General features: G+C 46.4%; 4 protein-coding genes and 1 long non-coding RNA gene across 17 annotated transcripts; 3 read left to right on the top strand and 2 right to left on the bottom strand.

The window, feature by feature from the left end:
• Positions 1–58,559: 58,559 nt before the first annotated feature.
• On the bottom strand, positions 58,560–59,123 carry LOC310755992. Its single transcript, XR_014544614.1, has 2 exons — positions 59,018–59,123; positions 58,560–58,863 (listed from the first exon to the last, which is right to left on the bottom strand). It is a non-coding gene; the product is annotated as an uncharacterized lncRNA (long non-coding RNA).
• Positions 59,102–65,462, top strand: ATG101 (autophagy related 101). The gene is made up of 3 exons (XM_083599514.1): positions 59,102–59,260; positions 62,997–63,253; positions 64,222–65,462. The coding sequence occupies exons 2-3, from the start codon at positions 63,002–63,004 to the stop codon at positions 64,624–64,626; spliced, it is 657 nt and encodes a 218-aa protein (XP_083455640.1). The 5' UTR covers positions 59,102–59,260; positions 62,997–63,001; the 3' UTR covers positions 64,627–65,462.
• Positions 65,463–66,583: 1,121 nt separating this feature from the next.
• On the top strand, positions 66,584–73,425 carry ATP5F1B (ATP synthase F1 subunit beta). Its single transcript, XM_083599291.1, has 10 exons — positions 66,584–66,866; positions 68,405–68,587; positions 69,227–69,401; positions 70,122–70,243; positions 70,529–70,713; positions 71,093–71,251; positions 71,919–72,041; positions 72,358–72,570; positions 72,774–72,975; positions 73,190–73,425. The coding sequence occupies exons 1-10, from the start codon at positions 66,731–66,733 to the stop codon at positions 73,282–73,284; spliced, it is 1,593 nt and encodes a 530-aa protein (XP_083455417.1). The 5' UTR covers positions 66,584–66,730; the 3' UTR covers positions 73,285–73,425.
• Positions 73,426–99,896: 26,471 nt separating this feature from the next.
• BAZ2A (bromodomain adjacent to zinc finger domain 2A) lies at positions 99,897–166,233 on the top strand. Of its 10 annotated transcripts, none has more exons than XM_083599165.1 (30): positions 100,144–100,323; positions 129,860–129,997; positions 132,002–132,085; positions 132,722–133,264; positions 134,860–135,024; positions 137,479–137,700; positions 138,667–138,864; positions 138,968–139,028; positions 139,152–139,260; positions 140,781–140,882; positions 141,363–141,573; positions 143,036–143,097; positions 144,433–144,513; positions 144,605–144,838; positions 146,402–146,656; positions 148,020–148,234; positions 148,913–148,987; positions 149,379–149,541; positions 150,205–150,264; positions 150,456–150,600; positions 152,367–152,944; positions 153,766–153,994; positions 154,507–154,662; positions 154,758–154,921; positions 156,993–157,276; positions 158,166–158,298; positions 158,669–158,815; positions 159,136–159,374; positions 159,969–160,112; positions 162,036–166,233. In XM_083599165.1, the coding sequence occupies exons 4-30, from the start codon at positions 132,736–132,738 to the stop codon at positions 162,202–162,204; spliced, it is 5,130 nt and encodes a 1,709-aa protein (XP_083455291.1). In that variant the 5' UTR covers positions 100,144–100,323; positions 129,860–129,997; positions 132,002–132,085; positions 132,722–132,735; the 3' UTR covers positions 162,205–166,233. The 10 variants fall into 10 exon arrangements, with proteins under 10 accessions (XP_083455286.1, XP_083455289.1, XP_083455291.1 ...); XM_083599164.1 differs by lacking the exon at positions 100,144–100,323 and adding an exon at positions 122,428–122,647; XM_083599160.1 differs by lacking the exon at positions 132,002–132,085 and having other exon boundaries at positions 99,897–100,323.
• A 4,356-nt stretch (positions 166,234–170,589) lies between these two features.
• Positions 170,590–261,403, bottom strand: RBMS2 (RNA binding motif single stranded interacting protein 2). 4 transcript variants are annotated; one of them, XM_083599424.1, is made up of 16 exons: positions 261,242–261,403; positions 253,806–253,998; positions 251,032–251,138; positions 198,764–198,954; positions 192,650–192,708; positions 191,615–191,706; positions 190,278–190,435; positions 186,636–186,715; positions 185,766–185,875; positions 184,700–184,746; positions 184,412–184,505; positions 184,091–184,141; positions 182,804–182,914; positions 182,631–182,711; positions 177,565–177,651; positions 170,590–177,331 (listed from the first exon to the last, which is right to left on the bottom strand). In XM_083599424.1, exons 4-15 carry the CDS (start codon positions 198,928–198,930, stop codon positions 177,571–177,573), a joined length of 1,131 nt encoding a protein of 376 aa, XP_083455550.1. In that variant the 5' UTR covers positions 198,931–198,954; positions 251,032–251,138; positions 253,806–253,998; positions 261,242–261,403; the 3' UTR covers positions 170,590–177,331; positions 177,565–177,570. The 4 variants fall into 4 exon arrangements, with proteins under 4 accessions (XP_083455550.1, XP_083455549.1, XP_083455548.1 ...); XM_083599423.1 differs by lacking the exons at positions 253,806–253,998; positions 261,242–261,403 and having other exon boundaries at positions 250,829–251,120; XM_083599422.1 differs by lacking the exons at positions 251,032–251,138; positions 253,806–253,998; positions 261,242–261,403 and adding an exon at positions 199,502–199,763.
• Positions 261,404–262,286: the final 883 nt, after the last annotated feature.

The following is a 262,286-nucleotide window of genomic DNA, read 5'->3' as shown; positions in this document are numbered from 1 at the left end:
AACTAACGTAAAGGTAAAGGGACCCCTGACCATTAGGTCCAGTTGTGGCCGACTCTGGAGTTGCGGCACTCATATCGCTTTATTGGCCGAGGGAGCCGACATACAGCTTCCGGATCATGTGGCCAGCATGACTAAGCCGCATTTGGCGAACCAGAGCAGTGCACGGAAACGCCGTTTACTTTCCCGCTGGAGCAGTACCTATTTATCTACTTGCACTTTGACGGGCTTTCGAACTGCTAGGTTGGCAGGAGCTGGGACCGAGCAACGGGAGCTCACCCCGTCGCGGGGATTCGAACCGCCGACCTTCTGATCGGCAACTTCTAGGCTCCGTGGTTTAACCCACAGCGCCACCCGTGTCCCTTAATAACTACTTAACTTAGTTGGTCTCTAAGGTGCTACTGGAAGGAATTTTTTTATTTTGTTCCAGGTTTTCAGCGTTCGGGGGCTGAAATGTTCAAGTACCAAGGTGTTCAAGTTTCCACTGTATTATTTCTATTATTATTTGGCCATACAATCTCGACTGCAGGCTGTTTCTAAGGCAGAATGATTTCTGTGTAGGGATGCCATTGCATTCTCAGAGTAGTTCTGAGGAACCACCCTTCCAAGTGTCTCCTCCAAGCCTGCCCCTCCTATTTCACGGGTGGGGTTCAAGGCCTGGCACTGATGTGGCTTGCCCAGTGTTCCCTGCCAAGCCCCACTCGGCACCACCTGTGGTGCGGATTAAGAAGGGGCTATTTGGGTGGCAGAGATAAGCCTGGCATTTGTCAGCTCAGTGGGGGCTCCCCCACCCCAAGTCCCATCAGCCCGTTGATAGCAACAGATCATACACCGTAGGGTCCCCCTCCCTTTAGGCAAGGCCTGTGTTCCACCAACTGGAATGTTTAGCCTACAAGAGGCATCTAAACAGCTGTTCTGCATCACACCAATGGAGAACCCATGCCCAGGACCCAGACTGCAGAGAGGGATCTGGCTTCAGAAAGCATTAGCATAACACAGAGAATTTTTTTTATAATTAATATTTTAATGGAAAAAATAGTAATTATCAAGAAATAACATGATACAGAGAAAAAATATGGGAGGTGAACAAATATGTATATAAGGAAGAGAGAGAGAAACAATATGCAAAAATGCAATGTAATATACTCCCATAAATTCTTAAATACAGTGGTACCTCGGGTTACAGACGGTTCAGGTTACAGAAACCCAGAAATAGTACCTCGGGTTAAGAACTTTGCTTCAGGATGAGAACAGAAATCGTGGTGCGGCAGCAGCGGGAGGCCCCATTAGCTAAAGTGGTGCTTCAGGTTAAGAACAGTTTCAGGTTAAGAACGGACCACCAGAACGAATTAAGTTCTTAACCCGAGGTACCACTGTAAATTGATATAGTGTTTCCTAATGCGTACGTAGATGTTAATAGCCTACTAGATTCGGCACAAACTCATTCCAAACATTGTCATCTTTATCCAAACAAAGTCTACACCTGTAAGCACTCGGTTCATAAGTTGTCATATTGTCGGCCCATTGATTAAAGGGGATCATATATTTAATTCTTCCAGTTCATCAGTCTCTCTTGGCCACCATTATGGCACGTGGAATCAATTCTGGTTGCCCCATTGTTAATTTCCACACAATAGGTATATAGTTCAAAAGAATACACTCCTCTGAAAGATTTGACTTTTTCTGCAGTCATAGTTGCACAGCCCAGCACTATCTCCCAAAATTTGGTTAAGTGTAGAACACTGTACAAACATATGTTTCAGAGAGGCATTGTCTCTGCCACATCTCCAACACAGAGTTATCTTAGCTAGTCCTTTTTTATACAACCGTAAAGGAGCCCAATAGATTCCAAGTACAGTGGTACCTCGGTTTACGAACCTAATCCATTCCGAAAGTCCGTTCTTAAACTGAAACCATTCTTAAACCGAGGCACGCTTTCCCTAATGAGGCCACTGGTGCCCTTCCACCGTTCGGATTCCGTTCTTAGACCAAGGTAAAGTTCGCAAACTGGGACACTACTTCCGGTTTTGCGGAGTTCGTAAACCGAATAGTTCGCAAACAGGGCTGTTCGTAAACCGAGGTACCACTGTATCTAAGGTATTGACTGAATCTTAAATTAAGACTTATACAACAGAAAACAATATTAGCACAGCACAGAGCAGCAATAATCAGAACTTGCTGCTTCCTGCTACCCACGCCCATCTGGCAGCTTCAGATATTAAGGACAACTTAAGAACAAAAGCAGATGCTCAGAGAATCCTAGGATCTCTTTATATTTTTTAACGTGCCAGCTTATTTTTCTTATCAAATTTCCACCTGCCCAGAAATTGATGCAAGAAAGCGTTTTCGATTAACAGTCTGCTGCAGACGCAGGAGAGGAGAATGGCCTAAGTGGGGCAAGATCTAATTTGGTCCTCACAATGGCCTAATTGGGGCAAGATCTAGGAGGAGGTGCTTTGCTCAATAGGCCTGAGCCGTTTTGTTTCTTTGAATAAAGAGTTAACCTTACCTAACACCCTGTGAGTTACTGCTGACCTGTTCCAGCCACTTGCCCTCACAGGAAGATTTGAACTAGGCAAAAACTCTTGAGGAAAAAGTGGAGCAAGGCTTGAAGCATCCCATAGGTCTGCATTTGATCTGCATGCTGATATAAACAATTAAAAATCAGCATGTATACCTAGTTCAGTTTGACCATAAGGCAGAAATTCCTTTGCTTAAACAAGAAGGAAGGAAGGAAGGAAGGAAGGAAGGAAGGAAGGAAGGAAGGAAGGAAGGGTTGTTTTGACTTGTTTCAAAATTATTCTTTACAAAGTGTCAAAGGGATTGCATCAAATGATCCTGAAATCAGTGTGTTTTATGTCTTAGAATCATAGAATTGTAGAGTTGGAAGACCCCTGTGAATCATCTGGTCCAACCTCCTGCAGTGCAGCTGTCCCATACAGGGATTGAACCTGCAACCTTGAGGTCCAGTGCTGAGGGCCTTCCGGCAGTTTCCTCGCTGCGAGAAGCCATTATATGACAAGTCTGGGCCAGTCCTTTGTTACAAGCAAATTAACTTCAGTGAATTAACAGAAGCTACCACTACTATTCTCCGACTTCTCAAATTTATCTTCTTGTAAGGGCTTCCCAATATCTCCGTTGTTCCTCTCATGCCTCAACACCATCCTTTCATCTTGGCATGACGCAGTTATTGCTGCTGTTGTTGCCAGTTTATAATTCTTGGCCCATGCAGCTTTTTGAAATGGAGAACAGGTGAGAATGGTTTTAGCCAAACGCAGGTGGAAAGCTTGATAATATTTCGTTTCATTTACGAATCACTTCCCATGAAACATCCCAAAGCAATTAACAATAAAACATATATATAAACCATTTCAAATCCAATACAGATAGCGGGCATTTCTGGATGACCTGTTTGTTGAGTATCATTTGTTTGCAGGGAGACTAGACAATGTTGGCTGTTTAATGAGCATTTATTCTGATTCGCTTGTGGGAAGCTTAGGTGACATTGCATCAAAGAAAATATTATCTCACACTTTCCAGTGTGTTTGTTCATCTGTTTGTTTGTTTGTTTGCTTGGCTGGTTGTAAGTCACTTGAGCTTGCCTTGGGCAAGATAAGATGACTAACAAAATTATTATTATTATTATTATTATTATTATTATTAATAATAATAATAATAATTTATTTTTCCCATGCATTTTCCTTTTACTTTCCTTGCTGCAAAAAGTCCGATCTATTCAGAAAGTGGATTTGCTTTGCAAGATTCCCAAATCAGTTTATAATTGCACAACCTATATTTGCTGGTACAGTGGTACCTCGGGTTAAGAACTTAATTCATTCTGGAGGACTGTTCTTAACCTGAAACTGTTCTTAACCTGAGATACCACTTTAGCTAATGGGGCCTCCCGCTGGCACCGTGCCGCCACCACGCAATTTCTGTTCTCATCCTGAAGCAAAGTTCTTAACCTGAGGTACTATTTCTGGGTTAGTCTGTAACCCAAAGCGCCTGTAACCTGAAGTGTCTGTAACCCGAGGTACCACTGTACATGACTGAATCCCACCCAAAAAGAGTTTGGAAGTGTCCACAAACTGGAATAAAAATATCCACTTAAAAGATGTTGAAAAGGTAAGGTCTTCAACAGATGTCTTAAAACAGGCTTCCTCAACCTCGGCCCTCCAGATGTTTTGAGACTACAATTCCCACCATCCCTGACCACTGGTCCTGCTAGCTAAGGATCATGGGAGTTGTAGGCCAAAAACAACTGGAGGGCCAAGGCGCTAGAAATGGCAAGATGCCTCCTCCCACATTTCAGCTTTTTTAGCCAGTGAGTGACGTCAGAACTGAAATTGACACGTGTGTTGTTGGGACTCCAGGCCAGGAGTGGGGAGCCTCTAGCCCCCAGGAGATCCTTTCCCCCAAACCACGCCCACCTGCCCATCAGCTGATGTCACTGGGGCACATAGGCCTTTCTTGCACAGCCCCAGGGAAGGTGCAGGAGATGCTGCCCTAGCAATTTCCTCAGGGGTTGACGGTTTTGTCAGGAGCCAATGAGAACTGCTCTCTTTGACCTGAACACCCTCCTGCCTTGTACAGTGGTACCTCGGGTTACATATGCTTCAGGTTACATACACTTCAGGTTACAGACTCCGCTAACCCAGAAATAATACCTCAGGTTAAGAACTTTGCTTCAGGATGAGAACAGAAATTGGGCTCCGGCGGCGTGGTGGCAACAGGAGGCCCCATTAGCTAAAGTGGTGCTTCAGGTTAAGAACAGTTTCAGGTTAAGAAAGGACCTCCGGAACGAATTACTTAACCCGAGGTACCACTGTATCTTCTGAAAAGCAGCTGCAGTAGCTGTGGTCAGAAGGCAAAGGGACCCCCTTGGCAGAACGAGCCACACAACAGGGCTGCATTTTGAGGCCAGTGAAGTAATACACACTACCATCCAAAAAGGCTATTAAATTACATCCTTGCCCCTCTGCTCCTCCAATAGAACTGGTTCCCGATCAAGACTCTAAGCAAATAATTAGACCGCAGGGAGTTGTGCCAATGCAAGGAATCCCCTCTCAGATGCTAGAACCCCACCCGGACACTGTGGTTGGAAGGCATCTGGTTGACATGGTAACATTCCCTGCTCTTCTTAGAGGAGTCTCATGGGCATGTCTCAGGTAAGGTAAATGACAGGAGCAAGCAGCTGAGCTTGGATCTGAACAGGCAGCCGGGAGATTAGAGTTCTGCTCACCTCCTGACCCTCTTGCCCACAGTCCCTGGATTTTCTCTAATTTCAGGAACCAGTTTGTACCCATCCTCTTCAATCTCTCCCAGGTTGTGCTGCACTCTCAATATTGTTTGTGCAATTGGAAGGGGTTGGACTAGATGATTCTCGGGGTCCCTTCCGACTCCATGTGAAATATACTCGGAGTCCTATAGTGATTTTACGCTCTTTATTGCAGCTTGTAAAACAGTAATTGAATTGCCCGCCAAACCTCAGGCTTTTATACATTATTTACATAATGAGTCCCATCTGACTGGCTGATTCTGCTTCCCTCCTGGAGCCTGATTGGTCTTTTCCTGCAGGCCAATCAGTTGTTGCATTCTACGATCCTACCAGCCTAATAGGCTGATTAACTTCCTCCTGGAGCCTGATTGGTCTTCTCCTGCAAGCCAATCAGTTGTTGCATTCTAGGATCCTACTTGCCTATTGTTCTAGGATCCAAGCTTAGTACATAACACTATGATTCTATGAAAGTGGCTCGGTCACCCTAAGCACCGCACAACAAATTCACCTTTGACCTTTAAACCAACTTCTTGCCATTTATAAAGTGATGAGGTGAACAAATAGTGAGACAGAAGACAAGGAGACACCCTGCAAGCAAACTGGAATGGGTGCTTATTGTCATATAACCAACCCATAAGCAAATCAGAATGAATGCTCAACAAAGACTTTGGGTCTTTTCAGGCACATTGATTATGGAGCACTGCCCCTATTTGAAGGGAGATTTGATGACCATTGGGACGTGGGTGGCGCTGTGGGTTAAACCACAGAGCCTAGGGCTTGCCGATCAGAAGGTCGGCGGTTTGAATCCCCACGACGGGGTGAGCTCCCGTTGCTCGGTCCCTGCTCCTGCCACCTAGCAGTTCGAAAGCACGTCAAAGTGCAAGTAGATAAATAGGTACCGCTCCGGCGGGAAGGTAAACAGTGTTTCCGTGTGCTGCTCTGGTTCGTCAAAAGCGGCTTAGTCATGCTGGCCACATGACCCGGAAGCTGTACGCCGGCTCCCTTGGCCAATAAAGCGAGATGAGCGCCGCAACCCCAGAGTCAGCCACGACTGGACTTAACGGTCAGGGGTCCCTTTACCTTTTACCTTGATGACCATTGGCTATTTAATGAGCATTCATTCTGCTTTGTTTGAGGGGATGTCAGACGCTGCTGCATCAAAAGAAATGTGATCTCCCACTTCCCATCACTTTCCTTAGTGGGGGAAAAAAATCCCCAATGTTTTGCAATATTTTGTTGTGCAAGACCTCCTTATCAGCTAGAATTGCACACCCCGAGTTTGCCAGAATGTGATTATAACCCACCCGAAAACAGCGACAATCTGGAGGCTCCCTGGATATAATCCAAATGATGTATTAATCATGGTGTGAGCAAATAAGAATGAATGCTTGATAAACTGGTCATCTGGAGGTTGCCAACACACACACACTTTTCTCCAAATGGAAGGATCCTTGCTGAGGCATGAATAACATTTCAGCACAGAGTACATCCTTCAAGATGGACATGAAAGAGAGAAGCATCTCTTGCAGAGCTTGACCAGTTACCTAGCCGAATCTTTTGCCATGCATGCTCTTCCATGGGAATTGAGGCTCACAGAGAGCTGGGTGTGGGGAGTGGCTTTACGATGGGACAGTAGCTCAGTGCCAAGAGGTGGGTGGGATCACAGGACAGTGAGCCCATGTGGAAACTCTGATGCCCTTGAACAGTAAGTAATATCCCCCAGGCAGCAGCTGTAAGGCTCACCACCTGTTGTGCTGTTGATTTGTTCTCCCCAAAATAGGCCGGGAATCATGATCTCCCTGCTCTCCCCCACTGGCTGGAATAATTATCTACCTGGCACCAAATCAAAGGGTGCCCAGTGTCCCTGCCTGTAGTGGCACTCTCCTTTGGGTAAGGGTTTCATCAGGTCGCTGAAAGAATGGTGTTTAAATACAGAGAGGAAGCAAAGAGAGTCCCGTCTCCTCCTGAGGAATATGTGACTCACCAGCTATATCCTATGCAATCCACGAGGGAGAGATTGAATCAGCTATGGGAAAGGTTGCTTTGCACAGAGCACTGGGGGCTGGAAGAATAGCAATGTGAATATTTCGGTCCAGAAATCAGAGGGGCAGAACCTATAACCCCAATGGCGCAGCGTGCAGGCGGCCACAGGGCAGTTGCCCCGGGTGCCAAGTTGTTAAAGGACCCCTGACCATTAGGTTCAGTCGTGACCGACTCTGGGGTCGCGGCGCTCATCTCACTTTATTGGCCAAGGGAGCCGGTGTACAGCTTCCGGGTCATGTGGCCAGCATGACTAAGCCATTTCTGGTGAACCAGACCAGCGCACGGAAACACCGTTTACCTTCCCGCCGGAGCAGTACCTATTTATCTATTTGCACTTTGACCTGTTTTCGAACTGCTAGGTTGGCAGGAGCAGGGACCGAGCAACAGGAGCTCACCCCGTCGGGGCGCAAAATTTCAACACCCAGTGCTCTCTCAATATAACTGTGCGCTTCCATCGTTGGGCTCCATTGAAAACAGTTCCTCCATGCAAACCAGGAAGTGACCTCTCCAGACAACGAAATGACTCTTCTTTTCTTATCATTGTCGCTGTGATCTTCTGGGTGACGCGGACACTGTTAGGCAGTTAAATGCACATCTGAACTCTGTTCGTTTCCCTCCCTCCACGCAGCCCTGGCAACCCACGCTACGCCACTGCACCAAACTACAAATTGCAGAATCATAGAATCATAGAGTTGGAAGCGACCCCGAGGGTGATCTAGTCCAACCCTTGCAATGCAAGAATTTCAACTAAAGCATCTATGGCAACTGGCTTTAAAACCTCCAATGAAGAAATAACAGGTTTCCTTGCTGTGATAAAAATTCACTCCCTCACTGCGAGAAGCCAAGTTACAGGGAACCAGGCAGAGGGCCTTCTCAGTAGTGGCGCCCGCCCTGTGGAACACCCTCCCACCCGATGTCAAAGAGATAAATAACTACAGTGGTACCTCGGGTTACATACGCTTCAGGTTACATACGCTTCAGGTTACAGACTCCGCTAACCCAGAAATAGTGCTTCAGGTTAAGAACTTTGCTTCAGGATGAGAAGAGAAATTGTGCTCCGGTGGCGCGGCAGCAGCAGAAGGCCCCATTAGCTAAAGTGGTGCTTCAGGTTAAGAACACTTTCAGGTTAAGAACGGACCTCCGGAACGAATTAAGTACTTAACCCGAGGTACCACTGTATACGGAGAGAGGAAGACATCTGAAGGCAGCCCTGTATCCGGAAGTTTTTGTGTTTAATGTTCTATTATGTCTTTGTATATGCTGGAAGCCGCCCAGAGTGGCTGGGGCAACCCAATCAGATGGGCGCCCGCCCTGTGGAACACCCTCCCACCAGATGTCAAAGAGAACAACTACCAGACTTTTAGAAGACATCTGAAGGCAGCCCTGTTTAGGGAAGCTTTTAATGTTTGATGCATTACTGTATTTTAATATTTTGTTGAAGCCACCCAGAGTGGCTGGGGGAGCCCAGCCAGATGGGTGGGGTATAAATAAATTATTATTATTATTATTATTATTATTATTATTATTATTATTAAACCAATATAATTTTGTGTTGTAGATAAGAACATAAGAAGAACCTGCTGACATACCCTCCAACATTTCTCCAATGAAAATAGGATGCCCTATGGAAAAGTGGGACATTGTAGGTGGATTTCAACCCAGGTCTCTGAGCCACACTGGGCCAACAATTATAGCTATCGGTCTGAGCTGGGGAGGGCCCAACTCACGGCCATGTTCTTTCAATTCTGTTGGCACTGCCCTTGGAGAAAAACATGGGCCTCCAAATCTTTGAGGCTACTTTCAAATCCCAAGTTGCCCTTTAAAGTTATGATGAGCCAGGAGAACATGAAGTTCAATCCGTCACCCAAGAGCCAACACAAAACTTTCCTCCAAGGATCAATGCCAGGCGAGGCGGCAGCTCCTCTGGCCAGAGCCAGTTAATAAGCGGGCTGCCTATGCGAAACATCTCGGTTATCTTGAAAAGTGATGGGCCGGCGGTCGGATGTAGCCAATGAGACGAACCCGCAGCAAAACACCCTGCTGCAGTGATATACCTTAAGCTTCTCAGCGGGCCCCCTGCCTTGAAGCCATGGCATGGAACTACTTGTACAGTGTGGTGACCCGCTGGCATGATGCCCATGCTGAAAGAATTTGTGTGTGCCTGTCTCACACCTACACATAACCAGCACAGATATTATTCTTAGTAATACAGTGGTCACTGTGCCTCATTAGATCATCTGTTTAAAAAAAGCAAGAGTTTTTATATACCGTATTTTTCGGCCCATAGGGCGCACTGGCCCATACGACGCACCTAGTTTTTTGGTGGGGAAATAAAGAAAAAAAAATTATTTCCCCCCCCAGGCGCGGGGCTAGGGCGGGGGAAGCCCGAGCTTCCCCCGACCCCAGCCCCCAGAACAGGCAGCTCTCCACAAGCCGTGGGAGAGCTGCGCGAAGCCTGAAGCCTGGAGGGTGCTGAGCTCAGCGCACCCCCAGGCTTCGGGCTTCGCGCAGCTCTCCCACGGCTTGCAGAGAGCTGCCTGTTCTGGGGGCTGAGGTTCGGGGAAGCTCGGGCGCAGCTCTCCCATGGCTTGCGGATAGCTTCCTGAAGCCTGGAGAACGAGAGGGGTCGGTGCGCACCCACCCCTCTCGCTCTCCAGGCTTCAGCGAAAGCCTGCATTCGCCCCATAGGACGCACACACATTTCCCCTTCATTTTTGGAGGGGAAAAAGTGCGTCCTATAGGGCGAAAAATACGGTATTTATTAAACTTATTAGTTGTTTTCTTTCTTTTTTTTACAAAAGTAACTCAAGGAGACTCGGGTGACAGGCAGATGCTCAACAGATGTAGAACTGCCAATCATGGTGTCTCCATGATGAAACAATACGCCTTTGTGGAGTGCAGCTGGGGATACCCTACCCAAAAAGTAAAAATCCAGCGGCAATCTTTAATAGTAATACTAATGTTATTATTTGTACCCTGCCCATCTGCTTGGGTTGCCCCAGCCACTCTGGGAGGCTTGCAGCATATACAAAAACATAATAGAACATTAAACACAAGTCCGGTACAAGTGCGGAGAACCCATCATTCAGCATGCACGCATGGCCGCCATGGAATGTATAGGGGCAGCTCCCCCTCCTAGAAAATTTTGGGGGGCCCTGGCTCCCCTGGTTGTATGACAGCAGCACCAGAACAGCCCTAAAGGCCCTACTGTAAATCAAGGGGGGGGCGGTCAGAGGTGCCACATTGCCATGGTATATGGAACATGTTTCCTAGGATTTCAACCGCATCAAGAGCACGAGAAGCATTACGATGGAGGCAGATTAGGACCAGGAAAAGACAGGAGTGGCTGCGTCCCTCTGCTGGCAAGGAATCGAACCAGTTCCTTTCAGGACGTGTGTGTGTGTGTGTGTTCTGAGACGGGACCCTGAATAATATAGGGTGTTCAGCTTTGTGGGTGTGGAATGTTCCGTTCCATCTCAATTCACAGCGGGCGAGGCAGGAAGGGGACTTGGGGGGGGGGGACATTTTGCATGCTGGCCGGTCGTGGGTATCTGCTCCCTGCACAGTGGCAGCATTGAGGGCTCGGTGGAACAATGCGTGGGCGGGAAGGGCCATAAATTGAGATGCACGCACAGAGCTCATGCAGCCAGAAAGGCTGGGTCTACATGGGTAAGGCAAGTTCTTGCCAAAAACCAGACAGAATGGCATCTCTCCTCTGTTTTGACGGCAGACTTGGGAGGCAGAAAGCTGCTCCTGGCTCAGGGATGGGGGAGGAAATCGATTTTGTTCACCTTTGGATCAGAAAGTACCCTTTGACCCTTCGAAATTTGCACTGCGAATGTCGTTCTCCAATCAAAACAAGGCACTTAAAGGATGCATATCTGCAGAGACACATATATTTAGTGCAAATAACATCCAGAAATTCATTGTGTAGAGGGAAGCAGTTTCCAAAAATGTGTGCGTTAGTCGAAACCAAAAGTGTGTTTATTAGGAGACAATTTTGCACTAAGCTGCTGCTGAATTTTCATGAGGATTAAAAACCATATAGTGAGGAAATATGGACTGAATTTAAGATTGGGAAAATGAGAAACTGAGAGAACCAGCACTGGCAGAGCTGTCAATCCCTGGCCTGGTTACAGAGGGAAGCCCCTAGAAAGCAAAGTTCTGTGTCCTCTGCAAATGGTGAGGCTGTGTACACACCATATGTTTGAAGTACAGTGGTACCTCTGGTTACGTACTTAATTCGTTCCGGAGGTCCGTTCTTAACCTGAAACTGTTCCTAACCTGAAGCACCACTTTAGCTAATGGTGCATCCCATTGCTGCTGTGCTGCTGCCGCACGATTTCTCATCCTGAAGCAAAGTTCTTAACAGCTGTCCATGGAGGCACAGGTCAAATCTGTGTCCAGGGCAGCTGTTTACCAGCTCCATCTGGTACGTAGGCTGAGACCCTATCTGTCTGCGGACTGTCTCGCCAGAGTGGTGCATGCTCTGGTTATCTCCCGCTTGGACTACTGCAATGCACTCTACGTGGGGCTACCTTTGAAGGTGACTCGGAAACTACAACTAATCCAGAATGCGGCAGCTAGACTGGTGACTGGGGGCGGCCGCCGAGACCATATAACACCGGTCTTGAAAGACCTACATTGGCTCCCAGTACGTTTCCGAGCACAATTCAAAGTGTTGGTACTGACCTTTAAAGCCCTAAACAGCCTCGGTCCAGTATACCCGAAGGAGCGTCTCCACCCCCATCATTCTGCCCGGACACTGAGGTCCAGCGCCGAGGGCCTTCTGGCGGTTCCCTCATTGCGAGAAGCAAAGCTACAGGGAACCAGGCAGAGGGCCTTCTTGGTAGTGGCGCCCGCCCTGTGGAACGCCCTTCCAGCAAATGTCAAAGCGATAAACAACTACCAGACATTCAGAAGACATCTTAAGGCAGCCCTGTTCAGGGAAGTTTTTAACGTGTGATATTTTACTGTATTTTTGGTTTCTATGGAAGCCGCCCAGAGTGGCTGGGGAGGCCCAGCCAGATGGGCGGGGTATAAATAATAAATTATTATTATTATTATTATTATTATTATTATTATTAACCTGAAGCACTATTTCTGGGTTAGCGGAGTCTGTAACCTGAAGCGTATGTAACCCGAGGTACCACTGTACATTTAAAGCACATTCCCCACTCAAAAGAATCCGGGGAACTGTACAGTGGTACCTCAGGTTTAGTACTTAATTCGTTCTGGAGGTCCGTTCTTAACTTGAAACTGTTCTTAACCTGAAGCACCACTTTAGCTAATGGCGCCTCCTGCTGCTGCTGCGCCGCCGGAGCACGATTTCTGTTCTCATCCTGAAGCAAAGTTCTTAACCTGAAGCACTATTTCTGGGTTAGCGGAGTCTGTAACCTGAAGCGTACGTAACCCGAGGTACCACTGTAAGTCTTTTAAAGGTTCTAGGAACTGTAGCTCTGTATGGGGTAAACTGCAGTTCGCATGATTCTTTTTTGGGGGGTGGGATGTAACTTAAAAGTACTTTGAATGTATGGTGTGTGTGAAGCCTTGAGACATTGGTGGGGAGGACCACTCGGGACCAGTCCCCTTTGCTTCCACCCCAATACAGGGGTATTGACTGCATGCCGCTCCGTAGCCAAAGTATGAGGAATCCTGAGCCAAGCGGAACTGCTGCTGCATCTCATGACTTGGGCACAATGCTCCTGTTAAGTTAACACATCCCAAAATAGGATTTTCTCCCCCCCCCCAACCCACCCGCCTCTTTCTCTACTCTCACCAGCGCTGTGCTGCGGATTCAAATTCTATAGGCTTTTGGCAATCTTATTGTCTTCCTTCCAGTTAAAGCAGAGTGGGGAGTCCAGATTCTCGGAGAGGGCATGCCTGCATATTTCCGCGAATTTGAGGCCCTGGCAGTGAGATGGGCTGCCCCTCTCCCGACCGTGCGCCCTCTCCAAGCGGGGCGGGGGGGGGAGGAGAGATAATGAAAGATGAGCCTTGGTCGTGCCAAAACGCTTTTCCGTGAAGGGTGTGACCGGCAAAGACTGTACATACTGTACTTGGAGGAAACCTGATCTTAATGAGAACATCTGTGGCAGAATAAATCCCATTCCCACTCAGAGCATGCTCAGGCAACTGTTTCCCTTCCCTCCCCCTGACCCTCTGAGAGGGGGCTCCCCTCCAGCAGGAGGAGGTCAGGTTAGCTCCATGGCAGCTCCATTCACCCTCAGAATTTCAAAAAGGTAAAGGGACCCCTGACCATTAGGTCCAGTTGCGGATGATTCTGGGGTTGCGGCGCTCATCTCGCTTTATTGGCCGAGGGAGCCGGCGTACAGCTTCCGGGTCATGTGGCCAGCATGACTAAGCCGCTTCTGGTGAACCAGAGCAGTACACGGAAACGCCATTTACCTTCCCGCCGGAGCGGTATCTATTTATCTACTTGCACTTTGACGTGCTTTCGAACTGCTAGGTTGGCAGGAGCAGGGACCAAGCAACAGGAGCTCACCCCGTCGTGGGGATTCAAACCGCCGACCTTCTGATCGGCAAGTCCTAGGCTCTGTGGTTTAACCCACAGAGCCACCCGCGTCCCAGAATTTCATAGAATCATGGAAATGGAGAGTTGGAAGGGACCCCACCCCCCATGTTGACCAAACCCCTGCAATGCAGGAATCTCAACTAGACCATCTAACCTCCGCTGAAAAACCTCCATGGAAGGAGAGTCTACCACCTCTCATTGGAGTCTGTTCCACTGTTGAACAGCTCTTGCTGTCAGAAAGATCTTCCTGATGTTTAGGCGGAATCTCCTTTCTTGTAACTTGAAGCCATTGGTTTGGGTCCTTGTGTACGGGGAGGAGGAATTTGGATTTGATATCCCGCTTTATCACTACCCTAAGGAGTCTCAAAGCGGCTAACATTCTCCTTTCCTTTCCTCCCCCACAACAAACACTCTGCGAGGTGAGTGGGGCTGAGAGACTTCAGAGAAGTGTGACTGGCCCAAGGTCACCCAGCAGCTGCACGTGGAGGAGTGGAGAATCAAACCCAGTTCACCAGATTACGAATCTACCGCTCTTAACCACTACACCACAATGGCGCTCCAAAGCTTGTTCCACCCTCCAGCCTTTAAGATATTTGAAGATGTCTACCATATCTCCTCTCAGTCTCCTCTTTACCAGGCTAAACGTTCCCAATCCCTCAACCGTTCCTCATAAGGCCTGGTTTCAGAGAATTTACTCTAAAGCCGTGTTTCCCAAACTTGGGTCTCCAGCTCTTTACGGACTACAATTCCCATCATCCCTGACCACTGGTCTTGCTGGCTAGGGATGATGGGGTTGTAGTCCAAAAACAGAGACCCAAGTTTGGGAAACACTGCTCTAAAGCAGTATCATGATTTAGTGCCTTTTTTGCCTCTTGGGCAACTTCCAGTATTCTGGTCTGAAACTTAACCATACTCAACATTAACCATCATTTGTAGCTGGAGCTCTGGTTAAGATCCCAAATGCACACTGAAAATAATGGTTTAGTTTCCTGAGCTAAGCCTGTCCTGGAAGGGCATGTTAAGAGAGATATCAGCACCTCCTCCTTGACCCCCTTCATGCAGAGAAGTTAGAGAGGTGGGGAAACTTTGTTTGCTCAGTGTAGATTTGCTTGTTCATACAGATGTAATGGTTTGCAAACCAACCACAGCTCATGGTTTCACATCCTGGTTTTATGGTCAGGGTTTCCCAAACTTGGGTCTCCAGCTGCTTTTGGACTACAACTCCAATCATCTCTAGCTACCAGGAGCTGTAGTCAAAAAAACAACTGGAGACCCAAGTTTCTGAACCCCTGGTCTAAATCATGGTTTAGGTATTCAAAGTTCAATGGAGACTTAACCATGGTCGAGGAAAACAAATCATGGTTATGTATTACGTTCAGCATTATGTATTATGCTAAGTACTGTGTCTGCAAGACGCCAAAGTAAACCTATAGATGCCTGGAGCCAGATTCCTCGTCGTCAGGGGATGAGGATGAGGACCCTGAAGCAGAAGTGGAAGAACACATGCAGGATCAACCCCAGAAGAAGAAGAAGAAGAAGAAGAAGAAGAAGAAGAAGAAGAGGAAGAGGAGGAGGAGGAGGAGGAGGAGGAGGAGGAGGAGGAGGAGGAGGAGGAGGAGGAGTTTGGATTTTATATCCCACTTTATCACTACCCGAAGGAGTCTCAAAGCGGCTCACATTCTCCTTTCCCTTCCTCCCCCACAACAAACACTCTGTGAGGTGAGTGAGGCTGAGAGACTTCAGAGAAGTGTGACTAGCCCAATGTCACCCAGCAGCTGCATGTGGAGGAGCGGAGACACGAACCTGGTTCACCAGATTACGAGTCTACTGCTCTTAACCACCACACCACACTGGTGGAGCTTGTGATACAAGTGCCCCCTCTGGCCTGAGGATCCTGTGTTGCTATCCTCAGACTCCATCACAGAGGCTGAAACCAGAGTCTTCCCTGCTCTGCCAGAATAGAAGACTAATGGACTGGGCTAGGATGCAGGAACTGAAAAGTGATGTTCAGCAGAGAGTGAAGATGTACTTGCTTCTGCTCTATTAGGTCTGGTCTCAATGTGATGCTTGCTGAAGCAGTCTCAGAGTTCTGCTCTCCTATAGCACAGCCTGAGCCCTGTCTGGACCTGCACCAGACATCGCTTTGCCTGAGATCAGTACCTGCCCCAAAACAATAGCCTGGAAATGGACTGAATGACTTTAACATCAAAGTGTGTTACATGTAGCCCAACCACCGTAAGATTGGGTCATCAAGCCCAAACCTCTGGTGGTGGTGGCCTGTCCTCTATGGGTGATGGATCTTCTTGGGTTCCAATTGGTCCTTGTTTTCCCCCACTCTGAACAATAATGATTGTTCCGTCTCCTGCTGTGACACCATATCTTGCTGATAAGTTTTCTCTCACATCCATTCAGATTTGGGTGCCTCCTGTGGCATCCTCAGTCTCTGACTATTGCAACCACTAGGGTGATCCTTAATGAAGGATGCAGACAGGGCCCTTTTCTCTGTGCATCAGGTAATCTGGATCCCAACTTGATACAGTGGTACCTCGGTTTACTAACTTAATTCATTCCGGAAGTCCATTCTTAAACAAAATCCATTCTTAAACCGAGGAGCACTTTCCCTACTGAGGCCTCCCGCTGCCAGTGCCCTTCCACTGTTTGGCTTCTGTTTGTAGACCGAGGTAAAGTTCACAAACTGGAACACAGCTTCCGGTTTTGTGGAGTTCATAAACCGAATTGTTCATTAACAGGACTGTTCAACAACAACAACAACAACAACAATAATAATATATTATTTGTACCCCGCCCATCTGGCTGGGTTTCCCCAGCCACCCTGGGCGGCTTCCAACAAAGATTAAAAATACATCAAAACGTCACACATTAAAAACTTCCCTGAACAGGGCTGCCTTCAGATGTTTTCTAAATGTCAGGTAGTTGTTTATCTCTTTGACATCTGATGGGAGGGCATTCCACTGGGCGGGTGCCACTACCGAGAAGGCCCTCTGCCTGGTTCCCTGTAACTTGGCTTCTCGCAGCGAGGGAACCGCCAGAAGGCCCTCGGCACTGGACCTCAGCGTCCGGGCAGAATGATGAGGATGGAGACGCTCCTTCAGGTATACTGGGCTGCGGCCGTTTAGGGCTTTAGGAAAACCGAGGTACCACTGTATGCTTTCTCTTCCTCCTTACCCACTGCTGGGAAAGGGTCAGACCCCATCTCTTGGCCCACCCAGCGCTCCATTTCCTGAGCCCCTCTTATCCGTCTGTTGTTCTAGCTGCAGCTACGCTTGCCACCAGTCGACCCGGCTTCAGCCAGCTTTGTCGGTTCTAGTTCCATAATCTCTAGAGGAAATATTCCCTGCCACCAGCAGAAACTTGGCCGTTCTTTGTCTTCTGCCTTGCATGTGGTTCTTGAGAGTAAGGGTGGGGGCCCGGGGGGGGGCTGGCAATAGCTATGCTAACAAGAGGGGCATTGACATGGCCCGAGATAAACAGCTGGCTCCCCGCCCTCTCTGGAACAACGGCCTTTCTGTTCCGTATTGATCGCTAATTTCCAGAGCCGTACAATAGTAAAAGGGAATCTGACGTAAAGGCAGAGATGGAATCCCAGGCTGTTCTTTTTTTCCAGGCCTAGATGCCACACGTTTTTGGCCGTGTGGGTTTAGGAAATCCTTGGTCACTCTGAAGACAAGGGCCTCCTTGCAAGGGCGCTGTCAGAGTTCCCGGCGCATCAGTCTCCTTTTGTGCTTTTGCCTTGTTATACAATCCACCCCCGGCTGGCTGGGCCAGAACATGGGCCCCTTTGTTGGGTTGCAGTGTGCGTCTGTAAGCGCGTGCGTGCGCACTGCGGCGAAAAAGACTGTTAAGTAAGATTCCATGCCCTCCGCATCATATCTGTGCTCGGGAAAAATGCATGTGAAAATTCAAGGCGCAGGCTCCCCCACGACAAATGACCTAGCACAAAGCTCTGCCGTATCCCTATGTGAAATAACTTCAGCTCGACGTCCAACCCACCTTGTCCAAAAAGTATTCCTTAGCAACTTTTTGGTATCCTGAATGAAAGCACCATTATTAAATCAACAACAACAACAACACTACAGGTGATTCATACATCTAAAACAGGCAACTGCAAAATATAAAAGCAACATCCAAATGGAATTGTGTGCAGTTTTGTCATAGACTGCAAACAATGGAAACTAATCTACCAGACATCTTAAAGGTAAAGGTAAAGGGACCCCTGACCATTAGGTCCAGTCGTGACTGACTCTGAGGTTGCGGCGCTCATCTCGCTTTATTGGCCGAGGGAGCCGGCGTACAGCTTCCGGGTCATGTGGCCAGCATGACTAAGCCACTTCTGGCGAACCAGAGCAGCGCATGGAACTGCTGTTTACCTTCCCGCCGGAGTAGTACCTATTTATCTACTTGCACTTTGACGTGCTTTCGAACTGCTAGGTTGGCAGGAGCTGGGACTGAGCAACGGGAGCTCACCCCGTCGTGGGGATTCAAACCACCGACCTTCTGATTGGCAAGTCCTAGGCTCTGTGGTTTAACCCATTAAAAACAGTTAAAGGTCATATACAGACTCTGGCTATTGCAGAGAAAATTGCTCAAAAAGGGAAGGCCTGGAACATTTCTGTGTTGTTTGGTGTAATTTTCTTTCTTATGTGTCAAGTTCAGATATGCAAAACTCTCTTCCCATGCCAAATCGCAAAATTTGGCTCTCATGATGTGTTTTGCTGTTTTAATCTTCTTTGAAACAGATTATCTGCTCTGTATTATCTTGAATTTACAACTTTCGCACAGCTCCCACATTTTGCGATTGTGTTTGTACTTTTGACTCTACATTGTTGTTTAGCTGTTTAGTCGTGTTCGACTCTTCCTGACCCCCTGGACCAAAGCACGCCAGGCACTCCTGTCTTCCACTGCCTCCCGCAGTTTGGTCAGACTCATGCTGGTAGCTTCAAGGACACTGTCCAACCAACTCTACATTAGCAATAAAAAAAACCTTGCAAAAAAACACACACAAGAGCTTGAGAAGTCTTGCGGCTCCTTAAAGACTAACAGATTTATTGTGGCACCTGCTTTTGAGAGCTAGAGGGCACTCCATCAGCTACATTAAGTGTTTTGCTTATTTATATTTCATTTAACTTAAAAGATTCCAAAGAGCATCCTGGGAAGTTTACAACATTAACCTGGCTATTCTCAGCTGGCAGGCATATTGATATATAGGTAAAAGGTAAAGGGACCCCTGACCATTAGGTCCAGTTGTGACCGACTCTGGGGTTGCGGCGCTCATCTCACTTTACAGGCCAAGGGAGCCGGTGTACAGCTTCTGGGTCATGTCGCCAGCATGACTAAGCCGCTTCTGGCGAACCAGAGCAGCGCACGGAAATCCCGTTTACCTTCCCGCTGGAGCAGTACCTATTTATCTACTTGCACTTTGACGTGCTTTTGAACTGCTAGGTTGGCAGGAGCTGGGACTGAGCAACGGGAGCTCACCCCGTCACGGGGATTCGAACCGCCGACCTTCTGATCGGCAAGTCCTAGGCTCTGTGGTTTAACCCACAGTGCCACCCGCATCCTGATATATAGGTACATACACAGAAAGAAAATAGGGCAAAATGACCATGAAATGCAATGAAACATTGTCTGTGACAAATGCACAATTCATAATAAAGCAAGGGTGGAGAACCTGCTTCCTTCCTGGTGTTGTTGGACTACAACTCCCATCATCCCTGACCGTTGGTGATGCTGACTGGAGCTGATGGGAGTTGGAGTCCAACTATACTGGTGGGCCACTTTTGGATGGTGCAAGGCAAGTCTCTTTGAATTATTTCTTTCCTTTTTGCTACAACAGCCTAACAGTTATTCCTCTTTCCCTTTATTTAGGATCTTCTATTACGTTCTCCATTGCCAGTCATAAGCATTCTGCTTCTGGGCACATCATATTCACTCCGTGACATCTGCAGTCGATTATAAACTGGTCCCGGGTGCAAGCAATACAGCGCCTGCAAACCCCCCCATCAGCAAATCTGCCAGGTCAAGATGTTCCATGGAAAATCTCATTATATTTATAGAGTGGTGCGTGGCCTTCAAAATCCTTCCAGGATGGGTACGTGGGAGCCAGATGTTTGGAAAACAGGGGTACTTCGTGCAGATCCAGAAGATGAAGAAAAAGATCTCAGGAAGAAAGGAAGAAAACCTGCTGCCAGCAATCATCAAGATTGTGGGAATAGGAGATTACTTGCAAGCACAGCGCGGGGATAAAACACTCCAGTCCTGACAGTCTTGAACCATAAAAGTGACATGGATTCTTTGATGTCTTAAGACTCTGTCTTGACTATTAAGTTGCTTGCACTGGGTAGAAAAGCAGAAAGACAAGCTAGGAGAAAAAGCAGTCTCAACAGTATGTTGGGAAATTGTAATTTATATCATTATAAAGATCTTTTCCTCCATCATAACGTCATTCCTTATATAGATGTTGTCACAAAGACTGGTGGGGACATTTATCCTGTTTTAACAATACTTTCAAATTAGGGTTTCTTTTGTATCTGCAGAGGAGGGAACTTAACATCTTACCCAAGAGCTGAATTTGAAAAACTTGACTATCAACTCTGAGAGTATATCCATCATGTCTTATTAAATATTGACTGTAAAGGAACTAAATTTGATATTAAAAATGGGAGAAAGATCTGCGACATTAACTCTTCCAAGAATATGGTATCTTTTTTGGGGGGGAGCCTCTATTTTTCATTCATTTGAACATTAGTTTTTTTAAAAGCCCACTTTTAAAAAGCTTTAAAATGGCAATAAAATGGTATATTTTCACAGGGGAAATTGCAAAGATGTATAAAATAGATATGGGACACGAGTGGTGTTGTGGGTTAAACCACAGAGCCTAGGACTTGCTGATCGGAAGGTCGGTGGTTCGAATCCCCACGACGGGGTGAGCTCCCGTTGCTTGGTCCCTGCTCCTGCCAACCTAGCAATTCGAAAGCACGTCATAGTGCAAATAGATAAATAGGTACTGCTCCGGCGGGAAGGTAAACAGCATTTCCGTGCACTGCTCTGGTTTTGGTGTTCCATTGCGCCAGAAGCGGCTTAGTCATGCTGGCCACATGACCCAGAAGCTGTCTGCGGACAAACGCCGGCACCCTCGGCCTATAGAGTGAGATGGGCACCGCAACCCCAGAGTCATCTGCGACTAGACTAGGTAAAGGGTCAGGGGTCCCTTTACCTTTACAAAATAGATATGAGATGCTGTTAGTTTTGCTACAAAGGCAGGGCTGACTTTTGCATATGTGGTCACTCTGAAATAAAGCTTTTGTAAAATGAAAGCAGAGATCACATTAGATATATAAAATATTAAACTGCCACCAAATGCAGCAACACACTCTATTAGATAATAGGAGCCTCGTGCCCAGCACTGCTGTGGAATTCCATGAAACCAAAACAAAATCGGTAGTTTTGAAACGTTCAGTCTGCCATCTTGATTCAAAATAGCATCCAATTGTATCCAAACGTAGATGGAAGCCTGCTCCTTTATCTCAGAAACGGTTATGCAAAATTTGGTGACAAGGTATCCAAACACATTACAACAAACAACCTTGGAAAATGTATAGTAGATATTAAGTTTTCAGTTATAACGAGAAGTAACAAAAGACGCCTGCTTCTTGAGAGAAAAGCAATGACAAAGCTAGACAGCATCTTAAAAAGCAGAGACATCACCTTGCCAACAAAGGTCTGTATAGTTCAAGCTATGGTTTTCCCAGTAGTGATGTACGGAAGTGAGAGCTGGACCATAAAGAAGGCTGATCGCCAAAGAATTGATGCTTCTGAACTATGGTGCTGGAGGAGACTATTGAGAGTCCCATGGACTGCAAGAAGATCAAACCTCTCCATTCTGAAGGAAATCAGCCCTGAGTGCTCACTGGAAGGACAGATCCTGAAGCTGAGGCTCCAATACTTTGGCCACCTCATGAGAAGAGAAGACTCCCTGGAAAACACCCTGATGCAGGGAAAGATGGAGGGCACAAGGAGAAGGGGACGACAGAGGACCAGATGGTTGGACAGTGATCTCAAAGCTACGAACATGAGTTTGACCAAGCTGCGGGAGGCAGTGGAAGACAGGAGTGCCTGACGTGCTCTGGCCCATGGGGTCACAAAGAGTCGGACACGACTAAACGACTAAACAACAACAACAATGGGTGGAATTCAATGTAGCAACAAGGAGATTGTTCTATCAGGCAATGGAATGCTTGTCTGACCCCTTTCCCCCTCCTGTGCTGTGTTCAGGGGGTTCTTCTGACCATCAGAGTGGATGGGGGGGGCTTGGAGGGAACACAAGGGGCAAGAGGGAAACCCCAGTTGAATCTGTTTCCTTTCTTGCAAAACGTTATTCCCAAGAAACTGCCGGAATTGGCATTGAACCATTTGTGTCAGATGTGTTATGGTTTGGGTTTGCATTTTTTAAGCTGATACAAAAATTATATGTCCTATTTATTTACATTTTGTTGAAAGTATTAAAAAAAGGTAAAGGGACCCCTGACCATTAGGTCCAGTCGTGGCCAACTCTGGGGTTGTGGCGCTCATCTCACTTTATTGGCCGAGGGAGACGGCGTACAGCTTCCGGGTCATGTGGCCAGCATGACTAAGCCGCTTCTGGTGAACCAGAGCAGCGCACGGAAACGCCCTTTACCTTCCCGCTGGAGCGGTACCTATTTATCTACTTGCACTTTGACGTGCTTTCGAACTGCTAGGTGGGCAGGAGCTGGGACCGAGCAACGGGAGCTCACCCCGTCGCGGGGATTCGAACGCCGATCTTCTGATCGGCAAGTCCTAGGCTCTGTGGTTTAACCCACAGCGCCACCCGCATCCCACGCTGAAAGTATTACAGTGAGTTAAAGTAAAAAGGGGGGAGCAAAGGGGGGGAGATTACAAAAATAAAGCAGAAGAAAATATAATATAATATACCATACCGTATTTTTTGCTCTATAACACGCACCTGACCATAACACGCATGTAGTTTTTAGAGGAGGAAAACAAGAAAAAAATATTCTAAACAAAACAGTGGATGTATGATTTTTGTGGTTCATGCTGTGGCCACAGACATGTGATCTGACGGTGAGTTTGGGGTGACCCAGTGCAAAAATCCTGAGGATCCATGTGGGTCAGTGCTTTGTAACCACGTTTTAAGTGGGGAGGGAAGGGAAAGCATTCAAGGGACAAGGAGCACTCGTGGGGTATGTGGAGAAGGATGCTGCTAATAATGCAGGAGAGGGGTTTAAGGGGAGAAGGAACACGCGTGGGGAGTGTGGAGAAGGATGCTGCTAATAATGCAGGAGAGGGGTATAAGGGGAGAAGGCTCCTCTCCCGCTTTGCTCCTTTAAAACAAGCAGGCTCTGCTTCTCTCCCTCCTTCCCGGCTCGGCTCGCTGAAAAGCTTTGCTGCTATTTAGCGAGCTCAGTGGGGAGGAGAGAGGGACAGAGAGCATGGGGTTGTTTTAAAGCAGCCAACCAGTCAGGAGCCGCTTACACCCGCTTTGCTGTTTCAAAGCGAGCCACGGACTGCTCACGACTGCAGCAGATCCCCCCGCCATCCGTAGGCATTCGCTCAATAACATGCATAGACATTCCCCCTTACTTTCTAGGAGGAAAAAACTGCGTGTTATGGAGTGAAAATTACAGTATGTAAATGGATATTGTTTCCTTCAAAAATACATTGATTGATGCATCACTATGGTTTTGATAAATACTTTTCATTTGTCTATGCATAATCTTCGTCTAAAAGCGATCCACTCATGGGTTGCAAGAGATGACATGTTGTCGATCTATTGATCAAAGAAGACCATATTTTTATCCTTCCAACGTATCAGTATTAATCTTTTCGCCGACGCAAGGGCAAGGAGAATCCATTTACGCTGACAGATTCTCAAGCCCCATATATTAGGTATATAGTTTAAGATGACGTTGTCACCTGAAATTCTTAACTCTTTCCCCGCAAAGGTATGTTTCCTGAACATGCCCACAAGTTGAAGGCAGCAATGCTTCTGAACACCAGTTGTGTCAGGAATGAGCCAGCTCCAAGTGAAGGTTTGCAGCCAACTGCAGAAAGCAGCCAGGAACAGAGAGGCTTAGATGTTAGTCAGGCTGGGGAAAGCCAGCAGTTGCAGACTTAGGCTCTTCCTGAACTTGGCTGATAAGGCAGTAGCTGAAAGCAGGCTAGAACACAGCCAAAGCTCACAGAAAACACAAACAGGAGCCAACAGACTCGGCGAGAGTCTCTCAGCACACTGAAGATGTTGGACTTTTTGGAGCTAGCCGACCTGACTGGAAGAATCCGCGATCAGAATGAAGAGGAATACCAAGAAGATTGGAAGACATTTAAAGATTATTTAGCAAAATATTGTAATATTAGATAAGTAGAAGCTACTTGAAAGTATTAAATCGGTTTTGGATTAGAGTAAGATTAATTTGTAAAACATCATGGATTTAGATCTATGAAAAGATTGGAAGATAGTAATTGGAAGGAGTTAAATTTATTAGAAAGAGGATATTGGAAAACTGTTACAAGGGGATTCAATGAAATTCAGTTAGGGGGGATAACAACGACAACTAAATAGGACCTTAGAAGTAAATATGTGGTTATATGTTTGTCTGTATTTCTTTTTCTTTTTTTTAGTACTGTAGTGTCTTTTTCTTTGTGTGTTATATTTGTTATAAATTTGGAAAATCAATAAAAAAAATTGGAAAAAAAGAAAGAGTCTCTTAGCACAGGAAGAGGTTGGAGCTGTTGGATCCCGGCTTGGACGGAAGAAGGAAAGTCAGAAAGATCCCTCTATGCAGGGATTAACTGACTTTGGGGACATGGACTCGGGTCTGGAGGAGATTGGAGTTCTGGGGGCCTTTGGATTTGGAGGAATTTTGAAACCTGTCATGAAACATCTTATAGACCTCAGCTTCAACTATGGAAATTTGGCTGACGTGCCTGGAAGGAATAAAAGCATTGTTAGGTTGGAGTCTTCCCGAGATCTGCTCTTTGGCATTAAAGAATATGAAGAAGACCTGCAGAAGGGACCTGGAAAAGAGTTAAGAGCCTCGGACATAAGATCTCCAGGTTGATGGACTACATGGAATTGACGGAAAGGACTGGCAGAATCCGAAACCAGGGAGAGGAGATGGTGGAAGAAGATTAGAGAATTTAAAGTTTATATAGAGAAATACTGTAAAATTAATGAATGACAGAAAAATGGTGGAAAGAAATTTTATGGCCTTAGCAGAAATGTTATAAGGAGTTAAGCATATATAAGTATTTTAGTTTTAATGATAAAAAATATGTTAAGATATTTATAATATGACAGAAAATAGAGAAAGATGGAAAGGATTTGCTGAAACAATTAATAGAAGTGGAATACAAAAAGGGAGGTGAGAGGAAGTCGAGGAAACAAGGGAATGAAAGATAGAGTATGGAAAAGGTGTGATGTATGTTTTTAAATGGCTATTGTTTTGTTTTGTTTAGGGTTAAGGTGGGTTAGGGTTTTGTTTAGTTTAGTTTAATGTGCTTAGGTTGTGTTTTGTATTGTTTATATATTGTATTGTATTGTATTTTTTCTTTCTTTGTTTTTTCTCTTTTGTCTTTTCTCTTTTCCTTTTCCTTTTCTGTAATCTTTAAAAGTAATAAATATTATTTTTTAAAAAAAGAGGTTGGAGCTGATCCACCAAGTCCAAAGAGTTGGCGAATGGGAGGACTGCTAGATTGGAAGCAAAACAAGAGACGCCAGGGTCATAAGTTCAATATCTTCTGTCACCGCCAGAAGGAGTCTTCAGAAGGGTCATCTTGAGTAATGATGCCAGAGGCTATGTGAGAGCCTTCCAGAGCTATCAGTTTGTTTTTGCAATAAATCCTCCTTTTTAATTACCTACGCTTACTGTGTTATCAAGCTGGGAACCTGGACTCCTGACAAGTTGCTAGAAACCACAAGAGGGGAGAACGCTCTTGTGTTCAAATCCGGGCTTTTCACAGGCATCTGGTTGGTCAGTGTGAGAACAGGATGCTGGTGGTTTCTTCCAGTAGGTACTTAGTGATTCTCCACTGCTTCCTGCACCTTAGTCCCGTTCTGGAGGCTACCTCCCTTGGTTGGGTCTTCGCTCCATCACCAACAACTCTTGCTTAGTGTGCCTTAGTAGCAGTGTTCCAAAGGAAACAACAATTTAGAATATCGTATTTTTCGCTCTATTAAGACGCACCTAGTTTTTGGAGGAGGAAAACAAGAAAAAAAAAATATTTTGAATTGCAGAAGCTAGAACAGCAAAAGGGTTCTGGCTTCTGGGATAGCCTCTTGCTGTTCTGGCTTCTGGGATAGCCACACAAAGCCTCTTCTGGGCAGGCTAAGCCAATCCAATTAAGTTTATTATTAGATTTGTGAGGTCCATGCCTTTACACAAAATACCATAAAACATTATTAAAAGATGAACAATAAAATTATAAAAATAAGCTAAAATTCATGCCATGCTGTCCCAGCAAGGAAACTACCCAAAAAACCTCGCCATTCAGGAAAGAAGATACAGCAACAGGTTAGGAGAGCAATGGGAGGAACCTCACCATTTCCTCCAGAAACCATACCCTAGTTTTCATAGCCTTCACCACAAAGACCGCTACCACGTGAGAAATCCGTGGATCAGCGTCCACCAGCAAAAACTTTACTTGGTCCTCAGAGTTAGCTATTGATTTGGGAATAGTTTGTAACATCGCATCCCTGAAGGCCGAATAGATGGGACAATACAACATGTAATGTGTGAGATCCTCTTTGGTTCTCATATGACAAGGACATATACGCTGCTCTACTGGGATTTTTGCATATCTGCCTGACAAATAGGCCGTAGGAATGGTTTGAAAACGGGCCATGGTGAAAGCTCTCCGAAGGGTGGGATTGGTGATATTCGCCAAATAATTGGCGCAGGTTTTGACTGTTTTCAGTCGGGGAAACCAGTGGGAGGACCCTGGGTTCTGTATTTTTGTGATATCTAACAGAGCGTCTCTCTCCAGGATCCATTCCCGAACTTTGTCCGGGCTCCACAGTTTGAGAATATTAAACTCCGGTAGGGTGTATCTAACCAGGATCTCAGATAGGTTTTGACGCCAAGTGGTGTTCTTTTGAAGAGATACAAAGGCTTGCTTGGCCAATAAGGTGTTTGAAGTGTTTGCAAGGTTGATGTAAAATCGTAGGAATCTTAAGTGGGCCCTGGCAGACACAGAGGGTAATCCAACTTCCACCCTCAAGAAAGCTGCTGCTGTTCCTTGAGGAAGGCCTAGAATCCTCTTGAGGTAATAATTTTGCAAAATTTCAAGCCGTTCCAACAGCCTCTGGTTCCACCCCCAGAGTTCTATCCCATATAACATCTGGGGAATAGCTTTCCCAACAAAAGCTCTTAATGCCGGGATCACCAATTGTCCTCCCCGGGTATGGAAGAAAATAAGCAGGACACCAATTGTTCTTCGTGTTAGGATGGTTACAGCCTTAAAGTGGGCTAGCCAACTAGATGTAGCCTGAAATGTAACACCCAGATATTTAAAAGAGGGGCACTGTTCAATCACATGTTCGTCTAAAGACCATCTAAAGGTGTGGCGAGCTCTAGTAAACACCACAATTTTTGTTTTGTCATAGTTTATCTTTAGTGAGTTATGAGAGCAGTAGGCTGCGATCCCCTCCAGCATGCTGCGTAAGCCTCTTCAGGTGAGTGCCATTAAAGCCATGTCATCGGCGTATAGCAATATATTCAAACGTTTACCTTCAATGGCTGGAGCCGATGACTTGTACTTTGCCATGTACTGAACAATGTCGTTTATATAAAAGTTAAAAAGAAATGGGGCTAGCAGGCATGAAGGCTCCCCCTGCCCGGAAGAGGCTGTGCGCGGCTATCCCATAAGCCAGGACAACAAGCGGGATCGCTGCGCCCAAGAGCCGCGCTCCCTTTAAAGAGCGCACAGAGCGTGTGTGCGGCTCTTGGGGGCTTTTCCCCGAGGAAGAAGGGCAGCCCTTCTCCCTCCTTGGGGAAAAGCCCACAAGAGCCGCAAAGACGCTCCATGTGGCTCTTTAAAGGGAGCGCTGAGCAGAGCCTCCCACCTGCATTTGCTCCATAAGACGCACACACATTTCCCCTTACTTTTTAGGAGGGGAAAAGTGCGTCTTACAGAGTGAAAAATACGGTATCTGTCTAAATATTTATCTATCTATTGAGAGGGCATGGGGCTGCATGGCATAAAGACTCTCTGTAGAAGACACAGCTGAAGGTCCCCCGCACTCCTGAATGTGCCACAACACAACTGGCAGGCACATTTATGCACGTGAACTAGTGACAACATGTACCCAGTCATGGGGAATGCCAGCGAGCGAGGAAAAATCCTTTGAGCAAGGCAGTCCGAAAAGGCAGAAATACAGCAACTAGAGACATACCTCAAGGGACAAAGGCCAGGAAACAGGCACTGTTCCTGGTAAACAGAGACAGTTGGTACCTACGCAACCAGTCCACCTGAATGAAGCCGCGGCACATAAAGACCTCTTTCTGCAAGATGCTCTTTGAGGCAGGTGATTGGATCAACCTCGTTTGTATGATGTTGATCAAATCTCCTTGTAATCCCAGCCTTTTTGGCGATGGTCTAGAAGCAGCTGGGAGTAGCAGTTTTCACTAGGACAGCATGTGCAGGGAAAGGGCACGTCTTCCTCTTCTTACACTCTGGAGAAACAAGCCTCCGAGACTGTCTCTGCCCCTCCTACAGCTGCAGCTTATATTAATTTATAAGCAAGTCAAGGCTAAATTTATCGGCAGGAGTGATGATGACATTGATGAGTAACCTTGGAGAGGAGCCTCAGTTGGCTTCTTTGCTTCCAGGGTAGCTGCAACTGAAATTCACGCAGCCTCCTGGTTCTGACCTTAGCCTTTGACAGCAGATGGAGCGAGGACCAAAAACTGTATAATAATAATAATAATAATAATAATAATAATAATAATAATACTACTACAGTGGTACCTTGGGTTAAGTACTTGATTCGTTCTGGAGGTCTGTTCTTAACCTGAAACTGTTCTTAACCTGAAGCACCACTTTAGCTAATGGGGCCTCCTGCTGCCGCTGTGCTGCCGGAGCACGATTTCTGTTCTCATCCTGAAGCAAAGTTCTTAACCCAAGGTACTATTTCTGGGTTAGTGGAGTCTGTAACCTGAAGCATATGTACCCTGAAGCGTATGTAACCCGAGGTACCACTGTAATTTATTATTTATACCCCGCCCATCTGGCTGGGTTTCCCCAGCCACTCTGGGCAGCTTCCAACAAAGACCAAAAATACACTAAGATGCCACACATTAAAAACTTCCCTGAACAGGGCTGCCTTCAGATATCTTCTGAATGTCAGGTAGTTGTTTATCTCTTTGCCATCTGATGGGAGGGCATTCCACAGGGCGGGCGCCACTACCGAGAAGGCCCTCTGCCTGGTTCCCTGTAGCTTTGCTTCTTGCAATGAGGGAACCACCAGACAGCCCTCGGCGCTGGACCTCAGCATCCGGGCAGAATGATGGGGGTGGAGATGCTCCTTCAGGTATACTGGGCTTCCATATATGACTTTTGATGGACTAGATCTCACCCAGATGCAGAGGTTAACTCTGCAGAAACTGGCAAAAAGCTTAGAGACAGCAGATCCAGCTTCAATACCCAAACTAAGCAGGTTCTGACATGAGAATCCCCTGGATGCGAGACTATTAAGAAGCACGTTGTATGTATATTTTTCTGTCTTTTTTCTGGTTTCTCTAAATGGCAGAGAAACTAGTGTTATAAGAATTTAAGGTCTCAAATATATAAATTAAAAGTACAAAGCAAACACATACATAAATATATAAATCACATGTCTGAAACAGTACAGGAAGACAGTCCTGAAACCGTTTTGACTCTCCCAAACTGACCAAATGTTTCTCTGCAAGGAGGGAGGAAATGAAAAAACCTCCCCATTGTCTCTGTGCTCACAAATCCTGCCTTAAGGGCACATTTAAGATATGAGCAGGGTGAGCCTGTGACCTGGATTCAGGAATTAAGTAGTTATTTTAACAAAAGACTGGCCAAAACCCAGATAATGCAATCAGGTAACCTGGCAGACAGGAGATAAACAACACACTCAGGATTCTGTTTTAGACCGCCCCCCTGTGATGTATTTCTGCTGGAGACCACCTCTTTCTGTGATGTATTTATGATGTATTGGAGGGGGGTCCTGGGCTATACCCCTTCTGTGATGTATGTATGATGTTTCTGGGGGTGGTCTTGAGGGTGGGCAATTTCAAAAGTCTGTATAAGGGCTGGCACACCTTTGTTCTGGGTTCTCTCCTCCCTCCTGTGTGTGGTGAGTGAGGACCCTGTTGCAACAGTTTTAATAAAGATCAGGCTTACTAGCTGCTTTGCTTCTCAATATACTGTGGTTGGCCTCTGTTGTTTTCTCCTACCAATAGGGAACTCACTTAAGGACTCTATACAGCTTTTGGATACCCCATAAGAGAAAATAGGGCAGATATTGTTTACAACACTAGGAAGCTCATCTAGACTGTTGAAAAATCTTGGTTTGCAGATATTGTCATTTTGCAGTACTTCTGATGATGATGTCCTGAAAACAAGGTTAAAGAAGACGTAATGTGGAAGATCTATAACTACGATACTTTGTTTTCATTTCACTTCAGGGTAGCCATATGGGGCTGCTAATTTGGTCAGGGGCTGTGTTGCAATGTTGTTGTTTAGTCGTGTCCGACTCTTCGTGACCCCATGGACCAGAGCATGCCAGGCACTCCTGTCTTCCACTGCCTCCCGCACTTTGGTCAAACTCATGTTCGTAGCTTCGAGAACACTGTCCAACCACCTCGTCCTGTGTCGTCCCCTTCTCCTAGTGCCCTCAATCTTTCCCAATATCAGGGTCTTTTCCAGGGAGTCTTCTCTTCTCATGAGGTGGCCAAAGTATTGGAGCCTCAGCTTCAGGATCTGTCCTTCCAGTGACTACTCAGGGCTGAATTCCTTAAGAATGGAGTGTTGCAATAGGAAGAGTATTTCATGGTCTCCTCCTTTCCCCTTGTTCAATGTGAATCTCCAAATTCTCAAATCTACAATTACCCATTCAAGAGAGCAGAGGGCAGAACACACCCATTCTTTTTCCTTAGTGGACTGAACAGCAGCTGGGGAAGGGATGCAACTGAGATTGAATAAATGAGAAAGGAGGGAAATATTAAAATACTTCTTCCTCCCATACTACTACGCTAGTCAAACCCGCAAACTCACACACCTCGTTGGGAGTTTAAGGAAACACAACCGCAAGAGATTCTGATTCGTGGGTCTGTCGCAGTGGCGTAGCGTGGGTTGTCAGCACCCGGGGCAAGGCAAGTAATTTGCGCCCCCTAACCCGTGGATTTGCGCCCCCAACCCATGGATTTGCGCCCCCTAACCCATGGATTTGCCCTAACCCCAGATGTTGCGCCCGGTGCGGCCCGCCCCCCCTGCACCCCCCACGCTACGCCACTGGTCTGTCGTTCCACTTCTAGTTGAGCTCTTAGGTTATTGTGGAGGAAATCTCAGAAGGACGCTCTGTTATTCAAAACAGACTAAGAATATGGACGCAACTCAGCCTGTCAAGCAATTTCAAGGGATGCAGGCATCAGTGGGGGAGATTGAAAGCACATGCTTAACTATCACATTGAAAGGGATGGGATTTACTGGCACAAACCTGCTTAGTGAATAAGCTCCATTGAACTCAGAATGACTGAGTCCTCCATAAATATCCATAGGCTCGAGTTGCGTTAAGGGCTTAACTTTTGTGGTACCACAACAAAGAAGGGGAGGCTCAAAATGTCTGAGTTATTCACTTAGGGATGGACTTGTTTGAAATGGCTTAACACAGCCAAGCCCTCTACCCAGAGAACCCTGGGAACTGTAGTTCAGTGGATTGCCAAATTATCAAGAAAAGGGAGAGGAGGAACCTGGTCCCTCCTTTCTCATTTATGCTTGCCAGGAGGAACCTGAGGACAGAGGCTCTATGGTGGAAACTAACCCCCCTAGCAATCTTTCCGTGCTCACCAAAGGGTGACAAAAATGAGCCCAGCCCCTGCTCCTCCTCCTGCATAAATCACTCGCAGGAGTTTACTGCGGCAGTCACCGCTACTGCAGTACTCAAATGACCCGGGGACCTGTCTGACATCGCACCCAGGTTTAAAAATATGCCTTAATTGCAACAGCCCCAGACGCTTGGCTCAGTTGGGCCATATATCAGGGTTAGACATCTCCAAAGTCAGAGGTAACCTTGATTTCAGGATGGACACCCTTGCCGATGAGAGGCAAGAAGGATGGGGGTGGGTGGCTATTTCCTATGGCAGTCACCCAGTTGGGGACACCTTAGTCAATTCATTGTATGAGCTTTAGCTGATAAGAATCTATTGATTATAATTGCACAATATATGCATGTGGGCAAAAACCATAGTTCTGAAGCAAAACATAAGGTAAAGGTAAAGGGACCCCTGACCATTAGGTCCAGTCGTGGCCGACTCTGGGGTTGCGGCGCTCATCTCGCTTTATTGGCAGAGGGAGCTGGCGTCCAGCTTCCGGGTCATGTGGCCAGCATGACTAAGCCGCTTCTGGCGAACCAGAGCAGCACATGGAAACGCTGTTTACCTTCCCGCCGGAGCGGTACCTATTTATCTACTTGCACTTTGACGTGCTTTCGAACTGCTAGGTTGGCAGGAGCAGGGACCGAGCAACAGGAGCTCACCCCGTCGCGGGGATTCGAACCGCGACCTTCTGATCGGCAAGTCCTAGGCTCTGTGGTTTAACCCACAGCGCCACCCGCAAAACATACACATCCTTTTTTATTGGAGCATGCACGCATGTCATAGCAGGCATCGTTTTTAAAAGAGGCATTGCATCCTCTGAGAGAGGGGAGGTGCCTTTTTAAAGATGTCGCTGACAATTCTGTGTTTGTCTTAAGTGAAATACATTTTCAGAGGGGAATCTGCTGCCTAGTTAATTGGGAACGTATATTGGCGAGGAGGAAACCTGAGTTTGCTATTTGTCACAAGTGAAAAGCGCAACGCATATCTTTCTTAAGAAGAGCTGGACCGAGAAACATAAAGGAGAATATGTCTGCAGTACTGCGCTACATGTCTCACTTGTCATTCCCTCTGATAGAAAACTTGGGTGCTGAGTGCTGACAGCACTGGAGCCAAAATGGAGACACTGAGAACCAAGTAGTTTTCAGCATGTTCCAAGGTGCCCCTGGATTTGTAGAAGCATTAAAAAAAGGGGGGGAAGCCCAAGCCCAAAACAGCCCAATGCCGACTGAGCCATTGAATATTACCGTATTTTTTGCTCTATAAGACTCACTTTTTCCCTCCTAAAAAGTAAGGGGAAATGTGTGTGCGTCTTATGGAGCGAATGCAGGCTGCGCAGCTATCCCAGAAGCCAGAACAGCAAGAGGGATTGCTGCTTTCATTGCGCAGCGATCCCTCTTGCTGTTCTGGCTTCTGAGATTCAGAATATTTTTTTTCTTGTTTTCCTCCTCCAAAAACTAGGTGCGTCTTGTGGTCTGGTGCATCTTATAGAGTGAAAGATATGGTGACTGTCAGCTGAAAAGTAGAAATTGAAGGGGGTTGGAAATGGAGTATTTGAGAATAGGGCATGGCTGGCTGATGAGCACCCTGAGCATGGACATTCCATTGCAGAGGGATGTGGAACACACTTCAACATCGTCTTACTTGTCACACCCACTAGCTGTAAATGACGAACAGTCAGGTGATGACTTTCAATAGATATGGAACCAAAATAGGGTCGCTAAGAGGAACGTATCAACATGCTTGGGGAGTAGACTCAAGGTTATAAAAAAATTTAAAGTGAGTGGACCACCCCTCCAGAAACTGCCCAATGATGCCTGAGCATGTTAAGTTGCCATGGAATCTTAGAATTGGAAGAGATCTCAAGGTTCATCTAATCCACCCCCCGTAACGCAGGAATCACAGCTAAAGCATCCCAGACAAATGCCCACCCAACTTCTGTTTAAAAACCTCCAATGGAGGAAAGTCTGCCACCTTCTGACGTAGCCTCTTGCACTGCTGAACAGCTCTTACCATCAGAAAGTTCTTCCTAATGTTTAGGTAGAATCTCTTCTCTTGAAATTTTAAACTATTGGTTCAGGTCCTACCCTCTGGAGCAGCCGAAAACAAGCTTGCTCCATCTTCCATGTGGCAGCCCTTTAGATATTTGAAGATGGCTATCAAATTACCTTTCTGTCTTCTCCTCTTCAGGATAAATATACCTAATTCCCTCAACTGTTCCTCATAAGGCTCGGTTTCCAGACCTTTGAGCATTCAGGTCACCCACCTCTGCACATGTTCTAGCTCATCAATACCCTTTCTTAAACTGCGGTGCCCAGGACCAGGCACAGTACTCCAGCTGGAAGAATAGAGAAGAATACAGTGGTACCTCGGGTTACATACGCTTCAGGTTACAGACTCCGCTAACCCAGAAATAGTACCTCGGGTTAAGAACTTTGCTTCAGGATGAGAACAGAAATCGCGTGGCAGAAGTGGGAGGCCCCATTAGCTAAAGTGGTGCCTCAGGTTAAGAACAGTTTCAGGTTAAGAACGGACCTCCGGAACGAATTAAGTACGTAACCAGAGGTACCACTGTAGACGGAAGAACAGAGTGGTACTGCAGTTCTGTTAATGCTGCCTAGAATTGCATTAGCTTTTTTGCTGCTGCACCACACTGTTAAGCTTATACAGTGGTATCTCGGGTTACATACTGTCAGGGGCTCGGGAGCAGGAGCACAGGGGAGAGAGGAAATGGAGAGCGAGGGGGAGGAATCCGAGGGCAGCGTAGGGGAGTATGACAGTGACCCGAGAGATTCCATGAGCTTCTCCAGCGAATCAGAAGATTCCCAGAAGGGGGCGCCGATGGTCAGGGCAGGGGGGGTCCCAGGGGGGACGCACCAGAAACAAGGAGCCAGCGGGGAACCCCAAAGCAGCAGCGGGGGATCAGGACCAGTTTCCCCACCAGAGCGTAGTGGGGGGGAAGAGTCACATGTGTCAGGATCAGCGTCTCCTCCAGCGGGGAGAGAAGATGAGTCAGGGCTGACCACGCCTCCATCGGAGAGTGGGGGAATGAAGGGGAGGTCAGTTGCAGCTAGCCCCCCCCCCAAAGGGGGAAGCAGTGACAGCAGCAGTGAAACGGTCAGGAGGAAAGTTGCTGGCTGGGCGCGCGCGCCAAGTTCAAATGTACCGGCGCGGGGGACAGCAGGAGACCCGGATGGGGAACCAGCTCCTAAAGCCCGCCGGAGGGAGGGGGAAGGCTCAGGGGAATCAGCGTCAGAAGAGTCTAGAAAGGGCGAGACCCCGACGGGCAGGCGGACCCAGAGGAGGAAAGAGCAGAGGAAGAGGTGGAGCAAGGCTAGAGTCTTAAACTGGTGTATGGGGGGAGGAGATTCAGACGGAGCATCAGCGGTCTAATGCTTGAGACGTAGGGCTGTGCGCTGCGGCTCTGGAAGTGAAACTGAACTTCAATAAAGACTTTTATATTTAACAACGAAGCAGCGTTGGTCCTTTGTGAACTGGGACCTAGGGCAGCTCTGACACATACGCTTCAGGTTACATACGCTTCAGGTTACAGACTCTGCTAACCCAGAAATAGTGCTTCAGTTTAAGAACTTTGCTTCAGGATGAGAACAGAAATCATGCTCCAGTGGTGCAGTGGCAGCAGGAGGCCCCATTAGCTAAAGTGGTGCTTCAGGTTAAGAACAGTTTCAGGTTAAGTACGGACCTCCGGAACGAATTAAGTACTTAACCCAAGGTACCACTGTAGTCTAAAGAGACCCCTGGACCCTTTTCACATGTACTACTGGCAAGCTCAGTGTCCCCCATCCTATATTTGCACATCTGGTTATTCCTGCCAAAGTGTAGAACCTTACATTTGTCCCTATTGAAATGCATTTTGTTAGTTTTGGCCCAGTTCTCCAATCTGTTAAGCGATTCTTGAAACCTGATGCTATCTTCTGAGGTATTAGCTACCCCTTCCGGTTTGGTGCCATCTGCCAATTTGATTAGCAGCCCCTCTATTCCTTCATCCACATTTTTGATAGAGATGTTGAACAACACACTGGGCTCAGGACAGAACCTTGTGGCACCCAACTTGTCACTTTTTCCCAGGAGGACAAGGAAACATTGGTGAGCATTCTTTGCTACTAATCCACCTAACAGCAACATTGCCTAGCCCACCTTTTACCCACTTCTCTGCTAGAATATCACGGGGGACTTTGTTGAAAGCCTTACTGAAATCAAGATACATTACATCCAGAACATTCCCCTGATCCACCAAACTTGTAACTCTATATTTAAAAAAATATATGGCACATTTCTAAGAAACCCATGCTGGCTCTTCATAATCACAGCATCCTTCTCTAAGTGCTCACAGACCAACTGTGATGGCCTGGGATTTGGACTCGGAGGCTGAACCTGAGGAATCTCAGCCTGCACAGGATTCCCCGCCTCCAGAACCAGCTGAGCCGGGGCTGGGGCTTGAGCCTGAAGGGTCCTCACCTGTGCTGGATCCTCAGGTGCAGGCACCAGCTGAGTCTGCTCTGGCTCCTGAGGTGATGGAGGACCCATTGCCTGCAGGTGCTCCACTCCCAGCCCTGTCAGGGGAAGCTGAGGTTGCCTCTGGGTCCGGTAACCCTCCAGCCTCTCCTGAGCTGCAGAGGCTCAGGGCAGAGAGGCGGAGGGAACTAAGTTCCCGCAGGAGGAGTGCTCGCCTCCAGGCTAGGAGAGGCGAGTCACCTGTGGACCGGGGCTGCCCTATGGCTCGGGGTAGATAAAAGCCAGCCAGCCCCAGTCCCAGGTTGCAGGAGCAACATTGTTGGTAGCCTGTTCCTGCCTGCACCCTGTCCTGCTCTTCTGGCGGAGCTCCTGACCTCACCCGACTCCCTGCCTTGGACCCAGCTTCAGCTTTGACGGACAGCCTCCAAACTGCACCCTTGACCTCGGACTGGACTCGGACCTTGCCGCACGGTTAACCCTCGGGACCAGCACACCAACTGTTTAATACCTTTCCTGGTATCGATGTCAAGCGCACCACTTGGTGGTTGCTTGGGACCTCATTCCCCCCCCCTTTTAAGGTAAAGGGACCCCTGACCATTAGGTCCAGTCGCAGACAGCTCTGGGGTTGTGGTGCTCATCTCGCTTTATTGGCCGAGGGAGCTGGCGTACAGCTTCCGGGTCATGTGGCCAGCATGACTGAGCCGCTTCTGGCGAACCAGAGCAGTGCACGGAAACACCGTTTACCTTCCCGCCGGAGTGGTACCTATTTATCTACTTGCACTTTGACGTGCTGTCGAACTGCTAGGTTGGCAGGAGCAGGGACCGAGCTCACCCCATTGCGGGGATTCGAACCGCCGACCTTCTGATCGGCAAGCCCTAGGCTCTTTGGTTTAACCCAATTGCTCGCCTCCATTCTGCAGGATGTTGGGTACTTGTTGGAAAAGAAAAATCGAAAGGAAAGGGTGGGAAAGAGTGATACCCTGAAGAAGACCAATCCTGTCAGAAGGTGAGGGTTCCCACTTGTTCTCACAAGAGCTGGAATAGATATGAGAAGAAAAACTCCTGCAGTTCAAAATATGATACAGTGGTACCTTGGTTTGCATATGTCTTGGTTTGCATACGTTTTGGATTACAAACACGACAAACCCGGAAGTGCGTGTCCCGGTTTGCAAACTTTTTTTGGATTACAACCCATTTTTTATTATTACGAACATATTTTTTTGAGAGGCCCCATTGGTGAAAGAGCGCCTTGGGTTACAACCTGTTTTGGTTTACAAACGGACCTCCGGAATGGATTATGGTTGTAAACCAAGGTACCACTTTACAGTGGTACCTCGGGTTAAGAACTTAATTCGTTCCGGAGGTCCGTTCTTAACATGAAACTGTTCTTAACCTGAGGTACCACTTTAGCTAATGGGGCCTCCCACTGCCGCCGCCTGATTTCTGTTCTCATCCTGAAGCAAAGTACCCAGGGTACTATTTCTGGGTTAGCGGAGTCTGTAACCTAAAGCGTCTGTAACCCGAGGTACCACTGTACTGGGAAATGACTGACGCAACATCCCCATCTGAAACGTAGAAAAACCACCACCTTTCCAATTGGTTTGTTTCGATCCTCATTGAATTAATGCCTTTCAACCATTGTTCCTGAAGAGATTAAGGAACCACCATTTCCCCCCATGTTTTTAAAACAATAGATGTTGGTCCTTCAGAAAAAGGAGGAGGGTTATTTCTGCCTCCAATTCCTGCTTCTGAGATATGGGGTGAAATCTCTCTATAGATCCCAAGACACACTTGCTCCCCGCCCGGGACTGAAGGTGACCTACTAAAGGTGGCATGACAAACACCTCATGTTCAGAAGTGATGCAATCAGCAGGTTATTATTTCGGGCCCGACACGCTAATCAATCATGGTGTAGCTTTCCCTGCCAGGCAGGGTGCCGAGCTATGCGCAGAGGTGGTAACAGCTGTAATCCCATGCAAACTATACTGTCAGATGCAAAGCCAATCCCACCTGAGTCAGCAGAAGCCTGAGGGGGAAGCATCCCTGGTAAGATGCTGTAACAGGATTCCGTCGATGGCGCCCTGTGAAGAGAGCACTTTTGTGCCCCGTGGCTTAAATGGCTAAATGTCTAGCATGCACACGTGAACTGCACACGGCGATTCCTATGCAAGTGCCATAGAACTCTGGAAGTGGCAATGTTCCCTCTTTCCTCCGCCTTCCCCTGCTCCACTGCCCACTGACTGTACTGTACATGCAGCAAGGGGCACTGCCCATATCGTGCGAAAGGGAGAGGAAGTCTGCCCTCAGCTGGTTGGAATAGTGTGCTTTCCCTGTGGCTCTTGGACATGCCCCCCCCCCACTATGATGCTTATTGGAAGCACTGGGTTATTACAAGAGTCCAAGTTTGATGCAAATTTCGAAATGCATTTCCTAGAACGGCTTTTAAAATTATTTAAAACTATTAAAATTATTAAAAATTATTTTAAAATATTTAAATTATTGGAGAGAAGCAAGAAGACATGGATGTGTTGTGAAGCGGAAGACGTGCCTACGCTGAGCCACCAGGCTTTGCCTCAGACCTGTACCTCCTGTATCGCTAAAACCAGCAGCCACCTCTTTCTTGTCAGCCACCATGTGACCAGAGCTGTCACCTTGTTCTCAGAGAACTAGGGCAGTATTAGGAAAGCCTCTGGGTTGGATGGAGAGGTCAATGAATGAAGCTAAAATGTTATTAGTGATTCCTCCATTTAAGAGGTTGAAAATGCTGGCCCCATCTCTCTGATGAGACCAGGCGCCAGCCCTGGCCACATTTTTCTCACTCATTGATTCTCTGGCAGAGAGCAAGTGAAACCCATCCTCTGGCACATGTTTGAAATCTAGATTCCCAATCTCGCCATGGCTATTTATAATCCGGAATGCCCACAGGGTGTATCAAACTAGCCGCTTCCACATTCAACCTGGCTGTCTTTCTGAACTTTCTGCCCACATATCAAATAAGGCATATATAATTTTGAGACAAACAACAGCTTCAGCTTAGGGCGTGTATTTGGAATGGGCAGTGATACCGGGCAAGTGAGGTTGTACATGCACCTTCCTTCTTAAGGTGTACAAGAATCTGAAATACATTGGCCCTAGAGAAGTACTGCCCTGCCACCCGCTCACTGACCCCTTGAAAATTGCTGAAGATCCTGGTGGACCACGGGATGATTTTTCTGCCTGTAGTAGCAACAGTAGTATGCCATGCTAGACGCTGCATGATTTTTTTATTGCTTTTTTTATTTCTTATATTGCATTTTAGTGTGATAGTTTAGATTCCATAGACTACAGTGCAAAAGACAACAAAAATAAAATACAATATAAGAAATAAAAGAAGCAATACAATTAAACATCAATACAAACATTTAATGCATTATGCCTGCTGCATTTCATAGACACACCATGGACCACCTGAATGAAGACTGTGGACCACTAGGGGTTTGTGGAGCAGTTTGGGAGCCCCTGCCATTGAGCACAGGTGAGAAACCTCTATCCTATATGTAAATAGTAATTATATCACAACCATGGGACTATTTAATGCATGCAATTATTAAAATACATACATTGGGGGAAGTCCATTTCGACACCAGGGGTACAATTCCATGTCGCGCTGATACCATTGTATTTTCTACATATGCCAGAAATGCAAAAAAGCAAGCAGGCATTTTTCCAGGTTTCCATGGAAAGACAGTGTGAATCTAACATTGTAATGAAAGTGCCTCCACTGATGACAAAGAGGAATAATTCTCTGTTCATAAAAACACAAAGGTGCATCTGGTAGTGAAGACTGGATTTGTCTACAGTGGTACCTCTGATTACGAACTTAATTCGTTCTGGAGGACCATTCTTAACCTGAAACCGTTCTTAACCTGAGGTACCACTTTAGCTAATGGGGTCTCCTGCTGCTGCTGCACCGCCGGTGCACAATTTCCGTTCTTATCCTGGGGCAAAGTTCTTAATCCGAGGTACTACTTCCAGGTTAGCGGAGTCTGTAACCCCAATTGTTTGCAACCTGAGGTACCACTGTATTATTATACAAATGCTTACTGTTTGATTAGGGACGCAGGTGGCACTGTGGTCTAAACCACAGAGCCTCTTGGCTTGCTGGTCAGAAGGTTAGAGGTTCAAATCCCCGCGACAGGGCGAGCTCCCGTTTCTCAGTCCCTCCTCCTGCCAACCTAGCAGTTTGAAAACAGGTCAAAGTGCAAGTAGATAAATCGGTACCACTCCAGTGGGAAGGTTAACAGCGTTTCCGTGTGCTGCTCTGGTTCGCCAGAAGCAGCTTAGTCTGTGGACAAACGCCGGCTCCCTTGGCCAGTAAAGCGAGATGAGCGCCACAACCCCAGCGACTGGACTTAATGGTCAGGGGTTCCTTTACCTTTACCTTACTGTTTGATTATGTTTTTACATATGTTGGCAGCCACCTAGAGTGGCTGGGGCAACCCAATCAGATGGGTGGGTTACAAATAATAAATTATTATTATCTGCACAAGGATTTCTGCTTGCCAGGCGGAACAATCTCCCCTCTCCTCTCGCTGTTCTAGGAGGTTCTCCCAGAGACAATTGGGGGGGCACAGAGGGAGAGAAGATGAAAAGCCCAAATTTCACTAGCAGGATTTGTGGTGCTGGTTCCCGCAAGTGCAACCGTGTGGTTGAATCCAGCCCCGAAGTCTTTTTCAAGTTCGTATAAAAATAAACTTCTGATTTCTCAGGAGAAAAAGTATCGCTGTCGGATTCCAGCTGGAGTTGTGGTTACCGAATGCAGGCTCGTAACAAATGATCTGAATCTGACTGGGCAAAGGCCATGTGGGTGGGAGGCCTGGCAGGCAAAGCAGAACACCCCCTTCTGGCATGCCAAAACAGGAGAGCCTGGAGAAGCTAATCAGATGGCATCGGCCAACTCAGATGTGTTTTTCTCCCCTTGCTTGCCAACTGCGGAGAAGAGGCTGCCTTTCAAAAGTGCTGGCTCCCCCTGATGGACAAATGATGGCCACAAACATTCCCTCCCTCTTCGTTGTCAGGAAGGAAACACAGGAAGGACAAGGCAGAGGAGCACGGGGTGGCAGGAGGTCGGTCTGGATTTGCCGCTAGGTCTCTTGGATGATTTGCAAGGGTGCTGACCCCCACATTGTTCAACAGCAGTCAAGATAACAAAGGAACTTCCCCTCTGAATTGGGCTGGCATGCTCATTAGAGGACACAAATGCTCCCCTTTGTAACACTCTCATTGGTTTCAACTTACGCTGCGTAAAATGTGATTCTGGATGAGCCCTTAGATTGCATTTCACCTGAACATGGTGCTTAACGCTTAGCTGCGTATTGTAGCGGTCTGCAGCTGAATAGTGAATTTCATAGATCTACATAGGGATCATATGCGACGCGGGTGGCGCTGTGGGTTAAACCACAGAGCCTAGGGCTTGCCGATCAGAAGGTCGGCGGCTCAAATCCCCGCGACGGGGTGAGCTCCCATTGCTCAGTCCCTGCTCCTGCCAACCTAGCAGTTTGAAAGCACGTCAAAGTGCAAGTAGATAAATAGGTATCGCTCCGGCGGGAAGGTAAACGGCGTTTCCGTGTGCTGCTCTGGTTCGCCAGAAGCGGCTTAGTCCTGCTGGCCACATGACCCGGAAGCTGTACGCCGGCTCCCTTCGCCAATAAAGTGAGATGAGCACTGCAACCCCAGAGTCGGTCACGACTGGACCTAATGGTTAGGAGTCCCTTTACCTTTACCTTACATAGGGATCATAGAATTGTAGAGTTGGAAGGGATCCTGAGGATCATCTATTCCAACTTCCGCAATGCAGGAATGAATACGCAGCTGTCCCTTACAAGCATCAAACCTGCAACCTTGGTGTTATCAGCACCATGATCTACCCAACTGAGCAATTTAACCGCCTGATCCTAAGCATGTCTGCTTAAGTCCCATTGAACTCAGTTAGACTTCCTTTCTGGGAAACATGCTTAGAATAGAACATGTTTACTTGAAGATAAGCCCCCTTGAATTCAATGGGGTTTACTCCCAAATCAGCAGGGAGAAGAACCTTGCAATTTATTATAGGCGCCCAAACAAATCCATAAGGATTATCTCAATATCATATACACAACTATCGTTTCAATTATATCCAGCACCCATGCAGTATATCAGTTCATTACAAAGACTACTTGAATACCAGATACTGTACAGTATGTACTCAACAGTATTGTTACATACACAAATAAATTTAAACTCTGTAGACAAAGTTGTCATTTTAGCCACATTAGAACTGAATAGGGCAGGGGTGTGTGAATAGGGGTCTCCTTATTTGTAGTTGTAAACAAAAATTGCCCTTTTCCCTTATGGGGTATCCAAGAGCCCATATAGAGTCCTTACATAGGTTCCCTATTGGTAGGAGAAGATAACAGAGGCCAACCAGAGAATGTTGAGAAGCAAAGCAGCTAGTAAGCTTGGTCTTTATTGATCTGTTGCAACAGGGTGCTCCCCTCACCCGCAGGAAAGGAGGAGGACCCAGAAAAATGGTATGCAAGGCCTTATAAAGACTTTTGAAATTGCCACCCTGTAGATCAAGAGCACCCCTAGAAACATCACACCTACATCGCAGAAAAGGCAGTCTAAAACAGAAATTTGAATATTGTTTTTCTCCTGTTGTTGTTTATCTCCTGTCTGACAGGTTACTTGATTGGATTTCCTGGGTAGCCTGGCCAGTCTTTTGTAGTGATAAATACTTAGTTCCTGGGCCAGGTCACAGGCTCACACCCTATTCATATCTTAAATGTGTCCTTAAGACAGGATTTGAGGAAAGAGACAATGGGGAGGTTTCCCACTTGACCTTGTAGAGATAACATTTGGTCAGTTTAGGAATCAAAATGGTTCCAGGTCGGTCTTCCTGTGCTGATCTATGTATGTGCTTGGTTGGTACACTTATGAACATTTAACATATATCTAAGACCTCAAAATTCCTATCACAATATCTTATACAGGGGGGTCGGGGCGGGCAGAATAATGGTGTCCTCCATTTCTCCCAGATCAAAAGGGAATAATAATTTCCCATAAGGATTATTATGGTACCCAAATTTAACTGCTGAGCCCATTGTCTGATCCTGGGAGAGCACAGTGCTCTTTAAAGAGTGATGGACTTTCATCCTGAAAGTTTGGCTAATTATTTATCAGAACAAGAAAACGAAAAATACAAAAGTTTGGCGATCTGGCTACTCTCCGTGTCTTCTTGCCACTCAGCATCTAGATCAGGCATAGGAAGAACTCGTCCATCCAGCTGTTTTGGGACTACAACTCCCATCATCCCTGACCACTGGTCCTGTTAGCCAGGGATGATGGGAGTTGTAGTGCTAAAACAGCTGGGGGGGACGAGTTTGCCTATGCCTGCTCTAGATGTCAAAATTCGCTTGGCTTCCAGTACACTTTAATATAATAACAAAGCTTTAGCTATTCAGTAAGCACACTTGGTTTTGGAGGCACTTTCCTCTCAGGAATTAAAACCCACTTCTATAGTAGGTTTAAACAAATAGATTTCCCCTGCACATTACACAGTCATGGAATCCAGCTCCCTTAAGTAAAAGGGGGGGGGGAGAGAAAAGCACTCTAGGGCACAGCAGAATGCATCCCAAAGCAGCCCAGGAGGTATCTAAGCAACACAGCCGTCTCCTAGGTGAGAAAAGAAATGAGGCTGTGATTGAGCTAATTTATGTCACAGAGCCCTTTTCGTAGGGATGAGTAGTAACCAATGAGGATTTTGCAGCTGTCACTAGACTGCCTGCAGTCTTGCAGGAACATGGCTGTTGGTTCCTGGCCTTGAAGGATGCTTCTGTGTCTCTAGCACTTGGGTGGTAGGGAGCTTAGCTGATGTGGCTTTTCCGACTGCACAACTCTGGGGTGACAGAAAGCCCCACCTCTACTTCCATCGTTCTGCCCAGACACTGAGGTCCAGCGCCGAGGGCCTTCTGGCGGTTCCCTCGCTGCGAGAAGCCAAGTTACAGGGAACCAGGCAGAGGGCCTTCTCGGTAGTGGCACCCGCCCTGTGGAACGCCCTCCCACCAGATGTCAAAGAGAAAAACAACTACCAGACTTTTAGAAGACATCTGAAGGCAGCCCTGTTTAGGGAAGCTTTTAATGTTTAACAGGTTATTGTATTTTAGTGTTTTGTTGGAAGCCGCCCAGAGTGACTAGGGAAACCCAGCCAGATGGGTGGGGTATAAATAATAAATTATGATGATGATGATGATGAAAGTGGACAGACATTTTCCTACCTCTCCATATTATTAGAAACAGAGGTCATCCAAGAAGCTGAATGTTGGAAGATTCAGGCAGGAGGTGGAACTTTCGTTCTAGGAATTCACTCCCACAAGATACAGTGATGGCTGTCAACTTAGGCTGCTTCAAAAGGAAATTAGGCAAATTCAGGGAGGTGCAAGCTGTCAAGGACTTCTGGACAGCTGGGGTAGCTCAGTCGGTAGAGCATGAGGATCTTAATCATAGGGTTCTGGTTTCGAGCCCCAAATTGGGCTGATGATTCCTGAATTGCAGGGGGTTGCACTAGATGACCCTCGTAGTCCCTTCCAACCGTACAATTCTATAATACAGTGGTACCTCGGGTTAAGTACTTAATTCGTTCTGGAGGTCCGTTCTCCAGGGACCCTGTGAGATCGCCACAACCTGCAACCCCCTACTTGCACCACTGAGTAAGCAATCACCCATTATTTATGATCTGCCAGGGTCAGATCCTGCTGAGTTCTTGTAATCATGCTCAGCAACCATCTGCTTCAGTTAGTTTATTTATTCTTTTCCGTTCGGGGCTTCTTTCTGCCATGTGCCAACAATGCTCCTCCATCCCTGGAATCGGGAATCGGGAGCCGCTCCAAAATCCACTGCATGGGCGTCCCCCCCCCCAGCTCATCCTTGCCCAACCAGCCTTTCCCTCTTGACCTCCGCCTGACCTGAGGGGAAAGGGATTGTTTTGCAATTTGCCCACAAAACAGGCCGATCTCAGGAGCTCAAGCAGGAGCCCATCCTGGCTGCCACATGTAGGCCTGGCATTCACATCCTGCTCAAGAGACATTCGCACACCCTATTCCTTGGCAACGCACCGATATTTATCTGTAATTACATGTTACCTGAGCTGGGGAGCCCGAGGCAACTTTGGTGCACGTGAGACAGGGGGACGTTCCTTCGGCACTGTTCTGGCACACAGCCCGGATGCATGGAAACATCAGAACAGACACGTCTCTGCTGTCACAGCTCACTGGCACGGCATCCTGGTATCAGGACGGAGCAGCAGTTTGAACCAAAGGGGTTTTGAAAAGGGAGTTGCCACCTTTTTTTTAACTGCCCTTCGCTACTGCTCCTTCCAGATAAGTCTGACAAACTAAAGATGTTCCGCTTTTCCTGTTGCATGTCTCCAGACCAGAAAAAGAACTTGCCTGCTAAATGTATGTGCACATGTGCAGGCTGCTGTCGCAGGGACAGAGGTGAGGCATGCAAGAATGCTGGCTCCTCTAAGGAAAGACCACGGGCTCCTGCTGGAACCTTTGGAATACAAAAGCAAACAGCTTGGTTGCTGCAGACTGCAAGAGAGGCCATAGTTCAGTACTGGGGTTTCTTTTGTTTCGGTTCTCTTAATTTGTCCTGAACATGTGGTGTTTCTCCCCCACTACTGAATAAACCCAAAGTTACAATGCCGTCAGGTGTATGTTTCTTCAGGACTCTGTCCCGCTGTCTTCATTAGGGCTTCCGCCCCAAGTAAGCAGGTGTAAGATTGAGGTCATGGTCACACAGATCTGGGGTTATATAGTACAGTGGTACCTCGGGTTACAGATGCTTCAGGTTACAGACTCCGCTAACCCAGAAATAGTATCTCAGGTTAAGAACTTTGCTTCAGGATGAGAACAGAAATCGTGTTCCAGTGGCACAGCGGCAGCGGGAAGCCCTATTAGCTAAAGTGGTACCTCAGGTTAAGAACAGTTTCAGGTTAAGAACGGACCTCCAGAACGAATTAAGTTCTTAACCCGAGGTACCACTGTATAAGGAAACCCTGAGCAGAGCATTCAGCCTCAGCACCTCTCGCTTTTATTTTGCTAAAGTTTGCACCTTCCTAAGCTGCCTACACGCCAACTGTTTAAAGCACGTGACTTCCACCAAAGAATCTGGGAAGTGTGCTTTACCCCCTCACAGAGCTACAATTCCCAGCGCCCTCAACAACTAATGGTACCCAGATTCTTTGGGGGGAAGTAATGTGCTTTAAATGTAAGTTGAGTGTGCAGCCAAATGCACTATACACTGAAGGCAGTATCGTGCTACTTTAAATAGCCATGGTTTCCCCCAAATAATATTGGAAACGGTGGTTTGTTAAGAGTGCTGAGAATTCCCTCACAGAGCTACAATTCCCAGGAAGGACTGATTGTTAAACCACTCTGGGAATTGTAGTTCTGTGAAGCGCTCATTTGGATCCCTGCCTTTCCCGTGCAAAAACTGCATCGGTTTTCTATTTTAAATCCCCAACCTCAGAAGCCTCCCATGTGCTAAGTCACCTGCTTAGGAGAGGAAAAACAGCTCCATGGAAAAGCCCCATCTAGAAAGAGCCGGGTGTAATGGGAAAGGCATTCAGGGTGAGAAGACACTTCTCCACGCTGTGGGTTTCTTGGGGAAGGACTTGGCAAGCAGGCCAGGCCAATGAAATAGTAACAAGATCCGCATTTAGCAGTGCCCTTGACTGTAAAAAGAACAGGCGAGTAACCCATACCATAAATGTCCAGACACAAAGTCATTTTGGACCACAGACAAGACACATGAGATGCAGTTAGCTCGCTCACACTTAAACGCACCCCTCTCTGAACCCTGGTCAGGTTCAGGCTGTGATCAACAGGGCGCTTGCCTAAACACCTGTGTCTAGGAGGTGGAGGGCACTTGTTAACTTGTGACCCATCATTCCACCTTTGACATCAGCTGAAAAGCAGCTACTCTTCTTCCAAAGCTGACATAATGGATCGTGAGTTAATTAATCCCCCTTCCACCTCTCCACTTCCTAGCTTCTCAGCTGATGTCACTGAGACACCATGAATTATCTCGGAAAATGCGTTGTCTGTGTGTAGGGGAGATCTCCATGGCCGATGGATTGTGTTCTTGCCTAGCTTATGTAATGGGACAAAAGCAGAGAACCTCATAGGTTATTTTTAAGAGAGGGGCAGCAGGGAGGGGGACCTCTTTGTTCCCAAACAAGCCTGCCAAGCACATAAAAAAACCTTTAAAAAGGTGGAAGGGTAGAAAAGATGCTTGATGGGCTGGAAGAATAAAACTGCAGGGACAGAAAAAAAGGTTGCACTACAGACCTTTAATGGTGACTCCCTCGGCCTTAGGAACCCTGGAAATTGCAGCTCCTAGACTGGGGGTGGGAATATCTGAACGTAGGATTTTCTGCACTCTCACCACATATCCTAGGATTCTTTGGGCAAAGTTGTTTTTTATAAAGAGCAGAGCACTTGGGACAGACCCTTGTGCCAGATTTGGGTCAGAAAATGTTTACTATCTCCACTGTCCCTGATTGCTGGGGGGTACAAGAGAGACAGTTTGCAGAGACGTGTGTGTTCAGTTTTGTGCACATAAAGGTAAAGGTAAAGGGACCCCTGACCATTAGGTCCAGTCGTGACCGACTCTGGGGTTGCGGCGCTCATCTCACTTTATTGGCCGAGGGAGCCGCCGTACAGCTTCCGGGTCATGTGGCCAGCATGACTAAGCTGCTTCTGGCAAACCAGAGCAGCTCACGGAAACGCCGTTTACCTTCCCGCCGGAGTGGTACCTATTTATCTACTTGCACTTTGACGTTCTTTCGAACTGCTAGGTTGGCAGGAGCAGGGACCGAGCAACGGGAGCTCACCCCGTCACAGGGATTCAAACCGCCAACCTTCTGATCGGCAAGTCCTAGGCTCTGTGGTTTAACCCACAGCGCCACACATAAAGAGAGGCAAATATTAAAACAGGCAGAAAGCATGCCTTATGATCTCTTAATATGCGGGAACATATTTCCCAGGAGGAGGATCATGTTAAGTGAAGTCATTAGTAACACAGACTTTGCTCTGTTTTCTAAAAGAAGTAAGTCGTCTATCCATGAGGACCTCTTGCAAGATGTCTAAATGGCCAAACAATTAAAATCTTTGTATATTTGCTCAGAAGCAAGTCCCGAGTTCAATGAGCTTTGTTCTTATGCAAGCTTACACAGCTCTCATGCGAAAACAAGGCAACTCTACTTAAGGGCTGGGGTTTCCTTTCTAAATAATAAAAAGGGTCCCTTGGGTTCTTGGGAATGCTAAATTCAAAGACCAGCACCAGCTCTGCTGCTTGTGATAATGCAGCTGAAGAATGCATAAAGGCCTGAGCATCCCAACCTCTGTGTTAAGTTGTGGGTGAACATATCAGACGACACAGCGATTCTTCAAACAACTCTTGTTTATTCACAGGCCAGAACAGAACTGAAGGGTTCAGCCAACCTGCTTATATAGAGCTCCACTACAACGCAACAGTAACCACTTTCTGTAACTATCCAATCACTGAACGTCACTTTCAATCCCTTATTTGCATATGTGGACCTGACTGAAAACTATCTACAGTATCCCCCTGTTGGCCCAGGGTGAGAACTTCAGTACATAACACTCTGGGTGTTTCATGTTTAGGCCACTCACAGCAGAAAACACTTTTCTGGCTTCAGTTGCTGGGTGCCCCTGTCTACACAAGTGACTTTATCTGATATGCTTTTTACCTTACCATCACCACCTCTAATTTATGGTCATAACTAGTTCTAAGTTGGAAATCCTGGCTTATTTTGCTCTGCTTATCACAGCAGCAGATCACAGTGGTTTAATAAAGAGGCACATTGTGCACCTTGTGTTTTTCTCTAGCCATTGCTGATCTTTCTGTTCACTCTTGGACCAGAGGCAGATTAACCAGAGAATGCAGCACTCCATTACGCAAGGGACTATTCTCTAAGCCTGGCATGGAGCCTAGTCACTGGGCCTGGCTTTTGGGCAGGTGCAATGGGCAAGTTCTGTTTTAAAGGATTCCTATCACAAGCACACTTTCAAGAAGCTTGCACGGTCCATGTCAGGAACATCGATCCGGCAAGGTAATCAGACAGCTGCTGAAAGCAATTGGGAGACAGTAAGGCCCATCCGTCAGGCCAGATGCCCTAAATTGGTTCTTCACTTTATGCACATGCATGCCTATGAATAAAAGCATTGAGTTGTAAATGGCCTTATTATCACAGAGGCCATTACAAATCAACTTGGGTCAGGCTGAGGTGAAGGGAAATGCAACTTGTGCGGCACTGTTGAATTAATGTATGTAATAGTAATTTAAAACCCTCTAATCTCCAAGATTACTAATAATTTTTCCATTTTCCTAGGATGCTTTGCTAGACCCAAACAACAATAATACATAGTATTTGGTTCACCCTGCGCTCAGGGATGTCAACAAGTACAAATCCAGACTAGAAATGAGTTAAAATCCTCAGAATTTATTTCAAATGTTGGGGCAATACCCCCATTTTTTTTTTAATGGAAGAAGCAGTAAGAGTAACACCTTGGGGCCTAGAAAAGCTTCTCCTGAAGCACAGGGGGACACAAGGCTGGCTGAAGCTGATCCATAATGAGCGAAAGGCTGTCACTCTGCACAAGCTCAGAGTCATTCTTGTTCTATACGCTCCAGAGCGGAGACCCCAGAGTTAAAATCAAATTCCTTGATTAGTATCTTTTTTTTTTTAATAAATTTTTTATTAATTTTCCAACATATATCAAAACACAACACAACTGACAATACACAAACAAACAGACATACAAACACGTATAATTTCATAACCTCTTTTTCTTAAACCTTATTTCAACGACTTCCCCATACCTCCCTTTTCTGCATCCCTATTTTAAACTTTTCCAGCAACCCCTAATTTCAATTACTTATAATTCACTTTCTTTAATCCTTTTTCTCTTACCCAATTATTTGTCACTGCAATTCTGTTTTACATTACCCATAACATTTTAGCACTCATTAATTTTACAACAGTTCTTAAGATAAGTTTTGAATTTCTTCCAATCTTCTTCCACCGTCTCTTTTCCTTGGTCGCGGATTCTGCCAGTCATCTCAGCCAGTCCCATATAGTCTATCACCTTCGTCTGCCACAAATTCCTTGATTAGTATCAAAGCCTACTGGTAAAGGTAAAGTGTATTTTTGGTTTTCTATGGAAGCCGCCCAGAGTGGCTGGGGAAACCCAGCCAGATGGGCGGGGTACAAATAATAAATTATTATTATTATTATTATGACCATTCGGTTCAGTCGTGACTGACTCTGGGATTTTGATGACAAGTATTTGAGGGCTCTTCCAGTTACTCCTCTGGAGGTTGGGGGGCACACTGCCCATGCAGATTTACGGCCCCACATTGCCACATGGGGCAGACCCTCCAAGTGTCCCTATTTTCCAGGAACAGCATTTACAGATGCCATCCCAGTTTCTGACTTGATCCCAGAAAGTTCCACTTTTCCTTAAAGATTAAGGGACCCCTGACCATTAGGTCCAGTCGTGACCGACTCTGGGGTTGCGGTGCTCATCTCGCTTTATTGGCCGAGGGAGCCGGCGTACAGCTTCCGGGTCATGTGGCCAGCATCACTAAGCCGCTTCTGGAGAACCAGAGCAGCGCACGGAAACACCGTTTACCTTCCTGCCAGAGCGGTACCTATTTATCTACTTGCACTTTGACGTGCTTTCGAACTGCTAGGTTGGCAGGAGCAGGGACAGAGCAATGGGAGCTCACCCCGTCGTGGGGATTCGAACCACCGACGTTCTGATCGGCAAGTCCTAGGCTCTGTGGTTTAACCCACAGAGCCACCCGTGTCCCAGTATTTTGGGCTAATTTACGTTGCTTTTTTATGGACCCAGGTGATGGTGGGCTTACAAATTCAAGGTGAGTAGGCTAACTAGCCCTCGCCATTAATTTTAGTTCTTCTGTCTATAGCCCTGTTTTGAGGAGTTTGTATGTATGCAAAAGAGGTCACCTTTCTTGTAATGCCTCCGCACTGAGCACAGCATAGAAGTAGCTGCACTCAAAATGCAAGCCATGATATTTTTTCCCCTACTGGATAAGTAAAATGTCTCTACTACTTTACAGCAGGCATGTCCAAAGTCCGTTTTGGGGGCCTAATCTGGCCTGCCGGTTGGTTTAATCCGGCCCCTGTGGCAGTTTATTTCCTGGGGTAAAATCCTAAAAAAACCTCCACAACTTCAATCCTAAAAGGTCAACAACTTTGGTTGGCTCTTTGATCGGCCCTCACGGCCCCTCTGGAAGGACAGATTGTGAAGCTGAGGCTCCAGTACTTTGGCCACCTCATGAGAAGAGAAGACTCCCTGGAAAAGACCCTGATGTTGGGAAAGATGGAGGGCACAAGGAGAAGGGGACGACAGAGGACGAGATGGTTGGACAGTGATCTCGAAGCTACCAGCATGAGTTTGACCAAACTGCGGGAGGCAGTGGAAGACAGGAGTGCCTGGCGTGCTCTGGTCCATGGGGTCACGAAGTCAGACACGACTAAACGACTAAACAAAAACAACGCCACGGCCCCTCACTTCATCAGATCTGGCCCTCTTTGAAAAAAGTTTGGACACCACTGCTTTACAGTCATGGTTAACAGTTCATAAGTTTGGCTGCCAGTGACTAGAGACATAGGAGAATTCAAAACGAAACAGGAGAGGAAATTGCCAGTTCAACCCATGGCTGGAACAGAAATTAATCCAGCAAACAGAATCTGTATTCATTGTTGTTTATAGTCTGCAAATGATATGTAACTGATTTCTCTTCCCCCACCCGCCACTTGCATTGGAGTTTCCCTTTGCTTTTAAATGAATGCTGTGTGGCATTATACAATTAATTACATAAAGTGGACAGCTAAACAAATAACGTTGGGGTTTTTCGGTTGGAAACTGAACTGCAGCAGAATGTAAACAGCCGCTGCATGCAACTAACACAGGCCAGAACAGATGCCTTTTTACATCCTTACCAGTGAACTTCTTTTCACACTAAAAATCATTCCTTCTCTGATCTTCATGCTGCACTTCAAAAGTCCTCAGACCCTCCAAATCAGCGAATGAAGTTAGAGATAATACTCTACTCCTCCCCAGAAGCTAGAGGTCAGAGGATGCATGGGCGTAGCCAGGATTTATGTTGGCGGGGGGGGGGGGGAGAACACCCTCTTGTCATCAACCTCTGTCTGGCTCTGTCTAGCAGATTCGGAATGAAATGTCTCAACAACAGTTGTTCTAAATTACTTGCTTTTGACCCCAAGTGCTCAGAAAAATCTGTCAAAATTTTCAGTCGTTTGAAAACCAGGAAGTTAAATAAAAAATTAACATCAGGGAGAACCTTTCGTGTGGTTAATGAGCATATTTTGCAAAATTACAAAGAGCACGCCTTTTTTCGTCTTATTTAAAACAAGTGTAAACTGAAAGAATTTTTATCAGATTTCCTGAAAACCTTTTCTCTCAAATTCCTTTTTTCCAATTCCTTTTTTTTGCGTACACTCAGAAAGCATAACCCATTAAGATGCTCCCCTGTCATCGTTGACCTTAGCAAGGTCTTTACTCTCTGCAAGGTACTGAACGACAGCTCTACGGTACAGGCAGTGCATGGCTGAGCAAGAGAGATGAGCAGCGCCTTTTTTTGTTGTAGAGTAAAAGATTTCCGCCTCTTTTCCTAGGTCTGCTATGTTCAGCTCTTTTAATTGCTCTTTGCTGAGTTTCTTCTCCTGTCACACGGAGTACCATAGTTCAGCTTTGGAGTCAAAGTCTTGCAACTTATAAAAACTTGAGAACTGCTTGGCTTTCATCTTGAACGCTCATCTCCAAAATAAGGCAGTGTAGAGCCAAAATTGAAAAGGCAGGTGAATGCTCTTCTGAGAAACGTTGCTCTAACAAAGACACTAAAGAGTCCAAGTAAGGAATCACTAGAAATCTCTTCCAGTACTCTAAAGGGCTGGATGCTGGAGCCATGTTGCTGTCTTCCAACAAATCCTGACACCGCCAATTCCACTCCAACTTCCTCAGCAATCTTGTAGACATCCTCTATGAGCTCTGTAGCAACTTGCTCTGCATCACTGCGGCGAGTTGTTATTGGTCTAAGGATCAGTTTGATGTGCTCTGAACAATGGAGCAGGTGCAGGATTTTAGAACTGCGGAGCATTTGCCACAGGTTCCAAGGCAGAATACTTGACTATCAGAGCAATGATGAATTGAGCTTTGGTGGCAGCAGAATGTAGCTGGAAGGCCTGTTTCCTTATGTTGCCATTTCCTTTGAGTGATCTCTCCAACCCATCAATGATGCTCACAAAATGCTCTTGGAAAACTGCAATATTTTTGTACTTTTGGGACCATTGCGTCTCACAGAGGAGTGGAATGTTTAGAGCGTAGTGTCCAGGCTGAACGATGGGGGTGGAGACGCTCCTTCAGGTATACTGGGCCGAGGCCGTTTGGGGCTTTAAGGGTCAGCACCAACACTTTGAATTGTTGGGGTCCCTTCCAGAGCTTATTTTTCCTGGCGGAAATCACCAGAACTCAGATCTGGCACCACCATTCAGGTGGGCACCATTGCCATTATGAGAAAACAAGGGAGGTGTGTTCAGGGTGAATTCCCGCACCTCGTTTACTAGAAAAAATAGAACTGGTCTCTTCCAACCATGGGTGGACTGCCTCCCATCAAGTAAATTTAACAAAAATCAAAATACTTAACTGAAAGTAGAAATTATCAGAATATTTGAAATTGAAATGCTCCCTGAGGTCACCTGGATGATGTTGTGGCGCGTTCTAGCGACTGCATGCAACTAACAAAGCTTAGAACAGAAAATGGTGCTTTTTTATATCCTTACCAGTGACCGTCTCTCCACCCTAAAGTAGGGTTACTAGACGTCCCTGTTTCCTGGGGACAGTCCCCAGATTTGCAAATTTGTCCCCAGACAAATTCCATCCCCGGAATGTCCCCAGATTTCATCTAATGTCCCCGGGAAACATGGCAGCAGCAGCGGCAGTCTCAGCAGCCCGGAATCAGCCTGGTAGCGCAGTTGGCTCTGGCTAGCTTCAGGAGCTGCCTGCTACCGCGATGCCCGCCATTTTGCCTCGCTGGAAGTCCCCATATGATGTGTTGCACACAAGACACATCATATAGGGACTCAGAGTAGGGGCTGAAGACATGGTGTTGGGCGCTGCTGCTGGGCGAAAGCTGCGCAGGGTCGTTGAGTTTGGTGCACCACTGCAACTTGGGCTCAGCTCGCTGTCAGCACCGCTTCCCAAGGCCATCGGCTCAGCCTCTGGGTGGTGCTTGGGCAGCTGCGGCTGCGCCATTGTGCTCCTGAACTTGCAAGCGGCGGCTCAGCTTGTTGGCCAGCTCGTCGTTGGCCATTGTGGACGATCTGGCCCAAGCGTGCCTCCCCCCGCTTGCTCGCCGCCAGCTCTGCCCCGGACCCACTGACTGGGCGTGCTACAGTGCAGATAGATAGATAAACTTTATTTGTGTTAGCCAACAGCCATAGCAACATAAAACAAGCAATATATACCTGAAGGAGCGTCTCCGCCCCCATTGTTCAGCCCGGACACTGAGATCCAGTGCCAAGGGCCTTCTGGCGGTTCCCTCATTGTGAGAAGTGAGGTTACAGGGAACCAGACAGAGGGCCTGCTCAGTAGTGGTGCCCGCCCTATGGAACGCCCCCCCTTCAGATGGAAATAAGCAGCTATCTTCTCTTTAAAAGACACCTGAAGGCAGCCCTGTTTAGGCAAGTTTTTAATATTTAATGCTGTAGTTTTTAACACTTGATTGGAAGCTGCCCAGAGTGGCTGGGGAAACTCAGCCAGATGGGTGGGGTATAAATAATAAATTTATTATTAATTATTATTATTATTATTATTATTAAAAGACAACAACGGGTAAAAAGGGCAATCAAATGACTAAGATTATCGTTCAGATAGTGGCCCTTAATCTCACTGCCCCCTCGATAAACCTAGCAACCTTTGCTGTTGTCTGATCATTTTGATCTGATAAAAGAAAGGATAATGTGGCCGCAGATGGGCGGCCTGGGATGGTAAGTACGGTGGGGATGGGGGGCCACGGGACGATCCCTGCGCAGGAGACGCCCAGACAGACGGGCAGGGCAGCAGCAGGAGGGGGGGTTCTGTTAACGCTTACTCCCGAGTAAGACTATAGGGGATCGCAGTGCAAGCACGGCTAGCGCTCCAAGAAAGGCCGGGACCCAGAGGAGACCACAGAAGAGAAGATATTACTTCTTTATTTTTAAAATAAAATTTTCCCTCTCTTTTTTTTAAAAAAAGAGATTGATTGATTGATTGATTGATTGATAGTGTCCCGGGATTCATTGATATAAATCCGGCAACCGTACCCTAAAGACCATTCCTTCCCCGATCCAGACTTCATGCTGCACTTCGAAGCCCTCAGACCCTCCCAAGTCAGAGAATGAAGTCAGAAATAATACTCCACTCCCGCCCAGAACCTACAGCTCGGAGGAAGCCGTTCAGAATTCCCGCTCAAACGCCTCTCTCTCCCTCTCCTCTTTCTTTTCCTCTCTCTGCCCCGCCTCTTCCGGTGACGCCGCGCGCCCTTTGCGGAGCCTGCGCATTATTCGGAGGCGGAAGCGCGCGCTTTCAGCTTCCGCCCCCGTTCCAGTGAGCGGAAGTGTCCGGCTGAGCAGGCGAGGGACAGGTGGCAAAGTTCCGCCGCCGCAAAGACCCCGTTAAGATTGAATACGTAAGGTGGACTTGTACTGTTCTTGTGGCGCTAAGCCTGCCTTTTTCGCGCCCCCTCCCCACAGGTTCTTAGCAGAGTGGTGGGCTTCCTTCCGCCCTCCCCGATTCCCAGCTGTTTCATGGGGGCCCTGCAGAAAACTTGCACTGGGAGAGAGAGGTCTAGTAGCCACTAACTGGCGACTGGGGTGGAAAAGGTTTATATTGCCAGAAACAACGCGGGTTGTGTGTGTTGTGGCAGGGTGTTGTTGTAAACAAAAATCTGCCCTTTTCCCTTATGGGGTATCCAAGAGCCAATATAGAGTCCTTAATATTGTGATAGGAATTATGAGATCTTAGGAAAAGGGACCCTTGACCATTAGGTCCAGTCATGGCCGACTCTGGGGTTGCAGCGCTCATCTCGCTCTATAGGCCGAGGGAGCTGGCGTTTGTCCGCAGACAGCTTCCGAGTCATGTGGCCAGCATAACTAAGCTGCTTCTGGCGAACCAGAGCAGCACATGGAAACGCCATTTATCTTCCCGCTGGAGCGGTACCTATTTATCTCCTTGCACTTTGACATGCTTTCAAACTGCTAGGTTGGCAGGAGCAGGGACCAAGCAATGGGAGCTCACCGTGTTGCAGGGATTCGAACCGCCGACCTTCTGATCGGCAAGTCCTAGGCTCTGTGGTGTAACCCACAGAGCCACCCGCGTCCCTTATGAGGTCTTAGATATATGGTAATGTTCATAAGTGTACCAACCAAGCACGTACATTAATCAGCACAGGAAGACCGACCTGAAACCATTTTGATTCCCCAACAGACCAGATGTTTTCTCTGCAAGGTCAAAGGAAAATGGCAAAGCCTCCCCATTGTCTTTTCCTTCACAAATCCTGTCTTAAGGGTATGTCTGTGTTTGAATAGGGTGTGAGCCTGTGACATGGCCCAGGAACTATTTATCATTACAAAAGACTGGCCAGGCTCCCCAGGCAATCCAATCTAGTAAGCAGGGTATCCAATCAGGTAACCCGCCAGACAGGAGATAAATGATAACAGGAGAAAAACAACATTCAAATTTCTGTTTTAGATTGCCTTTTCTGTGATGTAGGTATGATGTATCTGGGGGGTGGTCTTAGGTTACACCTCTTCTGTGATGTATGTATGATGTTCCTGGGGGTGGTCTTGATCTGTTGTTGTTGTTTAGTCATGTCCGACTCTTTGTGACCCCATGGACCAGAGCACGCCAGGCACTCCTGTCTTCCACTGCCTCCTGTAGTTTGGTCAAACTCATGCTGGTAGCTTTGAGAACACTGTCCAACCATCTCGTCCTCTGTCATCCCCTTCTCCTTGTGCCCTCCATCTTTCCCAACATCAGGGTCTTTTCCAGGGAGTCTTCTCTTCTCATGAGGTGGCCAAAGTATTGGAGCCTCAGCTTCAGGATGGTCTTCCAGTGAGCACTCAGGGCTGATTTCCTTCAGAATGGATAGGTTTGATCTTCTTGCAGTCCATGGGACTCCCAGGAGTCTCCTCCAGCACCATAATTCAAAAGAATTATGAGAGGTCTAGTACTAGAGAGGTCTAGAATTATAAGAGGTCTAGTAGCCACTAACTGGAGACTGGGGGTGGCGACTGGGGGTGGAGAAACGAAAGGGTTTATATTGCCAGAAACAACGCGGATTGTGTGTGTTGTGGCAGGGTGTCACCCCCGCCAGCAAGGATGATAGGATGTGTGTAAGAGTCTCTTCCCTCCCCATAGCCATTTCTTTGGATTCAGCCTCTTTTCCCCCTCTCCTGTGCATGTAAGTGGAGAGAGAATTCTGACCGTTAACTTGCATGACTTGTGTGTGGACGTGGGCACGCAAGTGGTTTAGGGATTTTTTAAAGTTACCTTGCAAGCAAGATTCACTTCTAACACTGCGTCATAAAGACAGTGCAGCGAACCAAGACCTTCCCATTTTTTATTCCGCTTTACAATTGCACGTGGCAATTAAACAATATAAACAAGGGAGATACGGTGTGGATGTATCATACATCGTGCCCCACGCGTGACAATGGCGTTTGAGAAAAATACCAGCACAGTGATGCCTCATAAGCAAAAGCGGTTTCCAGTGTGGACTGCACCCCAAGGTGTGGTTCATCACTGGAAACCTCCCACCCCCAATGTCCTGATCCTCAAGAGCATAAATCTACTGGAATGTAAGCCTGCGGGCAACGATGGTGGTATGTCTTTGTACTGAACTTTGTACAAAAGTCCGCCCTCCTTTGGATTGTTACCATCTAGGTTGATGGATTCTGGAAAACTTGAAAGCTTGCACGCTCTTTTGTTTGCATTTTTATTTAATAGTTGGCCTAATAAACGCATTGCCCTTATACGGATTTTGGGGGGGGGACTTTAGGTATTTTTAATGTATACATAAGTGGGTCTTTTTCTAAGCCCCAAAGCTTTCAAATGACAGCACGATCCCATCGCCGGAACTATAGGTGGCAACACAGAGTTCGCTCCGTTCCGCAGGACCAGGAAGTGGCGCCCTTGTGACGTTCCATTCTCGCTGCGCGTCGTTTTGTTTTGTTGGAACGTACCACGAGCGACGGGGGGGGGGAGGAAGCTTGCATTCCCAAAGCCCTAGAAGAGAAAAAGGGGTGAAGCCACGCCTAAAACGAGCTGCAACTGTTACGCAACAACCCCTCCATCGTTACATACATCTCAGAGGATGCGGCAGGAAGAATAGCATCGGCTTGCGTTAAGAGGCTATAGGTCTCCCCCCCTTCCCATTCACCTTTAGTTGGGCTGGTCCGAGGGTTAAGTTGTTCGGCCTGGGAAGCATCGGCGGTTTGGGGCAGGTGAGTCTCCAGTTCATATTCTCAAAGGGGGGTTGGGGGACAGCTCGCCTCCCTCTTTCCGTGCCTTGAGCGGCGCGCGGCCCCTCGGCCTGCTGGTTGCCTTGGTAACCAGCCTTCGCCACCCGCTCGCGCCAGTGGCTTCGTGGCCTTTGATGGCGCCTTGATAAGCCACAAAACTGGTAAGGGGCGAGCAGTGCCGGATTTACGTGTAAGCTAAACAAGCTATAGCTTAGGGCCTCGCTCTCTTGGGGGGCCCGAAAAAAATTAAAGGGGGGAAAAAACCTGGATGTACATTTCCAAAATAGCACTGGTTTGCTAATTATAGTGGTACCTCGGGTTACATACGCTTCAGGTTACAGACTCCGCTAACGAAGAAATAGTGCTTCAGGTTAAGAACTTTGCTTCAGGATGAGAACAGAAATCGTGCTCCGGCGGCGCAGCAGCAGCAGGAGGCCCCATTAGCTAAAGTGGTGCTTCAGGTTAAGAACAGTTTCAGGTTAAGAACAGAGCTCCAGAACGAATTAAGTACTTAACCCGAGGTACCACTGTATATAGGGTGCCTTGTTATTGTTCAGTCATTTAGTCGTGTCTGACTCTTCGTGACCCCCTGGACCAGAGCACGCCAGGCACTTCTGTCTTCCACTGCCTCCCGCAGTTTGGTCAAACTCATGCTAGTAGCTTCGAGATCACTGTCCAACCATCTCGTCCTCTGTCGTCCCCTTCTCCTTGTGCCCTCAATCTTTCCCAACATCAGGGTCTTTTCCAGGGAGTCTTCTCTTCTCATGAGGTGGCCAACGTACTGGAGCCTCAGCTTCAGGATCTGTACTTCTTAACTGTATTTCAGCTGAACAGTTACTTTGATAAAATACATATTTTGTTATGTGCAAATGGCTTTAGATACCTGTTAGGTACATAAATTACCATATAGCTTATATTCAACACAAAAAACAGCAACAATTTGTGGTTGACAAAGGACAGCTGGACATATAATGGACCCCATTACCTTGAGTAGCTTAGGGCCCCATCAAACCTAAATCTGGCCCTGGACGGGTGGGTTATTGTTCGGTTGTTTTGGTTTAATTGCCTTGTCTTGTATTTTATTCTGAGGACCGCCCTGAGATCTTTTGAAGAAGGACGGTATATAAATTTAATAAATAAAAAATATATAAATGAATAAAAAACCGAGCGCTTCCTTTTGGATGGGGTTTAACTGCACATTATGCAGCAGCCCCATTGCCTCACAAGGTTGTCGTGTGTTGCCTCACAGAAGTTGTCAGGGTGCAGACCCGATGAACCCTTGCTTATAAATAATAGCTTCTTAAAACAGGTCTGGATTAGGACCTTTTGGAGGCTTTAAGCACTGAAAAGTTTATGGTCTCTTTCATACCCTCCAACATTTCTCCCATGAAAATAGGGACGCCCTATTCTTCATAATAATAATAATAATAATTTTATTATTTATACCCTGCCCATATGCTTCTAACATGTATAAAAACTTCCCAAACAGGGCTGCCTTCAGGTGTCTTCTAAAGGTTGTATCTCCTTTGCATCGGGGGGTCACATAACTCCATACCCTCCAAAATGCCTCTGATGAAAATAGGGACATCCAAAATTTCTCAGATGAAAGTAGGGACATCCTAAGGAAAAGCAAGCTATTCCAGGATCAAATCTGAAACTGGGACTGTTGCTGGAAAATAGTCAATATTTTGTTCAGTCATTTAGTCGTGTCCGACTCTTCATGACCCCCTGGACCAGAGCAAATAACTATCAAATAAAATAATTATCAAATAACTCAGTGGGTCTGAATGATGTCAGGGTGCAGGGTCTGCTGTTTCCATATGTGATTCGAAACAAAAAATATATATTACTAAGCTGTAAAATGAAGTGTTGCTTTTCAAAATGACGCAGAACTTCTATGTGTGCTGCAACGTGCATGTGTGTATGGCATGTGCAACACGTGAAAGGATCTAATTTCCTTGTATTTATTTAAGCATATGTTAGTTAGGACGCCCCCTGGTTTAGATAAGTAATAAAAAGGGAACAGAAAAATGGGGGAAGAGTGTAATGGAGAGTAAGGAAGTCTAACAAAGCTCTGATTTCCCCCATGATGGCAGATTTAAGGGTTAAAAAAATCATATTCTTTCAAAAATGCCTACATGGATTTTTGGGGTGAAGGGCTGTGTTGCTTTTGCCCTAAGCACATGCCTATTGAGTAATCTGGCACTGTACTTAAATGGCACCTGTTAAGAACTCACAATTACAATTAATTACATTTATATCCCACCTTTCCCCTGAGTTTCTCAAGGTGTACGTGGTTCTCCTCTGCCATTTTATCTATACAACAACTAGTGAGGTAAGTTAGGTTGAGAGGTAGTGATTGTCCTAAAGTCACCCAGTGATCTTAATGACCGAGCAGAGATTTGAATCTTGGTTTCCCACTTACTCTGGCAACCTTGCTTTAATCATGCACTATGTTATTTGTTTTTACAGCAGTCTTGCCAAGTAGCTCAGTATAGCTTCTCAAGTTGTCAGATCACAACCTAGTGTGTGTACTTTACTTGACCTGCTGACCTGCGAAAGATAAGCACATTAATTTTTTCCTGGCATGCAGATGAAATGATAGGCAGAGCTTCTGCTTGAGTTCTCTGCATGAAACATTTTCCATAATGGAACATTTGCTGCTCCTGTATTTTCTATAGAAAAATGGTCATTCCTAAAATGCATTGTTACATAAATTAGTTACACAGGGTTGCATGCAACATTGCACAGGCAGTGCTGTGAAGGTAAGAACTGCTGAACCTTCCAAAATTCCCTCTTCTGCACATCTCTTAAAAATACAAAAGTTCTGTTATCTGTTTATCCTAGGGAACACCTTCCTACAAGACTCCTTCCCTGGGCAACTGTTCACATGAGTGTTCAGGCTAGTTCAGGGAGGATGGTATGCACAAGCTAGTTTCACAGGATTAATCTGTGCTTCTTTTAATTCTGCTTAGGTTTTTGTTTGAACTTAGAAATGTTGAGCAAAAGTCCAGGGTATTTCTCCCACCCCTTCTGGGACTCAATCAATGGTTTCTTATTTAGCAACACTCAATTTTAATATTAAATCAGGAACAGATGGCAAGGCTACAGTCTGGCTATATCTGTGTCTTTCCTGATATTTTAAAATTCAGATTAAAATCTATGAAGCATGGATTAAAGGGATGAAGGAAAATAAGCTATTTTTCAGTGCTGTTTCTCATTATAATAAAACCTCTGAATTGTTAACAAAAATAATCTAAGCTTACTAGCAGAAGTGTTGCTAAATGATCACGGAGGAATCTCCGCAATGAATTTCAGCTTATTCAGGAGCATTTCCAAACTGAAGCCACACATGAAACCACTAGAGGGCAATCTGGACACTTGCTTGAAGTCAGCTGCTATTTGACATCAAGGTCTACCTTTAAGTCACACTTGAAGCACGTTTCCCCCCTCAAAAGAATTCTGGGCATTGTAATTTGGTCAAGGATTTCTGGGGATTGTAACATTGTGAGGGGTAAACTACAGTGTCCATAATTCTCTGAGGGAAAGAGAGTTTGGAGTTGGAATTCCATTGTTGATGTGGAAGAAAGACGACAAAACAAATCTGTGTTGCCATTTTGTTCTTTGTGTTACACTGATAATTTGATTTCCTTGCAGAGGAAGAAAATGAATCAAGTGTTGTTATTATCCTTCATCACAAAAATCCCCCTCTTCTCCCATTTGCACAATTGTTTTATCCCAGGCTTGTTATTTTCATTTAAAACCAGCTCAGTTCACTTTGATAGCTTGACACTTTGCTGTTGGGTATTCCTACCCTCCATAAATATTGCCATTCTCTGTTTTGGTTGCACTGCTTTGTTAATGGGAGGGCAGCTTATCTATTTTCCTTTGCAAAAGCCAGGATGAACTGCCGTTCAGAGGTACTGGAGATATCAGTGGAGGGACGCCAGATTGAAGAAGCGATGCTCGCCGTTTTGCACACCATATTGCTCCATCGCAGCACAGGAAAGTTCCACTACAAGAAGGAAGGGACCTATTCCATTGGGACAGTCGGCACACAAGATGTTGACTGTGACTTCATTGATTTTACCTATGTTAGAGTTACTTCCGATGAGCTTGACCGGGCATTGAGAAAAGCTGTTGGGGAATTCAAGGTAAAGCTTGCTATTACTCACTGTTAATTTTTTAAGTACATGAGACTGCCTATGAAGACGGTTCGAAAACTTCAATTTTTCCAAAATGCAATTGAGCCACCAAGGTTTGGGCAGTGACCAAGAGAATGGAACATGTGACGCTAGTCCTTTGCCACCTTCACTGGTGACCAAGTTCTTTCCAGTCTCATTTCCCTAAATAGCCTGCTACTGGACAGTTTGCAAAATCACCTCGTCCCATATAAATTTGCCCAAGAATTCCATTCCTTTTCTGTGTCCAGCAAGTCTTTATTGCAGTTGTCCCCAGGTCTGCATGGAATCCTTCTCCACATATCTTAACAAGTGTTTTGTACAGCATGGCTGGGTGATAGTTTTGACCTTTTTAAATAAGGGGATTTAGGACACCAAAGACTTCTGTCTCCAGTTTTATAAGCACATTGTTTTGCTCAACTGTTCAGTGGAATTGGGTTAGATTTCTATCATACAAATCCCACATACTATCAATTAATGTACATAATTTGGAAGACATATTTTTTAATCTGCATTCTGGTAACTTAGCAGTAGGATGTTTAAATTTGAAATTTGGTATTATATGAGAAATAAAAATGGATGCCAGGCACTGTGAATGACAATGCCCATGTAGGGCTGAAGGGAAAGAACTGGAATGAATGTAGAAAGACAGGGTCTTGTATAGTGTAAAGCCATCCAGCCAATTGATGACTGGAACCAGAGTTAACTCCTTTTAGCAAATATTGCCTTGAGCAATCCTCAGTCTTGGGAGTCAAGAAAACATGCTTGATTTTCAGAGTTCTGAAAAGCTTTTGGATCTTATGAAATTTTGGGCATACAGCTGTCTATCCACCTTGAATGTGGATGCACAGCATGATTCTTGGTGCAGAAGCAGTGATTTCTATTATGTTGTGAAGGTCTTTGGGAATCAGCATTGTTAATTGGTGGTTCTGTATTCCCAGGATGCACTGCGGAACTCGGGCAATGATGGGATGGGCCAGATCTCGCTGGAGTTCTACCAGAAGAAGAAATCACGGTGGCCATTCTCTGACGAGTGTATCCCATGGGAAGTGTGGACGGTCAAAGTGAACGTGGTGAGCCTGGCTAATGAGCAGGAGCGGCAGATCTGCCGTGAGAAGGTTGGTGAGAAGCTCTGTGAGAAGATCATCAACATTGTAGAAGTGATGAACCGACATGAGTACCTGCCCAAGATGCCCACCCAGTCTGAGGTGGACAATGTCTTTGATACGGGGCTGCGGGATGTCCAGCCCTACCTGTACAAGATTGCTTACCAGATCACTGACTCACTTGGAACCTCTGTCACTACAACCATGCGGCGCCTCATCAAGGATACCCTGGCACTCTGATCTCCATGAGACTGTAGACCTGACATTATTGAGAGGCAACATGAGCAACTGGCTTTCTGTCCAAAAGCACCAAATACATATTTTCTCCCAGAAAATCTGGGAGTCTTGATATCCAGGTGCCCTGTTCTAATTTATTAATTTCCAAGTATCTCCAGGGCAAAGACAGAACCAGCCCTGACTCCTGGGTTCAGTACACCAGTTTACGTGGAACCCAGCCTCTCACAGCAGAAAAGGAAACCAGGATTCTTCCTTCAGCCCCCTTTTCTGTTAGACTTAGCTCTACAAGCTTAGAAGGTGTGCCTCTTCATGGGAGAAAATAGTGTGTATTTTTTCGTGAGCATTTCCCTAATATAGGACAGATGATAACTCCAAGTTTGGTTCTCTCCATGACCAGATGCCTTTATTTATTAACTGTAGAGTCTTTTGTTAATGGAAATCTGCCAGAGCTGGGGTTACTTATCTTGGCAAAATGGGTGCCTTTCATCCTTATAAACCACTCCTCCTCCTTGACCATCCTCCGACTTTAGGATAATTGAATAAGATTATAAGTCTCCCTGTCTTGTACATGTCGGTTAGGGCAGTAGAGGGCCGCAGACTCATTTTTTTCCTTGTGAGTCCTGGTTGCAAAGAAGAGCTAAGTCCGAAAGACCTGTTCAAAGGGCTGTCTTTAACTTGCCAATCTAGTCCTCAACAACCCCACAGTTGCTATTTCTCAGTAGAGTTTGGAAGTCAGGCATTTGCATTTCTAAAAATAAGGATCTTCAGTTACTTGTATTTGTTTTTCCAGTGTAACGTAAATGTATAATAGTCTGAGAATTAAAATAAGAAAACCCAAATCTCTGCCTCTGTCATAGTATATGCTATACAATAATATTTTTCAGATGCCATACACTGAAAAGGTTGGGAAAGCATCTACCAGTATGGACTTGGGCGGGAGAAACCTAGATTCAAAGTCCAACATTCAGCTAGTAAGTTCACCATTGAGTCTTAACCAATCATCATCTCAGCCTAGTTTGCCTTTAGGGGCTTGCTGTGCAAATAAAATGAAAGGAAATTGATCTGTGGCAGCCTAACACCCTTGGAGGAAGGATGCAGTACAAACGTAACACAATCTTAGGCAAATCAACCTGGAAATTCACATGTGCAGCCTTAAAAAGGTAAAGGTACCCCTGACAGTTAGGTCCAGTCGCGGACAACTCTGGGGTTGCGGCGCTCATCTCGCTTTATTGGCCGAGGGAGCCGGCGTACAGCTTCCGGGTCATGTGGCCAGCATGACTAAGCCGCTTCTGGCAAAACCAAAGCAGCGCACGGAAATGCTGTTTACCTTCCCGCCAGAGTGGTACCTATTTATCTACTTGCACTTTGATGTGCTTTCGAACTGTTAGGTGGGCAGGAGCTGGGACCAAACAACGGGAGCTCACCCCATTGTGGGAATTTGAACCGCCGACCTTCCCGATCGGCAAGCCCTAGGCTCTGTGGTTTAGACCACAGCGCCACCCACGTCCCTTACATGCATACAAATCAGTGTGTTCAAATAGGATCGCAGCCTTTCTTGCAGATACACGTGCATTTATATCAAACTTAATTGGAATCTGAAATTACTGGTTCACTTTTACTGGTGGCCCTTCGACCTAATAAAATGTTGAAAACTTCCAGTTTAAAGCAAGGGCAAATCTGGGACACGTGCTCAATCCAGTCTCTTTGCTATACGCTTAAAAGTTAAACCCGCCTCCCCTTATTTTGACTAATCATATCCGTAAGGGCGGGAACTTCCACAATTCCGAACAATGAGCAAGCCGGGTTTCCTTGAAAGGCGTCGGCTCTAGCCTGTAGCGGAGAGCTATAGCGATAAAGAGCAGATCGCTGGCCCAATAGGATACTTACTAGCTGGGCCCATCCCCCATGGCACCTCCCCTTTCGCTTAGCCCTTCCCACCCAGCGATTGCTCCAGCGGGGTGAGTGACAAGGCAGCCGACCCAATAAGCTTCAGGGAGCCGAACACTCCCCGGCCAATAGCCGACTCGGACGGCGCCATCCCGCCCTTCAGCCGGAGCTGACTGAGGCTGTCGGCGGCGGTTGCTCTTTCAGTCAGCCGGTGGCCGCCATGTTGGGCTTCGCGGGTCGCTGCTGCGCCTCTTCGGCCGCCTCCCTGCTGCGGCGGGGCGTGCGGAGCGCGCCGAGCCCGCTCCAGGACCTGCTGAAGCTGCGCGGCGGGGTCGCCTCAGCTGCCACCGAGGCCCGTGAGTGAGCGGAGGGCGAGGGAAGGCGCCCGAGGGCGGGGTCACCTTGGGGCCTAGTGGCGGGTGTGAAGCGCTGCGAGGACGGCGTGGGCCTGCGGGGCTGGCACCCAGCAAAGCTGCTCCTCTGCGGCGGGAGGAGCTGCCTTTCAGGCTGCAGGGCCTTTTCTGCTGGCTTAAGTCAAATCTCTGCAGTCAGGCTTTTTATTATGTTCTTATCTATCTGTCTATATATATTATGTATATGCGCGCTGTAAGCCATCCAAAGTGGCTGGGGAAACCCAGCTAGATGGTCGGGGTCTAAATATAAAATTATTATTATTATTATTAGGGAGGGAAAACATAAGAGGCCCCTCTGGATGAGCCCCACTTAGCCCACGGTCGCGTTCCTTTTTTGTCGTAATTTTTAATTGATTTTCATACAATTTAACAAATTCAATTCGCAATATTCCCTCAGCATTTTGACTTCCCGGTGTTAACATCCACGGTGTTTCTGTTCAGATCCTTTTTACCTGCTACCTTAAATGTTATACTTCTTTATTACGGGTTCATTTCCCATCTGGGGCGGGAGGGACGACGCGCATCTTTGTCCCCCGCTCCCAGCAATCGTCGTTCGGAGTCATTTCTAACGTAGGAATCCTAGCGCTTCGGTTGGGGAAGCGTGCACGCGAAAGCCCCGTGGACGTGAGAGCGCAAGGCTGTCCTTTCACGCGATGCGTGGCCCCAGGCAAGGATCGGGTTTTTTTGGAACTGGGAAGCGAAGGTGGCCTGTTTTAACAGCGGAGGTTGTTGCAGGGGAGCCGACGAAGAAGATGGCGATGGGGAAAGGCTTCCGCAGTGTGTCGGGGTGGCGGTGGTAAAGGGCTGGTCCTTGGTGTGCAAGAGTTTCCAAAGCACGCGAGACTAGTGCCTTCGACAAGGTGGCCTGGCCTTTAAGGCAGCCTTTCTCAACCTGTGGGTCACCCGAGGACGTTGAACTACAACTCCCATCACCCCTAGCTAGCAAGGCCAGAGCTCAGGGATGATGGGAGTTGTAGTCCAACAACATCTGGGGACCCACAGGTTGAGAACCGCTGCTTTAAGGGAAGGTTATGCCAGAAACGGGGGGGGGGGGTTTGCTCCTGGAGTAGTGAGGGAGGTGGGTCTGGGTTGCCAGTGCTGGACTCAACTAGGCCAGCATAGAGAGCTTCCTTGCAGAGTGTCTGCAGTGTACAGGGAGACAAGTAGAAAAGGCATATATTGCTGGAGTGGAGGATTTCTGTAGCTGGAAACTGGCTTATGGGTGTATAAAGGGATCCATGTTTTGTGCTTGGGAGCAGTTTATTCTCGACTTAGTCTCACACTGGTAACCTCAAGGATTTGGGAATGAGGGTTACAAGGTCACAGCCTGAAGTTCTCCCTGATTCAGTGGGTTCTCCAGGCCAAAAGGGTGGGAGTCTTGAGCTAACTCCTGTCACATTTGCTTCCTTTGCAGCCTTGGGGGTGGGGAAATACTCTGTGATAACCGCTTAATCGTCATGTCTGCCATGGTTGTCCTCTAGGCCGGAACTATGCTGCACAGGCGGCTCCTGCAGCTAAAGCTGGAGTGGCCACTGGGCGCATTGTGGCAGTCATCGGTGCTGTGGTGGATGTCCAGTTTGATGATGCCCTGCCACCGATCCTCAATGCACTTGAGGTGCAAGGCAGAGATACACGGCTGGTGCTGGAGGTAGCACAGCACTTAGGTAAGCACCATTTGTATTCCTTGGCTTTTCTCTAGTCATGTTTTAACTCTTCCTTCCTTGATGATCAGTAAAATGACTTTCGTTCTTCTGAGCTTGCTGAAGCCATATTTATGATCTGAGAAGGAATTTTAAATCCACTGCTAACCAGAAGGTAACTGGACACAGGGCCGTGTTGACTGGTGGTATTGGTTAGTGTTGTGGCCCAATTTTACTTATCAGTCTCCAACCCAGGAGAATGTAGGAGTTTTTGAGGCACTGGCATTTTATGGCCCAACACAATAAGGAGCAGATTACCTATTTGATATTCTCAAACACAGATCCCTCGCCTTTCCTTCTTGGCCTTGGTATCTGATTGTAATGAGCTTAATGTTTTAATCTTGAAATAAATCTTTACTAAAGTGCTTTTTCAGTCATAAATCTGTTAACACGATGTACTGAATTTTAGCTCTATTCTCTGTGTATGTTAAATGGAAAGTACATTGTTTCCATGCCCAATGTTTATGTCATTCTCAAACAGAAGTAAAGCTTCCTTTAGCAAATTACCGCAGGGGATTAACATGGAGTATTTTCCCCCTCTAAATATTGAACTCATTGGGTTTAGTGAGAAATGCAAGTTACAAAGTTTGTTCTCCATTGTAGGTGAGAATACGGTTCGTACCATTGCTATGGATGGTACTGAAGGCTTGGTGAGAGGCCAAAAAGTTTTGGACTCTGGTGCACCCATCAGAATTCCTGTAGGACCTGAGACCCTTGGCAGAATCATGAATGTGATTGGAGAGCCAATTGATGAAAGAGGCCCAATAACAACCAAACAGTAAGTGTGAATCTGAGGGTTAAATGATAGACCATAGGCTGGTAGCAAAAGCATGTTAATTAGTGTATTTTCAATTTAATAGAACTCTTGCTGTTTTCATGTTCAACTGTTGAGCTTAGATAGCAGAGCACCCCTACAGTTTATGAGGGTCTGGAGAATTTTATGGCAGAAGCCATGCCAGCAGTTATTTCTTTCATGATCATTCTTTAATTTCGCAGTTCTTAGAAGTTCTGGACAGCATTTTCTTTCCATTAAGAGCTAGCCTAAGCAATGCAGTGCTAAATTATAAACCATATTAATAGCAGCATGCTAACTGTGCAGCTGTGGAGCAGTTCCTGTATAACATATTACTATTGCTGACACATTAGTTTTAGCACTGCATGCTAGAAAATGAAAATAAACTTAATCTAAAATAAAAAAGTTTTGTTCAAAATACATATTTTAGATATTGCATTTTTCTTATGCAACTTAGTGTGTAGATTTCAAATCCTGCTTTTTCTGCTCCAACTCTTACTGAACTAAAACTAGACAGTTTTTCTATGATTAAAACACAAATGAAACCATGGTGTTGCAGACTTCTTGGCCTAAAGCAGGCACAGTGTGTGAATACCAAACTGGGGCTTGGGTTGAAGAATTATTGGTAAACACTTTGTGAATACCCAATATAAGAGCACAATTTTTCATAATGTGTGGCCAACTGTTTTTTTGTTTTTTCCCCAGACTTGCTGCTATTCATGCTGAAGCACCAGAGTTTGTTGAGATGAGTGTTGAGCAAGAAATCCTTGTGACTGGCATTAAAGTTGTAGATCTCCTTGCACCATATGCCAAAGGTGGTAAAATTGGTAAGTTACCAGAGGACCCATGCGGAATAGGTTCTATCTGGGGTAGGGGTGGTCAGTGCCTTGAATGCCCAAGTTTCCTGCCCCAACAATTTGTGTTCCTCTTCCATTAGGCAGTTAGAACCTAAAATCCTGACAACGGCTTTGTTTCCTTCACTGATGAGTAAATTTATGACTTTCGTTCTTCTGAGATTGCTGAAGCCACTCTTATTTCTGAGAAGGAAAAGGAGGAGAATGATAGAGGGTGCACAATCAAAGGCTGAATACTAAACTGACTTTCTTTCCCAGGGCTGTTCGGTGGTGCTGGTGTAGGCAAAACAGTACTGATCATGGAGCTTATCAACAATGTTGCCAAAGCCCATGGTGGCTACTCAGTGTTTGCTGGTGTTGGGGAAAGAACTCGTGAAGGAAATGACTTGTACCATGAAATGATTGAATCTGGAGTCATCAACTTGAAGGATACCACATCCAAGGTGAGCAAGCTATTTAGGCTACGGAGGTGGGAAGGGACTAATCTAGGCCCCAAGAATTCAGTATTGGTTGACTTTATCTGCCATCTCAAAAGGGAATTTTGTTGCTTTCACCAGAAATTGGTTGCTGTGTTTGAGACTAGTCTATAGAATTCTAAATATCTAGTCTGGACCTTGCGCCAAATGCTCATAGGAAGCTAACAGAATTACTGAAGTACACAGGCTGAAGAGGCTTTCTTGTTAACATTTGTAGTAGCAAGAGCCTGCCTTTGGAGGAAATACTTTCATATATCATTTGAAGCTACCTTGGTGTGACCTGGGAGGGGCTGATGAGGGGCATTGAAACTTTCTGCGCCATAATGAATTTCCTCTTATCCTTCAGGTCGCACTTGTTTACGGACAGATGAATGAGCCACCTGGTGCTCGTGCCAGGGTTGCTCTAACTGGGTTGACCGTGGCTGAATATTTCAGGGACCAGGAAGGTCAAGATGTACTGCTCTTCATTGACAACATTTTCCGTTTCACACAAGCTGGATCTGAGGTAAGGCTGGATGTCCTAGGTCACCCTCCATCAGAAGCTTCAATTAAGCTTGCTAGTGAGAAGGCCTCAGTCTTTAAAAAATGTGAGTTTCTGTCCTGAGTGTTGGATGTCTCCAGGTGTATTTAGGGTCCCCTATCCCTTGAAGGCAGAAATTTCTAGTTCTCGGTGCCTTCTTCCTGTTAGGACCTCTGTTTTTTGCCATACTCGTTTCGTGCCTGCTTGAAAAACTAATTACAGCTCTTGCCAGTCGTGTGTAACTATCAGGTGTGTAAATAGTCCACAGAGCCTAGGACTTGCCGATCAGAAGGTCAGCAGTTCGAATCCCCGCGACGGGGTGAGCTCCTGTTGCTCTGTCCCTGCTCCTGCCAACCTAGCAGTTCAAAAGCACCTCAAAGTGCAAGTAGATAAATAGGTACCGCTCCGGCGGGAAGGTAAATGGTGTTTCCGTGCGCTGCTCTGGTTCGCCAGAAGCGGCTTAGTCATGCTGGCCACATGACCCAGAAGCTGTACACCGGCTCCCTCGGCCAATAAAGCGAGATGAGCGCTGCAACTGCAGAGTCGGTCACAGCTGGACCTAATGGTCAGGGGTCCCTTTACCTTTACCTAGAAGATATTATATTTGTCAGCCACACTGGCGTTCAATTACTGCACATTTCTTCTCTTCCAGGTGTCTGCCTTGCTGGGCAGAATTCCCTCAGCTGTGGGGTACCAGCCTACTCTAGCAACTGATATGGGTACCATGCAAGAGAGAATCACAACAACTCGCAAGGGATCTATCACATCTGTGCAGGTAACAACTGTTAAAACAAGTCCCTCTCTAAGGATGGCAGAACTGCCCACGAAGTTCACTGTGTGCTTTGTTTAATAACAAATTTCATCCAATTGCTCTCCCCGTTGATCCAACACAGCTGTTTTTCTTCCTTCAGATGGTTAACATTTAAAGTCATCATCATCAAACCTATTATTGGCATCACATACAACATCCAAAACAGATCAATACAGAATTGCTACTTCCCCAGTGGCACAAAACGTTTGCTAAAAGAAAGGAGGCAGAGCAGTGCTTGCATATGCAATATGGCACTATAGTAAGTCTTCTCTCTTCACAGGCGATTTACGTACCAGCTGACGACTTAACTGATCCAGCCCCTGCGACTACATTTGCCCACTTGGATGCCACCACCGTGTTGTCTCGCGCCATTGCTGAATTGGGCATTTACCCAGCTGTGGACCCTCTCGATTCCACCTCTCGTATCATGGATCCCAATATCGTGGGGCAGGAGCATTATGATGTGGCCCGTGGGGTGCAAAAGATTTTGCAGGTGACGAGGATGGATTAAGCACACAATTACTTAATATATCATGTGCAAAAAATAATCTCTGCAGAAGTTTGTGCCAATAAACTTTACCCTCACTGGTAGTACCACTGGCTGTTCAAAAGGCAGAATGTAGATTTGGTGTGCATGGCCTGTTCTCCTTCAGGGTGCCTTTGCTGCTTTTGGTCACATGCCTGTGTTCTTTCTAGGACTACAAGTCCCTCCAGGACATCATCGCTATTTTGGGTATGGATGAGTTGTCTGAAGAGGATAAGCTTACCGTGGCTCGTGCCCGTAAAATTCAGAGGTTTCTGTCCCAGCCCTTCCAGGTTGCGGAAGTTTTCACTGGCCATGCAGGCAAGCTGGTACCCCTAAAGGAAACCATCAAGGGCTTCCAAGCGATCCTGGCAGGTAAGAAGTTATCCTGGTATTTTATTAAATTTGCATACCGCTCTTCATACTGATTTACCACTTCTATCCTCCGTAGCATGGAAGGAAACCCCAAAAAGGGAACTGGCCAGATTTGCATGTCAGCACTTTATGCTGCCCAGAAACAAGTTTGTCAATCTGCTGCTTTTCCTGAACAGTTCGTTGTCTAACTTGCTGCATCTCTTTTCCTTTGCAGGAGAGTATGACCACCTCCCTGAGCAGGCTTTCTACTTGGTGGGGCCTATTGAGGAAGCTGTGGCAAAGGCTGAGAAGCTGGCTGAAGAGCACTAAGGAGTCTGTGGCTGAGGGGGAAATTGTTCTGCATCAAACTCTCCATTGGTTCATATTGTCCAGGTTCCCAACTGGGAAGTCGTGTAACATGTCTGCAAAGTATTTAAAGTTTTCAATAAAACTTCTGGTGAGATCGTAGAAGTGGCATGTCATGTTGCAAGTGGTGACGTGGGAGGTAATAGCACTTCTGCTGTAGCTTGCTGACTCTCTCTGCCCCTTAACTGCTGCTTGCCATTTCCCCAACAGTAGACCTGCTCATTCCTAAGATTAATGTGCTGGCATGCAGCCAGTTACTCATCTGCAAGCTCAAATTCCCTGGAGACTAGGCCTAAATTGCCTCTTCAATCTCAGCTGTTTTCTGAATGTCTTTATTACTAGATAAACATGATGGATAATTCATTGCAGCTTCCAAAATGAAACCAGAATGTGCGACGGACTTTATTCTATCCCATTTATTCTGAGTGGTACAACTTTTATTGGACGTGCACTTACCTTGTGATCAGTAGCAGCAGAAAAATCCAGATATCCTTAGTAGGCTTCCGCTTGCCTTGGCATCTAGTAGGTGGTAGATGATCTGGCCAGATAAAGGAGAAAGTGTAACTCCTCACATACTTGAATTTAAAACTTGATTAGATATATAGTAAGCCTAGTTGGTCAAAAAAGAACTACTGGCCTCACTACAAATAGAAGAGCTAGCATATTTTGCCTGTTGCAAGCAGCATCAAGTCCAGCAAGTATATATAAGAAATCTCAATGGGCTGAGAGTAGGTTGGGTGTGCGTTTAAGTGCTCCCTAAGGGTGGCGCTGTGGGTTAAACCACAGAGCCTAGGACTTGCCGATCAGAAGGTCGGTGGTTCGAATCCCCGCGACAGGGTGAGCTCCCGTTGCTCGGTCCCTGCTCCTGCCAACCTAGCAGTTCGAAAGCACGTCAAAGTGCAAGTAGATGAATAGGTACTGCTCTGGCGGGAAGGTAAACGGCGTTTCCGTGCGCTGCTCTGGTTTGCCATGCTGGCCACATGACCCGGAAGCTGTACGCCGGCTCCCTCGGCCAATAAAGTGAGATGAGCGCCACAACCCCAGAGTCGGCCACGACTTGGGTCCCCTTCACCTTTTTAACGTCCCTTGCAAGTTACAAACTTGTAGGACACATGGTGGTTTTGAGACACTTCTTTCAGACCTAAGATCCGTGGTAACGGAAGGAAACAAGCCGCCTACATTCTTAAGACAGAGTAAGTTGGACGTAATTTTAGTAGGATCTCCTGTTATCCTTAATGTTAATGGAAGGCTGTTCCTCTGAAAAACATGGTTCATACAGCTTATGTACATAAGCTTGCTGCAGTTTCTATGCTACAGTAGTATATGTGCACTGAGACTTTTCCATCTGCTCTTGCCCTCCTCCCCACTATATTTTTCATTCTTAAACCACAGCTAATGATACCGTATCGGAAAGGAGCTGTATTTTGCAGAGCAGCTAGTACTCACTGTGTTCCAGAAAAATCAAGTGGGATACAATCAAATGTTCAAGCATCAAAAGGTTCTTGCAGCACTTCAGTAGCAAGAATGAAGAACCACATTGCCTAGCAATCTCCATATATATCTTCCAGCCCTTGCTCCACCCTTTTCCCTGACTGCCTCTTTTAATAAAAACCTAAAACACTCAAGTTTACACCAATGATCCAGCCAGTAAGAGGTTTATACAGCTTTTTAAAAGAGGAAGGAAAAGAGAAGGAAGGAGGCTAAAGAGAAGATATTTATTTATTTTTTATTCTAAAGGATCTAACTGGGGTTAGTGCTTGTTTCAAAGCAGCTTTTTAACCTCTTGTTGATGCCTTCATCTTGCCCCAACTGCAACAAAACATGTCTCTGTATCAGCCCCTACAGTTACAGCAGGTGCTGCAGCCTTCCTGCAGCTTGGCTTCACACCCAAAGGTGCACTCTTACTGTCTACTGAGACAAGGCAGATGCCAATTACAAAAGTGAGTGGTATTCATCTTGTCTTGAAGGCTGGTAACCCTACATCTTGGTAGTGCAGCTGTTGCCAGGAGCTCACTTTAAAGATGTTGAAATGTATTAATAAGCTTTGTTGCACTGGAAAGAATAGAAGTCATGATTGCTGTGGTGTGTAAGTAATGTGTTATTAATTCAGATGAAGCCCTTGGGATATGTAATCGCTCTATTGGCAATTTCACCATCTTACTGCTCCATTTCAATCTGCTGGCGGGAGTGAGAGCGCAGGTTGCTGATTGCCTCTGGTCACCATTTTAAAAACAAAAAACCATTGCTTGTGTGGTTGAGGTTATCTTTATCATAACTTGCTCATGGGACGTGGGTGGCGCTGTGGGTTAAACCACAGAGTCTAGGACTTGCCGATCAGAAGGTCAGCGGTTCGAATCCCCGCGACGGGGTGAGCTCGGCCCCTGCTCCTGCCAACCTAGCAGTTCAAAAGCACATCATAGTGCAAGTAGATAAATAGGTACCACTCTGGCAGGAAGGTAAATGGCATTTTCGCGCACTGCTCTGGTTCGCCAGAAGCGGCTTAGTCATGCTGGCCACATGACCCGGAAGCTGTACACCGGCTCCTTCAGCCAATAAAGCAAGATGAGCGCCGCAACCCCAGAGTCTGCCGCGACTGGACCTAATGGTCAGGGGTCCCTTTACCCTTTAACTTGCTCCTGAGCAGGTAGGGCCTACGGTACATTTGCAATGGGCCTGTTTCAGAGTGCCCCCTTGTGGCTGCAATGAGACATCACTGCAATAACTGGGTCTTTGCTTAGGCCGGCATAGGGGCATGCATAGCTGGATTCTATCAGGGCTATTTCTAGACGGAATTATGAACACCCCTGGGCAGGTTTTCTCATTTGCAATTTAGAGTCTGCTTTAAAGCATCAGTACTGAAACAAAAGTACTCTTGCTTCAAAGTAAATATGCGTAGGATTGGAGCTGCCTTCTAAGTATATTTTACACGGCGACTCTAAAGCCCTTAAGCCTGAAAAGACAGACCTGAACCCATGTGGCTAATATTTGTGGAAATCTCAAAGGAGAGGTTTAAGAGTATTTCCAGTACTCTGAGCTTTCAGGGCTATGCTTTTCCTCTTTATTCCTCCCCATGAGCAGTAGAAGCAGAATACATTAAGCAAAACTAGCTAACGTAAGCATGTTGGGACCATTTATGCAAAGTGGTTTTGTTCATTTAAAGCAGCCTTCCCCAGTGTGGTGTCCTCCAGATGTTTCGTTTCTGTACGTCTAAGTTTTCCAAGCTGCACAGCACTGGCTGAGGCAGACAGGAGTAATGGTTTAAAACAGATGGAAAGCACCAGGTTGGGGAAGCCTGATTTAAAACATCTGTATCTCGTGTTTCCTCTGAAGTTCAATGCTACTAGCAAGGAATATGCAAAGGGAATATTGCAACTACCCAGTCAAATACCAAAAGCATCACTCTAACGGAAGGAAGCACAAACAAACACACACAAACACACACACACAAACACACACACACACACACACCGTAATACTGTAACAGGCTTGTGCAGAACTTAAGGATTTACTTCCTGGATAAGACCAGATGCCTTTGGAAAGCAGAAGACCAGGAGTTGGGGGCAACAGTCCTCTCCCATTGGATTATTCCCAGGATTTGGTTCCAGTATAGAAGTGAGAGCTGGACCATAAAGAAGGCTGATGCTGAAGAATTGATGCTTTTGAATTGTGGTGCTGGAGGAGACTCTTGAGAGTCCCATGGACTGCAAGAAGAAGAAGAGTTTGGATTTGATATCCCGCTTTATCACTACCCTAAGGAGTCTCAAAGCGGCTAACATTCTCCTTTCCCTTCCTCCCCCACAACAAACACTCTGTGAGGTGAGTGGGGCTGAGAGACTTAAGAGAAGTGTGACTAGCCCAAGGTCACCCAGCAGCTGCATGTGGAGGAGCGGAGACGCGAACCCGGTTCCCCAGTTTACGAGACTACCGCTCTTAACCACTACACCACACTGACCAAACCTCTCCATTCTGAAGGAAACCAGCCCTGAGTGCTCACTAGAAGGACAGATCCTGAAGCTGAGGCTCCAATACTTCATGAGATGAGAAGACTCCCTGGAAAAGACCCTGACGTTGGGAAGGATTGAGGGCACAAGAAGAAGGGGACAACAGAGGACGAAATGGTTGGACAGTGTTCTCGAAGCTACCAGCATGAGTTTGACCAAACTGCGGGAGGCAGTGGAAGTCAGGAGTGCCTGGCATGCTCTGGTCCAGGGGGTCACGAAGAGTCGGACACGGCTAAACAACTAAACAACAACAAATGTCATGGCCCATTAGTGTGCATAGCCTTACCTTTCATGAATCTCCCTAATGCTTTTCCAGAACCAGCCCTACATTAATGTTCACCACCGCTTCTTACAGTAACCAGTTCCACAAGTTTATTATGTGGCCTGTGAAGAAGCATTTCTGTTTCTCTGTTCTTGAACCTGTTGCAAATCAACTTGATTGGCATAATCCTGGGCTCTTGTATAATCACAGTGGGAGTGCAATAAAATTCTTGAACCTCTCCGCAGTTTCATCGGCCTCCTTTACACACATACATCTTTTATTCTTCCTGTAAACTAAAAATAAAGCCACTTTGCCATAGCTTGTAACACCTGCACCTGCTTGGATTGCCAAAGGTGAAAAGTTCAACCCCTGGTATTCTCAGTTAAAATGATTGGGTTGCGAGTGGTGTAAAAGCCTGAGATCCACCAGCCTGAAAAACAAATACAGTGGTACCTCGGGTTACATACGCTTCAGGTTACAGACTCCGCTAACCCAGAAATAGTACCTCAGGGTAAGAACTTTGCTTCAGGATGAGAACAGAAATCGTGCTCCGGTGGCGCAGCGGCACAGGAGGCCCCAATAGCTAAAGTGGTGCTTCAGGTGCAGAACAGTTTCAGGTTAAGAACGGACCTCCGAAACGAATTAAGTACTTAACCCGATGTACCACTGTAGGGACGCGGGTGGCGCTGTGGGTTAAACCACAGAGCCTAGGACTTGCCGATCAGAAGGTCGGCGGTTCGAATCCCTATGACGGGGTGAGCTCCCGTTGCTCGGTCCCTGCTCCTGCCAACCTAGCAGTTCGCAAGCACGTCAAAGTGCAAGTAGATAAATAGGTACCGCTCCGGCGGGAAGGTATACAGCATTTCCATGCGCTGCTCTGGTTCGCCAGAAGCGGCTTAGTCATGCTGGCCACATGACCCGGAAGCTGTACACCAGCTTCCTCGGCCAATAAAGCGAGATGAGCGCTGCAAACCCAGAGTCGGCTACGACTGGACCTAATGGTCAGGGGTCCCTTTACCTTTACCACTGTAGTATGCCGTGGCAGGAGGCAGCTTCCTATGCATGCAGTCGGACTTTCTAGCATTTTATTTACAGGACTGGCACCACCCTTTAGCCAAAAAAGCTTACGAAAATCAGTGCTGAGACCGACCCTGTCCTCAGGCTTTATAATCTAAAAAGGCATGATGCAGGAGGAAAGGGGGAATAGGAGGGAGGGGAAAGCAAGCTCAGGCACAAGTTCCTAAAGTCATGGCTCATGCCAGTAGCAGTTCTAGCTGCCTCGTCCTTTAATTTAGTTGCTCCCCCCTGTACCACTGCCGCTATTGTCCGGTTTGATGCAGATTTGGTTCCTGTTGGTGCAGAACGTTGAATTTGCTTTTTCCTTCCCCCTACGTAGAACCTGCATGCAGCCAAAACGCCCTGCTGCTGCTGTTCTTTGCCTCTGGCGTCGTTGGTGTATATGCCACCCCCACCCCCCTGCCCAAGAGCCAGCCACGGAGATGCAGAAGCTTGCATTGGTTCAAAGAGAGGTATTTTTTCTTCTCCCTGCTTAAAGGATCGGAAGCTTTGCGCAGATCTTAAAAAAGAAAGAAAAAAGCAACCTCTTCCTGCGTGGGAAGCCGCATGCCTGGGAAGCTGCTAACCACCAGGGCAGACAGCAAAAAAAAGAAGAAAAGCCTCCAGCCTTGCCTGCTTTGTCACTGGGAAATGCCTCGTCTATTACTGCAGGAGAGCCTTGCCACGTGGTGCTATCCTGCCTCCACTCCCCTTTAATTAGCCAGATGATGAGGCCTGTGTGAGGCCGATCAATGGGAAGAGGTCAGAGTGCTCTGTCTCCAGTGCAGCTGAACAGAAAAGAGGAAAAGCAACGTCTGGGCTTTTCCTTTTGAGCGCCAGCTTCCGAAGTCCTCATCTAGATGGGGGGAGGTGGAACAGAAAGCTGTCCTCTGCTAATTACTCCCTTTCTTGTCATGCAGGAGATGGCATGGAAAATTGCATTTGGCTGTGAGCAACATGTTTCTGGCTGCTGGGGCTGGCACAAGCTACTTAATTGTTTGCGCTAGGTGAAAAGAGATGTCGTCTTTCCCCCCCACCCCTTGACACATATATGCCATTTGTGGGGAGAACGGGGGACATTTGTTCAGCCATTGGGGGCTTTTCAGTTGTGCATGGAAAGGGAATATGAGAGAAGTGTCTAAGACAGTCTTTCTCAACCTTGGGGTCCCAGATGTTGCTGGACTACCAATCCCATCATCCACGACTGTTGCCCCTGCTGCCTATGGATGATGGGAGTTGTAGTCCAGCAACAATCTAGGAACCCAAGGTTGAGAAAGGCTAGTCTAAAACTATGCGCTGGGTGTACAGAGCAGTGGATACAGAGAAACTTTACTTTCTCATCGTTCTAGGGCTCGGGGACATGTTCTGAAGGTGAATGTTGGGAGATTCAGAACAGGCAAAAGGAGGTGTTTCTTCACAAACCAAGCACATAGTTAAATGATAGAATTTGGCCACCAATATTATTATTATTATTATTATTATTATTATTATTATTATTATTATTATATTTATTTATTTATACCCCGCCCTCCCCAGCCAAGGCCAGGCTCAGGGCGGCTAACAAGCAATAATAAAAACAAGTTGAATGATTACAACTTAAAAACAAAATTAAAATACAACATTAAAATATTGAAACATTAAAATATTAAAATGTAGCCTCATTGCAGGAGGAAAAGAAAAAAGAAAGAGGGGGAGGGAATCAAACTGGCTCCAAGCCAAAGGCCAGGCAGAACAACTCTGTCTTACAGACCCTGCAGAAAGAAATCAGATCCTGCAGGGCCCTGATCTCATGAGGCAGAGCGTTCCACCAGGCTGGAGCCAGAGTTGAAAAGGCCCTGGCTCTGGTTGAAGCTGATCTAACTTCCTTAGGGCCCGGGACCACTAGGGTGTTGCTATTTATGGACCTTGAGGCTCTCTGTGGGGCATACTGGGAGAGGCGGTCCCGTAGGTACGAGGGTCCTAGGCCGTGAAGGGCTTTAAAGGTCAAAACCAGCACCTTAAATCTGACCCTGTACTCCACCGGGAGCCAGTGCAGCTAGAAAAGCACTGGGTGAATATGCTCCCATGGCGGAGACCCCGTGAGGAGCCTCGCTGCAGCATTCTGCACCCGCTGGAGTTTCTGGGTCAGCTTCAACGGCAGCCCCGCGGAGAGCGAATTAAAGTAGTCAAGCCTGGAGGTGACCGTTGCATGGATCACTGTGGCCAGGTTGGGGCGGGAAAGGTAATATGGATGACTTTAACCATGGGTAGGCAAACTAAGGCCCGGGGGCTGGATGTGGCCCAATCCCCTCTAAATCCGGCCCGTGGACGGTCCGGGAATCAGCGTGTTTTCACATGAGTAGAATGTGTGCTTTTATTTAAAATGCATCTCTGGGTTATTTGTGGGGCCTGCCTGGTGTTTTTACATGAGTAGAATGTGTGCTTTTATTTAAAACGCATCTCTGGGTTATTTGTGGGACATAGGAATTCATTCATACTTTTTTTCAAAATATAGTCTGGCCCCCCACAAGGTCTGAGGGACAGTGGACTGGCCCCCTGCTGAAAAAGTTTGCTGACCCCTGACTTTAACTATACCTGGAGGCCTCAGGGCGGTTCACAGAAAAGATCACAGTATATAAAATCAAAGTAAGAACAATAACCCAATAACATCCCCCCCCCCCAAAAAAGAGCCAAATTTTAAAAGGGTATAGGATGTCAGTCAGGTCAACCAAAGGCCTGGTTAAAAAGGAACATTTTTGCTTGGTGCCTAAAGGTGTATAATGAAGGCGTCAGGCAAACTTCCCTGGGGAGAGCATTCCAAGATGGGGAGCCGCTGCAGAGAAGGCCCTGTTCTCGTGTTGCCCCCCTCCGGACCTCTCAAGGAGGAGACACACAAAGAAGGGCCTCAGAAGATGATCTCAGGGTCTGGGGAGGTTATAGACCCCTGCCTGATGCCCTTGGTAGTTGTGGACAATACGGAACTGAATGGGACACTGGTCTAACTCAGCATAATGCAGGTTCCTCTGCTGCAAGTTAGTGTTGACAATTCCGAGTTTGGCCGTCCGACTTTATATAAGGCCTCTTCCTATGTTCCTTTTGGGGGGTTTCCTGATTAAGCCAGAGACCATGGCATGCTGCTATCGCAAGCAAAAGCTTTTACCACCTTAGTTTAAGAGGGGAAAGCCCTAATTCCTTTCACCCCAAAGATGGCCAGCTTTCATCAGTTGCGAACTGGCCAGAGTTTTGCATATAATAATACAGTGGTACCTCGGGTTAAGTACTTAATTTGTTCCGGAGGTCCGTTCTTAACCCGAAACTGTTCTTAACCTGAAGCACCACTTTAGCTAATGGGGCCTCCCGCTGCCGCCACGCCGCTGCAGCACGATTTCTGTTCTCATCCTGAAGCAAAGTTCTTAACCCGAGGTACTATTTCTGGGTTATCAGAGTCTGCAACCATGACGCGAATGTAACCTGAAGCGTATGTAACCCGAGGTACCACTATAATAATAATAATAATAATAATAATAATAATAATAATAATAATTAAAAAAATAATAATAAAAAATTGCAGCTTCAGAATCTGAAGACTGATTTTGATTCTAGGACCTGGGATGGCTGGCTTCCTTCTGATTGCTTTTGGGTTGCTTGTGCAGTAATCTTCCCATGCTAAGTGTGAGATCCAGTCCCCGTCAAAACAATGCAAAAGGACAGTGGAACAGCGGCAGAGGTACTCACAGACGCACACAGTTCTTTCCTGTTTTCCTTTTCACTCCCAAAGTCTTTTGTGAAGGAGGCCAGTATTCAAGGCCACAGCCAAATCTACAGCAGCTGGAAGAGAGGAAAATGTGGGGGGAGGCAGATGGATGGAGAGAGGGAAAAACGGAGGTGTACCCATGCAGATGACACAACCTTGATGGCAGAAAGTGAGGAGGAATTAAAGAACCTTTTAATGAGGGTGAAAGAGGAGAGTGCAAAATGTGGTTTGAAGCTCAACATCAAAAAAACAAAGATCATGGCCACCGGGCCCATCACCTCCTGGCAAATAGAAGGGGAAGATGTGGAGGCAGTGAGAGATTTTACTTTCTTGGGCTCCATGATCACTGCAGATGGTGACAGAAGCCACGGAATTAAAAGACGCCTGCTTCTTGGGAGAAAAGCAATGACAAACCTAGACAGCATCTTAAAAAGCAGAGACATCACCTCGCCAACAAAGGTCCGTATAGTTAAAGCTACGGTTTTCCCAGTAGTGATGTAGGAAGTGAGAGCTGGACCATAAAGAAGGCTGATCGCCGAAGAATTGATGCTTTTGAATTATGGTGCTGGAGGAGACTCTTGAGAGTCCCATGGACTGCAAGAAGATCAAACCTCTCCATTCTTAAGGAAATCAGCCCTGAGTGCTCACTGGAAGGACAGATCCTGAAGCTGAGGCTCCAATACTTTGGCCACCTCATGAGAAGAGAAGACTCCCTGGAAAAGACCCTGATGTTGGGAAAGATGGAGGGCACAAGGAGAAGGGGACGACAGAGGACAAGATGGTTGGATGGTGTTCTCAAAGCTACCAGCATGAGTTTAACCAAACTGCGGGAGGCAGTGGAAGACAGGAGTGCCTGGCGTGCTCTGGTCCATGGGGTCACGAAGAGTCAGACACGACTAAACGACTAAACAACAACAACAAAACCCAGAGGTTGGCAAAACCAGCCCCTCCCCAGGGTGCAGACCTAAGGTGCTGGTGCAAAAATCACCTATCAGACTATGGAGTGTATGACTGCACGGAAGCCACTGTTGCAGCAAGATCAAACTCAGGAGAAGCTTCCTGTCCTCCTCACTCAACATCCCAAAAGTATGGAGTAAAGTGCTTTTTGTCCGGAGGGGAGCGGGTGCCGATGCAGCTCCTTGCACAAGGAACCCTAGGTATGCCTCTGAGGGAAAGATATAAAAGTGGGTGGGTCTCTGGAAGAATAAAAGGCGAGACTAATTAATATAACAAAGGAAAATGCATTGCGTAACTACCAGGATCTCATGATCCAACACAAAGTCCAAAGGTGTCCAAACATACTGTACTCTTCCACAACAAGCCCTCTGAAAATAAAGCACTGCTGATTTGCACTCTTATATAGTGGTACCTCAGGTTAAGAACTTAATTCATTTTGGAGGTCTGTTCTTAACTTGAAACTGTTCTTAACCTGAAGCACCACTTTAGCTAATGGGGCCTCCCACTGCCGCCGCACGATTTCTGTTCTCATCCTGAAGCAAAGTTCTTATCCCGAGGTACAGTGGTACCTTGGGTTACATACACTTCTGGTTACATACGCTTCAGGTTACAGACTCCGCTAACCCAGAAATAGTACCTTGGGTTAAGAACTTTGCTTCAGGATGAGAACAGAAATCACGTGGCGGCAGCAGGAGGCCCTATTAGCTAAAGTGGTGCTTCAGGTTAAGAACAGTTTCAGGTTAAGAACGGACCTCCAGAATGAATTAAGTTCTTAACCCGAGGTACCACTGTACTATTTCTGGGTTAGCGGAGTCTGTAACCTGAAGCGTATGTAACCTGAGGTACCACTGTATATGCCCAATAATTATTTTTTTTAAAAAAAATGAATTGTTAACCCTTGCTTGACCATCTTTTCATGTCTTTTCCTCCCCCCCGCCCTGCCCAGTTAAATCTCTTTGCCATCTTCCCCATACTAGAAAGACACTCCTTCCACCCCAAAACATTTCACAAAGCACACTTTCAGAAGTGTAACTGAGGAGCGCCAGTGTGGTGTAGTGGTTAAGAGCGATAGTCTCGTAATCTGGAGAACCAGGTTCGCGTCTCCGCTCCTCCACATGCAGCTGCTGGGTGACCTTGGGCCAGTCACACTTCTCTGAAGTCTCTCAGCCCCACTCACCTCACAGAGTGTTTGTTGTGGGGAAGAAGGGAAAGGAGAATATTAGCCGCTTTGAGACTCCTTCGGATTCCAAAGGCTAATTGCTAACTGTCTGAAATATGGCTACATTGCAAACAGTCTGCTTAAGAATAAATCAAAAAGGAGTTGCAGAAGGAAGTTTCTCTCTGTTTCTTTGATAACATCTAAACGGGAAAGATTAACGATTTGGGAGCTGCCAAAATAACAACTTTCAAAGAGCTGGACAGAACTCTGGAACTGGATGCAATTAAAGAAGCGGTGCGATGAAAAAACATAAACAGCTGAAAGAGTACAATACAGGGACAAATCTGCACTCCATGGGGGTGGGAAATATCTGTTTTCTGACATGATTGAGGATCGCAGAACCAGAGTCAAAACGTGGAGGAAAAAATCGGACATGGAATTATGAAAAACATTGATGATGATGAGAGGCAGGACTACGATGTTGAAAGTGCTTTGGAATTCAGACCGTGGGAAGCCGAAACCAAATTTATCACAATTTGGAAGACAATTGGTTTTTTGGTTTTTTTAATTGGATTTGATTTGATGTTAATTAGATGTTTTTATTGGAAAATTAATAAACGCTTAAAAAAAAAAAGTGACTCCTTCGGGTAGTGATAAAGCGGGATATCAAAGCCAAACTCTTCTTCTTCTTTATGATTGTCGTTTGGTGATCAGGTTAGGGCAGAAGAAGAAGGGGCAGACTTCAGCCCTATTGGAAAATTAAGCAACGGAAGCCAGTTTGGTTAGCAATCGGACTATAACCTGGATGGGTTACGCCAGTGGTTTTCAACCAGTGTGCCGTCGCACCCTGGAGTGACCTGAATGATGGTCAGAGGCGCCGCGGGCAACACTGGCCTCTGTCCCCCTTTCCTTCCCTCCCTCCTCTGATGCCCTCTCACATCTCTGCCTCTCACACAGCTGTGTGTTGCCGCAGCCCTGGTTACAATCTTCCCAGGCGAATGGTGCCTCTGGGGCTGGCCAGGGGGTGCTCCCTAGGCCCCTGTGGGGCAGTGGGAGGAGGCATCTCTTTGGGGGAGCAGCTCAGAGACCAGGGGCGGCAGCTGCAGCTACCCAGAGGACTCCCCAAAAGAGGGGAGAATAGAGGAGGCTGAAGGAACACTCCACAAGGGAGGGTGTTTGAAAAAGAGGTGAGGGGCTGCTGGCTCTGTAGGCAAGGGGTGACACAACTGGGCTCCTGAGCTCCACAGGGGTGCCTCAGAAAGAATGTAGTTGGTCAAGGGAGCCATGGACCCAAAAAGGTTGAAAACCTCTGGGTTATGCGTTCAGAGATCAAGAGAATTCGACACCCAACCAGCACGATGGTGGCACCAGAGCGTACCAACACCCACATCCCCACCCCAACACACCAATGATGTTGCTAATAACATTGGCAACGTTGCTTATGAACCCTATACCCAACATTGGCGTCACAAAGATGCATTACACCATCTCACTGACCACCCCCTATCACAAACGACAGACGGGATGGCCTGTCCCTGAACATGGCCCTCCACGCCAGCTGAGAGCTAGGACCAACCGGCTAAATGCCAGATGGCCTAAAATACCCCAAACAAACACCTATATGACTACATATAGGAAACTCTCTACAACCTGCCCCCTACTCTTTAACCCAAATCTAAACATTGCCACCTGACCCCACCCCCACTCACCTTTCCCCCCTCCACCTCTTTCCCCACTTTTCTTCCCAATGTCTCAACAAATGAAACTGATTTGTAAAAAATGTGATTTGAAGGGGGGGGAGAGAGAGAGAGACAGACAGACAATGCACATACAGTATTTTGAAAATGTGCATCCAGTTGTTTTTCTTCCCTTTAATTTTTTGGGGGCCCCCAAGAGAGTGAGGCCCTAAGCTATAGCTTGTTTAGATTATATGTAAATCTGGCACTGGTTGGCGCCCGTCAAGACTGGTAGGGCAGGAGGCAGGCAGACGCACAGGTGGTGAAACCAGAGCCAATGGCAGGCAGAGTTACACCATCCCGTGATTGGTTACAAGGAAAAAGGCAGGCAGGTGCAGACTGGCTTGAGGGCAGAGGCTGGTGGGGCAGTGCTCCTGCTTGTCCTAAGGGAGTCGCTTCCCTGGCAGCGACCCATTAAACATTAAATAGGGCTCCTGCCAGTTGACAATCCAAACTGGTTTATAATCCAGTTGAACAGCCATTCCAGGTCAGTGGCATCTTATGCCCTGAGCTGCCAATCCTGGATGGGATTGTTATACTGTAGGCCAATCGTGTCGGAGGATGTTGGTAGGTGTGCTGTTCGCAGAATGATAGGCGGTCCTGGTTATCCGTAGTTTGCGTTGCAAATCTTTTCCTCTTTTTTTTAACCCATCTTAATTAAAGTTCAAAAAGTACATAATTATATGTGCACTAAACATGGTGAGACGTAAATAAAAAAGAGAAAGAGAAACAGAACTTGTGTAGAAGGGAAAATAAAGGGGGGAGGGGAAGAAACCCCCAAACTGCTTATTTTGCAAGGTTGTTATTGTACTTCACCAGGTTTTAACCTATTACAGTATTTGTAAGAATGGATTCCAAATATCATTGAATTTGTCCATGGCAAGTCTGCGTTTATATGCAAGTTGTTCATACGTTGTGAGTTTATATAAGTCTTCAATCCAATAATAGAACCGCGTTTTTATTTTTCCAGTTCATCAGTATCAGTCTTTTTGCTGTGGTAAGGGCGCGGAGACTCCATTTATATTGTCCTTTTGTAAGGTTCCATGTGCTGGGTATATAATTCAAGAGGATATTTTGCTCTGTAACTGTAAGGTTGTTCCGTACAGTTCTGTTCAGGCCCTTCTTACCCATAGAGGCTGGTGGTGCGGGGCGCCAGGGCGCCAAGTTCTGGAGGGCGCCAGGTGAGAGTCCAGGGAACACCAAACGAGCGTGCTGAGTGCGCCACTCCTGCCGAGCGTTGGCTTGGTTTTTTCTCTTTTAGCTTGCAGGCGCCGAATTCTGCGGGGCGCCAGAAGGCTAAAAGGGAAAAAACTGAGCCGACACTCGCTCACTCAGTGTGCTCCCTGCCATGGCCACTGTGGCATGAAGAGGCCAGCTGAGCCGCTGCCCACCTCCTCCAGCCCTAAAAAAATGTCAACAACTCTGGGAAAGAGGGGTGGCGCTGGAGGGATCTTTGCACCACGGCGCTGCATATGCTTAAGATGGCCCTGGTTCTGTTGATGGTTTCGAAAAAAATCTCAATATAGGACAATGAAGAAACATATGTTTTACAGAAGCATTATCCCTATTGCATCTCCAACAGTTAAATACCATAGACAGCCCTTTTTTAAACAAACGTAATAGGGTCCCGTATATTCTAAATATTATTTTTGGTTGTATGAGCCTCGATTTAAGATCCAGGGACACCCTTGTTATAGCAGTTAAAACAGTTTCCGACTCTGTGGTATAAATTGAGATCTCTAATACAGAATTACAGAATTGTTGTTTTTGTTGTTGTTGTTTAGTCGTGTCCGACTCTTTGTGACCCCATGGACCAGAGCATGCCAGGCACTCCTGTCTTCCACTGCCTCCCACAGTTTGGTCAAACTCATGCTGGTAGCTTCGAGAACAATATCCAACCATCTCATCCTCTGTCATCCCCTTCTCCTTGTGCCCTCCATTTTTCCCAACATCAGGGTCTTTTCCAGGGAGTCTTCTCTTCTCATGAGGGGGCCAAAGTATTGGAGCCTCAGCTTCACGATCTGTCCTTCCAGTGAGCACTCAGGGCTGATTTCCTTAAGAATGGATAGGTTTGATCTTCTTGCAGTCCATGGGACTCTCAAGAGTCTCCTCCAGCACCATAATTCAAAAGCATCAATTCTTCAGCGATCAGCCTTCTTTATGGTCCAGCTCTCACTTCCATACATCACTACTGGGAAAACCATAGCTTTTACTATACAGACCTTTGTTGGCAAGGTGATGTCTCTGCTTTTTAAGATGCTGTCTAGGTTTGTCATTGCTTTTCTCCCAAGAAGCAGGCGTCTTTTAATTTCGTGGCTGCTGTCACCATCTGCAGTGATCATGGAGCCCAAGAAAGTAAAATCTCTCACTGCCTCCATTTCTTCCCCTTCTATTTGCCAGGAGGTGATGGGACCAGTGGCCATGATCTTTGTTTTTTTGACGTTGAGCTTCAGACCATATTTTGCGCTCTCCTCTTTCACCCTCAATAAAAGGTTATTTAATTCCTCCTCACTTTCTGCCATCAAGGTTGTGTCATCTGCATATCTGGATTCATCCAGCCCAGCCTTTCGCATGATGAATTCTGCAACTCTCTAATTACAGAATCAGAGAGTTGCAAAACTTTATGTAAGAAAACCCTGGTTGGAGACCTCCGCTCTTTGATACTGCCTCACTACTTATAACAAAAGCATAACTTATGCAGAGCTGATATCCAACAGTGGGCGGCTGTCCTTGCAGCTTAGTAGGAGAGGCTGTGGATGAATCGAACCAGTGCCTGGATGTGGCCGTGGAATGGATGAGGGTCAATAGACTTGAAGCTGAATCCGGCAGAGACTTTGTGGGTAAGTGGATCCCAGGTTTGAGAACAAGGGTATTTGCACTGTCTCTAGACAGGGGTTACACTCTATTTGAGGGAGGAGGTATGCAGCTTAAAGGGGCTCTAAAGAGCACTGGATAGCTCAGTTGGTTGCAGCATGGTGACACCAACGTTGCAGGTTCGATCCCCAAGATGGGACAGCTGCATATTCCTGCATTGCAGGGAGTCTGACTAGATGATTCTCAGGGTCTCTTCCAACTCTTGGTGGCAATCGTATTGCTAAGTAATGTACATGAAACCGATTCAAAATGAATTGGGTACATGCCAGAAAACTAATATTTTCACATTTTCGCATTTAAGTGAATTTAAATCAACGGATTTGGCACACCATGACGGAACTCAGCACTGGATTGTGGGCTTGGTGTTTACAGTCCTCAGTCCTAGAGGCAGATTTAGGGGAGTGTGACCAGTTCGATTGCACTGGGCACAGAGCCTTAAGGGTGCTGCAGGTGATACCACAACTATTACTTAGAATGGAGTGAGAGAGCTGGTGTGTGTGTGTGCACCAAATTTTGGCATCGCACGGGGCGCTGCTGAAATTTGAGACTCCGAGGTCCGCCACTCACCGTCCCCTCCTACCATTTTAATGCAGAGGAGAAACTAAAGCGACCTTCTGTAATTTTGTGCCCTCCCATTGTTGTGAACTACAACTCGCATCCCAACCATGCTGGCTGGGGCTTGTGGGAGGCATAGTCCGAAACATGTGGTGGGTACCAGGCTGGAGAAGAGAGAGAGAGAGAGAAAGAGAGTCACTTTCTCTCAGCCTCAGCACTCCACATCTGTAGAACATAGCTGTCAACTTACAGATTTGAAAATAAGGGACCAGCAGCCTTGAAAATAAGGGACCAGCAGCCAAAATAAGGGACCTGCAGCCTCACCTGTTCCAGGCACTCCAGTCTTCCTGGCCTCCTGCAGTCTGGTCAAACTCATGCTGGTAGCTTCAAGAACACTGTCCAACCAACTTTGTAACCAGAGGTTCAACTGAATAGAATCTGAATCACATGCACCACAAGGCCTATGCAGCCTCAACTTAAGATGGCTCCCTGGCCTGGCTTTGCACTGAAAAGTTTGCAGCAGCACGTGCAACAAAATGGCATCCAGCATTCAAAAAACCCCTCAGCTTGCATTAACTAGCCACACACAGGGCATGCAAGCTCCACCCCCTAGTCGTTCTTAGACTTCTTATTGGGTGAGCAACACAGCCAAGCAACACAGTTGGAGCCTCCCTCCTCCCTGGCCGGCAGGGAGGGAGGGAGAGGAGCTGCTTCCTTTGAAATTTAAGGGACATCATTTAAGGGACATCCATCAATAAGGGACAGCAGCGGGATATGGCGCTGGAATAAGGGACTGTCCCTTCAAATAAGGGACACTTGACAGCTATGCTGTAGAATGGGTCAGATGCCGATGAGCAAGGAGTGGCTGAAGTTATGCTTATTAATTCTCTGCTGAAGCTTACGTCACAGCTTCAGCTGAAAGGCAGAATTTGGATAACTCTCTAAATAAATGGATTCAAACAAATTTGAAGCTCATGTTTTCCTTTTGAATTATACCGAAATCAAAAGCAATTGAATTTTGGTGCTTAATAGTGCACTTTCATCTCCTGCGTCTCACTGGAAAGGAGGCTGCATTTTATGCTGGACAACTGCTGTTAGCAACAGTGTCTGTCTTCCTTATAAAGGCTGAGTCAGTTCAGGCCAGTGATTTAATCCCTTTAAAGAGAGGTGCTGAACCCCAAGCCTGTACTATCAAGCCCTGCGTCCCAGTTCCTGCTGTGTAGAGGCAGGCTCCGAAGGCTCATTATGAAAGAAAAGGTTCAGTGACACCTGAACCGTTTCCCTGAATTATTATTTCATAAATTCTGGTGCTGAGCTCTGGCACAGCAAGCAATTGTGGGACTAGAGTTAGATAAAGGTAAAGGGACCCCTGACCATTAGGTCCAGTCGTGACCGACTCTGGGGTTGCAGCGCTCATCTCACTTTATTGGCCGAGGGAGCCAGCGTACAGCTTCCGGGTCATGTGGCCAGCATGACTAAGCCGCTTCTGGCAAACCAGAGCAGCGCATGGAAACGCTGTTTACCTTCCTGCCGGAGCGGTACCTATTTATCTACTTGCACTTTGATGTGCTTTCAAACTGCTAGGTTGGCAGGAGCAGGGACCGAGCAACGGGAGCTCACCCCGTCGCGGGGATTCGAACCGCCGACCTTCTGATTGGCAAGTCCTAGGCTCTGTGGTTTAACCCACAGCGCCACCTGCGTCCCTTACAGGGACTAGAGTTAGGTTTACATTAAGTCTAAACCAGGCTGTCTAAAGTGCTTGGGGGTTAAAAACATCCCATTCCCTACATTTCCCTCCTATTTCCAAGGGAATCCAGAAATGTGCCACATGCCTGCTCCTGGGGTGATATACAGCTCTCCAGGGCAGGACAATTAGTCGCTTGGTGAGCATGTAAAATCATATGCTAAGAATGATTGAAACTGCCCGTTTTTCAGCAGGAATGGCGAGTCCCAGAGGAAGCAAAAGAGGACAGCAGGGGCAATTGTTAAAATGTCAGGCAGATTTCTATAGGGCAGGCTCTAAACTGCAGGCTCTTGGGTGTGCTAGCTTGCAAAGCCATTTGGCAATCCACGGCAATTACCGTATTTTTTGCTCTATAAGACTCACTTTTTCCCTCCTAAAAAGTAAGGGGAAATGTGTGTGCGTCTTATGGAGCGAATGCAGGCTGTGCAGCTATCCCAGAAGCCAGAACAGCAAGAGGGATTGCTGCTTTCATTGCACAGCGATCCCTCTTGCTGTTCTGGCTTCTGAGATTCAGAATATATTTTTTCTTGTTTTCCTCTTCTAAAAACTAGGTGCGTCTTGTGGTCTGGTGCATCTTATAGAGTGAAAAATACAGTACATCGTATAGTCAGGGGAAACTGCATAGGGTCTGCCAAACTGCAAAAATAACAGATCCCTCCCCGAAGGACGTGAGAAGAGTCCTGCACGGATCAGGCCAAAAGTTCATCATCTAGGTCTGTATCCTGTTTCACCAGTGGCCAACCAGATGCCTACGGGAAGCTCACCATCAGGACCTGAATACAATGGCACCCTCTCTGTTTGTGCTCTGCAGCAACTGGGGGAAGGCTGTAGCTCATTGGTAGTGCATCTTGCTTGGAAAGAAGACGTTCAGACCCAGAACTGGGAGAGACTCCTGCCTGAAACCTTGCCAGTTAGTGTAGATAGCCCTGTTTAGGGAAGTTTTTAATGTTTGATGTTTTGTCACTTTATTATTATTAACATTCTGTTGGGAGCTGCCCAGAGCGACTGGGGGAAACCCAGCTAGATGGGTGGGGTATAAATAATAAATTGTTATTGTTATACTCAGATGAACCAATTGTCTGACAGCAGCTTCCTATGTTCCTAACTGGTATTGAAAGGCATCTCACCTCTGACACTGGGAGTTAGCCACAACCTTAGGTAAAGGGACCCCTGACCATTAGGTCCACTCGTGGCCGACTCTGGGGTTGCGGTGCTCATCTCGCTTTATTGGCCGAGGGAGCTGGCGTACAGCTTCCGGGTCATGTGGCCAGCATGACTAAGCCACTTCTGGCGAACCAGAGCAGCACATGGAAACGCTGTTTACCTTCCCGCCGGAGCAGTACCTATTTATCTTCTTGCACTTTGACGTGCTTTCGAACTGCTAGGTTGGCAGGAGCAGGGACTGAGCAACGGGAGCTCACCCCGTCACGGGGATTCGAACCGCCGACCTTCTGATCGGCAAGCCCTAGGCTCTGCGGTTTAACCCACAGCGCCATCCACGTCCCAGGCACAACCTTAAGTGCCACCTTATCGACCATGAATCTCAACCACTCTCTTTCTCTCTTTTTTAAATGTATTTTTATTAAAGATTTTCTTGGTTTACAAAAGTACAGTGGTACCTCAGGTTACAGATGCTTCAGGTTACAGACTCCGCTAACCCAGAAATAGTACCTCGGGTTAAGAACTTTGCTTCAGGATGAGAACGGAAATCGTGCTCCGGCAGCGCAGCAGCAGCAGGAGGCCCCATTAGCTAAAGTGGTGCTTCAGGTTAAGAACAGTTTCAGGTTAAGAACGGACCTCCGGAACGAATTAAGTACTTAACCCAAGGTACCACTGTAAGCAGGTTGCCTGAACCCTTCAGTTCAGTTCTGTTCTGGCCTGTGAATGAACAAGAACTGTCTAAAGAATCGCTGTGTCGTCTGATACGTTCACCCACAACTTAACACTTAGAATCATAGAATCATAGAATCATAGAGTTGGAAGAGACCACAAGGGCCATCGAGTCCAACCCCCTGCCAAGCAGGAAACACCATCAGAGCACTCCTGACATATGGTTGTCAAGCCTCTGCTTAAAGACCTCCAAAGAAGGAGACTCCACCACACTCCTTGGCAGCAAATTCCACTGTTGAACAGCTCTTACTGTCAGGAAGTTCTTCCTAATGTTTAGGTGGAATCTTCTTTCTTGTAGTTTGGATCCATTGCTCCGTGTCCGCTTCTCTGGAGCAGCAGAAAACAACCTTTCTCCCTCCTCTATGTGACATCCTTTTATATATTTGAACATGGCTATCATATCACCCCTTAACCTCCTCTTCTCCAGGCTAAACATGCCCAGCTCCCTTAGCCATTCCTCATAAGGCATCGTTTCCAGGCCTTTGACCATTTTGGTTGCCCTCCTCTGGACACGTTCCAGTTTGTCAGTGTCCTTCTTGAACTGTGGTGCCCAGAACTGGACACAGTACTCCAGGTGAGGTCTGACCAGAGCAGAATACAGTGGCACTATTACTTCCCTTGATCTAGATGCTATACTCCTATTGATGCAGCCCAGAATTGCATTGGCTTTTTTAGCTGCCACGTCACACTGTTGGCTCATGTCAAGTTTGTGGTCGACCAAGACTCCTAGATCCTTTTCACATGTACTGCTCTCAAGCCAGGTGTCACCCATCTTGTATTTGTGCCTCTCATTTTTTTTGCCCAAGTGCAATACTTTACATTTCTCCCTGTTAAAATTCATCTTGTTTGTTTTGGCCCAGTTCTCTAATCTGTCAAGGTCGTTTTGAAGTGTGATCCTGTCCTCTGGGGTGTTAGCCACCCCTCCCAGTTTGGTGTCATCTGCAAATTTGATCAGGATGCCCTTGAGTCCATCATCCAAGTCATTGATAAAGATGTTGAATAAGACCGGGCCCAAGACAGAACCCTGTGGCACCCCACTAGTCACTCTTCTCCAGGATGAAGAGGAACCATTGATGAGCACCCTTTGGGTTCGGTCAGTCAGCCAGTTACAAATCCACTGAGTGGTAGCATAGTCAAGGCCGCATTTTACCAGCTTCTTTACAAGAATATCATGGGGCACCTTGTCAAATGCCTTGCTGAAATCAAGGTAGGCTACATCCACTGCGTTCCCTTTATCTACCAGGCTTGTAATTCTGTCAAAAAACGAGATCAGGTTAGTCTGACATGACTTATTTTTCAGAAATCCATGCTGACTATTGGTGATCACAGCATTCCTTTCTAGGTGCTCACAGACTGTTTGCTTAATGATCTGCTCCAGAATCTTCCCTGGTATTGATGTCAGACTGACTGGGCGGTAATTATTTGGGTCCTCTCTTTTCCCCTTTTTGAAAATAGGGACAACATTTGCCCTCCTCCAGTCTGCCAGGACTTCGCCTGTTCTCCAGGAAATCTCAAAGATGACTGCCAGTGGTTCTGAGATCACATCTGCCAGTTCTTTTAATACTCTTGGATGCAGTTCATCTGGCCCTGGAGACTTGAATACATCTAAACTAGCCAAGTATTCTTGTACTATCTCCTTAGTTATTCTGGGCTGTGTTTCCTCTGCTGAATCATTTGCTCCAAATTCTTCAGGTTGGGCATTGTTTTCTTTATTGGAGAAGACTGAGGCAAAGAAGACATTGAGGAGTTCAGCCCTTTCTGTGTCCCCTGTTTGCATTTCACCATCTTCTCCTCTGAGTGACCCCACTGTTTCTTTGTTCTTCCTTTTGCTACGAACATACCCATAAAAGCCTTTTTTTGTTGCTTTTAACCTCTCTAGCAAGCCTGAGTTCATTCTGTGCTTTAGCTTTTCTGACTTTGTGTCTACACGTGGTGGCTATTTGTTTGAATTCCTCTTTGGTGGCTTCCCCCCTTTTCCATTTTTTGTACACATCCTTTTTTAATCCTAACTCAGTTAAAAGTTCTTTAGATAGCCACCCTGGCTTCTTTAGGCACCTTCCATGTTTCTGTCTCATTGGTATTGCCTGAAGTTGTGCTTTTACTATCTCCCTCTTAAGAAACTCCCAGCCATCATGAACTCCCTTTCCTTTTAGTATTACTGTCCATGGGATCTCACCCAGCACTTCCCTAAGTTTTATTAACCCGAGGTACCGCTGTATAAGATAAAAACAATTAAACCTGCATACAGCAACAGTGTTTTGTGTTTGTAGGCTTCTATGATGTAAGTAATGGGCCCCGCCTGCTAGCCTGTTCCCTAAAATATCACTGGTTTGCTCCTTTCTATATATAGGGTGCCTACATTCTGCATGGCAACATGTGCAAATGGCTTTAGATACCTGTTAGGTCCATAAATTACCATATAGCATATATTCAACACAAAAAACGGTGACAATTTGTTGCTGACAAAGGACAGCTGGACATATAAAGGACCCCATTACCTTCAGTAGCTTAGGGCCTCATCAAACCTAAATCCGGCCCTGCTCAGGATCCTACCTATCTTGTCTGTGATTGGTATCTTCTGTTGTTGTTTTTTAAATCTGCTGTTTGTCAGCCTTCGTCTTGAGTGCCTGACCTCCATCTTTGACATCTTGATTCTCCTGCTTTGAGACTGTCAGGCCCAGCTGGCTTTAACCTCATTCTGCCTTTGGCTCCCATCTTTGGCCTTGATGCAGCTGTATCGATCAGCTCTCTTGACTCTTTGCTTGGCAGCCTGACTTGCTCATGGTATTGATCCAGCGCAGATTGATTTCCTGGGCTCTGATCCTGCGAAGGCTGCTCACGATCCACCCTGGGTTTGATACCAAGATAGGACTCTCCTGATGGCAGTGGAACTAAGAAAGTCCAAAATAGTTGCTCAGGTAGGTGCTTAAAATTAACTCATAACTGAGGGGTGATAGCTGAGAATGGGCTACTTTTCCTTTTCCTTAAATGGAAATAAAACATCTACCAAAGAACATGGTCCGAATGAGAATTTCCACAAATTACTGTATACAGTATTCGGCCCCCCGGCCCTGTCATTGTAACAAGCAGGGTGCTTTTTGAGCTTGCTGTCCTGTGATCAGTTACAGAACAATCCTTTATGTGTATTGGAGGGTGCAGCACCAAACACTAATAGCCTGATCCTCTATTCCCTTTTCCCTTTCCTCTTTTACGAAGAAACCCTTTCTGGAACCCCATATTTAAATTATCCCCTGGTCTCCTTGCTGGCCCTAGTAGGACCAACTTGGCCAGTTAGCCCTGGTGATCATTTGATGTCTACTGACTGGGTTTTTTTCTCCCCCCCCCCCAAAAAAAATGACCCCTGAATTTTTGAATTTTTTTGATGCTGATGCTGCATTTTTATGTTGTATTTTATGCTGTTTTATGCTGTTTTTAAGTCGCATTTTAATCAATGTTTTAGATTTGCTGTTAGCCACCCTGAGCCTGGTTTTTAAAAACCGGGAAGGGCGGGTTTAAATAAAAATGTATTATTATTATTATTATTATTATTATTATTATTATTATTATATTTTTTTATACATACATACACATACATACCCTGCCCATCTTGCTTGGTTTTCCCAGCCACTTCCTGCAGAGACCCAGTCTGAAACTTTTTATACCACAAACGTTCTGGGATTGTTGGGTTTTAGGGTTCTTGTTGTTTTGTCCCACTTTCATTGTGCTATAGCACAAGAGTGCCCCTCCATTCAGCAAAAACGCAGTAACACTGGGGAAGTATCACAGAAGAACTAATGAAGCAGACTGATGTGCGGACAGCCTGGTATAAATCCAGCACAAATGCATTGTGAGTCAATGACATATTGCAGACAGAATGTATCTATATATCTGTACATACACACACAGAGAGAGACAGTCTGGATTCAGTCTGGATTCATTGAATTCAGTGGGGCTTTCTCCCAGTTATGTGTGTACAGGGCAAGTATTTGAGGGCTCTTCCTGTTACTCCTCTGGAGGTTGGGGGGCACACTGCCCGTGCAGATTTACGGCCCCACATCGCAGACCCTCCAAGTGTCCCTATTTTCCAGGAACAGCATTTACAGAAGCCATCCCGGTTTCTGATTCGATCCCAGAAAGTTCCGCTTTTCCTTAGGACGTCCCTATTTTCATGGGGAAAATGTTGGGAGGGCAGCGACCCCTAAGCCAGGGAGCTGAGTAACTATGCAACTTTTAGAAGGCATCTGACAGCAGCCCTGTAGGGAACTTTCCTAATGCTTGATTATGTTTTTATTTATGTTGGAAGTCGCCACCCAGTGAGATAGGTGGGGTATAAATGGTAAAATAATAATACAGTGGTACCTCGGGTTAAGAACTTAATTCGTTCCAGAGGTCCGTTCTTAACCTGAAGCTGTTCTTAACCTGAGGTACCACTTTAGCTAATGGGGCCTCCCGCTGCCACCGTGCGATTTCTGTTCTCATCCTGAAGCAAAGTTCTTAACCCGAGGTACTATTTCTGGGTTAGCGGAGTCTGTAATCTGAAGTGTATGTAACCTGAAGCATCTGTAACCCGAGGTACCACTGTAATAGTAATAATAATAATAATAATAATAATAATAATAATGCAATAGGACATCCCTGTTTTCATCAGAGAGATGTTGGAGGGTATGATGGGGTGGCCTGCCTAGGTTACAACGTCTGAGAGGTTTCAAGGCTAGGTTTTTGCCACACACTCCAGGTTGGTACAAAAACTATGCCACCCCTGAGGCCTGTTGACTTGTGAGCAGGCCCGGCTGCGTTTGGCAGAATTTACTTCCAGCCAAGAATGTGTGCAGTGAGGATTGTTTCCTTCGTTTCCCAGATGGTTTTGTGTGTGTGAGAGAGAGAGAGAGTGTGTGTTGTTGTTGTTTAGTTGTTTAGTTGTGTCTGACTCTTTGTGACCCCACAGACCAGAGCACGCCAGGCACTCCTGTCTTCCACTGCCTCCCGCAGTTTGATCAAACTCATGTTAGTAGCTTCGAGAACACCGTCCAACCATCTCGTCCTCTGTCGTCCCCTTCTGCTTGTGCCCTCCATCTTTCCCAACATCAGGGTCTTTTCCAGGGAGTCTTCTCTTCTCATGAGGTGGCCAAAGTATTGGAGCCTCAGCTTCACGATCTGTCCTTCCAGTGAGCACTCAGGGCTGATTTCTTTAAGAATGGAGAGGTTGGATCTTCTTGCAGTCCATGGGACTCTCAAGAGACTCTCAAGAGAGTATGTGGGAAACCCTTATTTTGGCTAGGGGCCTAATAACAGGACCTGGTTGGACCCTCGCCCTCCATGCCTTGCCTTGAGGGGCCATAGCCGCCGCATGCCGCTTGCAACAGACCATTAGATGAGGCATAGGAAGCTATTCCTAGGGACCGAGGACCCTTCCTCCCCCGCCCCCATAAAAGGGGGGGCGCCCCCCCAAGTTGATGGGCATTTCCAATCAATAAAATGGCAGTGCACCATGTCATGTGATTGATTTCTGCAGCGTATGAGGTAAAACTGTTTGAAGGACTGGACTAACACTTGTAGTTTGATGGTGAATTTTGGACATAACAGAGATGTAAAAGATTCGGATTATTATAAAAGATACAGGAGGAAATTATTAACAATAGGACTTACAGCAGGGCTGGATTTAGGCCCTAAGCTGCTGAAAGTAATGGGGCCCTTTATATGTCCAGCTGTCCTTTGTCAACAACAAATGGTCGGGGTTTTTTGTGTTGAATATATGCCATATGGTAATTTATGGACCCAATAGGTATCTAAAGCCATTTGCACCTAACAAAATATGTATTTTATCAAAGTAATTGTTGAACTGAAAGACAATTAAGAAGAAGTATATTAATAGTGAATTTTTGGGGGTTACCCGAGAGAATGGGGCCCTAAGCTATAGCTTATTTAGCTTATACAGTGGTACCTCGGGTTAAGTACTTAATTCGTTCCGGAGGTCCGTTCTTAACCTGAAACTGTTCTTAACCTGAAGCACCACTTTAGCTAATGGGGCCTCCTGCTGCTGCTGCGCCGCCGGAGCACGATTTCCGTTCTCATCCTGAAGCAAAGTTTTTAACCCGAGGTACTATTTCTGGGTTAGCGGAGTCTGTAACCTGAAGCGCATGCAACCCGAGATACCACTGTACGTAAATCCACCACTGGCAAGGAGGGAAGTCCAGAAGATTCTTTGGAATCTTGTTTTTATGTTATATATTGGATATGAGATTGTAAAACTCTGGTTTGAAAACCAAATAAAGATATATATATATATATATATATATATATATATATATATATAATATTAATTTGTTTATTTGGTTTTCAAATTGGGGTGCCAACTTGAATATAAGGGGGGGTCCAAATAAGCTCTACCCTGCAGAATCTATCTATATCTATCTACCGTATCTGTCTATCTATCTATCATCTATCTATCATCTATCTATCTATCATCTATCTATCTGTAGTTTCTGCAGGGTAGAGCTTATTTGGACCCCCCCTTATATTATATTCAAGTTGGCACCCCTCAAAGGAGTGCTGGGGCGGGGGGGTGTCCCTTCTTGGTGGCTATCTCCCCCCCTCCGTTCACTTGCAAGCATTCTCCTCGATGTGCGTGTCCCGCATTTCGGAAGTAAGAGGCGGCGGCGCGGATTGAGCGCGCGCGCGCCTATGCCCATGTCTTTATTTTTATTTTTATTTTGCAATCCCCCTCGCCGCTTTCCCTTTCGCCTGCAAATGGCTTCTGCACCTTTAAATAATTCATCGCCCTGTCTTTTGCCTCTGCCTCCTTGCATGGGGCTGGCTGGGGAGGAGACAGCAGAGGAGGCAGCAGCAGCAACAGCAACAGCAGCCGCCCGAGCCTGGTGACATCAGCGCCAGGGCTTCAGCAGCCACCTGCTCCCAGCCAGAGAGAGGAAGAGAGAGGAAACTGCTGGGAACCCCCAAGGATCCTCCTCCTCTTGCTGCTGATCTCCCAGATCTCCCCTCCACCCATCCCATCCCTTGGAGACCCCTCGCCCTCCAGGTAAGGGGCGCCGATTGCATGGGCCACCCGGGTTGGGAGGGCTGGCTTTCTGCGTGCGGGGAACCCCAGATGATCCCACCGAGCTCGATCCGAGCCAGGCGGAGCCTGGGAGATCTCTCTTCACCATCAGAAGGCTCTTTTTTATTTTTTGCCTCCTCCTCTTCTGCCTGCAGCAGCTGCCGATTGGAGCCTCCCGGGTCCCAAAGGCAGACGCGTTCTGTCTTCCATGACTCTTTAAAAAAGTCAGGAGAGAGTAAGCCGGGAGATCGGGCGGTGGGGTAAACCCTGCGCCCCCCCCCCCCCCGTGCAAGTTGCAGAAGGGAAATAAAAGTTGGCTGGCGCTGCTGCGTAAAGTCTTGGTTTGCTGGGAGCGGAACTTGCACTCTGCAACCCCAGCTGCAAGCCTGCTGGTCTGCTGGAAATAAGTAAAAATAACCTTGGATCCCGAAAAGGGCTTTGGAAACAGAGTAGTACGTAGTAGTAGGTTGGAGGAAGTTGTCTGGGAATTCGGGGTTCTGGGGTTTCCCAAGAGTTGGGGGGGTACCTCTGCAGAGGACATGTGGCCTTGTGGTTAGAGCAAGGGCACCTCATCGTCCATTGTTCAGGAAGCAGCAGTGGGGTGAGAAGGGGACAGCCCTGAAGAGCTAAAGCAGAACCCTGAATTTCAGGAGGGCATCATGGGTAAGAATGGGCGCAGCAATAAAACCGCTGGCACGTTTGCAAAGCTAAGCAGGGTCCGGTATGGTTTCAGATTGGATGGGCAACCTTGATTCATGCATTGCAGGGGGCTGGACTAGATAGCCATTGGGGGTCCCTTCCAACTCTCGAATTCTGAGTGTGACTGGATGCCTATTCCCCTTCAGCTCTGGGGGGAAAAATGTATGTGTATTTATTTTGCATGCTGAGCATTGTCGCTATTCTCTCCCCCCCCCCACCCCGAAAGCTGGGGTGCCATTTCTGCACCCCGTGCAGGAAATGAATGAGCTTGCAGAGCTTTTGACTGAATGAACATGGCCTTAGTTGCAAGATAAGTTCAGGTGACAACGCCCCCCCCCCTCCATTTCTGGCCTGGAATATGTGGGGAATTCCAACTGAGAATTATCTCACATCTCCTTGTGGGTGCTCTGTTTATAGTGAAAATAGGGGGAGTGTTGTTGGGCAGCAAGCGGTTTGCATTTGGGCACCAGTAAACGCCTGACTTTGCCGTCCTCTGACGCTGGCAGTGCTGCAGAGCCTTCTCTTCTTTGAATGGCTTCCTGGCTCTGGCACCACTCTTGGCTTTCCTGAATTTGTGCAGTTGGCTTGTAGTTCACGACCAGGGGGCTATTCATTCAGTGTGGCTTGACCGAGGCAGGAAATCCCATAAACAACTCTTCCTCTGCCCTGGCAGTAAAATAAAAAATAAAAATCATGCTAATAAATTAAATAACGAAACCATCTGTGCCCTTTCAGGACACACCAAATCAATACCTGACATCACAGGCATATAATAACTCTGCAATCTTGACCATAGCATTCTCTGAATTAAACTGGATTATGGGTGTGCACCCACCCACCGGAGCGCCACTTCTTGGCGTGACTAAGAGAGACAGGTTGGCAGTGATGGGGTTCCTGAATTTCCTATCTGCCCAAGGCTGTTGGCTCAGCCATCAAATGATTGGTTAATAAAGGAACCCCGGGCAGGGGTAGCCCAAGTCATTTTGCTGCCTGAGGCGGAAAGGCAAGAAGGCAAAGTCTTGTTCTGAAGCTGACCTGATTGACTGTCACTTCAATACTAGCAAAAGGAGGGGGTGTAGGGCAGGGCAGGTGGCACACACAGCTCTGCTTCCCAACACCTCATTGTCACCCAGTAGCAACTGCTGCCTGAAGCAGCTGACTCACTCTGTCTAATGGTAGGGCCAGCCCTGACCTTGGGAACTTCATGAAGCCAGTTCCTTTGAATCTTGGATTTGTTTGTGTGCTTCTGGACTTGTATATATATTCTACCCATCCTTGGTGTTAGGAAGAGTGAAATTACTTGAACTATAAACAAGGCTGTATATGATTTGTGCTTACCCCTCCCCGCAAAGAGAACTGCAGCAGGAGAAGCCAGGTTCTGTATGCCTCTGTATTAAAAAAACCCAACACACATAATAAGAGAAATGTGCATATTTTTCATTTTAAAAAACCAACAATTCTGCATTTTAGTATTTTGCCTGATTTCTTTTGGTTTTGCTAATCATGAGTAGGGGTAATGAACCAGCTGGGCATTAAAAGCCTCTCCTCTAACCCACTGGAAATCTTATTTAGCCACCTCTTTTGGCAAGAATTGCCTACACATTTTCCAACACATCTTTGCGTCATGCAGAGAGAAAGGGGGGGATGAAATTAGCAGGAGGCTGTATTCTCTTCCGAATACCACAGTCTTGTGTTCTGGCAGAATCACAGTCCTTCTTATAAATGAGGATCAGACCCCCATTTGAATGAGACTTCTCTATTAAAATGGTAAAGGAAGTATTATTTGTATGGCATATTGTTAGTCTGTGTGCAAAACAGGGCTGTCTTTTGCAAGAGCGTGGATTTCACAATAGCTGATAACTGTTCATGGAGGTTTAAGGAACTAGGGAGATCCCAAGGTATGGAACAACATTTACCCGAATGATGATGATGATGATGATGATGATAACAATAATTTATTTTTTTATACCCCGCCCATTTGGCTGGGTTTCCCCAGCCATTCTGGGCGGCTCCCAACAGAATATTAAAAACACGATAAAACATCAAACATTAAGAACTTCCCTAAACAGGGCTGCCTTCCAATGTCTTCTTAAAGTCAGATAGTTGCTTATTTCCCTGACATCTGATGGGAGGGCGTTCCACAGGGTGGGCGCCACTACCTAGAAGGCCCTCTACCTGGTTCCCTGTAACCTCACTTCTCGCAGGGAGGGAACCGCCAGAAGGCCCTCAGAGCTGGACCTCAGTGTCTGGGCTGAGTGATGGGGGTGGAGACAAATTGATTATTGGCAAATTGATAAGTAGTAGCTGTTGTTTTCCTTTCAGCTATGCACTGTGGACGTGGGTGGCACTGTGGGTTAAACCACAGAGCCTAGGACTTGCTGATCAGAAGGTCGCGGTTCGAATCCTTGTGATGGGGTGAGCGCCCGTTGTTCGGTCCCTGCTCCTGCCAACCTAGCAGTTTGAATGCACGTCAAAGTGCAAGCAGATAAATAGGTACCGCTCCAGTGGGAAGGTAAACGGCATTTCCGTGCGTTGCTCTGGTTCTCCAGAAGCTGCTTAGTCATGCTGGCCACATGACCCGGAAGCTGTATGCCGGCTCCCTCGGCCAATAAAGCGAGATGAGTGCCACAACCCCAGAGTCAGCCACGACTGGACCTAATGGTCAGGGGTCCTTTTACCTTTACCTATGCACTGTGGAAGTGGTTTGGAAACCTGGTGCCCTGTGATGCTGTTGGACTACAACACCTGTTGGCCTCAGCTAGCGTGGCCAGTGGTTGGGGTGATGGGAATTGAAATCCAGCAAATATCTGGAGGACCAGAGGATATGTACCACTGCCTTGTGCAACTGGACGTTCAGTCTTTGAGCACCTCAGCATATTCCTCGCCACATCCTTTGGTTCAGTTTAGACATCCTGCTAAACAATAGTTAAGGAAGTAAAGTGTGGCTTAGCATGAAGTCTGAATTGACAAATCATGGTTTGCCATCAGCCGGCAAATCAGAACTGGAAAGCCATGGTTTTAAGTGGGTTTGGCATGATTGGTTTGCAACGGCCTGTCTTCACCTCCGGATTACTGCACTTAGATATGAGAATGCTGAGCAGATGGGAAATAAAAATAGACAAGCAGGCCTATACAGTAGTACCTCGGGTTACATACGCTTCAGGTTACAGACGCTTCAGGTTACAGACTCCGCTAACCCAGAAATAGTACCTCAGATTAAGAACTTTGCTTCAGGATGAGAACAGAAATCATGCAGTGGCGGTGCAGTGGCAGCAGGAGGCCCCATTAGCTAAAGTGGTGCTTCAGGTTAAGAACAGTTTCAGGTTAAGAACAGACCTCCGGAACGAATTAAGTTCTTAACTTGAGGTACCACTGTACCATGATTTGCCTGTACATTGGGGTGCTCAAACAATAATTTGAGTTCTGAACAGTGGAGTGGTTCAGCAGTAGCAGGGGTCAGCAACCTTTTTCAGCCATGGGCCGGTCCACTGTCCCTCAGACCATGTGGTGGGCCGGACTATATTTTTGGGGGGGAAATGAACAAATTCCTAGGCCCCACAAATAACCCAGAGATGCATTTTAAATAAAAGCACATATTCTACTCATGTAAAAAAACCAGACAGGCACCACAAATAAACCAGAGATGCATTTTAAAGAAAAGGACACATTCTACTCATGTAAAAACACACTGATTCCCAGACTGTCCGCGGGCCGGACTGAGAAGGCGATTGGACCGCATCCGGCCCCTGGGCCTTAGGTTGCTTACCCCTGAGCTATAGCATAACATTTTAATTTGCCAATTCTTGGGTTTGGAAGACATGGGCATATACAACCCTGCAGCTTGGACTTGACAGCCAAACCTCAGTTAAGATGAAGTCCAAACCAGCAAAAAACATAATTTAGAATGATATCTGAGTATTTGCCCTATTCTGCACCCCCCAATGTATTTAAAATAATTCAAGAAAACATAACAAGGATAAACACTCACATAAATTTAATAGAAGGAGATGCATCCATATTATGATAGCTTCATCTCCCCCAATCTCCAGGTAAAAACAATGAAAAGAGGCTTGTAGCTCCTTAAAGAACAATTTATGATGGCATAGTATTTTGCGGACACTGATGAAGTGTTATCTGAAGTTGACATTGGTTATAATGGTTGTTTTAAGCTGCCTTAAAGGTGGAAAGGTGGGATATAAATGTTTTAAATTGTAATCAAGGGTGAGACCTCTGAGGCTTATATTTCCGGGCCCATCAAAGGCGCATCTATGTACACATGTTCCAGTCATGCCGGGTCCATAAACATTCAGTGTTTTCCAAAATGTAGGGTGATTCGCTGAAAGAATCCTCTAGGGCCACTTAACCACAGCCTGGAGGCAAAGTGATAAGGAGAGAAAAGGTGTGCAAGATTCTGGACTATAGTCGGGGCGGGGGGGATAGGTGTATGTTTATCTGGGATGGAGAGGCTGTGGCCCTCTGTATACTGCTGGTAGTCCAACTCCCATCAGCCCCAGCCTGCATGGCCATTGGCCAAGGATGATGGCAGCTGTTATCCATCAGTATCTGGAAGGACACCAGTTCCCCATCTCTGGCAGGTTTGGGAGGCGACGTGTTGATAGTTGCATGAGTGAAGTGCAGAAATACTCGATTGCGTTTTTCTCTGTCGGGAGGCAGATAATAAACTTGGGCAATCTTCTTTCGGAGGACAGAGAGGGCGAGGAGAGATAACGCTTTCATGTATTTTGTTTGGGGGACGCTGCCTCCAAACAGATCCCTGCTCCAAGGCCACTTTCCCACCGAAAAGTAGCTCAGTACAGCAAAGCATCTGTGTGTGGGCAGCAGCCTGTGCCCACGTGGGAGATATGCCTTTCTGTGCCTCTGATAGCATTGGGAGGAGAATATCCCACAAAACCCTCTCCCCGCACACTTGAGATCACACACTGGGAGTGCTCCTTAGCCTGCTTTCCACTGCGACCCTGGGCATTTTTATGCAGAAGCAAATCCTCCGCTGGCAGCAGGGCTTACTCCCAGGGAAGCTTTTCTAGAATCGCAGCCTCTCAAACCAGCACACGGTGCTGCTGACACCAAGTCAGGGCCAGGGCAACCACCACCCTTGTGCAAGCATCCTTGTGCCTTGATAGCTCAGTTGGTTAGAGTGTGGTGCTGATTATGCCAAGGTTGGAGGTTCGATCCCTGTATGGGACAGTTGCATATTCCTGCATTGCAGAGGGTTGGAGTAGATGAGCCTCATCCAACATTACAATTGTATGTCAGTAGGGGTGCTAGGCCCCTGCTCCTGCCAACATAGCCGTTTGAAAGCACGTCAAAGTGCAAGTAGATAAATAGGTACCGCTCCGGTGGGAAGGTATACAGCGCTTCCGTGTGCTGCTCTGATTCGCCAGAAGCGGCTTAGTCATGCTGGCCACATGACCCGGAAGCTGTACGCCGCTATCTCGGCCAATAAAGCGAGATGAGCACCACAACCCCAGAGTCGGTCATGACTGGACCTAATGGTCAGGGGTCCCTTTACCTTTACTAGGGGTGCTAGATGACACAACTTTGATGGCTAGATGACACAACTTTGATGGCAGAAAGTGAGGAGGAATTAAAGAACCTTTTAATGAGGGTGAAAGAGGAGAGTGCAAAATATGGTCTGAAGCTCAACATTAAAAAAACCAAGATCATGGCCACTGGGCCTATCACCTCCTGGCAAATAGAAGGGGAAGAAATGGAGGCAGTGAGAGATTTTACTTTCTTGGGCTCCATGATCACTGCAGATGGTGACAGCAGTCACGAAATTAAAAGACGCCTGCTTCTTGGGGGAAAAGCAATGACAAACCTAGACAGCACCTTAAAAAGCAGAGACGTCACCTTGCCAACAAAGGTCCATATAGTTAAAGCTATGGTTTTCCCAGTAGTGATATATGGAAGTGAGAGCTGGACCATAAAGAAGGCTGATCGCCGAAGAATTGATGCTTTTGAATTATGGAGCTGGAGGAGACTCTTGAGAGTCCCATGCACTGCAAGAAGATCAAACCTATCCATTCTGAAGGAAATCAGCCCTGAGTGCTCACTGGAAGGACAGATCCTGAAGCTGAGGCTCCAATACTTTGGCCACCTCATGAGAAGAGAAGACTCCCTGGAAAAGACCCTGATGCTGGGAAAGATGGAAGGCACAAGGAGAAGGGGACGACAGAGGACAAGATGGTGGGACAGTGTTCTCGAAGCTACCAGCATGAGTTTGACCAAACTGCGGGAGGCAGTGGAAGACAGGAGTGCCTGGCGTGCTCTGGTCCATGGGGTCACCAAGAGTCTGACACGACTAAACAACAACAACAGGGGTGCTAACCCGATCCACTTATTTCGGATGCATTGCTGGTTTCGCTCCTTTTTTTTAAGCGCCCTTGTGCGTAGGGCAACCTCTTTCTCAATCAGACGGTGTCGCTCGGGGCGGGGATGCTTGTCACGCTTGTCTCTCTCTCTCTCTCTCTCTCTCCTTGCGTGTGACTCACAAGCAGGCAAGAGGAGAGACGACTGCTCTGGCTGAAGGCCTGGAGGAGAAAAGTGTGTGCGCGCTCGCCCGCCCGCCCTCCTGCTTGCTTGCTTGCTTGCTGCTGCTGCTACTTCTTGGCTGCATGGAAAAGGAAGTGTTTGGCTCCAGCAGCTGGGGAAGAGGAGGGGCTCCCTTTACAAAAGCCCCAACCATCTGTCTCTCCTCGCCTGCACCTTGCAGCAGTGCCGCACCGTGCAGGGCGCGCAGCCTCCAATGGCCTCCGGGGGTTGTTTGTTTGTATGCGCGGGTGTGGGCGGCTGCTTTTTCACCAGATCCTGTGACACACAAAAGCGGAGAGGGAGAGGGAGGGATGGAGGAGTTTCCAAGCCGCCAGGGAGAGAACCAATCTAGATCTGTCCAGCCCACCTTCGTCCTTAGCCGCCACCACCGACCACCCACCCAGGAGCAGCGCTGCGCGCATTTCGCAGGACATGGGAAGCGCAGGCCGGCGAAGCTCTTGATTCCCGCTGATCCCCAGCCATCTTCCCAAACCTACACCCCCCCCGCCCTTATGCTTTGCTTTCTCTCCTCGGCCCCGCCTGTATCTCTCTCTCTCTCGATCCTCCTAGGGAGCGAGCAAATAGATGGCAAGGCAGCGGCGTGCCCCGAGGAGGAGGGCGGTCGGCTTGTTGTCTGCAGAGGCTGCGAAGCGGGTGGCTGAATGATGCGGCGTGGGCGGCTGGCGAAGAAAGCGCTCTCTCTCTTTCGCTCTCTCTCTGGGAGAGGAAGGGAGGGAACCCCAAGGGATCTCGCCAGGAAAGAGCCTCTATGAAGGATCCCCCCACTTGCAGGAGGAGTGTACCTCGAAACTGCTCGCCTGTGCCTCAGATTGCCTCATTCCTTTAATCCAGAGGTTCACTTCTCAACTTGGGTTCTGTTCTGCACTACTTGCCAGGTCTTCCACACAGGCCCTCCAAGTGCCCCTATTTTCCAAGGACCGTCCGGATTTTCAGAAGCCGCCCTGGTTTCTGATTGGATCCCAGAATGTCCTGCTTTTCCTTGGGGAAAGCCCCTATTTTCATTGGAGAAATGTTGGAGGGTATGATGTCACACTCGGGCTGACTTCCCCATCTGCTAAATGGGCATAATACTCTGCCCTAGGTTTCTAGAATTAGTGACACAAGAAACCTCCCTCTGCCCTCAGCCCTAAACTTTTGGAGTTAGCCTGGTTATAAGCCTTTCTCGAAAGCTTTAACTTTTCGAGTACATGGAGGTGACACACACACACACACACACACACACACACACAGGATCCCAGTAATCCTTAGCAACAGCCCAGGAGGCTAGGTCATTATTATCACCCCTGCATTTCAAATGGAGGAAAGCTGAGGCTTTGGAGTACAGTGACTCCCATAAAGCCATCTGGCAAGGTCATAGCTGAGTTTGAACCAAGGACAAAGGATGCCTTTGGTCTCTGGAAGGACCAAGACTGAGCTCTAGCAGTTTTCTTCCACTTGGTGCCCTTGCGTACATTTTGGACTACAACTCCCATCAGTGCTGGTTGGGAGTGATGCGAGTTGTAGTCTAAAACGACTGGTGGGCACCTCGTGGGGAAAGGCTCAGCAAGAGGGTCTCAGAACTGAATCCAGGTTTCTGCTTTAGATCAGCCTGACCCTAGAAGGGTCAGGAACCTCAGGCTTGGGAGCCAAATACAGACCTCTCTATATCTGACCTTTGGAAATCTTCCCAAGGACACAACCCTCACTGGCCCCAGTTTGCAAAACACACACAGAAAACCACAAAACCAGTGTTTTTGTGTGACGGTATTGTGTCCTTGAACTGTGACAATGCCTTCTGCTTGTAGAAGCAAGCCAACTGTCCAAAGTTTAAAATTTACATTTGTTTCTTCACCCCACTGGTCTCGCCCACCACTAGCATGTGGGGAAGGTTGCCCAGAAGGGAGTACTGTCCGCAGGCTGGGGCGAAAAACCGACTCCCCTTCTGTAGAAGATGCCTCCTTCTCATTGGGCAACCTGCAGTCAACAAGGTCACAGGTCAGAAGGGGACAGACAAGGGCGGGCCTCGCAAAGAGTATAAAAATGCAGCAGTTCCTCTGCTCTCATCAGCCAGAGGATGCATGCTGTGTCTTGTCTTGGGTTGCCATATTTCAAGCAGTGAAAATTCAGACAGAAAAGTTGTTGAGCTTTTTGGGCAAAATCGCTTTTTTTTAAAAAATGCAATTTTGAGGTATTTTTATGGGGAAACGGCACTGCCGACTTGGGCTGCCATACACCTGGATTTTCCCCATGTCCTGATTTGTTTTGTGTTGCAGAGAGGAGGGGAGGAGATCTGAGCAGCTGTCAGATCCAGTGTTCTGGGTGCATTTTGTAGCACTTTACTCTGAAGAGCGGCCCCCTTTCTCCACTGTGACAAGAGATTGCAGTCTGCCCCAGCATATTATTGTGGGGAGGGAGGCTGGTTCACACATGCATGTAACGTTGCTTGATTTCTCATCGCTTGATGACTTAACATACTGACCTCCTTCAAGCATAGAGCTATCCTGCCCTGCAAGGACCTGGAGCACCCACATATCAGCTACAGAGGCCACGGAAAAGCACAGAAAGCAAAGCCTACACACATAGACACTTAGGTTTTCATGTGTTCTGGATTTCATGCTGAGTTCCAGAATGCATGGTAAGTCTGTATGTTTTACAGGTTTATGCAAGTGGACTTTCCTTTGCAGGTGTCCGCACTTAAAAGTGTGGACATTAGGGTCAGGAGTAACAACACCATACAACATTGGGGGCAGGGCCTGTAGTGCAGCCGTGGAGCTCAGTCCTACATAGAATCATAGAACTGTAGAGTTCAAAGGGACAATGAGGATCATCAACTACAACCCCCTGCAATGAAGGAATCTTGCCCAACGTGGGGCTTGAACCCACGACTCTTGAGATTAAGAGTCCCATGCTCTACCGACTGAGCCATGTGATGCCCCATCCTCTGACGTATGCCCAACAGAGGGCTTTGATGTCTCAAAGCTGAACGGAGCTCCCTTCAGAAGTATTTTGTTAGAGGCGCAGCGAGTTCTGCGATGACTCATTCAGTTTCACCCTCTCAACTCACTCCTTGAGGAACATGTGTACCGGTAGGGATTGTTTATGTAGGTGGTTAATCTCCAGATGATCTTGGATTCCAGCTTCTACCAGTCCCAGTTGGAATGGCCAATGGTTTGAGAAGTCAGAAGTTGTCCCACAGCAGCCGTAGGCTAGCCATCCTTGATCCATGTGATCCAAGTGTCTTTTTCAGCCAGGATGGCACTGAACACATAGGACCAACCACATGAGGACAAACCACAATTTGTCCTATGGAAGAAGCCTTCCCAGTTTTTATGAAGTGGCATGCAAAATCTGCCTCCACAAGGACGCAGACCAGAGCTGAGGCTTGCTTAGCTTCAGTGAAGTTGCTGCTTCTTTTGCCTTTTGAGTACCACGTCATGGCATAATGGTGATTATGAATTATTCAGGGACCCGGTTTACAACGTACGCTGCGGGCAGGAAAAGAAATGGCTGGCTCTGGTGAAAAGGGCTCTTGTCTCTCAATGCTTAGGAAATAGGTGTGCAGCTCTGTGGGTGATAGAAAAGATGGAGGCACAAAAAGATGAGGGCAACCTGTTATGTTACCCGTGTTAGAAACGCTGAGCCTCTTGATGTCCAAAATCTGGAGCTTCCAGGAAAGACTCGGCAGTTAGGGGCCTGGTTTGCACAAGTTTAATCCTTTCTTCTGTCATGAATTCCCTGCTTGGATTTTGATCCATTGTCTCAAAACCCTGTGTTTTTCCTTATTCCTCTTCATTGCTTCTTCCCATCACCTTTGTTCCTCTGTAGGTTGCGTCCACACCAGTGTTCATAGAAGGATGGGTTGGTTTAATCTTGTCTGTGTATAATGTATAAGTTGACCCTTAGGAGGATCCACACTGCAGCCCATCATAATCACTGGTACAGTGGCTTCTTTGGGGTCTGCACTTGCAATATTTGGCACTTTGATGTGCTTTCAAACTCCTAGTTGGCAGGAGCAAGGACCGAGCAACGGGAGCTCACCCCGTCACGGGGATTCGAACCGCCGACCTTCTGATCGGCAAGTCCTAGGCTCTGTGGTGTAACCCACAGCGCCACACGCATCCCTTTCAGTGTTCTTACCTACTGCATATATTGCCTGGTTCTCAGCAATCCTTAAAACAGTCCTGCATGGTAGGCCAGTATTATTATCCCCATGGGGGCACTGGGGAAGAATGGCTTGCGAGTTCTGAAGCAATGATTCACTTGCTTAATTCTTTCTGGAACTGGCAACCTGCAGGGTGATCTCTTGAATCTAGCAGGAAAAGGTAAGATAAACACCATTCTTGTACAGATCTAAATATGTTGTCACAGACAAGTGTTGGCAAACAGGCATCACGTCTCCATCCAAACATGTCACACTTTTGAGTCACAGCATGGACAGGCATATTATTTGTGTATGAGGAGGGGGGGGGAGAAGAGAAGCAATGGGGTTTTCTCCTGCATCTGTTTTGTGTTTCCCTCTGCCAGCCAGCCAGCCAGCCTCTCAGATCTGTTCCATCCCCCACCCTACGCTAGAGAACACAGGAAGATTTCTGCAACTCACTCCATAACCTACTTTTGCCTCCAGCAAAGGAGACAGGCAAATTTCTCTTGCTTCAGTCATTGGGTTAAAAGGGATCTGAGTGCTGGCTGCTTTTGCTTTAATGGGCCTGTCTGGTTCATCCCAGCACCCCCTGCAGGGAGTCTGGTTCTGGAGGTGCTGGGCAGACTGGGATTATTAGCGGCAAGTGGTGAATGGCCCCAGGCTGGAAGATGAGCCACTGTGTTTTCATGGCTAGAACTACATTATCTGCATGGGAGAGGAAGTATTTGGATGGTGACATCATGTAGGCGTGCATTCCTAAAATGGCTGGATATCCCTTGTTTTCCCACCCACAAGGTCACTGGAACCCTGTGGCGCTGGCTCGGTGTTCCTCCTACAAGGACAGTGCCCTTGTATCTGTGTGATGTCTGAATGACTGAGGGTATGTTGTGTTGTTTGCTGTTAGCACCAAGACTCCAGAATGTGCTGCATCTCCAGAGAACATTGCTGTTAAAACAAAATAATTGCATGTCTGTCCGAAAGACTTGGGCTGTAAATTATCGTATTTTAAGCCTCAAAGCTGAGATTTTTGTGCTGTTGACCTTTATTTTCAACAGCACGGTTGTCCCGAAATATGAGATGAAATAAAGAGAGGCGCGTTTGTGTGTGCATAGAGTGTCTTTTCCTCATAACTGAAGCCACAGTCTGCCACCACTTAGTCAGCATTAAGGGTGGGGGCTTATAAGAACGTTAGAAGAGCCTGGTGGATCAAACCAATGGCTTGTCTAGTCCTGGTCTTACCTATCCCTTTGCAGAAACCTGGAAGCAGGATCCAAGCACAAGAACACTGGTCTGCTCTTGTGTTTTCCAACAACTGGTATTCAAAAGCATTGCTTCCTCTTTGTGAGGCAGATGACCAAGCTTCCTGGCAAGTTAGCCCCCCCCCCCCCATATTCTCTTTTAACGAAATTGCAACTGCAATCCTATACTTATTTACCTGGGAGGAAGAAGCATTGAACTCAGTGGGGTTTACCTTTAATAGATGAATGAGATTGCATTGCATTGCATTGCATTGCATTGCATTGCGTGTTTGGGGGCGGGAATGTTGGGTATCAAGTCAAAGTTTATTCCTGGTCATTGCAACCAAAAAAGGGGGGGGGGAGTATGATATGCATGCTGTGCATAGAATATGCATAGATACCCTGTTAAAATACAGTGATAACCGAGTTATACATATTTGTGTTGGTTTGAATTTTAATGTATACAAGTTTCTATATTACATTACCGATCAGTCTTTACAGTCCACCATGTTGTTGAACGTTCTCAGTTTTGGGGCTGCAACCGCGAATCTTGCAACTCATGAACTTACTGGATCGAGACAGCAAATAATGTGATCTTCACTCGATCATCCACATCAGGCATCTTACACAATAGTTCACAAATGTATTTAGCTCTCAGTTCAGAATACATAGGGCAGTATAGTACATAATGGCACAGATGCAGGTATAATCCAGATTAATAAAAAGAAGTCAGTGTTGATTCCAATGGGACATTGACTGTTCTCCCTTAATGGTGCAATCCTATGCAAGTCCCACTGAGTTAAAAATGGGACTCACTCCCAGGTAAACTGTATTTAGGGTTACATCCTAAACCACAAGCTTATTTTTCTTTCCGGTAGCCTGATTCACAGTGGTGAAGCTGTGGGCCTTTACTGGCAGCTTTGATTTACTGCTAGAGGGTTATGATTTCAAGAGCATGGATTCCTTATTGGAATATTGGAGTGGCAAATACGCTTTTAACATAATAATAAATAATAATAAATTTTATTTATATCCCGCCCTCCCCAGCCGAAGTTGGGCTCAGGGCGGCTAACAACAATCAAAATAATCCTGGAGGTCTTCCTAAGAACTATAAGAAACAATGAAAATATAAAAGGAGTAACTGTGGGTAGTAATCAATATAAGGTCAAGGCCTTTGCCGATGACTTGGTTATAACTATTGAGGATCCTATACAGAGTGTTAAAGAAGTGATAGAAGAAATTGAACATTTCGGTCAGGTGTCAGGTTTCAAATTAAATAGGAAAAAAACCAAAATAATGGTTAAAAATTTGGATCAAGAAGTTATAGAAGAAATACAGCAGCAAACAGAAATGAATGTAGTAAAAAAAGTAAAATACTTAGGAATTACGCTAACTCCTAGAAATATTGACTTGTTTCAAAATAATTATGTACCAGTTTGGAATAAGATTAAACGGGACTTAGACGTATGGGCAAGAATGAGATTATCGTTTTGGGGAAGAATTGCAACAATGAAAATGAGCGTGCTACCGAAAATGTTGTTTTTGTTCCAGATGATACCAATAATTAAAGGAGTGACTATTTTTAAAGAATGGCAAAGAACAATGTCAAAATATATCTGGCAGGGCAAAAAGCCGAGAATTAAATTTAAGATATTAACAGATGCAAAAGAAAGAGGAGGCTTTGCCCTGCCAGACTTGAAGTTATATTATGAGGCTTCGTGTCTTTGCTGGTTGAAAGAATGGATAAAACTGGAGAATACGGAATTGTTGGACTTAGAGGGACATGACAACAGATTTGGGTGGCACGCTTATCTATGGTGTGACAAAAATAGAGTACACAGAGGTTTTGAAAGTCATATTTTTAGAGGTACGTTAATTGAAGTATGGAATAGGTACAAAAATCTATTAGAGCCGAAAACACCAATGTGGTTATCCCCACTGGAGATAATGAGCACGAAAAAAGTCAATATGACAGGAGATTGGACTACATATGAAAATTTAATAATCAAAGAAGGTGATAAATGGAATTTGAAACCATATGAAGAGGTTAAAGAAAAAGTGTATGATTGGCTGCATTATTTTCAATTGAATGCAATGTTTAAAAAAGAGATGCGGGAGAAAGGTTACTCAGGAAAAAAATCAAAGTTTCAGCAAGAAATTTTGAATAGTGATGTAAAAGTATTGTCAAAAATGTATAAACTATTACTTGAATGGCATACAAAAGACGAGGAAGTTAAAACGGCAATGATTCAATGGGCTAAAGATTTTGGTTACAATATACAATTTGATGATTGGATAAGGTTATGGAAAGAGGGAATGAAATTCACCGCATGCACCACGATAAAAGAGAATGTGATGAAAATGTTATATAGATGGTATATAACTCCAGTGAAATTAGGTAAGATGTTCAAAGTTAGTAATAAATGTTGGAAATGTCAAGAGAAAGAAGGAACATTTTATCACATGTGGTGGGAATGCAAGAAAGTGAGGAGCTTCTGGGAAATGATTTATAACGAGATGAAAAAAATGATGAGATACACGTTTGTAAAAAAACCAGAAGCATTGTTACTAGGCATACTAGGTAATGATGTTGAAAAGAAAGATGTGAAACTATTTAGATATGCAGTTACAGCTGCCAGAATCTTGATGGCCCAAAAATGGAAACAGGAAGAAATGCCAACGAGGGAGGAATGGAGAATGAAACTGATGGAATACGCAGAGATGGATAAATTAACATGTAAAATTAGAGACCAACGCGATCAGAGGTTCACCGAGGACTGGAACAAATTTACAGAGTATATCAAAACTGTGTGTGATCAGGAAATAACGCTTGTTGGATTTCAGGAAGCTTTGTGAAGAGAACAGTAAGGAATGTTGTTTAAAAGGAAAGACAAAATAAGGACTGTTAAAGTGCAACACAATTTAAGGAATGTGAAATGTTGTGAAAAATATGGAAATTGTCAGATAGGTTGATGGAAGTCTATAAGATGTATAAGTTAAATTGGATGTTAAATTGTAAGTGGATTGGTTATTATAAATTTGAATAAAAATTAATTTAAAAAAAAAAAAACAATCAAAATAATCCAACATTCTAAAAACATTCATTATAAAATTAATTAAAATCAAATTTATGGCAACCATTAAGCAAAATTCTGTGCTGATTGCCAGAGGAGGGGGTCAGGCTGCGCCCTGACCAAAGGCCTGGTGGAACAGCTCTGTCTTGCAGGCCCTGCGGAAAGATGTCAGGTCCTGCAGGGCCCTAGTCTCTTGTGACAGAGCGTTCCACCAGATTGGAGCCGCGGCCGAGAAAGCCCTGGCTCTAGTTGAGGCCAGCCTAACCTCTCTGTGGCCTGGGATCTTCAGGATGTTTTTATTTGCAAACCGTAAATTTCTCTGTGGGGCATACCAGGAGAGGCGGTCCCGTAGGTACGAGGGTCCTAGGCCGTATAGGGCTTTAAAGGTTAAAACCAGCACCTTAAACCTGATCCTGTACTCCACCGGGAGCCGGTGCAGCTGGTATAGTACCGGATGAATATGATCTCGCAGCGAAGACCCCATAAGGAGTCTCGCCGCGGCATTCTGCACCCGCTGGAGTTTCTGGGTCAGTCTCAAGGGCAGCCCCACGTAGAGCGAGTTACAATAATCCAGTCTGGAGGTGACCGTCGCGTGGATCACAGTGGCTAGGTCAGGGCGAGAGAGATAAGGAGCCAACTGCTTAGCTTCATGTTTTGTGGAAGTGGGGAACAGAATGATGGTGTGTTCTTTAAAAAAATAAAATGATGAGGGGGCTCTTCTTTCAGTTCTCCAGCCCCAAGAAATGTGATGTTTTGTGTTCTTCAGCAAATGTTTCATTTGACTAACCATTGACATCAGTCTATGGATACAGTCCAGGCACCAAGACCTACGTGGTAGGATTCTATTAAGCTGTGATGGCTGGGGTTGATGTGAGTTGTCTTCCAAAACACCTGGAAGGCACAAGTTGGCAAAGGCTGTCTTAAAAGCCTCTGTGGGGGTAGAAGTTGCTTGGGGGGGGGGTGGAGGAGGGGGTGGCACATTTGCAGGTAAAGGATCTCTCCATAAAGGCTTGCACCTAGCCTTGAGTGGACTGCAAATACGACACTTTCAGCAAAGCCTGCAGAGCTACTGTGAGCATGTGATAAGAGGGAGCAGGCAGCGCTGTGACCCTGGAGTCTCCCTCCTTCTGCTGACTGCGTGAGACCTTGATGAGAGTGCCGGGCCGCACCGCGGCAATCTGTGCCTCAGTTTCTCCTTCGGCAGAGCACAGCCAAACCCCTAAACAATGATTAATTAATGACTGGCTTCCAACGCTTTGAGGTGGGAGGCTGAGCTGAGGCTAGATAACAATGATGAGTTGTTTTGCTGCGTCTGGCTGACTCAGCTGCCTGGATTCAGCACAGAATGGAGCTAATTGGGAACTGAGGAAGGTTTGTTCTGTCTCATTCCTCCCCCCCCCCCCAAATATCTGTGCTCCCTGTAAATTCTGGATTTCCCTATTGCCCTTTCTGGGCATGGCGAGAACACAGGGATGTATATATTTTTCTACCAATCTCTTCTGTTGTTTGTGGGATTGTGTGTGTGTGTGTGTTCTTCCTGTGTCCTCCATCTGCCCTCTGGTGTCTTTCCCCTTGTCCTCTGGCTCAGCTTGTCCTGCAGCCACAAGAGATGTAATTTTTGGGCTCTGTTGATGCTGGCCTCTGCATCTCAGGGCAGGAGGAGCTGGCAGGGCTCTGGCAGCTCCAGTCTCCTAATAACCACAAGTGCTGCAGCGCCAGAGCTGCCAGGGAGTGGAGCGTATCTGCACAGGGGAGAGCACCACAGCTTTGAAGGCCCAACATACGTGTCTTCCGTTGTGCGGGCTTGTCAGAAGCTGTTCAGAGTATACCAGCCCTGAAAGATTTGCAAGCACTTCAGCCTGTGAATTGTGTTAATCCTAGAACTATACAGATCAGAGTGCCACGAAGTCAAGCAACTGCCCACAAAATTGCGATTGGGGCTATCAAGTCTTCAGTAACTTGGAACTCAGTAGGGGAAGTTTAGCTCCATCATTTGCTTTAAAGCAGCACACACACACACACACACACACACACACACACTCTTCAAAAGGTTGAAGCACTAAGGGGATATAAGCAGCCAAAAAAGAAAAGAAAGGAAAACCAAAAACATATTGGAGGAAATTGCACATGGTTGAGAGACTTGACCTTTTGTAACATGAAATTTAGACACTTTCCCTCATATGTCTTTCCCACAGCTACAGTTTGATACATGTCATTTTTCACCAGTATAAAATGTTCATCTAAAATAAAGTCACTTGCCTTTATTAGGACTAACTAAAATGTCACAGTGGGCACACAAAGCAGCAAAGGCGCGTTTAAAAAAAAAAAAGCATGAGGAACATCATATACACCAGTGTAGTGAGAGGAGTGGAACAAATAATCTCTCATTCACTTTTAGAAAAGTTTGCTGAGACGAATATATGCTGATGGAACTCCCAAGCCCATGGCGAGTGTACATTTTAGGGGAGATGGGCACATAAACTTTATTTTTCTTGGTCACATCCAGAGATGGCGCTTATAGGGCAGCAGAAGATAATGTTTTAACTCCTGAGCTGAGGAGTCAGCCCAAAGAACTAATAATATGTAGCATGCTCCATCACCAACCTACAAAAATTATTCCTCATTGTATTGTTTTTTGGACTCAGGGTGCTGACCCCTGTAACTTGGTAACTACACCTTCATCCTCCTGGCATCAAAAGGCCTATCTTGTGGAATTTCTTTCGTCCATCAGTTTTTTTATAGGAACTCATGTTCCTCTGCTGAACGACCTGTCACTATACTTCCATCTTGCAGATTGTCTGGCAAGTTGTTTAACACCCATTTCTATATTTCCACAATGACCCCAGAAATAGGTCTCTTAGCAGTCAAAGGTTCTCATCCTGGGCTCTCTCTGGCTTTCCTTCTACCCTCCCACACGAGAGCCTCCCATTTATTTCAGTGAAATGACATCGAAAAGCATGCCTTCCCTTGTGACCCCCCCATGCTTTTAAGGAGGCTCTTTCCCATGTGCCTTAAGAGGTGGAACCTTCTCCATGGTCTGTGGAATGCCCTCCTCACAAGTACAACAGGTGCTGACATTGCTATTGTGTCAATTCACAGCATTTGTTTGCTCAGGTATCTTAATTATCTTAACTCTTTAGTGGGTGATCATTTTAGCTTTCGCTGGGTTGTTGGTTTTTTAGCTGCACCTGTTTTGTATTTTGATGAATTTGCTTTTTAATTGACTTGGTTGTTGTAATTTATTTTGGAGTGTGATCTGCCCTGGTATTGGTATCAAGGAAAGGTGAGCTGTAAATTTAATTAATTAATCTATCTCGCTTTGTTGCCGTCTGTGGGCGAAACAAGTATCCGGGTCATTCCTCTAATTTGATAAGTATCAACCATCTTCCTTTTAGTCTTGTTGCTCCTTTGAATGAAGGAATCTTTCTTTAGTGTTGATCAGCATTTGTTGTTGTTTAGTCGTGTCCGACTCTTCGTGACCCCCTGGACCAGAGCACGCCAGGCACTTCTGTCTTCCACTGCCTCCCGCAGTTTGGTCAAACTCATGCTGGTAGCTTCGAGAACACTATCCAACCATCTCGTCCTCTGTCGTCCCCTTCTCCTTGTGCCCTCCATCTTTCCCAACATCAGGGTCTTTTCCAGGGAGTCTTCTCTTCTCATGAGGTGGCCAAAGTACTGGAGCCTCAGCTTCAGGATCTGTCCTTCCAGTGAGCACTCAGGGCTGATTTCCTTAAGAATGGATAGGTTTGATTTTCTTGCAGTCCATGGGACTCTCAAGAGTCTTGCCACCTGCCGCTCGGTGACCACAATCCTAGTAAATGCCATTCCAGCAGCAACAACACAGCAGCAATATGAGCCTTCTACTCTACAGCATCCTTACTCCCATCTTCCTAGCCACTGTCCATGCTGACACAAATCCCGCAGTCATACATCTAAAAAATGAGAAGCTAAAATTGTCATGTAATCGGGCTCTCTCTCCCCTATTGCTTTAGCATTGTCCCCTTCCATCAACCATGCCTCACTCAAAAAAATTAAAAATCACCGCTCCTCCCTCTCAACTAGACCAGAAATGAGGAACCTGTGGGCTACAATTCTCACTAAACCTGACCATTGCGCATGCGTACTAGAAGCTGGAGTCCACCAATGTGGACTATGTGTTCCCCACCCCTGCTGTAGACACTCCACATCAAACTAGGGTTTTGCCCTGAAACTTGTTTACAGAATGCCAGGATGCGGCCGTTGAACAGGTGAAGTTAACAACAGAGAGAAACTGAGAGCTGGAGCACATCATTTGCTTTCCCATCATTTGACAGTTTGATTTGCAACCGTATCTTTAGTGTTTACATGGCTTCTCCCTGTTTTTATCCCCCAAAAGCACATTTGCATTAGGTTAATCCCAAGCTAGGGACGCGGGTGGCGCTGTGGGTAAAACCTCAGCGCCTAGGACTTGCCAATCGTCAGGTCGGCGGTTCGAATCCCCGCGGCGGGGTGCGCTCCCGTTGCTCGGTCCCAGCGCCTGCCAACCTAGCAGTTCGAAAGCACCCCCGGGTGCAAGTAGATAAATAGGGACCGCTTACTAGCGGGAAGGCAAACGGCGTTTCCGTGTGCTGCGCTGGCTTGCCAGATGCAGCTTGTCATGCTGGCCACATGACCCGGAAGTGTCTGCGGACAGCGCTGGCTCCCGGCCTATAGAGTGAGATGAGCGCACAACCCTAGAGTCTGTCAAGACTGGCCCGTACGGGCAGCGGTACCTTTACCGTTACCTAATCCCAAGCTAGAGTTCAAGGCCAGGTTTGGGTTTCTGAAAAAGCCAACTCTCTAGTCTAGCCTCTGCACCAAGATTGCTGTGTTTAAAGTATATATATGAGTAGCGTTTAACCAGTGATAGTTCATTCACACATGCAAATCATTGCAACAGCTGCTGTGTTGTTCACCAAGTAATGTGAATGCAGATGGGAAACCTATGTAGGTAGACACTCAGAGCAGGTACAGTGTGCCTATCCTTAACCACTCCCGTCCCACCCTAGCATGGAATGAGAGGAAGCTAGCCCAGAAAGGTGGCATACAAATGCTTAAATCAAACTTGTGTACATATTATACCTTTAAAGCACACTCACCCCAAGAATCCTGGGAACTGTAGTTTGTTAAGGGTGCTGGGAATTGTAGATCTATGACCGGTGAGCAACAGTACCTAGGATTCTTTAAACATATGGTGTGCATTCAGCTCAAGGGCATCTCACTTGTTGCCCTCCAGATGTTGCTGGACTACAACTCCCATCACCCCTTCCCATTTACTCCCCTGCCCTGGGTGGTCTAGTATTGCAGCTCAGCAACAGGGGTTAGCCACCCCTGACTTGAAGGATAAGGCATTTTCAAAGGGCAGGAGGAAGCAACCATATACAGTGGTACCTCAGGTTAAGTACTTAATTCGTTCCGGAGGTCCGTTCTTAACCTGAAACTGTTCTTAACCTGAAGCACCAATTTAGCTAATGGGGCCTCCTGCTGCTGGAGCACAATTTCTGTTCTTATCCTGAAGCAAAGTTCTTAACCTGAAGCACTATTTCTGGGTTAGCGGAGTCTGTAACCTGAAGCGTATGTAACCTGAGGTACCACTGTACTCAGCCAGAACTGGTCAGTCGGTTTTGCCTGCTCCTCTGAATGGCTCTTCATAGAATCGTAGAGCTGGAAGAGACCCCGAGGGTAATCTAGTCCAACCCACTGCAAAGCGGGAATCTCAGCTAAAGCATCCATGACCATTGGCCACCCAACCTCTTGCTTTATAACCTCGGAGGAAGGAGAGCCCACAACCTCCCGTGGCAGACTGTTCCACTGTCGAACAGATCTTCCTGCCAGAAAGTTCTTCCTGGTATCCTCTCTCCTTCCTTGCAACTTGGAGCCGGGTTCGAGTCCTGCCCTCCAGAAGAGCAGGAGACAACAAGCTTGTTACCTTTTCCCACGTGGCCAGCCCTTGAGACTGTCGAAGGCAGGAGGCTCTTCTTCTTTCCCAACCCTACTGGAGAGGCCGGGAATCGAACCCCGATCCTCCTCTTCCATACGAAAAGTGGGCATCCCTTTCGCCCGGAGCGGAGTTGCGCGGTGTCAGCAGAGGAAGGTCTTTTCCTCCAATTCCACCACCCCTTTTGCAGGGCTTTCCCTCCGCTTCCGCAGCCAACTTTACCCGCTACGCCTTTACGCATCTGGTTACGTGGTCGTTTATTTGGAGGGTCTCCCGCCGAGGAACCCCGGTCGCTCCCCCTCCCCTTCCTCTCCTCAGCGGCGGTGTTTGCCGGGTCAAGCCTTGGCGCGGTCACGGCGGCGGGGCACTAGGACCCGGCGGCGAGGCGCCGCAGCCGACGACGCTCGCGCCGGCGCTCGCTCCTTCGCTCGTTCGTTGGCTGAGCTCGGCTTCCTGGCCAGAGACGACGACGACGACGGCCTCGCCTGGTGCGGCTTCGGCCTGCGCCACCCTCCTCCCCTCGCACCAGCCTCAGCCGGTGGCCGCCGCCGCCCACCCATTCCCGCAGGCCATGCTGCGGCGCGGGGCCCGACCTTTCCCTCAGCGCGGCGGGGCCATGTGAAGAGCCGGCTGACACCTCCCTCAGGTGAGGCGTCCGGAGTGCGAGGTGCGCGCGCGAGGGGTGGGGGTGGGGGGAGGAAAGAGAGAGCAATGCGTGGGGCTGAACCAAAATGCGGACGGCGGCGGGGGGGAATGGAAGGTGCGTGTGAGAAAGACGTGGCCCCTGAGGGGGAGCCGAGAGAAGTTTGGCCCGAGTCGTTGTGAGGTGGGGGGGGGAGAGGGAGCGAAGCAAGTTTCATCGTCGGTGGGGGAGGGCGGCCGGCGGCGGTTGGTTTCCCTCATTCCGCTCTCCCGAAGTGAGGGGCGAAGGCCTAGTCAGGAGAGGAAGGCAAGGGAGTGTGAGGGAGGACACGAAGCCCTCCCGCTTTGGGGTGAGACGGGGGGCCTCCTCCTCCCCTTCCCCTCCCCCCACCCCAAAAGCCCTGAGGAGAAAAGAGGCTCCTTCGGTGGGGGAGGAGAAGCCCGTTGCCCAAGACATAACGCCTCCCGGGGGCTGCGCGTGTTCGAAGCGCCGCGCCAACTTCTCTCAGGAGTCGTGTGGGGACGACGACGACGACGACGGGCTGGAGTTGGGAGCAGGCCCCGCGGGGCACCGGCGCTCGCCCTCACGTCGATGCGGCGGGGCTCCCGTGTTCCCCAGCCCGGCATGGCGCGGTAGTCGAGGGGGAGGAGGAGGAGGCTGGCGAGTCCCGGTAGCGGCAGCGTCGAGCGAGGGGAGCGTGGCCGCCGCTTCCCTCAGCTCCGCAGGCGAACTGAAGAAGGGCAAGGCCTGGCCTTTGGGCTGGAAGCGTTGGGGTTTTTGCTCCCGGAGAAGAATGGCGGCGGCGGCGGCGTTGGCGTTGTGGCTTAGTGTATAGGAGGTGGGAATTGGATGTGTTTTAACTCCACTTGGAAGTTGGGGGAAAGGCGCCCTGAAGGTTTTGTCGGGTGCCCTTAGTTGGCCTCGAAAGAGTGGCGGCCAGTTTTGCGCGGCCGCTCCCTGCGCTCCAGCTCTTCTTCCATGGCGGCGAGGAGGGCTGCAGGTCCTTGAGTCTGGGGAGATAAGGCTGTGGGAAGATGGGATCTGTGGGCTTCGCTAAGGATCCCACTAGATCGACGAGAAAAGGTCGTTCCCTTCTTGGGAGTAGGGACGTGACCCGGGAATCCTGGCTTCCCTTTAGGGATCTCTAAATTTGGTGGTGCCGCTTGTGGAGAGAATGGTTTGTAAACAAGGATGCAGATACCTGGGAATCTTATTAGCACATACACAAGTCATTAATATCCTGAACAGGGCTGGTGTTTGGAGACAGAAATGCCTTTATGACAAGTCTGTGGAAGAAAACCCAGGAATTCTGCTTTGTGGATGGAGATTATAATCTGGGATTATGGCTCCGAAACTTGGGTCTGCCCTAGTTTTCATATTGGGCACCGGAAGGATTTTCTAGTTACTGTGGGTCCCCTTGTTTCTGATACTGGAGGTTTAGCATGTGTACAGGAAGTGTTATTTGTATGTAGGTGGTATGGGGCAATTTCTGATGGCAGTCTTCCATGTATTTCGGAAGTTGAGAGGCCAAGATCTTAGTACCATGAGGGAGGCTGCAAATGTGGTTTGGCTGGATGATGGTTAGGGCTGAGAGAGCCCTTTGTGTATGTGTGGAGGTGGGGTGTGGGCATAGGGAATCCCCGGTGACTGGCAGTGAGGTGACTGGGAGACCAGAGCTGTCTCTTCCCCTGCTTACAGCATCTTGATGCAAACAGCCCTCTTTCCTCTGCTCCCTCCCCCAACCTTGCAGGAACTGGCCGGGAAATGGCAGCTGTGTTTGTTGCTTTCTGAAATGTCCTTTTTAATCAGATTTGGTTTCTGTTTCTGGCTTTCCCTAAACTCCTTGGCTAGATTAGCCCTATTCCCCAGCAGCCAGTTGGCACAAGATCCTGTAGTTTAGGGTTATCACCACCTTCTTTTTAAAGTTACATGGAATTTAAAGAGGCAGTCCTATATATTCTAACTTAGCAAAATGGGAAGCTACAAAGCAGGGGTCAGCAAACTTTTTCAGCAGGGGGCCAGTCCACTGTCCCTCAGACCTTGTGGGGGGCAGGACTATATTTTTTTTTGGTGGGGGGAGAAATGAACAAATTCCTATGCCCCACAAATAATCTTCATACGTGTCACACTTACATATAGTTCTCAAGTATATACTTATTTTATGATTTGCCTAGAGTACTGCCTAGAGTACACCATTTATCCTGAGGTATTTGTTAGTGGGTCATTCTTGGTTGCATTCACAGAGCATTCTCCCTTTCCTTTTTGTTGGATTTCAAGTGAAGCAACATAACCATGGAAAACCAAACAGTGTAAGGTTACTAACATATATTGTCATTGAGAGGTAAATTATGGCAGCCTTCCTAAAAGAAGTCTATCCATGATCCCTTTTCATCTTTGATTTCCTTCAAATTAAATCATGTGGCCCATATTTTAAAGCACAGGTGGTGGGGCATGGCTTGTGACCTTCCTAAAGTTGTTGATCTACAACTCCCTTCATCCTTAAATGCTGTCCATGCTGCCCGGGGTTGATAGGAGCCAGAGTTGAACAACATCAAGAGAGCCACAGGCTCCCCATACCTTTTAAGACATTTTTGTGTTTACAGGGGCTTGGTTGCATTGCACAGATATGGAACTTGGCAGTCCTCAGCAACTGAAAAACAGTTACTGGTTAAAAGGTTCTAGATTCTTCTTGGCCTCAGCCAATGGTAATCTTTCACAAATGTCATAACATACCCAGGACCTCCCTCTTTCATAAAAAGAAAGCTTTAATAAGATGGTGCATCTAATTTAACTCCTGTTCCCAATTTGTAGTCTTACAAATACGTTACTGTAAAAAGAAAAAGAAATTCTACATGAAAAGTACTTAATGTGATTTTTAAAAAAATCAAGGTTTTTGTTGTTAATTTCTGCTAGGGCAAGAAGAGCATTTTATGGTGAAGTATGGAGGTAGGACTCTCAAAGTAGGACTGACCACATTGTCTGAAGCACATTTTGACAGCTTAGGACAGGAGGTCTTATTTTATGATTAGGACAGGAGTGTTTCATTTCTGTGGCTGGAGAGCATGAGCATGCATCAAACTCCACACCCATTCACTAAGAATAGTTAAAAACAGAAGAGGCCCTGACTCGATAAGGCTGTAACCCATCTGTACATACTATTAACTACTTTCCCTGCCCACGGGGAGAAATGAACGACTATGGTTTCATCCTTTGCCACTTTCTCAGGCTATAGGATTACCTGCTCCCATCCTTTTCATACATTTGAAACATCTACTTCTGCTGGGATCACATGAGAGACATAGGCCTGAGATATTTACAAATAGGACCTCTGTCTATATCAGCTGTTCCGTGTTATTCTGGCATGTGCAGCTCCTGTCAAACCACACCCCTTCCCTTTAAACTGTTTCAGTCGTTCTTGTTGGCTGCAATTAATTCATCCATTTTGCTTGGCTTCTTTCCTAACAAACCATTCTGCCTTCCCCTTTAATTACAAGGCCTTCCCAGCACTTCACCTCAGCTCCAGCTCTGTTTGTCCCTGTGCTGGAGCAGCAGCTGCCTTTTCTGCTACTACCCTGGCCCTTAAAGGGATATTCACAGTAATTTTATGGTTCAACTCAGCTGCTGTGCACTGTCAGGGTAGGATCCATTGCTTTTTGAAAGGGGAGCAGCAAGTGGAATAGGTGGCCTTAGTGCGTTGCAGAGATGATTCCTGACAGTGCATATTGAGTTGAGGGAAAGGCATTTTCCCTGCTGCTATTAGTAGAAGCCTTTCCCCACCCCCATCTCTGCAGCTACAGAAGCCTTGCAGTTTAGGTGGTGGAGCTTGGCATGACATTGCAGTAATAGAGGTGTGTGTGGGAGAGAGAAGCTTCGTGATGTGAGGGAGATTGAAGCAGTGAAGCAGAAGCTATGGATGAAATGCGTATTTCATTAACATTTAGTTTATTTATTTTTACACCTGGTTTGGGTACATAAATTTGATTCTGACAATGATTACTTCCTGGGGAGAAAAGGGCAGGGTGATTGATTTTGACCTGGTCAATTATCTAAGTATGTCAGCTTGGCAGAAATAAAGATTCTGAAAAAGAAGCAGCTCTGCATTCTGGTTTTATCTCTCTAAATGACTTTTTGACTTTACATTTTGGTGACTGGCACTTTCCTTCCAGGTAGTGAAGCATTTCTAAGCTCTGTCCCTGTGCAAGGGCATTTGGAAAGGTGTTGTTCTTCATGTTTTCTGTCCAAGTATACAGATGGGGGGTACGGTGTATGTTTTAAGCAGTATTGAGACGCTTCTAGAGTTAAGGCTGCAACTTTTTTGGCTTATGGAGCCCACCCCTCAGAAGGAATGCACATGCCTAGAGAGGAGGAGCCCACACCCTACTGCTTAGCTCTCTTTCAACCACTACTACAGTAGCAGGGGGAAATTTCTCTGTGGAATGTGCTAGGTGGTTTTTGTCCTCTTCTCTGTAGCTTTCTTCTTGAAAGCCTTTCCATTATTTTCCCTTTTGTCCCACACCTAAAAAGCTTTTATCTGTCATTCTTAATGTTCACGGCATGCTTATGGCACAGCAGCCTTCATTTAAGCAGTGAGAGGGGGTTGACAGTTCATTGACCATGACAGGTAGCCATTCCTGGTACAGTGGTACCTCGGTTTAAGAACAGTCCTGTTTACAAAATATTCGGTTTACGAACTCCACAAACTGGAAGTAGTGTCCCGGCTTGCAAACTTTACCTCGGTCTAAGAATGGAATCCGAACGGTGGAAGGGCACCGGCGACGGGAGGCCTCATTAGGAAAAGCACACCTCTGTTTAAGAACAGTTTTGGTTTAAGAACGGACTTCCGGAACGGATTAAGTTCGTAAACCGAGGTACCACTGTATTGGTTCTGTCTTGAGGAGGCGCACAGGATGGGCAACTATTCTTAGTGCCAAAATTTATGAAGTAGGTACTAGGTTCAGTAAAACTTTTGAAACAAATAGCAAATACAGGAGGGGGAGGAAAGATACCCATGGCTTTCCTTTTAATGTGTTTGTTCTCAGACTGTGAACTGTTTGAGAGGGTTGGTGTCATCTCTCCTGTTAAGTAAATGGACCTGTGCCATCATTATTTTTGAGGGGTATCCTAATATTAGGTTATTCCATAGGAGTTGCCCAAGTGCAAGTGTCATCTCTTTCTACTGTTCATACTCATATATACAGGATGCCACACCATATTAAAGGTTTGTTGAAGTTTGTTCTGAGCTTTGAGTGGAAGAAGTATTATTTAATAGCGAGGCTTCATGGCAAAGCTTCTGGATTCAAGATGTAATATAAACTGTGGCTGCTGTAATTATTTTAGTAAGGAAGTTATCTTGGTGACCTATTGTGATGTACGTACGTACTTATGCAGAAGATGTATATTGTCAGACTGGTCTGAATCTGTAGCTTAAACTCCATCCTCATTCATTCATCCATGTGTTGCCTTCCTTGGCAGCTGTCCAGACCTGCCATGAGCATTTTCTCTTTAGTCTTCTATTTCAAAGGGGTGGGGAGGGAAAGGTCCAGCTTGAAGCTGGTAGGAATGCCATGTTTGGGAGCCACAGATGTCCCACTGGACATGCAGGGAATGGACTAGGCCCCATGCCAAGAGATTATGCCCTCTGCTTTATTTTCATCCAGCTTCTTTGAACAGTGCATCTATTTAGTGCATTAATTTCAGTAACAGGAAATGGTGGCTTTTTCCCAGAGCTGCAGAGAGGCGAAAGTTCATCTGCATCCCTGTGGAATGAGAAAATGACTAGCTAGGCGGGGGCGGTGATGCTTTGGTAAAGCTTGCATCATCTGATGAGGAATTTTCACATACTACTTTGCAGTGCATGAGGCCTAGAAAGCCACGGAAGGAGCAGAGACTTTGCAGTCAGCCTGCTCAGTAAAATGTTTTTAAAACAGGAACGGCCCTGCATTAATACATTGAATCCCTCTTTCTCAGTAGTAATGGAGTCTTTTAATCACTTTCCCAGAACTGTTTGGTCCTTAAGTTTCCTCTCCAAGGAAAGCATTTTAGGGGCCTATTTATGTGGCAAGTGGACTTTATAACTACATATTAAGAACCATCCTGTGGACATATTGCTATTTGATAGTTAAGTGAGAGTAACCCTGAAGCTTGCAAAAGAGATGTGTTTAAATAGATTCTGGTGTTAGAATGGAGTGCCTGAGTGGATTTCAGAACCCCTGGCTAAACTTTCCCCATTCAAGATAAGTTGAAATTGGTGCTGCTGGTCACCTCATGACATACCGTATTTTTCCATGTATAAGACTAGGTTTTTTTTACTAAAAAATAATGTCAAAAATTAGGGGGCGTCTTATACTCTGGGCCACCCCCCCCCCCATTTTCTTAAATTTGAGTCCCCCAAAATAGGGGGCGTCTTATACATGGGGGTGTCTTATAGACAGAAAAATACGGTATATTTTTCTTATAAGGATTTCAATGTGAGGACTTACATTGTGTGTTTGGGGAAATTTCCCTTTCTCCTAAGAGGCAGAGATCAATCAGTCAATGTTGAACTTAGTTGCACAGTTTCTGATGAAAGCCTGGGTTTTATCAAAAGGGACACAATGGCTTTAAATATATGGACATTAAACTAACTGTCCTATTGGTATAGCATCTGCCCTGCTTGCTAATTTTGAGAGCTAGTGTAGCATAGTAGCTGCAAGACCGAGGTGTTAGCCAGGAAATCACTAGTGCACCACCTGGCTGGCCATAGGTAAGCCATTCTCTCTCAGCCTGCCCCCCATTTCCAATATGGGGATAATAGTATTGTTTTATCTTACAATACAGTGGTACCTTGGTTTGCAAACAGTCTGGTTTGCATACGTTTTGGATTACAAACACATCAAGCCCGGAAGTGCATGTCCCAGTTTGCAAACTTTTTTTGGATTACGAACAAAAAAATTTGGAGGCCCCCTTGGCGAAAGCGGGCCTTGGGTTACAACCTGTTTTGGTTTACAAATGGACCTCTGGAATGGATTATGGTTGTAAACCAAACTACCACTATATCTTGTTCTAAGGATTATTGGGATAAGATGTGATAAAACGCTAAATGTCTTGGTATCTTTTGTTTAGTCACTGGCTAACATGTTATATTCGGGGATTTTTTCACTGCTGTCTGTGAAAAGCAGCATCTATGTAATGACTTTAACTTTCTGTTGCATCTTTTGCATTTTCTTTTCTCCTTAGAAATGGAGGCGAACAACCATTTTAATTTCACTGGCCTTCCCTCTTCACCTGCTGCCTCAGGACAGAAACCTGCGCCTTCCTCAGGGGACAATGTCTACACAAATGGATCTCCCATGAACTTCTCTCAGCAAGGGAAAAGTAAGTGTGGGGCAATGGATCTGGGTCTTTTGACCTTAGTGACAGGCATCAGCATTGATCATACATGGTCTTATAGCAAACACTGCTAGCCCTTGCCTTTATAGATTAAGGTTCCACTTCTTTTCTGAGTATCTCTTTGCAGAATGGTAAGGAGAACTGTGTGGATGATGGTTGTGCCTCAGGAGGAGTGTAAGGAACTTGAATACCACAGCAACAGGCAAAGTTGTATGTATTCTCACAGGCCACTGCAAAAGCACAACTGGATATGATGTGAAAATTCGATATTTTCTTTCTTCCTGTTAAAGGTGGGAGAAAGAATTAAGGCTAGTCATGGAATAAAAATTCAGATGAGTGCTGTTTGCCTGCTGGGAATGGAACTTAGGGGAGGAATTCAACTTCGCACTCTTCTGAACATTCTGTCAGTTCAAGCATTTCTTCTTGCCAGGTGGAATACTCTCCCCTCCCCCCACCGTGTTCTGTTCTGGGGATTCTCCTGACCCTCTTGAGCATGGGTAGGCAAGCTAAGGCCCGGGGGCCAGATCTGGCCCAATTGCTTTCTGGGAATCAGCATATTTTTACATGAGTAGAATGTGTCCTTTTATTTAAAATGCATCTCTGAGTTATTTGTGGGGCATAGGAATTTGTTCATTTCCTCCCCCCCTCCGAAAATATAGTCCGGCCCCCCACAAGGTCTGAGGGACAGTGGACCGGCTCCCTGCTGAAAAAGGTTGCTGACCCCTGCTCTTGAGCATATGGGAGGAAGCGGGGGGGAAGCCCTGTTGTGCTTGTGGAAGCCCTTGCGCTGGTTTCTGCTAGCATGCTGAGTTGCATGTATCTGGGCTCAAGAGTTGTTGCTGTTTCAAATATGTTATAATTCAGTTAAAGCAAGCTTGGAAGGGCTTGTGAAGATTTAGGATAATCCATGTAAGGCATTTCCCAGTGTGCAGTTTTTATATGACCTTGCATAATTTCTTCAGTAGTGGTGTTGCTTCCCAGAGGTTTATTAATTTTAATTAATTAATTTGGCAGAATATTAAAGTGAGGCTATTGCTTGTAAACTAACAAAGAGTGCACAGAGGAGCTGGGAATTGGAGAACATATTTTAAAAACAGCAACAACCCAAGGCAAATCTCAAAAGCTGCTGAAGTAAAAGTGTGTATTCCTGAAAACATTTCCCAATTTACAGATGTTGCAATATGACCACTCTTTAAGAAGGCACTTCAAGAAATAAAGAAGGTAACTGTAAATTGAAGAGTTTTCAGGAAAAAACACCTTTTTAGGTTCACTTCCTTGTTTGGAGGAGAGGGTTGGAAATGGTGTTGTCCTTTCCTCTCCCCCTTTATAGATGTTGAAGATCTTTCTAGCTACATTGGAAGGAGAGAGTCTGCTTGGGTTATGACACCACTTAGCTCAAAAGAGGAGCCTAACCTGGCTGCCTTTTTCTCCTTAAGATGCCTACTGAATACAAGTATGGGAGGATGAAACACTTCTCAGTTTCCTTCTAGAGCACGGAAATGCTGCTTTGTCTTTGATTGATAGTAGTTCTAATCTTTACATCAATGACCAAGACATCATCCCCCATATCCCCTCTTTTCCACCTAGACTCAAAAAATAAAACAGGGTTACCCCATTTTCGTTATCCAGAAATGTTCTCCCCACTGGCTTTCAAGGAGCCGGTAGCCTTTCTAGAATTCTGTCTATCTGGTCATACAGGGTAAAGGTCTTCAAAACAGACCAACACTCCACTTCTGTTGCTGCTTCTGTTGTTCTGTGGGCCTCTGCCATTTTGGCTGTTAGGACCCTGTCTAGTTTGCAGTCCCTTGCTGCTACCACCTATTTTACCTTTTCCACTCAGATTCCGATAAAGTTTCCTCCAAAAACCTTTAGAATAAGTACAGATACAGCCACCCCAGAAATAGTAGCGCTATAAAGGTCAGCCCAGCCATTGCAGTCCTCATTGATTAAGGATGGAAACAGATCAAAATTAGCATCATCTTTTTCCAGAAGACAAGAAAGAAAATACATCCTGATTACAGCTCTTCCCATACTGAAGACATACTAGGTGGAAAAGACTACATACGTTGGGAGGTGAGGGGAGAAAGGGGGGCATGTCAACATTTGTTAAAGGCTAATGCATCTTTTATCATTTGTAGTTACCAAGAAAAACTTAGAAACATGACTTGAGAATGTGGCAAAAAAATAGAAATCAGTAGGCAAGGGGAGGAAATAATTGGGGGGGGGGATTTGGCAAAAAAGGGAATGGGTTCAAATACTGCATATGAGAGAAGTAGATGCACTGAGGTGTGTGTGTGTCTTTTTGCCTTGCCCACCGTCCAAGGAGCTCAGGGCAAAGTTCATGAAGTTATTTCATTCAGTCCCTTCAACCATCTTGAGTTATGCTAGAGTGTTGGCTTGGGCTGATCTTAAACCCAGTCCGTGTGATGAATTAATCTCAGAGCCCCCTCTGTAAAATCAGAATAGTGGCCTACCTCATAGGCCTGTTAAGAGGACAGAGACTGTAAAATTCTTATTCAAAGTACATGCTAATACACATTTCTTATCCAGTTTACTCAACTTCATTGTGTCTTGTTTTATCTCCCCACCCCCCACCCCTATTTTGTAAAAAGAGACAGGCCCAAAGGTGGATAGAACTTTCTCCTCAGTCAGTGTTCCTTGCATTTGTTGTGAGTTTTTAATAGCTTTTTTCCTTCCTTTTGTTTACAGGTTTGAATGGAGATATGAATGTTAATGGCTTATCTACTGTATCTCATGCTAGTACTTCAGGGACCCGCTCCTCAACCAACTCACACCTCCAACACCCCTATGACTATCTCTGGAACTATTCTCAGTACCCATCTGGCAATGGCAACAACCTCAAGGACAGCCCACTGTTCTCCCAGTATCCACTGAACGGTATTGCTGGAGGCAATCGGCAAGGCTCACCTGGGCACACCACCAATCTGAGGGGAAGTGGCAGTGGGCAAGAGTTCTGGGCAAACGGCACTCCAGGGACCATGGGACTTAACTTTGATTCAACAGAGCTCTATGACTCTTTCCCTGATGATCAGAATTTTGAAATCCTGCAAAATGGCCCATCCAGCTTCTACACATCATCTCAGCCTTCCCCTATGCTTGGCTCTGGCAGCCAGGACTTCTCACCACAGCAGGATGAACCAGGCAATGAGCCAGTGAAGGAAACCTCCTCGGCAGTCTCAGAAAATGGCACCAGATTGATTGGCAGCATGGAGCTGGAGAACACACAGCCAGGTATGACTGCCAATGGTACCCAAACTTTTTATTCAGGAAGCTTACCTTTGCAATATGATACCCCTGCCTGTCTGCCCCAGAACACACTCATGCCTGGATTAATCATTAGGCTATGGTAAAAGGCAGGGCCTTTGCTGGACTGAGAGTCTTATTACAATGTAATTATCTAAGAGCATCTTAGGATGGAGATTTGCTGATCCTGCTCATTGTGCCAAGTGCTGTTAAAATTCTTCACAGTTCAGAATTTTATGGTTGTTCCCCTATTGCATGTTCTAGCTAAGGGAGCAGTGATGGAGAGAATGAATCATTACGCCTGCTTCACTTGGATTTTAAAAAATATATTTACAATATTTATAACCTGTCCTTCACTGGTTGCCTGAGAGTGGAAATATATACATCATTAAAATACTAGATAACTACCTGAAAATCAAATGCACCTAGAATATTTAAAACTAATAATTAGAATATTCAACATCCCTGTTTCATTAAAGCTAGCAAATAAATTTCAAATTGGTGACTCGCAATATTAATCCTCCCCAACCCTCCCAAAGTCTAGGCGGACAGGTCTGTCTTCACCTGCTGGCAAAAAGCAAATAATGGTGCATGACGCAACTCGTAAGGGAGGACATTCCAGACATGCAGTCCCACCAAAGAGAAGACACTGTTGCATCACTGCCCCTGAACTTGGCCTAGCAGGGAAATCACACGTAGAGCCTCCCCTGCTGATCTTGGTCCATGGGCAGGCTAATATGAGGTGATGCTTCTCCCGGACTATTCCTATCCATGGAGTCTACGTCAGTGTGATTCCAGACAACCTTCTACTTAAAGTTCCTATCAGACTTGGCTTTAGGAGGCCTCTAGCTGTCTTGCTGCCTTCCTGCTCTGGCCAGATTTCAAAGGCCAGTTTGCCACCTGAAAAAATATCTGCTGGACAGCTACTTGAAAATGCAGAGGTGGCAGAGAAGCAATCTTTCTTTGCCACTACCACCACCTAAGTTTATACCTGGGAGTTTCAGTCATATAGGCCCTGTGCTGATCATGAATTGCTCTTTAAGTCACCAGAAGCACCTGCAGTTAAGGGGGACGAGAGCGACAAGTCCACACTGGTGTTTTTCATCGATTTTTGGAAAATCCTGTGGAAGCAAAATGAGGGTGTGAACTCTGGCAAATACAAGTCACATATCAGCTTTGAAGAGGTTGAGGTGTGTTTGAGCAGCAGAATAACTTACTTTGCTTCAGTGTCAAAAGACCATGACTACAGATAAGCTGTCTATGTGGACCTTAACTCAAAAAGCTTTGAGTGTCATGTCAGAGGCTATTCTTAGAGTGGGTGCTTTTGTTAAGCAAAAAGGCATTATTCAATGCAGCTTTCAAGGTACGCTGGAGTGATACGTTATTGATTTGCTTTAGCGACATCATCAGACAATTTGTTCCACAAAAGGCAAAAGTTCCTGACTTTACTTTGCCATCTATGCTGATTAGTTGTTTTGTGATGTTCTGTTCATTTCCGTAACTTCTCTGGTTCTAATTGATGGCTGACTTTTAATGATGTGGAAAGTATAATATTAGCTTTTAAAAAGAAAAATCTCTTGCAGAGTTGAAAATATGTGGCTACAGTGGTCCTTCTCCTGTTGGTGAGCCTCTCAGCCAGGAAGCTTCTGTCTTGGAACCTGATGCTGGAGGTGGTTGTCTGGAAGATGCTTCTCGGATTCCTCCTCCACTGGAGGACCCCTTGGAACCATTTGAATCACTGGACAGAGGTAAAGGGGTGGGGTTTTGCTTTTGCATCATTTCCATGTAGTCATCAGTTATGGTGACAGCTATATGGAGTTTGCTGGATAAGGGGCTTCTCTGGATAGTTTGTCCTGAGGCCTGTATAAATGCAGTCAGTAGCAACTTCTCTGCTGATCACAAAGTGTTCTGTGCGCTGTCTGCAGCTAGCTCCCATGTGTGAGCATGTGCTGCTGCTGTTACAGATGTGCAGGCTCTGCAGTAACATTGTCCTTGTGCCTTTTGATACTTGCCCTCTAAGCCTAGGCAGCTATGGGGAAAAGTTCTAAGCCTGTTTGCCCTTTCTCCATCTTACTGATGATTGTGGCTAGCTGCTAAAGCAAAAACATTGATAGGATTAAATAGGAGACTCATCAGTGTAGGGACCCCGGTCTAGCATTAATGGTACTAAAGGCACATGCTCACTTTTGAATTTCCTCTTGAGCTATATTTCTACATAATGCCAAATGGACACTTTGAGGGTCCCAAAATAGCGATTTGGGGTCAGTTTGTGCTGTATAAAACAATAGACAGATGGCAAATAGGCTACCCTGAAGAGAACAGCTGGCTCGTAAATTTGGCACAGGAAGAGTTAGTGACTCCAATTTTGGCCCACTACTTAAACTTCATACCTGACCTTTGATTCCAATACAGTGGTACCTCTGGTTACATACTTAATTCGTTCCGGAGGTCTGTTCTTAACCTGAAACTGTTCTTAACCTGAAGCACCACTTTAGCTAATGGGGCCTCCCGCTGCTGCCGCACCGCCGGAGCACAATTTCTGTTCTCATCCTGAAGCAAAGTTCTTAACCTGAGGTAATATTTCTGGGTTAGTGGAGTCTGTAACCTGAAGCTTATGTAACCTGAAGTGTATGTAACCTGAGGTACCACTGTACTAGTGTTTGGAAGCAAGTTGCCTTAAGCATAGATAAACATCTCCTTGCAGGATCCTTATTTTCCAGCAGTACTTTAAGCCAGAGATTCAAACTGAATGTTTGTAGCTGTCTATCAATTTTATTAAACTTTATCCAGAATAACCCCCCAAAAATAAATATTGCAAGTTTCACAAAAGCAAGAAGAGCATGCACGCTGCTATATGTATAAATTGAGGTCTACAATGCATATTCCAATAACTTCAAAATAGCTTCTGTCTTCATTGGCCTAAATAGCTCTACCCTTATCATTATTTATCCATAGATAATAGGTGTTTATCAGTCGTTACAACTTCATTATTTATTGTTTTACCATGAAATTACAATTCTTGTTGCTCCTAATAGATTTTGGATCAGATATATTTACTGGAAATATATTCCTTACAATATCCCAATAATTAATCAATATATAGGTTAATTGACCATGCTCTAACACCATCCCCCAACATGCTTTAATACCCATATGCTTCAATTATCATGCATTGCCTCGTGTTTATAAGCCACCATCCTGACCACATCTTTTCCAGTATTTGTTTTTAAACTTTTTTATCCACTGTTAAGTCAATTAACACTCAAATTAATTATTTTAACTCCCTTAAGATGAGGAAAGTGGCTGATACTGATGAAGGCATATATATTCCTTCATCTTGAGCATGTTTCCCAATTTACTACCTCAGTTGAGGATAATTGAATTCAAAATTATATATTATTCCTTTATCCACCTTCCTGAGTAATAGCTTTGCAACATTGGAAGAGGTATGAAAACATCATGGTTTTCCTAAACAAAAACATCAGATTTTATGAAAGTTGATGAGGAAGTTGTTTCTCATCAGTTTTTCTAATGCCTTTTCATATATAGATGATCCAATTTATAATCTTGTTTTTCCACATTTCTGAGAATTCTCCCAGGAACTGGGGAAATCTAATTACTGTGTTGGTTTTCACTTTCATGAAACCGCAGGCAATTCCCTTCTCCGTGTGAGAAAAATCAAGTGAACTGGGAAGTCCCTGGTTAAAATCCCCTTCTGCCATGAAGGTGTTGTTGGCCTTAGGTGTGCTTGTATTCCCTCTGCTTCAGTTTTCTCCCTGTGATATGGACATAATACTGCTCCATCTGTAGTAGAGATTACAGAGCAGGATATAAAGTATGCTATAAAAATGCTATTATTAACAAGCAGACACTCATGATTTTCTATCTTGTCTTAACTTTACTTTTTTTTAAAAGGTGGTTTTCTAAAAAGAATTGCATAGCCAGTGTGACCCAGTGATTAGAAAGTTGAACTTGGACTGGATTTCAAATCCTTAGTAAATCATGGTTGGCCTTGTCCAAGTTGCAGTCTGTTTTCTCCCTCTCTTTAGAAGGGTAGTATTAAAGACCAGTCTCATTTTGCAAATTAAAAGTGCTCTAGAGCATGTAAGCGATCCTGTGATCCTAGTTGAGATTATTGTGGGGGTGAGGCTGCTGAGTTGGATAGTAAGCTACAGATGTGTCTCCCAATTCATGCATTGCAGACCCAGGGACAGGTGATCTTTATGAAATGGATACATCCGAGCTGGTGAGTGGCAAATCTCCTCTGGAGGATCCTCCTGACATCTCTGCCCTGGATTGTCCTGGCAGCCCCTCTCTCAACCCTTCCGACTCATTCAGTCTATTGGCGGATGACAGCCAGCCTGACACCTCACTTTTTGGAAATGCCAGTTTGGCACCTGTTCTTGAAGAGTCTGTTCTGCAAGGTGAGAAAGGACTACAGGTTCTAAGAGATATAGCTGCCCCTTTGTTTAGAGGAATATTGAACTATAAATTTTATGGTTTGACTCTTCTGGGTTGTAACGAAAGAAATCTAGAGTCCTGGTGGGCTGTGTTCTAGTAATAAATTATCTTGTAATTATTGGCAACATTGTAGCATATGTTCACTTGAAGACGTATAAATGAAGGTTTATACGTACAGCCATTATGTTTTTGTTTTGGTATAGATGGGGATTAAATTTCTTCCATTGTCTGAGGATAATCATAATCTTAACTTCATAATATCCTGGAGGGGGGTGCTGTGATAATGCCCAGTAGATTGTTATTAAACTGTACTGAATTATATTAGCCATCATTGAAGAGGCTGTATATCTACTTTTTGAGGTGCATGTAGACTTTGCATCTCATAGCAACCACAGTATAGAATGGAAAATGTGTGCTAACCCTTGAGTAACTTCAGTACAGAAGATAAGGAATTGGTTAAATTTGGAATGCATAGATGACTTGTCTCTTTTATATACTGTGAGGCCTTCAGTTTTCTCCCCTCCCTTCATTGAAATCTGTTTGGAAATGTCTTAAACAATGCACAGTGGGGAAAACTATGCTGGGAAAAGAACACATAGCCAAGGCAGGATTAATCCCTGACCTCCTGCCCATCGGCTGATGTCACCAGTATCATCAGTTGATGGATGGGTTGGTGTAGTTAAGGGGAAACAGCCTCACAAGTCAAATTGGACTCCCTAATGGGCCAAGATTGACCCACAGGCCAGGGGTTCCACACCCTGACTTAGCGCAAAGTGAGTAATTTATGTGAGTACTCTTTAAGTGTGTAGGTAGATGTATAACTAAGTACTGTTAACCCCTACTCTTCTTCATCTGTGTTCGCTTTTCTAGATTATAATTATTTTCCTCTCTGCATCCCCATTTACCTGTTTTTGCCTTCTTTGCTGCAGACAGCAGCCTGGAGTTAACAGCTGTGAGTGAAGTAGGACAAGAGGGCACAGAATTTCTGGATTCACAAGCACCACTTGAACCAGAAGCTCTAGATACCCCCTTGGAAGAGGTAACCAAGAGCAGTTGCCCAGAAGACTCCACGTCCATGATAGAGGGGGACAGTAAAGAGGCCTCAACGTTCAGTGTGTCAGCAAAAAGTACGTAGACCCATTTCCTGAAGACCTCTCAGCTGCCTGAACTGCATTTTAAAACATTAGCCGGTGCTTGTTAGTGTTGTTAACAGTAGTTCTTTCTGCTCAGGTGATGTTCCAAGAAGGCGGATAGCCACAGCAGAAGAGGTGCGGTACCCCTTAAAGCATGGGTAGGTAGCATCATCTGCTTGGCGGGGTGGGTTTCTCTCTTGTAAAAGGTGCTGATCAAGGCATGATGTCTTGATTTGGACAGTGCATGTACCTAGTCTTTAACAGGCCATCTTTATGTTTAGGTGGCGAAGGGAGGTGTATATCAAGAAGGGAAGCAGCCGTTGGCAGGGAGAAACCTGGTACTATGGGCCCTGTGGCAAGAGGATGAAGCAGTTTCCGGAGGTGATAAAGGTAAAGTGTAGTTCTCAGAGGGGAATTGGTGGTGATTTGAGCTCTTCTGGGAGCCACTTTTCCCTAGACACAGTTCCTGTTTCTTCATTCAAGGGCAAAGAGACCTTCTACAGGAGTGGATTCACTTGCCTTTGAAATCCTATAATTGTTTTTATAGTTAATCTCTCTGGTACGTTTCATGGGAAGTGAGTCATAAATAAAACAAAATAATCATTTGATGTAACAACCAGGACTCTGGTTTTTACCGTGCCACAGTGGTAGAGGAAGACAGGATACTGAGTTGCTATGGGATTCTTCCTTGCCTCGGATCTGTTGGAGGCAGTCAGCCCTGCGGAGCAGCAGTTTGACATTGAGATGATATTTGTAGTGACAGTTGATAGACTTTTGTCGTTTATACGGTATGGAGCAGAGGTTTCCAACCTTTTTGAGTCCATGGCTCCCTTGACCAACTATATTCTTTTTGTGGCACTCCCGTGAGGCTCAGGAGCCCAGTTATGTCACTCCTTGCCTGCAGAACTGGCAGCCTTTTTTGTACACATTCCCTTGTGGAGTGTTCCCTCAGCCTCCTCTCCTCAGCCCTCTCCTTGGGAGTCCTCCAGGCAGCCCCTGCCCCTGGTCTCTGAGCTGCCCCACCCCACCCCACCCCACCCCAAAGAGAGGTGCCTCCTCACATTGCCCCACAGGGGCCTGGGACTTGTCTGCCCATTCCCAACAGCAAGGGCTGGCTGGCTGGCTGGGCTCCCCTGCCAACTTGCTTGCTTACTCCAAGGCCGCCTCAGCTCCAGGCAACCAGCACCCCCTGGCCAGACCCAGAGGCACCATTCGCCTTCTGAACTTGTAGCCAGGGCTGATGCAGCAAACAGCCGCACAAGCCTTTGGGAGGCAGAGATGTGAGAAAGCATCAGAGGAGGGAGGGAAGGAAAGAGGGACAGAGGCCAGTGTTGCCCGCGGCATCCCTGACCATCATTCAAGGCACACCAGGGTGCCACGGCATACTAGTTGAAAACCACTGGTATAGAGAACTATTTGGAAAGCAAAGTAGTATGGGGATCAGCACTACTTGACTATCTCTCTTTGTTATTGTTCAGTGGTCCTGCATCTCAGATAGTCTATGACTCTTCAATCTCTTCCCCGGCCCCCTGCTTCAAGCCTTGTTACTTCCTCTCAGACATGACTCAGGGTAGTCACTCCCATTTCCTTCACTTGGAGCTTGGGAACTATTAACTGTGCTGAATGTGATTTCTGCTTTAGAGCATCAGTCCAGAAATCAGCTTCACCCTCTTCAGATTCTTTCTACCAGACTGCAAGTGGCCTTACTTGTTAATGCATTAGCCCTTTCAGTAGGCAACATCCAGCATGAATTTCTTGGGTGCCTTTTTCTTCTCGAGATGGATTCACCAAGTCTCATTACCGCCAAAGGGCATGGTGTCCACCTCATAGAGAGCCCCTCCCCTAGTAAGAGACTAGATGCTACACAGGATCTGATCAGCTCATATTTTGGCCGTTTACTTCCCTTCCAGTATCTGAGCAGAAACATTGTGCAGAATGTCTGTCGTGAACACTTCAGCTTCAGTCCTCGAATGCCAGTAGGAGACTTCTTTGAAGAGCGAGATACACCCCAGGTTAGTAATGGTATTAGTCCAGGAGTTTGCTAGGGATCACTGGCACCAATCTTGTTTACAGCTGTCTGTAGGTGATCATGTGCTTCAGGGGAGGGAATACAAATGAAGCTTTATAAGGCAAAAGATGTTTCTGTGCCTATTATCAGTTTCATAACTGTGACACAAGGACAGCATAGCTCCATTCTCCAATTCCTGTGACATCATTGCAAAACCAGGTACTGGTGCCATCATAGGGCCTTGGCACTATGGTTTGGTAAACTGTGAAGAAAGAGTTTGCCAACCTCTTCCCTACCTCACAGTCCCTTTCTTGACATCAGTTCAGAATCTGTGTTCAGGAATGACTGAACTTACTGGGGTGTACAGGAAGCACGACTGGGAAGCATCACTTTTCCTTGCAGGAGGAAAATCTGAAAACCTCTGCACCAGTTGAAGTTGGTAGAGATTGGGAGGGATCTATTTCTGTATCGCTTTCTTTCACAGGGCCTGCAGTGGGTGCAGCTGACGCCTGAGGAAATTCCTTCCCGGATCCAGGCCATCACAGGCAAACGTGGCCGACCCCGCAATACTGAGAAAGCCAAGGCCAAGGAAATGCCCAAGGTGAAACGTGGCCGTGGCCGTCCTCCCAAAGTGAAAGTGCCTGACCTGCTGAGCAAGATGGATGCCAGGGTTCTGAAAAGACTGGAAGCCCAAGGTACCAGCTGGACAAGCCCCTTCTGCATGCCGGTAGCTTTCACAAGAAAGAGCTTTAGTTTGTGGCAGGAGTTGTTTGTCAGTCTCTGGAGGCAGGGCTGTTCATTCTGTGTGCCAAGAAAATTCAATTTTTGCTCTCAAAACTAAAGCATATATCAACAAGATGCATGCAAATCTGCTTATTTTACATCAATCTCCATTTGCATGCCTTTTCTGGAAACTAATGTTTGAGTTTTTGCAAAATTTGGAATTTCTTGTCAAGGAGCGGTGTGGCAGCAGGAAGAGAGAAACGGATAAGCAAGGGGCAGTAAAAGTATATAGGTAAGAGAACATGACCGGAGACTGAGGGGAGGGGCAGGTAGCTAAACATGGCATAAAAGCTCTGCCCTGGAGGATTGGAAGTACTTGCAGACATTGTCTTCCTAGCTTTCTTTTGTGTCTCCACAGCAATGAGGGATAAAAACTTGTTCTTTATATATATTTTTTAAAGACTAGCTGAGAGATTCAGGAGTAGAAATATGACTAGAATTCTATGTGGGTTGCATGCAAGCAATCTTTAAAGAGATTGTGGTCAATCCTGGTGCATCATGAGTAGCTTCCAGTCAGCATTGGCTAACCTTTTCCTAACCCTTTGAGGGCTGCATGCCAGCAGTGGATGTGATCAGAAGTTCGCATGGCCAAGTTACACATGTGCGTTCACACAAACATACACACACTCAGCATGCATACACATTCAGACCTACTCCCCGCCCCAACACACATTCAGGCAGACAGATAGATAAACAGACAGGTCCTCTGAGTGGCAGTACGGCTGCGGGGGGTGGCAGGGAGAGGAAAATGCTCTCTCTGCTTACCTTTCAAAGACATGGGTTATGGCTAGGAGGAAATGGGAAGGAGCACAGACCTCCCATCTATAGTGGTGTGCCTGAGAGAGAAGTGGTGACTTTCAGGGGTGAGAAATGATTTGGTGATTCCTGTCAACTGTATCTGTACAGTTGAAAAAACTCTAAAGAGAACATGTTGGTTTATGTCTTATCTTGGCATCTTATGTAGACTGATAGCACAGCAGGTAGTAATGAGAGATTTTGTGGTTATGGATGCTCATTCAGGGTTGCAGTCATTAATAAGAGGCATTTTTGGAGAAGGATATAAAACTTTAACAATTGAGATAGAGACACACTCCCCTTTTGTGTATCTTAGGAACATCACCCTAAGTCTACATCTTTTGGAGAAGTGGTACCTTATGTAAAGCAGCCTTACCCCACCTAGTGCCCTTCAGATGTTGTTTGACAACAGCTCCTCTAATTCCTGATCATGGATGGAGTTTTGCTCCCAAAATCTGGAGGGCACCAACTTTGGGAAGCCTGCTATAAAGCATAAGGATACTATTAGGTATGGAATGGCGGGCTGTTCTAGTCTCACAATTTTTTTAAAATTCCCTCATTCTCCGTTTGTATTTGCAGAGGTACTCAGTGATGAAGATAAGCTGAAGATGAGCAAGATCAAAAAGAAAATGAGGCAAAAGGTACATACAGTAGAACAGGACAGTGTATTCTTGGTGGGAAGGGGTCACAGTATTCTCTCCCTATGCAAGAGGGGGATGCTTTTGGGATGAAAGGAGCATTTCCCAAGCTGAAGGGGTGAGGTGGGGGGGGGGGGTGATGAGAGCTTCCTTCTTCGGTTGCCAGTAAGGATGTGTGTGTACCCCAAGACAAACATTCCAAATTGTGCACCCAAGTCTGGAATATGTCCAAGTCAGTTGGCATAAGACTGCTTTCACATTTTAAAAGGATGGATTTATTTATTTTTTGGCAAAGGATTTGAATTGCATAGTGGAATGCAGAAAAAAATTTACATGGGTTTGTATTTTAGGGATAGGAAAGCAAGGAATAAGTTTCCCACTGCTTGAGCGCTAATTCGGTGTGATTCTAGGCATTTCTCTACAGCCATGAGGGATAGAAGCATTTACTCACAGCTGAGATGCTCAGAATGCCAAATCCCACCATTGATTGTGTGTTGAATCTAAGCAGTGTGTGAATGTATGCTACCCTAGTTAGCTGTGGAGCGGGGCATTAAGGGTCTGTCCCTTGGGCTTGGCTGGAAGCTCCAGCTGGTGCAAAATGTTGTGGCTGAACTCTTGGTGGGGACACACTACCAGTTCATAATTGCAGTCCTTAAAAGTTTGCACTGACTGCTTGTATATTTCTGGGCAAGTTTAAGGTTCTTTTATTAATTTCTAAGGCCCTTAACAACTTGAGTGCAGGATACTTGAAGGACAACCTGATTCCTTATATCCCTGCCTGATCACAAGATAAGCAGGGGAGTCTCTCTTATTGATCCCTCCTCGCTCAGCTGGTATCCACTAGGAGCCATGTTTATTGTGGGCCCAATTCTGTGGAGTTCCCTCCTAGCTAAGATCAGACAAGCCCCCTCTCTGTTGAACTTACAGGTTCTTGACAAAGAGCTTTCTATTCAATTAGATATCTTAAGTAAGTTGTGTGAGACTTCTTTTAGGTTTTTACCTGTGGTTTTTACTGTTTAAAACACCTGTTTTATTATTTGACTGATGTGTTGTCAGTGCAGTGATGCATTTCTTTACTGCTTTGTAAAGCACTTGGAAACCACATTTATAGTGAAAAGCAGTCTATAAATATTGAAAATAAATTAATGAAATATAGGAAAAGAATCTCCTAGTTAAGCTGAAAAGCAGTCAAACTTTAATTGATAAATGTTCCTAGTAAATGTTTTGGGAGCTACTACTGTAAAGTCAGAGCAGTGACTTTCCCCTTCCCCTTAGGTTTCTTCTTTTTGAGTGGATTCTCTCCTTGACAGAATTCCTCATGCTTATTTTTTTCCATAGGTGCAAAATAAGCAGAGGCAAGAGGCCAAGGCACTCAAGCCCAAAGAGGTCAAGGCCAAGGAAGTAAAAAAGAAGCCGAAGGTGGGTCAGGAATGGCCCTTTGAAAAGTTGGAAGGTTGGCAGGTCCTGAATAATTGCATGCAAACCTTGCCATGTCTCTCCTCCTCTCCAGGTAAAGAAGGAAAAGAACAAGCCAGAAAAGAATAAGCCAGAGAAGCTGAAGGAGAGGGCAAAGCTGAAAGAAAAAGTGAAGCCCAAGGAAAAAAAGCTGCCAGTACCAGCCAAAGTTCCCCGAAAGGTGGATAAGAGTCTTCTAGCTCGGCGTCAGGAAGAACGACAGCGGCAACAAATGATTCTGGAGGAAATGAAGAAGCCCACTGAAGATATGTGTCTAGGGGACCACCAGGTGCATAGAATTGCTTGGCTATTTAGAGGTTGGGAGACAGCCCCCTATTCCATTCGTTTGTTTATTTATTTAAATCAGTTTTTATTTTTTTAAAAATTGTATTGTAAAACGAACAAATAAGCATGGAAAAGAACATATAGCGTCTCCGCTTTCAATTCACAGTGTCTTTTTCACAGTTTTGTTTATTTTCGGTATGAGATACTATTGTCATAGGCATTGGGGGAAAAGAGGGGAGAGAGATGGGGACATAATGATCTGATTGAATAATGATCTTGCTGGGTAATGATCTATTGCATAATGCTTGTGCAGGGATTTTTGTGGCAGCCTCACGTGGGTAGGTCCTTTATAAAATTATTTATTTTTGTTGACATTGCAAGAGATTGGGGGGTCCGGAGGTTGGTTGGTTGCAGTATGGTTTGGAAAGATGGGATGGATTGGCATTAAGGGTAGAGATGGGGAAGAAGAGTCATGGGCAAAAGTGGGTAGAGAAAGCTGTGTAGGTAGTTGAAGCTCTGCCAGCTGATGAAGGAAGCCCTAGGCATCTCCTTATCTTCTAAACGTCTGCCAGACTATTAACTATCCTGTACAGCTTTGGCTAGAATTACATGATACGTAAAAGCGGAGCCACTATTAAAAATAGCAGTTGAACGTTTAATTCCTACCTTCACCTCTTAATATCTAGAGGAGCTTGCCAGTGTTATGAAGTCACAGTATGTTGTGTTTCTGTGCTGCATGCTAACAGTAGCAAATAATGCAGCATAGAACAGTGCACCATGCCTATACCATGCTGTTCCAAATATTATGAAGGGGAAATTTTCAAACCTGTAGCAGCTGTGTGTTTATTGTAACATGAAAGTCCTCATCCGTTACCAAGACACTCCCGCCCAAGCAACACTATTTTGTTGTGTAGCATCAGCTTAGGGGGTCTTCTGGGTTTACCACAAAATATCTGGCACTGAAACTGAGGTGGCGACTCTGGCTCAGACATTAACATCTCAGGATGCCAGTTTTCTGCACCAGATTCCTTAATTGTACCAATACTAAACAAACAATGCATTTTTGTCTAAATATGTGAACCTTCAGTACTTCCCTATATTTGCTCAGCTGAGACACTTGATTGTCTCACAACATTGTTCTGTCACCTATGACCAATTATAAGACTTTAGCGTCTGATTTAGTGTTCTGCCATATATTTACTGGGTTGCTCATTTAGTTCTTCCACCAAAAGGCTAAGATTGTCTGAACTATTCAGTTCTATCTCACTGAGACACTAAAGTATTTTTCTGTGGCATTTGAGTTCTTCTCTGTATCTATTCATGTTGCTGAATGGACTTGATCTGGTGGAATTTAATATAGTTTGAGACAGGGAAATCTGGGCACCTGGCTTTGGAGGGCTGGCAGGCTTTCCACACTGGGAAAATGTTCTCTGATTTTCTACCTTGTTAGACATTGTATATTATCAGCCTTTCGTGTGGCTGAGTTGCAGTATGAGCAGGGCTAGCTATTCTGCTAGATCACAAGTCTGTACTGATGTTCTCTGTACTGATATTTTGTCTTTCCCAGCCTCTTCCAGAATTTTCTCGCATCCCTGGATTGGTTTTGCCCAGCCATGCTTTCTCAGACTGCTTAGCCATTGTGGAATTCCTACACAACTATGGCAAGGTGCTGGGCTTTGATGTAGCCAGGGAGGTCCCCAGTCTGAGTACGCTGCAAGAGGGGCTCTTCAATGTAGGCGATAGTTTGGGTGAAGTGTTAGACCTCCTGGTGAAGCTGGTGAAGGCTGCACTGTATGATCCTGGCCTCCCTCCCTTCTGCCAGGTAGGCCCATGTATGCGTGTTCTGGGTCACATCAATCTGCATGTTTGAATATAAGAAATCATATGGACTGAAGTACTGGTGTGAAAACGGAATGGGTTTGTAGTCTGGTGCATGCCGAATATTCTAATGGTATAATCAGAGCTGTGTGTGTGTGTGTGTGTGTGTGTGTGTGTATGAGAGAGAGAGAGACATAGTTTAGACAACTTCCCAATTTTACACCAAGGAAAATTGAATACATTTGCACAATTTCTCTTATTTTTGCATATTCTGAGTTCACTATGAGGAAGGGCAGCAAACTGTGCAAAGCACTGAAACTCTGCCCCAAACACCCGAGAATCTGTTTCAACAAGCCCTCTTTCTTCTGAGATGTTAGTAGGCATTGCCTACACACTTTTATGCAAACGAAAAGCTCAGAAAGCTAGAAAAACATTGTATATTTTTAATTGAAATGAAAGCTGAGACTCTTCAGGAAGCTGCACCCAATGCCACATTATGCAAGTTTCCTGTTCTCCCGTGGAATTGTGGTATACATGCAGGCCTGACTATTGTGGTTTTTTCCTGTATCTACTTTGTGAGTAGGATGTAGACTAGATTGCTGTCAATGGAGGACAGGAAGAAGCATCATTGTCAGGGATCCTGGCTTGCTATAGCTGCAAGCCTGCTGCTAGTGGCAGACTATGGCTTGCAGTGCAGGTTCCTGAGAACAGAATTTTTCATTTTATTTTATTTTTAAAAAAGAATGCTTCTAGCATTCAAGGTTTCAGGGAGAACTTAAAAGTTGCATGGAATTATCTGCTAAATATTTTTATGAGAGGGAGCTTGGAGGGAGGCTTCATTGACCATGGTGTGAGATCTTCATGGCTCTTTTCCTCCCCAGTGATCTATTTGCATCTGTTCTACTTATTGCCATCAATTCTATCTAGCCCTATGTAAACTTGTACTTTAAAGGGTCGAGGGAGGCAGCTTAATCAAAATTCTGCGCCAAGAAAAGAGAAATTGTGTGAAATCTGAAACCTGCAAATTGGACGTATTAGCACATTTGCCTGTTTCGCTTAGAACCATTGTTCTAACCATGGGGCAGTCTCAATACATTATGGACCCAACACATATTGCCAGCCATACTCTTGTTCTATTATTTTTTTTAAAAAAGAACAGTTTAGAGTTGACATTAAGGTGGTGGAGGTGGCTAATTATTACCCAGTTGTCATGAACAGATCACTCCCTAGTGAGGTTTGGCTTGGTGGTAGTAGTTTTCTCCTACAGGTGGTGGTAGTTTTCTGAAAGAGTCTTGAATGCTGTGCAGGATGTTCCTGTTGGCATGGCAGACACATCTTGATTATTGTCCTCTCCTTTCTTCTGCCAGTCGCTGAAGATCCTCGGCGAGAAACTCTCTGAGATAAGCCTGAACCGTGACACTGTGTCTGAGATCCTTCGCTGCTTCCTCATAGCCTATGGGGCAGATGAGAACCTATGTGACTGCTTGCGCACTAAACCCTTCCAGGCACTAGCCCCTGACAAAAAGGCTGCTGTGCTGGCCTTCCTTGTCAATGAACTTAACAGCAGTGCCCTTATCATCAAGTAAGTGGTGATAGCTCAGGCAAGTTGCTGAGTTGTGTCTCTCATGGCCATATGTATGTGACAGTCTGAGCTCATAATACGTAGATATGGATGGGGAGGCATCCTCCCCCATGATACTATCTTCCTCTCTTGAGCTGAGAGAGGAAAGCAAGCAGAGGAGCTAGATGGTTCAGCATATCTTAGATGCTTAGTGACCACAGTAAGGTTGCATGGCTGTAAGGAGGGACTATCTTGTTCATTGTTGATTTTATGCAAGCTGCACTGGGAGCATTTTTTGACTGAACGTTGGGGTAAAAATGCTGTTAAATAAATAGATAAATGGTTTTGTGCACTTTAGCATGTGGCCACCCAGATTGCACCCGAGCTTTGTGTAGAAAACGTGCTGAACAGAGAACAAATTGTTTTCTGGGAAGATACCACTGGGAACAGATTAGAATAGTATTGGACGTCCAAATGTCCCTACATAAGCTTTGCATGTCTGCCTTAAAGAAATGAGTGGCTACCTTACTCTTCCGCTGACAGATTCTCTTGTAGACTGGACTGTGTATGTGTAGTGGGGTGGGTAATGGATCTTGAATGAGCATTGTGCATATATTGATAAAAAGGGAATATTTTCCAATTCTCTGCAGTTGAACCCCACCCCACTTCTCTTTCTAATTTTTTGTTTAACTCTTGCAGTGAAATTGACAAGACCCTAGAGAACATGTCTAACCACAGGAGAAATAAATGGATCATTGAAGGAAAGCTGCGCAGGTACATATCCTTGGATTTAGTTTTGACCCAGTGTAACCTGAAAAAGCTCAGTGGGTGTGGGAGGGGCACTTTGATGAAGAGGGCTGAGGTCATTTCACTCTTATATGTATTTAAGTCAAGTAGCCTCTGGTGGTGTGGAATCTTACTGTGACTATAGGAGCCAAAGTGATTACTGATTGCTTTATTTTCCACCTTCTTGGATTTATCAGAGGATAATTCTCCTCCCTTTGCTATGTGGGTCACCTAAGGAAATAATTCCAGATGGCTAGAAGTTGTGCATCAGCTCATGCAGGCGCAGTAGCTGGATAACACTTGCCCTGAGTCTCAATCCCAGAGTCCCTTGCTGTGTCCCTTTTCTCTCCATTACTGGTGCCTTGTTGTTGCACTGTAGGTTAAAGATTGCTCTAGCCAAGAAGACAGGGCGCCCTGAGTCAGAAATCACAGGCTTGGAGGAAGGGCGGTGGCGGCGGAGCTCACGCATCAATGAAGAGAACGAGGACATGGAAATGGAGGAGGAGAGAAGCAGAGCATGCAGGACACGGAAAGACAATGAGGTAGGTGAAGGTCTGACCGAGTAAACTGAGAAGGGCGTATGTAGTGTCCCTGAATATCTGTTCTAATAGCAAAGTTCAGGTCTGGAGGGAGCAGTGTTGGTCATATGGCATGAGATGCAGGACAGTTTGAGCAATAACCTCTATTGGACCAACAAATTTTATTTTATTTCATAAAATTTATACACCGCTTGATTGTAAAAAAACCTCAAAGTGGTTCGCAAAAAGGTAAAACAATAAAATCAAGAGAAATTCACAACCATCCTTGAAAACATATAAAAGTTAATATTTTAGAACAGATTTAAATTGCCTCTGCTTTCTAATAACTTCAAAGTAGTGTGACCCTTGGTAAAAATCATGTTCGGCCATGGACGTTGAGGCAGATCTAAGCTTGTCAGAACGACCAGTTCTTTTAGCAAGATGCAAGAGTCTTAAGAAGTGAGTCTATATTCTCTGTGTTGCCTTTTGTAGAATAAGAGGGCTCCCCCCCCCGTCTCTTAGTGGATTTTGCAACTTCATAAGTTGCAGCAGTTGGATCCTCCCTTCCGCTCATCACTTCCCACTTTCTTCTTTCTAGCATCTTTTTTAATGTATCCAAAGCAATTCAGCCTAGATTTTCTGGGAAACACGAGGGTTTGGCTCTAAGTTATCTTCTTTCTTTCCCAGCATGACACTCCGGTTTCCAGTGTGCCTGAGCTGGAGAGACAAATTGAAAAGCTTTCCAAGGTAAATGCTTGTATTTGAAAAGATAAGTACAGAATGGAAGGAGCTGTAGTAGCAGCTAGACTTTAAAGTGTATATTGGGGATTGTCAGTAGAATAATCAGGGAGGTGTATTACTCTTTGCTGTGGTAAACAGAGCTTTGCACAGGCACTTTATAACACATGGTGCTCTTACTGGTCTCCTCCTTGCTGCAGCGCCAGATGTTCTTCCGCAAGAAGTTGCTCCATGCTTCACAGCTGCTACGGGCTTCATCCCTGGGGCAGGATCGATATCGACGTCGGTATTGGGTGCTGCCTCACCTAGGTGGGGTCTTCGTAGAAGGTTGTGAGGTTTCAGCAGGTATGTAGAGCCTAAGATGTACAAAGGCTAAACCACTTGGGGCCATGATAGTTGAGGAACTCCTGTTCCTATATCGTCCTGACTGAACATTTAAGTTCTCCTGCGGGGAGGGGCTCCTTGGGAGCTATACATTATGTGAGGATGTTGGAGAGAGCCTTGGAATTCTCTCCCTTCGCCCAGAGGCCCAGGAGGCACCAATGGCGGCTTCTTTTCAGCGCTCAATAACAACCTGACTCTTCATGCAGGCATTTAGAATGTACTGGTGGCATTACTGAGTTTGGGGTCTGCCTATTAGTTTATTTTACAGTTTATTGATATGCGATTTTATAGTTCCTGTTTTATTGTACAAATTGTGGTTTTTGTTAATACGTGCCTTGCCCTATTAGTTACAGTGGTGCCCCGCAAGACGAATGCCTCGCTAAACGAAAAACCCGCAAGACGAAAGGGTTTTCCGATTTTTTAGCGGCTTCGCAAGACGAATTTCCCTATGGGCTTGCTTCGCAAGACGAAAGCCCATAGGGAAATCTCCGGGGACAGCGGGGAAGCGCAGCGCGCCTTCTCCTCTGTTCCCGGACCTGTCCTGAAGGCTTGCGGTGGGAGGTCCGGGAACAGAGGAGAAGGCCCTGGGGGAACTCTTCTGAAGGCTGGCGGCGGGAGAAGGGCTTTTCTTCCCACCGCCAGCCTTCAGAAGGCTGTTCTGAAGGCTGGCGGTGGGGAGAAAAGTCTGTCCCCGGACCTGGTCTGAAGGCGGTCTCCATAGGAACGCATTAATTGATTTTCAATGCATTCCTATGGGAAACCGTGCTTCGCAAGACGAAAAACTTGCAAGAAGAAAAAACTTGCGGAACGAATTAATTTCGTCTTGCGAGGCACCACTGTATTTTATTTTTATTTATCGGTTTGCTTTTTTATTATAAAGCAAGAGATGGCACTGTAGATCCCGGTCTGACGAGGAAGAACCCATGTTTCTTGTGGTGTTCCGTGTTTTTTTGTGGTGTTCCGTGTTTTTTTGTGGGGTGGCTCCCTCCTCAGAACTTGGGGCCATGAGGATTGTTGCAGCTGGCAAAATAGATCAGAATTAATGGGCTAATTAGAAAGAGCCATGGGACAGCTCAGAATTTGGGGCAAGAAGAGCAGAGTAGAAGTGGGAAGTGGAGCCAGGAGGGTTGTATGTCTGTTTTTAAATCTGTGGGCCACATATCACTTTTTAAATTGAAATGCCAATTTGACTGAAGTTTGCTGAGGGTGCAGAGGCAGCGTGGGATATATTTGGATGAGTGGAGTAATTTAGTAGGGCATTATATCTGCAAACCAAATCGCACTTTAGACTTCAGCTGTATATAACATTTGGCCAATGACTCCTTTGTTGAAAAGCTGATGCTTGATCTTTCGTGCGCTAGCTTTTTCTCTCATTGTTCTACCCACACAAGAAAGCTGCACACACATCCGCAAGTGATTTGAATCAGTGTTTACCTTGCAGTCGGGGTGGAGGCAGGGAAGATAATTTCCAAAAGCAAAAAGATCTGCTGTACCTGTGCTTGCCTCCTTCACTCCATACAGAGATGAGGAAGCGGTGGCCCTTTAGGTGACGTTGGACCCTCCCAACTCCCATCATCTCTAACCATCAGCCATGCTGCTTGGAGCTGATGGAAGAGCATCTGGAGGGCCACAGGTTCTCCCCGCATCCACCCCTGACTTCGTATTTTGAGATAAGTTTTTAGCACCATCTTGTGGCGAAACCTAGGGAGATACCATTTTTGTTGCAGCTTCCCCTGAGACATCCAAGAACGTGCCAGAGAAGGAAGAGGCCCTGAAGGAGGAAGAACCTGAGGCATTGCCCATCAAACAAGAGACCACTGAGACTCCACCGGTTACTGATTACGTAAATGGCACAACTTCTTGGTCATGGAGCCGGCCGTGGAGGGACAATATGCTGCTGCCTGAGTCGTCGGAGCCCAAGTTGCCAGAGCCCGCCCCCATGTCTGTCAATGGATTTTTGGAGGATTGTGTGCCCATGGGCCAATCCCAGCATGACCTCAGCCAGTCAGCCTTCCTGTCCTGGCTCAGCCAGACACAGCAGGCATCCTCGCTGCTCAACAGTTCTGTGCTTACCCCAGACAGCAGCCCTGGCAAAGGGGACCCGTTACCCCCAGATGAGCTGCCAGACTCTGCCGCAGAGGATGAAAGTGCCACAGAAACACAGGTTGCCTGGTTCAATCTGCTGCCCCGGGCGCCCTGTAATGACTCTCCAATTACTACCTCCGTTGAACAACCCTCTATAAAAGCTGCCCCCCATACCTGCAAGCCCCCGACCAGGGACCAGTCAAAGGCCTCGACCCGGCAGGTGAGTGTCATCTAGAGACCTTTCATTACCAGGAAATGCAAGCTCCAATTCTGATCTTGCCTGGGTCAGTGGAGGAGCAAAGGACATGGTGCCTGCATTAATACAAGGAATTGAATGCAGGGCCTTTACCTGAATCCTGGGGACAGTTCCCTGTGAGTGGTCTGTTTCCATGTAACAACTAGAGCATGGGGTTGGTGGTGGTAATGCTATTTCTGAATTGCTTTGCATTTCTTATCTGTTCAAGGTAGGAACTATCAGACAGGAAGCTGTAATGTCAGGAAACTACTGTTCATAGAGAATCGGACAAAAAGTAATAGATTAGAATTCAAGAGGTAGATTTAGAGTTGTCATCAGGAAGGATTTCCTAACCGTGAAACGTCATTTAGAATGAGCTTTCTCGTTGAGTGGGTAGATCTCTTCCTGCGAAGCTTTCAAGGCAAAAGTGGAAGTGGCATCTCTCAGAGATGCTTTAGGTTATAAGATTGTCCTGCCTCAGGACACAACTTGGTATAGATAAACTATAACATCCTTTGTTGATCTCATTGTCCTCTATCTAGTTATCCTCTTACCCTGCTAATATACACCATTCCCTGGTGCCTTTCACTTGTATATAATAGCTAGCAATAAGACAACAAATGACTTCAGATAAGGTAGTAGCTGAGTTTTTTCAAGCCCACATAGTAACCTATAAGTGTTGGCATGATTGAAAAAACAGCCAGGCAGCTCCTTGAGCAGATGGCAACTCCACTAGAAGATTGACTTTAAAGCCCTGCTAGAGCTCATGCCTTGTCTGATGCATCCTGATCTTTCCCTCTTCACAGCTGAATGGCCTTTCCACCGCCAGCCCAGCATTGCCACAACTGGCCTCCACCCCTCTCCATTCCAGCTCCAGGATTCACAGTACTTGCTCCTCAAGAGCCAAGGACGTCCCCGTTAAAGGCCAGGAACCTCTAGGGCAGCCGAGACGGCGGGGGCGCCCCCCTACAAAACTCTTCAAGCAAATTGAGCAGAAATATTTGACACAGTTGACAGCACAGCCTATACCTCCAGGTGAGGGAAACCTGCATCTCCTTTTCTTCTGTATAATTTGTACTATGTGCATACTCTGAAGTTATTGATACTATGGTTTGGAAAAGGATTGTGAGGGAAGATGAAATGGTTTACCATTTGTAAGAAGACGTGACTGAGAATCCGCCATGAGTGACCATAGGTATCTCCTAACCCCTGGAAGCGTCACCCCACAGTGTCTTCAGTTTGTAGGACCTTGTAGAAACTGCCAATGCAGTTTCACGTTTTCCCCATGAGGACTAAAAAATCTGTTCTTAAGGACAACCCCCTCAAGTACTGCACTAGATATGGTTGTCTTCCACATTACTTAAAGGCTTCCTGAACCGTGAAAGCAGCTGATGTGCAGTTCCTTGCGCACATGCTGACCTGACACAAGACCCAGAGTGCAGCATTTGGGAGCTAACAGGCCTGCTGTGCGGAAACGGTGGCTTATTCAGTGGCCCCAGACTCTGAGCTGGTTCACCTCCCCCTCCCCATTCTTCTCTTCCTTGCAGAGATGCAGAGTGGCTGGTGGTGGCTGCAGGATCCAGAAGAGCTGGAAGCCGTGGTGCAGGTACTGCACCCACGAGGGATCCGCGAGAAAGCCCTGCACAAGCACCTTATCAAGCACAAGGAGTACCTACGGGAGGTGTGTGCCCGAGCTGCCAATGGTAAGAACTTCTCATTGTATGGCTGGAGTGAGGCAGGGAGCCACGTTACCACATCCCTAACTCCTCTAATGGACTCTTCTGGTCTTCCCACCTAGATCCCATCTTCCAGACCCATCCTGAGGATTCCGCCCACCCTGTCTCTCAGGAAACCTTGGCCCAGTGGTCGATGGCTGAGCGGGCCTTTGAGGCAGACCTGTCTGTTCTGCAGTGGGTGGAGGAGCTGGAGCAGCGGGTACTCATGGCTGATCTACAGATCCGAGTAGGTACCATGATCCAGGGTAGGCTGAGTCCCTCCTGATAACTCTTCTTATTATTGTGGGTGGGGCGGGGGATGACCTCACGTTGTACAGATCACCCTGGGGGGTGCCTGCTAATCTCTAGATCTGCCGTAACAATTTAAAACATACATTCAGATCTTTCCTTGTTTCTGGAGTTGGAAAACTGAGGAGAGAAATGACCCAGGTCAACTTAAAATCCTACCTTGGCATTTCCATTCTTGCATGTGGGCATTACTCCCCAGCTGGCACCTTTGCAGCTACACTGCCCTGCAGAAAGCTAATCAATTTGTTTTTTTTGTTTTTTTTATTTTTTGTTTTTAATAAAATTTTTATTGGTTTTTTAACACATAATAATAGACAATACAAAACAATACAAAAACAAACAAACATATAAACATGTATAATTTCTTCACATTTTTTCTTAAACCTTCTTTCATCGACTTCCTCATACCTCCCCTTTCTGCATCCCTGTTTTAAAGTTTTCCAGCAAGCCCCAATGTCAACTTATAACACTTTTTTCCCTTTGAATCCTTTTTCTCATATCCAATTATTTGTCCCCGCAATTCTGTTTTACCTGACCCAAAACATTTTAGCATTCATTAATTTTGCAACAGTTCTTGAGATAGACTTTAAATTTCTTCCAATCTTCTTCCACCGTCTCTCTCCCTTGGTCACGGATTCTGCCGGTCATCTCCGCCAGTCCCATGTAGTCAATCACCTTGGTCTGCCATTCTTCCAGTGTGGGTAGTTCTTGTGTCTTCCAGTACTTTGCTAGAAGTACTCTTGCTGCTGTTGTAGCATACATAAAAAACGTCCTATCTTTCCTTGATACCAATTGGCCCACCATGCCCAGGAGAAAGGCTTCTGGTTTCTTCACAAATGTGCATTTAAGCACCTTCTTCATTTCATTATAAATCATTTCCCAGAAGACCTTAATCCTTGGGCACGTCCACCAAAGGTGGTAAAAGGTGCCTTCAGTTTCCTTACATTTCCAACATTTATTATTGGGCGTATGATAAATTTTTGCAAGCTTGACTGGGGTCATGTACCACCTATATATCATTTTCATAATGTTCTCTCTTAAGGCATTTACAGACATTTTAGATCTGGAAGGGTTCAATAATAGATTCGGCTGGCATGCGTATATATGGTATGACAAGGTTAAAGTCCATCAAGGTTTTAAAAACCACATTGTTAGGAAAGCACTATATAATGTGTGGACCCGGTATAAAGATTTGTTAGAAAACAAAACCCCTAGGTGGTTGTCACCAATGGAAGCCAAGGAAGTGAAAAAACTTAACATGGAATCTAAATGGCCAAAATATTGGGAAATTATAGAACATGAGGAGGGAAAAGTGAAATTGCAGAGTTATGAGAAATTGAAGTCAAAAGTAAGAGATTGGCTACATTACTATCAGATAAATGAAGTTTTTAAACAGGACAGGAAAATTGGCTTCCAGGTGGAGAGGTCAAAATTAGAAACAGAGCTTTTGGAACCCAGTACTAAAAATTTGTCAAGAATGTATAACTTGCTGTTGAAATGGAATACACAGGATGAGACGGTTAAATCAGCTATGATTAAATGGGCACAAGATATCGGTCATGACATTATGTTTGCTGACTGGGAACAGTTATGGACCACCGGTATAAAGTTCACGGCATGTAATGCCTTAAGAAAGCTAATCAATTTGAGAGCAAAGACTTCTCTTTTTTTGTTGTGGCACCTTTAGAGGTCCATGTACATTGGCAGCACCATATGATGATTCAAGCTTCTTCGTTTTGATGGGCTATCTTAAGACTGTGAGTGTTCTGGTACATGGGGGCTCCTTTGCACATCTGTGCCAGAGGCACCATCATTATTTGGTGCAAATATTTTTCATTGGCAACAGGAGTAGCACAACCTTGAAAACTGTGTACCTGCAGGAACTGGTTTCGGTTGGTACATGGAAAGAAGATTCACAAATGCATCTGGGGTTCCCAGAGTGTGTCACAACCCCCTCTTCTTCCTGCCATGCCCTGATCTCACGTTTTTGCTTTCCACCTCCCCCCCAGGGCTGGACAAGTCCAGAACCTGATTCTGTTCGGAACGACTTGCAGTACTGTGAGCATCAGCTGGAGCTTCTGGAAGACATCACCATAAAAAACCGGCGTGAAGGACCAGCTATGAAGCGTGAAACCACCAACCCTTTAGACCTAGCTGTGCTTCGCCTGACAGAGCTAGAGCAAAACTTGGAGCGGAGATACCTCAGAGAGCCCCTCTGGCCTCCTCACGAGGTGGTGGTAGAAAAAGCTTTGCTGAGTAACCCCAGTAACCTTGAGCTGGGTACCACAGAAATGTAGGTGTATTCTTTTACTGTTGACTGAATTGCCAGGGCCTTACTCCTAACTCTGAGAATCAGAGTCGTCTCACTATTTATAAAAAGCATTTTTTATACCTTTCCTTTTAACCCAGGGACTCCTAAATCAGTTTACATTAAAGTAAAATAGTAAAAACCCACAGGAACTAACATTTAAAAAACCTCTTGTGGAAATGGGAGAATATGGACTTTGTTGGGGCAGGAGTCTTGATAAATTACAGGTCTGATTGCATTGAGAAGATACTAAGATGAAAGGAAAAAAGCTCCTGCTGTTGGTTGTTTTGACGTGAGGCTTTTTAGGCAATAGAAAGTGGTAAATGTGTGCATTGCAGCAAAAGTGAGAAATCTGGTGAATGTTGACATTTACCAGTAAGTCTTACGGTTTTACAAGGCCCAGCAAGAAATGTCAGAAATCTTATTGGCAAGAATCTGTTTCTTTCAGGCCTGAGGTATGATAAATATCCTTTTTGCTGTATATGATGGAAATGAGAATGATTTGAACTTAAGGCTACTGTTAGATTTCCTTTTGGGCCTACTTAAGTCTTTGAAACTTAACAATAAATGTCAAAGTTCACCAGATTTCTAATGTTTACCTAGCATGCTTATGAGCTAGGCGATGATGGACGTTAATGAGAACGAAATGTAACAGGGATGTAGGTGGTTTAGAGCAGTAAGACTCTGAGCCAGAAGTTATAGATTCCCCTGACAATTCCATCCTGGAGCTTCAGATGATGCGCCAAAGGCCTGCCATCTCTCACAGTATGTTTCCATTTGGAATGGCCCCAAAAGACTCCAAGTGAAGAATTTCCTTTGCTGGGCAGGGTTGACTTCCCCCATCGTAATGGATTGCTATTTTTTTCTTCTGCAGTTCATACGAGATCACACCGCGGATGCGAACGTGGCGCCAGACCTTGGAGAGATGCCATAGTGCAGCCCAAGTTTCTCTGTGCATCTACCAGCTGGAGCGTTCTGTTGCCTGGGAGAAGTCGGTTGTCAGAGCGGTGAGGAAGGAGCACTGGGTTGGGGGTAGGAAATAGAAGGAAGCGTAAATGAAGAAATCAAAGTGAACATAGGTAACTGGTGAAATCCCTGGTGCAGAGAAGAGAGTTGATCCTCCTTGTGTGGCCTTTAGAGGCACATGTGTGCTGAAGCCTGTACTAGGAGGAGATGAAGCAGCTGTGGGATCTGCAGAAAGATCTCTCTGTTCCAAAGGGGTTGGCTAGAGCAGAGCCGTGGCTTGGATGAATCTAGCTGGGAAGGAGCTCAATTTGGGGACAAGGGAAAAGGGAGAGCTCTCGGAGCTCAACTTTGGCCTTGGACCTCTGAATGTGGTGCTGGTCCTCACCCCTCCTTGTTCTCCCTGCCCTTCAGACTTGCCTAGTGTGCCGGAAAGGGGATGATGATGAGAACCTGCTGCTATGCGATAGCTGCGATCGTGGCTGCCACCTCTACTGCCACCGGCCCAAGATGACCGAGGTGCCGGCCGGTGACTGGTTCTGCTCCCTCTGCATCGCTCAGGTGCTGGCTCCATGTGGGCTAGAATCTGTCCCATCCCAAACTCTTTGATATTTCCTCCTTGATTGGCAGGGCTTCCTTTGCTCCACAATTTGTACTGAGATGCATTCCAAGGGAGGGAGTGTTGAATGTTGGAGTGTGTGGGGAGTGTGCAACAGTGTGGGACCGTGCAGTATCCCTAGCAGATAGCTCTAGGCTTTTTGTGCTGCCTTTGGGAAACCCTTCCCTGAAGCGGGATTCCTAAATTCACCAGTTTATGGTTCTTTACTTCCTCTCTCTCTCACACACATCCCTGTCGCCCCTCCAATTTCTCTATGGTACAGATGCAAAGAGAATACCAGGATGACTATGGCTCTCCACGACGCGGCAAGAAAAGAAAAAGTGGAAGTTCCGGGGCTTTTTTTGGAAAGGAGGAGCTCCGGCCCCGATCTCGGTCAGCAGCAAACCAGCAGCGCAGTAACCTGGCCAACGTACCGCCCCGATACTCGGGTGAAGGCCTGTCTCCTTCCAAGCGAAGAAGAGTGTCTACACGAGGCCAGAGTGCCGACCTCACCTTCTGCGAGTAGGTGTCACCTCGGAGTTGGTGTCCAGGGGAGATTGGGTGTGGAGCAGAATATGCCATAGGGATAAGCTTTCAGTTAGGTTTGAATGGAGAGGAGAAAGGACTATTTGCTCTAAGACTTGCTGTGGCCCAGAGATTCAGAAGCAGAGTGGCACCTGGAGCATCTGAGGGCTGTGGAAGGCTTGTAAATCCCATTTGCTTTCCCTGGGCTTTTTGCATCTGCCGCCTAGAGAGACATCCACAGTGGACGTGGGGTGAAGCAGCCCCACTCTGTGAGGGACTTACATTGGGCTTCTGCAGCAGCTGTTTCCTCTCAGATGTGCTGTGGCCCAGAGATTCAGAAGCAGAGAGGCAGCTGACCGGAAAACTTGTGTATACCTTTGCCCACCAGAGCAACCCTTGCCTATTTAGTTGAATTAGTAAGAACCTCTTCAGTTAGTAGGTGGTACATGAATGATCCAGATAAATAATTTGGTTAGAGTGTCAGTAAATCCACTCTAGGGCTCCTCCTGCTCCTTGGAAGGCCTTCTCAGCTTGACCAATAAGCTCTCCAGTTTCTTTAGCCCTGACTCTATGTTGGCCCCTTTTTGTCAGGATCATCCTGATGGAGATGGAATCACATGAAGCTGCCTGGCCTTTCTTGGAACCTGTTAACCCCCGGCTAGTGCCTGGCTATCGGAAAATCATCAAAAACCCTATGGACTTTGCCACCATGAGGGCACGGCTGCTGCGCGGCGGGTGAGTCCAGGGAGGGAGCTTGCTGGTGGCGGGGCCAGCTCAAGGCATTTGCAAATCCAAATGGCGCTCACACAACCCCTTTCTAATTGTGGGGGTTGGTCCTGGTTGGAGGGTTTTGTGTGCTACAAATGGGGTAGTTTTGTGCAGGTGGAGCTAGCATACGCCTCATGGTGGTCCCATGCAGTATACCTCAGCCCTTGGGCCTGGCTTCTTTTGCAGAGTTACTAAACTTGAGGTTTCCAGAGGGCTTACTGAGGGAAAGGTGATGCTGCGCAGGGAAAGGAGTGTGTGACGAGGCCTGCCTTGGGGAGGCCAAGCGTTGTGACGTAGGAATGGCAGAGAGGTAGTGATCACAAAGCTGGTGTCCTTTGCAGTCATGCAAAATTTGAGTTAAAACTTTTTAGAAAAAAGGCGCAGTGTTTTATCCACCACCTGGGCATGATATTGGAAGAGATTTTTAAAAAAAAATAAAATCTTGAGGGGTGGTAGCTGTATCAGTCTGCTTCAGAAAAACCATCCAAGAGTGTTGTAGCATCTTGAAAACTAACCCCTTTATTAATGCATGAGATTTTGTGGACCAGAGTCTAGATGTATGGAGCATTGCCCCACGTTGGCAGGAATAGACAGTGGTACCTTGGGTTACAGACGCTTCAGGTTACAGACTCCGCTAACCCAGAAATAGTACCTTGGTTTAAGAACTTTGCTTCAGGATGAGAACAGAAATTGCACGGCAGCAGCACGGCAGCAGCGGGAGGCCCCATTAGCTAAAGTGGTACCTCAGGTTAAGAACAGTTTCAGGTTAAGAACGGACCTCCAGAACGAATTAAGTTCTTAACCCGAGGTACCACTGTATATGCAAGATCGGACTATATTTAAGTTTCATCAGAATTGTCACAGTCTGTACTTTTAGAAATTTATTTCCCTCTGATTTCACGGCTTTATTTCCCCCTCTTCCACACCCATGTGTATATACTTGCCAACTTGGAAAGCACCTACATCTGATGAGCTGGACTCTTGCTCATGAAAGCTTACACCACAAATAAATTTGTGTTAGTTCTTAAGATGCCACAAGATCTTTCCTTTCTATTTCTTACAGTGTAAATTAAGGTCTCAGACTTGAGAAACCTTCCTGTAAATTAGCCTGCCGCTAGCTGCTCAAGCTCAGCAGCCTCCTCCCTTTCCTAATGACACCTGCAAATGGTGGTAGCCCAAGCAAGGGAAAGACTGGTGGAATTGTGCCAAGTGTATACATGCCATACTGCCGTCCTGTAGGGAGTCATTCCTACAGCTGACAGGTCCCAAATCCAAATTACGCTGTAGCTTACTGCTGTTGAAAAAGAAGCTGGTGCAATGTAGTGTTGGACTGGAGCCTGGGAGACCAGGTGTCAAATCATAGAATTGTACAGTTGGAAAGGACCCTTGAGGATCATCTAGTCCAACCCCCTGCAATGCATGCAGGAGTATGCAGCTGTCCCATACAAAGATTGAACCTGCAACCTCGGCGTTACCTATGCTCTAACCAACTGAAGTATTGAGTGCTGATTCAAAAAGCACGATCCTCACTAAGTTACGAAGCTCACTAGGTGACTTAGGACTAGACCCTACCTCACAGGTTTGTTGTGGAGGTAGAACAGGGAAAAGGTGCACTACTTGGAGGAAAGGTGTGGTTTAAATGTAATAACATGATAATAATCTGCCCCTGCATTCTAGCCATAGGGAAGAAATGAAGGAAGGGGAGGGGAGAGCTTGAGAGGAGGTTGATTCACAGTAACTAAGAGCTGGCTAAAGCAGTGTGCATTGAGACTGCCCTCACCACCGAGGGATAGGATTGTGGTGTTGCAGGGCGCCTGCAGTTTCTGTCTGAGTGCTGGACTTCTTAGCTGCTTCCAGGAAGCTGACTGCTGCTCTCTTTGTCCTCCGCAGGTACACAAGTTGTGAGGAGTTTGCTGCTGATGCTGCCCTGGTGTTCGACAACTGCCGGACCTTTAATGAGGATGAGTCCGAGGTGGGCAAGGCAGGGCTGACCATGCGCCAGTTTTTTGAGAGCCGGTGGGAGGAGTTTTATCAGGGAAAACAGGAGACAAACCCATGAAGCCGGCAGAATGGGGAGAGATGAGAGGAGCCAAAGCCGAAGCCCTCCCATTTCAAAACCCTGTGCTGCACACTGTCTCTTCTGGAGCTCCATCTTGCTACCTGCTGATTAATGTTTCCCCCTCTCACAATGATTGGACTTGGATTGGCATTTAACGATGGGGCGGCTTCACTCACCGCCTGGATCCTCAGAAGCCCCCCTGCCCCCCTCACTTCTTCGCTCTAAACAACACAAACTCTCTGAACTGTGTAAGCCAAAAAAAAAAAAGTTTCCTTTTTTTCAAATGGAGAAACAACCACCCACAACCCCAGCTTAGCTGGGGCTATTTAATAATAGCAATAGTTCTTAGTGAATGTGTAAGAACACTTTTTTCTGTGCAGTGTCAGTACCATGCATTAATGGCCAGTAACGTGAACGTTAAGTTTTTCTCCTTTTTAGAGTCGCGTTGAAAATGTATAAAGCAGATCACTCCTGCCTCTGGGAATGACAACCTTGATGACACTGAAACATGCTGCTTCTACTCCCCACCCCACCCTTTTGCCCTCTCCAACTCTGTCTCAACCGGCCTCTTCTCCCCACCACTGCTGAACAACCACTGTAGCCGTGGACGGTTCCTTCCCCCAGTTTCCAATGATCTTTCTGAAACCAAGCGTATATGGCTTAGAGCTGGTGTTCATCTGTAGTAGTTGGGATGTCCAGGTACTTCTGCCCATGTGAATGCAAGATGTACTCCCTTCTCAAGGGTATCACCCCTGTGAGCCACATTCTCTTGGTTCAACTAAGATGGGCTGCTTCCAGAGGGGTGGTCATAGCCTGAGCTCTTCGTATGAAATTGGGATCTTGCATTCCTATATTTGGTTAATCTACATCACACACCCCCTGCTCAATATTGGTTTATTCCAGATTTAGTTTCTAAGGGAGTTGAACAAAATGGGAATAATCCAGAACGAGTGTGTACCAAGAAGACAGTATCAACCAGATAATCCCCCCTCATGCAAACCACAGTTTAGCTGGATGAACCTTCCTGCTAGCCTCTTCCCCACCCCTGATTCCACAGGGAACACTTCAGCAGGGGCAGCTCATGAGTCCATTGCAGTGCCCAAGTCTCAGCTGCAAGAATACAGCTCTTTCCCCCCTCTTAGTTGTGGGTAACATTGCTGGATTGTATCACTAGGCTTCAAGGGACCAAAGTAAAGGAGCTTGCAGGAGTGGGGTTGATGTAACCTGCGTTTTGGGAGGAAGGATTTTCTGATGCCCCCTTCCAGCTCTTCAGAAGATCATGTCATGGGATTCTGGCCTTATTGAGTGTTGTCCCCACCCTGTCCCCTGTCCCCCAGCTCTGCCCCAGCGTTATTCCTCAGGGATGGCTACTGTCTACAAAGTTTGATCTGCAATCTATCTGTACGTTTGGTAGGATTGTTGTTTCCTGCCTTGGAACACCATTCCCAATCTATCGTAGGTATTTCCTCCTTGAGACAAGATGTGGGATTAAGCCCATTAGAAGGGAGGGAAAACTGTCACCATTTCATCTTCCTCCATGTTAGGTTCCTGTCTCCTGACCATATTTTTAACCTGTGGGGTCTAAATCGTGCTGCCTCCTTTGGTTACCTTGACTAGAAGGGCAGCTTTGGACATTACATGCAAGTGAAAGGACAGAGCTCCTGCTTCCACCAATTATGGCCTTTGCAGAATGTCCACAGCTGCCCTCAGTCTAAAGATCTGGAATTCATAAGTATTTCCTTTCAGCTTTTGTCTACATTTTCTATATAGTATTTTACCTTAGATCGCCACTCATACATACCCCATGTGAACATTCTTAACATTTTAGCCTTTTTTCTAAACCCTTTTCCAACTGGATTCTGATGGTTTTCAGAGGAGAAATAATCGCGGTTCCATTCATTGTTATTTTTGCCACGTGGGCAAGAGTAGCCTGTTTCAATGAACTATCATTAACTCCAGTGCCAGAACCACCAAAACCAGAATTTGTTTTGAAGCTGCCTGAGCAGGTATAGAGCGGTCTGTAGAGGGTCCCACCCCCAGGCCCTATTCCATTGAAGCAATGGACTGCTCCAGCTTTGGGGAATGATTTAACAACCCGCGCAGTCCACCGAGAACAGCTCTTGCACAAGCTTCCATGGAGATGAATGTGCAGGTGTTGGATTCTTTGCGATCCCACCTATATTAAAGCATGAGAAGGAGCCTGATGCGAATAAGCAGTTGTGATACTTTCTGTATTTGGGTTTCTGGTGCTAAGCGCTTGGCAGATTCAAATATTTGTGGCTGAAGCCAGGTGATCCTTCCCGCTCGCACTTGGTGCAAGAGGGAATGTGGTTTTAACAAAGTCTTTAAAAATACATGTTTTAAGTCTCTAGCCTTTTTAAAAAGAAAAATAACCCAAACAGTCCACAAGGCAGTTGTTAACAAGCATAATTGGTCATCTCGTTTCTTGCAATTCAGCAACTCTCCATCAGTCACCCCCCTCATGGTGCACGGATGCCTACTAGCAATCTGTATTCGAAGTAATAACCTGGTCCCAAAGCACCAGCCTCACACTGTTGCTGAGCAATGGTTTCTAAGGAGACTGCTGTCTGGGAAACAGATTCACCCGGCCCGTATTGTATTCAGGAGTCATAGGCTTACATCCTAGTCCACCCCAGCTGCCTCTGTCCTGGAACAGGGGCGTTGCTGCCGTTGGTTTTTCTCCAGTCTGTTTCAGGATGCTGGTCCAGTATTCTTGGCCGTGGTGCAGATGCATAGGAGGCATATAGGAGAGATAAAAGAGGAAACGACTTGTTTCTTTCACTTTTCTTCCACCACCCAGGTGGATCGGAGTGGTAGGAAGGCCATCTCCTGTAACCTTAACTCCCTAGCTGCTTTTCATACCCAGCCTAGCTCCTCAAACCATTGTAAATTACGGGTATCACTTAGGGGCAGATAAACGGCTGGCAGGGTCCCATCAGGAGATGGCTTTCCTCCCGCATTTCCACCTGTGCTACAATTGAATGAGGGGTGTGTGTGTGTTTGTGTTTTCCCCCTACCCGCGTCGACCAATCCAGTTGCAAGAGCACTGATGTAAGTAAAATGCAGCCACAGGTGATGTAGCCTGGAGACTGAAACTTCCCTTACTGTGCTTCCTCTACCCCAACCTCACTCCCCACCCCCAGTTGTTTTCAACAAAACGTAGCCTTTTTCTATCAAATAACCTCAAACTTTATTTTATTTTAAATTTTGGGATTTTTGTTTTGTTTTGTTTTTGCTTTTAAAATAAAGAGGTAGATTTGAAGTCTATTTGAAACTGACTTTATATTATGCATAAATATTTATATTTTATCTAAACTTGTGCTGTAACAGCTTCTTTTTGGTGGGTTTTTTTTTTAAAGTAATGTTTTTTCCCCTGATCTGTTGGGATTTTTTTCTCAGCTATGAGAAAGCTCTAGAGAGTTTGGAAGTGTTAATTGTTGGGCTTTTGTTTTGTTTTGTTAAGGAAATGTTAAAATTTTTAGATTCAAACCCTCACACCTTAAAAGAATGAATCCAGGTTTGTCCTAATCTTGATCTTCATTAGGGGAGTCAGTGTATAAAATACCTTGTTGTTTTTTGAAAGTTACATGCATTCCCCCCCCCCCAACTGGATTTTGAGAATTGCAACTAGAATAATTGGCCTTATCATCCAACTACTGGCTTTTTCTTCCCCCTTCATCTTGATTTGATATCAGAAAGGAACCAACCAACCAACATCCTGTGAGATGCTCTGAACAGCAGGAAGAGGGGCATCACACTTTTTATATGAATAACCAAATGTGTTTGTTTTAGTGAATTTTTGATAATGTACAGTTTTTTGTGAATTTAAATTGATTTCTTTCTATATTTTTAGGACCAACCTCATTTTTAATAAGGTTTAAAAGGAAGAAAAAAAAATCTAGAATTCCTGTTTGTTTCCTTGTGATGTTTCCACAAGTACAGATGTTAGAGTGCTTGTCAAGTTTCAAAGAATAAACAAAAAAACAACCCACGTTTGATAGAGAAGAATGTGCTTGAGAATGTTGTCTTTTTCTCGGGGCGGGAGGGGAGGGGAGTTGCTCTGCTACAAGCTGAACATTAACCACTCTAGACATGGACTTGTTCCCCCTCCTGCTTTTTGGCAACCTACCTCAGTATCCTGTTAAGATGTGGACCTCTGCAATGGGTGCCAGAAAGCTTGAAGATGCATCATTGTTTTTTTAAAAAACAACAACACACACTTTTAATGTTGAAGTAGAGACTGGGCAGGTGCATCTGTAGTCTGTGATTTCATTGTGATACAGCAGAATTTAGGCAGCATGGCGAGTGGAGGTTCCTGGTGGACCAGTTCCTTCCAAATTGCATGATCCGTACAGGTGAGGTCACTGAATGTTTCATGGCATTGGTATCCCTGGTCTACAAGTTGGGTGTTGTTTATACAGGCCAGCTGTGTTTTGTGCGCCTGGGTAGCTCAGTTTGTTAGAGCATGATGCTGACAATGCCAAGGTTGAAGGTTTGATCCCCATATGGGACAGCTGCATATTCCTGCATGCACTGCAGGGGGTTGGACTGGATGATTAGCAGGGTCCCTTCCAACTCTAGAATTCTGTGATCTGTGATCTCTAAAGAGGATGCCATCTCCACCTTGAGTGTAAAAGGTAAAGTGACCCTGTACGTATAGCTTAAATTAGAGCTGTGTAGATCCTACATGGAGGAAGGCCCAGTCTCTACAACTGGAATCCAGCCCAGCATTATCTACTTTTAATTTGTCATCTGAGGTGGAAAAACCCAAAAGATCAGCCAGGCTTCTCCAGCCGTGGTGGAGAGAAATGTTTCCATCATGATAGCAGGCAACATTTCATGGAGGCTTTTGAAATTTGGTGCTTTAGGGCAGTGGCATTTTGATGAAGCTTGGATGCAGTGAACTATTATCCCAGCAACATCTTGCAGAGATATTGTAGTTTTCAGAAATCTTAAATTCTGTGGGTTTGAATGGCACCCAAAGTCCGATTGCCTGAGCCTCTCTTTACCTCCATGGTAAGGCAGTTGCTACTCCCATTAGTGTATATAGAAAATGGTAAAATAAACATACAGAAAAAGTTCAGTAACCACCACAGTATGGAAAGACAATTGCAATTTTGTTTGTAGCTTGCAGAAAGATCGGTTATTCATTAGAGCTAAGTGGAAGTTGTGTAAGAGACCAACTGCAAGGGAGATCTTGCAAATGCAAGACCTGGTATGCACCTCCCACTTTAAAATAACACCTGAGTTCTCAAGTAGCTCCACCCCCTTTTTTTTTTGGCAATCTTAAGAAGCTGAGATGAAGACCTTTAACAGTTGGCTGGGCTACAGAATATTGTGCTGGATGCAGACATCAGCTTCTAGGTAAACCAAAACTTCACACACAACCATTTCTTAGAATGTGGATTAGTCCTCAGTTACAAGTGGGGGGGGGGACAGCCTTCGCAGCAAGCATACATTTCAAGGGGCGGGACAGCCTTTTTACTGTTCTTTACCATGAACCTCTTGTGCATAATAGATTGTGTTGAAACTCTTGACTTTCCAATGCTTCAGGGAATCTTGCTATCTACATTGCCAAGGTGTTCTAGAGCAGATTGCAAGTTCACAGGAGACCTGGCCTTCCAATATGCCCCACACATTTCAGAGTATATCTAGAATACATCCGATGATTGCAAATAGCCGCTCCCAGGGAAAAGACTGATTGAATTTATTGGGTACTCTTCATTGGTAGCAATCCCGCTACTAGTGAAAGGATCAGTTCAGTAGAGCTGGTGAAGTTGTCTGCCAGCAACACTGGTCCATCATCCTTAACCTTGTCCCCAAGAAATTTCCACAGAACCTCAAGAGTTTCCTGGAGCATAGTTTGAAAATCATCATGACATATTTTGTCTTAAATCGCTTTACTAGGGAGAGAATGACCAGCATCTCCTTGAAACTGCTTAATAATGACGACGAGCTAAAAGTATTTCCAAGAAGCAGTCAAGCCACTTTTTTTTCACCTTTTATTTAAAAACAAAAATTTGTTCAAAATGAGACCAGTCAGAGCTCCACAGAGGGAAAGGTGTACAGGGGTTGAGAGAGAGAAACAGGCCTGGCTGTAGCATGGAAGATACAAAACTATAGAAACTTCTCAATTAAAAAAAACTTGTACAAATAGTCCTAAGTATATAAATAAAACTAGCCGGTAAAATGAACTGAGACTGTGGGTTGCGGGTGGGCCAAGAACTCTCGCTGTGTCTGTGGCAAATGGAAGCACAGAAGAGTTGCCTTTGGAGAGTTCCCGGGAGCTTTGAATGACTTGAGTCAGAAACAGGGCAGAGGCATCGCTCAGAGTGCCAAACACATGTTTACAGGAGACTCATTTACATCCATGGCAAGCATGTGGTGGTGGTGTTTTTAAAGCAACAATTTAGCTGTTATGTTCCAATGTTATGATGACGAACTCAGGTGTTAAAAAACACACTAGCCTGTAGCCTGCTGTAGACATGAACCAGCATGAGATGGGTATTTCTTTAGAGTGGGTGCCTATTGCTATCTGCTTTAAAGGCCATTTGCTACAGGGCAAGGCATCAGTGCAACCATCTGAACCACCAAGGGCGTATTGCTCCAGAGGAAAGTGCCGACAAGCTATGAACTTTGTCCCAAGGTATGGGGTGGACTGGGCCTTGCGTTAGCTCAAAGCAGAGCTGGAATCCCCACCAGAGCTTCCTCCTAGAGACGGGAAGGCAAAGCTGAAGAACACCAAGTGCTCTGCAATCAAGAAAACCCTTTCTTTAAAAAAACAAAATGTTATTCTGGTGCGATCCTAGCGAGTAAATGATTTCGAGGAAACACTTGTTACTGACCCTCACTTTTTTTTGCCACTCAGAATGTTAGTAGCGTAAACTGTTTTAGCTCCTGGACAGACAAAAAGTGAAATTTCTGGAAGACGAAACGTTGACTTTTCTCCTTTTGCCCAACTCACAATTGCCAACAGCTCTAGGGGTACTGCCTCTGACAGAGGAAATACATGGCAAAAACGGAAGCAGGAGGCCACAGCACAACCTTGGGCCCTGCTGGAATAGAATTGGCTTGGAATACTATCTGCTTTATTTGCTAACGTGTTTGGTATTGCCTCCACCCCACTGCCTGCTTTGATGGTGGTGGGTATGTGTGTGTTTTGAGCTGAGGTATTGGTATTTTTCAAGAGCATCGCTTCCTTCTGGATAGAAGAGGCTCCCCAAAGAGCAACAGCTGCTGTTTGACAGCCATTAGCTCCGAAGTGTCTTACTTGGCTGTGCAATCACTTTTGGGCAGCTTAGAGCAGCCATCCTGTATCATAGACAAACACATCCAGCTCCCTATCCAGTGAGCCAGTACTAGAAATTCTAACAGCACAGCAATACCAAAAGTACTCTACCCCCACCAAATTTCCTTGACCTCTGCTCATTTTGATTCTGCAAGCCATGGCCCAAGGCAAAAAGTTCATTCCCTCAAGTATCTTTTGCTAAGGGGATCGTTGCTAGTTCAGTTTGTTGTTTTGCAGTCACCACCTGCATAACCTGGGGCCAGTGGTTTTCCTTTCTCTTACGGAAACCAAATTCCTGCAAACTCAGTATTTAGCTAGAGCCCCAGAGTATGGAGTCTGAAAGCCTGTTCATGGCAGGCTGGTTTAAAGGCAAGATCCCTTGTGCTGTGTCTTTTGACCGTTCAACTGCTCCCAGGGGGTCCAAATAAACCCACTGTTTTGCTTCAGCGAGCCCTTTTGAAAATAAAAAAGGCTGTTTTGAAAACCAACAATGGCTTATGCCATTCCTGGACTTCTAGGTGGAAACTTTGCAGCATTCATCACTTACGAATTCTTGCCATGCTTGGGGGTCTCACACTGAGGTCACAAAACTGCCCTACCTGTGGATCAAAGATTTCTGCTCAAGTTCAAAGAAACGAACTAACGCAGCGTCAACACACTTTACAAAGGAATTTTTTTAAAAAGCAAAATGTGGTACATCTTAACAAAACTCTCCAGTAATTAGCAGCAACACAGGGGTTATTAATCTTTTTTTTTTTTTTTTAAAGACAAACATTTCTCTTCCACCCACCCACAAAGCAGAGGAGCCCAGAGGGTTTTCTAAGGGTGAGGTGGGGGAACTCGCCCCCCCTGGAGAAGGTGCAGTTTGCCGGTTCAGGATGTACAAATGAACTGCAAGTACATGTGAGGTAGATGTGTAGCTAAGAATGACAAAAAAAAGAAAACTGGAACTGGTGTGCATAAAAATGGAGGGATGTTCTGAACCGGGTTTATTTTATTTTCCTCCCCCAAATAGCACCAGCAACTTCCAAGGAGGACGGGGTTTTGATGCAAGCATGGAATCGGCAGGCAAAGAGTTTTGGATGGTGGAGCTTGTTTTTGTTTTAATAAAAAAAGATGCCAGCATTTAGGAGAGACAAAGGTTTTGAGGCTCATCTACAGTCTACTCTGCTAGGTCTCTTGAGGCAGCCAGCCTTCCTCTTCCTCTTCCAGCATGGTGGGAAGGCTGGGTGGGGCAAGCGCGATGCAGGAGATGACAACAAGGGGGGTGGGCTGGGCTGGTTTGTGCAGAGGGAAGCTGGGCCAGAGAAGAGCACAGAGGCCTTGTTGGGCATAGAGTGGGACAAGGCTGAAAGGTCATTCATTCACAAAGTAGGGAAGGAGCAGGTCGGGAGAGGCCTTTACTAGACTGGAAGTTTAAAGTGCAGGGACTGGTTCCCCCCACTGGCAGAATGGGATAGGGGAAATCAAGGCACAAGATTAAAAGAAAAAAATCTAGCAGCTCAGAGGTCCATGCTCCTAGGTCCCAGGGTTTTTGCTTTTTTTTTTTTTGCCTTCGGTCCCTATGCTACGCATGCACGCTCACAATTCATGCTTTTGCGCAGCGGTCGATTCCCAGAGTATAGGAAGGAGCGGAAAGCTCAGACCGCGACTTTGCTCATGAGAAAGCTGCAGATCGGGCTTAAAGCAAAGGTGCTCCACGAAAGCAGCCAGGAGCCTTCCTAGCAGTTCGGAGCTGGCGTGGTCGGGGGGGGGGGTGAGCGGTGCCATTCGACAGCTGGCCTCTGCAGCCCGTGGAGGATATTCTCGGATGTTTCTCCTAACTGCTAACCCTCCTTCCAGACCTGGGACGATGGAATCAAAGGGCCCCAAATGCCGTGACTCGTTTGTCTGTCATAGGTGTCCCCCTCAGGAAAAGAAAAGCTAGGAAGGTGTGGGGAGTGAGAATAGGGCTTAAGACCATGGGTAAGCTTTGCAGTGGCGAAGTGTAGGGTCTCTGTCTGGGCCCGCAGCACACAATCTCTCAGGTCTGTGCACGTCCACCTTTCCCCCACTGCAATCTTACTTTCTCTCACACCGCATTAGCATCCAGCCTTACGCATACCCTAATCCTTCCCTTTACACCCTATCCTTTCTCCTAACCCACCCAGCCCTGGCCACAATCTCTCCCTTCCCCTCACTACCCTTACCCTCAGCCTCTCTCTCGTGCGTCTTGTGTTACTTGCTGTTCTTAAACCAGTCCTTGCTTCCTTTCTGCATGGGACCGGGCCTTAATAGACAGCTGCATCTGGCTTAAGACTCGGCTCAGGTAGAAACTCCGTTTTTGTTCTTTCTTTTAAAAAATGCAGAGTGGCACCAGGTTAGCCCTGGGAGACCTTGTTTATATCTTTGGCAAACAAAAGAAAAATGTGGCAAAGAAGAGGTAGGGACATCGGCATGAACGCTTAGGTCGAAGCTGCTCCTGTCCTCCTCTGCTGGGTTTCGACAAACACAAATAATGTCTCCAGTCCCAAAGGCTGCCTTGATGCAAAGTGGGACTCAAACTCTTCCCTTCCTTTGCGTTCCCTCCTCTCACCCCACTTCCACCAAGAGCTACCTCCTAGTCCAAATGAGAGAGCGACTGACCGGGGGGGAGTGGGGGGGCCAGAATAGAGGGAGCTCTTAACCACACCGGAGGAGAAAGCAGATGAAACAAGTCTGCAGAACAACTATTTTTTAAACAGGCTGAGGATGAGAAGGAAGCATGGGCAACAGCTAAGCAATTTGCCCTGATTCAGAAAACTGGGGCGGCGGTTTAGGGTGGCTCGTACGCGCAGAATCTTGCACTCAAACCTGGATGGAAGAGATTTGTAGGGGGTTGCCAGGTGTGTTGCTGTATGGCATCTGTTTAGTTTTGTGCTGCTGGCTGCCCACAGCGGCTCCTCTTGAACAAATGCAGAGAGACTTTCTGCAAATAGATTGGAGTCCCTAGCATAAGACGGATATGCTGTGAAATACTGATCCTATAGAAAAGCCAAGTCTTTCAGGGCAGTGAGAGAGATGAAGGAACGCCGAAGTAAAATGCAACTAGCCTAGGAAAACATTGCAACGTTAGCTACTGCCGAGATGGAGGTCAACCTCAGTTTTGGGAAATGAAACTTATTGAATAATATAGCTGCATGCCAGCCACGAAACACAGGCACACACATTGAAAAGACCATTCCCACAACATTCCAAAATGCACTCCTTTCTGAACTGGAATTTAATCCCGAAAAGATTCGCAATCCACGAAATCTGTGGCGGGCACAGCAACCCCACCAGGAAGGCTAAAGACTGCAGTTCCCGGTTTGAAAGCAGAAATTATTTCATGGAGGGTGATGCACAGTCACTCTGAAACCAGCACTGAAGTATTTGTATCCATGATATACTGGAAATTCCTTGCTTCCAAACCAGCTCTTGTTATAGATAACTAGTCACAAATGGCAACTGGGCAGTTTCAGGTGCATATGCATTCCTATGCACAATGAACACATCCAGCCAGTTCAGTAAGACCCAGATAAATATTGCATCCAGATGTACATCTAGATTAATATCTGCAACTACATCCCTACGCACTTCACAATGCTGTTTCCATGCATGGAGCACCCTTGATGGAGCGGTCAGACTTTGCTGTATTCCTTATTTCCCTAAACAGAATCTTATGAATCCTGACTTACTGAATTCATGGGACCTAGAGGATTAAACCTTTGGCTACAACTAACTTTTGCTGAACTGAGTTTATTTCTTTGTTTTATATTTTGCTAGCACTGCAGACGTGGAACCAGAGCAGGGTCATAATCGAAACGGAATTAAGCTGAAAAAAGGGATAGTGGGAGTCCCATACAGACATCATGTTTTGAGTGGGGTTTGTTTTCCTTAACCATGGTTTAAGTGTTACTTTACATCTGACTTCCTAAACCATGATTAAATGTTCCTTCTGCACTGAGCAAACCATGGTTAAGACAGTTTCTCCATCCTTCGGCCTACAAGATGGCAAGCAGATCTTGCTGGTGTCTTATTATATACATGCCCTCCAGGGGCAGGTTAACAGAAGCTAACCATGGTTTCCATATATTCTGAAATACTAATCAGAGGTGGCAGCAAGCCATGGTTAATGTGAACCATGTTTAAACATTATGTTTGCATTGAACCATTGTTACAATTTAGTTCTAAGGACATGCTTTTGAAGACGATCAAGGCTTTTACATGGCCATGTGCATCTTACCTACATGGGCTGAATAAATCACATCCTTGGCCACCAGCATCGAATGTCTATATCTAGTGTATTTCAAGCTTTGCTAATTTATCCGAGTTTATCCATTAAAACTTTGTCATCAGAAGCCTTATATAAAACGGTGATTAAAATAACCAATATAGGAGGGGAACATAATTTCATGCTCACATACTTAATTGGTTCTTGGTATGCAATAAATCAGACGTAAATCTAAGAGAAGGCTCAATATACTGTTTTCACAATGCTCTTTTTTCTCTTCTTTCAAAACCTGGGATTCTCTAAGCAGTTATGTACTACCATTTGCCTGAAATCCCAACACATTTGATCATGTTGGACAAGCAGAACCCACAAGGAAATTATCCTGCGTAAGCTGTATTAAAATTAACGGCAGTGGCAGAAGTGCTCCTGTGAAGCTTCTAGCCGTGATCCAGAGGGATTGCATAGAGGACTCAGCCGAAAACTTGGAAAGTGGCTTCTGATGCTGTGAAATGTATTCTATTTTGGGCGGTGGGAGTGGGATATCAGGAAATCTGGTGCAAGAATGGAAATGTTGGTGCAGACCAAAAGTATTATTTGGGTTGCTGTCCAGATTTGAAGCACACTAGAAAACCAATTAATTGAGCCCGAATCTTTTTACAGCTTGATCTAAGGAACTGCTGTGGCTGGCACAAGTTGGGTGTGTCATGTGCTACACCAAAACTACGTTTTTGAATGCTGTGGTCTGCTGGCACCCAAATGAAGTAAAGACCGAGTTGCGAAAAAATAAGACAACCAGCTCTCATTTCCTGGAAACTGCCACTTGGGTAACAGAATGATGATGTGCGTAGGGGGTAGTTGTTCTGCACCCATATCTCTATGGTGCGGTGCCCTTTTGGCCATTTGAGTGGAATATTGTGACAGGCAAAGTTCAACAGAAACACAAGACACCTTTTGCTGATTCATTTTGGCCTAAATCTCTTCCCCTACTCAGCCGGCTGTTAGGCCTCACCCTGCAGAAGTCAGTTTAGCCCCTGCCGAAAAGCTTTCAGCGATGAAGGTGTGCGGGGGGCCCTCTGCCCAAATGAAGGCACTTCAGTTTAGCTTAGCACCTTGGGGTAAATGGTCAGCTTAATTTGATTCAGTCTAAGCTCCAGTCCGGGGAAGGGGCACAAAAACAGCATTCTGGGAATGGGGGTGCCTCAGTCCTGCGTTGACACCAATTAAGGGTGCAAATTTGGGGGGGCGTGGCTGAGGAGGACAGACAACAAAGAAGCATACGACTAAGGAGCTATGCAAGGCGGGTGGGTGTACTGAACCCTTATCTTTCCAAAAACCTCAAACACTCCTGTTAGGGAGGAAAAGCTGATCCCTCAACAGTCAGGACAAAGTACTAATCCTTTAAAAAGAAAAGAAAATACCAATGTCCTGAGAAATGCAAAATTAAAAACAAAGGGAAAGAAGCCCAGTTCTGCAGGGATACCTTCTCCCAATGCCATCCTACATGTGCTGTGCATACATACAAACATACAAACACACACACACAAACACACACACTTCCACACTCTCAATCCCTGGCTCACATGACACCCGTATGGCCTCTGCAATTAAGTCCTCCCTGATTGTCAGCTGCATAAGAGCTATTTCGTCAAAGGTATGAGTTGGGCATCAAGAAAGGAGGAGGGGGAAAAGGTTTCTCATGATCACATCTGGAGGGGGGGTGGGAAGCGGGAAGCAACATCTAAAAACAAGGTGGAAAGGGTCAGCTTCATGCCAGCTGGGCTGATTTTATGGTGGAAGAGAGGATAAGTCTTTTAGCACCATCTGGTTGGGAGAAAGCGGGGGGGGGGTTGGGGGGGGAGAAAACGGAGAGAAAACATGCAGAGGTGGTCTAAAGCACTTGGTACCTTTGAAAGGCTCTCCAGGGAAACGCGCTGTAGGAAGGGCTGGATTATTGCACATAGTCTCCTGCTATTGCGAATCTGGGGAGCCAGCAACCAAGGGCTTGTTTTTTGGGGGGTGGGGGGGGGTGAGGAAGGGAAACGTGCATAGTAACTAGGATATCCGTTTCGAGGTGGGGGTGGGGAACTCAGCCATCCCCTGCAAGGTGCAAGATGCTCCCTGTTTTGTGTGTGGTTTTTTTAAAGCAACCGGAACAGACCTCCCCGCCCCCGCCCCCCCCCAAATCCCCCCCCCCGCCAGCTGGAAGCATCGACCTCAGCACCCCCAACTGGTTTGCCAAGAAAAGAGAGAGGCTGTGTGCACCTGGGTTTGACAGGCATGCAGGAGTCGGAGGGGGGGCATACGGCAGCACAGTCCGGACCGCAGGCAGCAGAAGGCACTGTGTGTGTGTGTCCCAAGGGGGGGTCGGGAGGGGGGGGCAGGAGAGGGCAGGAGCGCGAAGCACTGTTGCTGGCAATGCGTCCATTCAGTGTCCAAGAGTCCGGAAGCGACGACACATCACGGGGCAACAGGTTCCTCAATCAGTTTATTGTTCCCCTGATCCAGAGCAGGGCGGGCGAGGGGGGAAGTCCGTGTGGAAGCAAAGAAGGGTCTGCGCAGAAGCTCAAAACAGAGTCCAAAGCAATCCAGCAAGAACCGGTCCCATCGGACAGGGTAGAGGGCAGAAATCGAGGTCTGGAGCAAACTTTCTTTTTCTTTCTCTCTCTCTCTTTCTCAGCTGGGGCAGAACTTTTGCCCCCCGCAAAATAGTCCGTTCATCAAAAGCCACCAGCCACTTCATCTCCCTCCAACTTGACAAGTTTTTATGCAAGCCCCTCTTGCTGCCGTCAAAAGTTCATATTTTTTTTGTAGTTTTCATTTTTTGTAGATTTTTTTTTGTAGGTTTCCTTTTTTGTTTTTTTGTAAATTTGTCTTTTTTAGAAAAAAAAATTACCCTCTTGAAATAATAAAATAATCCTTTCAAAGCAAAATCCCCACTCCCTCCCCACACCCACCCCAAGGAAGAAAAGAAGAAGTCTGCATTGATTTTTTTTTCCTAACAGCTGAGAGGTGGGGCTTTCTCAGAGCATTTTTTTTTCTTATAAAACAACAAAAAATATCCAAACACTTTTGCATATTTGTCCTTTAAAAAATCTTTTAAATGACCAAAGAAAATAAAACAAAACAAATTCAAAGGAGCAAAAAAATTCCTCCCAGAGTTGGAGAGCCATCTTTCCAAAAAAGAGAGCGAGGAAAAAAAATAACAATAACAATTGTTCTTCTCTGGGGAATTTTGTGGCATCCAAAGCGTTTGACTTTGCTGTTAACAAGAAAATTAACGCGCAAACACACGCACACGCACACACAAAAATGTTTTCCTTGTATTAAAATAGTCCTTAGTCCATCTGTACATCTAAGGGTCGGGGGGCCATAGCCTTTCCACCCCCACACTAACCTCCTTTGGTTCCTCGGTGTCAAAAGTCTATTGCGGTTATTTCCTTTTTTAAAAAAACAAACAAAAACAAAAACAACCTTTTTTCTTTGCAGGAAAAAAAAATGGTTCCATCTTCTAAACGCAGCACAAATTAAACAAAAATAAAAGTTGTCTCCCTCGAAGTGAATGCTCAGAGCTGAGCTGCTCGATGGTGCTGGAAGGATGGAAAGTGGAGGTAATTACGAGGGCGGGTGCTATCCTGAGTTGGCCCCTGCTGTGCTTGTGGCCCCGGGGTCAAGTCAAAGTGGTCCAGCCTCCGGCACCCTCCCCAGCCCTCCCGGAACTGGCTGATAACCAAGCCTTAGGCGGATGTTGCTTTTGCCCTCTGGGAGAGATGGAGATGTCCTTCCACGCCCCACACAATGCCCCCCCCCACTTCCACCTTACCTGTTGTTACTTGTTGTACTGGTACGAGTAGGCAGCATGATCCGATGGGGACTCCACTGTCACATGGCTCTGCTGGCCACTGTTCTCCTGTGACAAAACACAGCATCTTAGACAGCATCTTAAAAAGCAGAGACATCACCTTGCCAACAAAGGTCCGTATAGTAAAAGCTATGGTTTCCCCAGTAGCGATGTATGGAAGTGAAAGCTGGACCATAAAGAAGGCTGATCGCCGAAGAATTGATGCTTTTGAATTATGGTGCTGGAGGAGACGCTTGAGAGTCCCATGGACTGCAAGAAGATCAAACCTATCCATTCTGAAGGAAATCAGCCCTGAGTGCTCACTGGAAGGACAGATCGTGAAGCTGAGGCTCCAATACTTTGGCCACCTCATGAGAAGAGAAGAATCCCTGGAAAAGACCTTGATGTTGGGAAAGATGGAGGGCACAAGGAGAAGGGGATGACAGAGGACGAGATGGTTGGATAGTGTTCTCGAAGCTACCAGCATGAGTTTGACCAAACTGCGGGAGGCAGTGGAAGACAGGAGTGTCTGGCGTGCTCTGGTCCAGGGGACACGAAGAATCGGACACGACTAAATGACTAAACAGCAACAACACGTTTCCTCCCGAACCTATCAGGTCCCCACCTACCCCCAGCTGCCTAAGTCCCCTCCTCTCCAGAGTTTCCCCCAAGCAATCTGAGACTGTGCCTGCAGGAAGTGAACTTCTCTTCTGCCCTTTTCATGCCTCTCCTGGTTCCAGGAGACCAGCAGGGAGAGGAGCTCATTGCAGGAAAAGCTGGAGACCCCAGGACTCTTCAATAGCCTGTCTCATCTTTGCCTCTTGGCTCCCCTCCTGCTTCAGCTTCTGCCCGATTCTGGACTTCTCTCGGCCACAGACTCTCCCTGCTCATTGAGCCCTGTTGCCTCTTCAGTTGCCAGCTCCTCCTTCTCCTAGTCTTGTCCTTCTGACAACGCATTGTTGTCCCACCACCAATCCCCGGGCTCTGAGCCTTCTTCCCTTGGGGGTTCCTCAGCTGGTATTCTCACCATTCCTCCTTGTCCAAACAGCATGTGACAATCTCCTAGTGTAGGCCTTGCTCTCCGCCCCATCCCCTCACTTCCCTTATTGTGTTTTTTGGCGGCTCTCTCTAATTTTCCTCCTCGTGGCACACACACACAGGAGTTTGCTGCTAAGGCGTGAGTAAGCAGAGAAATGTTGACACCGCCTCTGTTGCTTGGCAAGAGAGGGTTAAAGGGCCCTTTGGCCAGGCCTCCACTCGCATGGAAATGAGCAGTCAGCGGGCCAGGTGATCTTGCTGCCCCCTCTACAAAGATGATCCTTGTTAAACATTAGTTGGAAACCAAAGTCCTACCCCAACTTAAAATGGTTCAGTAGAACGATACAGTCATACCTCAGGATAAATACGCTTCAGGATAAGCATTTTCGGGTTTCGCCGCTCGCGCATGCGCAGGCAGTCAAAATGGCGTCACGCGCAGACGCGTCTTACGTTCTGTTCAGGATGCAAACGGGGCTCCGGAACGGATCCCGTTCACATCCCGAGGTACCACTGTACTTTATATCTCCTAAAGCCAGAGGGCAGTAGTGGGGAGGAAGATGGCTTCACAAAGGTCCAAACAGGCCAGACCATTTTGGCAGTGGGATCAGGAACTTGGCTTATTTCTCATGCGTGCAAGCATTGCCTTCAAACACGGTGGTTGGTGTCTAGGCCTGGGCTGTGTACACACCATAATATAAAGTGTGTTAAACACACACAAACACACACAGAGTCCTGGGAACTGCAGTTTGTTAAGGGTGCTGAAATGGTAGCTTTGTGCAGATCCTAAGATTGTTTCAGAAGGGGGTGCTTAAATGTGCCTTAAACTTATGGTGTATACAGTGTTATTTTTCCAGAAAAGGGGTTCCGGAGCTCGCAGTGAACTTCTCCCTTGTTCTCTTAGAATGGCAATGGCATCCACCTGACAGGGGCCGGAACTGAGTTCCTGCAAGTTCTGGCTAGGGGGGAAAAGCCCTGGGTGTGTATACACACTGGATTCCTCCCACCCACCCACTTGCCTGTTTTAAACACAAACAGGTGCTTCATCCCTACAGCTGTTCTTAGGCCAAGATAGCCTGGCCACTATAATCCACTCTCTGATAATCTCAGGATTGGATTACTGCACTGTGTTCTAAGCAACCCAGGAGCAGAAACTGGCGTTGAATGCTGCAGCCCAGTTACTTTATGGCAGGGGTGGGGAACCCCTTTTTGGTTGGTGGGCTGGATGCAACTGTGGTCTATCCTTCATGAATCACATTTGACGACAGGGCTGCCAATCACATGACCTCACACAACACCTGGTGGGCCCAACCCCTTGTCAAAGCAGCACATCTTGTATTTGGTGCCAATATTATTATTATTATTATTATTATTATTATTATTATTATTATTATTATACCACGCCCATCTGGCTGTTTCCCCAGCCACTCTGGGCGGCTTCCAACAGAATATTAAAATACAATAACCTATTAAACATTAAAAGCTTCCCTAAACAGGGCTGCCTTCAAATGCCTTCTAAAAGTCTGGTAGTTGTTGTTCTCTTTGACATCTGGTGGGAGCGCGTTCCACAGGGCGGGTGCCACTACCGAGAAGGCCCTCTGCCTGGTTCCCTGTAACTTGGCTTCTCGCAGTGAGGGAGCCGCCAGAAGGCCCTCGGCGCTGGACCTCAGTGTCCGGATAGAACGATGGGGATGGAGACGCTCCTTCAGGTATACTGGACCGAGGCCGTTTAGGGCTAAATGCAAGCAGCACTGCTAAAGGGGCAACCAGGAGCCTGCGCTCCCAACTGTTCCTTTGCGAGCGTATCTTGCGCTTAGCAGCCTTTAAATTTGGCAATGAATGCTAGTGGGTTCCTGCGCTGAGCCAACCCCAGGAGCAAAGCTTGCCCCACGTATGATGGTGGCTTATGCCAGCCACCCTTGTGAAGGCAGAATCAGGAACACACTCTAAGGCTCTCAATTGTTCCTTTGCAGCTTCAGTTTCATCTGATTTCAGGTGAGTGACAGGTGTGTGCCTGGATGGGGGGGGTGGTAACTTTGTGGGGCAAATTAAGAGTCCTGGCAGGGCCAAAGGTTTGCCAGGCCTGCTGTATGATGTCCCAAAGTCGAATCTTTCAGGAGTGGCCCTGGTTCCTGGGACTGATTTAAGGTTTTGACTTTAGTTGTCTCTAAAGATGCAAACGGCCTAGGACCCAAATAGAGTGGTACCTCTGGTTGCGAACGGGATCCGTTCTGGAGCCTCGTTCGCAACCTGAGCAGAACACAACCCGCGTCTGCACGTGCTGCAATTCGCCACTTCTGCGCATGCGCGTGACGTCGTTTTGAGCATCTGCGCATGCGCGAGCAGCAAAACCCGGAAGTAACCCATTCCATTACTTCTGGGTCGCTGCGGGACGCAACCTGAAAAGATTTAACCCCAAGTGTCTACAGGGAACCAGACAGAGGGCCTTCTCGGTAGTGGCGCCCACCCTGTGGAACGCCTTCCCATCAGATGTCAAAGAGATAAACAACTACCTGACATTCAGAAGACATCTTAACTTCAGGGAAGTTTTTCATATGTAACGCTGTACTGTTTTTAACACTTGATTGGGAGCCGCCCAGAGTGGCTGGGGAACTCAGCCAGATGGGCGGGGTATAAATAATAAATTATTATTATTATTATTATTATTATTATTATTATTATTATTATTATTAACCCGAGGTATGACTGTACATGGCAGACAGCCTCTCCCAGTACATCTGACCTGGGCTTTAAAATGAGTGGGGATGCCCGGCTGGCCATGTCTGTTATAGGCACCCAGAACAAAGCCATCACAGCAATTACAGAACTCCTTCTCTTTAGAGAGATGACTGGCCAGTATTGCCTTTAGTCATCTTTTGAAAGCACTTTTTTTCTCCCCCATCCTGGTTTCTGGAAGAAAGTGACCTAGTGTGCCGCATCCAGCTTCTTCCAAAATATTCAGAATTGACTGTGATGGTGCCGGCTGTGGAATACTTGGAAGTCGAATGGAATCCGTTCCAGGAGTCCGTTCGACTTCCAAAACGTTCGGAAACCAAAGCGCGGCTTCTGATTGGCTGCAGGAAGCTCCTGCAGCCAATCAGAAGCCACGGAAGCCCCGTCAGACGTCCGGGTTCCAAAGAACGTTCACAAACTGGAACAATCACTTCCAGGTTTTGATGATTCAGGAGCCAATTTGTTTGGGAGCCAAGGTGTTCAAGATCCAAGGTGCGACTGTACTACGTATTTTGCAGTACAGTGGTACCTCGGGTTAAGTACTTAATTCGTTCCGGAGGTCCATTCTTAACCTGAAAATGTTCTTAACCTGAAGCACCACTTTAGCTAATGGGGCCTCCTGCTGCCACTGCGCCGCTGGAGCACGATTTCTGTTCTCATCCTGAAGCAAAGTTCTTAACCTGAAGCACTATTTCTGGGTTAGCGGAGTGTGTAACCCGAGGTACCACTGTATAGTATTTTGTGTAGGATTCTGCCCTGTGATTGTCAGATGAAGAACGGTCTAGAAATAACGTTTATAATAATGATCAGTAATAATAAAACAGTCCCCAGCTGTGATGTGTGTGTGTGTGTGTGTGTGTGTGTGTGTGAGAGAGAGAGAGAGAGAGAGAGAGAGAGAGAGAGAGAGAGAGGGAAAGAGAGAGAGAGAGAGAGAGTGGTACCTCGGGTTAAGTACTTAATTCATTCCGGAGGTCCGTTCTTAACCTGAAACTGTTCTTAACCTGAAACACCACTTTAGATAATGGGGCCTCCCGCTGCCGCCAGAGCACAATTTCTGTTCTCATCCTGAAGCAAAGTTCTTAACCCGAGGTACTATTTCTGGGTTAGGAGAGTCTGTAACCTGAAGTAAAGTTCTTAACCCGAGGTGCTTTTTCTGAGTTAGCGGAGTCTGTAACCTGAAGCGTACGTAACCTGAAGCGTATGTAACCCGAGGTACCACTGTATATTGGTGCCTGGCATGCAGCCCCAACTTAGGCAGAAATAACAAAAGGGCCTCTTACCTCAACTGCGACACTAGAGGAAGGCACAGGTGTGTACTGGGGGATGTAGGCTCCTTGCATAGCTGCTGCTGCTGGCATGTACTAGTGGGACGGAGAGAGAGGAGGCGTCAAAAAGGCGCAGGAGATGAGGGCAAAAGCCCCTCCGAGAAGGGGGAAGGGTAGAAGATACTTACTGTGCCAGCGCTGCTGAGGGACAGGTGGCCCAGCTGCTGAGTTAGGGGCCCCATCATGGAAGTGGGCTGGATGGAAATCGCATGGTCCATGGTAGGTGTCAGCACTGTGCCCTGCTTAGCAACAACGACAAAAGAGAGAGAGAAAGAGAGAGAGAGAGAGAGAGGTTAAAGAAAAGAATTGTGGGAGTAAGGTAATGGAGAGAGGGAAATGTCCGTAAGGGGCCTGGAATAACTCATGGCAGAGGAGACACTGGCAGCAGTTAAAGGTGTGGGTCTACCTTTGAAGGTGACCCGGAAACTACAACTAATCCAGAATGCGGCAGCTAGACTGGTGACTGGGAGCGGCCGCCGAGACCACATAACACCGGTCTTGAAAGACCTACACTGGCTCCCAGTACGTTTCCAAGCACAATTCAAAGTGCTGGTGCTGACCTTTAAAGCCCTAAACGGCCTCGGTCCAGTATAGCTGAAAGAGTGTCTCCACCTCCATCGTTCTGCCCGGACACTGAGGTCCAGCTCCGAGGGACTTCTGGTGGTTCCCACACTGCGAGAAGTGAGGTTACAGGGAACCAGGTGGAGGGCCTTCTCGGTAGTGGCGCCCGCCCTGTGGAACACCCTCCCTTCAGATGTGAAGGAAATAAACAATTGCCTGACTTTTAAAAGACATCTGAAGGCAGCCCTGTTTAGGGAAGTTTTGAATGTTTGATGTTTTATCATGTTTTTAATATTCTGTTGGGAGCGGCCCAGAGTGGCTGGGGAAACTCCCAGCTAGATGGGCGGGGTATAAATAATAATAATAATAATAATAATAATAATAATAATAATAATAATTATTATTATTATTATTATTATTATTATTATTATTATTATTATTATGGAAGTGAAGTCAGAAGAAGCCTCTGTGATTTAAAATAATTAGGTGGCATATGCTGGCTGCAAGCCAGGGGTGAAGTTTTCTCTACATTCATCATGGTCCCCTCAGCTTTCTGTGTGCAGAGGATACCTAGCCAGCCTTGGGGAAAGAAGGTGTCGTCTAATATCCTGGACCAGAACTGGACATGGGCCTCAGGCTTTAGGTTGCTCTCTCATGTGATGCTTAGATGACTTTTTGCATCTCCTGCATTTGCAAAATACAAACTTCATGAACGTTTGATTTTAAACTGGCTCTTCTGCTCTGCATTCTGCATCCAAGTAAGTTTATGTTCCAAACAGAAAGGGTGTTACTTGCAAATAAAATGCCCTTAGACAAGAACTCTAGGTGGATATTATGGGAGGAAGGGGTCTCACCGTGGGCGGCATGAGGTATGACTGATGGTGCATCCATGACGGGCTGTGAACCTACAGGGAGTAATAGAAGTAGATAGTTATCAGTAACACATTTCACTTAGTAACTCTTGAAAAAGCTCTTAGTAGTCGGCCAGTCTTATCCCCATATCACTGATAGGGAAAGGGCTGTTAGATAAGTGGCTGAGGTGAGATTTGAAGCAAAGGCCTCCAGATTTGCAGCTCACACTCGTAGGCCCAAAACAGATCTATGACAGTAGATGCTTAAATCAAGGACTGTGCTGATTACATACAAAGCTGGGGGTAAGAGTAAGAGAGAAGTACCTGGTAGGAAGAAACAGGTGACGGGAGATAAGGAGAGAGCGCAGTCTGGGCAATCATCCTGTTGGGGGCCAGGCTGTAGGGTGTTGTGTAGAACCTGCAGAGGGTATGGGGAGAAATCGTTGAATTGCTTCATACAGCTTCAGAGGAGGCTGAATGTACAGCCCTTCCCATAAGCTCACACATATGCAGATCTTATTCTGCCAGGTCTCCTTGAAGGCTATGGCCCGATCGCCTACCAAACTATTTCTTGGTTACAACGTGAAGAAACAGGGAAAGCAGAAGACATACCCATTTTGTAGCGCCGTTGTGGGGTCATAGGTCAAGGTCATCCCACCCTGCATGGAAATAGCAGACAGTTCATACGTGGCTCCTCCCATTCTCCTGACCCACCAAGATCCCAGCTCAACCAATCAGCAACTGCTTCTATGCCTTCCTAGGGGCAGGTTGCAAGCCTCACTCTGCTTAGTGGAACACCTCAAGTAGCCTCACAGGCAAACTCCTGCAGCCAGCCAGGACCCTAAAAGCAGGGGCAGGAATAATTTTCTGTCCAGTGTGCCAGATTCTAATCTCCCCAACCCATGGCAGGCCAAATTGGGCAGGTGGGTGTCCCCCTGCCAATTACCTGGCATCATAGTAATGTTCATCAATCCTGCACTTTGAAGCCCCAATTGTCGGGACTTCAAAGCACAGCACAGGGCTGTTTGAAAGCCCTTTGCAAGCAATGCGGTGATACTCCTTAAATGTCCAAAAATTGAAGGCTTAAAGAGCTCGTGAAGGGCTTTCATACAGCCCAGCACTGCCTGTTTGGTTTCTGGACATTCAAAGAGCAGTACTGGGAAGGAGGAGCGGTTTCCACTGAATGGAAACCTTCCTTGATCAAAGCACACTCTCATCATTGACAGATGGAGGTGGGAGCGCACTTTGCTCCATCAAAGGAACAAAATGAGCTCACTTTAAGCTCTGAATTGAAGTTCCACTCTTACCTGCCCCACAGCTAACGTCGTGTATTATCTCAGGTGTAGGGCAAGTGGGCGTGGCTTCCAAAATATGGGGAGCGCTGGCAGGCTTTGTTCGGCCTGTGGACTGGAGGTCCCTCACCCCTGTCCTAAAGAGAATGTTTAATCCCCAAGCCTGCAAAACCTATGGCCAGCCCACTAAACCAAAGGCCGTCCACCAGCCACACAAAATAGCCAGCCAGGAGTGTGACATTCACTCTGTTTTTGCAGTTTCACACATGCAGCAAAATGTTCATACGAGATGGTTGTTGAGCTCTGGGCTGACTGCCGCATGTGGCTAACGGACTGGTCTCCGACTGTTGCAGCCTCCCCTCATTCCCTGCTGCCCCCTCCCTTACCGTGTCATTCTCCCGTGGCCAGGCTCGCCCGTTCTGCACGTATTTGCCCTGATTCTGGCGCTTCTTCTGGCCGCCATCAGCAAATTTGCAAAGCAATGGATCTGGAGGTGCTGCAAGGGGAAAGGAGCATTTTGTGAGGGGGAATCACGACATGCAGTTTCCCAACTGCACTGCAATGTAGGTCTCTTGAAAGACCTACATTGGCTCCCAGTACGTTTCCGAGCACAATTCAAAGTGTTGGTGCTGACCTTTAAAGCCCTAAATGGCCTCGGTCCTGTATACCTGAAGGAGCGTCTCCACCCCCATCATTCTGCCCAGACACTGAGGTCTAGCGCCGAGGGCCTTCTGGCGGTTCCCTCACTGCGAGAAGCCAAGTTACAGGGAACCAGGCAGAGGGCCTTCTCAGTAGTGGCACCCGCCCTGTGGAACGCCCTCCCACCAGATGTCAAAGAGAAGAACAACTACCAGACTTTTAGAAGACATCTGAAGGCAGCCCTCTTTAGGGAAGCTTTTAATGTTTAACAGACCACTGTATTTTAATACTCTGTTGGAAGCCGCCCAGAGTGGCTGGGGAAACCCAGCCAGATGGGCGGGGTATAAATAATAAATTCTATTCTATTCTATTCTATTCTATTCTATTCTATTCTATTCTATTCCATTCCATTCCATTCCATTCCATTCCATTCCATTCCATTCAAAACAATACAGCATTGGAAAAGCTTTATCGCTTGACTCCGCGGCATGCAGAAAATGGCTCAGAATCCATCCTTGCTGTTCCTCACAAGAGCTGTCCACACATCCTCCTGAGACAGTCTTAGCTGCCAGGCTCCCAACCACCACTCAACCCTCATAGCCAATTGTGCTTCTCACCTGGGACCCCTGGAGGGGTTTTGATATATTTGCCATTGAAGTGCGTGATGATAGCTTCACACTTTTCTGTAGACTCCATCCTGGGGAAGAAGAGAAAAGAAACCATTGGTGATGCTGGGCTGGGGAGGGTGTCAGTGTAAGTGGAGGAGCCACACTTATTGCAAAGTTATAGCCCGCCGGCTCCTGGTCACGCTGAGATTCCTACAGATGTGAGGCAACAGTGGCATAAAAAGCAGGGGGGGGGGAGAGAGCTAATGCTGTTAGTCTAGTGTCCAGATCTAGAGAAGTAATAGTACTGCTCTATTCTGCCTTGGTCAGACCACACCTGGAGTATTGTGTCCAGTTCTGGGTGTCACAAATTAAGAAAGATATTGGCAAGCTGGAACGTTTGCAAAGCAGGGTGGCCAGGATGATCAAGGGTCTGGAGGAATAGTTGATGGACTTGGGTATGTTAAGCCTGGTAAAAAGGAGACTGAGAAAAGATATGATAATCATTTTTAAATATCTCAAGGGCTGTCACATGGAAGATGGAGCAAGCTTGTTTTCTTCTCCTGTTCCAGTGGGAAGGGCTGGAACCAATGGCTTCAGGTCACTAGAAAATAGATTCCGACTAAACTTCAGAAAGAACATTCTGATGTGAAGAGCTGTCACCCACCTTCTCCCATCAGGGCTTCTGTGCCTATAATGGTTGTGTGTGAGAGAGGAATTCAACAGTAATGCTTTCCCCAAGAGAGATGTGTAGAGATGGAAAATCTCTAGTTGCTGGATTTCTGCTTGTCAGGAAAACTGCCCGGGGTGAGCTAGCAATCCTAAGTAGAACACTTCTATCTTATAACCAGTTTCTAACTCCTGTTGAAAGTGATTCAGTGAGCACATATGTAAATAAAAGTTAAGACAGCAATCAGCTTTCTATGTGACTTTACCAGAATCTAACCCACAGACAGGATTCTTAAGGACCCTGCTTGCAGATTCCACTTGGGAAAGTTATTTAGGTGGTACATTCCCAATGAACATTTCTTTAAAACTGAATCCAAGAGCTCAAGACTTAAGATTGAAACAGGCCTGGAAAGCCCAAATTACTGCGATTCATTCCATTTTGTTGACTGAGCACCTGTCTAGAATCGCTTTCATCTCCGGGCAATCAGATGCATCAAATCCAGGGCTGCAAGGAGCTGCTGCAAAGTTGGCGCGTGTCTATACACTGCTATGCTAAAACAACTGCACACATTATTATTCCCTTCTAGCTTTTAAGAGCTACTGGACTTGCAGTTCCTCATTCCCTGCCACAAGGGGGCGCAGGAGAATATTTGGCTAGGACAAACTGGAGGAGGATGCCAACTTGGAATTAGGTGTAAAACTATCCGAATTTCTCTCCTATCCCATCAGGAACAATGACGTCTGGTGCCACCAGCCGGCTAGAAAATAAAGTAGCCATTGTTAAGGTACAATTCCCAATTCTAATTCAGGGAATGGTGCAACCCAAAGTGCCCCCCTTGGGTATGTTGATGGTGAGAGAAAGCTGCAAGGTGGTGCTGGTTGAAGGAGGAGGAGCCAGGGCCCATCTGGTGCAAAATGGAAACCTGGCAGCAGGGGGCGTTGTAGGACAGAACAGGAGAAGCTGTCCCAGCTGGTAGAGGAAGCATGGAATGTGGGAACTGAGATGGCTGTGTCCACCCAGATGTGTCTGAGCGGATGAAGACCACCAGGGTTTGTCTGCCTGAAAGTACTTCTACAGCCTGGCAAATACCTTGCAGTGAGTTTGGCATTTGCAGAAAGGGGATTGATTGAAAAACTCAATACAGTGGTACCTCGGTTTACGAACTTAATCCATTCCGGAAGTCCGTTCTTAAACCGAAACCATTCTTAAACAGAGGCGTGCTTTTCCTAATGAGGCCTCCCGTCGCCGCTGCCCTTCCACCGTTCGGATTCCGTTCTTAGACCGAGGTAAAGTTCGCAAACCGGGACACTACTTCCGGTTTTGCGGAGTTCGTAAACTGAATACAGTGGTACCTCGGGTTAAGTACTTAATTCGTTCCGGAGGTCCATTCTTAACCTGAAACTGTTCTTAACCTGAAGCACCACTGTAGCTAATGGGGCCTCCTGCTGCTGCCACGCTGCTGGAGCACGATTTCTGTTCTCATCCTGAAGCAAAGTTCTTAACCTGGAGCACTATTTCTGGGTTAGCGGAGTCTGTAACCTGAAGCGTCTGTAACCTGAACGGTCTGTAACCTGAAGCGTATGTAACCTGAGGTACCACTGTAGTTTGTAAACAGGGCAGTTCTAAAACCGAGGTACCACTGTATTGTGAGTCACACAGCGTGTTGCAATAAACCAGGGATGGGGCGTGTTGCCCTTAGATGTTGCTAGGCCCCAACTCCCATCAACCTCAGCCAGCATGCCCAATGGTTGGAGAGATAACTGAAGCTGGAATCCAGCAACCTCTAGTTTTCCTACTCCTGCACTAAACAATATGGCCGCTGCATGTATGTGGGAAACAGACACAGGGATGTGGATCCCCTTGTTGAACATAATGCCTAGATCAGCTGAGAAGGAAACCTGCAGCCTTGGACAACCTTGTGGTCCAAGTGAGCAAGAAACAGACAAACCTATGTAACCTCAAGGTTAGATTACTGCAGTGTGTTACACAGGGCTGTCTCTTAAGATGGTTTGGAAACTTCAGCTAGTGCAGAATTCAGCAGCCAGCTTGCTCACCGGGGCAAGACAGTTTGAGCATATTACACCGATCCTGGTCTGACTGCACTGGCTACCAATATACCTCAAGGACCACCTCTTTCCATATGAACCTACCCAGACCCTGAGATCATCTTCTGAGGCCCTTCTTCGTGTGCCTCCTCCTCGAGACGTCCAAAGGGTGGCAACACGAGAACAGGGCCTTCTCTGCAGTGGCTCCCTGTTTGTGGGATGCTCTCCACAGGGAGGTTCTGCTGGCGCCTTCATTATACACCTTTAGGTGCGAGGCAAAAGCGTTCCCCTTTAACCAGTCGGCCTTTGGCTGATTAACATCAGGTGCCCTTTTAAAATGTGTTGGGGAGCGGGGCGTTATTGGGTTGTTCTTTTTATTTTTATTATGTATTTTGTTTTTTATATTGTGTCTTTATGTTGTGAACTGCCCTGAGACCTGTGGGTACAGGACGGTAAACTAATTTAATTTAATAATAATAATAACCATCCACACTAGGCCCTAGGAATAGGGCATCCATCGTATAAGTGGAAATGCAAACATTGCCCCAGGTGAGGGAGCGTGTGTTTGTTCAGCATATCTGCAAACCTTCCATACATAAGGGAGGGTTTGTCCTAGCAAGTCCCTGGGCAAAAGCCCTTGTGGAAACAAACGCTTGGACAAAGGCGTCTAGGTCAAGACTTGGCCAGGTGTGGGCTTGCTAGCCTCTGTGTGGCCAGTGATTTCTGGGTCTCCGTGAAAGCAGAGCGGAGCAGCGACAGAGACAAGTGAGCACATGTCTGCATGGGAAGGTGCACAGACACGCCTGCCTCAGGGAGCATACCGGCGCAAGCTGCCACCATTGTGTGAGGCGAGATCACAGGAGTTAAGAAGCCAGACCCTGGCAAGGGCTGGAGCACAAGGGAGTCTGCCTGTAGACAGAGAAAGCCCGCCCTCCTGACCTGGCAAAGCCGACCCCCCGGCTGGTCCCGCTGGCGTCGCGAAGGATGCGCGTGGAGATGACTTGTCCAAAGGGCTTCAGCATCGACTCCAATTCAGCCTCGTCCATGCCCAGAGGCAGGTTTGACAGGTAGAGGTTGGTGGGATCCTGCTCCTGTTGCTATGGAAACAAGAAAGTCAGGCTGTTGCCTAGCAATCGTCCATCCCGTCCCTGGGGACTCGTTCCTTTCAGGCCGCCCCTTCCCTACCCAAATTCGCAGCCTGCCTCAGCTCACGAGACTGGCCGTTTCCCAACCTCAGTCATATCACAAAGACTCTCAATGCCTAAGAAGGAGGCAAGGCACAGAATTTGGTCCGTGATCACAGTCTGCGCCCTGGAGAGCCCTGGAGAGAAACACACTACAGTGGTACCTCTGGTTACAAACTTAATTCATTCCGAAGGTCCGTTCTTAACCTGAAACTGTTCTTAACCAGAGACACCACTTTAGCTAATGGGGCCTCCCACTGCTGCCACGCCGCCGCCGCCGCGCAATTTCTGTTCTCATCCTGAAGCAAAGTTCTTAACCCAAGGTACTACTTCTGGGTTCGCGGAGTTTGTAACCTGAAGCATTTGTAACCCAAGGAACCACTGTATTGGGATATTATAGAGCAGCTTAAGGCTTAGGATTTATGCGTATCAGAGCTCTGATTTCATACAGAGCGTTAGCGCTCGCCCGAAGCTCCGTTTGGCCTGCTACTTTCTCCGGGAAAACCCACTCTTTACCACTATAAACGGCAATCAGGTTGCTATTTCATAGAATCATAGAATTGTAGAGTTGGACGGTAACCCAAAGGCCATCTAGTCCAACCCCGCTGCAATGTAGGAATAATGCAGGTTTGTTCCGATTCAGCTGCAAAGAGCATGTTTTCCAGGGGAAAGTTGCAAAACAGCCTGGACCTGTGCCTAGAAAATGTGGGACGAGTGGAAAACCACTCGGACCCATGCTTTCTAGGCCCGGGAGAAGCAGAAGTGTGGCTGAGCCCTCAGGCAGCAGACAAGACAGCTATGTCTGTTGCATGCATGCATGCAAGTATTAGGACGCTACACAGTGTGGACGATTCATTTGAAAACCCCATATATATATGGAAGCTGGGAAGCCTGCCCCAATCACAGTTCCCAAACGCATGTACACAGATGTTTAAAAAGACATGCTTGTATTGTGCATGTTTGCTGCATTATGTAGGGAGCTGGCCTGGGATTTGAACTGCAGCCCAGAGGCTGCCCTCCTGTCTTCCCTCTCTATCCTGGAGATGGAAGGACTGGCATCTTCCCCCATAGGTGCTGGGGCACAAGTCTTACCTTGGCCATCTGGGCCTGAACCCCACTGGCTTTGAGTGCAGTCACTGCCTTCTGGGCCGCTGTGGGGCTGTCAAAATCCACAAAGCCGTAGCCTGCAGAAATCAAGGAGATGGAAATAAGAGGGCAGGCCTTGCGTACCTTGTTGTGAAGGTGGAGAAACAGCCTGTGCAGAGAACCACTCAGCTTTCTACTAGTTAGCATGGTCATAGGCACACTCCCCCCCCCCAATGTCTATGGCGTGGTAGACCCCTTTCTCTGACCTTCCCCCCACCATGCGCAAAAGCGCACACTTTTGGCGTGGTAGACCCCTTTCCCTGACCTTCCCCCCACCATGCGCACACTTTTCATTACCTTGCAGTGCCACACCCTCCAGCATGCCACAGATGAATTCTGAGCGGGCAATGCTGAGCTTGTGTTACCTGGCTAGTTAGCAAACATTGGCAGGGAAGCAAGGGAGGGAGAGCCCGCCTCTCACTGTCAGAAGAGCGATTCCCCTTCCCCTCTCCAAGCCTCTGTTCTGAGTGGATGCTGCTCCTTCCCTCCCCCCCATCCCATCCCATCCCTCAGCAATGTCTGGCATGTCAGGAATTCCACTCCCCACCCCACCCCCCCACTGGCACCTCCCTCTCACACAGATAACCCAGCCCCACCTCCCAGACAGAACCAATCTTCCCCCAGAAACTTGGCTCCAGAATCAAATTCTCATCCTTTCCTCGCCCTTGCCCCTCTTTCCTTTCCAGAGTTGTGAGCCCCCTCCCTGCCAAACCCGCACCCCTTGAGATTGAGTGAACTTGTGCAGGGAAAGGTATCTTCTTGGGGAGAAGGCTTGGTCCCAGAACCGCTCGATGCAATCGGGTAAAGGATGCAGTGAAGCACTCCGGCCTCTTAGCTCTCCCTTTCTGAACCCACAAGCAAAACCCCACCTGCCCCGAGCTGCGATTCCAGCCCCATACACCCTTTCCTTCTCAACGCTGCAGCACTGTGCCCCCCTCACCCAGTTGGCAGCACACACACACACACCCAATCTGAACTTGCCTTTGCATTTGTTGGTCGTTTTGTCCAGGATGGCCTTGGTGGAGACAATTTTGCCATATCTGTGGGGCCCAAAGGAACATGGTGGAATTAATGCCGTTGCTGTTAATAACCAACATCCAAAAATATGCCACATCCTTCCTTCCTTCCCTGCTGAGCAGCCCAATAAGCTCCAAGAGTCTAGTGGTTTGTGCAGGCCTGACCGATCCCCTGGGGAGAAATCCGAGATAGTGCTACGTTTCTGAACAGGCCTCAAAAGCCGGCCTAGAAATCATGTCTCTACCGGGTAAGGCCTTGCCCTCTTCTAGAAATCCAAAGAACATTAATACATTCTGTAGGCGATGCTTTCCCACAACGCTAGAATTCCTATTGTGCAACTGCTGAAGGTGCGGTTTAGGGGAGGAAAAGTGGCAGGCAAGCAACAGCTCCTGGACAGAGGCCTGACTATGGGCCAAATGTCAATTTACATGGCAGACAGGTTTGGTGCTGGCTAGCGGGGCTGGCTAGCTCCATGATCGCTGCAAATGGTGACAGCAGTCACGAAATTAAAAGACGCCTGCTTCTTGAGAGAAAAGCAATGACAAACCTAGACAGCATCTTAAAAAGCAGAGACATCACCTTGCCAACAAAGGTCCGTATAGTAAAAGCCATGGTTTTCCCAGTAGTGATGTATGGAAGTGAGAGCTGGACCATAAAGAAAGCTGATCACTGAAGAATTGATGCTTTTGAATTATGGTGCTGGAGGAGACTCTTGAGAGTCCCATGGACTGCAAGAAGATCAAACCTCTCCATTCTTCAGGAAATCAGCCCTGAGGGCTCACTGGAAGGACAGATCCTGAAGCTGAGGCTCCAATACTTTGGCCACCTCATGAGAAGAGAAGACTCCCTGAAAAAGACCCTGATGTTGGGAAAGGTGGAGGGCACAAGGAGAAGGGGACGACCGAGGACGAGATGGTTGGATAGTGTTCTCAAAGCTACCAGCATGAGTTTGACCAAACTGCGGGAGGCAGTGGAAGACAGGAGTGCCTGGCGTGCTCTGGTCCAGGGGGTCACGAAGAGTCGGACACGACTAAACGACTAAACAACAACAAGCGGGGCTGGACTATGTTGGGTTTTCAACATTGCAGTGTATCACCAGCCAAACATGATATACCCCAATGCTGAAAAAAGCTGCATTGGCTCCAGCTGGCGAGATACCGGGTGAAACTGCCGCAGCTCTCATCGTGGGAGCTGAGGCGCTTTAACCCCAGCGCCTTGTGGGCTGTGTCCGATACAGCTGGCCCCAGCCTGCTGCTCAGCTGGGGGGGCAGAAAGGCTCCTGCTCCTGCCCCCAGCTGAGTGACCCGAGGCCCTTGCTGCTCATGCTGGAGCAGCAAGGACCTTGGGGCTCCTTGGCCAAGATCCCTCTGCCTTTGCTAGCATAGGGGGTGGGCGAGCTACCTTGCCCACTTGCCCCCCACTCCCCAAAGATGGACCAAGTGATGGATGTGGTGATGGATGACTTTGGGGCAGGTTACCAGTGACAACACAACACAAGTCATGCCCAGCAAATAGGTGGCAACAGGGAGAAGGAGACTTCTAGACCAGGAAATGCCAAATTCAAGCGTCTTAATTATGATTACCTTGCATAATTTATTCTGCTTTTCTGCCTGCTATGAGGGAGGAACAAGGAGCGATGTGGAACACCTAAGACAGTTGCCAGCCAAAGCAGAATAAATTATGCGAAGCAATCAATGTATGCAAATTAACAAAACTCAAGGTTTTAAAATTGGACTTTCCTTGGTGTAGAAGTATGGGGGTGCTGCTGTTGCTTTTAAAAATCCCTCACCAGATATTAAAAACCCACTGTTACATGATATGATCGCAGACATTTAGAACACACAGAGTTCAGATTGTAGCTCTTATGTATATCCAGTGCAAACATGCAAATTGCCTTTATAGCGATCTGCTTTAAAATAATCAGAACATTAAAAGTGCCTTAAATGGGCTGCCCATCCTCCCAGCATGCCCCAAGGCAAGAATAAGAAAGCCCCAGAGCTATTGAAAATTGTCCTTAACAATGCTGGGGTTGACTCCTCTCTGGCCAGAAAAGTTTTGAACCTCCCAAAGAGAAGCATTCCTTCCAACTACTGTTATGTGAAGTGAGGGTGCAGTCCAGTCTCAGGCATGGTTATTGAGAAGTAATTCCCACTGACTTCAGCAGGAGATTCTCCCTGGGTCGCTGCCTTACAGACACAAAGCGCTTATTTAGAAAGTGCTACTCCCAGCTTAATGTATACAGGATTGCAGCGCTTAAACATCTCCAACCTATTGCAAAAACCCGGTGTGAACGCAGCCGCCAATAACCGGTCAGCCTTTCTCAAAGCAGGCGACTGAGTCCGATACTCCTTCCCCTCCCCCCAACAATGAACCCTTCAGAGTCCATCCCAGCTGCCCCCTCCAACCCCAAACCCCCCCCCCAATGCTTCCTGCTCACCCTGAGCAGGATTTCCTGCCCAGGAAAGGACAAGCCCAGGAAATCCGACCGGCGCCAAGAACAGCCAAGTTCTGGCGCCTCCCAGCCAGCACACAGGGGAATCCAGCTGCAGGATTTCAAGAGCAGGACGGATCATACTGAATGCTGTGGTTGCAGCGATGAGATCTCAGGCTCGGGGAGGGCGGTGGTGGCGGAGGCTGCTGCTCTGCAGATGTGGGAACCGAGAGGCGGCAGGGGCACGGCACGCAAGTGATGCAAGGCAGTGGCAAAACCAGGAATGCAACCCACAATCCTCAGCTCCAAGCCACTACCAGCATTCGACTTCTAGGCCCCATTCCCTTCCCCATCTCCTCCCCGCCCCCTGCTCACAAGCAGCTTGCAGAGATCCCTTCCCTCACACTCAGCCCGGGCAGATTCCTGGTTTTGAAGGAGGCGTGTTTGTCAAGTGTGGCTTTGGGGCCAGATCCAGCATTCCAGGCTGGGGTGAGCTGAGGTAAGAGAGGAACAGCCCCCTGCCCGCCCCTCCTAGCCACTTAGCTTTAAGCACTCTAGCCTATTTCAGTCTTCTCCAGGCAAGGAGAAGTGGGATCGGGCAAGCTATGGCAGAGAACATAAATACACAGGCGTCTCTATGTCAATACATAACTGCAGTGCTCTCTGGGTGAATGCGCACACTAGTAGGCCCCCTAATTGCCACCGCCTCCCAAAACCCCTTGCAATAATCTTTACTTGGGGTACAGCTATCTTCACATGGCCACTCATGAGATCAGGGGTAAGCCAAAGAAATGACATTTCTTGCCATTCAGAGTTAGGGTATTAGGCAGACTACTGCTGAGCCCCCAAAACAGGATGGCAAAGCTGGAACAACTGGAACTGCTGTAGCTGTTATTGGGCTTATTTATGAAAGTGAGGAGGAATTAAAGAACCTTTTAATGAGGGTGAAAGAGGAGAGCGCAAAATATGGTCTGAAGCTCCAAGTCAAAAAAACAAAGATCATGGCCACTGGTCCCATCACCTCCTGGCAAATAGAAGGGGAAGAAATGGAGGCAGTGAGAGATTTTACTTTCTTGGGCTCCATGATCACTGCAGACGGTGACAGCAGCCACGAAATTAAAAGACGCCTGCTTCTTGGGAGAAAAGCAATGACAAACCTAGACAGCACCTTAAAAAGCAGAGACATCACCTTGCCAACAAAGGTGCGTATAGTTAAAGCTATGGTTTTCCCAGTAGTAATGCATGGAAGTGAGAGATGGACCATAAAGAAGGCTGATCGCCAAAGAATTGATGCTTTTGAATTATGGTGCTGGAGGAGACTCTTGAGAGTCCCATGGACTGCAAGAAGATCAAACCTCTCCATTCTTCAGGAAATCAGCCCTGAGGGCTCACTGGAAGGACAGATCCTGAAGCTGAGGCTCCAATACTTTGGCCACCTCGTGAGAAGAGAAGACTCCCTGGAAAAGACCCTGATGTTGGGAAAGATGGAGGGCACAAGGAGAAGGGGATGACAGAGGACGAGATGGTTGGGCAGTGTTCTCGAAGCTACCAGCATGAGTTTGACCAAACTGCGGGAGGCAGTGGAAGACAGGAGTGCCTGGCGTGCTCTGGTCCAGGGGGTCACGAAGAGTCGGACTAAACAACAACATGTCCTTGGAGCATTGGTGATGGGTAACAAGATTGCCTGAAGGTCACCACTGGCAGGCAGGCGTCCCATCTGGCAGGGCCCCAAAAAAGATTTCAAGGAAGGGGCCGGCCCCCCTCAAAATTCCCTGGCAGCCATGTGCGCACTCCAAGAGGTGTGCTTGTGTCACACCGCAAACAACGGGGCATGTGCATAACACATCAGCAGGGTGTGCTGATGTCTTGAGTGCAACCCCCTCCCCGCAGCGTCTGCACGCAGCCTGCTGACGTCGCACAGCCCCGGCTCCCTCAATTGCTGGGGCAAGGAGGTGCGCTCACCAGGAGGCATGTTATGCCACAAGGGTTGCAGGGTCTCAAATATGGGTTGCTTCCAGACAACCTGCTTATGAAGCATTCATCCTGATTTGCTTGCATAGAGTTTGCTGGGAGGCTATGTGACACTGCATCAAGTAATTGCTATAGTGCACTTTCCAGTGGGTTATCCTGGCATTTTCCTTTCCACATTAAATCTGATTTTGGGGTGGCGGGGGCAAGGGAGTGGTTTTGTTATAAAGGTAAAGGGACACCTGACCGTTAGGCCCAGTCACGGACGACTCTGGGGTTGCGGCGCTCATCTCACTCTATAGGCCGAGGAAGCCGGCGTTTGTCCGCAGACAGCTTCCAGGTCATGTGGCCAGCATGACTAAGCTGCATCTGGCGAACCAGAACAGTTTACCTTCCCACCGGAGCGGTACCTATTTATCTACTTGCACTTGACGTGCTTTTGAACTGCTAGGTGGGCAGGAGCTGGAACCGAACAATGGGAGCTCACCCCGTTGTGGGGATTCGAACCACCAACCTTCTGATTGGCAAGCCCTAGGCCCTGTGGTTTAGACCACAGCGCCACCCGCATCCTAAATAAATATATAACCATAGTTAAAACAGCTTGTTGTGCATGGAGGTGCTCCCCTTCACGATGGGTTGGTGGGGACTGTAAAGCCTGGACTGGAGGTCAGGATACAGATTCCATTCTGCCCGTTTGCCTTCCTCGCATTTAAGGACTGGGCCTCATTGGAAAGGTGCAAACGGCACGGCCGAAAGCAGTTTGTGCATCTTCTAGCCCCATGACCTCTCCACGTGGAGTGCCTTCAATGGGCCAGGAGGCAAAGTGCCAGCCAACCTATCCACTGATGACTTGGCTCCAGTTTAGTTGAAGGGAGGGGCGAGGCAAAGGTGTAGAGAGTCAAGAGGGAAAATAAACCAGAAGAGCACACACACACACAAAAAGGCAACGGGAGATCTGTAGGCAGCAGCAGAATTGCTCTAATTCTCTGTTTGCTCTAATAAGCAAGCATGACCTGGATCTGCCCTGCCCTGACCTACTGTAACTAAGGCTTCCTTACTGATTTAGCGGATTTCCCTATAGCAACCTCCTTTGGCCACAAACCAACCCCCAACCCCTAAGTCTCGATCCTTTTGATCCTTTCTCCTCCTAATCCACACAGAATCACAGAACTGAAGAACTGGAAGGGACCCTGAGGATGATCTAGTCCGATCTCCTGTAATGCAGGAAAATGCAGCTGTCCCATGCAATCTTGGCGTTATCAGCGCCACGCTCTAACCAGCTGAGCTATCCAGCATGCTGTCAGCTGCAGTGATATTACTGGATCTCTTGTCGTTGTTGCTTCCCCTAAAATCCCTCCTGTTGGCCCATGAGGTCCCGCTGGATCTAACTTAGTAGCCCCCACCCCTTTTAAGCATAGGAGGAATCTCTGAAAGCTGTTTACTCTCTTGCAGGGAATACGTTTTGGGCGGCTTAAATGCTAATGCCTCCATTTGAGAACCCTGACCTTAGAGGGGCTGATGAAAGCATCTTCTCTAAGACTGGGGTTTTCACTCGGGGTGGGGAGGAGGGGTTGCCATGGAGACGGTTGGGAGGGCAATAAATTATTGACCCGGTTCTTTTCAGCTTCCGTTTACAGCATGACACCGCCCTCCCGGGTCTCTTCGTCCCAGTAACTTACGGTTGGCACAGCTTGACAAGGTCCTGGTCTGTGGTACCCGGGTGCAAGCCCCGGATGTAGAGATTTGTTTTGCTCAGCTGGTCCCCTCCGCCGCCTCCGCCGCCTGGCCCGCTGCTGCTGCTGCTGCTGTTGTTGTTGCTGCTGCCACTGGGACTTGGGGGTGCCATCTGCTGGGCCACTGAGACATAAGGCTGGAGGGCAAAGGAAGAGAACAAAATGAGGGTCTGGGACTGCAGGAAGGTGCAGAAGAATTGCGGGGAAAGGTCAAAAAGATTTAGGGCAGCATATAGGAAACTTGCTAATAGGACTAGACTAGACTTCCAAGGGCATGGAAGGAGCAACGTGGAACCCAAATCGCCCCCACTCAGCTCTTTCTTTCACTTCCTCCTAAACTTTCTAGGGTATATTAAAAAAGCGAGCTGCAACTGTGAGATCCATGTGCAGAATGCCTTGCAGAGAGAGGGAGTTGGTAGAAGACAGAAGGCTCAATTGTCTCCTTTTTGCATAAGCTCTCTGAGGTGCAGCCAGTCTTGGACAACATCAGATAAAGAGGCTTTTGGGACAAAGATGACAGGGCTAACCAGCATTTCCTCTCTTCTTCCACCCCTGCTTTAAAATCAACCAACCGACATGCATTTGTGAGATCAGGGCGGCCTATGCCAAGTTTGCTTCAGGGAGCTTTGAATCCTTCTCCCTCATACCACCCTTCCTGGCCAAAAGAGGTCCCTGATCAATTGCCTTCAGTCCCCTGATGGGGAGAAGTAAGGAGGTTTCCTCATCCAGGATGATCAGAAGTTCCACCCTCCCAATGGATCTTAACCCCTGGATGCAACAAAAGCCCCCCAACACTGCCACCATCAGAGAAGAGAGCACAAAAAGGAAGGGGAAGCTGCCTCTCTACCATTGGCCAAGCCACCTTTGATGTCACAATCACGCCAGTCAACAAGCAAATTTAGTTGGAACATTCTCATCTCGGGGGGTTTGTAGACAATCCTTTTCTTTAACTAACAAAAGACTTTCTCAGTGCCCTGAAAAACAATATATTTTTATTACTATTGCTACAAAAATCTTATACTTCTTTTAGTTAGCACGTCCATTCTTAATGGTGATTGCTATGTACAGGATTGTTCCCTGATACCAAAGGTGCTTCCAGATGGGTTTTTATTGTGAGATGGGTACTCCTCAGGGAAGCAAATTTTTCACAGCATCCACACATCATTGACATCAAAATGCCAGCCTATATTTCCCCCATTTAATCCAGATTTACCCCTTTGAGGAAAACACTGATAAAGTTTATTTTTTAAATTGCTTACAGTATCTGAATGTCCCATTTACAAAATTCAGCATAAGCCACACATCCCCTCCTGCCCATACCATTTTGATCTTTTCTTAAAAAAAAAAAGCTCTTCTGCTACGCTGTTCCAGCCCCTTAAAAAAAAAAAAGAATGTGTTATGATGCTTTTGGCAGTAAACTGGGGTTCACACAAGTGAATTCAACACTCATTTCCTCTTGCCAGTCAATCCTAGGAACTGTACTTCTACGAAATAGGGTTTCGGACAACAGTATTCTCAGAACACCAGCAAGCAACAATTTCCAGGATCCTTTAGGGAAAGCTAAGATAGTTAAAGTTGCATGGAAACCGAGGTATGTTTGGAATGAAGATATGCCCTTATGCTTTTTGAATAAAATCTTTTTAAAAAATAATTCGGAAAGTCCCTTGAAGACTAAAGTTGCCAAATGGCCAGGGGAAAAAAACTGGCTTGGCCTGTTCCCTGCACCTTTAGCAGAAGCTTGTTCTGCAGAAATAAGCAGCTGCTTCTTTTTACAGGACGGTGATAAACATTATAACCTGCCAATGTCTGCAGATCAAGCTGCTGTTAATGATACAAAAGCAGGGTCTGGTATATACCTTGGCAACCTTATCCATATCCTTCCATATTTCATTTCCTTTTTCCATGCGTGAGGAGCAACTAAGTATTATTTCTTCTATCTTTCCGAGCTTGCTACAGCAGCTCAACTCTCTTCGCAGAGATCCTTGTGGCGTCTCAGAACATTACCCGTTCCTCAGGCTGCTGTCAAGGTCTTGTGACTGCAGGAGGAGGGGAAGGAGTCTAAAATACTGGGTTGTTGAGCATTCAAAGTCATTTCTCTGCTCCGGGGCATGTGTGGGGCTAGACAAGATGCACATGTGTTTGGCTGCGCATGGAGACGCTCCGTTCCCATCATTCATTTGCTAAGTGCTGCTGAAGTCACCGAGTCTGCCCTGCCCACTGGGACAATTCTGGGTGGGGTATTCATATTGCAAAACTGCTATGCTATCCAGCAGGCCTGCTGAACGCTTGAGAGAGGCCTAAGCTGGGATCGGAAAGGAACAGACAGAGGAGCATCAGCAAAGTCAGAGCGGAGGGAAAACCCACATGCAAGGACAGCAGGGGCAATGCAAAAGAACGTTGTAGGCTCTTTTTAATTCACTGCTACACCCTGATTACAGGGTGCCTTCGACAATGGCGGATTCCCTCTAACTCAGAAGGAGACAGCTCCGTGGAAATCGGGTCCTACCGCTGCAGCGAAGCGGGGACCCTTTAAAAACCGCAGGCGGAAGAAGCCTGCGGACCTGGGACTCGGCGGGCACCGTTTGCGCCCCCCCCCCCCCGTTTGGCAAAGGAACCCTATAAAGGGCTCCGGAGGGAGACGGGGAGTTGGTGTGGTGCTGAGAGTCAATCGCTACTTTTATCACTTTTAAACACCCTTATTATTGAGGCACGTTTGCAACTAACTTTTCAAGCGATAGTCCTCAAGAAATAAGTCCCACAGCAAAACACTTTACTCCCGCGCTGTTTGCCCCACCATATCAGCGCAGGGTGGATGAGTTAAACAAATGCGATTTTGATCCATGCTGTAATTACCAAGAAAAACGTATCAATTTGAACAACTGATTTAAAACGTGTTTTTTTCCTATTGTGCAAGTTATACTACCTGAACAAGGCTATGTATATTACCATAATAATTACTATACGACTACCATGATAATTAAAATGAATTGGTTTAACACAGAATAAAACCTTTATATAATCTAGGTGCATAAACTAACACCTTTGGACATATTGATTGATTGATTGATTGCTTAGAGACAATATGAGCAATGGTGAAAATGAATGGATTTTTGTTTACCTGTCTCTAGGGCAGCCAGATGCAAAAGCTGATAGGATTCCTTCACCTTTAATAGCTGTCATGTACGCTGCAACTGTGGAAGCTCCCCTCTTCTGAACAATGAATCTGGCCATCATACACATGGGTTTGGTTTTTAAAGGCAGACTTGCGGTGCAATTCTAGCACACACGCATGCACGCCCTCCATGTTGATGTGGCTGGGGCTGGACGGCGCATAGTTGCCTCTCTGCTGACCTCCCCTGTGGTGGTGATGTCAGTACCACCCAGATGGATGGAAAGCAGTAGCCAGCAGAAGGCCGCAATGTGCCTTTCTGGGTGGGGAATCCATGGAATCTAAAGCCATGGGAATCCCCCTGAGGGCCTGATCTTCAGGACCGCTACCACCAGCCTGGAGCTGGCAAAGGCTATCCTGACCAGCACAAGCCAGTAGGGCAGCAGACAGTGGATTCACTGTTCCGCTCAAGCCTATCCCTCTGTTCTCTGCCCCAGTATGGATTGCTCTGTTTAACACGCTGGTTTATGTTAAAGTCAGATTTGACTTTAAATGAGTTTGCGATCACAAAGAGATTTTCAGGCTGCAATCCTATGGCCACCGACCTGGGAGAAAGCCCAGCTCAATTCAGTGGTACATATGTCTGAGTAGACATGAATAACAACAAACAAACAAACACACAAACAAACAGCAGCAACAACAAAATTATTTATTCCCCAGCCACTCTGGGCGGCTCCCAACAGAATATTAAAAACATGATAAAATATCAAACATTGAAAACTTCCCTAAACAGGGCTGCCTTCAGATGTCTTCGAAAAGTCAGATAGTTGTTTATTTCCTTGACATCTGATGGGAGGGTGTTCCACAGGGCGGGCACCACTACCGAGAAGGCCCTCTGCCTGGTTCCCTGTAACCTCACTTCTCGCAGTGAGGGAACTGCCAGATGGCCCTCAGAGCTGGACCTCAGTGTCCGGGCAGAACGATGGGGGTGGAGACGCTCCTTCAGGTATACAGGACCAAGGCCGTTTAGGGCTTTAAAGGTCAGCACCAACACTTTGAATTGTGCTCGGAAACGTACTGGGAGCCAGTGTAGGTTTTTCAAGACCAGTGTTATATAGTCTCGGCGGCCGCCCCCAGTCACCAGTCTAGCTGCCGCATTTTGGATTAGTTGTAGTTTCCGGGTCACCTTCAAAGGTAGCTCCACATAGAGCACATTGCAGCAATCCAAGTGAGAGATAACCAGAGCATGTATCACTCTGGCGAGACAGTCCGCGGGCAGGTAGGGTCTCAGCCTGTGTACCAGATTATTAAATTATTAAATTAGTTTACCGTCCTGTATTGCCGGTGTTATATGGTATCGGCGGCCTCTCCCAGTGCAATGAATATGATTGCACTGTTAACACAACTGAGTGAAATGCCAACTTTAAACTGGGGTGGGGTGGGGTTTAAACCTCTCAGGTTTAGTTTTTAAAAATCTGATCACTGTAATTTTTAACAGATTTTTATCCACTTGCTTCACTGAGGAGCACATTATTGTTCTTTCTCCCTGTTTTCATCCCAGGCACGATCTTCCATTGCCCCTGGCAATAGGTACCGAGTGATGGCATGACAGCAGGGAATCGCACAGCTATTTCTTCCCAGCAGAACAGGAGTTATATACTACTCCTGAACTATTCAAGCAGTCCAAGGAAAACAGCATGCAACTGCTGCTGGGTCATGCATCCATTGTACACCAAACTACCACTGGCCAAGCAAAAGCCTTAGAGCAGCAGGACTGCACAGCAGTTCCAGCAGCAATCTGTTATTGTGAATACATCCATAGATATGGGAGTTAAGGAGCACACCAAGTTAAGTAACTAACGTCATCAAAAGCAAGAGAAGATTGGGTCCTTGTGCCTTTAATGGCTGAGCAGAAGAGAGAATTTCAGCCGGTACAACTTTTCTTGCCCCAGAAGCACTCTGAATTGGCAAGCAAAACTTCCTGAAACTCCCTCTTCTGCAGTGAAGGTTTGATGCAATGGTCAGGTTCAGCGAGAGCTTGTTCCGAATACCTGTTATCATGTAGACTGGCAAGCAAGAGTGCTGGCAGTAACTTCATGTTGTATTTGCGGGCTTCCTGGAAGCACCTGTGATAGACGTGTAAGTTTTAGCTAATCTCTATTGCACTACCCTAGGTAGTTGCAGGGGGCAATTCAACTGATCTGGCTGCAGGGCCAGTCTTGCGTCAAGGTTTGCGGGCTGCTTAGCCAAAAACAAAAGCAGAGGGCAAGGTCATTTTTTCCTGGCCCGGCCAACTTGCTTGCTTACTTATTTATAGCTTTGCGAATTAGGTGAACAGTTTGCTTTGCTGCTGGGCTTACCCTCCCCCTCCCCAGCCAAAAATGGCCAAGGTGGCTTCGCTTTCTGGTTCCTTCACAGGATCCGATTGGTGCTGTGCTCGCTGTCCCAGAAAGCTGTGCCTAGCTCACAGAGATGTGAAAACAGAAGAGAGATGCATGCCTCGAATTTCTGGTTTGCAATACAACTTTTTTTAAAAAAAACAACACCTTCACCAATGTGGAATTGAGAGCTGCCCAGAGAAAACAATTGAGGAAGTCAACATTTTAGTGTGCCTGCACATGGACAATGGGTACCCTCCCCAAAAAAGAACAGGCAGCAGCAAAAATGGGAGTCACTACTCTTTCATACTGGGATCTTAGTTTGTGTGGAGGAAAGGGGTTTTATTTTATTTTTAGAAGTGTAATCAGGGGTCCCTTTACCTTTAACCTGTCTGCAAAAAGGTCAACTGAGCACAGTGCTTCTGCATGAAATTGAGGGCTTCGCCACACCTCCAACTGCCTTGCCACTTTCCTCAGGAAAACCTGAAGTTTACTGCTGAATCAGACCAAATGGCAACTGAGTTTTCCTTGAATTGCCATTTGTTCTGATTCAGTGGTAAAGCGTGTGTTTTCCAGGGGAAAACTGTGGGGCAAATGCAAAACTGCTCGGATCCATGCTGAGAAAGCATGGGGCAAGCAGAAAACCTCTAGGACTCCTGGTTTCTAGGCATGGAACAAGCAGAAGTGTGAATGAGCCCTTAGACTGGGAAGGAAAACTGAGGGGACAATTGAACCAGATTGCTGCAAACTACAGGACATTTTAGACATTATGAATATTCAGTCGAATATAAATATCTAAAATAGATAAATATGGAGGATGTTTGACTTAAAAATCGAAACCAGCCTCAGTTCCAGCTCTGACCTGTAACATTAACTGTGGACTACACTGCAGAGCTGTTATAAACTACAGTGATACCTCAGGTTACATATGCTTCAGCTTCCATACGCTTCAGGTTACAGACTCTGCTAACCCAGAAATAGTGCTTCAGGTTAAGAACTTTGTTTCAGGATAAGAACAGAAATCGTGCTCCAGCGGCGTGGCGGCAGCAGGAGGCCCCATTAGCTAAAGTGGTGCTTCAGGTTAAGAACAGTTTCAGGTGAAGAACGGACCTCCGGAACGAATTAAGTACTTAACCCGAGGTACCACTGTACTGTCACTCAGCACAGCCCCACAACCAGCAATAGTGTAACATTAACAGTGGGCTATGCTGCAAGGTTGTTTGCAAGCTATTCTCTGAGCCCCTCAGCCCAACCCTCAAACTGCTGCCAAGGTATACCGTATTTCTCGTCCTATAGGGCGCACCGGCCCATGGGACGCACCTCGTTTTTTGGGGGGGGAATGAATAAAAAAAATTTATTTTCCCCCCCAGCTGTGGCTGCCGCCCCAAGCCTTGCGCACACCCGCCCGAAGCACGGGGAGCCCTCCGGAGGGCGCCCTGTGCTTCGGGCTGCAGGCTGCTGCCCGCAGCCTTGTGAGCCCGCGGGAACTCCCACCGGGCTTGCAAGGCTTGCGGATAGCTTCCTGAAGCCTGGAGAGCGAGAGGGGTCGGTGCGCACCGATGCCTCTCGCTCTCCAGGCTTCAGCGGAAGCCTGCATTCGCCCCATAGGACGCACACACATTTCCCCTTCATTTTTGGAGGGGAAAAAGTGCGTCCTATGGGGGGGAAAATACGGTAATAATAATTGTAGGTTTGTTGTAAGCCATTCTCTCCCCCTTAGGCTAATCCACACAGCCCTTTTGCCCCAACCTGCAATCTTCAGTGGACTACACTGCAGAGCTGTCACAAATCGCTCTCCTTGCCGTAGTTGCTAATGTGAAATATAGGGAATAACACTGCACGTGAATGTCATTTGGCAGGGCTGTTATTGAAATGCTTTGTTTAGTTTTTCAGTATTTAATCCCCCACCCCCAATGAAATAATACCTGGCTTCGAAAGAGAAATGCCCTATGCAATCACGGAGATAGTTCTGGGGCCTACAATTTTGTAAATTCAAAAACGGGCACTCTGGATACTTATTGCCCGTGCTTTGTTGGCAACCCCCATTTCACCTTCTGGCCTTCCAACCAGTTCCTCCATTTCTACTTCTCCTGCTACAACATAGCAGGCAACTTCAGTTTAGTTATGTACTCTTCTCCTAGGCTTAGGAAAATAATCTAAATAGGTCTGGGAGGCAGCAATAAAGAAATCTGACACAGTTGCTGGCTCCCACAGGGTCTGTGCTATTGGGCAATACCCTTCTGCAAATCAAAACGCGGCGTTACACCCCACTTCCTCTAGTTTTATTGATAGAGAATAAGTTGGTTCCTGTCAACCAGCAACTGTTCCAGCACAAGGCCCTTTCCGTATCCAGCTGATTTCAGCAACCACTGAGCAAATGCAACATAAAGACGTCACTTCGTCGTGGTGGGTGGATATGCACTTACTCTAGTAAGTCCCAAACTGAGTGCCGGGCATGTAAGTGTGCCACAAAAAAATAAACAGAAATAAAATACTTAAAAAGACTCCTGTGAGTGCTCACCCACAGAGGAGGGCTGTCTGCTGCAATCGTGCATGGTTTATTTCTCAGCTCCTTCCAACTCTGTTGCAATGGGTAATTCTGCCCTAGCAGGTGTGATAGGAGCGTTCACCAACTCCCCATACAGAGACTCAAAATTAGCCCTCTATAGAAAGAGCTGCCTGTTGCTTCCTTGCGCAAATTAATGCTACAGGCTTGCTCGCCTCTTTTCAATAAGAAAGCATGCCCAGAAGAGTCACAGAGCACAGCACAGCGCATAGGGCTGCTCTGAGCAGAGGGGAGGATAACTCCCACCTTTTCACATTTTAACAGCAATTTGCAAACCACTCCCGAGAAGCAGTGGGCTGACATTTCATTTTTATTTTTCCAGGTAGGTTAGTGAATTAAAATGGAATGATATTCTTCTGCGGATAGCCCTGCAGGCTTGCTGGTATGAGGTTGATTTGGTTGAGACCTAACAAATGTCAAGTGCAACACAACCGGAAGTTTCCTGTGTCTTCACTTGCTTTTTTTATTTTGACATGGTCACACTCACTCCAGTTCCCATTTTCACTTCATGCACAAGGAACATCTGAGAATACAACTTGCTCGTTGTATTTTTAACACTTCTATAGTTTATTGTGGAGGGATAATGTGTGATTCATATGGGAGGGCAGAGTATTACTTTTCTGTTTTCTTTTGTATATCTGTCATCTGTGGAATATGTCAAGAATGATTGTTTGCTGTATTTATATTGCGGTGGTGGATGGCTTTAAACAATAACGTTTCATTCATTCAGCTGTGAAGATATGTTGATACAGATCAACATCCAAAAGGGTTCTAAGAAACACCAGGCCCACAGAACTCATTCTTCAGCCGCAGGCCTCTAAACCAAGGCCCAGGGCCAGATTGAGACATACCGAGGCCTCATAGCATTACCAAAAAATTATTCTAACATCAAGGACAACAATGGAAATGTAAAATAAACTTTTCCTTCTGCAAATATACTGGTACAAAAAACCAACTAAAAGCAAACCATCTAAATAAAGCATATATTTTGCAACAAGCCTGTTTGCAGACGAAATATTGTCTCAGAACAACAATGTCTGTTTTAGAGTCTGTTTACTTTTTTTTTAAGCAATTGTGTCGAATTTGAAATTTAGTAGTTTTTTAGTATGCGTCGAGACTTGAGGCCCCCATATATGGAGGCCATAAACTGTAGTTTACTGCAGACCCTCCTAGTGTCCCTGTTTTCCAGGGGCAGATTAACAGAAGATGTCCTGGTTTCTGATTTGATCCCAGAATGTCCCACTTCTCCTTAGGACGTCTCTATTTTCATCAGAGAAATGCTGGAGGGTATGGAGTTATGTGACCCCCCCGGACCAAAGATATAAGTGACTATACCACCTTTAGAAGACATCTGAAGTGAGCCCTGTATAGGGAAAGATTTTTTAATTTTTTAAAATGTTTTTATATACTGTATGTTGGAAGCCACCCAGAGTTGCTGGAGCAACTCAGTTAGATGGGTGGGGTATAAATAACATTTTGATTATAATAACTATTATTACGGAATAGGACATCATCCCTATTGTCATCAGATAAATGTTGGAGCGTTTGGCATATATTTTGCAACAAGCCTGTTTTCCTAAGAAATGTTGTATCAGAACAATCCTAGCTGTTTTAGAGTCTGCTTTCTTTTATTTTTTAAGCAGTTATGTCGAAATTGAAACTTGGTAGTTTTTTAAATACATGTCGAGACTCGAGGTCCCTCAGAAGTGGAAGCTATAAACTGTAGTTCACTGCGGTTGTTTGTAAAGCCAGCCCAGGCCCCTGACCTGCTGTTGGTCCAGGGGTCAGCAAACTTTTTCAGCAGGGGGCCGGTCCACTGTCCCTCAGACCTTGTGGGGGGCCGGACTATATTTCGGGAAAAGGAAAAAAAAAAGAACGAATTCCTATGCCCCACAAATAACCCACTTTAAATAAAAGCACACATTCTACTCATGTAAAAACACGCTGATTCCTGGACCATCCATGGGCCAGATTTAGAAGGCGATTGGGCCGGATCCGACCCCCGGGCCTTAGTTTGCCTACCCATGAGTTAGTCCAACTGGAGGCATGAAGGCTGTGCCCCCACTTCCAAAGGGGTTGTTGACAAGGCCCATGGGCACAGAAATTGCTCCCCATCCACACACAATCCCGTCTCACCTCTGGGTTGGAAATTTGGGAGGCGGACAGGACTCCTCAGGTGGGCAGCTGTGGTACAGGAAGCCTCCACGTCTAAAATCTCTGCCCTAAGCCATCTGTCATATGCACATCAATGTCTTGCTCCCAGGAGGAACAGGAGAGCCGGCTTGGGCAACTGCCCGACAGAGCCCGGGCAAACTCACCACCATGCTACCTCTTTAGCCTCCTAGGCTGAGCCAGCCGGCCATTTTCCAAGGCAGGAAAAAATGTGTGGTTGCTAGGAGACGCCATTGTATGCTTCTAACCAGACAGACCCGCTGGGAGGGCAAACGTGAGAAGGGCAGGAGGCCGCGGACCTGGACCCCTAATTTTACGCCAGGGGTTTACGGCCTTGGGGGGGGGGAGCTGTGGGCACATTTGCAAACTGGAGAAATGGTCACAGGCACCCCATAACTACTGGCTACAACACTTTTTTCAAGCTTCGTTTCAACCCTGGGGGGCACCAGGGAAGGCCTCTCTGGGCACGTTTTAGGGTACCCACAATTCTAGGGCAGCTCCTAGTCATGCTTATTTTAGTATTCATTTAGACCTATGGCCTGTCCTATATCCAGGCTCCAGGGTGACTTGGAACAATTGACATTCAAGGAACGTGTCTGCACCTAAAGGACTTGGAATCTAAACATAGCCAGTAAAAAGACTTGCAGGGCAACCAAGGAATTCTATATGCGACAGCAAAATATATATTCTCTCATATTACATATATATATATTCTCCTATTATTTAAACTAAATATTTAACACTTGAGTTTTGTTTTTGCAATCTTACTATATATATATATATATATATATATATATATATATATATATTATATATATACACACACACACACACACACACACACACCCTGTATTTTCCCGTGTATAAGACTAGGTTTTTTCCCTAAAAAATAATGTCAAAAATTAGGGGCATCTTATACATGGATTAATCTCCCCCCATTTTCTGAAATCTGACTCCCCAAAAATAGGGGGCGTCTTATACGTGGAGGCACCTTATAGACGGAAAAATACGGTGGGTGGGTGTGGGTGGGTGGGTGGGTGTATATATATATATATATATCTCAAACCTATTGAGATAGTGGGAAAATTGTACTGATTGAACAAGTGAAGGCCCAGGCTAAATGTGAGGTAATCTGAAGAAAAGCAGTTCCATAGGGAACCTGCTCTGTTTGCTCAGGTATACAAATGAAGCCCTACTCAACTTCCATTGCAACCTGACATCAAAATGAGGGCGAGAAGCTGCAGGGTTTTCTCAGTGATGCGCCCTGCTCCCCACTATGGAATTCTCTACACCATGGAAGCCTGCAAAGCCAGCTGTCTTTTAGAGTGAAGACAGACCTAAATTAACTCCCAACAGTTTCCTTCCAGCTTCGCAACGGAAGTGACAAACAGGTGGACACCTCTGAGGTGCGACATCTTGGGGTTCTCCAGACATCCTTTTTATTGTGCATTTATTATTATTTGTGTTCATAACGGTATTGGGATAGTCACACCCCATCCTGTTTGTGTCTGCCAAAGCTTTCGGGTGGTCACACTCCTTCGTTTCAAATCAGTGCATACCCCACGTACCTTCTTCCGCTGAAATCCCCTAACTTTTCATACCACAAAGGGTCTGGGGTTTTTGTGTGTGTCATGCTAGCATCGGGGATCAGGATAACTCCACCGCTAATGCGCTATTATTGTGTGAAGAACATGTTGCAGAAGACACCGGCAATAAAACACACCAATCTGGAGAAGCCCAAAGTGTGGCTATCAAAAGCTTCTGTGCAACACAGCACAAGAATATATTCAACTTATTAGCAGCTTTATAAATAATCAGGAAAAATATACAAGAGAAGCACTGCAAGAGAGGACCTGCAAGGTCAAGCAAGGTCAGGCAAAAACTCTTTGCATGACTCCCGCAAAGTTAAATAAAGTTTTGCAAGAGGTCGGCTTCAGTTAGATTAGTACTAACAAACAGAATAGAACACCAGGAAGAATCTCTCTTATCCAATTTACCGGTAATTAAAACATTGGCAAAGTTTTTTGCTTTTAAGGCACATTTAGGAATGTGATTTGAATGAATGCATGAAATACTTGACATACATTTACAGGCTACACTATGAGGGATGAGCATTATGGGAAGGGATCTTTTAGGTGGCAGGAGAAGCCTTAACCTACCTACCTGTGATTGGGAAAAGCTGGCACTTTTATATCACAGTTTTATCCTGTTGATTACCAGCATGTTTGAGGAGCATAATGTTGCTATGCTGAGACCGTTTGTGGAGCTCCCCAAGGGCCAAGGCTCCTGAAAACAGCTGATTCCAAGTTCAACCCTTTCACAATTCTGCCACTGGTGGAGTATAATGAACTGCTGAAATGAATTCTGCATAAGGACCAAGGTAAGGGAGCCAACAGGGGACGCGGGTGGCGCTGTGGGTTAAACCACAGAGCCTAGGACTTGCCGATCAGAAGGTCAGCGGTTCGAATCCCCACGACGGGGTGAGCTCCCGTTGCTCGGTCCCAGCTCCTGCCATCCTAGCAGTTCGAAAGCACGTCAAAGGGCAAGTAGATAAATAGGTACCACTCCAGCGGGAAGGTAAATGGCATTTCCGTGCGCTGCTCTGGTTCGCCAGAAGCGGCTTAGTCATGCTGGCCACATGAACCACAAGCTGTACGCCGGCTCCCTCAGCCAATAAAGCGAGATGAGCGCCGCAACCCCAGAGTCGGTCACGACTGGACCTAATGGTCAGGGGTCCCTTTACCTTTACCTTTAAGGGGGCCAACAGGCCCAAGGACAGGCTACAGCTGCCATGATTCTCACTAGTCTGTTGGCTTTGTGACATGATTACCAGCCTTTTTCTATAACGCTCCCTGCCTTGTCCTCCAGTTCTGTTTGCCTATTTGGGCCAGAGGCCTGTCTAGAAAGCCTACGAAATGTGCAGGATTGCAGCCACTATGCTTTCCAAACAGTGAGCTCACGTGTTTTCAAAGCTAACGGTGAAAACTGAGCTGCTCCCAGTGGATTGAGCCAACAATGAGGAAAGTAGTCTAACATGATAGATGGGTGCAGGGGTGTCTGGAGAATGCATAGAGTGGGATTGACTTACTAATGAAATTTGGAGTTGGGCCATTCCCAAAAGTGATGCTAAAAGCATCTTCGGGCCTCTCTTGAAAAACTGTTCTGCATGTGTGAATGGCTTTAATGTGGCTTTAAACACATTAGGGTTTTTAAAAAAACTGGTTGAAGCTGGATTTCCAAATGCATAACAGGCCAGGCAAGCATCTCTGCATCTCTGTGAAAAGTGGAGCTCTTAGTGAATTGCCTTAATGATCTTGTTTGTTTGTTTTTTAAATAATTTTTATTAACTGGCCAATCACATCAAATTAAATCACATCGCATAAATTCCAAATTACAAAGCCAAATTTTTAAATTTTGTTGGGGGAACCCATACTTCAAGATCCAAAGGGGGATTCAGATCATCTTCTTATTACTGCGTTAATGTCCAAATCAGTCCCAATCAGTCCAAACAAAATTCATAATTCTATCCAGTCTTATCTTGGTGTTTCCACATCATATCTTGTTCATATAATTTCCATTTTTCCTTTACGATCTCTTCTGTTAGTCTCCTTAAGCCGATAAGCAAAATAATAATCCTGTGTGGATTTCCCGTTCCTCCACTAAGTCCAGATGGTTTCCATATATCTCCTTCGTAGATAACATCGCTCTTTCCATCATAAATTTGGCATTTGTCGCTCTTAAGTCCCACCGAGAAGTTGACCCACGATATGTAAACAACTCTATTTCTCTCTTTCTCCTCCCAGACCCAAGAGCTCCAACAATGCCTCCCAAAATGGCGACGGCATTTTTAACTGCGTCATTCCAAAACTCTTAGCTTTCCAGCTTCATCTTGAAACATTGCTTTGGTTCGAAAGTTTATCTCCACACAGCCTTAAATCCACAGCTTAAGTCCTTAGTTTCTGACTCATTAGGGGAGGGGATTCTTGTTAAATCACATAAGAAAAAGGAAGGCAGGTTTTTTCCCCCCTCCCCCCTCAGTCATACCGTATCTTGACGTATCTTCTCATATTTTATTCTTGTCTTGTTATCAGAGATCTCTTCTGTCAGCAGTCTTTACTCCCCTTTTTCCTTGAAGCATGTGCAATTTATCTCGTCCAAATTGTTTCTTTTGAAGATGCTTGCAACTAGCAGCGCGAATCAGGCACGGCGTCCAGGAGTGCCGGAATCCCACAGGAGGGCTTTGTGCCTAGTGCCCCCACCCCCACAAATTCGGGGGTGGTATAGGGCACAGCAGGCAAGGGCCGTCCCCCCCACAATCCTGGGGGGGGGTTAAGGAGGCTAATTACCCCCATCATAGCCTCCAAATTACCTCGTGTGGGTCGGAGAGATGTTATTGTCAGCCATCTTCTGATGCGCCACCTAGTGGCCCCCTTTGCCTTAATGATCTTGACCACAAGGCATCATGAGCTCAAGCAAGGATGCCTCCTCTCCTGGGTAGGCTGTGGAATGGGAGATTGCAGGGCAAAAATTTGGAACCAGCATATAAAACCAATTCTGGCATGACTGCATTGGCTATCAATTAATTTCCAGGTTCAATTCAAAGTGCTGGTTTTGACCTACAAAGTCTTATGTGGCTCAGGATTCCAGGACCGCATGGGCTAAGGGAGGTGCGAAGAGTGGCAACACAAGAATAGGCCTTTTCAGTGGTGGCTCCCTGTTTGTGGAATGCTCTCCCCAAGGACTCATGGCCAACACTGGCTGCTTTTAAGCGCCAGGCAAAAATATTTATTTTCAGCCAGGTTTTTGGCCCTTAACCTGGAGAGTTTTAGATACTGTGTCCTCCTTTAGTGGGTGGCATGTGTTAGACAGATTTTTATGTATATGTTTTTCTTTTCTTTTCATTTTATATTTGTTTTAATTTTTCTATTATACTGTAGATTGCTTGGGGTTCACTTTCCATTACAAAAGCAACCAATAATTACAATAATAAATAAATTTATATGAAAAAGACATACTGGTGCATTAATGCATAATGTTTCCATCATTTGGGCAAACATATGCCCTATTGGGTTGCACTGTGCAGGAGATGGTATTCTGCAGAATGTGCTCTTATTTCAATGCAGAAGTGAACAAAGGGAAGTGTTTCATTTGATGTGCTTTGTTTAATGTTTATGCCTATGTTTATACGTAAATCTTTTCATGTCGTAAGATGCCTTTGATCACGGTTTTATCTATGGAAAGTCAGCATACAAATATGATGATGATGATGATGATGATGAAAATGCAAGACAAGATAAGGACAGAAAAGGGCTTTTGGCTGGCCAAAAGCAAGAAATGATAGGCCTGGTGGAGTTTCTAACTCTGAATGGCTACATGAGCCCTCCCACACTTAAATCTTACTACATTTTTTAAAATTGCAAAATGTCCTGTGTGGCTGGGGAGAGAGGTAAGGAGAAACATGTGATTCATCAGCAGTGATGTTATGGGAACTGTCCAATAGGGTGCTCTCAGCATTCACTCATTAGTGTAGTCAGAGAGGAGTTACTAGGACTGGAGCTTGTCTGGAATTAAGGACTCATCCATTTCAAAGAAGACATCTACTTCCTACTTAAGGATGACAAGTTTGCTTGAAGGAATGTGGTTGCTTTTCCAGTCGCAGCAGCAAAGTGCAGAAAGCAACGCTGTGCACTGCGTGCGGGCAATGCATTTGTTATCATAATACGCCGCTGTCAAAATGTTATCGAAAGTTTTATTGCTTTGCATTGTTATACCGAATGGCTGAAACAATAAAATGCTTACTTAAGAGGAGCACGGTGGAAGTGTGTTGGGGGTGGGGAGTCCCTATTACAAAACGGCCTTGGTCCAGTATATCTGAAGGAGCGTCTCCCCATCGTTCTACCCGGACACTGAGGTCCAGCACCGAGGGCCTTCTGGCGGTTCCCTCGCTGCGAGAAGCCAAGTTACAGGGAACCAGGCAGAGGGCCTTCTCGGTAGTGGCGCCCTCCCTGTGGAACGCCCTCCCACCAGATGTCAAAGAGAACAACAACTACCAGACTTTTAGAAGACATCTGAAGGCAGCCCTGTTTAGGGAAGCTTTTAATGTTTGATGCATTATAGTATTTTAGTATTTTTTTGGAAGCCGCCCAGAGTGGCTGGGGAAGCCCAGCCAGATGGGCAGGGTATAAATAAATTATTATTATTATTATTATTATTATTATTATTATTATTATTATTATGCTTGGGAGCAGCGGGGAGACATTAATATTCTTTCCAATCGGAGGGTTTTCCATGATGGTAGATGCCAGGATTCTCTGAACATTCAGTAATTGTACATTAATGGTTTAAAAGAAAAGAAAAGCCTTGAGAAGCATATACCGTATTTTTCGCTCTATAACACGCACCCGACCATAACACGCACGTAGTTTTTAGAGGAGGAAAATCTGTAGGCATGCCCCCCTTGGCATTCCCTCCATAACACGCACAGACATTTCCCCTTACTTTCTAGGAGGAAAAAAGTGAGTGTTATGGTGCAAAAAATACGGTAACTATTTGATCAACAGCTAGCATGGTTTTCGTTGCGGAGGTTTCATTATACAGTATAGTGCAACTGGGGATGGGGGATTGGCAGGGCTAAACAGTGAAGGAGGATGGGCTGCTTGAGGAAGCACAGGGCAGGGAGGGGGCCTTTAAGAGGCACAGGAGGTAAAAAGAGGGCAGGGGGTGTTGGCTATAGAAGGAGGAAGTGATTCACAAGCTGCTGCTTTCAGCTCAGTCTTTGCCACAAAGACTGCCTGAGCCTGAGTTGGAGGCATCCTCCAGGTCCTAACGCCTGCCGCATTTATTTCTCTCCCCCCCCCCTCCACCAGCTGGTAGCAGCTGTTGGCTTCTGATGCACATAATGTTCAGCAGCCACGGGCGCCTTCTGCCAAAATGGCAAGATTCTGCAAACCAGCAAGATTCCAAGACATTTTCTGTGACTATAAAAATCTGCAAAATGCTGAGATGAGAATGAATGGGTTGGGAGCTAGCCCCTTTGGGAGAGAGCGTTTTAGCCAAGAGGAGGTTTAGTGGAATGTAAGGGAAAGTTAGAACGAGATGCCTTGCCTTATGTTACTGACTCAAACCAACACGCGGCTCAGCCCACTGTCACTCCTTACTGACAGTCTCAAAAGAGTCTCAAGGGTTTCCGCACTTAAGGCTTTTCCAGGCTCTGTGTTCTTTAGTATACACTGTTCCAACATGGCAAGGAAGGTCACAGCCCAGAACCAGTATCAGCCTTGAGCTGCAAAGAAATGTTACTTATTTGTGGGATACATTACTGCACAATGAACATCTTTTTGCAGTTAGGAGGCAAACAGCATGGACTGGAAGATTTGCACTGATATCTTGCACTGAATATAGTAAGGATCAGCGCTTAAACTGTGAACTCTCTTTAAACTGATCCGTGTTGCTAGCGTGACACCAGAATTGGACGTTTTATGTAGCCACTACATAAATATAACAATGCCTATAGAAATTAAGTCTCTTGCAGCAAAAACAATAGAGTCCTGTGGCACCTTAAAGAAGTGTTAGAAACTCAGATATATAAGCTAATCACCATAAGCTAACGGCACTTTAAACCTAGGTTACAGTCAGAACGGAATGTCTAGGCAACTTTTTTGCTATGGGATTTATTATTATTATTATTATTATTATTATTATTATTATTATTATCACTTCTACAGTATATCGCTTTATATTTTACAGAAGAAAATCTCAACACATTATAAACAACACATTATAACAATGGTAAAACAATCCAGAATAAAACAAATACAAACTTCAAGGAAAATATTTCAGATCCTTCTATAAGTGACATTTTGCTTTCCCCATATTTCTTTACCTACTTCATCTATAGAGCTGCCCCATAGAAGTACTCTACAAAGTCAATGTGCTATACTGGTTAGAGCGTCGGACTAGGACCTGGGAGATTAGGGTTCAAATTTCCACTCAGTCGAGAAGCTCACTGGGTGACCTTGGACCAGTCACAGCATCTAAGCCTACTTTACAGGGTCTTTGTAGGGATTCACTGAGTTGGGAGGTGAACCATGTATTCCTTGGAAAAAAGCTGGGATATAAATGCATTAAATAAGTTCTTCTGAAGTCTACCTGCTTAAGAAAGCTGGAGGGGCCAGCCAGCCAGAGATATCAGTTGTCAACCTGGCATCCAGAGATCTCCATGTGGTCGCAGTTGGACCCATGTCAGTAGCAAAACACTCCTGGTGCCTGGCTAATTTCAAACACTGCCTTAAAGACTAACAAATATGCTTTGTTGTTCGTATGTATGTATGTATCTCAGAAGCTTAAATACCCCTTAACACCATAGCCGCTAAGCGGTGTACAGTGGTACCTCGAGTTACATATGCTTCAGGTTACATACGCTTCAGGTTACAGACTCCGCTAACCCAGAAATAGTACCTCGGGTTACGAACTTGCTTCAGAATGAGAACAGAAATTGTGTAGCGGCGGCCCCATTAGCTAAAGTGGTGCTTCAGGTTAAGAACAGTTTCAGGTTAAGAACGGACCTCCAGAACAAATTAAGAACTTAACCCGAGGTACCACTGTACAATGTGGTTGCAAACACAGGGATTTAGCAAAAGGTGATTTAGCAAAAGGACAGCAGCATGGAAACGCAACAGCCGCCACCTCTTTCACATCATTTTCCAGGTATGCATGTTTGGAGGTTGCAATCTGATGTCTGCCAATGGTTCTACTAGCCGCAATGGCTATGTTCTACCCCCACTGTTGATATAACTCTGAATACCAGCTGCCAGAAATCATAAGAGGAGAGAGTGCTTGTAGGATTTCCACAGGATGTTCTCCTGGGCCTTTGGCCTGTTCCAGAAGTGGTGCTCTTATGTTTCTGATGTCTTCCTCTCTCTGTACACTGCCTATTGGGAGCTAGCTGTTCACCCCTCTCTTGAGAAGTTTTAGGTTTAACCATGGTCGGGTCCAAAGCATGTTCCCTTGCCAGCGGGGAGGGGGAAATGGCAAAAAAAGCTCCCCTGTGCATGTTAGCACGTTGCAGAAATGTTGGAAATGAGCATTCTAATGAAGCTGCCCCATACTGTGGGGGTCTATCTAGCCCAGAATTATCTTTTCTATCCAGCAGCACCTCTCCAAGGTCTCAGGTAGAGGTCTTTCCCGAAAAGGACTTTCTGACCTAGTAGGGCTATTTTTACTTTCACGTGGAGAATATAATGCCAGACTGCATTAGACAAATCGTCCGATCCCATTCTCAGTGCCCGGGACCGGATGCTTCCAAAGAAAGGAAGAAAAGTGGAAACCTCAGGTCAATTTTAGCAAAACCTTTTTTCGTTGCCGTCATTCACTCATCTTCGCGCTGTCAAAAATTGGAGACAACCTGAACACGAGGTTTAAGTCACCTCAAGTCACATCTGGTTAAGGGGAGACTCTTGAGAGTCCCATGGACTGCAAGAAGATCAAACTGATCCATTCTGAAGGAAATCAGCCCTGAGTGCTCACTGGAAGGACAGATCCTGAAGCTGAGGCTCCAATACTTTGGCCACCTCATGAGAAGAGAAGACTCCCTGGAAAAGACCCTGATGTTGGGAAAGATGGAGGGCACAAGGAGAAGGGGACAACAGAGGACGAGATGGTTGGACAGTGTTCTCAAAGCTACCAGCATGAGTTTGACCAAACTGCGGGAGGCAGTGGAAGACAGGAGTGCCTGGCGTGCTATGGTCTATGGGGTCACGAAGAGTCAGACACGACTAAACTGTTAAGTTTTGGGCGAACATATCAGACGACACAGCGATTCTTCCAAAGCAGCTCTTTATTTGTAAGCTGGAACAGAACTGAACTGAGGAGCTCAGTCAGCCTGCTTATATAGAGCTCCAGAACAATCGTAACTGTTGCAACTTTCTAAAACTATCCAATCACTGAACGTCACTTTTGATCCTTCATTTGCATAACTATCTACAGTACCCCCTGCTGGCCCAGGGTGAGAACTTCAGTACATAACATAAACAACTAAACAACAACAACAATCCTTCCATTCCTTTATAAAGTGAGGAACAATTTCACACGTGCCACTGTTAAGGGCTTCCTCGCTATTGCCCTGCATGTGCAAAAGACAGAAATGTGGTTTTTAAGTGGCCTTGTGCATCAGTTTTCTTAACTGACCAACAGCCATGCAAGAAGGTGGATCTGCATGCACAGTTCAACCTCCTTGCAGTTTTTATGCGGCCTGTGAACAGAAGTGATCTCTCAGAACTGCTGTGATGGCCTGGGAATCCGATTCAGAGGCTGAACCGGAGGAACCCCAGCCTGCACAGGAGTCCCCGCCTCCAGGGCCGGCTGAACTGGGGCAGGGCCTTGGATCTGAAGCACCTGCACCTGTGCCGGATCCTCAGGAGCAGGCACCAGGTGAATCCTCTCTGGCTCCGGAGGTGATTGAAGACACAGTGCCTACAGGTGCGCCTCTCCCAGCCCTGTCAGGGGAAGGTGAGTCTCCCCCTGGGTCCATTAACCCTCCAGCCTCTCCTGAGCTGCAGAGGCTCAGGGCAGAGAGGCGGAGGGAACTGGTTTCTCCCAGGAGGAGTGCTCGCCTTAAGGCCAGGAGAGGCGGATCTCCTGGGGGCCGGGACCGCCCCTGGCCTCAGAGAAGATGAAGGCGAGTCAGCCCGGTCCCAGGTTGCGGGAGCAACGTCGTTGAAGAGCTGTTTTGGCCAGCACCCTGTCCTGTTCCTCGAGAGTTCCTGTCCTTGCCCTGCTCCTTGCCCTGGACCCTGCTTCGCCCGTGGAGGACCGTCTGCTGACCCTCGACTCAGGTCCTGGACCTCGCCCCACGGTAACCTCCCCCTGGGACCAGCACAACTGCATTTCTAGATCTTTGCCCACTTTCTTCCTACAGGGTTGTACGCCTTTGGGAATCCTTTCTTTTAAAACCAAAACAATCAAACAGACAACCCCTCTCCTCTCTATATGGAAGGATCTCTTTGGTCACTATTAACAGATGCCATCATCTGCAAGTCACAGATAGTTATTTCCTTAGGAATGGATTCCAGTACAACAGTTCTGTTTTGCAGAACTCTTACAGGAGAGAAAAGGGAAATTAAAAAAGAAAGAAGTTCAGCAAAATATGCCAGCAGCAGCAGATGCCATGCTCTTGTTGGGGGTTTTGTTTTTCCACATAAATATTTATACGTATCTACATACAGTGGTACCTCGGGTTAAGTAGTAATAATTTAATAATAATAATAATTTATTATTTATAACCCGCCCATCTGGCTGGGCTTCCCCAGCCACCCCCCAGCCAAGTACTTAATTCTTTCCAGAGGTCCGTTCTTAACCTGAAACTGTTCTTAACCTGAAGCACCACTTTAGTTAATGGGGCCTCCCACTGCTGCCGTGCGACTTCTGTTCTCATCCTGAAGCAAAGTTCTTAACCCAAGGTACTATTTCTGGGTTAGCGGAGTCTGTAACCTGAAGCGTATGTAACCTGAAGCGCATGTAACCCGAGGTACCACTGTACTATATAGATACATACAGATATACATATCCTTATTTACCTACCTGTCTTTCTATACACATAATTAACCACGATCTTAAAATCTATTTTTCTTTACTTCCAAGGGTTGAGGGGTAGATAATATGGAAAGATTGGGTTGCACGTCACATTACAGAATTTCACCTGAGGCTATATGCAGGTGACTATGAGCAACTGGGAGGTTTTTCTCTACAGGAGTGACACTGAAACCAGGAAAAGCATAATAATAATAATAATAATAATAATTTATTATTTGTACCCCGCCCATCTGGCTGGGTTTCCCCAGCCACTCTGGGCGGCTTCCATAGAAAACCAAAAATACACTAAAATATCACAGATTAAAAACTTCCCTGAACAGGGCTGCCTTAAGATGTCTTCTGAATGTCAGGTAGTTATTTATCGCTTTGACATCCGATGGGAGGGCGTTCCACAGGGCAGGCGCCACTACCGAGAAGGCCCTCTGCCTGGTTCCCTGTAGCTTTGCTTCTCGCAATGAGGGAACCGCCAGAAGGCCCTCGGCGCTGGACCTCAGCATCCGATGTAAATGGTGGCAACTGAAGCAGCGGAAGACTCACAGACCCTCTGAAATGCATATTTATTTATTTATTTATTTATTTATTTATTTATTTATTTTACCCAGCCCATCTGGGTAACATTAAATGATGTGTTAAGTGTACACTGCCTTCATCTATTTTACAATGTGGTGGCATAAAAGTGTTTTTTTTAAAAAAATAAAGAAATAGAATATTAAAGACAAAAATGTTCTGTTTAGAAAGTACAAAATACAGTGGTACCTCGGTTTAAGAACAGTCCTGTTTTTGAACGATTCGGTTTACGAACTCTGCAAAACCGGAAATAGTGTCCAGGTTTGCAAACTTTACCTCGGTCTAAGAATGGAATCTGAATGGTGGAAGGCCACTGGCAGCAGGAGGCCTCATAAGGGAAAACACGCCTCTGTTTAAGAACGGTTTTGGTTTAAGAACGGACTTCCAGAACAGATTAAGTTTGTAAACCGAGGTACCACTGTAGATCAAATTGCGCGTATCTGCTGTGAACATTTGCTGGAGAACATATGCTGCTCACACAGCAGGAATGAGGAAGCTGCAGCCCTTCACAATTCCAATTGGCTGAAGTCAGCATGGCCAATGGCTAAGGATGATGGGAGTTGTAGTCCAACAATGTCTGGAAAGCCATCCCTCACGCACTGCAAAATGACAGCAACTTCATTTACTGGCTCCTAGGCCATGATTAGAAAATAAAGGAGCTCATGAGAATAGAGAAGACGATCAGAAGCATTTTTACTGGGCATTGTAGGAGATGATATGAACAGAATGGATTGTAAGCTGTTTTTATATGCAATGACGGCAGCAAGAATATTATTGGCACAAAAATGGAAACAAGAAGAATTACCGACGAAAGAAGATTGGCGGAATGAAACTGATGGACTATGCTGAATTAGACAAGCTAACAGGAAGAATTCGAAACCGGCGGGACCAGAGATTCACAGAAGATTGGTGTAGATTTACGGACTATTTGAAAAGGAATTGTGACGACCAGATTACATTTGTAGGTTTGCAAGAAGTTTTGTGAGGTGAATAATTTGAATTATTGCATAATTGGATAAAAAGGAAGACATTAGTTAAGATAATTAAAGGCAATATGAATTTAAGAAATGCAGAAGAAATGATAAAAATGGGGGATCATCAGAGGTGTTGATGGAAGTCCAAAAAGATGGTATAAGATGTGAAATTTTGTGGTATGTATGATAATTAATATGTTTAAAAATGAATAAAAAATATTTTTTTAAACAAAGAGAATAGAGAAGACGGCCCTCCCCGAACTATTTAGCTATCATGCATACATTCCAAATTTCCTCCAAGAACCTTAAGGACATTTACCTGATTCTCCCCACCATCACCACCAGTTTATCCTTGCCACAACCCTGGAAAGTAGGTTGACCTGAGAGAGAGTGACTAGTCGAAGGTCATCCACTGAACTCCACGGCTGAATGGGGATTTCTGAGCATGACACTCTAACCACCACCCTGCTCTATGATCTCCATGGTCCTGTCTGACTTTAAGAATCTAGCAGCCAAACTTTTGGTTATGCAAGCTTACGCCAACTTGGGGGGGAAAGAAAAGGAAAAGGAAACATGAATCACAGCTCCCACGCCGCTGGGATGAAAGTTGCTCTGCTAAATCACTCCCTGTAATGACACTCTGATGAGTCACACCCAGACGGACAGCGACCTACAATCTCACACAACAGCCTCTGACTGTTTCAGAGAGAGAGAGAGAAGAGACTGGAGCAGGCTGTCCTCTTTAGCGTTTTTGGCCTGCAGCGGAAACGGCAAATGACATCATAGGTTCTCACAAGATGCCTCAGCGGTGACGCCATGAGGGTGCGGTGTGGTTGATACCATGACATTCCTGGGTTCTGGCGTCTCATTTCAGCCCTACTGAGGTCTGGAGAAAAGAGCTCTCATTCAAAGCCAAGCCCGAAGGCTGCAAATGGAGCAGTAAGTCAGGCAACTGAGTACAGTGTAAATTGTGAGGATGTTCATTCATCGAACCAAGATGGGTATGAATAGTCCCCAAATTAACAGATCGATTTGAAGCACTCAGCTCTGTCCCTCTCAAAAGCTTGTACCTGGCTTTCTGAACAGCAATCTTGTCCGAGGACAAAGACCCTGAACTAGGTGCCTCTGAGTTAGAGGGCTTCAGAATTTTCTGCAGTGGACTACAACAGCGACCCTGCGATAGCATCTTGATCTAACAAATGCTGCTGTCCTTGTTCACCCAAGCCACCTCTGAATACCTAGTCAACTAATCTACACTTCAGTCAGTCCACATTCCAGGCTGAAATATACTCTGAGTCGAGAGTGGATTTCATGCACTTTATTCAGCTCATAGTGGTGAGGAGGAATGAATGTCCCCTCAAGGTGTCTGCTTTATATACATTATTTACACAATGGGCCCCACGTGATTGGCTAATTCCGGAATTCTCCTGTAGGCCAATCAGGTTGTGGATTCACTTCCATCTGGAGCTGGATTGGGTGGCTCCTGCAGACCAATCATACTGCTGCATTGTTCTAGGACCAATCAGACTGCTGCATTCTGAATCCTATTGTTCTAGGACCAATCAGACTGCTGCATTTTGGATCCTATTGTTCTAGGACCAATCAGACTGCTGCATTTTGGATCCTATTCACTCAGTACATAACACAGGCCATGCACTCCAGACGACAAACCTTCCTCTACCAACATGATGTGAACTGACACCCTTACTTTGTCCACGAAGTTCAGCAACATTTCCAACAGCGGCCAGCCAACCAGATGTTTCCAGGTGCTCACACACAGGTAGTGACAAGAGACAGCCTACTCATTTGCCCCCAACATCCGGCAGTCAAAGGTATACTGCCATTGTACATGGGGGTTCCATTCTTAGCTATGGTGCCTTAGCTATGTGAATTAATCAGTCTCGTCTCACTTTGCCGCAACCTGCACAGATCATAGAATTGTAGAGTTGAAAGAGACGACAAGGGCCATCTGGTCCAACCCCTTGCAATACAGTGGTACCTCGGGTTACAGACGCCTCAGGTTACAGATGCTTCAGGTTACAGACTCCGCTAACCCAGAACTAGTACCTCGGGTTAAGAACTTTGCTTCAGGATGAGAACAGAAATTGTGCAGCGGCAGTGGGAGGCCCCATTAACTAAAGTGGTGCTTCAGGTTAAGAACAGTTTCAGGTTAAGAGCGGACCTCCAGAATGAATTAAGTTCTTAACCAGAGGCACCACTGTACAGGAATCTTGTTGTCCAACATGGGGCTCAAACCCACAAGCCTGAGATAAAGAGACCCGTGCTCTACCAACAGAGGTATCCTCTCTCATGGGAATAAATTCCATTATGTGAAGAAGCACTTCTCTTTGTCCTGAACTGTCAGCCAATCAATTTCTCTCCGTGACATAATTTGGTAAGCCTCTCTCCTGTTTCCCCTTGGTACTCATACATACACACAAACACACTCGCTATAATTTGACTGCTTTCCCTCCGGCGTCAGATCTTGGCATGCCTTAAGACCCAGAGCCCTGTCCAAACCTCCTGATGAGCACAAGTCATACGCCAAGTTCCCTGGCTTTGACCTTTGACCTGTCCACACCACGCCTTGACTACGAGGCTCAACTCATTCCTTGACATATATCCTCCCAGGGCTCGGCTTCTGATGCCACGCTGTGTCCCTTGAACTTGTGCACACATTGGGGCAGGGCTTTCCAACGCAGTTGCTAGGCGCTCGAAGCAGATTTTGAGCTGCGGCACCTCTGGGACTCCCGAGCAAGCTCTGCATAGTTCAAACAGTTTATATCCTAACTCGGCAAATAACCAGGAAGGACATGAGGGCATAATTGGACTGTAGAGCAATTCAAGCAACCAGTTGCTTGACATCACACGCCTTGCCGCAGGAGGGTGTTTTGCAATGAAAGCCCTGCAAAAGAGGGGCTACCTTGGGCTCCTTCTATAGCATATGTGAACAATCAGTGGGTGGACTGGAATTGCAAAAATGCATGCATATATATTGTAAGACAGGAGGGTTGGCTGACTCATTCTTACGTGGCCTACTTTTTTGTTTTTGTTTTAATGGGAAGCCCTATAAGATGATATGATTCACAAAGCAAACATCCATACTTGGGGCCCCGTAACAGTTTGCATCTTAACTCATCTGTATTAAGTGATCCTGAGTGTGTCTTCTTGCTCACCTTGTCCAACATTCTGTGCAAGAATTCCAGCAACCAGCTGGCCCTACATCAGGAATGGGGAATCTTAAGTTTTTTGGGGGGGCTCTCTACCTGGCCCTTGGGAATCTCCCCAGACCACCCCCTTCGTCAGCCCTGTCTTGCACTCACCTTGAGTGCACCCACCTGAACGCTCTAATAATATTGCTTGCTTGCCTGGCTGGAGGATAGGAAAGGACTCACAAACAGTGTTAGAAACACAGATATATTAGCAAGGCGAAATGGCTCCTTAAACCAAGGTTGAGGTCTCCAAAATGGAATGCCTAGTTGCCACTTTTGAGGCAAGTCTTTTTCAAATGATGGACTGACTGTGATTCTCAGTTAAGCCTCAGGCTAGTCCAGATGACAACCTTGAGCTACCGTATTTTTTGCTCTATAAGACTCACTTTTCCCCTCCTAAAAAGTAAGGGGAAATGTGTGTGCGTCTTATGGAGCGAATGCAGGCTGCACAGCTATCCCAGAAGCCAGAACAGCAAGAGGGATTGCTGCTTTCACTGCGCAGCAATCCCTCTTGCTGTTCTGGCTTCTGAGAGTCAGAATATTTTTTTTCTTGTTTTCCTCCTCCCAAATCTAGGTGCGTCTTGTGGTCTGGTGCGTCTTATAGAGAGAAAAATACGGAAGTTAAGAATGTGAAGAACTTAAAGAAGAAAAGTTGCTTGATCCAGGGACAGTCCACATACATATTGGCCTGTTCCGACCTCTTTTCCTTAAGCGTGGCTGCTCCTGCTCAGGTTACACAGAAAAATCATTTTGGTTCCAGAAATTCATTCCGATTGTGCAGATAAAATATAACTGACAGAATTCTACAGAATGGGGTACAGTGGTATCTTGGTTCTCAAACTTAATCCGTTCTGGAAGTCCGTTCCAAAACCAAGGCACGCTTTCCCATAGAAAGCAATGCAAAATGGATTAATCTGTTCCAGACTTTTAAAAACAACCCCTAAAACAGTAATTTAACATGAATTTTACTAACGAACGAGACCACTGATCCATAAAATGAAAGCAATAAACAATGTACTGCAGTCACACAATCAATCAATCAATCCGTAGCTAAACTGGGTTCCACACAGTCACAAAAACAAACAAAAAAAGCCACAAAAACACAAAATAAATAGCAAAAAGTGACAGACCTCAGCATAACACTCTAAACGGAAGCGTGGCACTCTAAACGGAGTGTGCCATTCAAATCAGAAACGTAACACTCAAAACAGAGCATGTCGGGCAAAAAGTTTGCAAACCAAAACACTTCCAGGTTTGCAGTGTTTGGGTTCCAAGTTGTTTGAATACCAAGCCGTTTGAGAACTAGGGTACCACTGTATTAGTGTCTGAAAACAGTCCAGATCTAATGATCCCCAGGCAGACGGTGGAGATGTCAGGCTCTATCCTGGCGCCCAGACATCTTCACTTGGTCACAAGTGGTTGATAGCTAGGAGGATAAAGCACCTGGTGCCTAGCTAATTTCAAGCACCGAGTGTATGTAAAAACTAAGCTACTGCATAAAGCTAACAATCACATTTACTGCTCAGGCTGCTTTCACCGGGGGCCCTGCTTGCCACTGGAACATGGCCCCCCCGAAGATTGCTTGGGAAGAAATGTGGCCCTTGGTTTGAAAAAAGGTCCCTCACACCTTCTCTAAGTGACAGGCCCTGGCCTACATTCTGCTCATCTGTTGTGAAAGAGTAAAAGGAAATGAGAAAAGTTCGGGGAAATCCATAGCCGCAGCAGAATGAAGGCTGTGAAATGCACTCCTCCTGCAGTTCGTCCTTCTTCCTCAGTACTGGCCTTCTGGAGGGGTGGTGTGCATCTGCATAAAAACGTCACTTCCCTTTGGCCTTCTGCTCAGCTGGCTGGCTTTGTTTGTCTTGACCGGTGCCCTTTCTCTGCTTTTGTTGGCTGATGAGCTTATATCTCGCTGCACGCCACACTGAGTGCAGGAACGGCAGCTCTTACACAGTTTGGATAAATAATAATTCCACCAGTTAATTACCGTATTTTTTGCTCTATAAGACTCACTTTTTCCCTCCTAAAAGGTAAGGGGAAATGTGTGTGCGTCTTATGGACCAAATGCAGGCTGCGCAGCTATCCCAAAAGCCAAAACAGCAAGAGGGATTGCTGCTTTCGCTGCGCAGCGACCCCTCTTGCTGTTCTGGCTTCTGAGATTCAGAATATTTGTTTTCTTATTTTCCTCCTCCAAAAACTAGGTGCGTCTTGTGGTCTGATGCGTCTTATAGAGCGAAAAATATGGTAACTATTTGCAGGGGTGGGAAAAGAAATATGGCTGAAGGGGTTCCCCATCAATAGTTAAAGATCTTCCAAGTGTCCCTATTTTCCAAGGACAGTCCTGGATTTACTGAAGGCATCCCGGTTTCTGCTTTGATCCTGGAATGTCCCGGCTTTTCCTTAGGACACTCCTATTTTCATCGTAGAAACGTTGGGAGGGGATGGAGTTATGCAACCTCTGAGCCAAGGAGATAAGTAACTATGAAACCAAGACATCTGAAGGCAGTCCTGCATAGGGAAGTTTTTCCATGTTTAATGTTTTATTACGTTTTCATATATGTTGGAACCTGCCAAGAGTTGCTGGGGCAACCAATCAGATGGGTGGGTTATAAAAACAACAACAACAACAACAACAACAACAACAACAACAACAACAACAACAGAATACAACAACAACAACAACAACAACAACAACAACAACAACAACAACAACAACAACAACAACAACAACAACAACAGAATAAAGGTCAAGGGACCCCTGACCATTAGGTCCAGTCAAGGCCAGCTCTGGGGTTGTGGCGCTCATCTCGCTTTACTGGCCGAGGGAGCCGGCGTACAGCTTCCGGGTCATGTGGCCAGCAGGACTAAGCTGCTTCTGGCGAACCAAAGCAGCGCACGGAAATGCCGTTTACCTTCCCGGCGGAGCGGTACCTATTTATCTACTTGCACTTTGACGTGCTTTCGAACTGCTAGGTTGGCAGGAGCAGGGACCGAGCAACGGGAGCTCACCCCGTCGCAGGGATTCGAACCGCCGACCTTCTGATCAGCAAGCCCCAGGCTCTGTGGTTTAACCCACATAGGTCAACCCTATTTTCATCAGAGAAATGTTAGAGGGTATGTAGCTATGCAAGGGCTACTGGGGAACTCTAATGGCCCTGAAAGCCAGCTGCAGTTGCCAGGCCACAACCTTGGTGCAGCAGGAGAGCCTTTTAAATCCCTTGATGTAAGAGGAGAAAAAGAGGCATTCACAGCTTCTCCCCATCAATTCTTCCTTCAAACCTGTCTGCCTGCCTACCCTTCATGGCCCACATACAGTAACAAGCAGGGTCTCAGGTAGGCTGTAGAGGTGGAGCTGGTAGAGAAGGTGGTAGGTTGAGGGGAGAAGCAGACAAAAGAGGCCACAGTTTCCTCTTCTCCCGCTGAACCAGGGAATGTAAAACTGCATGCATGCATGCCCTCTGGAGAAAGGTCCATAGCTTAGTGGGGAAGCACATGTTCAGTACACTGAAGGTCACAGGTTCAATTCTGTCATGTACTGAGCGGAATAGGATCCAAAATGCAGCAGTATGATTGGTCCTAGAACAATAGGATTCAGAATGCAGCAGTCTGATTGGTCCTAGAACAATAGGATTCAGAATGCTGCAGTCTGATTGGTCCTAGAACAACAGGATTCAGAATGCTGCAGTCTGATTGGTCCACAGGAGCCACCCAATCCAGCTCCAGGTGGAAGTGAATCCGCAACCTGATTGGCCTACAGGAGAATCCCGGAATTAGCCAATCACGTGGGGCCCATTGTGTAAATAATGTATATAAAGCAGACATTCTGGGCAAACTGCCATTCCTCCTCACCACTCTGAGCTGAATAAGTAGCACGAAATCCACTCTCGACTCCGAGTATATTTCAAATTCCCAGCTTCATTCCTGGGCCTGATGGGAGTTGGAGTCCAGCAGCATCCAGAGAGCCACGCAGGTTCTCCATCCCTGGGATTGAAGACATGGAGCTGGATCAATCCCTGGTCTGACTGGGTATATAAGGCAGCTTCCTGTGTAGCTACGTGATCAAATATCCCCCCAAGGCTAGCAAAAAGCTGTCTTGGGGTTCTGATTGAAGCTGAAGGAACTGACAGCAGAGGTTTTCTTGCGAAGTGGGGAAGAACCCACAATCTCTTTCCCAGCCACAACAGTGAGCTTCTGCTGCAGCCGAGAAAATTCACCTGGGTCACCCTGAGGTTGCAGGAACAGGGTGTTAAGAACATGGGCAGAGCCTCACTCAAGAGGGTTTTCCCAGGGTGGAGAGAACAGAATAGGAAGTAAGAGGTGCTGCCCTCCCTTCCATTCGCACAACTTCCTCATTAGGGTTTCTTTCTACACAGGCAGCAGTGCCAAGCTTTTGCTGGGGGTTCAGAGGGATATGAAAGGCTTAGGGCTGTGTGCTTTATTGTGTTTTTAATATTTTGTTGGGATACGCCCAGAGTGGCTGGGGCAACCCGGTCAGATGGACAGCATATAAATAATACCACCATTTCATCATCATCTGTGTACGCATACAAATGTATGAAGAAAAAAACAGTTTTATATGACACTGTTGTTTCTCTCCCTTTGCAAGCTGTAAATGCTTTGGCTAAGTTTTTCATCTTGGCCTTAAGAATGTGAAAAAAGTACCGTACTTTCTTTTGTTCATCCTAAATCTTCCAACTTGTACCCCACAAACGCTGCTATTCTGTGCTCTTCTCAGTATTTACGTATATTTCGAATTCCACTGCAGCAGAAACAACAGGAGAGACTTGTGCCACCTTAAAGATTTGCACATTTATTACAGCACAAGCTTTTGCGAACTATGGTCCATTTCACCAGACGCAACAGGAACTGCATCTCAAAGAATCTGAGCAGGAAAATATTTTCTGCAGTTCTCTTAATAAGAAACAACCATGATATGTAAAAGGATGGCTTCGAAGGGCAGGTTAGAGGAAAGATCTCACTTGTCAAGACCTCTCCAATCTGGCTGTCTCTGTACATGGTTTATTATACTGCTTGCCTAGTATTACTGTCTAGATTTTATAACCCTCTCTGTTTTAGACACGTCTGTTTTACGGACAAATGCATACCATACCTGCCAATAATGGAGGTTCCAAGCAATGGAAGATACAAAGCACAGTTGCTACAGTCTCCTTGTCCAAGCTCTGCAAATCTGCTGTGCATTTGCACATCCATTCATCTCACAGGGACTTTCATAGGAGGCCTTCCCAGCAACTTGTGCACTGTGTTAGTATTCTAGTACAGTGGTACCTTGGTTCTCAAACTTAATCCATTCTAGAAGTCTGTTCCAAAACCAAAGCGTTCCAAAACCAAGGCACGCTTTCCCATAGAAAGTAATGCAAAATGGATTAATCCGTTCCAGAATTTTAAAAACAACCCCTAAAACAGGAATTTAGCATGAATTTTACCATCTAATGAGACCATTGATCCATAAAATGAAAGCAATAAACAATGTACCACAGTCACACAATCAATCAGTCAGTAGCTGATCTGGGATTCACACAGTCACAAGAACAAAACAAAAAAAGAGCCACAAAAACAAAAACGAAAAATAAATAGCAACAACAGACAGAGCTCAGCTTAACATTCAAAACGGAAGCGTGGCACTCAAATCAGAAGTGTAACACTCAAAACAGAGTACGTTCGGCTTCCAAAAATATTTCACAAACCGGAACACTTACTTCTGGGTTTGGAGTGTTTGGGTTCCAAGTTGTTTGAGTACCAAGGCGTTTGAGAACCAAGGTACCACTGTATTTGGAATCAAAAAGGTACTTCATCACGTCATTCTCAAAGGGCTCATCCACATGTCTGCTTGTCCTGTGCTTAGAAAGCATGGATCCAATAGGTTTTCCGCTTTCCCCATTCTTTTTAGGCATGGCTTTGAGTTGCTTTTGGTTTGTCCCGCTGTTCCCCCCAGGAAAATTCACTTTTTACTGCTGAGATGAAGCAAACGTCAATCCATGGAAAGCCCAATTGACATTTGCTCGGATTCAATGGTAAACAGTGGGCTTTCCCTAGGGGAAAGCAGTAGGAAAAGTAAGCGGTATAGCGTCAGTTGTTGGTGTCTAGGGCGGGTGGACATGCCCTGGGCAGGGGGCACCAGCCCAGCCCTCGCCACTGGAGCGACCCCACGCCCACTGGAGCAAAGCGGGGCCACACTGAGCTGCCTGCCCACCCAAGCAGGGAGGAGCCCAGCCACCGACATGGCCCTTGGCGGGCGGAGAGGGACACCTGGAGTTACCTGCATGGGAGAACCTGGTTCACATCCCCACAAAAATTGTACGCCCAGGGCCACGGCACCCTGGTACCCCCCCATGCTACGCCCCTGGGACAAGCAGAAGTGTGCACAAGTCCTGAGATGAGGGGCAACCAATGTTGAATTGTTTGGGCCGGCCATGATCCGGAGGGACGCAATACACACACACACACATTTCACAGATTGTCCATTCCAGGAGCTGTGTTTTCAGAACCCCAAATCTGCTCTTCAAATCCCCCCACTTTAAACAGAAGCCAGAGAGTTTGAAAGGAAACCCCCATGGGCACACGCACGGTGTCAGTTTCCTGGTTTTCCTTTATTCTCAGGATCCCCAATCTGCTTTTGGAAATCAGAAATGCGGAAATTGCGGCCTGGGAGTTGTGTGGGAGCAGCTAGCCTTAACGCACTGGATGAAATCAAGGTCCATCTGCTCCAGCATTTGGTTGTCTACATGGACTGCTTGGGTGCTTGTGGGGAAGATTATAAATACGGCTGACTATCACCAGCACCTAGAGCAGGGTCTCCCAAACTTGGGTCTTCAGCTGTTGTTGGACTACAATTCCCATCATTCCTGACCACTGGTCCGGCTAGCTAGGGATGATGGGAGTTGTGGTCCAACAACAGATGGAGACCCAAGTTTGGGAAACCCTGATCTAGAGGTATGCTTCCTCTCAGCCTGGATTTTCCATTGAGCCACCTCCTTCCCTCTACCATTCCTCCTCCTTTTGAGTCATTTCTATGAGATTGCAAGCCTTTCTTGCATAGACATGTCTGTTATCTGTAGCTAAATAGTCATAATCATGGTTAATGGCTGTCTATCCTCGAAAATGAAGCTCTGCCAAAAAAAAAAAAAAAAGAGAGAGAGAGAGAGAGAGAGAGAGAGAGAGAGAGAAGGAAATTACACTGCCAACGTTTAACCCAGGGTTTCCCCAACTTGGGTGTCCAACTGTTTTTGGACTACAACTCCCATCATCCCAAGCTAGCAGGACCAGTGGTCAGGGATGGTGGAAACTGTAGTCCAAAAATAGCTAGATACCCAACTTGTGGAAACCCTGATTTAACCTAATGAACAGCAACTTGAGTTGTCTGTTTTGCTCCAAGATGACTTGGCCATCTTTCTTGCGTCATCAGGAGCTATTGCTTTGTATTCTTTGGGTACCTATTGCGCAAGGCACCTGCTCCCTGCTTGCGGGAAACTTCGGCCATAACTGCACAAGGGGAGCAGGGCGGCTAGATCAAGGGAAAGGAGATCAAGCAAGGGAATCAGTTAAGAGTCTTTTTGGTCCCTGTCTAGCCTTTGGATTTTATGAAAGTCACGCACAACTCTGCTCCACCGGGTGCATTGCATTAAATATGCCCCTAATGCAAAGAATCTGCCGTCTGGTTTTAAAAGCAGCTTAAGTTATAGCCTTATCTTCAAGAAGAAGAAAAATGTGGCATTAGAAATGGCTACATAGAAAGATGTTGACCGTATTTCCAGATGCAAGTACATCATTGCTCTTAAGTCCGTGAGCAGGGGGTCTCTTGCATAAGAGGATGGCTTTGGCTCTGGTTTTCCAACCATCTGATGGTCAAAGTAACTTCACATGGATCTGTGATCAAATGTTACACCAGAGGGGTGCTGGGGTTAAATATGGATCTTTCCAAAATTGTACACAATACATACACACCTTGGACAAGTGCGCAGATAGGAATTTGAGAAAATGAACATCTAAGTACGCACTTTGAGGCTAATTATTTTCAAAGCACAGAGTAATGCAGAAATGGAACAGAATTCTGAGTAAAAAATGCACAAATGTGACCAGAAACAGTAAAGATCTGTCCAATCTGTCCAAAGGTTGGGGATTTAGCTGGTTTGGTAACTTCTGTGTCTTGTCTGAAGGAGTGTCTCCATCCCCATCGTTCTACCCGGACACTGAGGTCCAGCGCCGAGGGCCTTCTGGCGGTTCCCTCGCTGCGAGAAGCCAAGTTATAGGGAACCAGGCAGAAGGCCTTCTCGGTAGTGGTGCCCGCCCTGTGGAACGCCCTCCCGCCAGATGTCAAAGAGAACAACAACTACCAAACTTTTAGAAGACATCTGAAGGCAGCCCTGTTTAGAGAAGCTTTTAATGTTCGATGTATTACTGTATTTTAATATTTGGTTGGAAGCCGCCCAGAGTGGCTGGGGAAGCCCAGCCAGATGGACAGGGTATAAATAATAAATTGTTGTTGTTGTTGTCACTGGCCCACCAAAAGGGGATTTCAATTTCAACTGGTGCTATTAGAATCGGAAACAATAGCAGTCGTTTGAGACTATAAAGTGGGCTGAATTGTACAAGCAGATTTCTACACACCAAGGTTAGAAGGCATGCTTGCTTGAGATCTGTTAGTCTTCTAGTTGGTTACGGATTCTGCCTGAAGGGCACTTTTAATGAGGGCGTGGAGAGTCAGAGGCCAAGACCCCTTGACCCCCCAAATGGCTTCCCCCACCCCCACAAGCCCAATTGCCACAGGTGCACCTGATCCACCCCCATCTTTCGCCTCTGGGGTTAGCAATTAGAGGACCAGATGGCACCAACTTCAGAAACCAAATCCACAGCATCATTAGAGGGCGGCAAATTATCAGATGCTTATTCTGCGAAAACTGTTTTAATTTCTCTCCTGCCATATCCCACAATGAAAGCCATACCCCAAAACCCTACAGATATACAAATGACAATATTTTGAAACCTTCAGGCTCTGAGCCTGCAAAAGCACCAAAAAACCCAAAAGGTCACCAGACAGAAAACCCCAAAGGTGACTCAATACTCATCAAACCCATCTACTGTTCTTATCGTGGCCGATTTGAATATTTAGATTTTCTGCCCTAGGCGTTAAAATGCCCTAGGTTGTGCCTAGTTTCTATTTGGACAAGTTTAACCTACACCCTTGTGTTGTTGTGAAAACCCAACAAGATAACACAATCTACCTGAGCCCTTTGAGGAAAGCAGCAGAATACATATGAATGAAACTGATAGTCACCTTTGTAGGAGACATGGGCATAACCATCAACATCGATGGGAAAATGGAGATCCTTGAGGTTCCAGCAACAGAGATGGGGATGACATTGCCAAAGTTTTCTCAACACTCCTGTAGGCTGGGGGCTTTCCTGTTTACATTTAATGAAAGCTGCCCTTTAGAGGGAGAGCAGAGTGGCTTGTGAAACTCACTCGGTGGCCTCACTCAAGACACAAGTCTCTCAGCTCACTCCCACTCTTGGGAACCAGAATGTTTCTGAATACCAGTTGCTGAGAAGCACTATTTTCCAGGCACAGATTTACAGAAGCCGTCCCAGTTTCTGATTTGATCCCGGAAGGTCCTGCTTTTCCTTAAAAGGTAAAGGGACCCCTGACCATTAGGTCCAGTCATGACCGACTCTGGGGTTGTGGCGCTCATCTCGCTTTATTGGCTGAGGGAGCCGGTGTACAGCTTCCGGGTCATGTGGCCAGCATGACTAAGCCGCTTCTGGCAAACCAGAGCAGCGCATGGTACCTTCCCGCCAGAGCGGTACCTATTTATCTACTTGCACTCTGAAGTGCTTTCAAACTGCTAGGTTGGCAGGAGCAGGGACCGAGCAACGGGAGCTCATCCTGTCGCGGGGATTCGAACCGCCGACCTTCTGATCGGCAAGCCCTAGGCTCTGTGGTTTAACCCACAGCGCCACCTGCGTCCCGCTACTTTTCCTTAGGATGTCCCTATTTTCATCGAAGAAATTTTGGAGGCTATGGAATTATGTGACTCCCGAGCCAAGGAGATAAGTAACTATACAACCCGTAGCAGACATCTAAAGACAGCCCTGTATAGGGAAGTTGTTGTTTTAATGTTTAATGTTTTATTCTGGCTTTTCTTCCATGTTAGAAGCTGCCCAGTGTGGCTGGGCCAACCCAGTCAAATGGGTGGGGTATAAATAGTAAAATTATTGTTGTTGTTATTGTTACTGAACAGGACGTCCCTATTTTCATTGGAGAAACATTGGAGGGTGTGGCACAAATGGGATGAATCCTGTTGCACTCATGATCTGCTTGCAAGCTTCCCAGAGGTATCTGGTTGGTCACTATGAGAACAGGACTAGATGGGTCACTGGCATGATCCAGCAGGACTCTGCATATGCTGTTGTAATGATAAGGCTAACCCCACATTTCCCACCCCTGAGCTTGTAGGAGGAAGCATTCGGCCTTGCATTTAAGCATGCGCCTGGTAACCAGAGGGACGCGGGTGGCGCTGTGGGTTAAACCACAGAGCCTAGGACTTGCCGATAAGAAGGTCAGCGGTTCGAATCCCCGCAACGGGGTGAGCTCCTGTTGCTCAGTCCCTGCTCCTGCCAACCGAGCAGTTCGAAAGCATATCAAAGCGCAAGTAGATAAATAGGTACCACTCCAGCAGGAAGGTAAACAGTGTTTCCATGCACTGCTCTGGTTCGCCAGAAGTGGCTTAGTCATGCTGGCCACATGAACCACAAGCTGTACGCCGGCTCCCTCGGCCAATAAAGCGAGATGAGCGCCGCAACCCCAGAGTCGGTCACGACTGGACCTAATGGTCAGAGGTCCCTTTACCTTTACTGGTAACCATAGGTGACAAGCAATTGCATGCAGCTGAATGAGTGGGCTGGCAGAGGAGGGGCAGATCACATAATCATAGAGTTGGAAGGGACCCCGAAGGTCCTCTAGTCCAACCCTCTGCAGTGCAGCAATCTCAGCTAAAGCATCCATGACAGATGACCATCCAACCTAGAAGGCTCCTACCAAAAGAGGGAAGTCCCCTCCTTGACTTTCGGCATGGAAATGCATAGGTTGCCACAGGAGGGACAGAGCTTTCTGTCTGTCAGCCTCCACCGACCTAAATTTTTTTTTTTTTTTAATCTTTATTGCAGGCTAGTAGTTTTTATGGGCTTATTTACATGGCTGGAAGAACAGGATACAAATGTGAAACAATCACAATATGCCAAATATTCCAGGCTTTATTATTCGAGCTGTAAGAGTCGCCATATGCTATATATCTTCATCATCCCTGAACAGAGACATCATCAAGAATAGGTAAAGGGACCCCTGCCCATTAGGTCCAGTCGTGACGGACTCTAGGGTTGCGGCACTCATCTCGCTTTATTGGCCGAGGGAGCCGGCGTACAGCTTCCGGGTCATGTGGCCAGCATGACTAAGCCACTTCTGGCGAACCAGAGCAGCGCACAGAAATGCCGTTTACCTTCCCACCGGAGCGGTACCTATTTATCTACTTGCACTTTGACGTGCTTTCGAACTGCTAGGTTGGCAGGAGCTATTCATCAAGGTTGGCAGGCTATTCATCAAGAATAGCCACTTGCAAAAGTATGAGCAAATAAAGTGGGAGGCAGTCTAACGTTTATGAGACTGGTCTGAGAAAGGCATCAGTTCCCAGGATGTGCACGACAACTATCTATCTATACACACACACATACACCCATTTTGCTTCGCCGCCGCCTGTGGGAGTGTTACCTTCGACAGGTGATAGAAGGCATTAACTGCTTGGAAGCATAATCAAAAGAAAGAGAAAGGGACATAGTGATATTGTTTTACCTGCCTCCTCTGGCAGCAGCCTCAAACACCTTTTAGAAACAAAACCTTCCTAATGCCTTAAGAGAGAATATTATGAAAATGATATATAGGTGGTATATGACACCAGTCAAGCTTGCAAAAATATATCATTTGCCCGATAATAAATGTTGGAAATGTAAAGAGAATGAAGGTACATTCTTTCACCTTTGGTGGACGTGCCCAAAGATTAAGGCTTTCTGGGAGATGATCTATAATGAAATGAAAAAGGTATTTAAATATACTTTCCTGAAGAAACCAGAGGCCTTTCTCCTGGGCATAGTCGGCCAACTGGTGCCAAAGAAGGACAGAACTTTCTTTATGTACGCAACAACAGCAGCAAGAATACTGATTGCAAAGTATTGGAAGACACAAGATTTACCCACCCTGGAAGAGTGGCAGATGAAGGTGATGGACTATATGGAATTGGCGGAAATGACTGGCAGAATCCGAGACCTGGGAGAAGAGTTGGTGGAAGAAGACTGGAAGAAATTTAAAGACTATCTGCAGAAACACTGTAAAATTAATGAATGTTAAAATGATGTTGGATTGAAAATAAGTGGCATTAGCAACAAAGTTAACAAGAGTATGCAAAATTGAATTGATAATGGATGAAAATATAGAGTTATGATATGTTAAGATACAGAGTTAAGATAAACGAAAGAGGGTAAGGATTTGCTGATTTGATTACTTAAATGGGAATACAAAAAGGGGAGGTGTGAGGAGGCCAAGGAAATAAGATAATGAGTTAGGGTTACAAAAAATGGATTTGTTTTTATTCTTCTTTTTCCTTTTTCATGTATTTTTCTTTTTTTTTTTTTGTATTTCTTTCTTTTTATATGACCTTTTTAAATTTATGTTTTTGTAAAACTTCAATAAATATCTTTTTTTTAAAAAAAAAGAAACAAAACCTTCCAAAATGTTATCCACCCGAGATGAAAGCATCATGTCTGTATACAGGAACACCAATCTCTCTTTTGCACTGCCTTCAACTCTCAATGGTCATCCCCAGCCTAACTTCAAATCCGAAATCTGGCTGCTAGCCTGCCTGATTGTGTTTGGACTCCAGTGACCATGTTAACACTTCCTCTGAAACGCATCCTTCAGAGGGTAACCCTCTACTTAATAATAAGAATAAGAAAAGAATAAGAATTTTTATTTATACCCCACCCTCCCCAGCCAAGGCTGGGCTCAGGGCGGCTAACAAGCAATAATAAAAACAAATTGAATGAATACCACTTAAAAAACAAGATTAAAATACAACATTAAAATATTAAAAGATTAAAATATTAAAATGCAGCCTCATCACAGGAAGAGAAGGAAAAATAAAGAGGGGGAGGGAATCAAACTGGCTCCAAGCCAAAGGCCAGGCAGAACAACTCTGTCTTACAGGCCCTGCGGAAAGAAATCAGATCCTGCAGGGCCCTGGTCTCATGAGGCAGAACGTTCCACCAGGCTGGAGCCAGTGTTGAAAAGGCCCTGCCTCTGGTTGAGGCTAATCTAACCTCCTTAGGGCCCGGGACCACTAGGGTGTTGCTATTTATGGACCTTAAGGTCCTCCGTGGGGCATACCGGGAGAGGCGGTCCCGTAGGTACGAGGGTCCTAGGCCGTGGACCATGCAGGAGGATTTATAAACACTAAAAAGTCTGCAGATCACTATGGTTTATATCAGCGAACTTTATTTTCCAGCCTTCTTCTGAATCCAAAATACTAAGTTGTCTCAGATTACAGTGGCACAGCGATATAACAGCTATCACTTTTGCAAAGCTAAGCAGGGTCTGGTATGATTTCAAATTGGATGGGGGACCGCATGTTGAGATTCCTACATTGCAGGACTTCGGGTCCCTTCCAACTACCATTATTTGATTCTAAAATGAAGAGTTCCACAAAAGATGGGCAAAAGAGAAGTACAAAGAAAGCGGGGCTCCTCCAGGCAACCCATCTTATTGAGCATTCATCTTAATCTGTTTATACAAAGCTTACATGGAAGTTGGGCTATGTCCACACTTTACTGAACATTTGTTCTGATTTGTTTGCAGGGGGGTTATACAACAATGAACGTTCATTCCAATTTGCTGACAGCAGTATGGTTATACATCTACCAGTTAGTAATTCATTCAACCCGTGCTTTTCAGTGCATCTCCCCATCACTTTCTTAACTGCAAAAAGCCTGTTTTGTTTTACAGTGGATTTGTTGCCCTAGTACAACAAAGCACTTTAACCCGTTCTTAATGGCACAAACCTCGATTTCCAGACTGAATCCCTCCTGTCAAACACTGACAGTCTGGAGGCAACCAGTAATAGGTTTGGAGTGCTGCCTCTTGAATTCTGAAATCACTTCCAGTATACCTGAAGGAGCGTCTCCACCCCCATCGTTCTGCCCAGACGCTGAGGTCCAGCGCCGAGGGCCTTCTGGCGGTTCCCTCACTGCGAGAAGCAAAGCTACAGGGAACCAGGCAGAGGGCCTTCTCGGTAGTGGCGCCCACCCTGTGGAATGCCCTCCCATCAGATGTCAAAGCGATAAACAACTACCTGACATTCAGAAGACATCTTAAGGCTTCAGGGAAGTTTTTAATCTGTGACATTTTAGTGTATTTTTGGTCTCTGTGGAAGCCGTCCAGAGTGGCTGGGGAAACCCAGCCAGATGGGCAGGATACAAATAATAAATTATTATTATTATTATTATTATTATTATTATTATTATTATTATTACTACTACTACTACTACTACTACTTCCGGCTTGCACATAACATTCAGCCGTGGTTTGTTCGGCTGAACAGCAGTTTGCACATCCAAACTCGCTGCAGTCAACGAACTAAAATATGAACAACAAGCCAGGATATGGAACAACGGGTTTGATATCAGCTTCCCATGGTTTCTTGTTACATCTGAAACCCAGCATCCTGGCTTAATTCTGGTTTATTTCAGTGCAAGGCAAGAGTAGATGTAAAACGAAACAAATTAGCAGGCAAAACAGCTGTGCTTGTTATGTGAGACTGAGACTGGTTTGTTCAACAAACCATGGCTAAAACAAACCATGGCTTAGCCTTATGTGGAAACGTGGCCAGTGACTGCTTATTTTCAAACTTTGTGGAGGCTTGAAATTTGCTTTACAAAGGAAGAAAGAGAGAGAGAGGAGAGGAGAGAATCTCAGTAACACACGTGCCAGATTCTACATATGGAGAATCAATGAACAGCGTTACCCCCCACCGATTTGAAGATGCTTTCTGAGCGGAAGAACAGACCGCGAGGTGTCTGAATGCTACTCCTGCTAACAGGGAGGGTGAAAAGAAGACCTAACATTGCAAGTGCGGCAGGTGGTCTGCAAACACCTTTGCCGCCCTGAAAACACACAGGCATTCTTCTGTCCTGGACTTAGATTAGAAGATAACAAAATAGTTCTGCTGCCGCCCAGCACCGTCAGCTTGAGCGGAAGGAAGGTCGACTGTGGAAGGCGCCTCCTACCCATGATTTATTTTATTAACAGTATTTATACACCTTCCAATAACCACGTTGTCTGGGTGGCACCAAGAGGAGTGGGAGAGAGAGAGAGATAAAGGTAGGAATTTATGTCTGAATGGTACAGCAAGGCTTGGAGACATGGGGGGAAGCAAGGAGAGGCACCATCAGAGCACCAGGCAGCAAACTGGACCCCTGGACATCTGCTGAGTGGGGGGATACAGCCGTCCCACCCATTCCAAATGCCAAATTCTATGACAGGAGGAGGAAGAAGCCCCAACTTGTTCCTCAGTCAGTAGAGAATGAGACTCTTAATATCAGGGTTGTGAGTTTGAGCCTCACATCAGGCAAAAGGATTTCTGGTTGCAGGGAGTTAGACCCTCTTGTGGCCCAATTTTATGATTATACAGTCCAAGTTGCACTTGATAGGCTGCATGGGTCCAATTCTGCTTTACAAATACAGCCATACCTCGGGATAAATGTGCTTCAAGTTAAGTATTTTCGGGTTGCGCTCTGTGGCGACCCGGAAGTAACGGAGCGCGTTGCTTCCGGGTTTTGCCCCGCGCACATGCGCAGTCAAAATGACATCATGCGCATGCGCGGAAGTGGCGAAACATGACCCGTGCACGTGCAGATGTGTGTTGTGTTCGCTTCCGGATGCGAACGGGGCTCCGGAACAGATCCCGTTCACATCCCGAGGTACCACTGTGTGTACAGTGGTACCTCGGGTTAAGTACTTAATTCGTTCCAGAGGTCTGTTCTTAACCTGAAACTGTTCTTAACCTGAAGCACCACTTTAGCTAATGGGGCCTCCCGCTGCTGCCGCGCCGCCAGATTTCCGTTCTCAGCCTGAAGCAAAGTTCTTAACCCGAGGTACTATTTCTGGGTTAGCGGAGTCTGTAACCTGAAGCGTACGTAACCTGAAGCGTATGTAACCCGAGGTACCACTGTGTGTGTGTGTGTGTGTGTGTGTGTGTGTGTATCTCAAAGGCTTCTGCTTCCTTTGATGGAGCAAAAATACAGAGGCAGGACACAAATCTGCTGCCCTTCTCACTCTTACAACCATAGGGATCTGCCCATAAACTGGTGTTTCCCACCTCGTGGGATTGCGGGGAGTGGGGTGGGGACTTTTGACCTCTGAAATAAACTAGGTACACACACACACACACACACACACACACACACACACACACAAAAAGAGGTTATAATTTTAGAGTGTGCAAGAGTAAGAACTAACCACCCTCTGAGGAGTCCACGCCGGATGAGTCACCATTTGGAGTCTGCCTCCTCCTCCAATTAATTCAGCTGATTCTTGCTTTTGGGAGTGACTGAATGAAGTCCCTGGTTCCAAACTTCCTTCTGCCATGAACTCACTCCACGCTCATAGGCAAACTTCTGTTCCCTCTGGCTTAGCTTCCCCCGGCTGCCCCTTGCCCGCCTCTGCCTTATGAGAAGAACAGCAGCGGGATTGCTGCCCGATTCAAGAGATCTGCTGCTGCTATCCACTAGATCCACTGACCTGGGAGTGAGGGCTCACCCACACTTCCTCTTGGTCCCGTGGGTCTGAGCGGTTTGCCGCTTGCCCCGTGCTTTCTAGCCACAGATCTGAGCAGCTTTGCCTTTCCTCCACTGCTTTCCCCTGGAAAACCAGCTCTTTAGTGCTAAATCAGGAAAAAAAAACCCAACAAAAATACGTTTTCCTGGGAGAAAACAGCAGGAAAAATAAAGTGTGGATGACCACTAAGCCCCGCTGGATTCAAAGGGGCTGGCTTCCACATAGACATCATCTCTTTTTGACAATGTCACTTCACTACACTTCATATCCTGCCCTTCTTCCAAGGAACATAAGGCAAAATACGTGGTGTGTGCCCCCCGCCCTTCCAATTTATCTTCACAACAACCCTGTGAGGCAGGTGAGACTAAGAGAGAGAGAGAAACTGGTCCAAGATCACCCAGTAGCCTTTGTGGCTGAGTAACGACTTGGACCCAGATCTTCCTGGCCCGAGCCCAGCACTCTAACCCAGGGGTAGTCAGTGTAGCACCACCCGAAACATTGTTGGACTCCAACTCCCAGCAGCCCCAAGCAGCATGGACAAAGGCAAGGGATGATGGGAGTTGTAGTGCAGCAGCATCTGGAGGGCGCTTCAAACAGGCTGTCCCTGACCGGACGACTGCAGTGCGCTAGCTCCCTTGTATGTATAACAGTCCAGTTGCAATCGCAGCAGTTTGGGGTCAAGTAAATCTGCGTGTGGGGGGGGGGAAATAGTTATAAAGGGGGGAAAGCATTCTACGTTCATTGATTATGATGAATGCATGTATCACATTGCAGGATTCATCCCAGAAGAGGTATCATTCCCCTTTTCTCTCACACACAGAAAGGTAAAGGTAAAGGGACCCCTGACCATTAGGTCCAGTCGTGGCCGACTCTGGGGTTGCGGCGCTCATCTCGCTTTACTGGCGCCGGCGCATAGCTTCCAGGTCATGTGGCCAGCATGACTAAGCCACTTCTGGCGAACCAGAGCAGCACACAGAAACACCGTTTACCTTCCCGCCGGAGCGGTACCTATTTATCTACTTGCACTTTGACCTGTTTTCGAACTGCTAGGTTGGCAGGAGCTGGGACTGAGCAACGGGAGCTCACCCTGTTGCGGGGATTCGAACCACCAACCTTCTGATCGGCAAGCCCTAGGCTCTGTGGTTTAACCCACAGCGCCACCCTTGGAGATTCCTTGGACCAGCGCTATTTGTATTTTTTCCTGGCAGGTAAACGGAAACTCGGCTCTCGCACCTAACCCACTCTGCTCACCTGAACTTTCAGGTTCGGGATGCGCAAGCTGCCTTTGCAGACTGCCAGTCAGGCATCACGACGCACCAGGGATTCTCGTTACATTTCCTGATCATGAATTCTAAAATCGCTCTCACGATTTTAAATTCAAACCGGTTTCAGGCAATGTATCAAAGCGTCACCCAGGCCTACTAGGGGATGGAAAGAAATGATGGTTTATCACAGCCTGAACATAAGAACCTGGCAGTATGGCGTCATAGCGCAACGAACTTACACTCGAAAAAAGGCAACAGGCGAGAGAAGCTTAAGCCGTTCCTACATACCTCCTGTTGATGTCATCTGCTGGCATTCCTGTTTGCTTGCTTGCTTGCTTTTTCCTGCAACCGAGCATGGTTGGCACAGCAATTGCAGCCAAAAAATAAAAATTTGGAAATATGGCCGCACGGTTTCATCAACTTGTGTTCAAGGGGGAAAGGAGTGGATTGGGAATGGCGGGAACATAGACAGAGCGAAAGTGTGGGTGCATTAAGGCAGGATCATTAAGGAAGCACAGCAACTTATAAACTGGGGAGATGTGTGGACAGTCCAGTTTAAATCCACTTCAAATGTGCTATTAATGAATCAAACATATGTTGCTTTATACGCCCACAACAAAACAGCAGTCTGGATGGGCCCAGAATCAATATTCAAAATCATCTTGAGAGGCTGGAACACTGGACAAAACCCAAAACATGAATGTTTCACCAGAGATAAATGTAAAAGAGATTGAAGTATAGGACAGGAATAAGATGTCTTAGTGGATCACAAGCAGGACATGAGCCGGCACTGCGATGTGGCTACTCAAAAAGTTAAGCAATCTCAGGCTGTATTTACAGGAGCCCCACGTCCAGATCACTGGACTAACAGTTCCAATCTATTCTGCATAATGGCTTTTTCCACCTGCCTTGTGGCACCTTGCAGCTCTAGGAGCCTTTCCCAGACCATGACTTTAGGAACTGCAGAAGCAGCTGGGAAGAGAGGAGGAGTATAAAAATAATTTTATAAGTTGTGTGTCTTTGTTTCTCCATTTGTACTGTGTTATTTTAGACACTGTGACTTGCTGTTATTTTTATTGATTATAGTTTAGAAGTTATTGTACCTGTTAAGAGTGAATTTCTATTTAATTATTATTTGTTGGTATTTAATTTTATCGTGTTCTGTTATATTATAATGGATTAGTGAATATTACATTATTTGATATAAGCTCTTTAAAGTTTTTATTTTGACATTTTGGTATTGGAACAGATTGCTATAAGGTGTGCGCGGTCTTTGTTGCTTCTTTGGCTTGTAAACCGCCCTGCATACAGTAATATAGAAAGGCGGTATGAAAATTAAAAGTGAAATGAAAAAATGAAATGAAATGCACTGGCTGGACCACTTCAGGACTACTCTGCCCAATTCTTTTTTAAGCAGAATGTTCACCAAGAGGAGGGAGGTCAGGATGGTGAACAGTTTTGGAAAACGAGTCCTGGGAGAAACAACAGAAAGAGCCGGGTGTGCTCAGCCTGGGGAACAGAAGACTGACATGATAGTTGTCTTTGAGTACAGTGGTACTTCGGGCTAAGAACTTAATTCGTTCTGGAGGTCCGTTCTTAACCTGAAACTGTTCTTAACCTGAGGTACCACTTTAGCTAATGGGGCCTCCCGCTGATGCCATGCCGCCGCCATGCGATTTCCGTTCTCATCCTGAAGCAAAGTTCTTAAACCGAGGTACTATTTCTGGGTTAGCGGAGTCTGTAACCTGAAGCATCTGTAACCTGAAGCATCTGTAACCCGAGGTACCACTGTATCTGAAAAGATGCTACACGGAAAATGGAGCAGACCTGTTTGCCATTGCGGCAGGCGGCAGGACCAGAACCAGTCGATGGTCGTTGCAAGGGAACAGATTGTGGGGTAAACATTAGGAGCTGCTTCCTAAGAGAGCTGTTCGGATAGTTCGCTTTGGAAGGAGGCAGGCTCTCCTTAGGTGGAGACAAATTTAAGCAGAGCCTGGATGGCCTCTTGTTAGAGATACTCAGTTGCGTCTCCTGCAAATTCGGAGGTTTGGCTTAGATGTCCTTCCATGCCCCTTACAACTCTATGATCCTATGGTTGTTGTGAGGTTGCTGCAAGGCTGAAATGTGAGAGAGGAAGACCCATATATGCCTCCTTAAGCTCCTTGCAGGAAAGGCAAGCTACAAATTTAAGAAATAAATAAATAGTGGCAGATGCAACAGGGAAGAAAAAACCTACACACTGCCCACAACTCCTTGGAGAGAGGACAGGGGAAAATTCAGATAATATTTTTTTTAAAAGGCTCATTTGGATCCAATTAAGATCTTCCAATTTTATTTCGTTTTTAAAACTTCAACCATGACCCCATAACTTAATATAGTTTTTAAAAGTCTTTTTAAAGCCCAAAGTGACCAAGAATTGCAAGGAGGTATAAATAGCTACGTTTCCAACTGAGAGTATTTCCACTTATTAGCAAAAAAACAAAAACAGAAAAACTGCAGAGTATCAGCAAATTGTAATGCACAGAATTCTCTTTGCTTCCAGAAGACAGTCTTCCCTTGCCTATCCAATCCATTTCAGTAAGATATTAATTTTATACAGTCTTAAGAGAACACAGGTCAATGCTGGGATCAGCAAAACAGTCCATACAGAGTTAGAAGTTGGGAAATGCAACTTCCACAACCAGAGACACAAACCCGTGTATCAAAAGACCCAGGAAACATGTTTATAATGTGCACATTTATCCCATCCTACAAACAGACACTCCTTCACACATGCAGGCATTTCTCTGGTTAGCTGCATTCCCATGAGCAATGCAACAGCTTTTACCAGCTTTGTCTGATCCACCAGCTACAGCCATGTCTGGATCTGGATAACTTAGCCACTGTAGTCCCTGCATGGGTAACAGCAAGACTAGATTACTGCAATGCATTCTATTGTGCGACTGGTCTGGAAACCGTAGCTAGTACAGGACCAGCGTTTGAAATTCGCCAGGTGCACTTTGCACCTGGCTATAGGCCACTTGCAAACAAGTTAAGATGCCCGGGGGCAAGGATGGAGCCTGCCGTCTCCACCATCTGGAGGTGCATGCCTGGGCACCCTTGGATCCTGACTGTTTTCACACACTAGCATCGCATCCTGTAGAATCCTACCTGTTATATTTTATCTGCACAATCAGAATGAATTTCAGGAACCAAAAAGTCGTATTGAAAAATATGACATTTGAGTCGTCTGGCCCCCAAAGGGAAACTAGCCATTTCGTTTCAAGACCGTAACCCTGGTTTAAGGAGCCATTTGGCACCTAGCTTATATATCCGAGTTTCTAACACTGTACAGAACGCAGCGGCTAGATTGCTGATGGGGGCAGATGGCCAACAGCACGTGACAACCAGTTGGTTAGAGTGTGTTGCTGATAACACCTCAAGGTTGCAGGTTTGATCCTCGAATGGGACAGCTGCATATTCTTGCCTTGCGGGGGGTTGGACTAGATCATGGGTAAGCAAACTATGGACCGGGGGCCGGATCCAGCCCAACTGTCTTCTAAATCCGGCCCGCGGACGGTCCAGGAATCAGCATATTTTTACATGAGTAGAATGTGTCCTTTTATTTAAAATGCACCTTTGGGTTATTTGTGGGGCCTGCCTGGTGTTTTTACATGAGTAGAATGTGTCCTTTTATTTAAAATGCACCTCTGGGTTATTTGTGGGGCCTGCCTGGTGTTTTTACATGAGTAGAATGTGTCCTTTTATTTAAAATGCATCTCTGGGTTATTTGTGGGGCATAGGAATTTGTTCTTTTTCTTCTCTTCAAAATATAGTCCGGCCCCCCACAAGGTCTGAGGGAATGTGGACCGGCCCCCTGCTGAAAAAGTTTGCTGACCTCTGGAGTAGATGATCCTCAGGGTCCCTTCCAACTCTACAATTATTTGACCCCTCTGCTCAAACATCTACACTGGCTGCCCCTACGTTACTGGCCCAGGTTCAAGGCTCATGGGCTGATATACAAATCCCTGAACAACTCGCGTCCAGGAGTGCTTAAGGACTGCCTGAGCCCTTGTATCCTTATCACTGAAATCATCCCAAGGAGCACTGTTAGTTGTTTTCCGTGTTACAGAGGCCCAACTCACCTTAACCAGAAGTCGACCATTTAGTGTCGCCAGTCTCATACCATGAAATACTCTTGCAGCAGAGATTCAGCAGGCACTCTCGCTTTTGACTCTTGCAAGACGCTTTTACACCAACAGGTCTATGCAATTGTTTAACATTTTCTGGAGCAGCCAGTCATTTCAATGATGGTCCCGTACTGCTTTTAATGGCTTTTTAACAGTTTTATAACCCTGTGCACTACCACAATATTTGGTGAGAGAGGATGGTATAGAAATACTTCTATAAATAAAGAAATAAACATGTGGACCAGTAGCTTAAGTGCCTTCTCGTTGTTGTTATTGTTATTGTCTCGTTATTTTGATCATGGTATTGCCCCAGTCACTCTGGGCAGCATCCAACCAATTAAAACACAGTAAGACATCAAACATTAAAAACTTCCCTAAACAGGGCTGCCTTCAGATGTCTTCTAAAAGTCAGAGAGTTGTTTATTTCCCTGACATCTGACGGGAGGGCGTTCCATAGGGTGGGCACGACTATTGAGAAGGCCCTCTGCCTGGTTCCCTGTAGCCTCACTTCTTGCAATGGGGGAACCACCAGAAGGCCCTCGGAGCTGGACCTCAGTGTCTGGGCTGAACGATGGGGGTGGAGATGCTCCTTCAGATATACTGGGCTGAAGCCATTAGGGCTTTAAAGGTCAGTACCTACACCCACCACCTGACACCCCACTCTTAAACACAGTGCCTGGAATTAAGATTCATTAAAATCAATGGGTTTCATTTCCATTTCCTGCATTTAGGTCAAGGATGCTGCTAGCTGAAGCCGAGGATGAAGTATTCCAACTCAGGTGATCTGCATGTATTGTAGTCCTACATACACACATAGTTTTGAGATCACTGATCATCTGTCAAACTTAGAAAAGTCTCACTCTCACACATGGCTACGCAAATACTACACACCGCAAATGACCTGACCCCCAATCATGATTATCCAAATTCAGCCTTAAGCACCCACGTTAGCTGTCAATCAAATCAAGGATGAGACTGTATACACGCGGCCACAGTTGCACCTGCTCACCTATGCACGCACACAAATAAATGTGCACACAGACACGAGGGCAAGTTCCTGAGCACTGGAGTGGCACCAGCAGCACCAAATCCATGAAACAACATGCTAGCCCCCGGAAAGTCACTTGAAAGTACTCCAAGACGCACTCATAACAAGAACATTTTGAAACACGCACAGATAACCCACCCATACAATGCACTGCTTAGAGGACTGTAATAAAGCAGTATATAAAGTGTCAAAAGAAATAAAACACACAAATGTCAAGTTATGCATACGGAGGCATAGGTGGAATATGTGCACATGAGTGTGTGTGCACACACGACTGGTGATATGGTTTCAGTCTTACCTTGAATCACCAATTATAATAACCGTGCCAGCGCTGTTGGCTATTTGTCCTTGTTGTCATCGTTTTAACAGGACAAGCCACTAATATGTGTCCACAGCTCACCCATCACAAAATGCTGCCCTGCTCCTTATTGGCACAGACAGCCCCTCCATCAATGCAGAGGTCTTCCCGCCCCATATCTGCCTATTTCTACAAATTCCACATCAGTCAATGGTCAGGATGGGAAAATGTCACCCAGTTTCAAAAAGAGGTTGGCAGGGAGGCGCAACGAGATGGCTAAGACAGCCACAGTTCCTTTGAGTGCCATACTCATCCCTAATATGGATAAACACAATTAATGCCCCAAATTGGGCCTTCCCCCTCTACCCCAGGTTTCTGTCCAAACGCATTACTATAGTGCCTGCAATTTTCACATTTGCTGTAGATCTTCCACAGTCCCGGGGACGGACAGAGAGGAAACTGAGGCACAGAACAGGTAACAAGCTTATTCTCCCCTGCCACCACCACCCCTTTCACCCAACACCATATGCATACAAGGTCACACAGTGAATCAACAATAGAGATAAGGTGGATATTTAAAATGCCAGAAGTCTGGGCTCCTATTTCCAACTTCCCGGGGGTCTCCCCCTTCTATCCTTCTTCCCTGCCCTGGCTAGAGATATAACTTGGGGTTCCCTGAAACCCTAGAGTACTGCTAGACCACATTTCTTGCCAGAGGGGGAAATAATCTACACGTTCAAATAAATACCCAGGCTAGTCAAGATGCATTTTCCAAACCTGACAAGGCTATTCAGGTTCCGAATGACAGTCCTGAGGAGGAGGGGGTGGTGCTGGGTTCAAGCCCCCATTTCTTACAGCTCCCTCGCATCCTCCTGCAAGCTACATGTCCCATCTTCCCTGGCATGCAGAGTATTCTCGCCTCACCCCAGATGTGGGGAGCAGAAAGGGCGGAGGGAGAGGAAGGGGGGGAAGCCTCCTTTATGGCACACTCTTCCTCAGAACACGTGGATGCCATAGAAACCACATCCTGGAACCCCACCCTCGAGAATACCCCGCTGGGGGTGGCTTCAGAAGTCTCCATCCCCCTGGAAAGAGCCAGGAGAGGGTTAAAAAACAAGGCCTCAGTCTGATCCTGGTGTGAACACCCCATGCCTAGAATTTGAACTGCCTGCTTCCAGTACCCAGCCCCTCCTGGATGCAGGTCCTCCGTTCCCGTAGCCAAAAAAAAAAAAAAAAGAAACCCAGACGAGAAACCAAACACCCCATAATCAGGGGTGCAGGGAGGAACCCACAGAATATTAATGTCCCAGGGAGATTCACGAAGTGCTGTGATTTCGCTGCCTGTTGTTCTGGTCTACCCAGCTTTTTTTTTTTTTTTATTCTATTTTTTCGTCCCCATCGCTCCGGACTCAAAGTCGCCCTTGGGAAGACTCCGGCCTTGGCAAGCGGGGTCTGGCGGTGCGAGGGGCGGATGGGGGTCACCCCGGAACAGAGGCCAAGATCAGCCAACCCAGGAGGTGGGCTTCCCTGTTGGGAAGCCAACCTCCTAGCTGCCTAACCTCCCCAAATAATTGGCAAGATCTGTCTCCCCTTCAGACACCAACACCACCACAGCGGGCTGGTGGGGAAGGCAACCCTGGTTTTCCTCAAACCCCCCCCTTTTTTTTTAACTTCTCCTCCCGTCTCTGAGCCAAGGACGTTTCCAAGATCTTGGCAATAGGAAGCAGAAAGGGGAGGTGAGGTGGTGGGGAGCCAGGACTGGCTTCTTCCTTACCTTCTTGTTGCTCTTGCTGTAGCCAAAAGTGGCGATCCCTGCACGAGGAGGCACAGAAAGGAGCATTTTCGCTTTAATGTTAGAGAGCTTGGGAAGGGAGGGGGAAGAGGGGGAAGAGAGAGAGAGAGAGAGACACACACACACTCACACACACACTCACACACAGAAAAGAGAGAGAGAGAGAGACAGGGCTTCTGGCTTACGTCACCAAGGCAAGCCAGCTTGGAATCCAGGGCCAGAGTGTCTGCTTTCCGCAAGGTCCTAACGCCTGCCGCTGGAGAAAATGGGCAAGGCTCCCTTCCTCATGCAGCTGGAAAACAAAATAAATAAATGGCAGAAATCAAAGCCACACGACTGACAACACACAAATCTCCTGATACAAAAGACCGCCCTCGAGAGAAGAACACTCAGGAGGGACTGAGCCGCATAGCTGTCAACTTTTCCCGTTTTTTAAGGGAAATTCCCTTATTCCGAATAGGATTCCTTGCAAGGAAAGGGAAAAGTTGACAGCTATGCTGAGCCGTAGGGGACGCGGGTGGCGCTGTGGGTTAAACCACAGAGCCTAGGACTTGCCGATCAGAAGGTCGGCGGTTCGAATCCCCGCCATGGGGTGAGCTCCCGTTGCTCCTGCTAACCTAGCAGTTTGAAAGCACGTCAAAGTGCAAGTAGATAAATAGGTACCACTCTGGAGGGAAGGTAAACGGTGTTTCCGTGTGCTGCTCTGGTTCGTCAGAAGCGGCTTAGTCATGCTGGCCACATGACCTGGAAGCTGTACGCCGGCTCCCTCGGCCAATAAAGCGAGATGAGCGCCACAACCCCAGAGTCGGCCACGACTGGACCTAATGGTCAGGGGTCCCTTTACCTTTTTATGCTGAGACGTGAAGTTGACAGGGCACCCAGCGTCCCTGGCGTGGCATCATCCCCTTTTCATGCGGGCAGTTTTGCCACACGTGATGCAAAAAAACCCCACCATGAGAACTGCCTGCAATACACTGCAGGGTTGGCATGGATTCCAAAGAAACCCCACACCATGTTCTTCTGACACCTGAAGGGAGGATCTGTTGTGATTCCCAAACCACCCAGGGCAGTCAGTGTTAAAATGTCAGGAGGCATTTTCTGTCCTTTTTTCTTTTTTCTTTTTTTTTGCAAAACTGAATGCCTGGGCAGTTAGCTGAGAGCCCCCTTGTGGTTTGGTGTTTCCCTGGATACAAACTGATTCCTGCACATTTTTATAGCGGAGAACAAATAGAATCTCACAGTTGTTTAATCGCTAAGTCCTCATCTGGTTTTTAGATTCTCTGGAGCACTTGGCTTGCTAGCATCTGCAAGCAGAAGCAAGCTTTCCTTTTTTCCTGACTTAAAACTAGAGGTACCCTTTTTATATCGCACAAGGTCTAGAGTTACCCAGTCGCAGAGGAGCCTATTCCGTGTGATTCTGCATGGGTCGCTGATCTGGGCACAACTCCTGTTTCGGAGGCAAACCAAGAGCAGTCAATCATGCAGAGAGGCAATGAAAAGACTCCTCTGAGGGCAGGTAATTCTGCTGCCTCTGCATAGGGAATGATTAATTGCTTCAACTTCACCAGATGCAGAGAGAACGGAGAAGGAGCCACCCTTGCTCACAAGGCAGACTGGAAGGAGCCAAAGCCCAGAGCAGGAAATCATGCAGAGACACAGCAGGCAGCCTCCTCCGGGCTCACAGGAATCTTTAGGTATTTGATCTACTTCTCATGATGCTCTAGTGTGTCCCAGCACAAAGGACGCTTCCAGACAGTCTCTTTATTGAGCATTCATCCTGATTTGTTTGTTGGGAAGTTAGACAACACTGCGTTATCTCACACTTTCCAGGGGTTTTGCTATTGGTTCACATCTGACAAAACATCAGATGTAAAGAAGTAGAAGGTTCGTTTTACCACATGTGGTGGACGTGCAAAGTAGCTGAGGACTTTTGGGAGATGATTTATAATGAGTTGAAAAATGTATTTAATGTAACTTTCCCCAAAAGACCGGAAGCTTTTTTTACTAGAGATAACTGGAGCAGATACCCCCCAAAAACCAGATAAATCGATTTCTTTATGCAACTATGGCAGCACACATATTATACGCAAAAAAATGGCGTGATGAGGTGGTACCTACCAAAGAAAAATGGCAGCTGAAATTAATAAAATATGTAGAATTGGCAAGTTTGGCGTGTAAAATTAGAGATCAGAAAGAGACTGATTTTAAAGAAGATTGGGAAATGTTTGCAGAATACTTTAAAACTCAAGTGTAAAAATGTTAGAATGCAAATAGGATTTGAGTAAGAACAGCAGTGGGGGTGAACTTTTTGTTTTTATTGTAAGATAAGGCGAAGGTATAGAGTAACTGTAATATACAGCATAAACTGAAATTTTGAGGGAACCGTAGAGGGAGAGAGGGAGGAAGAGAGGGAAAGTCATAGATGAAATGTTGTTGAATTATTTACCTGTTGAAAAATTATAAATAAAATTATATATAGAGAGAGAGAGAGTGTGTCAGATCTCCTGAGGAAACGGGTTTGTTGTAACTGCGCAAACTGAAAACAGTGACAGTCTGATAGCATCCATGGTTAAATCCCAATCCCACTATAACGCAAATATCCTATGGCCAAAATATTTATTTTCAGTATTTCAAGTATTTTTTGAACTTAGAAAGTGAGTTTTCTTTCTGCAGTTTGTCTCCTTATCTTTCCAGCATGTAAGGAGTTCCCACTGCCGTACCTTACAGACACAAACATCAGCATCCTCTTCCCACCTATGAAGAGCATCCGTATACAATCAGTAGTCCTGAAACATGCAGTCTAGGACATGCTAATGGGATTATATATAGAAACCTCATCCATCCATTCATTCACACCTCTTTTCCTTATGGCATACGCTGTCCCCAAGTCCCACTCCCTTTAGCCAGGTGGCCCATCTTCAAAGCTCTTGCAGTCATGTGGAGGAGTCCACCAACTCACCATTCAGGTAGAACTGTGTGAAAAGTAGGGCAACAGAAGGATCATCTTTCATTCGCTTCATTCCTCCACCTTCCCCTTGTTTTCTTGACAAATTGAGATGAATGGGCCCTTGCCATCTTTGAATTCCTTGTTATGCATGTGGCCCCTTTCAGAAGCAGGAATCCTTTACTGGATCCAGACCTTGAACCTTCAACTGTAACAAAAAGGTGCTTTGATTAATTTATTATTATTATTATTATCAATATATAAGCCGCCTTTCGGTACAGAGTAAACCACAAGGTAGTTTCCAGTATAATATTTAAATATGCAACACAAATAAAATCAAACCACAAAATGCTAATAAACTAAAATTCAATATAAAAATAATTACTAGCAGTATATCAGACAAACAAAGGCACCAGGCACCAGTTAAACCATAAATCTCTCCAAAGGCTTGAGAGAACAGGTATGTTTTAAGACAAAAATTTTAATAACTTGGTAGACATCCAAGGGCAGAGACTTCCTCAGCTGGGGTGCTACTACAAAGAAGGCCTTGTCCTGTGATCTTTGCATAGTGTGATCTAGCGGCAGCATTCTGCACTAGCTGCAGTTTCTGGACCATCCAAAAAAAAAAACCCATATAGAGCATATTACCAGTAATCAAGATGTGAGGATTCTATACCTGAAGGAGTGTCTCCATCCACATCGATCTGCCCGGACACTGAGGTCCAGCTCTGAGGGTCTTCTGGCAGCTCCCTCACTGCGAGAAGAAAAGTTACAGGAAACCAGGTAGAGGGCCTTCTCGGCTGTGGTGCCCACCCTGTGGGACGTCCTCCCATCAGATGTCAAGGAAATAAACAACTATCTGACCTTTAGAAGATATTTGAAGGCAGCCCTATTTAGGGAAGTTTTTAATGACTGGTGTTTTAATGTATTTTTAATGTCTTGCTGGAAGCTGCCCAGAGTGACTGGGGAAACCCAGCCAGATGGGTGGGGTATAATCGATAAATATTATTATTATTATTATTATTATTATTATTATTATTATTATTCAGTACTGCAGTGTCATGGGCTGGTTGGACGCAGAGGAATGGCAGGAGGAACCAACTGGAGAACCACCACCGGAAGAAGGCTCAAAGCCAGGAAGTGGTGGTGGGACAATTATGAGCGGTAAAAGGGAGAAGACCAGGAAGAGGAGGTGTTGGAAGCTGAAGAGATAACAGGGCTTAGGGAGCGGGGAGAGTCTGTGGCAGAGAGAAGTCCAGAATCAAAGGTAGAAGCTGAAGCAGGAGAGGAAGGAGGCCAAGAGGCAGAGATGAGGCAGGCTGCTGAAGAGTCACAATTATCTCCCCACCCCTCACTGCGACAAGCTCCCCTGCACCGCTTGTCTCTCAGAACCAGAAGAGATGTAAAAAGGGTGGAGCAGAGGTTGGCTGCATGCAGGCGCAGTCTCAGATTGCCTGGGGAAAGCCCTGGAAAAAAGAGGGAACGTAGATGGCTGTGAGGAGATGGGGACTCTCAGTCTCTGCAATGAATTTTCAAGGAGTGAGACCACCGGGAATGAGCTGCTGTGCTCCTTAGGCCTGACACTCAGCCAGCTCTCTGCAGATCGTGTTTTTGCTAATAAAGAGTTAACTCGAACTTTGAACAGTGTGATTGCTGACTGGCATGCTCCTGCAGCCAGGCTTTGAGGAAGGGACATAGCTCAGTGCTAGAGCACCTGGCTTAGATGCAGAAGGTCCTAGGTTCATTCCTCAGCATCTCCAGGTAAGGTTTGGCATGTCCCTAGTCTGAAACCCTAGCAAGCTACTGCTAATCAGTATAGATGATACTGTGGTGGATGGACTAATGGTCTGAATAGCATATGGCCTCTTCCTAGGTTTCTGTCCCGATGCAGAAACAGTCATAGTTGGAGAATCAGAAACAGTTGTCAAAAGGCAAAGTGATGGATCTAGGAGCTGTTAAGTTGTGGGTGAACATATCAGACGACACAGCGCTTCTTCAAACAGCTCTTGTTTATTCACAGGCCAGAACAGAACTGAACTGAAGGGTTCAGCCAGCCTGCTTATATAGAGCTCCACTACAACGCAACAGTAACCACTTTCTGTAACTATCCAATCACAGAACGTCACTTTCAATCCCTTATTTGCATATTTAGACCTGAGTGAAAACTATCTACAATATCCCCCTGCTGGCCCAGGGTGAGAACTTCAGTACATAACAGGAGCATCTCAGTAATACATAGAATGTCATGTAATGATGCCAATAGGACAAGCAATTCCATACCCTCCAACATTCCTCTGATGAAAATAGGGACGTCCGATTGAATTATTATTTTTATTCTTTAATTTTTTTACTTTACTTTATTATTTTTTATACCCCACCCATCTGACTGGGTTGCCCCAGCCACTCTGAGCAGCTTCCAGCATATACAAAAACACAATAAAACATTCCCTATACAGAGCTGCCTTCAGATGTTGTCTAAAGGCTGTATAGTTACTTATCTCCTTGGCTCAGGAGTCGCATAACTCCATACCCTCCAGCATTTCTCTTATGAAAATAGGGACATCCTAAGGAAAAGTGGGGGACGTGGGTGGCGCTGTGGGTTAAACCACAGAGCCTAGGACTTGCCGACCAGAAGGTCGGCGGTTCGAATCCCCGCGACGGGGTGAGCTCCTGTTGCTCAGTCCCTGCTCCTGCCAACCTAGCAGTTTGAAGCACGTCAAAGTACAAGTAGATAAATAGGTACCGCTCCAGCGGGAAGGTAAACGGTGTTTCCGTGCGCTGCTCTGGTTCACCAGAAGCGGCTTAGTCATGCTGGCCACATGACCCAGAAGCTGTACACCGGCTCCCTCGGCCAATAAAGCGAGATGAGCGCCACAACCCCAGAGTCGGTCACAACTGGACCTAATGGTCAGGGGTCCCTTTACCTTTACCTAAGGAAAAGTGGAACATTCCGGGATCAAATCAGAAACTAAGACAGCTTCTGTAAATCCAGGACCGTCCCTGGAAAATAGGGACACTTGAAGGCTCTGCAGTTCAGGATACAAAACTGCAGGGAGTGGTGGTGGTGGTAGTGGGAATCTCAATGAAAGAATAAGCAGGGTGAAGCCCCCTTCTCCCCAAAGGGCCTTAATGTTTCTAACTTCTGAAGAAAGTAGGAGCTGCCTGGGTGGTTCAAACCAAAAGTCCATCTACTCCCGCATTCTGCTTCTCATAATGGCCAATCAGTTGCCTCTGGAAAGCCCATATAAGCCGGGCAGGAAGGTAATATAATATCAATGAGAACCACTGCTATCTACAAAGCAACAACAGAGCATTCCTCAGCTTAGCACCACCCTAAAGGAGAGATGGTGTGGGCCACGTGGAAAATGCGTTCCCCATTCTTCATGGGGAAAGCCATGAGAAAAAGCAGAGAGGGGGTAGAATATCACCCCATAACTTATCCCCTGCAGCACAACTCTCCTTTGTGTCATGCTGTATTACTGGAGACAGCTGGCATCACGTGCTTCTCAAGGAGCTGCACAGAAGAGGGGATTTCTAGTTTTGGTACCATCCTGATGGAGAGGCGCATATCAACAGAAGTGTGGCCCGGTGGAATCTGGAACCGGAAGAGCTCTGCCTCGGTCTCCCATCTGCGAAATAGGAATGACAATGGCCTACTCCTTAGGCTTCGCTATCCAAATCTTGGGACTGTGTGTTCCTTTCCAGACCAGGCCCTAACCAGCCCTGGCTATCAGCACCTTCCTTCAGTGTCTTAACCTGGCTGGCAATGCCTTTTGATTGGCTCAATGGAGATGCACGGGGAGTGTGCATCTGTAACTCTCTGACGTTTGTACGGCTGGAATGCAGGCCAAAGGTTTGGTTAAGAAGGAGGTCAGCTCAATTTACTCCCATTTCCATTACGTGAGCAGGACACTCTAAAAAAGATTTATCCTTCTTTCATTATGTCGCAAAGTCCATGCACCCTTGCTTGTGCGTGACTCTGAGCAACCCCTTGAAAGCTTTCCTTGGTTTTTATGAGCACAACTTATTCTAAAGGAATTCTGAGTTTGTTTATTTACTAGGGTACTTCCAGATGGGGGGCTTCCTATCACAAACAGGTTGTTCAGATATTACAAGCAGGACGTTAGAAACTTAACTTAAAAAATATATATATCAGATTTTCCACAGAAATGGGTGAATCTGGATTAAATGGGAGGATGTAACAGGATTAAATTTGGATGCCGACGGCATTGTGTGGATGTTGTGAAAAACTTTTATGCACACAGAGCGCCACTTCCATATTAAGCACCCAATTTGAAGCACATCCAGCACTTCCTTTGGAGCAGTGATTCCCAAACTTGGGTCTCCGGCTGCTTTTGGACTACAATTCCCATCATCCTTGACCACTGGTCTTGCTAGCTAGGGATGATGGGTGTTGTAGTCCAACAACAGCTGGAGACCCAAGTTTGGGAAACACTGCTTTTAGAGATTAGTCTGCATGGGGCTCCCAATGGCCGTCCACCCATGCCCCGCTTAGCTTTACAGAGCTAAGCAAGGGGATTAAGAATTAACTATCTCATATTAAACTGTCATCTGATCAAGATCTGGGAAAGTGTCTTACACTGTTTGTACAAGTGATAGGTGAGAGGGACACAACCAAAGCTCCCCTAAAATAACGCACAGGCATAGACCCACAACATCATTGCCAGCGTCAGAAATAGGGTTGCCAACTTTGGAACCAGCCACGTTTTTTTCAGAGCGGCTTGACAGTACACACATTCGCAGGTGATCATGTTAGTAAAAAGCTTCATCTACTGATTCATGCTGTTTTAAAACACAGGAGCAGGCCAGGCTATTTTTCTTCTGCTTCTCAACAGTCAACAACACCAGCTCCCTCACTAAAATTATATCCTAAAAATATAGGGGAAAGACACCCTTCCATCATTATTTAATTGCTCCAATTGCAAGTACAGTGGTACCTTGGGTTACATACACTTCAGGTTAAGGACTTCGCTAACCCAGAAATAGTACCTCGGGTTAAGAACTTTGCTTCAGGATGAGAACAGAAATCGTGCTCCAGCGGCGTGGCAGCAGCAGGAGGACCCATTAGCAAAAGTGGTACTTCAGGTTAAGAACAGTTTCAGCTTAAGGATGGACCTCCGGAACGAATTAAGTACAGTGGTACCTTGGGTTACATATGCTTCAGGTTACATACGCTTCAGGTTACAGACTCCGCTAACCCAGAAATAGTACCTCGGGTTAAGAACTTTGCTTCAGGATAAGAACAGAAATCGTGCTCTGGTGGCGCGGCAGCAGCGGGAGGCCCCATTAACTAAAGTGGTGCTTCAGGTTAAGAACCGTTTCAGGTTAAGAACAGACCTCTGGAACAAATTAAGTACGTAACCAGAGGTACCACTGTACTTAACCTGAGGTACCACTGTAATTGGCAATTAGTCAGCATTGAAAGGATATGAGAGGATCCTTACCCACTTCAAGCCTACTGGACTCCTCACCTACCTGCATGAAGGTTTTGATCATTCCCCCTTAACAGAAGCCAGGTGCCAGGCAGAAATTCAACAGATGCAGTTTTTCCTATTGTGAAGTCACATAGGGAGAACCTTAGCCTCCTCCACCAAGCATCCCACCAGAAGGATCCCCTGCTCATTGCCTTGCCCTGCCTTGCCTTCCAACAATATCACGCCCTCTACGCTTTCTTTGCCCTTTGCTGTTCCCAAGCAGCATAGAAGCACTCCCGTCTATTGCTGCAGCAGCAAAATGCTCCCCTTACAGCTGTCAGGCCCAGACCTTGAAAAGGCTCCAGTCGTTTTTTAAAGAGCTGCACACAAATGGGAAATTTTCAGCATACACTGCTTTTCTCATTCACATGCAATAGTAGCGGGAGAATTTCCAGAGGCAGAGAAGTCACACCAGGCAAGACGCTGCCTTCTGCACAACTCTTACAGATACCGGATCCCTCAGGAGTTTGACAATGCAACCTAGTCATTGCCCTAGGATAGCCTCCCCGCAATCTGCAGGTGTTTTGGACTACAAATCCCATCAGACCCTGCATCATATGGCCATGCTGGCTTGAGCGTTGCAGGCCAAAAGATCTGAAGGTTGGGGAAGGTACGTTTCTGAGCACAATTCAAAGTGTTGGTGTTGACTTTGAAAGCCCTAAATGGCCTCGGCCCAGTATACCTGAAGGAACGTCTCCACCCCCATCTTTCACCCCAGACATTGAGGTCCAACTCCGAGGGCCTTCTGGCGGTTCCCTCCCTGCGAGAAGTGAGGTTACAGGGAACCAGGCAGAGGGCCTTCTCGGTGGTGGCACCTGTCCTGTGGAACGCCCTCTCATCAGATGTCAAGGAAATAAACAACTGTCTGATTTTTAGAAGACATCTGAAGGCAGCCCTGTTTAGGGATGTTTTTAATGTTTGATGTTTTGTTCTGCTTTAGTCTTCTGTTGGGAGCCGCCCCGAGTGGCTGGGGAAACCCAGCCAGATGGGCAGGGTATAAATATTATTATTATTATTATTATTATTATTATTATTATTATTATTATTAAGGTTGCTCCAGGTAGCTCCCTCTGGTTGCCTAGCGGGCCTGAATGATGTAGTCTGCAGGGAGGGAATTTAACAAAAAAGTAAAATTGACATTAGTTGCTCTATCTGGTTTCCCCTGGCCCTGCCCAGTATTGACACTAGGCCTCAGGCCAGAAATGGTTCCTCGCCTCATCCACCCTTGCGAGAGAGCTCGTCCTTTCACCTCTCTTTGTGATGGTAGCACTGTCAAGTAAAAAAATAATTTTAAAAACAACGGCAGCCTGCTGTTTTTGGCTTAGTTCAAAGTTGGGGAACCTGTGGCTCTGCATCCGCCATCATCGCTGCCCACTGGCCATGCCGGCTGAAACCGACGGAGGCTGGGAGCCCAATAACATCCAGAGGACCACATGTTCTCTGGTCTGGGTCCCTGGCTGGTTAGAGGGAATGGCTTAAAAAAACACATCTTTCTTTGAGGGCCAGTTGCCATGGAAGCACGAGGAACACCTGTCCTCTCAAAAACAGCCTCTTTTATTTCTGCCCCCCCCCAAGTGTTGCACCTTGATAAATAGATTGCAATGGCTCTGGGTCTCTTCAGATATGCTAATTTTTTATTTCAAGCCAGGTAAATCTTAAATGGGGCATTCTTTGGGTGTTTTTGTTTTTATTATGTATGCTGTGTTTTTATATTGTGATTTTATGTTGTGGGTAAAGGGCAGTATACTACTACTAATAATAATAATGGTGATAATAATAATAATAATAATAATAATAATAATAATAATAATAATGGCAGCGGCCCGGTTTTTATGGGGTAAGTGAAAACAGAGCTATCCTAAGCCAGAAAGAGAGACACAAGCCACAATGCAGAGAACTCGTGCGCAGAGAGCATAAATCATAGGGTTGCAGAAGAAACTATTATAGGATACTCACCTATCAACTCACCAGTAGGGCAGATAAAGATGCTTTGCTGTGCATGAAGTTATATCCTCAAATCTCATCCCAAAGCCCATACATTTACAGCAAACAGAACCTGTGACAATATTTTGCGGGTGCCCTGCAGGAAGGTGCAGATGCACATTCTGTGATTGCTGAGTAACACTTTGCTCCGTTTAGTACACCTTACATAACTCTATTTTCACTAGCACCTACTAGTGACTGTAGCTGCTCTTAACTTTACAACTACCAGATCCCACAAATTGCAGGAAGGCCTAGTTCTCTCCACAAGAGGATCCCCCTTCTGAGTGAGATGGAAAACCTGGCTTGAATTTGGAAAGGCAGCCATCTTAGTGAATTCAGTAGAAGCTCAAACGATATTTCTTTCGACGTACATAGTAATTCCAAAAATTTATGTACCACCTTTCCATACCCTCCAACATTTATCTGATGAAAATACGGACATCCCGTAATGATAATTTTACCATTTATACCCCACACATCTTATCTGGTTGCCCCAGCCACTCTGGGCAGCTTCCAATATACGGTATATAAAAACATAATAAAACATTAAACTTCCCTATACAGGATTGCCTTCAAACGGCTCGGGGGTTGGATAACTCCATAACCTCCAACATTTCTCCAATGAAAATAGGGACATCTGAAGGAAAAAGCAGGACTTGCCAGGATCAAATCAGAAACCGGGACAGCTTCTCTAAATCAGGGACGTCCCTGGAAAACAGGGACACTTGGAGGGTCTGCCTTTCTGCAGAGCTTTACAAAAATACAAGATAAAATACTGCACAAAATTAGAAACGAGCATGTTAAAAGGTAAAAATATATTTGAAAGCCCAGGAGAATGTTTTGAACAGACTATTTGCCTAGCACACAAAAAATTACAATGTTGGCGCCAGGCAAGCCTCCCTTGGGAGGTTAATCCATAAACAGGGCGCCACAAATACAGCATCGTGAGTAAAAATGATTGGATCCTTCCCATTTCTTATCCAGCCCATTTCTTTGATCAGCTTTGGGTTAGACAAGA

Source organism: Podarcis filfolensis, assembly GCF_964270895.1.
Source record: "Podarcis filfolensis genome assembly, chromosome: 2".
Taxonomy (NCBI): domain Eukaryota; kingdom Metazoa; phylum Chordata; class Lepidosauria; order Squamata; family Lacertidae; genus Podarcis; species Podarcis filfolensis.
The sequence above is the reverse complement of the archived record's forward strand: the minus strand, read 5'-3'. Positions and strand labels throughout refer to the sequence as shown.

Coding starts and splice junctions, on each gene's coding strand:
- ATG101 (XM_083599514.1), top strand. CDS start 63,002: ATGAACTGCCGTTCAGAGGTACTGGAGATATCAGTGGAGGGACGCCAG. Junction 63,254..64,221: donor AAGCTGTTGGGGAATTCAAG/GTAAAGCTTGCT, acceptor CTGTATTCCCAG/GATGCACTGCGGAACTCGGG.
- ATP5F1B (XM_083599291.1), top strand. CDS start 66,731: ATGTTGGGCTTCGCGGGTCGCTGCTGCGCCTCTTCGGCCGCCTCCCTG. Junction 69,402..70,121: donor GGCCCAATAACAACCAAACA/GTAAGTGTGAAT, acceptor TTTTTTCCCCAG/ACTTGCTGCTATTCATGCTG. Junction 72,571..72,773: donor GGGTGCAAAAGATTTTGCAG/GTGACGAGGATG, acceptor TGTTCTTTCTAG/GACTACAAGTCCCTCCAGGA.
- BAZ2A (XM_083599160.1), top strand. CDS start 129,862: ATGGAGGCGAACAACCATTTTAATTTCACTGGCCTTCCCTCTTCACCT. Junction 140,883..141,362: donor AAGAGCGAGATACACCCCAG/GTTAGTAATGGT, acceptor TTTCTTTCACAG/GGCCTGCAGTGGGTGCAGCT. Junction 141,574..143,035: donor GAAAAGACTGGAAGCCCAAG/GTACCAGCTGGA, acceptor TTGTATTTGCAG/AGGTACTCAGTGATGAAGAT.
- RBMS2 (XM_083599422.1), bottom strand. CDS start 199,621: ATGGTGGCAGTGTTGGGGGGCTTTTGTTGCATCCAGGGGTTAAGATCC. Junction 198,955..199,501: donor TCCCCATCAGGGGACTGAAG/GCAATTGATCAG, acceptor TTTGCCCTCCAG/CCTTATGTCTCAGTGGCCCA. Junction 184,142..184,411: donor CACCTGTTTCTTCCTACCAG/GTACTTCTCTCT, acceptor TACTCCCTGTAG/GTTCACAGCCCGTCATGGAT.